This window comes from Coregonus lavaretus, assembly GCF_964263955.1.
Source record: "Coregonus lavaretus genome assembly, chromosome: 31".
NCBI lineage: Eukaryota > Metazoa > Chordata > Actinopteri > Salmoniformes > Salmonidae > Coregonus > Coregonus lavaretus.
This window is the reverse complement of record NC_140018.1, coordinates 34,203,677-34,492,034: the sequence shown is the minus strand read 5'-3', so window position 1 is coordinate 34,492,034 and position 288,358 is coordinate 34,203,677. Positions and strand designations below refer to the sequence as shown.

Genomic DNA, 288,358 nt, shown 5'->3' with positions numbered 1-288,358 from the left:
TCCATCAGCAAGGGCATTGAAGATGAAACGTGGCTGGGTCTTTCAGCATGACAATGATCCCAAACACACCGCCCGGGCAACGAAGGAGTGGCTTCGTAAGAAGCATTTCAAGGTCCTGGAGTGGCCTAGCCAGTCTCCAGATCTCAACCCCATAGAAAATCTTTGGAGGGAGTTGAAAGTCTGTGTTGCCCAGCGACAGCCCCAAAACATCACTGCTCTAGAGGAGATCTGCATGGAGGAATGGGCCAAAATACCAGCAACAGTGTGTGAAAACCTTGTGAAGACTTACAGAAAACGTTTAACCTGTGTCATTGCCAACAAAGGGTATATAACAAAGTATTGAGAAACTTTTGTTATTGACCAAATACTTATTTTCCACCATAATTTGCAAATAAATTCATAAAAAATCCTACAATGTGATTTTCTGGATTTTTTTCTTCTCATTTTGTCTGTCATAGTTGACGTGTACCCATGATGAAAATTACTGGCCTCTCTCATCTTTTTAAGTGGGAGAACTTGCACAATTGGTGGCTGACTAAATACTTTTTTTCCCCCACTGTATCTCCTACCATCTCTGACCCAGTCACAGCACAGCCGTGCCGAACCGCCGCCACACCCAGTAAAGTTTGTTTATTTGTCAACGATTGATCCAAGTTTGGAACTCTCTTTGATGTTATCAGGCATGTCAAAACCCCACCCATGCAAAACCTGCTGATCAGAAGGTCCTGTGTAAGATTGTATTTTCTACCAGCAACTATCACGAAGCTAGCTAGCTAACCCACCACCTGGACTAGCTGGCGAGTAGCTATTAGCAACGGTATAGTTGTTTCACGCCTGAGAGTGCCTGTAATTACGCCAGCTGGCTGCCTACAATAATTACATACAATAATTGCCTACCATTAAGCTGTTTTCTAACCTCATTGTCTGAACCGTTAACATTAGGTAGCAAGTGGCTACTGTGCTTGAAATTTAGCTAGCTTGTTGCTACCTGGATAGCTACTAGTAAACAATAGCTGGAACGACCTAGCGAACAGACGCGAACTGGCTGAGTCAATTCAGTGGCTAGCTTTGCACTTGGCTAGCTAACAGTAGCTGCTAGTGGTAAGTCATAACCTACATTTGTGTTTTGTTTTTTACATATTGGTAGCCCGAGTCGTTCAAGGAATTCGGGACATGGGTGACTAGTTAACGTTAGTTTGGCTCTCTCTGTGTGTTCATGCCGTGAAAGGAGGGGTTTCTTCTTTGTCTGAAAGCAATGGCTAGCTAGTTTGCTAACTATTCTAGCTAACTAACTGGCTGAATAAGTTGACGACGGACTCGCTCAAGCTGTCGGGACTAACCCACAACGTTAGACACGGACACGAACGATCTGCTTGCGTGTTGACACACTGGTGGTTTGTTGTGGCCGAGTATTGGCGCTAAACCGTGTTGTTGGAGTCCGGCATGCTAGCTGGCTGTGGCGTCTTATGACTAGGTGCCCGGACAATTTTCACGGAATAACACTGTACCTAGTTAGCTAGCTGAATAAACTAAGTTAGTCTATTCTTAGAAAACATTGAACCGCTGTAGTTTACAACAATTATAGTTTCTGAGGTGGAAGTTGGGAGAGTTATATTTGGGAGTTGTGGTGAGGGAGGCCCCGCTCTCTCCTTTCCCAGATGTTTAGTTCATTTCATTCCGATCACCTCTGCATTATTGTAGCCATTTGCAGCAGCCTGTCAACTATGCCTCTGCCTATCCCTGTTCTCTCCTCTCCGCACAGGCTATACAAACGCCTCACACCGCGTGGCTGCTGCCTCTCTAAGCTGGTGGTCCCTGCACGCACCACCCACGTGGAGTTCCAGGTCTCAGGTAGCCTCTGGAACTGCCGTTCTGCTGCTAACAAGGCAGAGTTCATCTCAGCCTATGCTACCCTCCAGTCCTTCGACTTCTTGGCACTGACGGAAACATGGATTACCACTGAAAACACTGCTACTCCTATTGCTCTCTCCTCGTCTGACCATGTGTTCTCGCATACCCCGAGAGCATCTGGTCAGCGGGGTGGTGGCACAGGAATCGTCATCTCTCCCAAGTAGACATTCTACATTTTCCCCCTGACCCATCTGTCTATCTCCTCATTTGAATTCCATGCTGTCACAGTCACTAGCCCATTTAAGCTTAATATCCTTGTCATCTATCGCCCTCCAGGTTCCCTTGGAGAGTTCATCAATGAGCTTGACGCCTTGATAAGTTCCTTTCCTGAGGATGGCTCACCCCTCACAGTTCTGGGGGATTTCAACCTCCCTACGTCTACATTTGACTCATTTCTCTCTGCCTCCTTCTTTCCACTCCTCTCCTCTTTTGACCTCACCCTCTCACCGTCCCCTCCCTACTCACAAGGCAGGCAATACGCTTGACCTCATCTTTACTAGATGCTGTTGTTCTACTAATCTCACTGCAACTCCCCTCCATGTCTCCGACCACTACTTTGTATCCTTTTCTCTCTCGCTCTCCTCCAACACTACTCACTCTGCCCCTACACAGATGGTAATGCGCCGTCGCAACCTTCGCTCTCTCTCTCCCGCTATTCTCTCCTCTTCCATCCTATCATCTATTCCCTCTGCTCAATCCTTCTCCCTCCAATCTCCTGATTCTGCCTCCTCAACTCTCCTCTCCTCCCTTTCTGCATCCTTTGACTCTCTATGTCCCCTATCCTCCCGGCCGGCTCGGTCCTCCCCTCCAGCTCCGTGGCTTGATGACTCATTGCGAGCTCACAGAACAGGGCTCCGGGCAGCTGAGCGGAAATGGAAGAAAACTAGACTCCCTGCGGACCTGGCATCTTTTCACTCCCTCCTCTCTACATTTTCTTCATCTGTTTCTGCTGCTAAGGCCACTTTCTACCACTCTAAATTCCAAGCATCTGCCTCTAACCCTAGGAAGCTCTTTGCCACATTCTCCTCCCTGCTGAATCCTCCCCCCCTCCTCCCTCTCTGTGGATGACTTCGTCAACCATTTTGAAAAGAAGGTTGACGACATCCGATCCTCGTTTGTTAAGTCAAATGACACTGCTGGTCCTGCTCACACTGCCCTACCCTATGCTTTGACTTCTTTCTCCCCTCTCTCTCCAGATAAAATCTTGCGACTTGTGACGGCCGGCCGCCCAACAACCTGCCCGCTTGACCCTATCCCCTCCTCTCTTCTCCAGACCATCTCCGGTGACCTTCTCCCTTACCTCACCTCGCTGATCAACTCATCCTTGACCGCTGGCTATGTCCCTTCCGTCTTCAAGAGAGCGAGAGTTGCACCCCTTCTCAAAAAACCAACACTCGATCCCTCTGATGTCAACAACTACAGACCAGTATCCCTTCTTTCTTTTCTCTCCAAAACTATTGAGCGTGCCGTCTTTAGCCAACTCTCTTGCTATCTCTCTCAGAATGACCTTCTTGATCCAAACCAGTCAGGTTTCAAGACTGGTCATTCAACTGAGACTGCTCTTCTCTGTGTCACGGAGGCTCTCCGCACTGCTAAAGCTAACTCTCTCTCCTCTGCTCTTGTCCTTCTAGACCTGTCTGCTGCCTTTGATACTGTGAACCATCAGATCCTCCTCTCCACCCTCTCCGAGCTGGGCATCTCCGGCGCGGCTCACTCTTGGATTGCGTCCTACCTGACCGGTCGCTCCTACCAAGTGGCGTAGCGAGAAGGTGTCTCCGCACCACGTGCTCTCACCACTGGTGTCCCCCAGGGCTCAGTTCTAGGCCCTCTCCTATTCTCGCTATACACCAAGTCACTTGGCTCTGTCATATCCTCACATGGCCTCTCCTATCATTGCTATGCAGACGACACACAACTCATCTTCTCCTTTCCCCCTTCTGATAACCAGGTGGCGAATCGCATCTCTGCATGTCTGGCAGACATATCAGTATGGATGACGGATCACCACCTCAAGCTGAACCTTGGCAAGACGGAGCTGCTCTTCCTCCCGGGGAAGGACTGCCTGTTCCATGATCTCGCCATCACGGTTGACAACTCCGTTGTGTCCTCCTCCCAGAGTGCGAAGAGCCTTGGCGTGACCCTGGACAACACCCTGTCGTTCTCCGCTAACATCAAGGCGGTGACCCGATCCTGTAGGTTCATGCTCTACAACATTCGGAGAGTACGACCCTGCCTTACACAGGAAGCGGCACAGGTCCTAATCCAGGCACTTGTCATCTCCCGTCTGGATTACTGCAACTCGCTGTTGGCTGGGCTCCCTGCCTGTGCCATTAAACCCCTACAACTCATCCAGAATGCCACAGCCCGTCTGGTGTTCAACCTTCCCAAGTTCTCTCACGTCACCCCGCTCCTCCGCACACTCCACTGGCTTCCAGTTGAAGCTCGCATCTGCTACAAGACCATGGTGCTTGCCTACGGAGCTGTGAGGGGAACGGCACCTCCGTACCTTCAGGCTCTGATCAGTCCCTACACCCAAACGAGGGCATTGCGTTCATCCATCTCTGGCCTGCTGGCTCCCCTACCTCTGCGGAAGCATAGTTCCTGCTCAGCCCAGTCAAAACTGTTCGCTGCTCTGGCACCCCAATGGTGGAACAAGCTCCCTCACGACGCCAGGACAGCGGAGTCACTCACCACCTTCCGGAGACATTTGAAACCCCACCTCTTTAAGGAATACCTGGGATAGGATAAAGTAATCCTTCTACCCCCCCCTTACCCCAACCCACCCCCCCCCCCCAAAAAAAAATTGGAAAGTGGTTATCCCACTGGCTATAAGGTGAATGCACCAATTTGTAAGTCGCTCTGGATAAGAGCGTCTGCTAAATGACGTAAATGTAAAAAAATGTAAATGTGTAGACCTAACCGTCAAGCCCTTAACCAACAATGCAGTTTTTTTTGAAGTAAGAAAATATTTGCTAAAACAATAAATACTAAATTAAATAACGTTTAAAAGAAAGAAACACAATAAAATAACAATAAAGAGGCTATATACAGGGGGAACCGGTACCGAGTCAATGTGCGGGGGTATAGGTTAGTTGAAGTAATATGTACATGTAGGTAGGGGTAAAGTGACTATGCATAGATAATAAACAGTGAGTAGCAGCAGCGTAATAAAGGGGGTCAATGCAAATAGGACAGGTAGCCATTTGATTAACTGTTTGTTTAGCAGTCTTATGGCTTGGGGGTAGAAGCTGTTAAGGACCCAGACTTGCCGCTCCGGTACCGCTTGGTACTTTACAATCCTCCTCCTAGTCCCACCTACATCAGCGATCTAATTTCTATCAATGAGCCACTTCACAACTTTCCACTCCAGCAACTCACCACTGCTTCAAGTCCCCAAGACATGTCTTCGTACTATGGGGGACCGAACCTTTTGCTCCCTTGCACCTCGCCTATGGAATGCTCTCCCTGACCATCTGAGAGCCCCTCCATCAATCGGAACTTTTAAAACAGGCCTTCAAAACACATTTATACAGACTTTCTTATAGTCCTAATCTGGACAGTCATTTTATTACTTAGCCTACTGTTGCCTTGATTCAAAATGTATGATATTTGTATTGTATTTTTTACATTTTATTATCATAATAAAAAATTTTGTCTAGAGCGTTGAGATAATATTGTAATGAAAAGCACTATACAAATTAAATGTATTATTATTATTATTATTATTATTATTATTATTATTATTATTATTATTATTATCCCCCACACATCATCATCATCATGTTAGAACACAAGGGGCACACATCATCCCCCCACACATCACACATTCACTATGGTATTGTAATGCTTTTCAGTATTCCAGGTACTCAGTGATCCTCTGCGTCAAAGTCCATTTCTCAGTAGCCACTTAAAACGGATTAAAGTGAACCTCTATGGTTACTTTTCAGCATCAAACACATCGATTTTTGACAGAGGATGCATTGAAAGCGTCTCATGAAATAAATAGTCAAGCTGAGAACCACAGCGAGTTTCTCAGGGCATTCTTCTCACATTGGTGGCAGATGATACGCTCGCTACTCTCCTCGCCATAGCCGCTGTCGCTCCAGTTCCTAAACTCTGTGTTGCCTTTTGGGGGAACCCCTGTAAATAGTTCCCCTCTCCACTTGTATTTACCCCCATTTTAGTATTTCAGAAGTCAACTATTAATTTTAATTTTCTGTTCCAGGGCCTTTCTGCCCTGGGCCACAAAGGCTTCACGTTGTTTACACAAAACAATCATCGTCCGACAATCAAGTCACATGCACAACATGCAAAACCATTCGTATGACAAAGAAGTCACATTCACAACATGCAGCAGACATTTTAGGGGACACAATACTCTCAGGACATCACTGCTCGGGACAGTTAGGGCAGTGCTTAATTTGAGCCGGATCCTACCGGAACAAGATCCGGCCCCTTCTCCGTTTTGGACTGTTTTGTTCCGGAACCTATTTTCAATTTTTGCAATATAAAAATTATAATAAAAGCAATCAAAGTTAATTCGAGTTGCCTCTTCATGAATTCTCCTGCCCCCACAATAAAACGTAATGTGAAAAAGTAGATTTTCAGCCTGGGCCTAATAATCTAAGAGTTGATTCGGGTTGGGCCGGCCCGGGTTTATGGTTTAAGCAACATTGTAACCTACTGTATGTGTGAGACCAACGGGTTGCAGTGGCTGTGTGAGAAGCACACCTGTATCTCTCACATAACTAGAATGAGATTCACTTTCTATGATCTCTCTCCCTCACTGCTCTGATAGACATGAGCCTGCAACTCTCATCTCTCCAGTGTTGCACTTCATCATTTATTTCCTTATAGAATCATTGCCGCACGAAGGGTACTGAAGGAACTGCAGCATCCCTGATAAATGCCAAAGTTATAGAATTACTGCTGTCTGTTCAGAAAGAAATGAAATAATTCAGAATAGCCTACTACACCATGAGAAGGCCTATGATTTAGCCATAGAGGATCAATAGCTTCATGTGGATTGTAGCCCAATAACAAGGAATTGCCTACAGTCGGCAAATCTGTCAGTGTACAAACAGCATGCAGACAAAACAGGCCTTTCGCAATATTTAAATACAATCGAAGGAAAGCACAAGTTGGAAAGCAAATGGCTCCTGCTGAAAAGATAAGACTCTATGCTGTAGGCTACCAACATATTTGATCTACTTCCAAATATTGTTTTACAAAGTAAAACAAGAAAGAGAGAGGCTTTTGGCACGAGAGCATCGGCCATCACCAGCGAGTGAGCTGCGCATCATTGGGGGAGTCAGTGAAACTGGAAAGCATTTTTAGGACAATAATTTCCTCATATTGTAGCCAACAATATGTCTCCACACACCTAGGCCTAGGCTATTGGTGGATTGAAGACAAGGTCGTTTTTATTGATCTCATATTCTCAGTTTGTCAGTGTCAAAGTAGCCTGCCATTTCGATAATTTGTGTTGTATTAAAAAATATTCTGCCAAAGTCTCCAGACATGTAAAATGAAGTAGAATAGCATGAAATGCGTTTATAAAAGGCCACATTTTTCCTAGACCCTAGGCTACTAAATGTTTTGTGCAACTTCTGCAAGTGCCTCTACTCTACTGCTCTATGTCACTATGCAAATGCGATGATATGCATGCAATGCTTTATTATAAGGGTGATTCTTTTTTCTCATGCGTTCCGGTACCTCAGAACTCCCCCACCCCCTTCTTGCGCTCACTTTTTGTTCCCGCACCTCCCGAGTAAAAAATGAAGCACTGAGTTAGGGGCTAATGGTGGGTGTTCATTAAGGCAGATACTTGGCTGGGAGTGGACAGCATGGTGCCTCTACTCTGTCACAGACGGGCGTTGCTGGTGAAATGTGACCATTCTCTTACTACACACCATGTTAAGTTACTGACTGACAATAGAAAGACAGTGTTGGTCTTTTGTCTTCATTGCGAAGAGACAGGTTATCTGGAGTGAAACGAAGTGAAAAGTAATTAGCGGCTCTTGTCTTGTTGGGAACCTATAAAAATAGAATGAATAGAACGGGTCTCCCCATTCAAGTCAATGATGGCATAATGGGTGGACTGGCAGCCATTGCGAGTGTACCCATAGGAGCAAAACAGGAAGTAAAAGCAGGAAGTGTACCCATCAATCTGGGATTTTCTTGATTTCCCACTCCTCATCACAGGAGGTTGGTGGCACCTTAATTGGGGAGAATGGGCTCAGGGTAATGACTGGAGCGGAATCATTGGAATGGGATCAAATACATCAAACACATGGTTTCCAGGTGTTTGATGCCATTCCATTTGCTCCATTCCGGCCATTATTATGAGCCGTTCTCCCCTCAGCAGCCTCCACTGCAGTCCCCATAGATGGGTTAGCTGACAACTTCACAAAAACGTTGCACACACTTCAATGGGGCAGAAGTCTGTGAGTTGTTGTGTTTCTGGATGGCCAGATAGCTACCAACAATGACAAGAAACTAGCCAATAAAAATAAAAGATTAAGATGGGCAGTCTGAGATATGACTTTTTCTTTGCAACTCTGCCTAGAAGGTCAGCATCCCGGAGTTGCCTCTTCACTGTTGACGTTGAGACTGGTGTTTTGCGGGTACTATTTAATGAAGCTACCAGTTGAGGACCTATGAGGCGCCTGTTTCTCAAACTAGACACTCTAATGTATTTGTCCTCTTGCTCAGTTGTGCACCGGGGCCTCCCACTCCTCTTTCTATTCTGGTTAGAGCCAGTTTGCGCTGTTCTGTGAAGGGAGTAGTACACAGCGTTGTACAAGATCTTCAGTTTCTTGGCAATTTCTCACATGGAATAGCCTTCATTTCTCAGAACAAGAATAGACTGACAAGTTTCAGAAGAAAGTTATTTGTTTCTGGCCATTTTGAGCCTGTAATCGAACCCACAATTGCTGATGCTCCAGATACTCAACTAGTCTCAAGAAGGCCAGTTTTATTACTTCTTTAATCAGCACAACAGTTTTCAGCTGTGCTAACATAATTGCAAAAGGGTTTTCTGATGATCAATTAGCCTTTTAAAATTATAAACCTGGATTAGCAAACACAATGTGCCATTGGAACACAGGACTGATGGTTGCTGATAATGGGCCTCTGTACGCCTATGTAGATATTCCATAAAAAATCTGTCGTTTCCAGCTACAATAGCCATTTACAACATTAACAATGGCTACACTGTATTTCTGATCAATTTTATGTTATTTCAATGGACAAAAAAATAGCTTTTCTTTCGAAAAAAATGACATTTCTAAGTGACCCCAAACTTTTGAACGGTAGTGTATGTGTACGTGCATGCATGTGTGTGCATGCTTGTGTGCGTGTGTGCGCGTGTAAGTATTTGTGCAGGTGTGCCCTTTCATGTGTGTGTGAGGCCCCTCGTCCCTGAGATATTGTTAGGGCTGGTTGTCACGGCGGTGCCCTGCTCGTTAGCCTGGAAATAGGGGCGAGCGCTTTGGTGGGATGCCCAGCGATCTCATTACTACAGGAAGCCTGTCCGAGCGTAGAGATGGGGGGGGGGGGGACTGTGAGTCCAGCAGGCCAATGTCAAGCAGAACCCCTGTTTCCTCCTTTGTCTGGTGGTCCTCCATTGTTCTAAACCCTCATTAGCGCCAGCTGAAAAATAAAGTCAGGAGGACCCTGTGCCCATCCTGTGTACTGTAGAGCCCCACTAGTCTACTCTCACAAGTCCCTCCACTGTTCCCCTGCACTCCGCTCCACATACTGACTGGACAGGAACACGGACAGGGATACATGGACACAGACATGGAAGTTCCAAGAACACGGACTTTGGACGATCTTGGGATCGCAGTGATGAGGAGGGGAAGCTATGACGAAGCTGGGGCTTTAGGACTACATCCTGTGAGTACTTACCAACTTTAGTAAGAGTCTTTGTAGCCTTCATGGTAAAATGTTTGAGTGGTGCAGATTGAGGGTATTGACATGGCAACGGTCAAATCACAATGGTTTCATTGATGTTGCCATGTAATGGCTATATGCATGGTTTTCAATAGCTACATTTATGTAAAAAGATTTATCCTGCATATTTGGCTTGACATTCAATTAGAAGACATAGACATCACGGACACTTTATTATTTGACCATATTTTCAAACAACAGCCTTTTGCATCATTATCAACAGAATAATGGACTAACGGCTACACAGACAAAACTCATAAACTTACCTACGACTCATGTTTGTCATGGATGCATGAACATGCACAAACGCACACTGCAACACCTTAAACATAATTCCTGAAGCTTTGAATAAACCTTGCCAAAGCCTTTGGAGAGGGTGACCTCTCCACCCTAACCTGTGTGTGACAGTAGGGCCTTATGTACCTCTCCACGTACACCATGCTGTGGCTGGGCTCAGTCGAGAGGAAGAGAGCTCACACTCCTCAGCTCAGCCTCAGAGCTGAGGTGTGTGAATCAGTTCTCCTTTCTGAATCAGGATCATATGCTACACTATATGTACAAAAGTATGTGGACACCCCTTCAAATTAGGGGATTCGGCTATTTTAGCCATACCCGTTGCTGACAGGTGTATATAATTGAGCACACAGCCATGTAATCTCCATAGACAGATCACCATGCGCAATGCCAAGCGTCAGCTGGAGTGGTGTAAAGCTCGCCGCCATTGGACTCTGGAGCAGTGGAAATGCGTTCTCTGGAGTGATGAATCACTCTTCTCCATCTGGCAGTCCGACGGACGAATCTGGGTTTGGCGGATGCCAGGAGAATGCTTCCTGCCCGACTGCATAGTGCCAACTGTAAAGTTTGGTGGAGGAGGAATAATGGTTTGGGGCTGTTTTTCATGGTTCTGGCAAGGCCCCATAGTTTCAGTGAAGGGAAATCTTAACGCTACAGCATACAATTACATTCTGGAGGATTCTGTGCTTCTGACTTTGTGGCAACAGTTTGGGGAAGGCCCTTTCCTGTTTCAGCATGACAATGCCCCTGTGCACAAAGCGAGGTCCATACAGAAATGGTTTGTCGAGATCATTGTGGAAGAACTTGACTGGTCTGCACAGAGCCCTGACCTCATCCCCATCGAACACCTTTGGGATTAATTGGAACGCCAATTGTGAGCCAGGCCTAATCGCCCAACATCAGTGCCTGACCTCACTAATGCTCTTGTGGCTGAATGGAAGCAAGTCCCTGCAGCAATGTTCCAACATGTAGTGAAAGCCTTCCCAGAAGAGTGGAGGCTGTTATAGCAGCAAAGGGGGGACCAACTCCATATTAATGCTCATGATTTTGGAATGACATGTTCGACGAGCAGGTGTCCACATACTTTTGGGAAAACATTTCAAAGTTTTGTTTCTCACAAATTGAAAGTAGTCATTCCCATCTGCTATTGATGTGCTTTGAATGTTTCATGAAAAAGTATACTTGGCATTGACATTTAGTATTTAAGATGTCTCTCCACCCCGTAGCAAAATGAGTATAATTCCAGGAAATTAACTTTAAAACTTCAATTTTTCTCTTCATGGTCAAGAGGGGGGCCACTAAAATGTTTTGTCCGTGAGGTGGGGTACCCCCCACAACCAAATCTCGCTTAGGACTCCCAAAAGGGGGTATGTTTTCATGAGCTTGGGTCCCAGGAAAACACAAATTTTTCAATTGGGTCCCAGGCTGAAAAAGTTTAAATGTTCTTCTGAAATATGAACACAGAAATACTGGACATTTTGAACTGTTATTATGGTGGCAATTTGACACAATTACAATCATGGTCTTGAATTGGACTTGCATTTTCTGTCTCGGTCTTGACTCGTTCTCAGATCCCTCTCCCCCCTCCTGGTCTCGGTCTTGACTCGGTCTCGACCCCCCTCCGGTCTTGGTCTTGACTGACTCGATTTGCTCCGGTCTTGGTCTTGAATCGGTCTCACTTGAGGTGGTCTCAACCACAACACTAGCTCTAACAGCACCTTCTGAACTGTTATGATGGGCATGGCAATGTTTTGTGCATACCTGCAATACATCAGGCAAGAAAAACCTGGGTTTTGGTCACGAAAAAACAAACAAATTCAAAAAGTTCAGGTAGCACCACGCACATTTCCAAACAGAATTTATCCCAGTGTTTTACCCAAAAGGCTCAGACTTTTCTGTTTCCATCTACGTGGGCCGACACCCGTGTTTGGGCCATGGCTCCGGCAGACCTGCTTTCACTTGGGGCCAAAGCCACTGGTACTTTTCAGTTGGCATTTACATAACAATGGTTAACTGTGAACTTTAACACCTTCTCACAAAGCAACTGTTTTGATTATGCAGAGGTTGTTGATTCTGCTCTTCAGAAGTCCTCACTGTCAGCCATAGCTATGGAAACACAATTTCCCTAGTATAACATAAGGGTGTATACACTAGTATAAGGCATTTTCAAAACACAAGGCACAAGAACAGCCATTCAAGAGAGCAGAATCACAAGATGACCTGAGGCCTTTGACCTTTGATCCAATCAATATAGGTGCAGGGCCTGTGGACTGAACGATGCAGTAACCTAGAGCTCATCAATGGGCTGGATGAATGGGTCTTCTTGTTCAGTGTTCAGTGAGCATGATTCACCTTTGTGATTGTGAATGTGGGTGCTGGTTCTCTGACGAAGGTGGGTCACGCGAGGTAGCTCTATATGGGCCAATGTGGGTTTGTCAGTGGGTACATTTGCCAGCTAGTCTGCTGCTCCGACGTGGCCTTGCTGGAAAAGAGGGCACCTCTCTAGGGCAGGGTGCCAGAGGGTGAGAGGGCGAGGGGTGCTTTGTTGTATATCCTTGTCTTGGGGTTCGACGTTAACTTCCAGCCCATAACTCCTCATAGGGGAGTGTCTATCCAGCATTTTTCTTTCTTTCTCCTTGGTCGGCCCGTAACCCAGTTTCTGTGAGGTCTGTTTGTGGGGAGAGGCAATCAGAGCAGGACAGTGAGTCAAAAACAAGATGGCTGCCAGATTATCACGATGCCACACTTTTGTTTTCTTTGATTTGTTTTCTTTTTAATAGACAGAGAAAGATTTTGTTTCCCTGTGATTACGTCTAACCTGGATAAAGTTGGTCCACTAAAGCCTTTGTTGTGTTATTGAATTATAGTAGTAGTCCTGGTTATCGTTTAACTCACTTTAATAACAACGAATAATCATACAGGTTTCACGGTTCAAAGCCATTCTAGCTCGAACGCTGTAGTCATGTCTTAATCTCGTGATATAGTCTATTCAACTATACTACAACCTTTTTGTCATTGTTCTTGTTTTCTATGGTGGGGTAGATGATAATAACGCATGAACAGATATGTAGCTCAGTTAGTAGAGCATGGCGCTTGCAACACCAGGGTTGTGGGTTCGATTCCCACGGGGGGCCAGTATGAAAAATGAATGCACTCACTAACTGTCACGCCCTGACTCAGGGTACTCTTATATGTTGAGTCAGGGTGTGGTGTTCTATGTTTCAGTCTAGGTGTTGTAGTTCTGCGTTTGGCCGGGTGTGATTCCCAATCAGAGACAGCTGTCGCTCGTTGTCTCTGATTGGGGATCATACTTAGGCAGCCTGTTGGCATGCATTAGTTGTGGGATCTTGTTCCGTGAGTAGGTTTGTTTTGTGTTTAGCCTTAGGACTTCGCGTTTCGTTGTTTTGTTAGTGTGTTTATCGCTGAAATAAACATGTACGCATTTCACGCTGCGCCTTGGTCTGACCCGTCCTTCAACGAACGTGACAGAAGATCCCACCAAACACGGACCAAGCAGCGTGCCCAGGAGGACCGTACACCCTGGACACAGGTGGGGAAGATGTGGTCGTGGGAGGAGATATTTGCGGGGAAAGGACCATGGGCGAAGGTAGATGCCCAGGCAGGAGAGGAGAAACGGCAACACATAGGGCGCCGGTCGAGGAGGAAGCCCGAGAAGCAGCCCCAAGAAAAATGTTTGGGGGGGCACACGGGGTGGTTGGCGGAGCCTAGTGTCAGAGCAGAGCCAACTCCCCGTACTCACGCGAGGAAGCGAGTGACTGGGCAGGCTCCGTGTTATGCGGAGCTACGTACTGTGTTGCCAGTGCACCGGCACAGTCCTGTACGTCCTGTGCTAGCACAAGCCAGTGGTGCGTGTCGCCAGTCCGGCCCGGCCCGTTCCTGCTTCTCGCACCAGACTAGTGGTGCGTGTTCCCAGTCCGGCCCGGCCCGTTCCTGTTCCTCGCACCAGGCCAGTGGTGCGTGTCGCCAGTCCGGCCCGTTCCTGCTCCTCGCACCAAGCCAGTGGTGCGTGTTCCCAGTCCGGCCCGGCCTGTTCCTGCTCCTCGCCCCAAGCCAGTGGTGCGTGTTCCCAGTCCGGCCCGGCCTGTTCCTGCTCCTCGCACCAAGCCAGTGGCCAGTCCGGTCCCTCCTGCTCTTCGCACCAAGCTAGTGGTGCGTGTTCCTAGTCTGGTCCGGCCCGTGCCTGTTCCTCGCACCAGACCAGTGGTGCGTGTGTCCAGTCCGGCATGGCCCATGCCTGTTCCACCGGTGCCCAGTCCAGCTCCGGTCAGCTGCTCCACTCCGGAGCCAGAGCAGTCCGTTCCGCCGGGGTCAAGTCCAGCTCCGGTCAGCTGCTGCACTCCGGATAAAGAGCAGTCCGCTCCACCGGTGCTTAGTCCAGCTCCGGTCAGCGGCTCCACTCCGGAGCCAGAGCAGTCCGCTCCACCGGTGCCGAATCCAGCTCCGGTCAGCGGCTCCAGTCCGGAGCCTGAGCAGTCCGCTCCACCGGTGTCCGGTCCAGCTCCGGTTAGCGGCTCCAGTCCAGACCCAGACGTCAGCCCCTCTCCAGGTTCGGGGTCTCCCACACCAGGGTCCAGACAGGGCTTGGAGTATCGTGGGAGGAAGGAGAGGGGAAGCAGCGCGCTGAGGTCCAGACCAGACCAGGGGCGCAATAGGGAGCCTTAGGACTTCACGTTTCGTTGGTTTGTTGTTTTGTTAGTGTGTTTATCGGTGAAATAAACATGTACGCATTTCACGCTGCGCCTTGGTCTGACCCGTCCTTCAACGAACGTGACTGTAAGTCGCTCTGGATAAGAGCGTCTGCTAAAATGTAAATGTATTAAATGTATGTTCACTGTCTTAAAAGATATCAGGGACGTTATTATGTTCTGTTTGTTGACAAGACTTTGGAGAGTATTCTTTTCATTTTGTCCTTATTTTTTCAATTGCTTTGTACTTATTATTTTTCACTTTGGTTTGTCCTTCACAAGATGTCATTAGAAAAGCCTCTTCTTTTACAAGCATCCTTATTGCATTTATTGTAGGCCTAGAATGACTGACCTTCACATGTCCAAATCCTCCTGGTTTTATAAAGGAACATTGTGCCTGTATTTTTCCAACAAATATAGCAATCACAATTTACAATTCTACATTCAGTAATGCTTTCTGAGGACTTGTGCTCGCCTTTATCTAATATACACAGTGCATTCATAAAGTATTCATATCCCTTGACTTATTCCACATTTTTGTGTTATAGCCCGAATTCAAAATGGATTAAATAGATGTTTTCTCACCCATCTACACACAATAGCCCATAATGACAAAGTGAAAACATGTTTTTAGACATTTTTGCAAATGTATTGAAAATGAAATACAGAAATTCACACACATGAGTCAATTCATGTTAGAATCACGTTTGGCAGCAATTACAGCTGTGAGTCTTTCTGGGTAAGTTTCTAAGAGCTTTGCACAGCTGGATTGTACAAGCTCTGTCAAGTTCGTTGTTGATCATTGCTAGACAGCCATTTTCAAGTCTTGCCATAGTTTTTCAAGACGATTTAAGTCAAAACTGTAACTAGGCCTCTCATGAACATTCAATGTCATCTTGGTAAGCAACTCCAGTGTATATTTGGCCTTGTGTTTTAGGTTATTGTCCTGCTGAAATGTGTATTTTGTCACCCAGTCTCTGTTGGAAAGCAGACTGAACCAGGTTTTCCTCTAGGATTTTGCTTGTGCTTAGTTCTATGACAAACATACCCATAACATGATGCAGCCACCACCATGCTTGAAAATATGAAGAGTGGTACTCAGTGATGTGTTGTGTTGGATTTGCCCTAAACATAACATTTTGTATTCAGGACATAAAGATAATTTCTTTGTCACATTGTTTGCAGTTTTACTTGAATGCCTTATTACGAACAGGATGCAGTGATATTCTGTACAGGCTTCCTTCTTTTCACTTTGTCATTTAGTTTAGTATTGTGGAGTAACTACAATGTTGTTGATCCATCCTCAGTTTTTCTCCCATCACAGCCATTAAACTCTGTAACTGTTTTAAAGTCACTATTGGCTTAAACATTTTTTTACCCATTTAGCAATAATTGCTTTTCTTTGCGAGGCATTGAAAAACCTCCCTGCTCTTTGTGGTTAAATCTGTGTTTGAAATTCAGTGCTCGACTGAGGGACCTTACAGATAATTGGATGTGTGGGGTACACTGATTAGGTAGTAATTCAAAAATCATGTTAAACACTATTATTGCACACAGAGTCCATGCAATTTATTATGTGACTTGTTAAGCACATTTTTACTCCTGAACTTATTTAGGCTTGCCATAACAAAGGGGTTGAACACTTATTGACTCAAGATATTTCAGATTTTAATTTTTAATGAATCAGTAAACATTTCTAAAAACATAATTCCACTTTAACATTATGGGGTATTGTGTGTAGGCCAGTGACACATAATCACAATTTAATCAATTTTAAATTCAGGCTGTAACACAATAAAATGTGGAAAAAGTCAAGGGGTGTGAATACTTTCTGAAGGCATCTGCAACATTGTGACCACATTCAAAGACCGGGCCGCCACACCCTCAGCCTGGTACACTTTGTCCAGCTGATCTGCCGAGAACCGGCACTGTTTATTTGGAAGCACTGTGCTAGGATTAGCCCTGGTTAGCCTTTTTGAAATTGCTCTTACCACTGGCCATCTTACTCAAGCAAGGAAGCACTGGCTACACAAGCAGAGCAGAAAGTAGTGGGTTTTTAGCAAACACAAAAACTTATACCAAGACCAAAAACTCGCAACATCTAGGGGACGATTACTCTCTCCCCACTAACAGACACCTAAGTTGGAGCCGAATCTCTTAGTGTAAATTGCATTTCACTTTCTTCCTTCAGGCGAGCTGATGAGGGAAGACTTGAGGAAATGAATGTCAGCCCCGGTATTATAGCCAGGAAGGCAGGGCTTCCGAGGGCGGGCTCGGCCTCCATTGGCCCATTGGGTGTGATTTTAGTTTGATAGGTCGTTGACTCTCCATAGTTATACAGAGTGACCGACTGCAAGGGAACTCACGTCTATAGCTGCATAATGCCTGTATTCTGAGAAGAAATCTTTGACCTTTCTGATTGGAACATATCTTTCAGTCAGAGATGGCTTTGGTATGCAGATAAGGCTTTTTCTAGTGCCTGAGGAGTCAAATGTCTCCCAGAAAAAGGAGATGGGTTGTGTTCCAGGAAAAGAGACAGCCTTTTTCAAGATGGAATGAGGAAATCCATATGTGGTTGTTTGACTGGGGGGGTGAGGAGGAAGGAGTAGGACAACAGGAGAATGACTATCCAAACCAATTGGACCTTTCTTGACCATTCCTTTATTCTGTTTGTAGAGTATGATAGGCCAAAGAATACAAACCCATCATGCCTACAACACATTTACTGTATATTTATAGCATTTGTAAATTCAGATACATTTTACCTCATGTAAATTTGCACACAGCTTTCACCCTATGTGACTCCTCCAAAGCTCTGTGTGTGGTGCCTTTACAGGTTTGCTGCAAAATTGAATGGTGCACAGGGCATTCATGTTGCGAGATTGTCGTCGCACATTGTCAACATGAACACTCATTCGTTTCTAACAGAGAGTACAGAGCGGCAGATGGGGGTGGTGAATTATGGGGGCTGTGTTGTTGTTGTTTTAGTTTTCCCATGCCTGAACAAGCTGTCATTGTTTTGGCCCGAGCCAGTTTGCTCTAGAATTTTGTGGGCCAGACAATGGGACTGTAGCCCTGGTTCCGCAGTGATGGGGGTGGGGGCTGGGGAAACGGGCTGGACAGAGCCTGTGTCCCAAATGGCATCCTATTGCCTATATGGGCCCTGGTCATAAGTAGTGCACTATATAGGGAATAGGGTGGCATTTGGGACACAGACAGAATGTTCTACATGAGTGCTTGAGGGAAATGGACTGACAATCTGGAAGAGAACGGTCTAAATCAGGGTTTCCCCCCACACCCCCCTAGGTGCACATTTTGGTTTTTGCCCTAGCACTACACAGCTGATTCAAATAACCATCTCATCATCAAGCTGATTATTTTAGTCAGCTGTGTAGTGCCAGGGCAAATACCAAAACATGCACCCAGGGGGGCCCCAGGACCAAGTTGGGGAAACCCTGGTCTGAATGCTGGCTGTACAAATTAGCTCCAAATTAGGTCAATTAGGAGGACCATTATAGGTGTGGCTTTGTTGAAATGAGCCTGTACAGACAAATAAATAGCTATAATGGATTTCTGAAATCCAATTGAAAATGTCACAGCAATTCAGTTTGCCGTTACTGTATCTATGAATCCAAGCCGTTTGCCATTATTCTATCCCTATGCCGTTTACCCTGAAGTGATTTATTTGATCCACTTAATCAGAAAAAGTGTGAAATGGCAGATATATGTGTGTGTGTGCGTGCGTGTGTGAGTGCGTGCATGTGTGACAATGTATGTGTGACAATGTACAGTATATGCTAACATTATGCTCAAACCTTCTGTTCTCTCACAGCACCTTCGCAGTTTGGCCCAGAGGCGTCGTTCCGCCCCGTCCCTGGCTTTTGAGAAGGCTTTGGGCAGCATGCCATGGTCCTCCATTAGGTGAGTTTGCCATTCTCCTCTCCACTCTGTTATCACAGTAGTATCTACTACCACCACCCATCCCAGGGGGCAGTAGAGAGCCCCTCCACTCACAGCCAGCTGCCACTTTATGAGATTCAATAGATATAAATTGGATAAAGGGGTTTCAATGCACAGAAATAGGATAGAAAGGTGTTTCAAACGTTCAATGTATAGACATAAAATGTTTTGGTTACAGTTCTTTATCTTTTTGTTTAAGTTTTATCTCTAGGGCGGCAGGTAGCTTAGTGGGTAAGAGCATTGTGCCAGTAACCGAAAGGTCGCTGGTTCTAATCCCCGAGCCGACTAGGTGAAAAATCTGTCGATGTGCCCTTGAGCAAGGCACTTAACCCTAATTGCTCCTGTAAGTCGCTCTGGATAAGAGTGTCTGCTAAATGACTAAAAATTTAAATATGCATTTCTGAACTAGACTTCTAAATCACCCTCATTTACATGTGGAATTACTTGTTGCTTATTTAATATTCAATACCGTCTAACTATTTCTTCAGAAGCAAAAAAGCCCAAAGCATAATTCAAAGAGACATGTAATTTACACAAGAACACATTATTTTTGTTGTTGTAATTATATTGCAATTTCTCATCTGCAACTCTTCACAACATTTCACAGCCTTTCATACATACAGTACATGACATACAAACAAATGTAAGATCAGCCTTCCCCCCCTGCTGTGACCACTAGTTGAATGGTGTCACTATGACTCACAATGACACCTCAGTCGGCGTAAAGGGGGCTGCAATGCCCACTCTCTATGGTAACTGTGGACCAGATGTCATGAAAGGGGGTTTTCTACAAGATCGGGCAACCGTTGTCTAAACCCACTCAGAACTCCCTCATCACCCCCAATGTTCAAGACTAGGGTGACTCCGAGGACACATAGACAGAGGAGTGGGGATGGAAATTGAAACCAGAAAACAAACAAACAAGTGTGGGGTTGAGGACTGGCGAAGATAAAAATGTGATATTTACTTTATTTGTTTTATGTGTTTTAATGAACCATATGAAATACCAGAAGGACAGAGAGGAATAATCTAATAACCCCAGCAATAACTGACTGTCCATCACACTACATATTCAAGTTCAGTCTTCAAACATAAAGTGATCTTCCCAGCCTGTGTTTCAAGGGATTACTAGTAAAAGCCATCCAAATAAGGTTGATCTAATGTGGCTCACATTAATAAGGTACTAGTGACAACTGATTGCTGAGAACTCTACCCATCTATTTCTTCTCATATATAATACACTACCAAGTGGTGGAAAAAGTACCCAATTGTCATACTTGAGTAAAAGTAAAGATAACTTAACAGAAAATGACTCAAGTAAAAGTAAAAGTCACCCAGTAAACTGTTACTTGAGTAAAAGTCTAAAAGTATTTGGTTTAAAATATACTTAAGTGTTTTATTTTATTTACAGATAGCCAGAAGAAACACTCCAACAACCAGACATCTTTTACAAACGAAGCATGTGTGTTAAGTGATTCAGCCTGAACAGCGGCAGTAGGGATGATCAGGGATGTTCTCTTGATAAGTGTATGAATTGGCCCATTTTCCTGTCCTGCTAAGCATTCAAAAATTTAACAAGTACTTTTGGGTGTAAGGGAAAATGTATGGGGTAAAAAGTAAATTATTTTCTTTAGGAATGTAGTGAAGTAAAATAAAAAGTTGTTAAAAATATAAAAAGTAAAGTACAGATACCCCAAACAACGACTTAGGTAGTACTTCAAACTATTTTTACTTAAGTACTTTACACCACTGACACTACCCATCTATACCATCTCAAGTGATACTGCATCAGGAACCCATCAAAATTGCAAATCAACCAATGTACTATTACAAGTGTTTTTAAAAACTATTTATAAACTAAAAATGAACAGTTTATAAAATACTTATAAACCCTTTCATAAAGTATAGTGTTATGAAGATTTATATGTGTCACACCCTGACATTGAGATCTCTAGTTGGGTTGGTCAGGATGTGAAATCAAATGTACATATTTCTATGTTGGCCGGGTGTGGTTCCCAATCAGAGGCAGCTGTCGGTCGTTGTCTCTGATTGGGGATCATACTTAGGCAGCCATGTTGCCTACCTTAGTTGTGGGATCTTGTTTCTGTTTGGCTTGTTTGATGTTTAGCCTCTTGAACTTCACATTCTGTTAGATTTTGTTATTTTGTCGGTGTTTATTAAAATAAATGACTATGTACACATACCACGCTGCACCTTGGTCTGATCCTTTACACAACGAACATGACAGAAGATCCCACCACCAACGGACCAAGCAGCGTGGCCAGGAGGAGCAGACATGCTGGACACAGGTGGGGAAAACATTTTGGACATGGGAGGAGATATTGGCCGGTAAGGGACCCTGGGCGAAGGAAGAAGCCCAGGCAGGAGAGAAAAAAACAGAGAATCGAAAGGTCCCGATCACGAAGGAAGCCCGAGAGGCACGGGGTGGTTGGCGGAGTAGCAGGAGGCCCTGGAAGGGCTGATTGTGGAGAGGGAGATAGCGATAGAAGAAGCCGCTATGATAGATGCCCTCCAAGACCTGCAGCTCAGTACTCTGAGAGAGGAGACCACCGCCTTACGGGAGCTGTTAGTTAAGAGGGAGCAGGAGCTCTCCCTTCAGAAGGAGGCACTGCAGGAGGCCCACAGGGGGAAGGAGTCAGTGGATGCACGGAGAGAGGAGCTGGCCAGGCAACAGGATGAGCTGAGAGAGGAGTTAACCCTCCAGCAGCAGAGAGCTCGGTCCTTAGAGCAGAGGCTGGCGGAGCCAGGTTTAGCAGAGCCATCTCCCCGCACTCGCTTTGAGGAGCGTGTGACCGTGCAGGCACCAGGCTATGCGCCGGCTTTACGCACTGTGCCGCCAGTGCGCCTTCACAGACCGGTACGGCCTGTGCTTGCGCCTCGCACCAAACCAGTGGTGTGTGTCTCCAGCCCGGTGCGCCCCGTACCTGCTCCTTGCACCAAACCAGTGGTGCGTGTCTCCAGTCCGGTATGGCCCGTACCTGCTCCTCGCACCAAACCAGTGGTGCGTGTCCCCAGCCTGGTACGGCCCGTGCCTGCTCCTCGCACCAAACCAGTGGTGCGTGTCCCCAGCCTGGTACGCCCCGTACCTGCTCCTCTCACCAAACCAGTGGTGCATGTCTCCAGTCCGGTACGGCCCGTACCTGCTCCTCGCACCAAACCAGTGGTGCGTGTCCCCATCCTGGTACGGCCCGTGCCTGCTCCTCGCACCAAACCAGTGGTGCGTGTCCACAACCCAGTGCGTCCTGTGCCAGCGCCCCGCACTGGCACGAAGCCTCCTGTGATGATCCATGGCACGAAGCCTCCAGTGATGATCCATGGCACGAAGCCTCCAGTGATGATCCATGGCACGAAGCCTCCAGTGATGATCCATGGCACGAAGCCTCCAGTGATGATCCATGGCACGAAGCCTCCAGTGATGATCTATGGCACGAAGCCTCCAGTGATGGTCCATGGCCCGGAGCCTCCTGCGACGGTCTACAGTCCAGAGCCTCCAGCAACGGTCTGCAGTCCAGAGTCTCCAGCTCCGGTCAGCTGCTCCACTCCTGTGCCAGAGCAGCCCGCTCCACCGGAGCCTAGTCCAGCTCCGGTCAGCTGCTCCACTCCAGTGCCAGAGTAGTCCACTCCACCGGTTTCTAGTCCAGCTCTGGTCAGCTGCTCCACTCCAGTGCCAGAGCAGTCCGCTCCACCGGTGCCTAGTCCAGCTCCGGTTATATGCTCCCTACCAGAGCCGGGGCAGTCCGCTTCACCGGTGCCTAGTCCGGGTCCGGTCGTCTACTCTTTCCCCATGCCGGAGCCATCTGCTCCACCGGGGTCCGAGCCGGAGCCAGACGTCAACCCCTCTCCAGGGTCGGGGTCTCCCACACCAGGGTCCAGACAGGACTTGGTGCATCGCGGGAGGACTGCTGGGCCGGGACCAGACGTCAGCCCCTCTCCAGGGTCGAGGGCTCCCACACCAGGGTCCAGACAGGGCTTGGTGCATTGTGGGAAGACTGAGAGGGGGAGCATCGCACCGGGGTCCAGACCGGACCGGGCGTGCAAAGGGGAGGCAGGATGGGAGAAGAGTTTACTGCCTACGTCACGTCCGAAGCCGGAGCCGCCACCGAGGCTAGATGCTCACCCGGACCCTCCCCTAATGAGTCAGGTTTTTGCGGCCGGAGTCCGCACCTTTGAGGGGGGGGGGTACTGTCACGCCCTGACATTGAGATCGCTAGTTGGGTTGGTCAGGGTGTGAAATCTAATTTATATATTTCTATGTTGGCCGGGTGTGGTTCCCAATCAGAGGCAGCTGTCGGTCGTTGTCTCTGATTGGGGATCATACTTAGGCAGCCATGTTGCCTACCTTAGTTGTGGGATCTTGTTTCTGTTTGGCTTGTTTGATGTTTAGCCTCTTCAACTTCATGTTCTGTTGGATTTTGTTATTTTGTCGGTGTTTATTAAAATAAACGACTATGTACGCATACCACGCTGCACCTTGGTCCGATCCTTTACACAACGAACGTGACAATATGGTTTCATCACGTGGATTCATTTATGGAATTTTCCATACGAGTGAATGATGTGTCAGATTTTTATTCCAGTCTTTGATCAGCCCCAACAGTAGTTCACACCCAGACCACCACAGTTACAAACAAACAGGTGGGAGAGTCCACTCCAACCAGACAACCTAACTTCCATCAGAGACGTCACACCCTCACACTCACACCCGTTCAACACACAACAAGCAAGTGAACCCCTGAGCTGCAGTGAGGGGGCGGATGATGCTAGTTTCACTACAGTGGGTGGGCCAAGCGTCTTTGACGTAGAACATCTTAGAGATGGTCGTATGATCTTTAAGCCTATACTCTACTGATAATGTTGAAGTATGCTAAGTAGTGAAGTTGTGTAGGCACTGTGTTTAGTGGTAAGGCCAAGTAGGTCAAAGAGTGTAACGTAGGAGTCCCTCTGTGATATCGATTTGAATATCTGTCCAAAACACACACATTGAAAGAGGGACATATGTCAAATGAAGACAGATAAGTTCCACATAGAATACAATGTGAATTCTCAAAACCATTTCTCTAATGCTATTTACTTAATGTTTATAAAAGATAAATAATAGAAGTTAGGGCTTGAACAGCCCTAACTTATAGGTTTGACTCCACAAATGCACAAAGCGTGGGAATGACACTGTGACATGACGCTGAATGTTTCTGTTTATAGTGTGAAACATGATGTATTGAGTGAGACATTTTTTGGGGTCTCTTAAGAAGATTAGCAACATTGTAAAATATGTTCATTGCTGCTTGCTTTCCGTGAGATACAAACAAGCAAGCAACATCATCTGTATTGTTAATCACGATTGTGGGAGGCAAGATAAAGGCCTAAAAAAAGGTCAGAGGGAAACTGAGGAGAGTGAGGGTGTTTGAGTATGAGGGAGGTGAGAGAGAGAGAGAGCGAAAGAGAGAGAGTGGGGGGGGGGGGGGGGGGGGGGGGGGGGGGGGGGGTGGGGGGGGGGGGGGGGGGGGGGGGGGGGGGGGGGGGGGGGGGGGGGGGGGGGGGGGGGGGGGGGGGGGAGAGAGAGAGAGAGAGAGAAAGAGTTCTAACCTCATCTGATGTGTAGTATGAAATAAAAGAACAAACTTTCATGTGAAAACTGTCATTCAAAGCCACACGGCATACCATTTCACCTTAAATTCACTTTATATCCTTTTTATAGATACATCATGCCCTTGTGAGAGTCATAGCAACTGGCTGGAAGCCAATTTGAAGATAATTGCATTTGCTCAATATGTATTTGCTCTACGTTTTGCATACAGGCTCCTCTCATTCTGTTTCTATAAGTTCAAGAAAAAATCTATGTCTGCAACTCTGGTATGCTCCCGTGGTGATTGAATAAGACACACAAGAAAGACAACGTTTCGATCCAAGTTGGATCTTTGTCAGGTTAGCCCGAAACATTGTATTTTTTGTGTGTCTAATTAAATCACTATAGGAGCATGCCAGATTTGCAGACATTTTATTTGATAAGTTCTTCTGTCCTGTTGGATGCGGATGTGCATATTTTTACATTTGTTCTCTCTATAAGTTACCATACATGAGAATTTCATCTGTTGCTGCCCCTAAAACAACCAAATGGACAAAATTGGGCAAATCTGGTTGAAATTGTCATAATAACCAGTTTTGTCCACTGGAAAAATATGTGATACAAGTCCGGTATACATCACAACAACCTCTCAATAATGAAAAGCTGTGCAAAGCCCATGGTCTAGAAGTGGTCACACACCCAGTGCTGTCACATTCATGCCTCCCCACCGGAGATCGGGGTTCAATCCCTGCATCCTCCTTTCCTCCCCATCTACTAGTCTAAAGAAAGCATAGAAATACTGTTAGTCTAAATAAATACAAAATAATAATAGAAAGCTTGTGTAGCATTGATCTGCTGGTAGAGTAGGCCCTGTGTGTTGAAATAACTGACCTTCTTATTCAAAATGAAGGCTTCACTGAAATAACCCCATTCTTTGATGAAAAGATTATGAAGTTCTGATGACAAACAAATGATTCGATGTGGTCATCTGGCAAAAATGAAAACCGACCCTCAGTTAAGTCCACCCACACATGCACCCAAGCAGGCACACAAACATAGTTCCTCCTTAGTTCTGACCCCCACTCTCTCTGCCCTCTCTACCCTAGGGAGGAGGCTCCATGCTGGGTGTCGGTGGAGCAGTGCCCTTTCGTCCTGGGTCTTAGCAGTGAGAATGCAGAGCTGGTCCTGGACACCTGTGTTCAGGTCACAGAAGGCATGAAGACCAGAAGGAGACAACTCTTCCTCTTCAGCGACGTGATCGTTATCGCCAAGCTCAAGTAAGATATGGAACATAATAAGCACACACACCAACACATATACATACAGCCTGCATAGCAACTCACAAAAACACACACACACACACACACCACATACAGTGGGGAAAAAAAGTATTTAGTCAGCCACCAATTGTGCAAGTTCTCCCACTTAAAAAGATGAGAGAGGCCTGTAATTTTCATCATAGGTACACGTCAACTATGACAGACAAATTGAGATTTTTTTTCTCCAGAAAATCACATTGTAAGATTTTTTATGAATTTATTTGCAAATTATGGTGGAAAATAAGTATTTGGTCACCTACAAACAAGCAAGATTTCTGGCTCTCACAGACCTGTAACTTCTTCTTTAAGAGGCTCCTCTGTCCTCCACTCGTTACCTGTATTAATGGCACCTGTTTGAACTTGTTATCAGTATAAAAGACACCTGTCCACAACCTCAAACAGTCACACTCCAAACTCCACTATGGCCAAGACCAAAGAGCTGTCAAAGGACACCAGAAACAAAATTGTAGACCTGCACCAGGCTGGGAAGACTGAATCTGCAATAGGTAAGCAGCTTGGTTTGAAGAAATCAACTGTGGGAGCAATTATTAGGAAATGGAAGACATACAAGACCACTGATAATCTCCCTCGATCTGGGGCTCCACGCAAGATCTCACCCCGTGGGGTCAAAATGATCACAAGAACGGTGAGCAAAAATCCCAGAACCACACGGGGGGACCTAGTGAATGACCTGCAGAGAGCTGGGACCAAAGTAACAAAGCCTACCATCAGTAACACACTACGCCGCCAGGGACTCAAATCCTGCAGTGCCAGACGTGTCCCCCTGCTTAAGCCAGTACATGTCCAGGCCCGTCTGAAGTTTGCTAGAGTGCATTTGGATGATCCAGAAGAGGATTGGGAGAATGTCATATGGTCAGATGAAACCAAAATAGAACTTTTTGGTAAAAACTCAACTCGTCCTGTTTGGAGGACAAAGAATGCTGAGTTGCATCCAAAGAACACCATACCTACTGTGAAGCATGGGGGTGGAAACATCATGCTTTGGGGCTGTTTTTCTGCAAAGGGACCAGGACGACTGATCCGTGTAAAGGAAAGAATGAATGGGGCCATGTATCGTGAGATTTTGAGTGAAAACCTCCTTCCATCAGCAAGGGCATTGAAGATGAAACGTGGCTGGGTCTTTCAGCATGACAACGATCCCAAACACACCGCCCGGGCAACGAAGGAGTGGCCTAGCCAGTCTCCAGATCTCAACCCCATAGAAAATCTTTGGAGGGAGTTGAAAGTCTGTGTTGCCCAACGACAGCCCCAAAACATCACTGCTCTAGAGGAGATCTGCATGGAGGAATGGGCCAAAATATCAGCAACAGTGTGTGAAAACCTTGTGAAGACTTACAGAAAACGTTTGACCTGTGTCATTGCCAACAAAGGGTATATAACAAAGTGTTGAGAAACTTTTGTTATTGACCAAATACTTATTTTCCACCATAATTTGCAAATAAATTAATAAAAAACCGTACAATGTGATTTTCTGGAATTTTTTTCTCATTTTGTCTGTCATAGTTGACGTGTACCTATGATGAAAATTACAGGCCTCTCTCATCTTTTTAAGTGGGAGAACATGCACAATTGTTGGCTGACTAAATACTTTTTTTCCCCACTGTAGATTGTCTGAGTTTCCGAGTTTTGCCTTCATAGAACGGAACTGATTAACTCCCCAATGACAACCTATCATTATAGAAATGTACACTCACATGGAAAGACACACCGATATACCTATAGATTGAAATCTTTACCACTGACGTTTTATCCCACTGCAGTTCTTTTTTAAATAGATAGTGCACATTTAAGTCAGAGAGTTTTTTGTTTTCTTATTATAAGATACTGACAGCAGGAAGCTTGTAGGTTAAACAGTACAGTATGAAAGTAGATTAGTCTGATCTAAATGTAGATTCAGCTAATGTAAAACGTGACGCTAACTAAGATAACATATTCTGAATCGTCTCTGTTTCAAAGAAGACAGTGGAAGCAATCTTCTGGTCTTAAGTGGGAGTTTAATCAATCGCTCTGGTCTATTGAGTGTAGGCAGGTTTTTTTCCTGTACTTTTGCTCACACTTTTCCAGCAGAGGCGCCACGAGTGGCTAAATACATTTGTGACTAATGCAGTTCTCTTGTTCTGAATAACACCTTAGGCCGATTGTGTAAACACTTGTTCATGGATTGCCGATTGTGTAAACACTAGTTCATGGACTGCCGTGCCTTTCCTCATTAACCTAATACCCATGATCATTCACTCACCGGTACACTTACGCAAGCTCCATTTCCTCTCCCCAAAGTCCTTCACTCTCTCTTTCCATCCCATCCCATCACTCTCTCCCTCCTTCCCACCCTCCATTGATTCTGCGTTCCAAATGGTATTCTATATAGCCCAGCTCATATGAAGGGAATAGGGTGCCAGGTGCACTGGTTTGTGTCAATAACTGCAACGCTGCCGGGTTTTTCACGCTCAACAGTTTCCCGTGTGTATCAAGAATGGTCCACCACCCAAAGAACATCCAGCCAACTTGATACAACTGTGGAAAGCATTGGAGTCAACATGGGCCAGCATCCCTGTGGAGCGCGTTCGACACCTTATAGAGTCCATGCCCGACAAATTGAGGCTGTTCTGACAGCACACTTGTGACTCAAGACAGATCCTCAATACAGTTGATTCTTTACACAATCACGTTCCCATGACAAGGCCTACAGTAAGTGCATGGGTCTGTGGATCCACGCGCGACAAGGTGACATTTTCAATGTTGTAGCAAACCAAAAGTTGTGAACTAGGCCTTGAGAGAGTGCCTTCCTCCTCACAAGCTGACAGACAGGCAGACAGACACACGAAGCTGACCATGGAACACAATGCATCATAAAGAGATAGAAATCAGATCACTTCCTGTTTCTGAGTGATAAGCAATTAATCACTGATTTAGAAATAGATGACAATAATGAGGAATACATTAGCACCTTTAGCAACCATTGGGATAGAGAAGTGGATCATGCAGTATTCTAGGCCTGATGAGCTGAGATACAGTCCTAGCCAGTCCTGATGAAAACATAAACTGACTCTCTAAATCCTCAACCTGCTAGCCCTCATATACCATCCATGACCACATAATCATCTCTCTCTCTCTCTCTCTCTCTCTCTCTCTCTCTCTCTCTCTCTCTCTCTCTCTCTCTCTCTCTCTCTCTCTCTCTCTCTCTCTCTCTCTCTCTCTCCCTCTCCCCTCTCCCTTCTCCCCTCTCTCTCTCTCTCTCTCTCTCTCTCTCTCTCATTTAGGTCCAGTGCTAGCTACCGTCTGAAGCACAGGGTGAGTCTGGAAGATCTGTGGCTTTATGGCTTTGAGGATGAGCCCGAGGAGGAAGAGGGAGGAGGGGGAGAGATTGACCTCAGGACGTCCCTCGTCTTGGCCTGGCCCCTTGCCTTCTGTGTGGTGTCCTTCCAGTGAGCAACAGCCATCCTCTGTGTGCATACATGAGTGCAAACCCATACATGTGCACACACACACAGACGCGCAGGCAGGCAGGCAGACACTCAGGCAGGCAGGTGTACACCTGGCCACACACACACGCAGGCACACACTCACACAGATGGACCTCTGTAGCTGGTCCTCTGTAGCTCAGCTGGTAGAGCACGGCGCTTGTAACGCCAAGGTAGTGGGTTCGATCCCCGGGACCACCCATACACAAAAAAGAAAATTATGCACGCATGACTGTAAGTCGCTTTGGATAAAAGCGTCTGCTAAATGGCTTATTATATTATATTATATTATTATTATATTATGGAAACAAGTTTATTTTAACTCAATGAGAAACATCTCTCACTCATCATTCTCGACGTAGACAACAAATAACAAGTCAAGTTTCTCTTTGTTTTCTCACTACTGACATTACGAGTGGCGCAGTGGTCTAAGGCACTGCATTGCAGTGCTAGCTGTGCCACTAGAGATCCTGGTTAGAATCCAGGCTCTGCCGTAACCGGCCGCGACCGGGAGACCCATGGGGCGGTGCACAATTGGCCCAGCGTCGTCCAGGGTAGGGGAGGGAATGGCCGGCAGGGGTGTAGCTCAGTTGGTAGAGCATGGCGTTTGCAACGCCAGGGTTGTGGGTTCGTTTCCCACGGGGGGCCAGTATAAAAAAATACAAAAAATAATGTATGCACTCACTAACTGTAAGTCGCTCTGGATAAGAGCGTCTGCTAAATGACGTAAATGTAAATGTTATTCTCTGAACATCCAAAGGTTAAAGGTTAGAAAACTACACGGTTAGCCACTACTGAGCAGGAAGTCCAGCTTACTGGCATTTCAGAGTAAATCTATTACAGTGGGAGGATAATGGTGTCAACCTAACTCTAACATTCATAATTCATATGAACAGTTCCTTCAAGTAAAGTTTGACCCATTTGGTTGTCCTGAGAGATATACTGTGTGCACAAACTAAAGACAGTAGTATCCTAGGATTGACCTAAAAATATATTGAGTTTCTTAAAGGCCCAGTGTAGACAAAAACGTGATTTTCCTGTGTTTTATATATATTGACACACTATGAGGTTGGAATATTATTGTGAATTTGTGAAAATCATGATAATGCCCTTTTAGTGTAAGAGCTGTTTGAAAGGACCGCCTGAAATTTCAGCCTGTTTTGGTGGGATGGAGTTTTGGCCTTCAATGGTGACATCACCATGCGGTAAATTAGTTAATAGACCAATAAGAAAGAGAGTTCCAAACCTCTCTGCCAATAACAGCAAATCTTCATTTTCCCCCTCCCCATTCAGACCACTCCCAGACAGTCCTAGCAAAAGTGCCCTTTGCCAAGAAGCTATTGTTGTTTCTTTTTGACCATTTTAAGGTACTTTACTGTTACCCAGAAATGATTTAATATTGAGATAAAATGGCTGCATTGGACCTTTAAGAGATGGTTTCCATAAGGCCATGAATGAAATAGGGAAATGAGAACAGTCTACACCATCACAAGACAATGGCTGGTGAAATAGGAAGTGTTGAAGCTGACCATCAGACCTCAGATCACATGTCAGGGCCTTTACAGCACTAGCCTTTATCAGGACGACTGGATCTTTGAAATATAGAGGGAGTGTTGAAATTGCATGGTCACAAATAGACACAACATTGAATAAAACATTTGAAAGGGGATTGTCTGTTTTGATCAGTAATAATAGCTATCCCTCATTTGGTGTGGATATGGATTATTTAGTCATGTTATTGGGGTCTGAGTCATGGACTCATGGACTTTAGAGTCATTCTTAGAGTCTGTGGCTCACCAGTTTATTGGCCTACAGTTTACCAGTAAGCACAAACAGTATATGAGCTGGTCTATTGGTATAGTGTCTATAATCAAAAAGTATCGGTCTAATGTAGGCTCAACCAAAGATGAAAGAAAATTCATGAAAACAGATGCACTTTTAAAGTCCTCACTCAGTTATTACTATCATCTATACAGGTGAGTGAGGGTTCGTTTAAGTTAGAGTCTCCCTCATGGCTCTTTCCACATGGCGACAACAGCAGCAGCCACAACACATAGAGGAAGTGGAAGGTGTTTTGGTCGGGGCCGCCATGACGCTGCTTCCTGTCCCCATGACTGAGTTAGAGTTTCCATCGCTCCAGTTAAAAGAGCCAGAAGGCGTGCTGTGTCTCTTTAGTCAGTCTGTCTGTCCATCCGTGCGTTTGGTTCGTTCCTCTTTCACTGTGGATTAGTAACTCCCGTGCTGTTGTTTTGCCTGCAGCTCGCCTGAGGTGAAAGAACGCTGGTTGGATACTCTTCACAGGTAAGCACTACTATGAACTCATACATAATATAAATGCCACTTGATTGAGCCATAAAGGGTAAGCTGGGTTACTGGGTTATACTGTATGAAGATAGTCAGTATGTTAATAACTTGCAGTATCAAGGGGACTGTACTGTTAATGTCATTCAATTAGATATAATAATTATTGAAGGGTTATGAACAGAATTAGTATTAAAAGGTAGTATAAGCATACCTGTGATGGAGATAGGAACTGTATTTTAGTGAATATTACAATATTCTTCATGATGTCAGAACTTATAGTTCAATATAGTATATAGTTCAAATATTTTTTTCTGTCATGCAATTGTTAATGGTTAGCATTATTTTCACTCATATTCAAATTAAGATTTGATCATATTCAGAATATCTATCTGATCCTCTTTTAAAACTTGACACACCCCACAACACACACACACATACACACACACACACACACACACACACACACACACACACATACACACAAACACACCCTTTTGACACATACAGAGAGCGGTTGTGTAGAGACCACATGTACAACGACATCCATCTAACTAGGGACTAGTCACTCTTGACTATGGCTCGCGAGAATAACTAGGGACTGACTGGAGATCAGTGAAATATTTGTATATACACATACTGTATATATTTTATGTATGTGTTTTCCTCATTCCAGGAAAATTAAAGTAGCAAAAGAGAGAGCAGGTTCTACCACACCACCCCCAAGTGTCCTGATGAAGGTGCTGAGCGGCAGTATCACAGTAAGTCTATCGCTTAGGGCCCGTCCCAAATGGCTATCTATTTCCCCATACAGTGCACTACTTTTGACTGGGGCCCATAGGGCTCTGGTTGAAAGTAGTGCACTATAGGGAACAGAATGCCATTTGGGATGCAGATTTAGCCTACTCTCCAGTGTTGTGCTAAATGTACAGAAACAGCTATCAGAAAAGCTGTGACCTTTATAACCATAGTGCATACTTTGTAGACTATAGTCATAATCCCTGATACCTCACCCAGATTCTTGTTACCAAATGCGGTGATGGCAGATACTGTAGAAAAGATGGTTATACTTTCACCTGTGTCCAGCCAGTCATTGGATATCAAGATACCATTGTATTGCACCATATACAGCCAATTTAGAGCATTGACTCGCATTCTATCTCTTGCTCTCATGTTGATGGGTCTTCTGGCTCTGAAGAGACATATTACCTCTATAAAGGGCTGTTATCAATAAGGACAGAGCATCGGACATTCATAGAAAGGCGCTCAATGCAGACACACTTTGCAGCACTTTGTCAAAACATGATCTTTGGCCATTCAGGCATAACAGGCTTTTGTTTGACACCATTCAAATTGTACTTATATAATTAGAATGAGCATACATTGCCTAATATATAATATAATTGCTTCTGGAAGGAGTCACCTTTTATCTTCAAGAACTTTCATCTGCACTATAGATAATAATCTCTCTCTCTCGCTCTCTGTTTCAGGCTAAAACTCTAACAGGAGGTGGCATGGAGCCTTCTATCGAGTTTTCGCTTGATGTGAGTACCGTACAGTACACTTCCTGCTTCTGCTTCTTTCATCCATGTGTCAGTTGTTCTGGTTCAACATGTGTTGGGGAGAAACACCTTGTGTGAGGTTATATGAGGCTTATTTTGAGGGTTGATGGGGGAATTCGGACTGCTGCAATCTGTTGCTCAAATAGAAGCACTTATGTAACACAAGTGTATACATTGTAACACTTGATTGATACTGTACAGTGATGATGCTTTTTTAAAGGAGGGTTTGTGTTGTTTCGTTCAAATGGAGGACCTTGTGTTGTTCTTGAGGGGACAGTGGTTTGAAAGTGATGGGCTTTTATGATGGGTGTTATTGAGGGGTAAATTGTTTGGGTGATTGGGGAGTTTGAGGAGGGAGAGTTGGCGGGTTAGACTATTACCACCCTGAACCCTCACATTGAAACAGGAATGAAAACAGAGGCTGTGGCTTGTCACATGTTCCTCCTACATGCTCATGACTACATCTCCTGTTTTGCGTTTCCAGAGCGACGCAAAGCTCCTCACCCTGCCCAGATGTGTAACACAGCCCATTGGTGAGTTTGAAAAACAACATCTCTGAACCACAAGGTTGGTTAAGGGCCCACAGTGTGTATGTGTGTGTGTATATGTGTGTGTGCCAACTTAGGCAGAGAAAAAAAGAGGCAGCATGAAATGATTCAAACAGGACACACCAATGATTAGTGTGAATGTCAATCTAAAACAAGAACATCAACTTATATCATATGCTAATCTCTCTCACACTCACTCTCTTTCTCATGAATGGTATTGGTATACTTTAACCCTTAATACCGCCTTTATAATACTGTATACTATACCTACACAAATTGGCTAAACGTTTGGCTTCTTTCGTTACAGAAAATGGTAGCAACAGTAAGTGGAGCATCTTGAGGAAGTTGAGGATAAGCTCCACCCTCACCAGCATATCCTCCCATCCAGACACAGACTCCAAGAGCCATCTGTTTGGACAGCCTCTCTCCAAGACCTGCCCGGAGGATGGGACTCTTCCAAAGCCTATCACAGTACGTCACTGTACCAAAACTATCTTTGTTCTGTAATATCTTTGTTCTGTAATATCTTTGTTCTGTAATATCTTTGTTCTGTAATATCTTTATTCTGTAATATCTTTGAATGTCAGATTTTCATCATTTGTACAAGGTGTGGGGCTGCGGGCATTGAGTGAGAAAGAATAGATTGGCTGTGTGACATAGCATTACTCTTATCATTTCATGAACCGAACTGCCGTAATGAATCGTAGTGACAGCTATTGATTTGATCTGCACCTCATTCTACCAAGGTGTTTAGTTCAAAGGGTTTATTGACTAGGGCACTTGATCAATCAGGCCATTTAATTGTCACTAATAAGTGTACTTAGTTACCAAAGCACTTGGTAATGGTTGCTAAGGACCTGCCTGTCTGCAACCCAACCACAGATTTAATCTATGTGATGTTCCACTTCCAGCTGACATGCACAATGCACCAACTGTCTGTCTCAATCTGCCCCTGGCCTCCCCCTCACAGAATCACTCACATTTAAGCACATACACACACACACGCATCCACGCACACACACGTGCGCGCGTGCACACACACAGCAGGGTGTTTGACTTGTTCATGCATTTTCTCAGCCTGGTTTGACCTCTTTTCCTCCCTTGTTCCTCTCTCTCCCCACCAGGATATATTGGTGCTGCTGTGGAAGAAAGGCCCCTCCACAGAGGGTGTGTTCAGGAAGAACGGCAACAATAAGAACCTGAAGGCCATCAGGGAGCAGCTCGACAGTGGGACGGAGGTGGAGATGGAGGCCTTGCCCGTGGTTCTCCTGGTGGGACTACTCAAGGTAAAGAATCATCCATCTGTTCACTCATTTGTCCTTTCCTTTTCTCTATTCGTCCATCTGCCATCCACCCGGAGCAGGGAGAAGGAGCTCTATGACCTCCAATTAGACCTCTTACCTCTCGCTACCTATCAGCAGTCCTCCACTGTATTGTGTTCTAACCCTCGACACCTTCCCTACTAATTGCAGAGTTTTCTGACGGAGCTCCCGGGCAGCCTGTTAGTGTCGGAGATGTATGAGACCTGGATGAAGGCCCTGGAGACTAAGGTCATCCACCACAGAAGCTTAGAGCTCAAAAGGTAAGCTACCAGCCACTAGCGAGCTTACGCTAGGCTAAATGTAGCGTTAGCAACTGTACCACCTGTTGAGTCACCCGCATTTGTGAACTATTTTACTGTAGTACTTGTGGGGCATAATCTTATATAAAACTGTAGGCTACATGAGAGGCCGTAGCCGTAAACGTTATGCTAATGTGAGACTAATGTAGGCGTTTGGTTGAAAACAAAAAAAAACTCAACTTTTCTATTGATGTTTATGTGTGCAAAGAACAGATTCAGGGGGCTTTTCAATTGAGTTTTTCAGAGAGTCAGACAATGAGGAAGTTGTGCCTCTACCCTCAATGTGTACGCTTCTTTTTTAGTTTCCTCCCCCTCTCAAAAAGAGAAGCTACAAAAAAATGTAACGAGCGGCAAACTGATCTACATTTTTTTCCTGTTCTTTCTCTCCTTCCTTCCCTTTCCTCTCTCAGGGTGGTAGTCAAGCTACCAGGACCTAACATCCTCCTGCTGAGGAACATTCTGTGTGTGCTCCACCACATCACGAAGAGCGCGGATACCAACAAGATGGATGCCAATAACTTGGCATTGTGCATTGCACCCACTCTGCTGCAGAAGGACATCATGTCCTTAGATGTGCAGACCGCGAAGAAGGTGAGAATCCGGTTCTGACTGGACTCTTTGAAGCTGCCAGTGTAGTTTTCATGTCCGGAAAACAACAGTGTGTTTGTGTGTCTGTGTGTAGGCCTATAGTTTCGCAATAACTTTATCCTACTATAGTCTGCGCTGAAACAGGACTGAGTTGTTCATCGAAAGGAAAGCCAATTCTTTACACTTTAAAACAATGTTACTTTCAATCACTCAACCATTGTTCAAAGTAACGTTAACCTTTTGTGTTCTTTGTGATGTTTCCTTTAGGTGACAGAGCTGACAAAGTTCCTGATCGAGCATTGCTGTGAGATCTTTGGAGAGGACGTCCTGAGCCTTTTGGGAGATCCCGATGAGGATAACTCAGGTAAGTGAACTGGGCTGCTTTAGGCGCCATTCTCTGCAATGCTACACGTTCTTTCACAGAAAATAAGAACATTCTGTGAACACAGATTTCTGGGAACATGTTTCAAAAAGCTTGAAATAAAATAGAACAATGGGAATAGGAATCATACATTGTAAACTGCAACTGATCAATGTTCCATCTCTTTCTCCTCAGATTCCGTGTTATCACAGCAGCACGACTCTGCGTATGACAGCACAGACGCAGACGCTGAGGGGGACAGCGTGGGGTCCACGCAAGTAGAGGGTGAGGGGGAAAGGGGCGGCTCGTCCCCATCTCTCCTCTCTGCGTGCGGGATGCAATGCGGCGCTATCCCCTCCTGCCCCTCCAACGCCATCTTCCACACCTTCACCAACAAGAAGCTCTTCAACCGCCGCTGCTCAGAGCCAATCATCTTCCCCTCTGCTGAGAAGAGAAGCCTGATTGGCCTGGCCCGTAGTCACGACGACTTCTCTGTGGAGTGGCGGGACTTTGAGGAGCATCCACTCAAGAAGCAGATCTCTGATGACTCCTTCCTGCTCCCAGGGTGTGGTGTTGCTGACACCAGGCATGCCGCCACGCTGTCCCTCCCCAAACTCGGTGGCAGCCAGACGATGACTTGGCGGCAGCTTGAACCGTCATGCCCGTCATCCTGCTCCCTGGAGAGCGCCGCCTCCAACACATCGGAGGTCTCCCTGTTTACCAGCTCGCCGCTGACCTCCCCGGCCTGCCAACGCGGGGGCCAGTCCACACGCCATGCTCCCCTCTCCACCAAGCCTAGGGCAGAGCCCCCAAGGGCGAACACGATGGAAGTGGTCGAGCGATGCACCCAGTCCATGAATGTGGACAGGAAAGCCCTGTTGAGGACCAAGAGCCTTGGGGCCTTCGGCTTCGCTTGGGGCAGCCTCAAGAAAGGTGACCTCCAGAAGGAGAAGCCTTTCCCTTTCGGCACCCTCCAGGAAGACTCCCAGAGTGAGGTGGAGGCCCCAGTGGCCGAGGCCCCTCTCAAGCAGAAGCGTCCCCTGTCTGCGGTGGAGGTCTTCCTACAGGTGGACAGCAGACTGCCCTCCCAGCCCCCTTCGTACGAGCAGGCAGTCCAGAGTGCGGCTCAGCCCTCCCCACCGCATTATGGCTCCATGACTGTCAGTGCCGTCGCCGCCACTCTCAGCAGGAAGTCCCGCCCAGCCTCTATGAACGCAAACTTCCTGTACTCCTGTCCCGTCAATCAATACACAGACTGCTTCTCTCAGGGGACAGATGGTGATGATGTCACCACAGCCCAACGGCATTCGGTCGGGTTCCGCCAGCGAGCGATGTCTGAGTCCATGTCGAGAGCACTCCACGAGACCGTGTCACACCATGACACAGCTTCACGACATGAGAATGTGTCACGGAGGTGCAGCCAGCCTGTGTTCGAAGAGTTTTCTTACGCCAAGGAGTCTTACGTTTGAAGGCCTTTTTCAGACATTATGTTTCACTTTTTTAACTTTGAATATACTCAAATTAAAATGTGCAACTGTTAGGTTGGACTTGCTGAGTAGTACTGTTTAGAGTACAAAATTACGCTATTTTACCTGAAAAGCTATTTATAAATAGAATCCTCCTCTAGTTTATCTATAGCAAAGCTATGTAAATAATCTGAATCTGAATCTGCAGGTATAGAGGGTAACAATATGCTATTGTTGGTATTGTTCCCATTGTTTTACTTTTGTAACATACTGTAGTGTACATAAATGTGTACATTTGTAAAAATGTTTTCTTCCCTGTGTCTTTTTGTATGTCTTGACTCTACAACATCTGTACTTCCACTACAATAAAGCACCTTTATGTTACATCTTGACTTTGTTCTCCAGTTCTTACAGTCTGTACACTTAGAAATACTTTTTCATTGGAGCCCTAGGAGCAGTAAAGTCCTGTGACTTTGCAGCTCTGGGTAGAATCAATTGGTAATTGCATCCTCAAGCACGCAGTGCCACTCAAAAACAACCATGTGCTCATGCAAATACAAGAGATACGCGCCCATAAATACATGAGCCATACTGCTTTCTTAGTTCAAATCAAATGAAATCAAATTTTATTTGTCACATGCGCCGAATACAACAGGTGTAGACCTCACCGTGAAATGCTTACAAGCCCTTAACCAACAATGCAGTTCAAGAAATAGAGTTAAGAAAATATTTACTAAATAAACTAAAGTAAAAAATCTAATAAAAAGTAACACAATAAAATAACAATAACGAGGCTATATACAGGGGGAACTGGTACCGAGTCAATGTGCGGGGGCACAGGTTAGTCGAGGTAATTTGTACATGTAGGTAGGGGTAATTTGTACATGTACTGTAGGTAGGAGTAGTTCTGCCATTAGTGAATGCATTAATGAGGAACTAACTGGGTTGGCCATGCAGGGTCGGGCGGTGAGCGTTAGACCAGTTAGGTCCAGCTTTCTCCTCCTTTCTAGGCCAGTTATGCAACACCATCTAACAGCCTTCATTGAGAATACAGTATGTTCTGGCTGGTTGCTTGCGAAAGAGGAAGCCAGAAGATGATCACGTGGACGGATTTGGTTTTTCTCTGAATCGCACGTTGTCACGGATGCCTTGATGAGCTGATCCGATGCCACTGCTTCCTCCCCCATCCTCTCTCAACTTTGTAGTGAGAGAGATTTTCTCTCTTAGTGTTTGGTCTCTAATTCATTAATGTTGTTCAGTTCTAGTAGGCTTTCATTTCCCTGCAGTGCAGACACACGTAATGTACTAAAGTAGTTATTTAACTGTGATTATTAAAGCCTTACTTATTCATGACTACTCTCACCAAGGAGGATTAATTTTCAAGACTTCCTAGAATCTTTCCTAGATTCATTTACTACGAGCATGATTAATTTCCTGAAATCAGATACTGACTCTTAGACCAGTAGCTAGCTGTGGTGAGAAAATAGTGTAACCAACCTATTGCTCTGGACCCAAAGCTGACAAGTTTGTATCATGCCTCGGAAGAGAGTTGGAAGAAGATACAAAGTATGCCGTTTGTTTTTGGAAGTTTCTATGGACAGTGTGAATAGAATATGAATCCATGTACAGCGGGCAGTATGTATATTGTGCTTCATGACGTTTATCATGCCTTCTAGAACCCTCAGATTTAAGCCCTTCTAATGTCCATTGTCTTGCGTCAGATAGCGCAACATTTATCTGCACTAATGGTTGCTGGACTAGCATCACATAGGAGTGACACCGCCCGACATAAGACAATGTCCTGTTATAGTATATGATAAAATAACATTAGAGTAGATTCATGTAGCACATGACGATTAAATGTTTGGTTATGATGAACCCAACCATTATATATAAGCCATACTGACCATAGATGACACCGGAATCAAGCACTTAGCTTGATGCAGGCTGAGGCTGAAATTGAAGCTACAGAGAAAGGGGTCAGCCAGGTTACTGTACCCGGACGCATTTAGGGCTCCATTCAATCAGATCCGCTTTAGCCAACATCTGCATAGCGGTTGTTTTGGCGGTGTCAGAGGTGGAACTGTGTTAAAGCTGTCAAATCCACAAGTGGCTACTGACGTTATACCTAAAGCAGACATTGCCATTGGCTGCACTAAGTTGCATTACGAGAAATCCCATGCAGCCTTGTTTACAAGTTCGAACACTGGAATGTGAGATGTAATCTAGACCTCGATTAGGCTGATAGAAATCCTCATTATTTAGTTGAATGATTTTCAATTTGAGCGTCATTATTTCTATATAGCCCACACTTTCTCTCGTTGTGAACTTCTATCGCGAGTGGGACGGGTGTGGCTTTGTGACAATGATCAAGAGCAGCTGATCACCAATTTGACAGCTCCAACACATTTACACCTCCGACATCGGCAAAACATCAGCTATGCGGGTTTCGGCTTTCGCTGGTTAACGCTTGATCTGATTGAATCTAGGCCTTAGTTTCAGAACATTGTTTTACTAAAAAAGTCAAATGACTCATGGTCATTCTCATCCTCAGTCACTATGGATGTGTGCAGACAGGCAGCCCAATTCTAATATTTTTTGACCAATCACATCAGATATCTTTCAGAGCTGAGCTGATTGGTCAAAATACCAATTAGTGAAAAAAAGATCTGAATTGGGCTGCCTGGGTAAAGGCAGACATAGAGCCTTACATAATGTGGGCTAGATTGACTGATTGACAGAATGAATGGATGGGTGGATGTCCTGGTTTTTACATAACCGTAAGAACATGGCGGTCCACAGAAATGACTAATGAGCAGAGAGACACTATAGTACCAGGCTGTACCCTTTTACAACCCTTAATGATGACAGACAGCAGTAAACAATGCACACCCAGAGAGTGGACAGGGTGAGGGAGGGTGACGGAGGAGGTCAACAAACATCAATACAGCTTCCCATAGCCTTTCATGAATGGGAGATCCCTTCCCTCCATCTATTCAAACAAGGATGTGAAGAGATGGTTTGAAAATAGCCCTCCTGAGAATTTTGTATAACATTTCCATGGGCTATATTGAGGTGTTGTTATTTCCACCAGTTTTGTTTTATATAAATGTTGACCATAGAGACATTGTCTATGATATTGACCCCGACAACTGAAAAGGGCAGGAGTAGCTCAATGCACTGACTGACAATATTTCCCAAGGGAAGATTTCATTAATTTGCTCAGTGTTGTAACACTTTCGGTTACATAAAGCTTTAACTAATAATACACACAGCACAAACAAGCAATTATGTTGTAATATCTTCACTGTGCCGTACCTGCTAGCTTATAAATACAAAGTCGAAGGGATAACCCAATTGAAAAGATAATTGAGAGTGCATAATTACTGTTTTTACAAAGGGATTGAAATGCGAAGCATCTTATGCAATGTTTACTTTTACCACAGTGGTTTCACCTTTGTTACTACATAGAACTAGCCTGTCTCTACTTCCTGTGGCTTAGATTCCTGTCTGTCACTTTTGGGGACAATTAGAGAACTGATAATGCTGTTTGTGGTTAACATGCACATGTTGTGTTGCAGTTTCATATAGTCTTGTGGCTAAGAAAGGTTTTGTGCTCCATATTAGCAGAGCAAAACAAAAACATTCCTAATGCTTGTTTTGTTTGAGTTCAGGGTTTTCAAGTGAGAAAGTTTGAAACAACAAGTTGCTGTGGTTCATGTCACTGATGCATCGACTAGTGTTCTCTCTGTTCACTCTGAGACCACAACTGCTTCTTTGTCAGAGTGAAAATGTTTAGAATGCTGTAAAATGTCTATAAGTACTATAAACAGTGTGTCAATTCAGAGTGTCAATTCAGTATACAGTATATGCTTGTTAACAAACAAAACCAAAAAAGAAAGTAGGCCTAACAACCCCAAAAGGAGAAGTAGACTTGCCTACACATCAATTTTGCATACGGTTTGGGTATGCTTTTAATGACTTTGCTGGAGCCTGGAGCAAAATATAAACAAATTCAATAACAAAATCTGTTGGAATCATACCACTGCAATCCCCAAGATTCTTAGAAAATTGGGAAGATTATCGGTTGAGGGACAAACAACATTTATAAATCAGAAAATGTGCACGGTGACTCCAAGGGGATTTTTTTTTTCTAAATGAGAGAAGTAACAGACCAAAAACATCTTGTCTCATTGACAGAACAGGAGAACTGGAGGTTTAGTACTGTTACGGATACAGGTATCCTGTGTTTTTGTGTGTTTCTACTCCTTCTGCCCTAATCACAGGTGTCCTGTATGTTCCTCATTGGTGGTCGTTGAGGTGTCTGCTGATTGGACCAATCAGTGAACATTCCTGTGCATTGCACCACCTGTTACTCGTTTGTTCAATCACACATCCCATTATATAAAAACCAGTATTGTGTTTGTTAGAGAGAGAGAGAGAGAGAATATTTCCGTATGTGAGTATGGACACGGTGGTGTCCTGTTTTTGGTTACTCACTAAGTTGCTGGTTACTATGATTGGTAATTCTGTTAGACCACTGTTTTGTATGTGAGTAATGGATACTGTGATGTCCTGTGTTTAGAGAGCTCATTAATTTGCTGGTTACTCTGTTTGGTACCTATTGTGTGTTTCTGGGAAAAGGGGAGTTTGAGCTAGCTGCCCTTGGGCATACATTTCCCGTAGAAAGAACTGTCTATAAACACTAGTTAGACCTGAGCGGACCACCCCCTGTATTTTTGTATGGTAGCAGTAGCCTAGCGGTTCTTGAGGCAGGCAAGATCAGTTTAGGGGTGTTTTACACTATTGTTTCATTTCTTGGGTCCTGCTCAGCCCTTTTTCCCAAACCTTTACCGTGTGTTCAGAAATAAACCATTTGTGTTTGACGGTAGTTCATGGTTGTTGTGTCATATTTGTTCTCACTGTTCCATGCTTCACTTATAATTTACATGAATTATGTTACGGGTCTCATGTCCATCACCCTAGACGTTCGAAGCCACGGGGTTCGTAACAAGTACCCTCGGCTGATCCAAATGAAAGAATATCAAACACACAGGGATCTCATTAAGATATTTGTTAGGTTGCGTTAACACAACAAGCCTAAAACGCAATTACATAAAAACAAATAGAGCCGCACACTGTATATACAAGCTACCAGTAATTTATTGGGTAAACCACCAATGTTTGGGCATCACTGTGTCATCTTCAGGGTAATATCATGAATGCTTGAACCAGGTTATGTAGACAAACAGTGCAATTAGTGTGTCATAGTTATTAGGGTGATGAGAATTTAACAACAATGAAACTGTTAAAAGACACTTTCTAAAATCCTCCAATGGCAGAGATACATAGATGTCTTTGTGCTCTGCGAAGGAAGTCAGCAGGAACTAAATTAATTCCAAAGTCTGATCTCAAATTCACCATGCAGACTGATGAGAGAAATTCCCTCTCTGGACTTCTGGATCATTAAAGAGAATGATGCATTACACACAGACTTATACGCAAAGCCCACAGACCGCAACACCCTGCTACGCATGGACAGTATGCATCCCCATCACCTCAAGAATGGTTTACCATATAGCCAGTTGTAACACGACTCAGGATAAGACCCAGATGCAGACACAGGAGGCAGGCAGTTTGAATCTCAGATGTTTATTACAAAACAGGGGCAGGCAAACGGCAGGTCAAAGGCAGGCAGAGGTCAGTAATCCAAGGCAGCATTAAACAGGGACAGAACGGCAGGCAGGCTCAGGGTCAGGGCAGGCAGAATGGTCAGAACCGGGAGGACTAGAAAACAGACACTAGAGATGCTGGAAAACGGGAAAAACACGCTGGTAAGACTTGACAAGACGAACTGGCAACAGACAAACAGAAAATGCAGGTATAAATACACAGGGGATAATGGGGAAAAATGGGAGACACCTGGTGGGGGGTGGAGACAAGCACAAAACAGGTGAAACAGATCAAGGTGTGACAAGTTGTGCAGGGTTAAACGCATCTGTGGCCAACAGTCAGATTTTGACAACAATGCTAAGAAAATGACATACAAATTCAAAATAAGAGGCTACAAGGACAAAACTCTTGATGCAATTCTGAAAATATCCCAAAAACCAAGAGAGGAATTGCTAAAAGCTAAACCAAAGAAGAAAAACAAATGCAACAGTCTTTTGCACTAAGTACACCAAGTGTTCGGAGAAAATGAAATAAATCCTGAAAAAGCACTGGCATATTCTGCAAACAGACAAAAAAATTGCACACCTCTTCAAGGAACCCCCACTGGTTGTCTACAAGCGTGGCCGCAATATTGGAGACAGCCTAGCGAGATCTGACCTGCCCCCTGAGCCCACTCAGACACTCTTGGCACCCATTCCAAATGGGAACTACAAATGTGGCTCATGCGCACAGTGCAACAATACTACAAAAACATATTGTTTTTGACACCCACACACAGGACGAAAAATCCCTGTTAGGGGTGTTCTCTATCTCAAAGGGAGTAATCTATCTCAAATCCTGTCCATGTGGGAAAGCCTACGTAGGACAAACAAAAAGACAATTAAAACAACGCATAGCTGAACACCGCAGCTCAATCAGGTGTAAGAACACTGGCTATCCAGTAGCAGCTCACTTTGTTGAAGCTAACCGTCCCATCTCCTCCCTCAAATACACAGGTATCGAGCACGTTACTCTACCAAGGAGAGGAGGTAACATCGAGACCCTGTTACTAAAGATGGAGGCCTACTGGATATCCTATCTAAAAACACTGACCCCTAGTGGTCTAAACATTGACTATGACCTCAGACCCTTTTTTATGAACAAGTCTGCTAAATGAACATATTATTTCTACAGTTGTAGTGGGCAGTAATATTTGACATGTGTATGTACAGTATATATGATATTATAAATACCTCATGTGACTTGTAATAAAACTAAGCAATTAGCCTATTAAAAATGTTATCTGACTCCATAAAGATAATTAAAATATACACATTTTTACATTAGGCAATAGGCAATGAGTTGATGTAAACTAGCAAGAATTGGTCTGATAATTATCTATCTCAAAGGCAGATATTTAATTAACATTGTACAATGAATGGATTCACATACAAGGCATAAAGCTTAAGCTACAAACATTAACAAGCATTACTCCAAGGTATTATTCCAAGCATATAGATCCTAAGGTTAACTTACAGGACACAGCATGAACAAAGAGATGCTTACTAGGTCAGAGGCCTAGGAGCCTAAGAAATTAGAATTGATCATACAACCTTCCTCCATGGACTGGATACAGGATAAGAGAGAGAACAAAGGCATTCAACCCAAAACCAACCACCATTGACCAATCAAACGATATCAAGTTTACAGTGTAACCTGACCAGCAAGGCCCAATCTCCACAGGGTGTCACAGCATCTAAGAGCTTGTGTGGGGGATGAGACCATAGACCATAAAACCTCGAATCAAATTGTATTGGTCGATATTGATGGTTGTAACAGCAGCAAGACAATAGGGTATGTGTCAGGCCATGGTGCCCCCAGAGTCTGGGGTGGAACTGTGGTGTGGGTATGTTGATTATAAAAACATGTATCCAATTTCCACAATGTTTCATTTACTCACCAAAGATGAAAAGTTTAATTAAAATATGGCAAACATGGCTATTGTATTTGTATCCAGAGAATTTGTGTGAAAATGACACCAAACACGGTTATACGTGAGAGACATTTGCCTTGTGATTGGATGAAATTAACCAAGTTGTGAGAGCATGTATGTTTGGTTGTGTGTGTGTGTGTGTGTGTGTGTGTGTGTGTGTGTGTGTGTGTGTGTGTGTGTGTGTGTGGGACAAAGATGTGGGACATAGATGTGTTATGTCCTTGATCAGTGGTAGTGTTCTAGGCTATTTGGAGAGCCAAATGTCTATTGTGACTTTTGATCGTGGGGTGGAGAGTTGTGTGTTTGGTTGGGCATGTTGAAACAGTTTTGGTGTTGAGGGTAGGGTTTTGGTTGGGGGGCCTGTTGAAACTGTTTTGAATGGGGTGTGATTTTGGGTAGCCGAACCGAATGAGTGTGCTCGCATACTCCCTTAAAAGACCTTTGCTTGAAAAATGAGAAAAAAGCAGCAATAGTACTTTGTCCAGTATCCACTTCCTCAAAATAGTCTGAATTAATCTAAGATAACTCAAAAAATCTGTCATACATTTTGACGTGTTTGCCAAGGAGATCTTTTACATTTTACATCTAACTAAAATGTTTGGTGCAGTATTTCTCAATTAAAACATGTGCATGAAAACGAGTTGTCTATCGTTGAATGACAACAAACACTTGATTGAATAATCTCTACTGTTGACCAATGACCGACGAATAGGTGTAGACTTCGGCTCCGAACTTCAGCTTGCCTCAAGGAAATGCTTTGTGTGCACGAACAGCAGAAAAAAACCTTGCCGAAGACCAAAACGAACAAAAATTACACTAAAGTTGTCATAATATATGCATGAACTGTTCCGAACTGTTTCGGATGGGAAGCATGTGGACTCCTTTAGGCCTTCCAGAGCATTCACACCTGACCCAGTGGGGGATCAACAAGCATTTGTCTGGACTTCACAGAAAATCCGAAGTTACCATTTTTTTCAATCACTTTGGTGCAATTTCTACAAGTATGTGGAACATTATTACAACTTTAAGCACAAAAATCTAATCAAATCATCAAAATGGCTCATGTTTCAAAACTCTAAGCACATTTTCAATTAACTGAGTACAACAAACAAATTCACAGTCAAATCAGTCTTTCAATTTGGATACAAATTCAATCTAAGTACAGTGCTTTCAGAAAGTATTTCAAATTAATTACAAATGAAAAGCAGAAATGTCTTGAGTAAATAAGTATTCAAACCCTTTCTTATGGCAAGCCTAAATATGTTCAGGAGTAAAAATGTGCTTAGCAAGTCACATAATAAGTTGCATGGACTCTGTGTGCAATAATAGCATTTAACATGATTTTTGAATGACTACCTCATCTCTGTACCCCACAAATACAATTATCTGTAAGGTCCCTCAGTCGAGTAGGGAATTTCAAACACATATTCAACCACAAAGACCAGGGAGGTTTTCCAATGCCTCGCAAAGAAGGGCACCTACCCAGCTCTGCAGATTTTGCTGCAAAGAGACAGAATAATTAGATAATTTGTTTTGGTACTGTCCATTTGTAGCTTGTTTTTGGACACAGGTCAAGGAATGGCTAAAGGATTGCAATATTTACCTGGAGCTAACCTTGCAGATTACTGGGTGATCTGAAAAGTCATAGTCAATCGATCAATAATATAACAATACTTTTAGCAAAAATGTTTATTTTCAATTCACAATCTGTAGAAACAATGAGGATAGAAAGGTTCAGAACTTTTGTAAGACATCACAGTACAGTTGAAATATATATGGCAAATATAAATCCTATATGGATGGTGTTAAGAGATAGATGGGAGGTGTTGAATGGAATTGAAGGATGGGACTAATAACAACTAACAACAAATAATAACAAGATAACTAATAATGTAAGCATACTGTGTCCATAATAAGTATATAGGTTGTAGGTTGGGAGCTTTTGTGAAAGACCACAGTTAGAAAGATATGGCATATAGAAGCAAACCGGATGGACATCATGAAAATGATCGGAGAAGTTGAGAGTAGAAGAAGTTCAGGAGAAAAAATTTACAAAATATAACTATTGTAAAATTGACTGTGTTCATAAAATGTAGATAGTAAGTATAAGCTGGAAGTAGAGGCCTAAGCATTGTTGTTCACTAGTTTACTCCAAGTAGGGAAAGGGTGGCGGGGTTGGAAAGTAATAAAGGGAAATATATTTGTTTTATAGGATATGTATGTATGTATGTATGTATGTATGTATGTGTGTATGTATGTGTGTATGTATTTATATATATATATATACAGTGGGGAAAAAAAGTATTTAGTCAGCCACCAATTGTGCAAGTTCTCCCACTTAAAAAGATGAGGGAGGCCTGTAATTTTCATCATAGGTACATGTCAACTATGACAGACAAAATGAGAAAAAAATTTCCAGAAAATCACATTGTAGAATTTTTAATGAATTTATTTGCAAATATGGTGGAAAATAAGTATTTGGTCAATAACAAAAGTTTCTCAATACTTTGTTATATACCCCTTGTTGGCAATGACACAGGTCAAACGTTTTCTGTAAGTCTTCACAAGGTTTTCACACACTGTTGCTGGTATTTTGGCCCATTCCTCCATGCAGATCTCCTCTAGAGCAGTGATGTTTTGGGGCTGTCGCTGGGCAACACAGACTTTCAACTCCCTCCAAAGATTTTCTATGGGGTTGAGATCTGGAGACTGACTAGGCCACTCCAGGACCTTGAAATGCTTCTTAGGAAGCCACTCCTTCGTTGCCCGGGAGGTGTGTTTGGGATCATTGTCATGCTAAAAGACCCAGCCACGTTTCATCTTCAATGCCCTTGCTGATGGAAGGAGGTTTTCACTCAAAATCTCACGATACATGGCCCCATTCATTCTTTCCTTTACACGGATCAGTCGTCCTGGTCCCTTTGCAGAAAAACAGCCCCAAAGCATGATGTTTCCACCCCCATGCTTCACAGTAGGTATGGTGTTCTTTGGATGCAACTCAGCATTCTTTGTCCTCCAAACACGACGAGTTGAGTTTTTACCAAAAAGTTATATTTTGGTTTCATCTGACCATATGACATTCTCCCAATCCTCTTCTGGATCATCCAAATGCACTCTAGCAAACTTCAGACGGGCCTGGACATGTACTAGCTTAAGCAGGGGGACACGTCTGGCACTGCAGGATTTGAGTCCCTGGCGGCGTAGTGTGTTACTGATGGTAGGCTTTGTTACTTTGGTCCCAGCTCTCTGCAGGTCATTCACTAGGTGGTTCTGGGATTTTTGCTCACCGTTCTTGTGATCATTTTGACCCCACGGGGTGAATTCTTGCGTGGAGCCCCAGATCGAGGGAGATTATCAGTGGTCTTGTATGTCTTCCATTTCCTAATAATTGCTCCCACAGTTGATTTCTTCAAACCAAGCTGCTTACCTATTGCAGATTCAGTCTTCCCAGCCTGGTGCAGGTCTACAATTTTGTTTCTGGTGTCCTTTGACAGCTCTTTGGTCTTGGCCATAGTGGAGTTTGGAGTGTGACTGTTTGAGGTTGTGGACAGGTGTCTTTTATACTGATAACAAGTTCAAACAGGTGCCATTAATACAGGTAACGGGTGGAGGACAGAGGAGCCTCTTAAAGAAGAAGTTACAGGTCTGTGAGAGCCAGAAATCTTGCTTGTTTGTAGGTGACCAAATACTTATTTTCCACCATAATTTGCAAATAAATTCATAAAAAATCCTAAAATGTGATTTCCTGGAGAAAAAAAATCTCATTTTGTTTGTCATAGTTGACGTGTACCTATGATGAAAATTACAGGCCTCTCTCATCTTTTTAAGTGGGAGAACTTGCACAATTGGTGGCTGACTAAATACTTTTTCCCCCACTGTATAGTGCAATTAGTTATATTATTGATTTGAATATTTTGAGCCAGATCCTAATTGGTATGTCTAATTTGAGAGATATTTTAATGGCATATAAAGCCCTACTTGCTTTGTCTTTCAGTTCATTCACGGCCAGGTTGAAGTTCCTTGTGGAGCAGATGTATTTATTGATTTTTTGTCCCAAATACTGTGTACCAGTAAAAATGGCTATCGGTTTCCCTGACATCTAGATCTTTTCTGGGATGTACTAATTTGTCTTTTTGAGATTGACTGTCAGGGCCCTGGTCTGACAACTGTTGCAGATGATCTAATTGTTGCTCTAACCCCTCTTTTGTGGCGACAGCAGCACCAGCTGTTGACTGTTATATTGCAGCACTTCCCAAACTCGGGGTTGCGACCCATATCGCCTGATATGAAAATGGGGTGGCGGAAAAATTTCACAAATCCTGAAAAACAACAAAACAAATATGAATAAATAAATTTACACCACCGGTCAAAAGTTTGGACACACCTACTCGTTCAAGGGTTTTTCTGAATGTTTTACTATTTTCTACATTGTAGAATAATAGTGAAGACATCAAAACGATGAAATAACACATATGAAATCATGTAGTAACCAAAAAAGTGTTAAGCAAAAAAACTCTTGACACGTTAAATAGGTCCTAAATCAATTTAGAACTGGACCGGAGAGGCCAACCCTCCTCTCCAGTCTGTCCAGAAGAACATATTGGTCAACAGTGTCGAATGCAGCACACAAATCTAAAGGACAGAGAGCTGTTTGGCATCTGTGTTGGCTGTAATATAATTTACCACTCTAACTAAGGCTGTCTCTGTGCTGTGGTGGGCATGGAAACCAGATTGGAATTGTAAAGAAAAAACATTTGGCACTTAAAAAATAATTGAGCTATTTGAACACCAGGGAAAATAAATCCATAGTGCCTTTAAGTGGTAGGCTAGGGCACATATCATCAAACTTCTCATCAGGTCTTACGTGACTGATACCCAGCCTAATGTTGGTTATCTTATCTCTGAAATATGCCTCAAACTCAAACTCAAAATAGTGATCAAGCTCGAAAAAGTTGCCCGTCTGGCATTTTTAATTGCCTTGTTATATTTGCCAAGTTTCTCTCTCACAATATCATAATGGACCTGCAACTTTGACTTTCTCCAAGTGAAATCGCACAGTTCATTGAGCTGTCATGTGACCGAATGATGCAGACATCACATTCATGGGTGACTACGGAGGAGTTTTGGTTCCTGACTCAAATTGAAAACCCTGCCGTCTCCCTCTGAGCATTAATGTCGCGTTCAAAACAACTGGGAACTCGGAAATCTCTGACTTCCGACTTCAGTGCGTTCAAGGCAACTGGGAACTCGGAAAGAAACAAGTTCCGACTGTGAAAAATCATTTTGAACGGTCATCCAATTTGGAATTCCAACTCGGGAACTCGGGCCTCTTTCTAGAGCTCCGTCTTTCCAACCTAAAGATCACAGACGTCATGATTTGACCTCTTATTTTTCAGAGATCCCAGTTGTCTTGAAAGCACCATAAAACACATGGTAGACTACCCTTTGTCATATCTGTGTGAAGCTAGATTCAGTGCTCTCATCTGCATTAAAACCAAATATCGATCCAGGTTGGATGTGACAGCTGAGATGAGGTGCTCACTGTCGACCACGTGACATGCATCAAGCACACCCATCTCAATAGTGGTGATGAGATAAATCAAATCACATTTGATTTGTAACATGCGCCGAATACAACAGGTGTACACCTTAAAGTGAAATGGTTACTTACAAGCCCTTAACCAACAATGCAGTTTTAAGAAAAATTTATATTAAGTAAAAAACGAGATAAGTAAAACATTTTAATAACTAAAAATTAAAGAGCAGCAGTAAAATAACAATAGCGAGGCTATATATAGGAGGTACCAGTACAGAGTCAATGTGCGGGGGCAACGGTTAGTCTAGGTAATTGAGGTAATATGTAGGTAGAGTTAAAGTGACTATGCATAGATAATAAACAGAGGGTAGCAGCAGCATAAAAGAGGGGGTGGGGGGGGTCAATGTAAATAGTACAGGTGGCCATTTTATTAATTGTTCAGCAGTCTTATAATATAATAATAATAATAATAATATGCCATTTAGCAGACGCTTTTATCCAAAGCGACTTACAGTCATGTGTGCATACATTTTTACGTATGGGTGATCCCAGGGATCGAACCCACTACCCTGGCGTTACAAGCGCCATGCTCTACCAATTGAGCTGGGTTAGAAGCTGTTAAGGAACCTTTTGGACCTAGACTAGGCGCTCTGGTACCGCTTGCCATGCGGTAGCAGAGAGAACAGTCTATGACTTGGGTGACTGGAATCTTTGACAATTTTTTGGGACTTCCTCTGACACCGCCTAATATGTACAGTACCAGTCAAAAGTTTGGACACACCTACTCATTCAAGGGTTTTCTTCATTTTTACTATTTTCTACATTGTAGAATAATAGTGAAGACATCAAAACTATGAAATAACACATATGGAATCATGTAGTAACCAAAAAAGTGTTAAACAAATCAAAATATATGTTATATTTTAGATTCTTCAAAGTTGAGTTGAGGTCAGGTGATTGTGGAGGACAGGTCTTCTGATGCAGCACTCCATCACTCTCCTTCTTGGTCAAATAGCCCTTACACAGCCAAGAGGTGTGTTTTGGATCATTGTCCTGTTGAAAAACAAATGATAGTCCCACTAAGCGCAAACCAGATGGGATGGCGTATCGCTGCAGAATGCTGTGGTAGCCATGCTGGTTAAGTGTGCCTTGAATTCTAAATAAATCACTGATAGTGTCACCAGCAAAGCAGCCCCACTCCATCACACCTCCTCCTCCATGCTTCACGGTAGGAACCATACATGCGGAGATCATCCGTTCACCACTGAGTCTCACAAAGACACAGTGATTGGAACCAAAAATCTCAAATTTGGACTCATCAGACCAATGGACAGATTTCCACCGGTCTAATGTCCATTACTCGTGTTTCTTGGCCCAAGCAAGTCTTATTGGTGTCGTTTAGTAGTGGTTTCTTTGCAGCAATTCGACCATGAAGGCTTGATTCACACATTCTCCTCTGAACAGTTGATGTTGAGATGTGTCTGTTACTTGAAATCTATGAAGCATTTATTTGGGCTGCAATCTGAGGTGCAGTTAACTCTAATGAACTTATCCTCTGCAACAGAGGTAACTCTGGGTCTTGCTTTCCTGTGGCGGTCCTCATCAGAGCCAGTTTCATCATAGCACTTGATGTTTTTTGCGACTGCACTTGAAGAAACTTTCAAAGTTCTTGGAATTTTCAGTATTGAATGACTCTTTGCTTATTTGAGTTGTTCTTGCCATAATATGGACTTTCTCTTTGACCAAATAGGTCTATCTTCTGTATACCCCCCCTACCTTGTCACAACACAACTAATTGGCTCAAACACATTAAGAAGGAAAGAAATTCCACAAATTAACTTTTAGCAAGGCACCCCTGTTAATTGAAATGCATTCCTCATGAAGATGGTTGAGAGAATGCCAAGAGTGTGCAAAGCTGTCATCAAGGCTGCTTTGAGGAAAATGTATTTTGATTAGTTTAACACTTTTTTGGTTACTACATGATTCCATATGTGTTATTTCATAGTTTTGATGTCTTCACTATTATTCTACAACGTAGAAATTGTTTTTAAAAAATAAAGAAAAACCCTTGATTGAGTAGGTGTGTCCAAACTTTTGACTGGTACTGTAAGTCCTGGATGGCAGGAAACTTGGCCCCAGTGATGTACTGGGCTGTACGCACTACACTCTGTAGCGCCGTACCGTAGGATGCCGAGCAGTTGCCATACCAGGCAGTGATGCAGGATACTCTCTATTGTGCAGCTGTATAACTTTTTGAGGATCTGGGGACCCATGCCAAATCTTTTTGGTCTCCTGAGTGGGAAAAGGTGTTGTCGTGCCCTCTTCACGACTGACTTGGTGTGTTTGGACCATGATAGTTTGTTGGTGATGTGGACACCAAGGAACTTGAAACTCTCGACCCGCTCCACCCATGTGAATGGGGGCATGTTCGGCCCTTCTTTGCCTGTAGTCCACGATCAGCTCCTTTGCCTTGCTCAAGTTGATGGAGAGGTTGTTGTCCTGGCACCTCCTTCCTATAGGCTGCCTCATCGTTGTCGGTGATCAGGTCTACCACTGTTGTGTAGTCAGCAAACTTAATGATGGTGTTGGAGTCATGCTTGGCCACGCAGTCGTGGGTGAACAGGGAGTACAGGAGGGGACTAAGCACACACCCCTGAGGGGCACCCGTGTTGAGGATCACCGTGGAAGATGTGTACCGGTCAGGTAGGACTCACTCCTGGATTGCGTCCTACCTGACCGGTCGCTCCTACCAAGTGGCGTGGCGAGAAGCTGTCTCCGCACCACGTGCTCTCACCACTGGTGTCCCCCAAGGCTCAGTTCTAGGCCCTCTCCTTTTCTCCCTATACACCAAGTCACTTGGCTCTGTCATATCCTCACATGGTCTCTCCTATCATTGCTACGCTGACGATACACAACTAATCTTCTCCTTTCCCCCTTCTGATAACCAGGTGGCGAATCGCATCTCTGCATGTCTGGCAGACATATCAGAATGGATGACGGATCACCACCTCAAGCTGAACCCTGGCAAGACGGAGCTGCTCTTCCTCCCGGGGAAGGACTGCCCGTTCCATGATCTCGCCATCACGGTTGACAACTCCGCTGTGTCCTCCTCCCAGAGTGCGAAGAGCCTAGGCGTGACCCTGGACAACACCCTGTCGTTCTCCGCCAACATCAAGGCGGTGACCCGCTCCTGCAGGTTCATGCTCTACAACATTCGGAGAGTACGACCCTGCCTTACACAGGAAGCGGCACAGGTCCTAATCCAGGCACTTGTCATCTCCCGTCTGGACTACTGCAACTCGCTGTTGGCTGGCCTCCCTGCCTGTGCCATTAAACCCCTACAACTCATCCAGAATGCCGCAGCCCGTCTGGTGTTCAACCTTCCCAAGTTCTCTCACGTCACCCCCCTCCTCCGCACACTCCACTGGCTTCCAGTTGAAGCTCGCATCCGCTACAAGACCATGGTGCTTGCCTCTGGAGCAGTGAGGGGAACGGCACCTCTGTACCTTCAGGCTCTGATCAGTCCCTACACCCAAACGAGGGCATTGCGCTCATCCACCTCTGGCCTGCTGGCTCCCCTTCCTCTGCGGAAGCATAGTTCCCACTCAGCCCAGTCAAAACTGTTCGCTGCTCTGGCACCCCAATGGTGGAACAAGCTCCCTCACGACGCCAGGACAGCGGAGTCACTCACCACCTTCCGGAGACATTTGAAACCCCACCTCTTTAAGGAATACCTGGGATAGGATAAAGGAATCCTTCTACCCCCCCAATTGTAAAGTGGTTATCCCACTGGCTATAGGGTGAACGCACCAATTTGTGAGTCGCTCTGGCTAAGAGCGTCTGCTAAATGACGTTAATGTGCCCTTGAGCAAGGCACTTAACCCTAATTGCTCCTGTAAGTCGCTCTGGATAAGAGCGTCTGCTAAATGACTAAAATGTAAATGTAAAATGTTGTTGCCTACCCTTACCACCTGGGGCGGCCCGTCAGGAAGTCCAGGATCCAGTTGCAGAGGGAGGTATTTAGTCCCAGGGTCCTTAGCTTAGTGATGAGCTTTGTGGGCACTATGGTGTTGAACGCTGAGCTGTAGTCAATTAACAGCATTCTCACATAGGTGTTCCTTTTGTCCAGGTGGGAAAGGGCAGTGTGGAGTGCAATTGAGATTGCGTCTTCTGTGGATCTGTTGGGGCGGTATGCGAATTGGAGTGGGTCGAGGGTTTCCGGGATGATGGTGTTGATGTGAGCAATGACCAGCCTTTCAAAGCACTTCATGGCTACCGACGTGATTGCTACGGGGCGGTAGTCATTTAGGCAGGTTACCTTCACTTTCTTGGGCACAGGGACTATGGTGGTCTGCTTGAAACATGTACAGTGAGGGAAAAAAAGTGGTACGTTTATTTGAACAGTGAGAGACAGAATAACAACAAAAAAATCCAGAAAGACGCATGTCAAAAATGTTATAAATTGATTTGCATTTTAATGGGTGAAATAAGTATTTGACCCCCTCTCAATCAGAAAGATTTCTGGCTCCCAGGTGTCTTTTATACAGGTAACGAGCTGAAATTAGGAGCACACTCTTAAAGGAGTGCTCCCAATCTCAGCTTGTTACCTGTGTAAAAGACACCTGTCCACAGAAGCAATCAATCAATCAGATTCCAAACTCTCCACCATGCCCAAGACCAAAGAGCTCTCCAAGGATGTCAGGGACAAGATGGTAGACCTACACAAGGCTGGAATGGGCTACAAGACCATCGCCAAGCAGCTTGGTGAGAAGGTGACAACAGTTGGTGCGATTATTCGCAAATGGAAGAAACACAAAATAACTGTCAATCTCCCTCCCTCTCCTTCCAGACTCACATTAAGAATTTCCAATCCAAAGTTAAATCTAGAATCGGTTTCCTATTTCGCAACAAAGCCTCCTTCACTCATGCTGCCAAACATGCCCTCGTAAAACTGACTATCCTACCGATCCTTGACTTCGGCGATGTCATTTACAAAATAGCCTCCAACACTCTACTCAGCAAATTGGATGTAGTCTATCACAGTGCCATCCGTTTTGTCTCCAAAGCCCCATATACTACCCACCACTGTGACCTGTACGCTCTTGTTGGCTGGTCCTCACTACATATTCGTCGCCAAACCCACTGGCTCCAGGCCATCTATAAATCACTGCTAGGCAAATCCCTGCCTTATCTTAGCTCATTGGTCACCATAGCAACACCCACCCGTAGTATGCGCTCCAGCAGGTATATCTCACTGGTCATCCCCAAAGCCAACACCTCCTTTGGCCGCCATTCCTTCCAGTTCTCTGCTGCCAATGACTGGAACAAATTGCAAAAATCTCTGAAGCTGGAGACTCTTATCTCCCTCACTAACTTTAATCATCAGTTGTCAAAGCACCTTACCGATCACTGCACCTGTACACAGCCCATCTGAAATTAGCCCACCCAACTACCTCATCCCTATATTGTTATTTATTTTGCTCATTTGCACCCCAGTATCTCTATTTGCACATCATCTCTTGCACATCTATCATTCCAGTGTTAATACTAATTGTAATTATTTTGCACTATAGCCTATTTATTGCCTTACCTTCATAACTTGCTACATTTGCAGACACTGTATATATATTTTCTGTTGTATTTTTGAATGTATGTTTTGTTTTACCCCATATGTAACTCTGTGTTGTTGTTTTTATCGCACTGCTTTGCTTTATCTTGGCCAGGTCGCTGTTGTAAATGAGAACTTGTTCTCAACTGGCTTACCTGGTTAAATAAAGGTGAAATAAAATAAATGAATAAAATTGCAATTTGTAATCTGACATTTCAGATTTACAGTGCATTCGGAAAGTATTCAGACCCCCTGACTTTTTCTAAATGTTGTTACGTTACAGCCTTATTCTAAAATGGATAACATTTTAGACAGGTTTTTTGAAAGATTTCTGGCTCCCAGGTGTCTTTTATACAGGTAACGAGCTGAGATTAGGAGCACACTCTTAAAGGGAGTGCTCCTAATCTCAGTTTGTTACCTGTATAAAAGACACCTGTCCACAGAAGCAATCAATCAATCAGATTCCAAACTCTCCACCATGGCCAAGACCAAAGAGCTCTCCAAGGATGTCAGGGACAAGATTGTAGACCTACACAAGGCTGGAATGGGCTACAAGACCATCGCCAAGCAGCTTGGTGAGAAGGCAACAACAGTTGGTGTGATTATTCGCAAATGGAAGAAACACAAAATAACTGTCAATCTCCCTCTGCCTGGGGCTCCATGCAAGATCTCAACTTGTGGAGTTGCAAAGATCATGAGAACGGTGAGGAATCAGCCCAGAACTACATGGGAGGATCTTGTCAATGATCTCAAGGCAGCTGGGACCATAGTCACCAAGAAAACAATTGGTAACACACTACGCCATGAAGGACTGTAATCCTGCAGCACCCGCAAGGTCCCCCTGCTCAAGAAAGCACATATACAGGCCCGTCTGAAGTTTGCCAATGAACATCTGAATGATTCAGAGGAGAACTGGGTGAAAGTGTTGTGGTCAGATGAGACCAAAATCGAGCTCTTTTTATCAACTCAACACGCCATGTTTGGAGGAGGAGGAATGCTTCCTATGACCCCAAGAACACCATCCCCACCATCAAACATGGAGGTGGAAACATTATGCTTTGGGGGTGTTTTTCTGCTAAGGGGACAGGAAACTTCACCGCATCAAAGAGACGATGGACGGGGCCATGTACCGTCAAATCTTGGGTGAGAACCTCCTTCCCTCAGCCAGGGCATTGAAAATGGGTCGTGGATAGGTATTCCAGCATGACAATGACCCAAAACACACGGCCAAGGCAACAAAGGAGTGGCTCAAGAAGAAGCACATTAAGGTCCTGGAGTGGCCTAGCCAGTCTCCAGACGTTAATCCCATAGAAAATCTGGAGGGAGCTGAAGGTTCGAGTTGCCAAACATCAGGCTCAAAACCTTAATGACTTGGAGAAGATCTGCAAAGAGGAGTGGGACAAAATCCCTCCTGAGATGTGTGCAAACCTGGTGGCCAACTACAAGAAACTTCTGACCTCTGTGATTGCCAACAAGGGTTTTGCCACCAAGTACTAAGTCATGTTTTGCTGAGGGGTCAAATACTTATTTCCCTCAATAAAATGCAAATCAATTTATAATATTTTTGACATGCGTTTTTCTGGATTTTTTTGTTCTTATTCTGTCTCTCACTGTTCAAATAAACCTACCATTAAAATTATAGACTGATCATGTCTTTGTCAGTGGGCAAAATCAGCAGGGGATCAAATACTTTTTTCCCCTCACTGTAGTTAATAAAGGCCTGGAAGACTGAAGGAGCATTAGATAGGCCAAAGGGCATTACGAGATACTCGTAATGCCCCGTGGTCGTGGAAAAGGCTGTTTTCCATTCATCGCCTGCACGAATGCGCACCAGATTGTAGGCGCTCCTCAAGTCCAGTTCCGTGAAGAAATGTGCCCTGTGCATTTGTTCGATTATGGTTGGGATGTGGGTTAAAGGACAGCTGAACTTAATGGTGGCTTTGTTCAGTGTTCGATAATCAATGCAGGTGCACAGTCCCCCATCTTTCCTCTTAAAAGAAGCTTGAGAAGGCTGGTGACTGTCACGGTTTCGGCCGAGGCTGCTCCTCCTCCTGGTTCGGGCAGGCTTCGGCGGTCGTCCCCCCCGGAGTACTAGCTGCCACCGATCGATGTTTCATGTTCGTTTGGTTTTGTCTTTATGTTGTACACCTGTGTCTTGTTAGTCCTCGTTAGTGTCCTATTTAGTTCTCGTTGGTTGTGTTTGTCTTTGTGTGTGATTGCTCATCTGTTTTCGTGTTGGAGCTACGTACTTCCCTCCAGTGTTTTGGAGAGGGTGTTCGCACATGTTAGTGCGCCGTTTGTTTGACGCCTGTGTGCACCGTGATTTCGCCTTCGGGCTTATTGTGCTTATTTTCTATGTGATTATTGCACTAAAGTCTTTTGGACTGAGCTTCTGCGTCCTGCGCTTGATTCATGCACCACACCCACCTTCAGCACCCCTTGACAGAATCACACACCAGAATGGAATCAGCAGGATCTGCAGTTACGCCTGAGGCGCTCGAGGAGCATGTCCGCAGCCAAGATGACCAGATACGACAACTGGGGACCGCTCTACAGGATGTCATCAACACCTTGCACCGATGGGAGGCCAGCGGGGTACCCACGCCTCCACCTACTCTGCCAACCCCATCGGCCGGTCCACCAGTCCCAGGTCCGGAACCCAGGGGGATTCGGCTCTCGCTCCCGAGGGCGTATGACGGAACAGCTGCCGGGTGTCAGGAGTTCCTCCTGCAGGTGGAGCTCTACCTGGCCACTGTACACCCGGTGCCCTCGGGACACGAGAGCGTTTCCGCCCTCATCTCCTGTCTCACGGGCAAGGCGTTGGAGTGGGCTAACGCCGAGTGGAGGAAGATGGACGCCAACACCATCTCCTACGGCGAGTTCTCCCGTCGCTTCAAGGCCGTGTTCGACCATCAACCTGAGGGCAAAGCGGCGGGGGAGCGTCTAGCCACTTGAGACAGGGGAGGAGGAGCGCACAGGCGTTTGCTCTAGAGTTCCGGACTCTAGCGGCGGACGCAGGGTGGAATGAACGGGCCCTCATTGACCATTATCGATGTAGCCTACGGGAGGACGTTCAACGTGAGTTGGCCTGCAGGGATACCCATCTTACCTTCGACCAGTTGGTCGATATGTCCATCCGTCTGGACACCCTGCTGGCCACCCGTGGACGTCCCGAGGGGGGTCCGTCCATTCCGCCCTCCGGCACCTCCGAGCCGAGCCATATGGAGCTCGGGGGTGCCGGCGCTAGAGAAAGGAGGAGGAGGAGCCCGAGGGGGCCTGTCTCCTGCACCAAGTGCGGTCGTGGAGGGCACACTGCGGCCAGGTGCTGGGGAGGGTTCTCCGGGGGAGAAGACAACAGGCCACGCACTGGGGGGACCTCCCAGGTGAGTAGACGTCCCACTTACCCAGAGCTTTCTGTTGCGCACTTTTGTATACCTGTTTGTTTTCCACAGGTTGCACCTCATTCCCAGCATAAGGCGCTAGTAGATTCAGGCGCAGCTGGGAATTTTGTTGATCTGAAGTTTTGTGTAGATTTAGGGATCCCTCTCCTACCTGTTGACTAACCTTTTCCCGTTCATGCCTTAGATAGCCGCCTGTTGGGGTCGGGGTTGATTAGGGAGATCACAGCGCCACTTAGGATGTGTGCGCAGGGGGGTCATGAAGAGACTATACAGCTGTATCTGATCGACTCTCCTGCGTACCCAGTGGTGCTGGGAATTACCTGGTTAAGCACCCATAACCCTGCTATTTCGTGGCAACAGAGGGCTCTCGATGGGTGGTCTGCTCAGTGCGAGGGGCGATGTCTGGGTGTTTCCGTGGGGGCGACTTCGGTGGAAAGTCCAAACCAAGTGCCCGCACTGCACATTCCGCCTGAATATGGGGATTTAGCTCTCGTGTTTAGCAAGACTAGGGCGACGCAGTTGCCTCCTCATAGACAGGGGGATTGTGCGATTGATCTCCAGGCAGGAGCAGCGCTCCCACGGAGCCATGTGTATCCTTTGTCTCAAGAGGAGAGAAAAGCTATGGAGACTTACATAGCCGAATCTTTGAGACAGGGATACATTCGGCCCTCCACTTCTCCCGCCTCCTCGAGCTTCTTTTTTGTGAAAAAGAAAGATGGAGGGTTGCGCCCGTGCATTGATTACCGTGGTCTCAATCAGATTACTATGAAATACAGTTATACACTCCCTCTGATTGCGACCATGACGGAGTCATTGCATGGTGCGCGGTTTTTCACAAAACTGGATCTCAGGAGCGCGTATAACTTGGTGCGCATTAGGGAGGGCGACGAATGGAAGACAGCGTTTAGTACCACGTCAGGTCATTTCGAGTATCTTGTCATGCCATATGGGTTGATGAATGCTCCATCAGTCTTCCAATCCTTCGTAGATTACATTTTCCGGGATATGCAGGGACAAGGGGTGGTCGTGTACATTGATGATATTCTGGTGTACTCGTCTACCCGAGCCGAGCATGTAACCCTGGTGCGTCGTGTATTGAGGAGGCTGTTGGAGCACGACCTATATGTCAAGGCAGAGAAATGTCTGTTTTTCCAGGAGTCGGTCTACTTTTTGGGTTATCGGTTGTCCGCGTCAGGGGTGAGAATGGAGGTGGATCGTGTGTCCGCTGTGCGTAATTGGCAAACCCCAACCACTGTAAAAGAGGTGCAGCAGTTCTTGGGCTTTGCGAATTACTACCGGAGGTTTATCCGGGGTTTTGGACAGGTGTTAGCTCCCATCACGTCCCTTCTGAAAGGGGGTCCGGTGCGCCTGCAGTGGTCAGCTGATGCGGACAGGGCCTTTGGGAGACTGAAGGACCTGTTTACGTCGGCTCCGGTGCTGGCGCATCCGGATCCCGCATTACCCTTTCAGGTTGAGGTGGACGCGTCTGAGGAAGGTATAGGGGCCGTTCTCTCTCAACGGTCCGGCTCGCCACCTAAACTCCGCCCCTGTGCTTTTTACTCAAAAAAGCTCAGCCCGGCGGAGCTTAACTATGACGTTGGGGACAGGGAGCTGTTAGCTGTAGTTCAAGCCCTTAAGGTGTGGAGGCATTGGCTTGAGGGGGCTCAACACCCTTTCCTCATTTTGACTGACCATCGGAACCTGGAGTACATCCGGGCAGCGAGGAGACTGAACCCTCGCCAGGCTCGATGGAGTATGTTTCTCACCAGGTTCGTATTTAAAATCACGTACATCCCTGGGTCCCAGAATGGTAAGGCAGATTCACTGTCCCGGCGGTATGACACGGAGGAGAGGTCCGTTGAGCCTACTCCCATACTACCGGAGTCTTGCCTAGTGGCACCGGTGGTGTGGGAGGTCGATGCCGAAATCGAGCGAGCGTTGCATACCGACCCCAGCCCTCCACTGTGTCCTGAGGGTCGGAAGTACGTTCCGCTCGAGATTCGGGATCGACTCATTTACTGGGCTCACACGTCACCCTCCTCTGGACATCCGGGTATTGGCCGGACAGTGCATTGCCTTAGCACTAAATACTGGTGGCCTACTTTGGCTAGGGATGTGAGGGTTTATGTCTCCTCCTGCTCGGTGTGCGCCCAGTGTAAGGCGCCCCGACATCTGCCCAGGGGTAAGTTACAACCCCTGCCCGTTCCACAACGACCATGGTCCCACCTCTCGGTGGATTTTGTGACAGACCTTCCCCTCTCTCAGGGGAATACCACCATCCTGGTCGTTGTGGACCGGTTCTCAAAGGCCTGTCGTCTTCTCCCTATGTCGGGTCTTCCTACTGCCCTACAGACCGCTGAGGCCCTATTTACCCACGTCTTCCGGCATTACGGGGTACCCGAGGATATAGTGTCTGATCGAGGCCCCCAGTTTACCTCCCGGGTTTGGAGAGCGTTCATGGAGCGTTTGGGGGTCTCGGTTAGCCTTACCTCAGGGTACCACCCGGAGAGTAACGGGCAGGTAGAACGTGTCAACCAGGATGTGGGTAGGTTTCTGAGGTCGTATTGCCAGGACCGGCCTGAGGAGTGGGCACGGTACATTCCCTGGGCCGAGATGGCCCAGAACTCTCTCCGCCACTCCTCTACCAACCTAACCCCCTTCCAATGTGTGTTAGGTTACCAGCCGGTTCTGGCACCGTGGCAGCAGAGCCAGATCGAGGCCCCTGCGGTGGATGATTGGATGAGGCGCTCGGAAGAGACGTGGAACGCTGCCCACGTCCACCTGCAGCGGGCCGTCCTTCGTCACAAGGCGAGCGCCGATCTCCACCGCAGTGAGGGGCCGGTGTACGCACCTGGAGATCGAGTCTGGCTCTCTACCAGAAACCTACCCCTCCGCCTGCCCTGCCGGAAGCTGGGTCGGCGGTTTGTGGGGCCCTTTAAAGTCCTGAGAAGATTGAACGAGGTGTGTTATAGGTTACATCTACCTGTTGAGTATAAGAATATTAACCCCTCGTTCCATGTGTCTCTTCTCAGGCCGGTGGTAGCTGGTCCACTCCAGGACAATGAGATAGGAGAGACTCCTCCACCCCCACTGGACATCGAGGGGGCTCCGGCGTACACCGTTCGGTCCATCTTGGACTCCAGACGCCGGATGGGGGGTCTCCAGTATCTCGTGGAGTGGGAGGGGTACGGCCCGGAGGAGCGGTGCTGGGTGCCGCTGAGGGACATCCTAGACCCATCTCTCCTGTCGGAGTTCCACCGGGACCATCCCGCGCGCCCTGCTCCGCGTCCTCCTGGTCGTCCCCGAGGCCGGGGTCGGCGCACGGCTGGAGCCGCGCGTCAAGGGGGGCTAGGGGGTACTGTCACGGTTTCGGCCGAGGCTGCTCCTCCTCCTGGTTCGGGCAGGCTTCGGCGGTCGTCGTCCCCGGAGTACTAGCTGCCACCGATCGATGTTTCATGTTCGTTTGGTTTTGTCTTTATGTTGTACACCTGTGTCTTGTTAGTCCTCGTTAGTGTCCTATTTAGTTCTCGTTGGTTGTGTTTGTCTTTGTGTGTGATTGCTCATCTGTTTTCGTGTTGGAGCTACGTACTTCCCTCCAGTGTTTTGGAGAGGGTGTTCGCACAGAGAGGGTGTTTTGGAGAGGGTGTCCGTTTGTTTGACGCCTGTGTGCGCCGTGATTTCGCCTTCGGGCTTATTGTGCTTATTTTCTACGTGATTATTGCACTAAAGTCTTTTGGACTGAGCTTCTGCGTCCTGCGCTTGATTCATGCACCACACCCACCTTCAGCACCCCTTGACAGTGACGTAGAGGGGCGGTTAAACCCTGCTGGAGTCTCTCCTGTACGTAGGTCTGCATGGCCTCGGTCTCTGCGTAGGAGAGGGGATAGATGTGTCCCCTCGGGAGGACTGCGTTAGACAGCAGGTCAATGGCAATAGGTCTTAGAGAAAACCAGTTTCAGATCCTGGTATTCCTCCGGTAAATCCACTTGAGTGGCTTGGTCCGGACTTTCCACCGTAGTGGTGTTGACAGACACAGCGAGACACCACCCCTGACACTCCTGCAACCAAGCAGTCTCCTCTCAGACCAGGAAATAACAGGGTTATGCCAACTCAACTAGGGGAGACCTAAAACAATGGGGTGCATGGGGGTGTCTATAATCAAAAAGGTGATCTGTTCTAAATGAGTGTTATGGGTCAGCAGAGAAACGGGAACAGTGATGTGGTGTACGGGCCCTGTCCCTATTGGACGATTATCCAGAGCCCCAGAGAATTGTTGACTGTAGGGGAACCAAAGGAATGTGTAATGCAGAGGCCAGTGCGCTAACTAAAAGATTCCCGGCAGCTCCGGAATCAATCAGAGCTAACGGGGGTGAGGGGCTAGGCTATTCAGGGAATTTAATGGAAAACACACTGGTTGAGTTGACAGAAAAGGAGAGGACATCTTGCATCCTCCATGGGTTGGAGCAGGGGAATTCCCTGGCTTGTCACCTCCTCACATATTAGTGGATAGAGGGCAGGTCAGGGAGAAATGACCCCTTTCTCCACAGTAGGAGCAGAAGCCCAGATTCCTCCTTCTCCTACGCTCTGCCTCAGGCAAACGTGCAGAGGCCACCTCCATCGGCTCTGACCACGGATTCCGTGCAGGTCTTCGTCGGGACCGCAGGAGGTTGTCCAACCAGATCACCATGCTGATGAGCTGGTCGAGTGACAGCTTGTCATCACGGCAGGCTAACTCCATCTGTACCTCCTCCTGCAGTCCGCTGCGGAAAACGGTGACAAGAGCCGACTCGTTCCATCCGGTGGAGGGCGCGATGGTCTGGAACTCCAGGGTGAACTCAGAGGCGGTCCTAGATCCCTGGCATAGTCGAATTAGACGCTAACCCTCCTCTCGACCCTCCACAGGATGATCAAACACCCAGCGGAAGAGGAGGGTGAAGCGCTCGTAGGACTCCACCTCGGGTCCGCCCGTTTCCCAGACCGCGGCACCCCAGTACAGGGCCCTTCCGGTCAGTGCCGAGATGACTGTGGCAACCCTGTCTCTCCCGGAGACAGCCTCGGTGTAGCGAGCGAGGTACAGGTCGAATTGCAGAAGGAATCCTTTGCATCTCACTGGCGCGCCGTCAAAGCGCTCTGGGAGGGACAGTGGTATTCCACGGACCAGCTCAGATGGGATGGAGGCAGGTAGTGGTCGTGTTGGGGCTGGTGCCGGAACCAGTACTGGAGATGGAGGAGCAACGCGTCAATGCAGTCAGGTCGATTATTCTGTCACATTGTATACTGATAGAAGACAGGCGCAGGAATACGTAATAGGGCTTTTTATTACTCAACACAAAATAAGGTACGTCATGGAAAACAACGTGGACGAAGCCCAAAACAAACACGTACAGTACCAGTCAAGTTTGGACAAGGGATTTTCATTGACCCAACACCTCCAGGCTGTGTAAGGGCTGTGTAAGGGCTATTTGACCAAGAAGGAGATTGATGGAGTGCTGCATCAGATGACCTGGCCTCCACAATCCCCCGACCTCAACCAAATTGAGATGGTTTGGGATGAGTCAGACCGCAGAGTGAAGGAAAACAAGCCAACAAGTGCTCAGCATATGTGGGAACTCCTTCAAAACTGTTGGAAAAGCATTCCAGGTGAAGCTGGTTGAGAGAATGCCAAGAGCGTGCAAAGCTGTCATCAAGGCAAAGGGTGGCTATTTGAAGAATCTCAAATATAAAATATATTTTGATTTGTTTAACACTTTTGTGGTTACTACATGATTCCATATGTGTTATTTCATAGTTTTGATGTCTTCACTATTATTCTACAATGTAGAAAATAGTAAAAATAAAGAAAAACCCTTGAATGAGTGGAAGTGTTAGAACTTTTGACCAGTAGCGTAACTGTGTTTGTAGTTCTAGGTAACCAGATCATGACAACTAAGTTAGTAGGTTTTTGACCACACTGTTGTTGCTTTCTACCCTTTAACGTTTAATGCGCTGCATTGCCTTGCCCCCTCTTATCTGACAGACATGCTCATTCCATACAACACAGTGAGGGCGCTCCGCCTCCAAGGAGCTGGTCAGTTTACTGTACCTAGATGCAGAACCAAGGCGGGATGCGGAGTGTTCTCTATTAAAGCCCCTGAGTTATGGAACAGCTTGCCCTGTCAGGTAAGAGGTACAGACATCATTGAGGTTTTTAAATCATTTTTAAAACACCTTTTTAGCCGGGCCTTTAATAAGTGATTGTTTTCCACATCTTAGTCATTTAGCAGAAGCTCTTATCCAGAGCGACTTACAGTTAGTGAGTGCATACATTTTCATACTGGCCCCCCGTGGGAAACGAACCCACAACCCTGGCGTTGCAAGCGCCATGCTCTACCAACTGAGCTACAGGGGACTATGTGTTCTTATGTTATTTTATTTATCCTCTTTACTGCTTCCTGTTTGCGTCCTGTTTTTGAAAATGTAATAGTGTGTTGCGATTTTAAATGCACTTTAAATAAAGTTTGATTTGTTTAGGAAATGCTCCTATGAACTTCACATGTTAGTGCTCATGGGTCCTTTCAGACGGAATTTCCCTGGAGTCATCATTCTCTGTGACCATCTCTGCATTATTTACATTAGTGTATTAATAAAATGTTTAGTGCAGTAACAATAATCAAAGTCATTCTCATTGCATTCTCAAATGTATTAGGGAAATACATGTAGCAACAATGACCCATTTATTAGTGTTGGGGAAGCCACTCTGAAAATATAGTTTACCAAGCTACCAATTACTTTATATTGGAAGAAGTTAAGCTACACTAAAGTTACCCTTCAGAAACATATAGTTTACTTAACTAAAGTTACTTTGAAAAAGTAGTTCACTACATCCAAACTACTTTGTGAAAAATGATCATATGTACAGTGCATTCGGAAAGTATTCAGACCCCTTGACTTTATCCACATTTTGTTGCGCTACAGCCTTATTCTAAATAATATTATTATATAAAATAGATTAAATCTAAACACAATGCCCCATAATGGCGAAGCGAAAACAGGTTAAGACATTTTTCCAAATTAAAAATAAATAAAAAACAGAAATACCTTATTAACGTAAGTATTCAGACCCTTTGGTATGAGACTCGAAATTGAGCTCAGGTGCATCCTGTTTCCATTGATCATCCTTGAGATGTTTCTACAACTTGATTGGAGTCCACCTGCGGGAAATTCAATTGATTGGACATGATTTGGAAAGGCACACACCTGTCTATATATGGTCCCACAGTTGACAGTGCATGTCAGAGCAAAAACCAAACCATGAGGTTGAAGGAATTGTCCGTAGAGCTCAGTGACAGGATTGTGTCGAGGCACAGATCTGGGGAAGGGACCAAAATATTTATTCACCATTGAAGGTCCCCAAGAACACAGTTACCTTCATCATTCTTAAATGGAAGACGTTTGGAACCACCAAGACTCTTCCTAGAGCTGGCCACCCGACCAAACTGAGCAATCTGGGGAGAAGGGCCTTGGTCAGGAAGGTGACCAAGAACCCGATGGTTACTCTGACAGAGCTCCAGAGTTCCTCTGTGGAAATGGGAGAACCTTCTAGAAGGACAACCATCTCTGCTGCACTCCACCAATCAGGCCTTTATGGTAGAGTGGCCAGACAGATGCCACTCCTTAGTAAAAGGCACATCACAGCCCACTTGGAGTTAGCCAAAAGGCACCTTAAGGACTCTCAGACCATGAGAAACAAGATTTTCTGGTCTGATGAAACTAAGATTTAACTCTTTGGCCTGAATACCAAGTGTCACGTCTGGAGGAAATCTGGCACCATCCCTACGGTGAAGCATGGTGGTGGCAGCGTCATGCTGTGGGGATGTTTTTCAGCGTCAGGGACAGGGAGACTAGTCAGGATCGAGGAAAGATTAACGGAGCAAAGTACAGAGAGATCCTTGATGAAAACCTGCTCCAGAGTGCTCAGGATCTCAGACTGGGGTGAAGGTTCACCTTCCAACAGGACAATGACCCTAAGCACACAGCCAAGACAACGCAAGAGTGGCTTCCCGACAAGTCTCTGAATGTCCTTGAATGGCCCAGCAAGAGCCCGGACTTGAACCCGATCGAACATCTCTGGAGAGACCTAAAAATAGCTGTGCAGCGACGCTCCCCATCCAACCTGACAGAGTTTGAGAGGATCTGCAGAGAAGAATGGGAGAAACTCCCCAAATACAGGTGTGCCAAGCACGTAGTGTCATACCCAAGAAGACCCAAGGCTGTAATCGCTGCCAAAGGTACTTCAACAAAGTATTGAGTAAAGGGTCTGAATACTTACAGTTGAAGTCGGAAGTTTACATTCACCTTAGCCAAATACATTTAAACTCTGTTTTTCACAAAATCTGACATTTAATCCTAGTAAAAATTCCCTGTCTTAGGTCAGTTAGCATCACCACTTTATTTTAAGAATGTGAAATGTCAGAATAATAGTAGAGAGTGCTTTATTTCAGCTTTTATTTCTTTCATCACATTCCCAGTGGGTCAGAAGTTTACATACACTCAATTACTATTTGGTAGCATTGTCTTTAAATTGTTTAACTTGGGTCAAACGTTTCCTAGCCTTCCTTTCCGTAGCCTTCCACAAGCTTCCCACAATAAGTTGGGTGAATTTTGGCCCATTCCTCCTGACAGAGCTGGTGCTCGCACACGCTTTTTCAGTTCTGCCCACACATTTTCTATAGGATTGAGGTCAGGGTTTTGTGATGGCCACTCCAATACCTTGACTTTGTTGTCCTTAAGCCATTTTGCCACAACTTTGGAAGTATGCTTGGGGTCATTGTCCATTTGGAAGACCAATTTGCGACCAAGCTTTAACTTCCTGACTGATGTCTTGAGTTGTTGCTTCAATATATCCTCATAACTTTACTTCCTCATGATGCCATCTATTTTGTGAAGTGCACCAGTCCCTCCTGCAGCAAAGCACCCCCACAGCATGATGCTGCCACCCCTGTGCTACACGGTTGGGATGGTGTTCTTCGGCTTGCAAGCCCTCCCTTTTTCCTCCAAACATAACGATGGTCATTATGGCCAAATAGTTATATTTTTGTTTCATCAGACCAGAGGACATTTCTCCAAAAAGTACAATCTTTGTCCCCATGTGCAGTTGCAAACTGTAGTCTGGTTTTTTTTATGGCGGTTTTGGAGCAGTGGCTTCTTCCTTGCTGAGCGGCCTTTCAGGTTATGTCGATATAGGACTTGTTTTACTGTGGATATAGATACTTTTGTACCTGTTTCCTCCAGCATCTTCACAAGGTCCTTTGCTGTTGTTCTGGGATTGAGTTGCACTTTTCGCACCAAAGTACGTTCATCCCTAGGAGACAGAATGCGTCTCCTTCCTGAGCGGTATGATGGCTGCGTGGTCCCATGGTGTTTATACAGTGAGGGAAAAAAGTATTTGATCCCCTGCTGATTTTGTACGTTTGCCCACTGACAAAGACATGATCAGTCTATACTTTTAATGGTAGGTTTATTTGAACAGTGAGAGACAGAATAACAACAAATAAATCCAGAAAAACGCATGTCAAAATTTTTATAAATTTATTCGCATTTTAATGAGGGAAATACGTATTTGACCCCTCTGCAAAACATGACTTAGTACTTGGTGGCAAAACCCTTGATGGCAATCACAGAGGTCAGACATTTCTTGCAGTTGGCCATCAGGTTTCCACACATCTCAGGAGGGATTTTGTCCCACTCCTCTTTGCAGATCTTCTCCAAGTCATTAAGGTTTCGAGCCTGACGTTTGGCAACACGAACCTTCAGCTCCCTCCACATATTTTCTATGGGATTAAGGTCTGGAGACTGGCTAGGCCACTCCAGGACCTTAATGTGCCTCTTCTTAAGCCACTCCTTTGTTGCCTTGTCCGTGTGTTTTGGGTCATTGTCATGCTGGAATACCCATCCATGACCCATTTTCAATGCCCTGGCTGAGGGAAGGAGGTTCTCACCCAAGATTTGACGGTACATGGCCCCGTCCATCGTCTCTTTGATGCGGTGAAGTTTCCTGTCCCCTTAGCAGAAAAACACCCCCAAAGCATAATGTTTCCACCTCCATGTTTGATGGTGGGGATGGTGTTCTTGGGGTCATAGGAAGCATTCCTCCTCCTCCAAACATGGCGTGTTGAGTTGATAAAAAGAGCTCGATTTTGGTCTCATCTGACCAGGGACGGCTTGTTCAATAGGGCGATATGGGCGACGCACTGCCAAACGGGAAAAGGAAGGGATTTTTTTTCTAATCAATTATATCACGGCAACAGCAGTTATCAGTGTTCACGTCTGATCTGCCAGCCACTAAATGTCAAATCAGGCTAAAGTCGTGCTTCAAATGGCCCGCCCGTTTTTGGGGCGATTTCAGTCAAGTTGAAAATCGCCCAGAAGTCTCTCATAGCCTGTCATGTAAAATCTATTTTTTTCACATTTCAAAGCTTTCAATACATTCTCTATGGGTGTCTGTGGGCTTGCACTTACGCGCTTTCGTCATACGTGACGTAACGTTGAACGTAACTAAGACAATGGCGGCTACCAGCGTCTCTGTTGCGACCTGCAGTGCGGCGTTATTTTATGTTTTTAATTTGTAGACTTAGTTTACAAACATTCTGCCAACCATGGATTTCCAGTGGTTGGTTTTGGACTGATCTTGTTGATCGTGTACATACCCGCTACGAACGGACTAAATAATGAAAACGCTGCTGGCAGCTGAATCCCAATACAGCTGGGAGACTTGGCTGGATGAGTCCCGGACAGAGAAGTGGAGCCGGCCACCTTCACCCTGGTCAGAGCGGACCGCGATCCTGGTAAGAGAGCGACTCTGTACCCCGACATTGAACTGCTTTCTGTGTCATTGCGACCTTACTATCAATTCAATTCAATTTAAGGGCTTTATTGGCATGGGAAACGTGTGTTAACATTGCCAAAGCAAGGGAAGTAGATAGTAAACAAAAGTGAAATAAACAATAAATATTAACAGTAAACATTACACTCAGAAGTTTCAAAAGAATAAAGACATTTCAAATGTCATATTATGTATATATACAGTGTTGTTACAATGTGCAAATAGTTAAAGTACAAATGGGAAAATAAATAAACATAAATATGGGTTGTATTTACAATGGTGTTTGTTCTTCACTGGTTGCCCTTTTCTTGTGGCAACAGGTCACAAATCTTGCAGCTGTGATGGCACACTGTGGTTTTTCACCCAGTAGATAAGGGAGTTTATCAAAATTGGGTTTGTTTTCGAATTCTTTGTGGATCGCTGTAATCTGAGGGAAATATGTGTCTCTAATATGGTCATACATTTGGCAGGAGGTTAGGAAGTGCAGCTCAGTTTCCACCTCATTTTGTGGGCAGTGTGCACATAGCCTGTCTTCTCTTGAGAGCCAGGTCTGCCTACGGCGGCCTTTCTCAATAGCAAGGCTATGGTCACTGAGTCTGTACATAGTCAAAGCTTTCCTTAAGTTTGGGTCAGTCACAGTGGTCAGGTATTCTGCCACTGTGTACTCTCTGTTTAGGGCCAAATAGCATTCTAGTTTGCTCTGTTTTTTTGTTTGTTCTTTCCAATGTGTCAAGTAATTCTCTTTTTGTTTTCTCATGATTTGGTTGGGTCTAATTGTGTTGTTGTTGTTGTTGTTGTTGTTGTCCTGGGGCTGTGTGGGGTCTGTTTGTGTTTGTGAACAGAGGCCCAGGACAAGCTTACTTAGGGGACTCTTCTCCAAGTTCATCTCTCTGTAGGTGATGGCTTTGTTATGGAAGGTTTGGGAATCGCTTCCTTTTAAGTGGTTACTATCTGCCCCGTGAGTTCCCCCAATTGTTTGTTACCGTTGTGTACTGTTGATAATCACAAGTTTACTGGAGAACTGAGACCAAGTAGAGACTTTGGACAGGGTGGATATGGTATAATAAAGGCAGTTTATTCAGAGGTAAAGATATCTGGAATCGCATGCACGGACTCGTGCACGTGTGTAGGTCACCTAAATCATCAGAAAAATTGCCCCTCCTGAGAATTTTTTCAGGAGCCGCCACTGCATCTGACCACAACACTTTCACCCAGTTCTCCTCTGAATCATTCAGATGTTCATTGGCAAACTTCAGACGGGCCTGTATATGTGCTTTCTTGAGCAGGGGGACCTTGCGGGTGCTGCAGGATTACAGTCCTTCATGGCGTAGTGTGTTACCAATTGTTTTCTTGGTGACTATGGTCCCAGCTGCCTTGAGATCATTGACAAGATCCTCCCGTGTAGTTCTGGGCTGATTCCTCACCGTTCTCATGATCTTTGCAACTCCACAAGTTGAGATCTTGCATGGAGCCCCAGGCAGAGGGAGATTGACAGTTATTTTGTGTTTCTTCCATTTGCGAATAATCACACCAACTGTTGTTGCCTTCTCACCAAGCTGCTTGGCGATGGTCTTGTAGCCCATTCCAGCCTTGTGTAGGTCTACAATCTTGTCCCTGACATCCTTGGAGAGCTCTTTGGTCTTGGCCATGGTGGAGAGTTTGGAATCTGATTGATTGATTGCTTCTGTGGACAGGTGTCTTTTATACAGGTAACAAACTGAGATTAGGAGCACTCCCTTTAAGAGTGTGCTCCTAATCTCAGCTCGTTACCTGTATAAAAGACACCTGGGAGCCAGAAATCTTTCAAAAAACCTGTCTAAAATGTTATCCATTTTAGAATAAGGCTGTAACGTAACAAAATTTAGAAAAAGTCAGGGGGTCTGAATACTTTCCGAATGCACTGTAAATCTGAAATGTCAGATTACAAATTGCAATTTTATTCATTTATTTTATTTCACCTTTATTTAACCAGGTAAGCCAGTTGAGAACAAGTTCTCATTTACAGCGACCTGGCCAAGATAAAGCAAAGCAGTGCGATAAAAACAACAACACAGAGTTACATATGGGGTAAAACAAAACATACATTCAAAAATACAACAGAAAATATATATACAGTGTCTGCAAATGTAGCAAGTTATGAAGGTAAGGCAATAAATAGGCTATAGTGCAAAATAATTACAATTAGTATTAACACTGGAATGATAGATGTGCAAGAGATGATGTGCAAATAGAGATACTGGGGTGCAAATGAGCAAAATAAATAACAATATAGGGATGAGGTAGTTGGGTGGGCTAATTTCAGATGGGCTGTGTACAGGTGCAGTGATCGGTAAATGTGCCCTTGAGCAAGGCACTTAACCCTAATTGCTCCTGTAAGTCGCTCTGGATAAGAGCGTCTAATAAATGACTAAAATGTAAATGTAAATGTAATGTAAATGTGCTTTGACAACTGATGATTAAAGTTAGTGAGGGAGATAAGAGTCTCCAGCTTCAGAGATTTTTGCAATTTGTTCCAGTCATTGGCAGCAGAGAACTGGAAGGAATGGCGGCCAAAGGAGGTGTTGGCTTTGGGGATGACCAGTGAGATATACCTGCTGGAGCGCATACTACGGGTGGGTGTTGCTATGGTGACCAATGAGCTAAGATAAGGCAGGGATTTGCCTAGCAGTGATTTATAGATGGCCTGGAGCCAGTGGGTTTGGCGACGAATATGTAGTGAGGACCAGCCAACAAGAGCGTACAGGTCACAGTGGTGGGTAGTATATGGGGCTTTGGAGACAAAACGGATGGCACTGTGATAGACTACATCCAATTTGCTGAGTAGAGTGTTGGAGGCTATTTTGTAAATGACATCGCCGAAGTCAAGGATCGGTAGGATAGTCAGTTTTACGAGGGCATGTTTGGCAGCATGAGTGAAGGAGGCTTTGTTGCGAAATAGGAAACCGATTCTAGATTTAACTTTGGATTGGAAATTCTTAATGTGAGTCTGGAAGGAGAGTTTACAGTCTAACCAGACACCTAGGTATTTGTAGTTGTCCACATACTCTAGGTCAGACCCGTCGAGAGTAGTGATTCTAGTCGGGTGGGCGGGTGCCAGCAGCGTTCGATTGAAGAGCATGCATTTAGTTTTACTAGTGTTTAAGAGCAGTTGGAGGCTACTGAAGGAGTGTTGTATGGCATTGAAGCTCGTTTGGAGGTTTGTTAACACAGTGTCCAATGAAGGGCCAGTTGTATACAAAATGGTGTTGTCTGCGTAGAGGTGGATCTGAGAGTCACCAGCAGCAAGAGCGACATCATTGATATACATGGAGAAAAGAGTCGGCCCAAGAATTGAACCCTGTGGCACCCCCATAGAGTCTGCCATAGGATCACTGTTTTTTTAAATGACCAAATCACATTTTGGTAACATCAAACCAAATATGGAGTTGATTTGAATTGATTTCAGGTGATTTTGACATTATTTTTTAAACATGCATACATGCCTCCATCACTTCCATTGATTTTTAGCTAGCAGTGACTAAAGTTAACTGAAGTTTGTAATGGCTGTTTAAAGAAAACTGAACAATGGATTACAGTTTCCCCTGTCCCATACTACTTTCAGGGTGAGGAACTATCTAACATCAAGTTGTAAAATACTCATCTATTTCTTTAACTACTAAAAAGACTATGTAGTTTTGAATTTAGTTCAACTACCAACAAGCTAATGTAGTTAAATTACTAATTGAACTACTTGTAGTTCACTACTCCCCAACACTGCCATTTATCCACTGTCACGTTGTATAATGATTAGAAGACAGGCGCAGGAATACGTATTAGCTTTTTTTATTACTCCACCCAACACAATGTACGTCATGAAAAACGACGGGGACGAAGCCCAAAACAAACACGTATATATAAAACAGGGATGGTTCCCAAACAAAAGAGCGAGGTGTAAACCTCTAAACAGTACACGGGGGAGATAATTGCTGTATAAACACAAACTCACTTCCTTGACAACTTCCTTCACAATAGCTCTGCTCTGCTCCACTAAGCGCAAGAAGTATGAAAGCCCTAAATGCTGTACGGCCCCTTCAGAGGTTGGCTTGACCATGCAGAGCCTTTAAGTCATCCTAATAACAAGCTACCTTGGTAAGGGCCTCTGGTCATTTCCATGTAAAAGGACCCATGAGCACCAACATGGGAAGTTCATAGGAGCATGTCAAATTGGGTGTCAAATGAAAGTCAAATTTTTTGAGAAATCTGTAATGAAATTTCCGCAATTTAGTTGGCTACAATGGGAAATCATAGTAGTCACAAACCACAGTTGGGTTCACAAGTTTAGACAGGACAGGACAGGACAGTACAGGACAGTACAGTACATTACAGTAGAGTTCAGTACACAGTAGAGCACACTAGAGTTGAGTACGCCACTCTTTAACCCATCCCTGCCCATGTCCCCTGCCTGGCCCAGCAGCTGTTTGACTTTCACATGGAGGGGCGCCCGGTGCTGGTGGGAAAGACTGTGGAGAGCAGGCCCTGCTGGAGGTCATGGAGGAGCTCGCCAGCCTGCTGGCGCAACAGTGAGCCTTTAAAGAGCTCGCAAAGCAGAGCTGGTGGAGGTGCAGCGGCTGGGGGAGCAGGAGAGACGCCACCGTGATGAGAAGGTACGGGAACGGGACCATCAGACATGGCTGATGCCACAGGGATGCATGTAACCAATTCTTGGGCCAATAGATGAATGAAGGGATAGATCAGTTGAAAAAAGTAAATAACCATTAGCATGTGTAACGGAGGTGGTTTATTAGGGTGCTGAGTGGTGGTTTGCTTGTGTGATGAGTAACCTTGCCTGAGACCTGAAAACATACAGTATATTAGCTCCCAGAGTGAATGCCTAGGCTTACGTTCAGAGGGATAACACAGTCTCCCTTATGTGCTCGGTCACCATAGCATGGAGTTCAAGACAAACTGTTTGGTGGGAAACAGAAGTGAACTATGACTTTATCTCTGTTTTCTGAACAGGATCGTTGGATCGTCCAGCAGCGGGAGGTGCTGGAGAGGGAGACGGTGGAGAAGATTCCGGCACTACCTGACCAACCTGCTCCCCTCGGTCTACACCACGCTGAGGGATCATGGCTACTTCTATGACCCTGTGGAGAGAGGTCAGTCTACCTCTAGGGCCTTGTGGAGTGTCCCTTGACCCTTTCCTCCAACACTTTCCCTTAGACTTACAGAATCCAGTTACATAAGAGGTCATGGTACATGAGATGGTTAATGCACAAGAGAGTAGAGCAGGGACAATAAACCGACAATTACTGAAACCAACATTGCCTTCCTCTTACCGAAGCATTTTGCTTACCTCAATTTTCTGTGATTTTTCTACACGTGATCTTTCTACACGCACAAGCATATACACACATATATATATATATATATATATATATATATATGTATATATATATATATATATATATATAAATACACACACACACACACATATATATATACACACATATATATATATATATACATATATACACACATATATATATATATATACACATACAGTTGAAGTCAAAAGTTTACATGCACTTAGGTTGGAGTCATTAAAACTCGTTTTTCAACAACTCCACAAATTTCTTGTTAACAAACTATAGTTTTGGCAAGTCGGTTAGTGCATGACACAAGTAATTTTTCCAACAGTTGTTTACAGACAGATTATTTCACTTATAATTCACTGTATCACAATTCCAGTGGGTCAGAAGTTTACATACACTAAGTTAACTGTGCCTTTAAACAGCTTGGAAAATTCCAGAAAATGATGTCATGGCTTTAGAAGCTTCTGATAGGCTAATTGACATTATTTGAGTCAATTGGAGGTGTACCTGTGGATGTATTTCAAGGCCTACCTTCAAACTCAGTGTCTCTTTGCTTGACATCATGGGAAAATCAAAAGAAATCAGCCAAGACCTCAGAATAAAAATTGTAGACCTCCACAAGTCTGGTTCATCCTTGGGAGCAATTTCCAAACGCCTGAAGGTACTACGTTCATCTGTACAAACAATAGTACGCAAGTATAAACACCATGGGAACACGCAGCCGTCATACCGCTCATGAAGGAGACGCGTTCTATCTCCCAGAACAACAGCAAAGGACTTTGTGAAGATGCTGGAGGAAACAGGTACAAAAGTATCTGTATCCACAGTAAATCGAGTCCTATATCGACATAACCTGAAAGGCCTCTCAGCAAGGAAGAAGCCACTGCTCCAAAACCGCCATAAAAAAGCCAGACTACGGTTTGCAACTGCACACGGGGACGAATATCATACTTTTTGGAGAAATATCCTTTGGTCTGATGAAACAAAAATAGAACTGTTTGGCCATAATGACCATCGTTATGTCTGGAGGAAAAAGGGGGTCGCTTACAAGCCGAAGAACACCATCCCAACCGTGAAGCACGGGGGTGGCAGCATCATGCTGTGGGGGTGCTTTGCTGCAGGAGGGACTGGTGCACTTCACAGCATAGATGGCATCATGAGGAAGTAAAATTATGTGGATATATTGAAGCAACATCTCAAGACATCAGTCAGGAAGTTAAAGCTTGGTCGCAAATTGGTCTTCCAAATGGACAATGACCCCAAGCATACTTCCAAAGTTGTGGCAAAATGGCTTAAGGACAACAAAGTCAAGGTATTGGAGTGGCCATCAGAAAGCCCTGACCTCAATCCTATAGAACATTTGTGGGCAGAACTGAAAAAGCGTGTGTGATCAAGGAGGCCTACAAACCTGACTCAGTTACACCGGCTCTGTCAGGAGGAATGGGCCAAAATTCACCCAATTTATTGTGGGAAGCTTGTGGAAGGCTACCCGAAACGTTTGACCCAAGTTAAACAATTTAAAGGCAATGCTACCAAATACTAATTGAGTGAATGTAAACTTCTGACCCACTGGGAATGTGATGAAATAAATAAAAGCTGAAATTAATCATTCTCTCTACTATTACTCTGACATTCACAATCTTAAAATAAAGTGGTGATCCTAACTGACTTAAGACAGGGAATTTTTCCTAGGATTAAATGTTAGGAATTGTGAAAAACTTTAAATGTATTTGGCTAAGGTGTATGTAAACTTCTGACTTCAACTGTATATATATATACACACACACACATATATATATATATATATATATATATATATATATATATATGACCGTTGCTCAAAATGCAATTGTGGGAAAGATACAGTTCTCAAAGCAACCACTATTGTTCTAAATACAGAGAGGCGAGACACAGCTTTCTGTGAGTATATAATTTATTTCTTACCTTTATTTAATATTGATTTCATGGCACCATTTTACTGGCACCACTATACTACCGGAGCAGGCGATGTAGTATGGTTCTGCTCGGAGCCGAGCAGAGCGGCCATTTGCGGTGAATAGGCCTACGTCAAGTAGCCTAGGCCTGGCGCTGGAAAGTTTTTGTAGGAAATTACATTTACTGATTAATCAATCAGCCTATTCATGGCTATCTAGCAACAAGATCATATTTAGAGTTAGCAATGTTTTGAGTTCCCACTTCCTCAGGTGGTGAATGATAGGCTATAGCCTAGGCCAATATGCACAAAGATGTCGACAAATTAATCTCTGATAAACCAAAAATAAATCTGATAGCCTAATTCTGGATCCTATTTTGACAGGTTGCGCATCACAATATCAATCATGCATTCCCTGGATATGTTATATGAAAAGCTTCCTTTTGAAATCATAGGCCAGGGTTTCCCAAACTCGGTCCTTGGGCCCCGCCTGGGTGCTCGTTTTGGTTTTCGCCTTAGGACTACACAGCTGATTCAAATAACCAACTCATCACAAAGCTTTGATTATTTCAATCAGCTGTGTAGTGCTAGGGCAAAAAACAAAACGTGTACCCAGGGGGGGCCCCAGGACTGAGTTTGGGAAATCCTGTATAGGCTACCATCTCAGTTGTCTTACTTGACACTGGAAAAAATTGTCTATAGAGCCCTGCTGCTAATGTAAAGTCACTGTCCGTTAAAACATTTTATTGTTGCATTTATCGTTATCGAGCAAAATAGTTACATTTATTGCAATATTACTTTTTGTCCATATCGGCCAGCCCTACAAGAGGTTGTTCAGTTTTAGCGAATCAATGCAGTGCTGATCTTTGACCCCCCAGCCCAGACTGAGCTTGAAGATCCATGTATAGTTCAATATTGTCCAAGTACCAAAATACTAAATATTTTGTTCTAAAGAAACATGGATATTTACAGTGTTTAACATTCAATGTGCTTTTTGTGTGTGTCCCCGTATTATCTCCAGATATTGAGACTGGCTTCCTCCTGTGGCTGATGGCTCATGCCGGTAACATTTTGGAGAAGAATTACGTGGCCAGAGCACTGCTGGTGTAACAGTGTTGCTTCCGTCCCTCTCCTCGCCCCTACCTGGGCTTGAACCAGGGACCCTCTGCACACATCAACAACAGTCACCTTCGAAGCACCGTTACCCGTCGCTCCACAAAAGCCGCAGCCTCAAACAACCACTTCAAGGTCTCAGAGCAAGTGACGTCACCGATTGAAACGCTACTAGCACGCACCACTAACTAGCTAGCCATTTCACACCGGTTACACTGGACAGTAAGTCGATGGATGCACTTCTGAGATTTTTCAAAGATCAATACTTGACTTGTCCAAATCTGTGCAGTTATCACATTCCCATAGGACTACCATGAAAGTGTATTTGCTGTGAGGCCTCTGAGATTTAACTGGCCATAAACATTTTTAGTGCCATCTAGTGGCTATTAATTAATACTACAGAGGCCATTGTAAATTGGAGAACCAGCCACCCTGGCATTGACATTGCTGCAGTTCTGAACTCAAATATCCTACAAAGACCATGATGCAACAGCAACATATAACATGCCATTTAAAAGACGTGTTATACCTATGTAATATCTGTGTTAAACCCACAAGGGTACTAGACCCACAAGTGTTAAACCCACCAAGGTACTCATATGCAGACCAACAGAGTTATAACATACAACAGAATCTAACCTCTCAGTCTTTTGTTACAGTGCTCATCCATGATGTCACCCAGAAGAGGCTAGAGTTGTTCCAGCAGGTGGAGCCCCAGGACCCCTCGTTCCAATGAGGGCCTGTACCACTATGGGGGGGGGGGGGGGACATACAGGTCACATCAGCAAATCCAAAATAACCAGCAATTGTTGATGGTATAAAAGCATGAATAAATCCACTGTCTGTATACTTATTTATGTTAGTTATTTGCTTTTGTTTAGTTATTTGATATTGGAGCCAGAACCATTGATGCTGTGAGGGTGTTTATTTTTATTTTTATGAAAGAGACCTCCCCATTCTGTCAGGCCTAAATCCTAGCTTGAAATCTATGCCTGCATAAGTCAAGTTTTCATACATGATGCATGCAAAAGTCAGACTTAAGAGCGCTCATCTCAAGTTAGGATTCAGCCGAACTATGTACTACATGTTTCTCATGCTGACCTACACCACTCAACAGCACCTCCCTCAAGAGTTGCAATCAAAGTGATGATGGTAGAGCGACATATACAGCTGTCTGAAATCACAGCCATGTATTTAGAGTTGGGCCATTGAGGTTTCTGCATAATGATGCATTTACATGATACTGTATAAAGAATTCCATATGGAAGCCATTCCACTGGGCACAGACTGGTTAAATCAACCTTGTTTCAAGGTACATTTGTCAACGTATTGTGACGTGGACTCTACGTGGAAAATACATTGGATTTGAAAAAAGTAATCAATCAATGTAAACTGTTTTGAGGGTAAAACTTCAACCACAGGATTATGTCATCATGGTAACATATTTTCAACATAGACAAACCTTGTATAAAACATGTTGAATTACACCTTTGAAACAACGTCAGATCTTCAACGTAATATCCACTATAAGAAAAAAACAATAGTCTGGGCAGCACCTCCTACTGGGGAGTTGATCTATCCACAGCTATCCCTTCGGTCTCCCATCTAGGGTTTTAACCGAGCACAGCTTTGATATTTGTTAATGACTATAACCAATGTGCTATCGTGAGAATGATTGTTAATAAATCTCCACTTAATAGATTCACTGTTGATATTGAAGTCATTCCAGAGGGTAGGTTCAACCGAGAAAATGAAATGTAACCATACTTTATCAATCATACACTAAATGGCCAAAAGTAGGGGGACACCCCTTCAAATTAGTGGATTCGGCTATTTCAGCCACACCTGTTGCTGACAGGTGTATAAAATCGAGCACACAGCCATGCAATCTCCATAGACAAACATTGGCAGTAGAATGGCCCATACTGAAGAGCTCAGTGATTTTCAACGTGGCACCGTCATAGGATGCCACCTTTCCAACAAGTCAGTTCGTAACATTTCTGCCCTGCTAGAGCTGTCCGGTCAACTGTAAGTGAGGTTATTGTGAAGTGGAAATGAACGTTTAGAAGCAACAACGGCACAGCTGCGAAGTGGTAGGCAACACAAGCTCACAGAACGGGACCGCCGAGTGCTGAAGCGAGTAAAAATCCTCTGTCCTCGGTTGCAACACTCAATACCTAGTTCCAAACTGCCTCTGGAAGCAACGTCAGCACATGAACTGTTCGTCGGGAGCTTCATGAAATGGGTTTCCATGGCCGAGCAATGCCAAGCGTCGGCTGAAGTGGTGTAAAGCTCGCCGCCATTGGACTCTGGAGAAGTGGAAACACGTTCTCTGGAGTGATGAATCATGCTTCACCATCTGGCAGTCCGACGGACTAATTTGGGTTTGGCGGCTGCCAGGAGAACGCTACCTGGTCCAATGCATAGTGCCAACTGTAAAGTTTGGTGGAGGAGGAATAATGGTCTGGGGCTGTTTTTCATGGTTCGGGCTAGGCCCTTTAGTTCAAGTGAAGGGAAATCTTAATGCTACAGCATACAATGACATTCTAGACGATTCTGTGCATCTAACTTTGTGGCAACAGTTTGGGGAAGGCCCTTTCCTATTTCAGCATGACAATGCCCCCGTGCACAAAGTGAGGTCCATACAGAAATGGTTTGTCAAGATCGGTGTGGAAAAACTTGACTGGCCTGCACAGAGCCCATCGAACTCGAACGCCGACTGCGAGCCAGGCCTAATCGCCCAACATCAGTGCCCGACCTCACTAATGCTCTTGTGGCTGAATGGAAGCAGGTCCCCGCAACAATGTTCCAACATCTAGTGGAAAGCCTTCCCAGAAGAGTGGAGGCTGTTATAGCAGCAAAGGGAAGACCAACTCCATATTAATGGCCATGATTTTGGAATGAGATGTTCGACGAGCAGGTGTCCACACACTTTTGGTCATGTAGTGTATATCAATGATGCTATTTAGTCAAACAGTATATAGCATTTGGGAAGTCATCAACAGCTATTGTTTAAATTCAACCCAGGATTCAACAAAAAATAGTCAAAACATATAGGCCTAGGTTTGAAGCTTTGGTTGATTTCAAATGGAATCTACAAGTTAATAATAAATATTTTGGATTCACGTCTCCATCTCAACCAAAAATCTAAGTTAAAGAATAGGATCAAATCAAACTGTAGTTAAAGTGCATTTAATATTTGATTTGATTTAGTCCTATTCTTTAACTTAGATTTTTGGTTGAAATGGAGATGTGAATCCAACATATCAATTATTTGTAGACAAACTGGAATTAAAGCTCTCCCGAGTGCCGCAGTGGTCTGTGCCACTAGAGATCCTGGTTCAAATCCAGGCTCTGTTGTAGCCGGCCACGACCGGGAGACCCCATGGGGCAGCGGGCAATTGGCCCAGCGTCGTCCAGGGTAAGGGAGGGAATGGCCGGCAGGGATGTAGCTCAGTTGATAGAGCATGGCGTTTGCAACGCCAGGGTTGTGGGTTCGATTCCCACAGGGGATATGAAAAAATAAATAATGTATGCACTAACTAACTGTAAGTCGCTCTGGATAAGAGCGTCTGCTAAATGACTTAAATGTTAAATGTAAAGCCAGACTCAGTGGCATGGGTGGAGCTACCCAAGCAGAAGAAACATCTCCTTCAAATGTTGATATTTGGTTGCGGTGATAACCAAACACAATTCAATATCACTTTTACAATACGGTAAATCGCCTATTAACGTGTTGACCAGTGATACATGTATGTTGGATTCATTTCTCCATCTCAACCAAAAATACAAGTTAAATAAATGAAATAATAGGATTAAGCCAGTGGCTTAGATCTAACTATACAAGCAAAATATACATATCCTTTCAATGTTGATCTTAGGTTGCGTTGTCAACCAAACGCAATTCATTATTACTTTTGTAAGACAGTAAATAAACTAATGTAACAGTATGTTTTCAACCTTAAAATGAGTAACACATCCATGGCCACATTTTGAGATTACTGTAACAATAAATGTCTTATGTAATCACAGAAAGTGTGCATGTTCAGGGTCGCAGGTCTGTGGAAATCTTCACGATTGCTATAATAATTTGCACAGAATATCAAAAATGGCACTGATCACTTGCAACATGTACTTTAATGTAATCTCAACTGCAATCCAGGTCATTTGGTTGTGCTATAAGATGAAGCACAGTGATAACACATTAAGTTGTTTTATAAATAAACCAAATGTCTAACACTGTATTCCCATTTAAATTTTGTTGTGCTTTTAGATGATTGAAAGCATAGTGATAACCCATTGGGAATCCAACTAACTTTTTGCTGTCTTTCTGAGTGGGGGAAAATAGGTTGGTATCTTATTAATCAACGTATCTACCAAGTATTACCCAATTCTCCACGTTGAAATGACGTGATTTGCCCAGTGGGATGTTCCTCCCCATGGGCAATATTGACCAATAGCAGATCATGACATTTTCTCAATTTTAAACAATGCTATGTAACTAAACGTCTAGAATTAGAATCCAAATTAGAGGCCTGCACAGGCATGAATTTTAAGCCCTACCCTACCCAGGCCTGATTGCTTCTGCCAAATTTAAGGCCCGGCCCTGCCTGAAGCCCAAAATCAAAAATAACTTCCTCCATTAGTAAATAGCTGCTCCTCTCTGTCTGTCACTCGCTCTCTGCGTGAAGTTCGCTCTGCATGCACGACACTCGCTCTGCATCCGCTCTGCTCATGGCGGCTCAGTCTGAGTATCCATAGCAACGGCTCCGCTTGGGCTGCTCTGCCCAATGAAGAGACATGAGACAGCAGTTAGCTGTAAGCTACTTTTCATCACTCAACTCCGACAAAACTCAAGGAACATTATTTTCTGTGAAATAATCTCTCCGGTCTTGTACTTGACGAGGGTGAAGCACTTCTGACACCATGTTATGAACTTAGTCAGATATGACTAGACTGCACAGCAGAGCACTTGCAAATGGCTCAGCTTCAAAATGTTAGTGATCATTTTAGTAATACCCAAGCCCTGCCCGTACCCTAGTTATTGACGGAAAAAACAGGACCTATAATGTCGGGGCACGTCAGGCTCGGGTCAAGTAGCAGAGCTCTAATCCAAATACTCATCATAAATGGATAAATGGCATTTCTTCTAAAAGTTGGCCCAACTCTCTAAATACATGTCTCTGGTTGAAATTAACGTTTTTAACCACACAATTCTGTAAAACGTGGGGGAGGCTTTACAGCAGTCTTTACACCTGACAACACCTGACAACTTTGCTATTGTATATAAATAAACCATACTATTATAGCCATTCTAGTCAGCTCCCAGATCTGTTTGTGACTTTCTAAAGCCTCAGTGTTTTTGTATCTATTTGTATCGGCATGTTAATCCAACGGTCCTGGCTAAATGCAAAAATACATCAAGATTACTGATTGAGCATTCCGCTCCATTCAGACAATTCCATCACTCCTATCTGTCTGCCCTTTTCCCATACAGAATTTAATTACATTATTGGTTGATATCCTGAATGAACACCAATGGATTATCACGGATCACTGAATGTTTCTTTATTCAATGTTTTAATTTAACCCAGGCAGCACAACACCTTTTTGATTATATGTACTTTACATAATGTAATCCATTACAAAGTTAATCTCTGCTTCTGCTAGTGTGACCTGAATGTTAACACAAAGCATCTTGTTTTTTGTCTGTTTTCTTTACAGGGAATGCATTTCTATACTATAGATTTAGCTCTTTTTTTTTTTTTTTTATTTAGCTCTTACCTTTTTACACAAATCCCATTAATCTCTGGATTCATAGACAGTGCGTTTATACTAGTTTCTTATCCTTACCCTTACTGTTGTAGAGAGTTTTCTGACTTTTGATTTGTTATTGTAGGCTCATGTTTCAGTAGCCTATAATCTGCAACTGATTGCTTGTTTTATTTTCCCACCGTTATAGTCGTTTTCCCAAAATGCTGTTTGTATGTCTCTTGAAATGATGCTGGTGTTCAATCACTCAATTCCTGTTCCTGTTCACAACAGGTCTGTAAAACTGTAATTTCATAATTTCTCATACATCCTCAACAACAACTCTATAGTTGAAAGTAATCTGCTACCCCTTTGTATTGATGAAAAGTAATGTTTAGGCCTACAGTGCTTGACTTGGGCAGGAGCTCACCGGAGCTGTGTACCATCACCTCAAATTGTCTACTGCTTGAGCTCCTGTTCCTATTTTAGAATATTAGCTCAAAAGTATTGTGGAGCTTCTGCACCTAAATGTAAACAGTACCAGCACCCAAAATTAGTTCTGGCAATTATTTCAGTCCAAGTCAAGCACTGAATGTTTAAAACAAAAATACAGTATATGCTATATTTTTAAAATGATTGAAAACAAAACCTTAGCTCTGGTCAGTCATACTATTATGCTAAAACGTTTTTTTGTCTTTCTTTTTCAAATCCCATAAGACATCTGCTGGAAAGTACATCTGGTTTCAGGGCACACCTACAGTGTCTTTGTTGTTTATAAATAGATTGTAAAGTATTGCGTCACTGAAATTTCCTCTTTACAAGTGGCCGTTTCTGTACATCAGACTGCATGTGGTGCGCTCTGACCTGTAGCTTCACTTCAGGATTTATCTCCGATATATATACGGTTCTATTTAAATCCTGCTCAACTATTGGTCGGTGTACAGTTATGAAACCTCCCCAACACCGTTCACATCGCTTCCTATGTTGAGTTTATAGAGCGTGTGATTCTGACGCGCACTATTCCTCAACAACACAAATAGAAACGAAAGTCTGGTAATGGAAATATACACGTGCATTTAATATTTTGCTTGGTTATGACACCCTAGTTATTTTGTTATGCCACGTTTATACTAGGAAGGGCCATTGCGCGGTGAGACATTGGAAGCCATTGGGCTTGTTCAGCCCAAGATGTGAGGAATTTTTGTATGGAGGTCAATGAGTGTCGAATTTGGTCACCAAAAAATTGAATTGCTAATTTGCTACGTGAGGCTTATTTGATCGAATAAAAGTTTCGAAATGGTTGGGTTGTTACAAATGCACTGATATAAGTGGACGCACGTGGCATTTCGTCAACTTTGAAAAAACGACTTTATATCGGAGTTGTGCTGTTATCATAGAGATAGAGGACTCATGGATATAACTCGTTTTTGCATGGATTATTGCCATTAAGTGCTTCCACCTTTTTTAAAGTAGTCAACTAGTTAAGGATTCCTATGAGTTTGGAGCAATCAGCCAATGAAGAAGAAAATGGACTACTTGAAAATGGAGATTGCCTTAATGGCGCTACCAATGCTGTCACAGACGCTATAATAGCACAGATACAAAGATGAGTCCTCTATCTATCTCTATGGCCTGTTTTTCAAGCTGGTATCTGCCCTGTCATTGGCTAGAACTGTCCCACCTGATCTCGCCTCCTCCCGCTTGCCGTCAGTCTTTGAGGGCATTTTTTTCCATTGTTGAGTGGTCACACGAATATCTTGTCAATATAGTAGACAATCTTTGGCATGTTTTGCTGAATGAAGCAACCGACTGCAGACGAAAGTCTACGAGTGAAGTCGGGGGAGGTGCGTCTGCTACAGCCGAAAGTCGGAGACTGGTGTGAGTTTTCCAACATCAAGGCTCAGTGCAACATGGCAGTGTTGCCTTTGTTTCTAAAAGTTTGTTTTTTAATGTCGAAATAAACATGTCTCCAACCCCCATATCACACACAAACTGTAAATATGTGTTTACATTGTACTATTAATTGGGGAGAGAGACTCAAATATCACAACACATTTTACATATCCACTGTATACATATGAATCACAGCAAAGTTGCTTCCTGTTTCAGTCACATCTTTGGTCCCATTTGCATGAGTCAAACAAAAACATGATTGGTTGAAAATGTGTGCCTCCCAGAATGCAGGCGATGGCTGCAAGTTGCAGCTGGTGTGGAGCAACTGCAGAAAATTGAAGTAAACTGCAGTTGAAACGTCATGACCTTTGATCACATGGATGTTGTAAAGTTCATGCAGTCGACATGTAGGCACGAGTCGGACAATTGTTAACCCCATAATCTAACGAACTTTGAAAGGTGGTGACCAACGAAGAGTTGACAAAAGTGATCCGCTTGAACGCACCCATTCACTTTCAATGAAAGGAAAGCAAGAGAAGCGGAGTGGGCGGGGACCATTGACAGAAGGTTTTCACGAACAACAAATTTGGCATGAGAAGTTACGCCCCCATTCATTTTCAACAAGGGCACGCAGAGAAATGTGTAGGGGATTGTGGGAAGGTGAGCGGGAACCCTGCTAGCGGTAGAAAAAGGTGAGCTCTGCTCTATTTTACGAAAATGTCAAGCAAAGCGAAGCATTGGTGCGTAGCATTGTCAAGAGGCCGCCGCCTCTGGTCAAAACCCACTGTGAGCGATGTGAACATGGGCGAGGGAACTGAACAGGGTGGGACTAAAGTTGGGGAAAGCTGAACTTTATCCAAATCCTCCTTAATATTGCGATGCTAGTGACCAATCGAAGCAAACCATATCTTCCAACCCCTACTTGATTGGCTGACAATGGCTGTTAATACGTAGCACTCCCTAGCTTGCTTGTTGGTACCCACATGAGGGTGAGGCTAGCAAGGCTAGGCGAGTGGCGCTTGTATAATGTCAATCCATTATAAGCGGCATCACGTGGTGAAACATCAAAAGCAATTTACTTTCAATTGAAGGAAAGCGAGAGGAGTGGAGTGGGTTGGGGGACCGTTGTGATGTGAACATGAGTGAGGGAGCGGAACAGGGCGGGACTAAAGTTCCAGAAAGCTGAACTTTATTCAAATCCTCTGCAATGTTGCGACGTGAGTTACCAATCATAGCTCACCATAGCTTCCAAGCCCTACTGGATTGGCTGACAATGGCTGTTGACACTACCTAGCTTACTGCATTCGGAAAGTATTCAGACCCCTTGACTTTTTCCACATTTTGTTATGTTACAGCCTTATTCTAAAATGGATTCAATTGTTGTTTTTCCTCATCAATCTACATACAATACCCCATATTTATGAAGCAAAAACAGGTTTTTAGAAATTTTTGCACATTTGTTAAAAAGAGAAAACTGAAATATCACATTTACGTAAGTATTCAGACCTTTTGCTATGAGACTCGAAATTGAGCTTAGGTGCATCCTGTTTCCATTGATCATCCTTGAGATGTTTCTACAACTTGATTGGAATCCACCTGTGGTAAATTCAATTGATTGGACATGATTTGGAAAGGCACACTGTCTATATAAGGTCCCAGAGTTGACAATGCATGTCAGAACAAAAACCAAGCCATGAGGTTGAAGGAATTGTCTGTAGAGCTCCGAGACATGATTGTGTCGAGGCACAGATCTGGGGAAGGGTCCCAAAAAATGTCTGCAGCATTGAAGGTCCCCAACAACACAGTGGCCTCCATCATTCTTAAATGGAAGAAGTTTGTAACCACCAAGACTCTTCCTAGAGCTGGCCGACCGGCCAAACTGAGCAATCGGGGGAGAAGGGCTTTGGTCAGGGACGTGACCAAGAACCTAATGGTCAATCTGACAGAGCTCCAGAGTTCCTCTGTAGAGATGGGAGAACCTTCCAGAAGGACAGCAATCAGGCATTTATGGTAAAGTGGCCTGACGGAAGCACTCCTCAGTAAAAGGCACATGACAGCCCACTTGGAAATTGCCAAAAGGCACCTAAAGACCATGGACTCTCAGACCATGAGAAACAAGATTCTCTGGTCTGATGAAACCAACATTGAAGTCTTTGGCCTGAATGCCAAGCGTCACTTCTGGAGGAAACCAGGCACATTCCTACGGTGAAACATGGGTGTGGCAGCATCATGCTGTTGGGATGTTTTTCAGCGGCAGGGACTGGGAGACTAGTCAGGATCAAGGGAAAGATGAACGGCGCAAAGTACAGAGAGGTCCTTGATTAAACCTGCTCCAGAGTGATCAGGACCTTAGACTGGAGCGGTGGTTCACCTTCCAACAGGACAACGACCCTAAGCACACAGCCAAGACAACACAGGGGTGGCTTCGGGACAAGTCTCCGAATGTCCTTGACAAGTCTCCGAATGTCCTTGAGTGGCCCAGCCAGAGCCCAGACTTTAACCCGATCGAACATCTCTGGAGAGACCTGAAAATAGCTGTGCAGTGACACTCCCCATCCAACCTGACAGAGCTTGAGTGTATCTGCAGAGAAGAATGGGGGAAACTCCCCAAATACAGGTATGCCAAGCTTGTAGCGTCACACCCAAGAAGACTCAAGGCTGTAATCACTGCCAAAGATGCTTCAACAAAGTACTGAGTAAATGTGATATTTAAGTTTAGTTTTTTTATTATATATTTGATAACATTTCTAAAAACTAGTTTTGTTTTGTATTGTTTGCAGATTGATGAGGGGGAAAAAACTATTTAATCGATTTAGAATAAGGCTGTAATGGAACAAAATGTGGAAAAAGTCAAGGGGTCTGAATACTTTCCGAATGTGCTATTTATACACACAATACCCCATAATGACAAAGCAAAAACAGGTTTTTAGAAATGTTTGCAAAAGTATAAAAAAAAAAAAAACTGATATCACATTTATATAAGTATACAGACCCTTTACTCAGTACTTTGTTGAAGCACCTTTGGCAGCGATTACAGCCTCGCGTCTTCTTGGGTATGACGCTACGAGCTTGGCACACTTGTATTTGGGGAGTTTCTCACATTCTGCACAGCTATTTTCAGGTCTCTCCAGAGATGTTCGATCGGGTTCAAGTCCGGGCTCTGGCTGGGCCACTCAAGGACATTCAGAGACTTGTCCCGAAGCTACTCCTGCGTTGTCTTGGCTGTGTGGTTAGGGTCGTTGTCCTGTTGGAAGGTGAGCCTTCACTCTGCCGCTGAAAAACATCCCCACAGCATGATGCTGCCATCACCATGCTTTATCGTAGGGATGGTGCCAGTTTTCCTCCAGATGTGACGTTTGGCATTCAGACCAAAGAGTTCAATCTTGGTTTCATCAGACCAGAGAATCTTGTTTCTCATGGTCTGAGAGTCCTTTAGGTGCCTTTTGGCAAACTCCAAGTGGGCTGTCATGTGCCTTTTACTGAGGAGTGGCTTCCGTCTGGTTACTCTACCATAAAGGCCTGATTGGTGGAGTGCTGCAGAGATGGTTGTCCTTCTGGAAGGTTCTCCTATCTCCACAGAGGAACTCTGGAGCTCTGTTAGAGTGACCATTGGGTTCTTGGTCACCTCCCTGATCAAGGCCCTTCTCCCCCGATTGCTCAGTTTGACCGGGCGGCCAGCTCTAGGAAGAGTCTTTGTGGTTACAAACTTCTTCCATTTAAGAATGATGGCCACTGTGTTATTGGGGACCTTCAATTCTGCAGACATTTTTTGGTACCCTTCCCCAGATCTGTGCCTCGACACAATCCTGTCTCAAAGCTCTACGGACAATTCCTTCGACCTCATGGCTTGGTTTTTGTTCAGACATGCACTATCTACTATGGTACCTTAAATAGACAGGTGTGTGCCTTTCCAAATCATGTCCAATGAGTTGCATTTACCACAGATGGTCTCCAATCAACTTGTAAAAACATCTCAAGGATGATCAATGGAAACAGGATGCACCTGAGCTCAATTTACTTATGTAAATAAGGTATTTCCGTTTTTTATTTTTAATACATTTGCAAACATTTCTAAACCAGTTTTTGCTTTGTCATTATGGGGTATTGTGTGTAGATTGATCATGATAATCTTAAAAAAATAATTTTTGGAATAAGTCTGTAACGTCACAAAATGTTAAAAAATGGAAGGTGTCTGAATACTTTCCGAATGCACTGTGTATATATATATAAAACATTGACAGATTACATTTTTAGTTGAACAAGAGTAGTGGCAGCCCGTGAAAGTGTTGATTTTTTAAATTTTTGCGTCTCACCCGAAGTTACACAAACGGTATAATAGACCTAGTCAACAATGAGCATCATGTATTATGAAGAAAACTTGCATTGACAGTTAGCTAAAGTCATATGACATATATTCTATTCGATTCTGGCATGGCCTGGTTGATGGTGCTTTCAAGACAACTGGGAACTCTGAAAAATAACGAGGTCAAACCATGACGTCAGTGATCTTCAGGTCGGAAAGTCTTGCTTCGGTACTGCAGCTTAACTGACGCCCGGGCCCAGAAAGACAATTTCCATAGACGGCGTAGATTTGAAGTCAGATTGGAAAATGTCTCATAAGACACTGTAGTCATCACATCTTTAAAGCTATGCCATATATTTTCACCCCAAATTACTTTTAATTACTAATCACAAGTTAGGCTACTAATTTAAAAGGGGAATTTCACCCTGGGCGAATCTGGGCTTATTGCCCAGGAGGAAGGCAGGTCTGGGCTTTGCGCTGAATGATACACCCTATGATGGCTTCCGGTTTTATTGATGGGGAGGGGGCGAGATCTAAACATAAATATATTCCTGCTTTGTGGTATTTTGCAAAGGCTCTATGTTATATTGATCACACTATATGTTTTTGTGCGTGTAGATATGGTTGTCCTTGTTCGATAGAGCCATTGGTCTTTCAGCGATATTCCTATCGGTGGATTCATTGCTAAATATACAAGCAGACACATTTTTTCCAGTCACTGAAAGACTACAACTTGTGTTGGGCAGTGCTCTGGCCCATGTCCCTCCCTCAAGCCGGGCTTTTTTTTTTAAAAGGAGGCGGACACTAACAACACAATTCTTTGGGCAAAACTGAGAGAATTGACCAGACGCAATTGCTTCAAGTGAATCCTCTCATCAACACGAATTCAACAATGGAGCATTTTTTGATGTTCTATTAGCTACATGGTGACATTCAACCATACATGTTTTAATCGGAATATAGCGAAGAGGATTCAAAACAAAGAGTTGGATTTAGCTAACGTTAGAAGCTCAGCTACAGCCGATGCCAGCACCAAGAGGGCAGATGATAAATACGGTGCCTAGCTAAGTAAGTTATTTTTCTGGCAAGCCACCTAGCTAGCTAGCTAACTTTAGTTTATCTACTGAAACCCATATTGTGTATTGCTAGCTAATGTACTACTGTGTTACAGTGGGGGGAAATAAAATTATATATATAATATATAATGTATGCACTCACTAACTGTAAGTCGCTCTGGATAAGAGCGTCTGCTAAATGACTAAAATGTAAATGTATAACAATGATGGCGAAACCATATTATCTCGAGGGACAATCAAGGCAGAACAACATGGTTGTGGACGGAATTGCAGAATCTCCACATGAGACCGGGAAAGAGTCTGAGGACAAAGTGAGGGAAATGATCTTGGAGAAACTGAATATGGACCACAGTGAGATTGAGGTGGATCGCATCCATAGGACTGAAAACCCACCACCCGCCCAGGTGACAGGCCCAGGTCGATATTGGTCAAGTTCCTGAGGTTCAAGTACAAGGTAGCTGTTCTGGAAAGAGCCATGAACTTGAGAGGAATGTATAGCTTCCTCAAGGAGGACTATCCTGAAGCTGTGCGCCAGAAGAGGAAAGAACTTATCCCAGCCATGAAAGCTGCCAGAGCGCGTGGGGACATTGCTTACATCCGCTGTGACAAGCTGTGAGAGAAACTATTAGCATTACTTTAAGGTTAATATAAGTGATAGGTTTGTACAATCTGGTTGTGGAAGTTGCTGTTTTAACATATCTCTGTACCTGGTCCACAATGGCTGTGCACATCGTGTTCTTACCCCCACCCTCTGTACTCTGAAACTGTTCGGATTCAAGGTATCTCTGTTCCGAATGAAGTCTCTCCTTATCCTCTATTCTAAGAACAAACAGTTCTTAGTACCCACAAGAGAACACAGAGGACAGAATATTTGGCCACCTCATCCGGTAGATATCGGTTGGTTCGACACATTGCGACAGTTGTGGTGGAACCAGCCATGACTAAGCATTTATAGGTCTACTATAGAAGACCTCTGTTTATCTCTGTATGTCAGAGCTCTCTGCCCAACACTCAAGAGTGTTGGGTCGACCAGCCTCATTATTGCAGAGCACTCACTCTATTCACTTGTGTGTATGGTGTGACCGGCTCCCTTATTAATATGTTTTGAATAAAGTGATATCCTGACTGGTGATTAATTAATTAGAATTTCCATGACAAAGTTCATTGTCCACCCTCCCTCCCAAAAGCCTGGAAGGGATGAGAGAGCTGTCATGACTGTCCATGAGAATCCAAATAGGTCAGATCAGGTTTGCAATGAATAACTTCAATCAGACCCCCTCTCACCCGTAGAGGGGGGTTAACAGCTCACACCCTGTTGTAAATCAACAAAGAAGGCCAGGCTCTCCCTTTCAAGATCCCCCAAAGGAATGTCTTTGTTTCAACAGACTTTTACCCGCTGAAACTTTAACACGTTCAAAAGCTAATACTGGAATAATATTCGTAATGCAGAACGTGGGGAATGGTCAGAGGCGATTGTTTGTTATTTTGTGATGTCATTAAAAATGTTATAAAGGAAATACTGTAACTTGGAAAGTATACACACTACATGTAGGAAGTTTCCATCCTATACTTTGTGCATATAATATGAAAAATGATTAAAGTGTTTTTGTTAAGAGAGGGAAGTGATTTGAGAAGTTATATGACATAATTGTTTTTCATAACTTGGCACAGTTAGTAGTAACCTCCCAAAGTGAGGTCAGAAAGCGTATCAGCCTGACGGAGTGTATAAAAGATGGGTAAAGAAATTAACATAACAGACCAGAAAGATGTGAAGCGGCTGCTACTATTACTCTGCTCAAGCCATCCTGTTACGCTACGCCCATCACCCCACAGGGAATCATCGATATGGCGGGCTAGCCTATCTTCAAAGAAGCATCTTCAAGAGCGAATGGAAGGAAAATCAACTCTGTAGTTCTGTTCAGGACTACACGACAAGTCATCGGAGACCGGACAACTACGAAGAAGAAAACAACAGTAGAAGACTTGTTGGAACCTTTCTGGACAATCAGAGCCTTACAAGCGTGCCGCGAGAAGGCCCAACTCCCTTTCCAGGGTGGTCCTGTCCACCGAGAGATATACATGGCGAACCAGGCATTTCACGTAAATGCATTCATGTTTCTTACTCAAAGAGGGTGGCGGTTCATGTGCCAAGTATGTAATTACTGTAGGTGAGAGTAGTTTCTGAATGTATCAAGGTTAAGTGTCTCTGTCCCTCCCTCTCCATCTCTTCTTTAACTAGCAGCCATGTTGTTGTCATTCCACTAGGGACCTGTTTTCTCCAGTCAATAACCAGTGCAGAGTGTGTATGTTTATTCTGTGTTCCCATTTAATTAGCTAGTAAATAAATAAACCAATTTGTGTAGTACTGAATCATAATTAAGGCTCTGGTTTTTTCAGATGCAAGGAGGTTACGACTGTTCAGAATGATAATATGATACGAGGTTATGATTAATAAGTTGACTGTTTATAGATGTGATAGGTTAAGACCTTTTAGAGTTTAATTCGGGAGATGGTAACTCTTTAAAGAACCGCTCTCGTGGTGCCCCAGATACTAATGGTGTAATTGTTACATGATTAATTTAGTTGGGTAACAATTAAACATAATTAGTTAATTAGAGATAACAGTCTTCAGATTAATGTTGAAGTCACGTCACGACAGAGCCATGCCTATGGGTTCGTAGCGTCAAACTCGCAGCACACACACACACACCAACAGATTACTGTAATGGACTGCTGAATGTATATTTTTTATCTTGCTTTGTTTGCTCTTTAACAGTGAGGGAAAAAAGTATTTGATCCCCTGCTGATTTTGTATGTTTGCCCACTGACAAAGACATGATCAGTCTATCATTTTAATGGTAGGTTTATTTGAACAGTGAGAGACAGAATAACAACAACAAAATCCAGAAAAACGCATGTTAAAAATGTTATAAATTGTTTCCATTTTAATGAGGGAAATAAGTATTTGACCCCTCTGCAAAACATGACTTAGTACTTGGTGGCAAAACCCTTGTTGGCAATCACAGAGGTCAGACGTTTCTTGTAGTTGGCCACCAGGTTTGCACACATCTCAGGAGGGATTTTGTCCCACTCCTCTTTGCAGATCTTCTCCAAGTCATTAAGGTTTCGAGGCTGATGTTTGGCAACTCGAACCTTCAGCTCCCTCCACAGATTTTCTATGGGATTAAGGTCTGGAGACTGGCTAGGCCACTCCAGGACCTTAATGTGCTTCTTATTGAGCCACTCCTTTGTTGCCTTGGCCGTGTGTTTTGGGTCATTGTCATATTGGAATACCATCCATCTCACTGTTCAAATTAACCTACCATTAAAATTATAGACTGATCATGTCTTTGTCAGTGGGCAAACATACAAAATCAGCAGGGGATCAAATACTTTTTTCCCTCACTGTAGTGGCTATATCCAGGAAATCCAAAGTTCAAAATTTGGGCATAAAATCGTGTATAAGAGATCATACAAAAGATTTTGCTGTGAATCTTACTTGGATGATTTTAAAATATTTGTTGGTCTGATGTGATTAATTAGGAATATCCAGACACAATGCACTTGATGAATCTATGAAATGTATTCTTCCAATTATTGATAAACATCCACCTGTTAAGAAACTCACTGCTAGAACTGTTTAGGCTCCATGGATTGATGAGGAATTGAAAAACTGTATGGTTGAAAAAGATGGGGCAAAATGAGTGGCTAATAAGTCTGGCTGCACATCTGACTGGCTGACTTACTGCAAATTGAGAAATTATGTGACTAAACTCAACAAAAAGAAGCCAAGATCAATGATATAAAGATTGATGGAAAACAACTTTGGAGTACTTTAAATGAAATTATGGTCAGAAAGACAAAACCAGATGGCGTATTCATCACAAAACCATTTGATGTTGCCAATTATTTTAATGATTACTTCATTGGCAAAGTGGGCAAACTTAGGCAGGAAATGCCAACAATGAACAGTGAGCCATCGTACTCATGCATTAACAAAACGAATAATGAAAGAAAAGCATTGCAAGTTTGAATTGTGTAAAGTTAGTGTGGGAGAGGTGGAAAAATTGTTATCGATCAATAATGACAAACCTGGCATTGACAATGTAAATGGCAAGCTACTGAAGATGGTAGCTGACTCTATAGCCACTCCTATCTGTCATATCTTTAATCTGAGCCTAGAGGAAAGTGTTTTTCCTCAGGCTTGGAGGGAAGCCAAAGTCATTCCGCTACCCAAGAGTGGATAAGCGGCCTTGACTGGTTCTAACAGCAGACCTATCAGCTTGTTGCCAGCTCTTAACAAACTGTTGGAAAAACTTGTATTTGACCAAATGCAATGCTATTTTTATGTAAACATTATCAACAGACTTTCAGCATGCTTATAGAGAAGGGCATTCAACATGTACTGCAGTGACACAAATGACTGATGATTGGTTGAAATAAATTGATAATAAGAAGATTGTGGGAGCTGTACTGTTAGATTTCAATGCAACCATTGATATTATTGACCATAACCTGTTGTTGAGAACTTATGTGTTATGGCTTTTCAACCTCTGCCATATTGTGGATTCAGAGCTATCTATCTAATAGAACTCAGACGGTTTTCTTTAATGGAAGCTTCTCTAATGTCAAACATGTAAAGTGTGGTGTACCACAGGCAGCTCTCTAGGCCCTCTCCTCTTTTCAATTTTTACCAATGAACTGCCACTGGCATTAAACAAAGCATGTGTGTCCATTTATGCTGATGATTCAACCATATACAGTGCTATGAAAAAGTATTTGCCCCCTTTCTAATTTTCTTTTGCATATTTGTGATCCTGAATGTTATCAGATCTTCAACCAAAACCTAATATTAGATAAAGGGAACATAAGTGAACAAATAACACAACAATTACATATCTATTTCATTTATTTCATAAACAAAGTTATGCAACACCCAATTCCCCTGTGTGAAAAAGTAATTGCCCCCTTACACTCAATAACTGGTTGTGCCACCTTTAGCTGCAATGACTCCAACCAAATGCTTCCTGTAGTTGTTGATCAGTCTCTCACGTCGCTGTGGAGGAATTTTGGCCCACTCTTCCATGCAGAACTGCATTAACTCAGTGACGTGTGGGTTTTCAAGCATGAACTGCTCGTTTCAAGTCCTGCCACAACATCTCAATTGGGATTAGGTCTGGATTTTGACTAGGCCATTCCAAAACTTCCAATTTGTTGCTTTTTAGCAATTTTCATGTAGACTTGATTGTGTGTTTTGGATCATTGTCTTGCTGCATGACCCAGCTGCGCTTCAGCTTCAGCTCTCAAACGGATGGTCTGACATTCTCCTGTAGAATTCTCTGATACAGAGCAGAATTCATGGTTCCTTCTATTAAGGCAAGTTGTCCAGGTCCTGAGGCAGCAAAGCATCCCCAAAGGAGAATAGGAGAGGGCCTAGAACTGAGCCCTGGGGGACACCAGTGGTGAGAGCACGTGGTGCGGAGACAGATTCTCGCCACGCCACTTGGTAGGAGCGACCTGTCAGGTAGGACGCAATCCAGGAGTGAGCCGCGCCGGAGATGCCCAACTCGGAGAGGAGGATCAGAGGATCTTCTTTTCAAATTGGTTGATGAAGTCATCCACAGAGAGGGAGGAGAGGGGGAGGGGAGGAGGATTCAGCAGGGAGGAGAAGGTGGCAAAGAGCTTCTTAGGGTTAGAGATACTTGTAATTTAGAGTGGTAGAAAGTGGCTTTAGCAGCAGAAACAGAGGAACAAAATGTAGAGAGGAGGGAGTGAAAAGATTCCAGGTCCGCAGGGAGTCTAGTTTTCCTCCATTTCCGCTCGGCTGCCCGGAGCCCTGTTCTGTGAGCTCGCAATGAGTCGTCAAGCCACAGAGCAGGAGGGCAGGACCGAGCCGGCCGGGAGGAAAGGGGACATAGAGAGTCAAAGGATGCAGAAAGGGAGGAGAGGAGGGTTGAGGAGGCAGAATCAGGAGATTGGAGGGAGAAGGATTGAGCAGAGGGAAGAGATGATAGGATGGAAGAGGAGAGAGTAGCGGGAGAGAGAGAGCGAAGGTTGCGACGGCGCATTACCATCTGAGTAGAGGCAGAGTGAGTAGTGTTGGAGGAGAGCGAGAGAGAAAAGGATACAAAGTAGTGGTCGGAGACATGGAGGGGAGTTGCAGTGAGATAAGTAGAAGAACAGCATCTAGTAAAGATGAGGTCAAGTGTATTGCCTGCCTTGTGAGGAGGAGGGGAAGATGAGAGGGTGAGGTCAAAAGAGGAGAGGAGTGGAAAGAAGGAGGCAGAGAGAAATTAGTCAAAGGTAGACGTAGGGAGGTTAAAGTCACCCAGAACTGTGAGGGGTGAGCCATCCTCAGGAAAGGAACTTATCAAGGCATCAAGTTCATTGATGAACTCTCCAAGGGAACCTGGAGGGCGATAAATGATAAGGATGTTAAGCTTGAATGGGCTAGTGACTGTGACAGCATGGAATTCAAATGAGGAGATAGACAGATGGGTCAGGGGTAAAAGAGAGAATGTCAACTTGGGAGAGATGAGGATTCCTGTGCCACCACCCCGCTGACCAGATGCTCTCGGGGTATGCGAGAACACATGGTCAGACGAGGAGAGAGCAGTAGGAGTAGCAGTGTTTTCAGTGGTAATCCATGTTTCCGTCAGCGCCAAGAAGTCGAGGGACTGGAGGGTAGCACTGAGTTAAAGCAGTTCTGCATGGAAGAGTGGGCCAAAATTCCTCCACAGCAACGTGAGAGACTGATCAACAACTACAGGAAGCATTTGGTTGGAGTCATTACAGCTAAAGGTGGCACAACCAGTTATTGAGTGTAAGGGGGCAATTACTTTTTCACACAGGGGAATTGGGTGTTGCATAACTTTGTTTATGAAATAAATGAAATAAATATGTAATTGTTGTGTTATTTGTTCACTTATGTTCCCTTTATCTAATATTAGGTTTTGGTTGAAGATCTGATAACATTCAGTATCACAAATACGCAAAAGTAGAGAAAATTAGAAAGGGGGCAAATACTTTTTCATAGCACTGTACACTTCAGCAACCACAGCTAATTAAGTCACTGAAACCCTTAACAAAGAGTTGCAGTCTGTTTTGGAATGGGTGGCCACTAATAAACTGGTCCTGAACATCTCTAAAACTAAGAGCATTGTATTTGGTACAAATCATTCCCTAAATTCTAGACCTCAGCTGAATCTGCTAATGAATGGTGTGGCTGTTGAACAAGTTGAGGAGACTAAATTACTTGGTCTTACCTTTAGATTGTAAACTGCCATGGTCAAAACATATAGATTCAATGGTTGTAAAGATGGGGAGAGGTCTGTCCGTAATAAAGAGACACTCCACTAATTCTCCCGTAATAAAGAGAATCTGACTACTTTCCGAATGCACTATAAATATGTCTGGATTTGATTAGAGCTTTGATCAGCATGAAAATTGAAACCTGATGCTACCTGAGCCTGATGAGCCATATATTAAATGTATTTCAAGAGCCCTACATTAACTTTAATGAGCCCAAGCAAGCCCAAATGATTGTGCCGTTATCCAATAGGCCTGTCTCTCCCCACCCTGATTGTTGATTCATCATGCGGAGGGCGTAGAGAAGACAGATTTAGACATCACATGTAATTTCAGAGTTCCATTTTACGCCATGCTGTTCATATAAATAATGTATTATAATTTACCGGTTTCTCGCAGTTACAGTATTTATACATTATGTAAATCAGTGAAGGCTGCTGAGGGGAGGATTATAATGTCATTATAATCATTATAATGGCTGGAACGGCGTAAATGGAATGGCATCAAACACATGGAAACCATGTGTTTGATGTATTTGATAGCATTCCCCACCAGCCATTACCATGAGCCCGTCCTCCCCAGTTAAGGTGCCACCAACTTCCTGTGATGTAAATTGTAAAGTCTTTTGTCTTTTTTGTTGTGTCAGACCCCAGTAAGACTAGCTGTCGCCATTGGCGTCGGCTAATGGGGATCCTAATAAATCAACAACAAAAAAACCTGTGAGGTGGATGGATTATCTTGGCAAAGGAGAAATGCTCACCAACAGGGATGTAAACAAATGTGTGCACAAAATGAGAGAAATAAGCTTTTTGTGCGTATGGAACATTTCTCTGATGTTTTATTTCAGCTCATGAAACATGGGACCAACACTTTACATGTTGCGTTTATATTTGTATTCAGTATACAATAGAGTATAATTGTATACTGGTGCCTGAGGTTCTTCCTGGAGTGGATTCTAGATACAGAAACAGAATTCCTTTGCCTGTGTGTCATTGTAGCAGAATTGTATCCCATGAACTGTATGCCTCTCAAGGGATTAGACATTATGCTGGATTTCAAGCAGATTACTCATAAGAAGCTGAATGGCAGTTTGATCATGACAACACTCCTCCCACAGCTTTACAAGTATTCCCTGAACTTTACTACACTGATCATACTGTATTTTCTTACTGTTTGTTTCTTTGTGAATGGCAATTTCATCATGACCACCAGTTCTCTTAGCTACAGATTGTTACACCCGATAATGTGATTTAACCAAATATTTTTCGTATCCATTACTGGGAGTTACAGGATAGGTACTGTTTGGTGTAGCACAGAGAATTTTCGACCAACCTTAGCAATGCCGTCTTCGTCCTCGATTCGTTGAAACGGAAGTCTCATAAAATATCCATGTTCAGTTGCAGGGGTCAGTTAAAAAATGCTCCATGAAGTAATCCAACAATGTGTATGCTGCCATCTTGTCTATTTCAAGTCATATCTCATTGATCGAGACAGGTCTCTGTCATCATGACATGCAGCACTTTAGTGTGGACACCCACCTGTCTCAATCAATGAGAGAAGACTTGAAATAGACAAGATGTCAGCAAAAATCTTTGGGTAAATCACATTATCTGGTGTAACAATCTGTAGCTACAGTTCTCTACACTTGTGTGTCTCTACACCGGAGACCCACTCGGACACACTGAACTGTACTACACTGTTCATAAAATAATTGTGTATGTTACTTTTACCAAATAACATTTTTGTTGAATAACCAGTTCTCGAGTTAGCATTAAATAGTGTACACTCAATCAGTCAAATGTATTTACAGTATAAGCCCGTTTTACATTAGCAGATGTCAAAGTGCTATACAGAAACCCAGCCTAAAACCCCAAACAGCAAGCAATGCAGATGTAGAAGCATGGTGGCTAGGAAAAAGTTCTGGCTGTGCCAGGTGGAGATTATAAGAGTTAATGGCCATTTAAGGCCAGATTGTTCTTCAAGATGTTCAAACGTTCATAGATGACCAGCAGGGTCAAATAATAATCACAGTGGTTGTAGAGGGTGCAACAGGTCAGTACCTCAGGAGTAAATGTCACTTGGCTTTTCATAGCCGAGCATTCAGAGGTTGAGACAGCAGGTGGGGTAGAGAGAGAGAGTCGAAAACAGCAGGTCCGGGACAAGGTAGCACGTCCAGTGAACAGGTCAGGGTTCCCTAGCCGCATGCAGAACAGTTAAAACTGGAGCAGTAGCACGACCAGGTGGACTGGGGACAGCCAGGAGTCATCAGGCCAGGTAGTCCTGAGGCATTATCCTAGGGCTCATGTCCTCCAGGAGGGGAGGGAGAGAGAAAGAATTAGAGGGAGCATACTTAAATTCACACAGGACACCAGATAAGACAGGAGAATTACACCAGATATAACAGACTGACCCTAGCCCCCCGGCACATAGACTATTGCAGCATAGATACTGGAGACTGAGACAGGGGTGTGTCGGGGGACACTGTGGCCCCATCCGACGATACCCCCGGACAGGGCCAAGCCGCATTGCTTCCTGACACAGAGCTCACTTAACCCGGAAGCCAGCAGCACCAATGTGTCGGAGGAAACACCGTCTAGCTGGCGACTGAAGTCAGCCACAAGTAGTCTCTAGAGCGCGATGGGCCAAGGAAATCCCATCCGGTCAAACCCTCCCCTAACCCCAACGATGCTGGGCCAACTGTGCGCCGCCTCATGGGTCTCCCTGCATGGCCGGCTGTGACACAGCCTGGGATTGAACCCGGGTCTGTAGTGACGCCTCAAGCACTGTGATGCAGTGCCTTAGACCGCAGCGCCACTCTGGAGGCCTAACTCCCTTATACTTTGCTTGAAAAAAATATACTGTATAAATCTACAAATACCCTACCATCTAACCCTACACTCACTAAAAACCCACCACCCTACTCCACTATTTCAATCTATCTAGTCCTACCTCAGGCCAACAGCCTGAAAGGACGGGACACCACCACTCAACACACCCTGAAACTCTTCTGGCATCAAGTCTCGTACACCCAAATACCTCTCTGCAGCTGCCACCACAAACTCCATTTTCCGCGACTTACGTTCCATCCCTGCAGTACAGTTGATAACCATTGCTATAAAAGCATAAAATACAATCTTACTGAAGCATATACATTGCATTCGGAAAGTATTCAGACTCCTTGACTTTTTCCACATTTTGTTACGTTACAGCCTTATTGTAAAACCTTATTTACATAAGTATTCAGACCCTTTGCTATGAGACTCGAAATTGAGCTCAGGTGCATCCTGTTTCCATTGATCATCCTTGAGATGTTTCTACAACTTGATTGGAGTTCACCTGTGGTAAATTAAATTGATTGGACATGATTTGGAAAGGCACACACCTGTCTATATAAGGTCCTACAGTTGACAGTGCATGTCAGAACATAAACCAAGCCATGAGGTTGAAGGAATTGTCCGTAGAGCTTCGAGGCAGGATTGTGTCGAGGCACAGATCTGGGGAAGGGTACCAAAACATTTCTGCAGCATTGAAGGTCCCCAATAAGATAGTGGCCTCCAGCATTCTTAAATGGAAGAAGTTTGGAACCACAAAGACTCTTCCTAGAGCTGGCCGCCCATCAAACTGAACAATCGGGTGTGAAGGGTCATGGTCAGGGAGGTGACCAAGAAGCCAATGGTCACTCTGACAGAGCTCCAGAGTTCCTCTGTGGAGATGGGAGAACCTTCCAGAAGGACAACCATCTCTGCAGCACTCCACCAATCAGGTCTTTATGGTAGAGTGGCCAGACGGAAGCCACTCCTCAGTAAAAGGCACATGACAGCCCGCTTGGAGTTTGCCAAAAGGCACCTAAAGACTGTCAGACCATGAGAAACAAGATTCTCTGGTATTATGAAACCAAGATAGTACTCTTTGGCCTGAATGCCAAGCGTCACGTCTGGAGGAAACCTGGCACCGTCCCTACGGTGAAGCATGGTGGTGGCAGCATCATGCTGTGGGGATGTTTTTCAGCAGCAGCGACTGGGAGACTAGTCAGGATTGAGGCAAAGATGAACTGAGCAAAGTAAAGAGAGATCCTTGATGAAAACTTGTTCCAGAGCGCTCAGGACCTCCGATTGGGGCGAAGGTTCACCTTCCAACAGGACAACGACCCTAAGCACACAGCCAAGACAACACATCCTTGAGTGGCCCGGTCTTGAATTTGATCGAACATCTCTGGAGAGACCTGAAAATAGCTGTGTAGCGACGCTCCCCATCCAAGCTGACAGAGCTTGAGAGGATCTGCAGAGAAGAATGGGAGAAACTCCCCAAATACAGGTTTGCCAAGCTTGTTGCGTCATACCCAAGAAGACTTGAGGCTGTAATCGCTGCCAAAGGTGCTTCAACAAAGTACTGAGTAAAGGGTCTGAATACTTACGTAAATTTAATTTGGAAACATTTCTACAAACCAGTTTTTGCTTTTTCATTATGGGTTATTGTGTGTAGATTGATGAGGAAAAAAAACTTTAATCAATTTTAGAATAAGGCTGTAACATAACAAAATGTGGAAAAAGTAAAGGGGTCTTAATACTTTCCGAATGCACTGTATCACTTGTTGGCCTATCCCTCTGTACTGGTAGCTCTACTGCTCACACCACTCCTTTCAGGATCCCTCCCCCTTGACACATCTTCCTCTACTTTATTCACTACCTCAGCATACTACAACTTCTGCACAACTCTAACCCTGGAAAACTCAATCTGCCTCTCTCGCACTGGACATTTCTGATCACCAGCCCCATGGGCACCCCTACAATTAACACATACCACTACTTTCCCCAATGCTACACATTCCTTTGTCTCATGCCCTTCTGCACACTTCTTACACCTAGGAACCTCCCTCCTACACACTGCTGCTACATGCCCATAAGCTTGACATCTGTAAAAACGTAATGAATTTGGCACAAACTCTCGTACGGGATAACTTATATCCTAACATCACTTTGTCGGGCAAAGACTCAACATTAAAACTCAAAAGAACAGACAACGACTCTTGTTTCAGCACTCACGCCACTCTGTCTGCGTCGCACCAAACGACGAGCATCACAAACACCGGGAATCTTCCCCTTCAGTTGGTCAACTTTTACAGCTACCCCAGTAATCACTCCTTTTCTTGAGAGCTAAACAATTCACATCTCTTGTCCCCGTTCGTTTAACGCGGAGCACCTGCTCCCTCTGACCAGCAGAAACACAACAAATTATCACCACAACACTTCTGGTTACCTTCACCAATTCCACAGCACCCAACTCTGTTTTCACCCACCCTGAAACTTCACATGTGGCACAGCCAAAAGGCAACGGTCCACTTTTTCCAAAAATGGCACTCCTACCATCATAGACTCATCTTTATCCTGACCCTCTGTGCAAGCCTCGGATTCCGAGAACTTCACCACACCTACCCCCTCCAATACTTCACCCTCACTCACTTCCATCCCATTTCTCCTCCTGTCTTCGATCCGGCGTACAACTCACTCTGCTTACACTTTCTACCATTCTGCTTTAACAAACCATCTCCCTTTTTTCAGCCATTTTTAACCGATTCAAGCTCACCCTCTTCCTCCCGCTCTCTCTTTGACCTCCTCTGCCTCTCTTTCCCCCTCCATTCCTCCTCTGTATTCCAAGTATATGTCTCCTTCTGATAATACTGCACATCTCCTGACATACATCTAGTTATTGCCCTCTCAAGGGATGCCATTTTCCTTATCTCAATTAATTAATTAAAAAACGGTGTGCTCAGCTCCTACTGTCTTTGCTAAGGCTAAGGTCTGCCAGACTTTGTGGTTCACTATGAGCGGACAATACACAGGAAGTCGAAACTTCCCGATTCTACCAATGAAATGAAAATGTGCTAGTTCTAGCTTGTGGTTTGGATAATTGTGATGTCTATGATAAAAACGTAATGTTGTTAATGTAATAATAACTATATGCTGTGGCAGAGCCAGGGTCAAATTCCCCTTTAAAATAATGTGTCCCCATTATTTAAAAAATATAATTGTAGGCCTATCGCTACAGTAGATCAGTTGTGGGGTTTTGCCCTTTCTTTATGCACTTTTCTACAAGCTTGCATGACTTCAGTTCTTAGTACGTGTCATTGATGGGAGTCGCTGGAGAACGAATGACTGTCCCTCTTGCCTGGCACCGGTGACAAACAGGAACTTATGCAAGCAGGCGGTAATAGTCGAAGCGCTGAAGTGAGCGGAGCAGCCATATTGCCGCGCTGCGAGTTCAGCAGAGGGGAGTATACGCGGCTGTAGCCCTGCCATAGAACCATCTCATCTCAAATCACACTTTCTCTGGTAAGACATTCTACAAAGTAACAATGTATAGCGTAGTCTATACATCGAATATTTATGTGAACGTGAGACTGTTGAGCAGAATAGGGATGCTCACTACTTTGTTTCCGCACTTGTTGCAGTACTTCTGCTGCCTCTTCCCTCAAAGGGGAACAACATCTCACAACAGGTGTCTGGGATTATTGTAGTCGGATGTGGTTTGGTAGAAGGCTAGCAGTTGAAGGTTATGTAGATTGCATGTGTATACATGTATCCATGATGTAACGACTACATTTTAGTCGTATTTTTCCTCCAAAATCCAAAATTATAGCCTATTCGATTCGGGTCAAATAATTATATTTTGCATAATAATATCATGACATTTGACAAAAAAGAAGGGGCTATGTCAAATTCACTGATTAGCCGAGTATGCTAGCTGTTTTAGGTTGGCTGTAGATTTGGGTTTGGTAGGTGGACTCAACATGTTTTCTTTGAACAGAACAAGCAAGAAATTGCCTACCATACGCGTGGAACATTGTATCTGTTTTAACACACAGTCGTGTAGCCTAATCTAGTCGGTTTTGTTACTTTTGAAATGGCCCAAACAGTGTTGGCTATTATTAAATACCCTAATATGTGTATCTTCTTCAGAAGTGAATCAAGCTCGTGGCTATCTTGTGATTCCAACTGATCAAGTTGTTACATTTGTAACAGACCCTAATCGCAACAAGGAGTTTTGACACAATGTAACAGTGTCTGTCCCTGGCGGATAGGCTACTTTATATCCGCTTTACACCCAGTAGTAGCCAAGTTTAATTAATTAATTCTTAAGGAAAATGTCTCTCAAGTACACCGTGCAGCATATAGGCTACATCGAACGTCCCCCTCATCATTTTATCCGAGCAAGGTTCACACCTTGATACAGTTGTGGTGCTGAAGTAAGGTTCACACCTTGATACAGTATTGGTGCTCAAGTAAGATAATACCGAGAAGGGTAGAGACTGTGACTCTTATGGGTGAGGCTCGTTTAATCTAAACTTCCATATTTATTCATAATAATGATTGACACGGATATACAAGGCCTGCGTCAACCAATCTCAATTTCGCAGCAGCGTTTAAAAAAGGAAGGGTAGTCCCATTTGACTCAGTATCACCGGGGTGGCTGAAACTCGTTTCTCTTTCGCTCCCTCTGACAGGAAGGCACTGTGGAGACGTCATCTAGGAGGCTATCCGAAGTATTTGGAAACCCACTTTACACCTCTGCGCACAGACCCAGGAAAAGGAAACAAAATGCCTAAAGCTGTAAGTATTGCTGTAGTTTTATTTGTTTAAAAGCTTTTCGTGTATTCAGACTATTTCTGAGTTGCCTGAAACTAATGCTTGGTAACTATGATACGTTGCCAGTCATGAGTCGAGATGGGAGTAGCCCAGGCAAGCGAGAGATTTATTGCCACGATGTCTGCTCGTGATGAGAGGAGGTATTCATGGGAGTCTAGAGATAGGGGCTGTATAGGCTATTTGTGCTGTAATGACTACCTTACACTACACTAAATATGTATAATGTTTCTATGGTTTAATTTGTGGTGTCACTTGTAGATGAAAATGAAAACGTTGTCCTCACTTATAGAAATACTTTCTCCTGAACTGAGAATATTGAATATGAGAATAAGAATTTGGTGGCCTCTTGTAAGTGATCACACTGTCTGAATATGTGGTTTCTCACATGAAGTTGAGTCATTTTCACTAAAGTCTTACTCTCACAACCTCTTTATTTGACTTAATGTAATATCTTAGCAGTGACCTACCTGGGTACACAACTGCCCCCAGCTTTTTGTTGAAAATGTGTATTTGAAAGCACTTCCCACAAGTGTTGCAAAACAATGGACTTTCATTACTTTAACCAAAGAGGAAGTAAAGGATTGTCTGACCAAAATGACCAGATACGTTTATTTGATTAAATGGAATATCACACCAGCCTCTAAAATAATGTGCTGTGCTTCAACTGAGACATTTCTATTTTGCTTTGCCCGGGGTGCAAATAGCCCTAATCGCGTGTGATCTAGAGAGAAGTTGATAGTTGAACAGTACGCTGTATTGTATTCACAGTTAGTCCCCCATCCAAGACACCCCCCAGTCGAAGACTCTAGGAGTAATAAAGAGTGTTGTTGGTTGGTTTAGAAATTGCCCTAGGGTTGTTAAGAAATTCACACAAAACTGGGAAGTAGTGACATCATCAGTGTGGTGCTGGCTGCATGACAGAGTAGCACTCTCTGTCACTCCACTGTTAGGCACAACACTTGAAAACCTTGCCTTTTTGGGATATAATGGCAGATAGTTTTATTTTCCATGATCTCAATGAGGCATAATCATTGATCTACTGCCACTGACTCACTTCTCTCTACATGACTAACTGAAACTTAAGAGTTTAAGGAAGGCATGAAATATTACTACGGCCAAGTTATTACTAAGTTAAGTATTTTAATGAACTTGGTCTTTAATTTTTTTGTTTTGAAGTCAATAGTTTTGCAACTCTCAAATTAATCCTAAAAATGCTGAGTTTTTTATTTATAGCATTGGTTGGTCAAAATAGGTGTTTATGTTTTGGATGTGGCTGCTGCACTCACTGACTGGAAGGGCTTTCTAGAAAACTGACATGATCAGCTCTTATTGAGATTTTGTATCACGCTTTGTGATGCAAAATCCTTTTTACTGTGAAAGATACGTGTTAAACATGGTGGAATTTCTCTATTATATAGAGACAGCAGAGTAGGCTAGAGTTCATTTGGTTAAGAATATAAATAAATCTGACAAGAGAAAGATAAGATTTGAGCAGCTGAGATTGAGATCCTGGTTTGGTCTCTTCTCTCTCTCTGGCTCGAGTTACACTTGTTAGAATAACACATTGTCACCAAGTGTGTGACGGTGTTCACTCCTTGGCTTTCCCTAAATCCTCTTTCTGTGTGGTCGCGGCCCCTTGAACATCCATGTGACAGTCAGACCACACACACACAGTCACACAAGGCGTGGCCTTAATCAACACGTACTGTATGGGTGTTCCCTCCTCGTGTCCGAAACCCATTGCTAATCATTTGTTCTCTTCAATAATTGATAATTCAATGCTATAATGATGCCTGCTGTTACGCACTCTGGGTATGTCACTCTGAATAGTCGTCACGTTAGCACTTACCACATCGTTATATATTTAGACATCATTATGTAGTAATTAGTTCCTAATAGAAGTCAATACACTGTGTTTAGTCAACAAGTTGGCCAAGCTGAGGTACTGGGCCCTGGTCTGCAAAACGAATCCACTTCTTAGAGGTTTCAGTCCTAAATACCTTAATGAAAGGGGCGCAGTATGGGTGTATACTACCCCCTCGCCAGTCTCCATGGGACCAACTGCAGGGAGGTAGTGCACTGCATGTCAGCACGTTGCACCCAGCACAGTGGTGGTTTATGGCTATATGGCTCTGTGGGGCATTTCAGCCACGTTCCCATGACAACCCCACATTGCAACAGACTCCTGTAAAGCCATGCAAACCATGCACGTGGTTAAATATTGAATGGTTTACAGCACAGGGGAATGCAGGTGATGATCACCATTGGGACCAACTCATTAACCAGTGAATGGTGTTATATAGATGATAGTGGACTACAGGAAAAGGAGGGCCAAGCACGCCCCCATTCTCATCAACGGGGCTGTAGTGGAGCAGGTTGAGAGCCTTTAGTTCTTTGATGTCCACATCACCAATGAACTGTCATGGTCCAAACACACCAAGACAGTCGTGAAGAGGGCACGACAACGCCTATTCCCCATCAGGAGACTGAAAAGATTTGGCATAGGTCCTCAGATCCTCAAAAAGTTCTACAGGTGCACCATCGAGAGCATCCTGACTGGTTGTATCATCGTCTGGTATGGCAACTGCTCAGCCTTCGACCGCAAGGCACTACAGAGGGTAGTGCGTACGGCCCAGTTCATCACTGGGGCCAAGCTTCCTTCCATCCAGGACCTCTATACCAGGCGGTGTCAGAGAAAGGCCCTAAAAATTGTCAAAGACTCTAGCCACCCTAGTCATAGACTGTTCTCTCTGCTACCGCACGGCAAGCGGTACCGTCTAGGTCCAAAAGGCTTCTTAACAACTTTTACCCCCAATCCATAAGACTCTGAACAGCTAACCACATTTTTACGCTGCTGCTACTCTCTGTTTATTATCTATGCATAGTCACTTTAACTCTACTTACATGTACATATTACCTCAATTACCTCGACTAACCTGTGCCCCCGCACATTGACTCTGTACCGGTACCCCCTGTATATAGCCTCGTTACTGTTATTTTATTGTTGCTCTTTTAATTATTATTATTATTTATTTATTGTTTACCTCTGTTTATTTAGTAAGTACTTTCTTAACACTTATTTTTTTTCTTAACTGCATTGTTGGTTAAGGGCTTGTAAATAAGCATTTAACTGTAAGGTTTACACCTGTTATATTCGGCGCATGTGACAAATAAAATGTGGCTATTTAATACCATACCTGGCCTCCACAATCCCCCGACCTCAACCCAATTGATATGGTTTGGGATGAGTCGGACCACAGAGTGAAGGAAAAGCAGCCAACAAGTGCTCAGCATATGTGGGAACTCCTTCAAGACTGTTAGAAAAGCATTCCATGTGAAGCTGGTTGAGAGAATGCCAAGAGTGCGCAAAGCTGTCATCAAGGCAAAGGGTGGCTACATTGAAGAATCTCAAATATAAAATATATTTTGATTTGTTTAACACTTTTTTGGTTACTACATGATTCCATATGTTATTTCATAGTTTTGATGTCTTCACTATTATTCTACAATGTAAAAATAAAGAAAAATCCTTGAATAAGTAGGTGTGTCCAAACTTTTGACTGGTACTGTGTGTGTGTGTGTGTATATATATATATATATATATAATATAGCAGATTACTTTCTGGCTCCCTTACACAGCTGATCTGGAGTCAGTTTGACTGTGTGCGTTCTGGGAGCTGGGGTCCATTAGAATTCTTCGTGGTGCAGGAAAGGGACCACTGGGGAGGCCCAGATGAAAAGGGATCTTTGTTTTGCTGTGTAAATATATTTTTTGTTGCCCACAACAATCAATATGTAGATGAGGCTTTTCCAACGCAAAAAAAGAAACAACCTTTCATGCGTTTTTCTCTTGTAGTCAATTCACGTTCACTTTGAATTGTTCTTATAATAATAATAATAATAATATGCCATTTAGCAGACGCTTTTATCCAAAGCGACTTACAGTCATGCGTGCATACATTTTTGTGTATGGGTGGTCCCGGGGATCGAACCCACTACCTTGGCGTTACAAGCGCCGTGCTCTACCAGCTGAGCTACAGAGGACCACACATAACATGAAGGCATTATGTTTGGTCGTCAATGGAATAGAGTATGAAAACATTTCTCATGCCATATTGAAAAAAGTAGCGTATTTTGGATGAACCATAGTGTTTCACAATAGATTAATGTCAAAATTAAAAGTTTGGGTGGAAATGTGCCTCAGAACTTATTATATTTTAATCGATAGAGAGAGAAAAAAAGTTGATTTGTTTGTACTTATGGCCTGAATTACATTTTACATTTTACATTTTAGTCATTTAGCAGACGCTCTTAACCAGAGCGACTTACAGGAGCAATTAGGGTTAAGTGCCTTGCTCAAGGGCACATTAACGTCATTTAGCAGACGCTCTTAGCCAGAGCGACTCACAAATTGGTGCGTTCACCCTATAGCCAGTGGGATAACCACTTTACAATTTGGGGGGGGGGGGGGGGGGTTAGAAGGAATACTTTAGCCTATCCCAGGTATTCCTTAAAGAGGTGGGGTTTCAAATGTCTCCGGAAGGTGGTGAGTGACTCCGCTGTCCTGGCGTCGTGAGGGAGCTTGTTCCACCATTGGGGTGCCAGAGCAGCGAACAGTTTTGACTGGGCTGAGGGGGAGCTGTGCTTCCGCAGAGGAAGGGGAGCCAGCAGGCCAGAGGTGGATGAACGCAGTGTCCTCGTTTGGGTGTAGGGACTGATCAGAGCCTGAAGGTACAGGGGTGCCGTTCCCCTCACTGCTCCAAAGGCAAGCACCATGGTCTTGTAGCGGATGCGAGCTTCAATTGGAAGCCAGTGGAGTGTGCGGAGGAGGGGGGTGACGTGAGAGAACTTGGGAAGGTTGAACACCAGACGGGCTGCGGCATTCTGGATGAGTTGTAGGGGTTTAATGGCACAGGCAGGGAGCCCAGCCAACAGCGAGTTGCAGTAGTCCAGACGGGAGATGACAAGTGCCTGGACCAGGACCTGCGCCGCTTCCTGTGTAAGGCAGGGTCGCACTCTCCGAATGTTGTAGAGCATGAACCTGCAGGAGCGGGTCACCGCCTTGATGTTGGCGGAGAACGACAGGGTGTTGTCCAGGGTCACGCCTAGGCTCTTCGCACTCTGGGAGGAGGACACAGCGGAGTTGTCTACCGTGATGGCGAGATCATGGAACGGGCAGTCCTTCCCGGGGAGGAAGAGCAGCTCCGTCTTGCCAGGGTTCAGCTTGAGGTGGTGATCCGTCATCCATACTGATATGTCTGCCAGACATGCAGAGATGCGATTCGCCACCTGGTGATCAGAAGGGGGAAAGGAGAAGATTAGTTGTGTATCGTCAGCGTAGCAATGATAGGAAAGGCCATGTGAGGATATGACAGAGCCAAGTGACTTGGTGTATAGGGAGAAAAGGAGAGGGCCCAAAACCGATCCCTGGGGGACACCAGTGGTGAGAGCACGTGGTGCGGAGACAGCTTCCCGCCACGCCACTTGGTAGGAGCGACCGGTCAGGTAGGACGCAATCCAGGAGTGAGCCGCGCCGGAGATGCCCATTTCGGAGAGGGTGGAGAGGAGGATCTGATGGTTCACAGTATCAAAGGCAGCAGACAGATCTAGAAGGACAAGAGCAGAGGAGAGAGAGTTAGCTTTAGCAGTGCGGAGAGTCTCTGTGACACAGAGAAGAGCAGTCTCAGTTGAATGACCAGTCCTGAAACCTGATTGGTTTGGATCAAGAAGGTCATTCTGAGAGAGATAGCAAGAGAGTTGGCTAAAGACGGCACGCTCAATAGTTTTGGAAAGAAAAGAAAGAAGGGATACTGGTCTGTAGTTGTTGACATCAGTGGGGTCGAGTGTTGGTTTTTTGAGAAGGGGAGTAACTCTCGCTCTCTTGAAGACGGAAGGGACATGGCCAGCGGTCAAGGATGAGTTGATCAGCGAGGTGAGGTAGGGGAGAAGGTCACCGGAGATGGTCTGGAGAAGGGAGGAGGGGATGGGGTCAAGCGGGCAGGTTGTTGGGCGGCCTGCAGTCACAAGTCGCAGGATCTTATCTGGAGAGAGAGGGGAGAAAGAAGTCAAAGCATAGGGTAGGGCAGTGTGAGCAGGACCAGCAGTGTCATTAGGCTTAACAAACAAGGATCGGATGTCGTCAACCTTCTTTTCAAAGTGGTTGACGAAGTCATCCACAGAGAGAGAGGAGGGGGGGAGGGGGGGGGGAGGATTCAGGAGGGAGGAAAATGTGGCAAAGAGCTTCCTAGGGTTAGAGGCAGATGCTTGGAATTTAGAGTGGTAGAAGGTGGCCTTAGCAGCAGAAACAGATGAAGAAAATGTAGAGAGGAGGGAGTGAAAAGATGCCAGGTCGGCAGGGAATTTAGTTTTCTTCCATTTCCGCTCCGCTGCCCGGAGCTCTGTTCTGTGAGCTCGCAATGAGTCATCAAGCCACGGAGCTGGAGGGGAGGACCGAGCCGGCCGTGAGGATAGGGGACACAGAGAGTCAAAGGATGCAGAAAGGGAGGAGAGGAGGGTTGAGGAGGCAGAATCAGGAGATTGGAGGGAGAAGGATTGAGCAGAGGGAAGAGATGATAGGATGGAAGAGGAGAGAGTAGTGGGAGAGAGAGAGCGAAGGTTGCGGCGGCGCATTACCATCTGTGTAGGGGCAGAGTGAGTAGTGTGGGAGGAGAGTGAGAGAGAAAAGGAAACAAAGTAGTGGTCGGAGACTTGGAGGGGAGTTGCAGTGAGATTAGTAGAGGAGCAGCATCTAGTGAAGATGAGGTCAAGCGTATTGCCTGCCTTGTGAGTAGGGGGGGACGGTGAGAGGGTGAGGTCAAAAGAGGAGAGGAGTGGAAAGAAGGAGGCAGAGAGAAATGAGTCAAATGTGGACATAGGGAGGTTGAAATCCCCCAAAACTGTGAGGGGTGAGCCATCCTCAGGGAAGGAACTTATCAAGGCGTCAAGCTCATTGATGAACTCTCCAAGGGAACCTGGAGGGCGATAGATGACAAGGATATTAAGCTTAAATGGGCTAGTGACTGTGACAGCATGGAATTCAAATGAGGAGATAGACAGATGGGTTAGGGGAAAAATTGAGAATGTCCACTTGGGAGAGATGAGGATTCCTGTACCACCACCCCTCTGACCAGATGCTCTCGGGGTATGCGAGAACACATGGTCAGACGAGGAGAGAGCAGTAGGAGTAGCGGTGTTTTCAGTGGTGATCCATGTTTCCGTCAGCGCCAGGAAGTCGAGGGACTGGAGGTTGGCATAGGCTGGGATGAAGTCAGCTTTGTTGGCAGCAGAACGGCAGTTCCAGAGGCTGCCTGCGACCTGGAACTCCACGTGGGTGGTGCGTGCAGGGACCACCAAATTGGAGAGGCAGCAGCCACGCGGTGTGGTGCGTTTGTGTAGCCTGTGCAGAGAGGAGAGAACAGGGATAGGCAGAGGCATAGTTGACAGGCTGTAGCAAATGGCTACAAAAATGCAGAGGAGATCGGAATGAAATGGGCTAAGCATCTGGGAGTGGAGAGAGCAGGGCCTCCCTCACCAAATCTTCTAGCTCGGAAACTAAAATTGTTTCACTGAACCACCCGAACAAAAACTCTCCCAACTTCCGCCTTTGGAAATCAGAATTGTTGTGAACCACAGCGGTTCAATGTTTAAAGGAGTAGACTCAACCCACTTTGTTCAGCTAGCCAACTATGACTCCATAGCCAACTAGCAGACTAGCATCCAATAACAATAACACACCGTTTAGCGCCAACACTTGGTCACAACAAACCACCAATATTGTGATATCACACTAAACAGATCATTCGTGTCTGTGTCAAGTTCCTTATATGACGCAGCAATGATTAGACGTTGGCTAGCTAGGACAAGTAAATTGTGGTTAGCTACTACAGTACAGCCAAATGGTCATGTTGGGTAGCTAGCAATGGCCACTGTGTCGACTCTGTTTGAAGAACGGCTAGCTAGCTAGCTTCGTGCTACAGCTGGCACGGCCGAGGACACTGCCAAGACACAGTAACTACCCACAACAACCCACGAAGCCTAGCTATGACGCCGTAGCCAACCTGCAAGCTAGCATCCATTAACACACAACTTAGCATCAACACCTGGCCACAACAAACTGCCAAGAGTGTGTCAGCACACCAAACAGACAATTCAAGTCCGTGTCGAGTTCCCTTCACAACGCAGCAAAAAAAAAAAATAATAATAATAATAATAATAATAATTAAACGTTGGAACCAGCTCTCCAGCGTTGCTAATCGTTACCAATAGCTACCCGCTAGCTAGCTAGCCTCGTGCCTCGATACTAGTCCACAATTACCTATGGAAAGCTACTACAACCACAATACTAACCTACAATAAATTCAATACCTAACTACAGCTAGCTACCTACCTACGATCTAATACATGGTTAAGCAAAAGTTAAACGTTGGGTAGGAGTACATTACCGTTGGAACCAGCTCTCCAGCGTTGCTAATCGTTACCAATAGCTACCCGCTAGCTAGCTAGCCTCATGCCTCGAAACTAACCCACAAATTACCCACGGAAAGCTACAATAACAACAATACTAACCTACAATAAATACAATACCTAACTACAGCTAACTACCTACCTACGATCTAATACATGGTTAAGCTTTACTCAACACTACATGTAGCTTACCCCCTTTCTATGGAGTAATTAATTTGGCCATATCTACTGCCATAGACACGTCAGTTATTATGTGTAGGCTCAGTATGTAGCCTATGAGGCAGCTAGACATCATGGCAGTGAGTAAACAGTCCAGTCAGTCAGAGCCCAGGCCCCAGCCCAGGAGACATCCCGTTAGGCCGTTTCCAGTGGGCGTCATTGCGTTTCATCACTTCAGAGCCTCAATGTCATTCACAATGGCCAGGAGATGACAGATTACACCAAAGACTCTGCTAGCAGCAGTCTCCCTCTTACCGGAGTCCACACACATCTCCATAGGGTTGTCAGTGCCAATAACCTGGGTAAATACTGTAGGCCTCATTTTCTCAACTGAAACATTTGACCTAGATGCGAAAGGTGTAGGACTAGTGTTTGTTAGTAAGCTTACAATGCTGATATTGTAATGAATATTATGTATTGTAGCAGGACTTTAATCGTGTGATGAGAACTAACCTACATGGAATTAAGTATTTATTGTGAAAGACTACAAACTTGACATCATGCCTCATTCATGGAAATCAGAGGGTGCTCTCATTGCAACATACTATATGAGGCTAATGTTTTTCATAGTTTTTTCAAAAAACTTTTAGTTGTTTGAAACATTTTATTACCACAGTGGACCTCCTTAAGCAGGCAGTCATGCCAGGTTTTTTCTGGATCAAAAAGGGGCTTAGGTGGTGGGCGTGGCAGGGGGGCATGACTGGGGGTGGCAATGGGCTCGGTCAGTGCAGCTGCATAAAACATTTTTTTGTAGAAGCCCCCATCTTGGCGGTGTAGAGAAATGTTAGCTTATTTTTTTAAATCCTGCAATTCTACACATTTCTCCATGGAGCTGAGATTAGTTTTTGTAGTTTTAAAGCAATTTCCCTGCTATTTTATGCATTTTGCCATGACTAATGCTGTTCTTTTGCTCTAACATAATAACAAAATCAATACTACCAAATTCAATGTTTTGGGAATTTTCAATTCTCCCTGACTGTCTAGCTTTTATCTTGCCGATTGTTATTTGTCAATGATTGTAATATAAAATATATATAGGTCCATTATCTTTTTTACATTTACGTCATTTAGCAGACGCTCTTATCCAGAGCGACTTAGAAATTGGTGCATTCACCTTATAGCCAGTGGGATAACCACTTTACAATATGTTTTTTTTCTTTTCTTCTTTCTTTGGGGTGGGGTAAGGGGGGGTAGAAGGATTCAGCAGGGAGGAGAAGGTGGCAAAGAGCTTCCTAGGATTAGAGGCAGATGCTTGGATTTTACATACTTTATATATGGGTTTAGTCGTTTCAGTTTACACTGAAAGCGTTTTTCCATTCAAGTAATGTGTATACTGAACAAAAATATATAAACGCAACAATTTCAAAGATTTCACTGAGTTACAGTTCATAGAGGGAAATCAGTCAATTGAAATAGTCATTATGCCCTAATCTATGGATTTAACATGACTGGGCAGGGACACACCCACTGGGGAACCAGGCCCAGCCAATCCAAATGAGTTTTTCTCCACAAAAGGGGTTTATTACAGACTCCTAATGTTTAGAGAAATAAGCTTTTTGTGCATATGGAACATTTCTGGGATCTTTTATTTTAGCTCATGAAACATGGAACCAACACTTTACGTGTTGCATTTACATTTTTGTTCAGTGTCATCTATCTATCTAATTTATTTTATGACTTAGGCGTCCGTTTAAAATTCCTGCAGGCCTAAACAATAAGGACTTGCCATGTTTGTGCGGCATAGGTCAGTCTTATAAGTTATTAACCGAAGAACGGAAAGGCATGCCTTTTCTCTCAAAACGGAAGGGAATGGATGGACATTGTCAATACAGGCTAACCTGATTAGCTGGTCTGTGTTGAGGGGTTATGACACTATTGCCCTCTCCACCTATCGCTATCTCCGTTAGGGGTTCCCTTCTAAAATCAACCATGTTCCTTTACTGTAACTAACTACAGCTGCTATGGCACCCCTCAGAGCCTGTTTCCTCTCTAGGTTTCTTCCTAGGTTCCTGCCTTCTAGTGAATTTTTCCTAGCCACTGTGCCATTACATCCGCGTTGGTTACTTTTTGGGGTTTTATGCTGGGTATCTGTAACGAACTTTGTGACAACTGCTGATAAATAAATTGGATTGCATTTGACTATAGGCCTACATGTGCTCCTGAGTGGCGCAGTGGTCTAAGGCACTGCATCGCAGTGCTAACTGTGCCACTAGAGATCCTGGTTCGAATCCAGGCTCTGTCGCAGCCGGCCGCGACCGGGAGACTCATGGGCGGTGCACAATTGGCCCAGCGTCGTCCAGGGTAGAGCATGGCGTTTGCAACGCCAGGGTTGTGGGTTCGATTCCCACGGGGGGCCAGTATAAAAAAAGATGTATTCACTAACTGTAAGTCGCTCTGGATAAGAGCGTCTGCTAAATGACAAACAAACAAAAAAAAAAAGTGCAGTAGGTGTGTTTTTTCACAACCACACACAAGTTTACCACACTAGGTTAGTGTGAAATCTGAAACGAGCCCAGGAGTAAATATTGAAAGTGAAACACCTCGTGATTTTCACCCTTAATTCCCTCTGATCAGTATTTCTGTCTATTACAAGGCACATAAACAAACACATGATCTGCTGTGTTTCGTCTGTACGTATCATCCCCTTTGAAGTCCCCTGTAGCTCAGTTGGTAGAGCATGGCGCTTGCAACGCCAGGGTTGTGGGTTTGTTTCCCACGGGGTGCCAGTATGAAAAATGTATGCACTCACTAACTGTAAGTCGCTCTGGATAAGAGCGTCTGATAAATGACTAAAAAATGTTTGTTTTTTTTAAAGAAAAGAAAAAAAGTACAGTACATTTATTTTTTGTACATTACTCTACGGCTGCTCATTCATTGTTAGTTCCTAAAGCGTTTGAACACATCTCTCTTACTAAATAGTAAATACTAATGTTTTTGTGTTACTAATGTCTTTCTGTCATGTCTCTGTCTCCTCAGGTCAATGTTCGCGTCACCACCATGGACGCTGAGCTGGAGTTTGCCGTCCAGCCCAGCACCACTGGCAAACAGCTCTTTGACCAGGTCAGTGTTAACAGTACATTTATGACTGTCATATTAATACAGATGTAGGATCTTAATTTGAGCCAGTTTGCTACAGCAGGAAAATAACCTTGCAGCAACACGAAATATGAATTATAATGTGGATAATAATTAATGGACGTTTTTTTAGGGGTCGATCATTTTGTTACGTAAGGTAAAATCAAGTCTGACATTTCTTAAGTGGAAATTACATACTTCAAAAATCTTTTTATACCTCAAATACACTACACGTTTTAAATGTCCTGCATTGCAGGAAAGTTCTCCTGCAACAGGGTAATCAAATTAAGATCCTACATCTATAGCCATACATTTAGTCTTGTTATCAGTAGTAACAAAACCTGTACCAAAACCACAAGTATGTATAGCAGGGTTTTGCTTTTGCAATTCTTCTCCATGATAACACTTATTACTGGAATAATTTAGTGAGGCTTTCTAGGAGTGTGTGTGTGTGTGTGTGTGTGTGTGTTAATCAGTGGTTCTGCTCCAGTGACCCACCCTGAAGCCTACTCCCCCACCTCTACATCTTCCTACCTCCAGGCATGTCCTGTCCCCACACACACTCATGAATGTTATCTCAGGGAAGGTTGCAAGAGATTTTAACTGGAACCGTTCTTATCTGACCTTCCCTTCTCTCCTGGAGCTATGACGACCATTCCCAGGAGTGGTGCTGTGCTAAGAGCCAAAAATGTACTGAAACTGATTACTGGTAGTGTGAGAAAAGGGAGTATGATGAAAGCCTGTTTCTTTTGATCAGATGTCAATATATCTGACAATATGACAGTGAGTCATCCAAACCATTGTCCTTCCCACGGAACCCTGTCTGAGTCGGTTCCTGACATCGAAGTCAATTGACATTGTACAGCATGTTTTCTGTACAACTGTTTTGAGTACTGTCACGATCGTCGGATATAGAGGACCAAGGCGCAGCGTGGAAGGTGAACATACTTATTTATTAAATGATACACGAACAAAACAACAAATCGATACGTGACGTCCACAGGTGCAAAACACAAACCAACACGGAACAAGATCCCACAAACACTGTAGGAAAACCACCTGACTAAATATGGTTCCCAATCAGAGACAACCAGCAACAGCTGATACTCGTTGCCTCTGATTGAGAACCACTCTGGCCAACATAGATATACAAACTAAACTAGACACAACGAGCACAAAACATAAACTCTACACACCCTGGCTCAACTTAAAAGAGTCCCTAGAGCCAGGTCGTGACAGTACCCCCCCCTAAATGCGCGGACTGCGACCGCGCCTGAACATCACCGGACAGGGGAGGGCTGGGTGGGCATTCCTCCTCGGAGGCGGTTCCGGCTCCGGGCTGGCGACGCGCACCATAGGCTTGGCGCGATGGACAGGAACAGGCCGGACCGTACTGGGAACACACACCACTGGCCTTACACGGGGATCAGGAACGGGCCGGACCGGACTGGCAACACACTTCAGTACCTCTCGCCGTGCCTCTACATTTTCCTTCCCTCTATACACCAATGGCTCCCGTAACCCGGTGGCCTTCTCTCCTCGTCCACCAACTCGCCCCTTATCTGCCTCCAGTGGCCCCGTCGTCCCTGCCATGTGCCCCCCCCTAAACATTTATTGGGGGTGCCCCTCGCCTGTCCGACGACTGCCCGGTTGGCGCCGCTTCTCCTCTCCTGCCTGGGCACGTTGCTTGGTCCTGTATTGGTGGGATCTTCTGTCACGATCGTCGGATATAGAGGACCAAGGCGCAGCGTGGAAGGAGAACATACTTATTTATTAAATGATACACGAACAAAACAACAAATCGATACGTGACGTCCACAGGTGCAAAACACAAACCAACACGGAACAAGATCCCACAAACACTGTGGGAAAACCACCTGACTAAATATGGTTCCCAATCAGAGACAACCAGCAACAGCTGATACTCGTTGCCTCTGATTGAGAACCACTCTGGCCAACATAGATATACAAACTAAACTAGACACAACGAGCACAAAACATAAACTCTACACACCCTGGCTCAACTTAAGAGTCCCTAGAGCCAGGGCGTGACAAGTACAGCGTGTTTGTATGGTAAGTTCAGAGGGACAATAGGAGAATTACGTATTGTTCTCAGATTACTGAGTACAGTGCCTTCAGAAAGTATTCATACCCCTTGACTTATTCCACATTTTGTTGTTACAGCCTGAATTCAAAATGGATTCAAATTTTTTTTTTTTTTACTCACCCATCTACACACAATACCCCATAATGACAAAGTCAAAACATGTTTTTAGAAAGTTTTGCAAATTTATTGAAAAATGAAATGCAGAAATATCTCATTTACATAAGTATTCACTCCCCTGAGTCAACACTTTGTAGAAGCACCTTTTGGCAACGATTACAGCTGGGAGTCTTTCTGTGTAAGTCTCTTAGCGCTTTCCACGCTTGGATTGTGAAACATTTGCCCAGTATTCTTTTCAAAATTCTTTAAGCTCTGTCAAATTGGTTGTTGATCATTGCTAGACAACAATTTTCAATGTTTTGCCATATATTTCCAAGTAGGTTATTGTCCTGCTGAAAGGTGAATTCATCGCCCAGTGTCTGGTGGAAAGCAGACTAAACCAGGTTTTCCTGTAGGATTTTGCCTGTGCTTAGCTCCATTCCGTTTCTTTTTTATCCTGAAAAACTCCCCAGTCCTTAACGATTACAAGCATACCTATAACATGATGCAACCACCACTATGCTTAAAAATATGGAAAGTGGTACTCAGTAATGTGTTGTGTTGGATTTGCCCCAGACATAACACTCTGTATTCAGGACAAAAAGTTAAATGCTTTGCCAATTTTTTTGCAGTATTACTTTAGTGACCTGCAAAGAGGATGCATGTTTTGGAATATTTGTATTCTGTACAGGCTTCCTTCTTTTCACTCTGTCAATTAGGTTAGTATTGTGGACTAACTACAATGTTGTTGATCCATCCTGAGTTTTCTCCTATCACAGCCATTCAACTCTGTAATTGTTTTAAAGTCACCATTGGTCTCATGGTGAAATCCCTAAGCGGTTTCCATCCTCTCCGGCAACAGAGTTAGGAAGGAAGCCTGTATCTTTCTAGTGACTGGGTGTATTGATACACCATCCAAAGTGTATTCATTACTTCACCATGCTCAAAGGGATATTCAATGTATGCTTTTTTAAATGTATTACACATCTACCAATAGGTGCCCTTTGCAATGCATTGGAAAACCTCCCTGGACTTTGTGGTTGAATCTGTGTTTGGAATTCACTGCTAGACTGAGGGACCTTACAGATAATTGTATATGTGAGGTACAGAGATGAAGTCATTCAAAAATCATGTTAAACACTATTATGTCACTCTTGAGTGAGTCCATGCAACTCCTGAACTTATTTAGGCTTGTCATAGCAAAGGGGTTAAGTAATTGACTCGACATTTCTATTTTTAGTTTGTAAAGATTTTGAAAAACATGATTGCGCTTTGACATTATGGGGGGCATTGTGTGTAGGCCAGTGATGACAAATTTCAATTTAATCAATTTTAAAGTCAAGGGGTGTGAATACTTTCTGAAGGCACATCGACAAGAGCTTGTAGTATGTTGCTGGAACCCCTTATTGGTCCATCAGTGTACTACACTGTATGTTCTTATCTAATGGTTGAGTCCCATAGTGTCACATTCTGCAGCTACAGTGTGGAATGGATTCCAAAGGCACCGTGGGATGTAGCAAGCCTTTATTCCACCACGGAAAGGCATTGTCTTGGCTTGCCATAGCCACTTCCTGAATAACTTGTTTGTCAGTTGTGTGTGGAAACATGACTAGGGAATTTCACCTTCATGCCCTCTGCAGTGATATTAGCATTAGATTCTGATGTTGTTCAGGATTGTCGGCGTTAGATTCAGACGTTCCACTTTAGTGTCACTAAGAATTCCTTCACCTACACGTTGAAAGGCCTCAGTGGGGTGTGTCGTACATTAATTATTACGTTAAAAATTATATTATATAGTACATTGTCGTGCACCAGAATAATTTGTGTCGGAAACAGTTCATCGCCACTCGCAATACAGGTGCAAGTAATAGTTTTGTCTTGACAACTTTCCATCTGATAACCACCAGTAACCACAGGTGAAATTGACTGACGTTTAACTACTTCCTCTAGTTAGCAATGTGTCAGTCAGAAGCCTGTGACCCAATTGAGTTAGAAACCTGGCCTAGACGGGTGAAGTCGGTAGCAGACATCCCCTGCAGAGAAGGCCTCAGACACAGACAGTCAGACAAAAGCCCATGCACGCATAGACAGACAGTCAGATAGACAGACAGTCAGATAGACAGGCAGTCAGATAGACAGGCAGTCAGATAGACAGGCAGTTAGTTAAGTGGAAAGGCTGAGTAATACCAGTGGTGAGCTCATCCCTGGGGTGTTCCCCTGTTAAAGTGACCTGGCGTGGGACCCTCTCTGTGCCTCAGCCCTCTCATATGACCGGCGACGTGCAGCCCTAACGGGACGAATTGCTGCCGGCCCGCCACTCTTCAACTCACAACCACTTTGATTTCCCATAGAACTGCTCAAAGGCTTTTTCCTTTTAGTTGTTCTTAGGATACTTTACAAATGGCACCATATTGTGGGCCCTGGTCAAAAGTAGTGCACTGAAAACATTTACATTTTAGCCAATTAGCAGACTCTCTTATCCAAAGCGACTTACAGGAGCACTTAGGGTTAAGTGCCTTGTTCAAGAACCTTAGATAGTGTGTGTGTGTGTACATTCGGGACAGGCCACGTAAATAAATGAAGGGGTAGTTCAATAGGGTGGCACACTCATGCAGTAATAACACAACACCAGAAGACAAACTAGTCTTCAAACTGAGGATTTTAGTTGGTTTCTCTCTTTCCACTCTCAATGCATGTGCGGTCTGGAGAAATGGCTAAACATTAGCCATTATCCTTTGGCCACTCTCTCTTCCTGCCCCTGTCTGAGTGTGCCCCTCTCCTCCTCCTCCTGTCCCCTGACTAATCTGGAACAATTAGTTGGAACTTCACATTAGTCAGCGGATGCAGTGAGTAATGCTGTTTCGGGGGGTGGTGGCATTCCTCGCTCTCTCTCCCTCCCTCTTTCTCTCTTTCATCACAGGGCTCGGGCTTTCATAAACACTGCCGAGAGAAAACTTTCACTTGGAAGACTGACTGCAGTGAGAAGGCAAGGCGTGGCGGCGTTCGTGGCCTTGTTCCACTGTTCAGACTGCACGTGATGCAGAGTACGGGATTCTTAAAAGTTATCCAGAGCTAGCTCAATCGTTTTTGTATCCTCCAGTTTTATATACATCCTTTTAAATAATACTTCCCATTTAACGACGATCTGCACCCCAAAGCTAAAGAATGAGAGATTGTTTAGATGTCCTCCTGCGTGACAGAATTCTTGGATCCATTCTGGGACCCAGGTAGCCTAGGTCTTTTGTGTTAGGTGAGAACAGCTCACAGGTCATCTACAGTTTGAGTTTACTTGACTCAACTGCAAATGTTTGTCTTAGATATGTTCAATGATTGGCTGATTGAAGTGGCCTGTCAGTGAGTGGCACACCCAGTTTGTAACTCTTTGGTGCAGCCTCTACTCGAAACAAAATCCTTTTAACTCTTGGAATGTTGATTAGTTCATTCCAGTACTCACGGTGAGGATTAGCCCTTTCCCTTTAATACTGGTATCGTCTTCGATCAAAAATACTCATATTATTTGATTAAATGCTGTTTGACCCATTCCTAGAGGGACATTTTCTGGCCTCAAAGGCCTCTCGTTGTAGCAGAACCCCTGTAGTTTATCCCCCCTGGGTAAAGGAATCCTTCATTTAGAATACCTTTTCCCCCCCTTCCCCCCGCTCTGTGTGGTTCCTGGAAGCAAAAACACCATGAAAGGGCCTGTTTGTGTCCTGAAACCCTCAGGACTTTCATTCCAGGTGAGATGATGCAGTGAGAAACGCTCTCTCGTTTCAGGGCCAACCACTCAGTGCTCATTGTTGTAATTAAATACAATTTGGAAGAAAAAAAATCTGTCATTCATCTCCTGCAACCCCGTCAGGTTACCCGGACCCGTATTAGGTTGCGGCTAAGTAAGTGCGGGGGCGTTTGATTTTAATTTTAACCTTGGCCACTGCTTATTGGATAGGAATGGGCTTGGCCTGAGTGCCTGCTGTGTGTGTGTGTGTGTGTGTGTTGTTGACTGAAACCGCTTCACCCAAGTGGGGAATTTGGCAGCAGCACAAACAGAACAGGGCCTGGCGACTGGTGAGTTTCTCATTCTAAATGCCCGGGCTATAACCCATATAGAACTCATAGGTAAGGTTTCCCAAACACAGATTCATCCTAGCCCTGAATTCAGAATCACTCTCAATGGAAATTCTCAATTGGAAGCACTTTTTAGTCCAGGGGTAGGCTTATTTCGTGTCCAGGAAAACTACCCATAGGGTTTGGCAGAATTTTGCACCGTAGTCCGTATACAGTGGGTATCATAAGTATTCACCACCCCTTGGATTTCTTAACATTTTATTGTGTTACAAAGTGGGATTAAAATTGATTTAATTGTCATTTTTTGTAAACTATCTACACAAAACACTGTCAGTGGAAGAAAAACATATTTATTTGTTTTGATGAAGAAAAATAAAACACTAATATATTCACCCCCCTAAGTCAATACATGTTAGAAACACCTTTGTCAGTGATTACAGCTGTGAGGCTTCTTGGGTAAATCTCCAAGAGCTGAATACTTAGACATTTCAGCTGTTCATTTTTTATTAATTTGTTAACATTTTGAAAAACATAATTCCACTTTGAGATGATGGGGTATTGTGTGTACGCCAGTGACAAATAATATCAATTTAATCCGTTTTAAATTCAGGCAGTATGCAAAATGTGGAAGAAGTCAAGGGGGTGTGAACTCTTTCTGAAGGCACTGTATGACTCCTCAGAAATGAAACAATCGAGGTGTATTGTTCAGTACCATTCCTTCTGAATAGGCCTGTCAGACACTAAAAAGAGAACATACAAAGCTCATAGAAATAACTCTGAATGACGTGTCAAGAAACCGTAATAGAAAAGTTAGGATCACACACTATCTATACTGTAGATCTCATCACAACATTTGTTCCCCTTTCTTGACAGAAACCGCCCACTGCGAATTTTACAGTCAAAAGTTTGGACACACCTACTCATTCAAGGGTTTTTCTTTATTTTTGCTATTTTCTACATTGTAGAATAATAGTGAAGATATCAAAACTATGAAATAACACATATGGAATCATGTAGTAACCAAAAGAGTGTTAAACAAATCAAAATATATCTGAGGTTCTTCGAAGTAGGCACCCTTTGCCTTGATGACAGCTTTGCACACTCTTGGCAAGCTTCATGAGGCAGTCACCTGGAATGCATTTCAATTAACAGGTGGGCCTTGTTAAATGTTAATTTGTGGAATTTCTTTCCTTCTTAAGTTTGAGCCAATCAATTGTGTTGTGACAAGGTAGGGGTGGTATACAGAAGATTGCCCTATTTGGTAAAAGACGAAGTCCATATTACGGCAAGAACAGCTCAAATAAGCAAAGAGAAATGAGTCCATCATTACTTTAAGACGAAGGTCAGTCAATCTGGAACATTTCAAGAACTTTGAAAGTTTGTTCAAGTGCAGTTGCAAAAACCATCAAGTGCTATGATGAAACTGGCTCTCATGAGGACCACCACAGGAAAGGAAAACCCAGAGTTACCTCTGCTGCAGATAATAAGTTCATTAGTGTTACCAGCCTCAGAAATTGCAGCCCAAATAAATGTTTCACAGAGTTCAAGTAACAGACACATCTCAACATCAACTGTTCAGAGGAGACTGCGTGAATCAGGCCTTCATGGTTGAATTGCTGCAAAGAAACCACTACTAAAGGACACCAATAAGAAGAAGAGACCTGCTTGGGCCAAGAAAACACGAGCAATGGACATTAGACTGGTGGAAATTTGTCCTTTGGTTTTATGAGTCCAAGTTTGAGATTTTTGGTTCCAACCGCCGTGTCTTTGTGTTGATCTCCACATGTGTATTTCCCACCGTGAAGCATGGAGGAGGAGGTGTGATGGTGCTTTGCTGGTGACCCTGTCAGTGATTTATTTAGAATTCAAGGCACACTTAACCTGCATGGCTACCACAGCATTCTGCAGCGATACGCCATCCCATCTGGTTTGCGCTTAGTGGGACTATCATATGTTTTTCAATAGGACAATGACCCAAAACACACCTCCAGACCTTGTAAGGGCTATTTGACCAAGAAGGAGAGTGATGGAGTGCTGCATCAGATGACCTGGCCTCCACAATCCCCTGACCTCAACCCAATTGAGATGGTTTGGGATGAGTTGGACCGCAGAGTGAAGGGAAAGCAGCCAACAAGTGCTCAGCGAATGTGGGAACTCCTTCAAGACTGTTGGAAAAGCATTCCTCATGAAGCTGGTTGAGAAAATGCCAAGAGTGTGCAAAGCTGTCATCAAGGCAAAGGGTGGCTACTTTGACAAATCTAAAATATATTTAGATTTGTTTAACATTTGTTTGGATACTACATGATTCCATATGTGTTATTTCATAGTTGTTATGTCTTCACTATTCTAAAATGTAGAAAATATTAAAAATAAAGAAAAACCCTTGAATGAGTAGGTGTGTCCAAACTTTTGACTGGTACTGTATATGACGTTGTTGTGGTTAGCTATGCAGTGCAGATTGCATCTGCACTGACTGACTGCTTTTTCCAGTATGTCTCCTGGGGAAAAGGATCCTGGTCCCAGATCTGTTTGTGCTGTCTTACCACCAACTCTGGCACAAACCGATCTGGGACCAATAGGAGTTGGCAAGACCGTACAAACGGATCTGGGAACGTATGTCCAGGACTGGGAAAGATGTAATCCTATGAGGCCTGCCCAGATTAAGCCTGGTACCTGAGTATGCCATTAACGACCGGCGCTCCCGGCCGTGCCAACATAATGCCACTGGGCTGAAAGGCCTGTTTATACAAGATGTTATACTTTGCTGGTGATCATGCAGCACTGGTGGCACAATGTAGTTTATTAACGGTGTGAATGAATGATGGTTTGAGTGGTTTCGGTTGATTACTGTCCCGAATGTTACCTAATCTCTGAGAAAAATAATGTTGTGGTTTGGTGATAAAAGCCAGTTCTGTGCTCCAAGATGTTCTTGAATGTGTACATTACTGCTGTGTAACAGACTCCAACCTCTCCACAATGGCCAAGACCAGAGAGCTGTGTAAGGACATCAGGGATGAAATTGTAGACCTGCACAAGGCTGGGATGGGCTACAGGACAATAGGCAAGCAGCTTGGTGAGAAGGCAACAACAGTTAGCGCAATTATTAGAAAATGAAAGAAGTTCAAGATGACGGTCAATCACCCTCGGTCTGGGGCTCCATGCAAGATCTCACCTCGTGGGGGATCAATGATCATGAGGAAGGTGAGGGATCAGCCCAGAACTACACGGCAGGACCTGGTCAATGACCTGAAGAGAGCTGGGACCACAGTCTCAAAGAAAACCATTAGTAACACACTACGCCGTCATGGATTAAAATCCTGCAGCGCACGCAAGGTCCCCATGCTCAAGCCAGTGCATGTCCAGGCCCGTCTGAAGTTTGCCAATGACCATCTGGATGATCCAGAGGAGGAATGGGGGAAGGTCATGTTGTCTGATGAGAGAAAAATAGAGCTTTTTGGTCTAAAATCCACTCGCCGTGTTTGGAGGAAGAAGAAGGATGAGTACAACCCCAAGAACACCATCGCAACCGTGAAGCATGGAGGTGGAAACATCATTCTTTGGGGATGCTTTTCTGCAAAGGGGACAGGACGACTGCACCGTATTGAGGGGAGGATGGATGGGGCCATGTATCGCGAGATCTTGGCCAACAACCTCCTTCCCTCAGTAAGAGCATTGAAGATGGGTCGTGGCTGGGTCTTCCAGCATGACAACGACCCGAAACACACAGCCAGAGCAACTAAGGAGTGGCTCCGTAAGAAGCATCTCAAGGTCCTGGAGTGGCCTAGCCAGTCTCCAGACCTGAACCCAATAGAAGATCTTTGGAGGGAGCTGAAAGTCCGTATTGCCCAGCGACAGCCCCGAAACCTGAAGGATCTGGAGAAGGTCTGTATGGAGGAGTGGGCCAAAATCCCTGCTGCAGTGTGTGCAAACCTGGTCAAGACCTACAGGAAACGTATGATCTCTGTAATTGCAAACAAAGGTTTCTGTACCAAATATTAAGTTCTGCTTTTCTGATGTATCAAACACTTATGTCATGCAATACAATGCAAATTAATTACTTAAAAATCATACAATGTGATTTTCTGGATTTTTGTTTTAGATTCCGTCTCTCACAGTTGAAGTGTACCTATGATAAAAATTACAGACCTCTACATGCTTTGTAAGTAGGAAAACCTGCAAAATCGGCAATGTATCAAATACTTGTTCTCCCCACTGTGTGTGTGTGTGTGTGTGTATATATATATATATATATATATATATATATATATATATATATATATATATATATATATACACTGCTCAAAAAAATAAAGGGAACACTAAAATAACACATCCTAGATCTGTAAGAATGAAATACTCTTATTAAATATTTTTTCTTTACATAGTTGAATGTGCTGACAACAAAATCACACAAAAATTATCAATGGAAATCAAATTTATCAACCCATGGAGGTCTGGATTTGGAGTCACCCTCAAAATTAGTGGAAAACCACACTACAGGCTGATCCAACTTTGATGTAATGTCCTTAAAACAAGTCAAAATGAGGCTCAGTAGTGTGTGTGGCCTCCACGTGCCTGTATGACCTCCCTACAATGCCTGGGCATGCTCCTGATGAGGTGGCGGATGGTCTCCTGAGGGATCTCCTCCCAGACCTGGACTAAAGCATCCGCCAATTCCTGGACAGTCTGTGGTGCAACGTGGCGTTGGTGGATGGAGCGAGACATGATGTCCCAGATGTGCTCAATTTGATTCAGGTCTGGGGAACGGGTGGTCCATAGCATCAATGCCTTCCTCTTGCAGGAACTGCTGACACACTCCAGGCACATGAGGTCTAGCATTGTCTTGCATTAGGAGGAACCCAGGGACAACCGCACCAGCATATGGTCTCACAAGGGGTCCGAGGATCTCATCTCGGTACCTATTGGCAGTCAGGCTATCTCTGGCGAGCACATGGAGGGCTGTGCGGCCCCCCAAAGAAATGCCACCCCACACCATGACTGACCCACCGCCAAACCGGTCATGCTGGAGGATGTTGCAGGCAGCAGAACGTTCTCCACGGCGTCTCCAGACTCTGTCACGTCTGTCACATGTGCTCAGTGTGAACCTGCTTTCATCTGTGAAGAGCACAGGGTGCCAGTGGCGAATTTGCCAATCTTGGTGTTCTCTGGCAAATGCCAAACGTCCTGCACGGTGTTGGGCTGTAAGCACAACCCCAACCTGTGGACGTCGTGCCCTCATACCACCCTCATGGAGTCTGTTTCTGACCGTTTGAGCAGACACATGCACATTTGTGGCCTGCTGGAGGTCATTTTGCAGGGCTCTGGCAGTGCTCCCCCTTGCACAAAGGCGGAGGTAGCAGTCCTGCTGCTGGGTTGTTGCCCTCCTACGGCCTCCTCCACGTCTCCTGATGTACTGGCCTGTCTCCTGGTAGCGCCTCCATGCTCTGGACACTACACTGACAGACACAGCAAACCTTCTTGCCACAGCTCGCATTGATGTGCCATCCTGGATGAGCTGCACTACCTGAGCCACTTGTGTGGGTTGTAGACTCCGTCTCATGCTACCACTAGAGTGAAAGCACCGCCAGCATTCAAAAGTGACCAAAACATCAGCCTGGAAGCATAGGAACTGAGAAGAGGTCTGTGGTCACCACCTGCAAAACCAGTCCTTTATTGGGGGTGTCTTGCTAATTGTCTATAATTTCCACCTGTTGTCTATTCCATTTACACAACAGCATGTGAAATGTATTGTCAATCAGTGTTGCTTCCTAAGTGGACAGTTTGATTTCACAGAAGTGTGATTGACTTGGAGTTACATTGTGTTGTTTACGTGTTCCCTTAATTTTTTTGAGCAGTGTGTGTGTGTGTGTGTGTGTGTATATATATATATATATATATATATATATATATATATATATATATATATATATATATATATATATATATATATATATATATATATATATATATATATATTGTGATGTCACGAGAGGCTGTGTCCTGGAGGGACGTTACATCCCCCTGAGATGGCTGCAAACCCAGACAGCTATGGCTCCATCTGCTGGTATGGTCGGGAACTCCACCCCTCTATGGCCAATCTTCCCACGCAGCTGAAACAAATGAGGAGCTGATGAGCTGAAGGTTTGTGAAGGGAAGAGACACACTGAGAGTGAGTGTGTGGGTTGTGAAGAAACACAGTCTCCAACCTGGGCTCTCTGGAGGACAAGAGTGCTGCACGTCCACTTCCATGAGGAATATAAGGATTTGGAGATACTTACCTTTGGGAAATACTCACCTTTGGATATATGCACCTGTGGAAATACGTGAGAGACATTTGGAAGGACTTTTTGCTGGGTTGGCCACTAGCTGCAACGTGGACTACAGTAAGGCTGGGGAAACGTTATCTGAGCGAGTGAGAATTATGATTTTGGATGTGGAAGAGACATCCCTGAACTGTTAACCCTTAAAGAGCCACAAGAGAACAGAATTTTGTTATATTTTCGTTAATTTCCCAAGACCTTTAATAAAATCCTTGTTTTGTTTGAACCTTGTCTCCTTGCACTACTTGAGCAATCCCGCTGAAAGCCGTGTAGCCTCTCGTGACGTCACAGATGGTGGAGAATACGGGCAAGCTCAAGCGTTAATAGTGCATGTCAGAGGAGGATACCGAAGGTTTGATCACCCAGTTTTCCAAGTTGGCCGTAGGCTCCCTGCCGACTGAAATGGAGGACATATTGAAAGCCCTTGTTGCTGGCCAGCAAGCCCAGATGCAAGCAACCGTGGCTCTCTTGGAGGAGCAAAAGAAAGCCAACTTTCTGAAGGCAGAGGAATTGCAGTTGCAGAGACAGAGGGTTGTCCAAAATACCCGCCCAATAAAGGCAAGTGACTTTATATCTAAGATGGGAGCTACCGATGACATTGAGGCATACCTGCATGCATTTGAGGCCACGGCCACTAGGGAAGCCTGGCCCAAGCAACAGTGGGTTGGTCTGTTAGCCCCCTTCCTAACCGGGGAATCGCTGAATGCTGTCCGGGACCTGGGCCCTGACCAGGTTACTGACTATGATGCCCTGAAGTCTGAGATCCTCAGCAGATATGGACTCACAAAGTTTGGTATGGCCCAGCGCTTTCACAGCTGGACCTTCCAACCAGACCAACCTCCTCGGGCGCAGATGCATGAACTGGTCCGAATCGCAAGGAAATGGCTGGATCCGCAGAGGAATACAGCAGCGGCGGTGGTGGAGGCCGTTGTGGTGGATCGTTACCTACGCGCCCTGCCTTATGAGGCAAAACGGTTCATCAGTCAACAGGCCTTGACCACGGCTGATCTGACCGTGGAAGCTGTGGAAAAGTACCAGGCCACAGCGGAGATGCTGAATGCTTCCCGGAAAGACCCCAGGAGTGCGGCCCCACCACAAATGGGAAGAACCCGTCCAAAGGACCCCAAGGTCTCGAACCCAGCCACGTCAGGACTTATCCCGGCTCCAGGGGGAGCCAGAAACCAGGCGGGTCCAAGAAGAGTACACCAGGAGGGGGAAACTCGACAGTGTTACCGGTGTGGGGAGATGGGACATATCTCCTGGCAGTGTGGGAAACCAGCCGATGAACCTATGCCCACTGCGGAGTCCTCCAGCTCAGCACCCACACACCGTTTTGCCTCGCTCTTGGGAGTCGTAGATGGCGGCCCAGATCGACCCCCCACCTGCTCGGTAACTGTGAATCACCATGATGTGGAGGCCTTACTAGATTCTGGTAGCCGGGCCACCCTGGTGCGTAAGGATTTGGTGGGCCCAACGTGTCTGACCCCGGGGAAAGTCCTCCCAGTTTCCTGTGTCCATGGAGACACCAGAGAATACCCCATTACTGAACTTACAATGACCAGCACACGGGGAACCATACACACGACGGCGGGGGTGGTTGATTCCCTCCCCGTCCCTGTCCTAATTGGACGAGACTGCCCAGCCTTTTACCCACTCTGGAGAGAGTCTCAGGAGAGGATAACCCGAGTACCTCGGAAACGGAGAGGCTCTGATAGGGATGGCAGGTGCCCAGACCGACACAGAGACTGGTCCGGATACGGGAGAAGAGAACGCAGCCCAGGAAAGTGCTCCGTTCTCCAGGGAAGAAGACGTCCCAGGCACCCAAGAGCTTCCCCCTCTCACAGGCCAGTATGGGCTGGCAAGCACCACGGCAATGCGGACGCCCTCTCCCGGCGTGATGCCTTCTTCGCTGCCTTTACCCCGACGAGGACGTCGGTCCCGAGGAGGGGGATGTGTGATGTCACGAGAGGCTGTGTCCTGGAGGGACGTTACATCCCCCTGAGATGGCTGCAAACCCAGACAGCTATGGCTCCATCTGCTGGTATGGTCGGGAACTCCACCCCTCTATGGCCAATCTTCCCACGCAGCTGAAACAAATGAGGAGCTGATGAGCTGAAGGTTTGTGAAGGGAAGAGACACACTGAGAGTGAGTGTGTGGGTTGTGAAGAAACACAGTCTCCAACCTGGGCTCTCTGGAGGACAAGAGTGCTGCACGTCCACTTCCATGAGGAATATAAGGATTTGGAGATACTTACCTTTGGGAAATACTCACCTTTGGATATATGCACCTGTGGAAATACGTGAGAGACATTTGGAAGGACTTTTTGCTGGGTTGGCCACTAGCTGCAACGTGGACTACAGTAAGGCTGGGGAAACGTTATCTGAGCGAGTGAGAATTATGATTTTGGATGTGGAAGAGACATCCCTGAACTGTTAACCCTTAAAGAGCCACAAGAGAACAGAATTTTGTTATATTTTCGTTAATTTCCCAAGACCTTTAATAAAATCCTTGTTTTGTTTGAACCTTGTCTCCTTGCACTACTTGAGCAATCCCGCTGAAAGCCGTGTAGCCTCTCGTGACGTCACAATATATATATATATATACACACACAGTGAGGGGGAAAAAGGGCTTGACATTAACCTGTTTATCCACTTGTCCTTCAGACAAAGAGGTGAAGGAAAATGTTGTTGTTTGATGTAAGAAACCACTTTACAAAAAAAATTCATCATTATTCCCATACCATTATTACAGAGAATCAGACAAATTATGCTACCCTCTGCCTATTGGCTACTTAGCTTATTCAAGCCTGTCTCAAAGTACAACACTGCCCCTTTGAGACAAAAAAAGCTATTTACCTGACTGGCTTTTCGATTATGTCTAGAAATGCACACGTTTTGTGCTCTTGTAGGAAGCAATCACTCCCCCATTGCTGATTTAAAAATGATCTATAACTGGGCTAATAACTCACTAACTAGCAAAGGATATGAACAAATGTGCACACGTCGCTACATGTAGCTCTTGCTTTGATCTCAAAACAAGCACATCTACTCACGTCCGCTCATGCTGTAAAAACAGTCAGTTCAAAGTGAATGGCACAGATCCATATACTGTATGGCAATGGTCTAATTGCATATATGCCTACTGCAGCTCTGATTGGTTATGGCGCACCGTTCTGTGTTGAGTACGGGCCTGAGTCGTGCCTGTCAATGCAATAGAATCCTACTCTGATGCGTTCTGCTTACAACAAAATCTCTTGCATAGTTTTGCATACTAAGTCTTGCATAGTTAGTTTTGTTTCGGTATGTTTCATTGAAAGTGGCTAATATTGCGTTGATTCGATCACAATTCCCACAGTAAAGGGAAACGTTGATAGTATTAACTAACGGGGAAAACTCTAGAAAGTTGAGTGAAGCTCAATCTCGTGCTTCTCTGCGCGGGCTGATATATTTCTTCTGGGAACATTGGTTATGGGTATGCTTGTAATCGTTAAGGACTGGGGAGTTTTTCAGGATAAAAAAGAAACGGAATAAAGATAAGCACAGGCAAAATCCTAGAGGAAAACCTGGTTGTCTGCTTTGGGAGATGAATTCACCTTTCAGCAGGACAATAACCTAAAACACAAGGCCAAATATACACTGGAGTTGCTTACCAAGACAACATTGAATGTTTCTGAGTGGCCTAGTTACATTTTTTACTTACATTTGCTTGAAAATCTATGGCAAGACTTGAAAATGGCTGTCTAGCAATGATCAACAACCAACTTGACAGCTCTTGAAGAATTTTGAAAATAATGTGCAAATATTGTACAATCCAGGTATGCAAAGCTCTTAGACTTACTCAAAGACTCACAGCTGTAATCGTTGCCTAAGGTGATTCTAACATGTATTGACTCAGGTATGAATACTTATGTAAATGGGGGAGATTTCTGTATTTCATTTTCAATAAATTTGCTAAAATTTCAAAAAACATGTTTTTACTTTGTCATTATGGGGTATTGTGTGTAAATGTGTGAAAACAATATATTTTTCAATCCATTTTGAATTCAGGCTGTGTAATAAGTCAAGGGGTACTTTCTGAAGGCACTTATTGTATTCATTCATTTAGGCCAGACTTGATATCTGCGCACGTAACTCATTTTTCACAAAAAACGTTAATTGACATCAATGCACAATTTTTAAATTCACACATTTCGAGGATTCTGCCCTTGTAGTGTATTTTCTTTTTTTGTGGCTTGTGTACAGTTTGTGTCACAGTTAGTTTTTCTGACAGAGTTGATTGTACTTGTATTTACTTTCTCTTTTCCGTCCACAGGTGGTAAAGACAATCGGCTTGAGGGAAGTCTGGTACTTTGGCCTTCAGTATATGGACGGCAAAGGATACCTCACCTGGCTGAAGCTTGACAAAAAGGTAAGGTTAATCTAATCAAGATTTAGACCATGGATTGAAAATGTTTCACTTTTCTCGACAAGTCCCATGTTTGGTGCCTGAAGTAGTACCATGAACAAATATTTGTTGATATCTGCTCAGGCATTCTCAAACCATTTCCCATTCATTCTTAAAACGCTGCAAAGAAAATCAAATGGGCCATACAAAAAGAGCACATTCTTTTGAGAGGCAGGTCAAATCACTCCATACTATATTTGCCTACCACTCACTCAGTCAATGAGTAGCCACTCACTCACTGTACTATGGCCACGCTCTCTCTCGCACTCCTACTTCGTGTGCAGGCCGGTGGCTAATTGTTAATCTCCCTTTATTTCAGTCAACTTTCTTTAAAATTGTCATTTTTTATGGGATTTTAGTTATGGCAAAGAAAATCGATGAGCCCCATGGCGCTCTGGTCAAACGTAGTGCACTATACAGGGAATAGGGTGCCATTTGGGACACAACCGATTCCAGTCCCCTGATGTTCCCGTAATCAGCCGGTAGTGTGAACTCTCAGTGAACCACTAGATACCAAGATACTACTTCTCTGGGGGAGTGTATGCTGTGTACCCAATGCAATATGTATCAACAGTTTAGTTAAAGCACATCCACCTGTATCGGTGGAATGGAGATGTGCCTGTTTTGATGTGCAGAATTTCCAAATGCGTCAATGGTTCTCACCAGAGATGTATGTAGACACGTACAGGTATGTGATAACCACAGCCATTACTTACAGTATAATGGCTGTGGTTATCACATCATGGAGGTCACAAAAACACACCAACTTCATCTTACTTACAGTATTTGGTTTGGGCTGATTTATATTGCGTGGCTAATAAACTGTTTGTTCTTGCAGCATTAGCATTACGGCACAATGTGAGGAGCTAGACTATTAGCATTAGTGTATACGTAGTGACATTATGGGGTAGTATAGTAACTTTACTTAGTTTACAGCGAAAGGTGTTAGGCCGGTTGTGGGTTCACCAGGACGTTTGAAGTACAGTTTTACTGAGGACACAGACAGTGAGGCACTTACAGTAGAACATTATAATGTACTGACAACCCAGTGGTCCATACCTATAAATAAAGGAGTGCGATAGAGGCCAGTTGGAGTGCAGTGAGCTGTGTGCTGACTCTACACAGCTCTACTTCACAGTAGCTCTATCAGCACACATTCCCCGGCTCTATTGGGAATATTCCAGACATTTCACACAGCCGCCCCATTTGCTTCCCATTCGCCTCATCAAGACCTTTTGGTTCCTGTTTTGGAGCGAACACGGAGGAAGAGGCCAAAGTCATTAAACAAACATCCTCTTTTACAGAGGAATATGACAGTGCATTTTTTTTATGCAGCACTATGCATCCAAGACAATTTCACTCCTCGGGTACAATAAAGTTTATCCAATCCTATCCTACTCATGAAACTGGAAGCCCAAATAGCACCCTTTTTGCCTTTGTAGTGCACTACTTTTGATAAAAGTAGTGCACTTTATAGTAGTGTACTATATAGGGAATAGGGTGCCATTGAGGATTCAGGTATACAGTTGAAGTGGGAAGTTTACATTCACCTTAGCCAAATACATTTAAACTCAGTTTTTCACAATTCCCGACATTTAATCCTAGTAGAAATTCCCTGTCTTAGGTCAGTTAGGATCACCACTTTATTTTAAGAATGTGAAATGTCAGAATAATAGTAGAGAGAATTATTTATTTCAGCTTTTATTTATTTCATCACATTCCCAGTGGGTCAGAAGTTTACATACACTCAATTAGTATTTGGTAGTGTTGCCTTAAAAAATGTTTTACTGGGGTCAAACGTTTCGGGTAGCCTTCCACAAGCTTCCCACAATAAGTTGGGTGAATTTTGGGCCATTCCTCCTGACAGAGCTAGTGTAAATGAGTCAGGTTTGTAGACCTCCTTGCTCGCACACACTTTTTCAGTTCTGCCCACACATTTTCTATAGGATTGAGGTCATGGCTTTGTGATGGCCACTCCAATACCTTGACTTTGTTGTCCTTAAGGCATTTTGCCACAACTTTGGAAGTATGCTTGGGGTCATTGTCCATTTGGAAGACCCATTTGCGACCAAGCTTTAACTTCCTGACTGATGTCTTGAGATGTTGCTTCAATATATCCACATAATTTTCCTTCCTCATGATGCCATCTATTTTGTGAAGTGCACCAGTCTCTCCTGCAGCAAAGCACCCCCACAGCATGATGCTGCCACCCCCGTGCTTCATGGTTGGCATGGTGTTCTTCGGCTTGCAAGCTTTCCCCCTTTTCCTCCAAACATAACAATGGTCATTATGGCCAAACAGTTCTATTTTTGTTTCATCAGACCAGAGGACATTTCTCCAAAAAGGACGATCTTTGTCCCCATGTGCAGTTGCAAACCGTATTCTGGCTTTTTTATGGCGGTTTTGGAGCAGTGGCTTCTTCCTTGCTGAGCGGCCTTTTAAGTTATGTCGATATTGGACTTGTTTTACTGTGGATATACAGTGGGGAAAAACGGTAGATGGTAGGCTTTGTTACTTTGGTCCCAGCTCTCTGCAGGTCATTCACTAGGTCCCCCCGTGTGGTTCTGGGATTTTTGCTCACCGTTCTTGTGATCATTTTGACCCCACGGGGTGAGATCTTGCGTGGAGCCCCAGATCGAGGGAGATTATCAGTGGTCTTGTATTTCCTAATAATTGCTCCCACAGTTGATTTCTTCAAACCAAGCTGCTTACCTATTGCAGATTCAGTCTTCCCAGCCTGGTGCAGGTCTACAATTCTGTTTCTGGTGTCCTTTGACAGCTCTTTGGTCTTGGCCATAGTGGAGTTTGGAGTGTGACTGTTTGAGGTTGTGGACAGGTGTCTTTTATACTGATAACAAGTTCAAACAGGTGCGATTAATACAGGTAACGAGTGGAGGACAGAGGAGCCTCTTAAAGAAGAAGTTACAGGTCTGTGAGAGCCAGAAATCTTGCTTGTTTGTAGGTGACCAAATACTTATTTTCCACCATAATTTGCAAATAAATTCATTAAAAATCCTATAATGCGATTTTCTGGATTTTTTTTCCTCAATTTGTCTGTCATAGTTGACGTGTACCTATGATGAAAATTACAGGCCTCTCTCATCTTTTTAAGTGGGAGAACTTGCACAATTGGTGGCTGACTAAATACTTTTTTCCCCCACTGTATATACTTTTGTACCTGTTTCATCCAGCATCTTCACAAGTTCCTTTGCTGTTGTTCTGGGATTGATTTGCACTTTTCGCACCAAAGTACGTTCATCTCTAAGAGACAGAACGCATCTCCTTCCTGAGCGGTATGATGGCTGCGTGGTCCCATGGTGTTTATACTTGCGTACTATTGTTTGTACAGATGAACGTAGTACCTTCAGGCGTTTGGAAATTGCTCCCAAGGATGATCCAGACTTGTGGAGGTCTACAATGTTTTTTCTGAGGTCTTGGCTGATTTCTTTTGATTTTCCCATGATGTCAAGCAAAGAGGCACTGAGTTTGAAGGTAGGCCTTGAAATACATCCACAGGTACACCTCCAATTGACTCAAATGATGCCAATTAGCCTATCAGAAGCTTCTAAAGCCATGACATCATTTTCTGGAATTTTCCAAGCTGTTTAAAGGCACAGTCAACTTAGTGTATGTAAACTTCTGACCCACTGGAATTGTGATACAGTGAATTATAAGTGAAATAATCTGTCTGTAAACAATTGTTGGAAAAATTCCTTGTGTCATGCACAAAGTAGATGTTTGTTAACAAGAAATTTGTGGAGTGGTTGAAAAACGAGTTTTAATGACTCCAACCTAAGTGTATGTAAACTTCCGACTTCAACTGTATAAACTTGCTGTTTGGAACCATTAAAGGGTTTAAAAATAATGCCTTAAGCCTAACACTGGTGATGCATATCATGGATGCCATGGATTCCATTTATATCTCCCCTTACAGAAAAGCCACATGATTTCACATGTGGAAAATCACATGATTCCACTAAAATAATGTGAAAACGTGTTTTTGGAACACTTCACATGTGCTGTTTACACGTGTTGCTTTACATTAACTTGACATAGGATCAGGTGATCATATGAAAATGTGTTTTTGGAACACTTCACATGTGAAATTCATGTGTTTTATTCTGTAATGGTCATTTCAACCCTGAGGAAATATGAGGAATATGTGAACACCCTGTAACATTTCATTCCCCTTCTCCCCTCTAACCCTCATAGATAGCCTAGCTGCCCTGTTCAGGTGGAGGGGTATTATGTTTCACTGTTTTCTGTTTGTTTCTCGTTGTGATTTATATGCGTCTCGTGTGTACACAGTATATTTCACTTGTGAGCTGAGAAGTGTTTCGGCCCTGTCCCTATTCCCTATAGTGCACTTATTTTGACCAGGGCACCTGGGCTCTGATCAAAAGTAGCGCACTATATGGGGAATAGGGTGCCATTTGGGATGCCGATTCCTCTTGAAGGACATTGGGGACAATAAATGTCATCAATCAATGATCAATGAATCGTCTCTCTCCAACCCAGGTGTCGTCCCAGGACGTGAAGAAGGAGAACCCGCTGCAGTTCAAGTTCCGCGCCAAGTTCTTCCCCGAGGACGTTTCTGAGGAGCTGATCCAGGACATCACCCAGAAGCAGTTTTTCCTGCAGGTAACGCACACTCATATATATATATATATATATATATATACAGACATACACACACACACCACATCACACACCATACCCACACACACACGTTTTTTTGCGTGTCTGTGCCTGTGTCCAGGTGAAGGAGGGCATCCTGAGCGACGAGGTCTACTGCCCCCCGGAGACGGCCGTGCTGCTGGCCTCCTACTCAGTCCAGGCCAAGTTCGGAGACTTCACCCGGGACCTCCACCGGCCCGGCTACCTCACCTCAGACCGCCTGCTGCCCCAGCGGTGAGCGCCGGTCCACTTCCAGTCTCTATGGGCCTTGGTCAAAAGTAGTGCACTGCATAGGAAATATGGTGACATTTAGGAAACGAGTTATTTTCCAATAGCTACACTAGCATGAAGCACACTACTTTCTTCATATGTAGCAATGTATTGAGGGCGTGCATTCTAAGTGGTATGCTAGTATGGACATTGGAACTTAGGCAGGAATACAGACTCCAAACAATAGCTTACTGTGTTGCTGTAATAGACAGGAACAGGATCACGTTTTGTGTTCACATAGATGAGAAGAAATCCATGCCATGAGAAATCCAGTATTGGTCATAACATGAGTACCCTTTATTCATTATACCTCCTCTCTGTTTGCCCACTCTTCTATTCTTCCATTGTTGTTCCCTTCCTTTCTGCCCTCCCTCCTTCTCTCCCTCTCTCTCTCTCACAGTGTTCTGGAGCAGCACAAGTTGTCCAGGGAGCAGTGGGAGGAGAGGATCCAGGTGTGGCATGAGGAACACCGAGGAATGCTCAAGTGAGTTCCTCTCTGTGTTGGTTTGTACGAGTCTGTATGTTGGTGTCCCTGTCATAATGAAACAGGTTCCCCTGATTCGCTCTACCTCAGATAGCAATTATTTCCCTTTTTATTTATATGACTTTATGAAGATGCTCATTAGTTGATCAGGGCTTATCTTCTTGGGTTCATTCATACACAAACATACGATACAATACGATACATGATACCATACCATAACATACAATACAACACACCACAGTACCATACACAAGGACACAATAATAAAAGAATATCAAATACCAAACCATTCCTTAATTTCTCCATGTCTGATCCTACAGGGAGGATGCCATGCTGGAATACCTGAAGATCGCCCAGGACCTGGAGATGTACGGAGTCAACTACTTTAACATCAAAAACAAGAAAGGAACCGAGCTGTGGCTGGGTGTGGACGCCCTTGGACTCAACATCTACGAGAAGGAAGACAAGTAAGAAATAGCCTTCGGAGTTGTGTTCAGTAGGTCACACTGTAGCAAAAACATTTAGCAAAGAAACATTTAAAATGAGCATTTCTTATTGGACAAGTCCAGGTAGTCCCTCCCTGTTTGTCTGTTTCAAAATGTTTTCTCCCTACAGGACACCACCCAGGTTCCCTCACTGAACTGACCACTAGTGCAGTGTTTCTCAGTCCTGGTCCTGGGGACCCAAAGGGGTGCACATTTTTGTTTTTCCCCTAGCTCTAAAACACAAATAATCAAAGGTTTGATGATGAGTTGATTACTTGAATCAAGTGTGTTAGTGCTGGGGGAAAAAACAAAATGCATCCCTTTGGGTGTCTAGGACCAGGATTGAGACTCTGCACTAGAGGGTCAAGTCATGCAAAACTGTGTTCAAATAGTGTTTAATTGCTGCTGCCTGGGGTGCCACTGCCACTATTCCATTACTTCCATTGAGCCAGGCAAGATTTCAAATACTATTTGAACCCAGGTCTAAAGTCATGTAGTCCATCTACCCATTCTGGTTCTGCTTGACAACGATACCGGGTTGTTTTCCGGCCTTCGCTACAGTTCGGTTTCAGACATTGTGGCCTTATTCCAATGGACTTCTGTCCTGGTTAACCCATGTCTTTAGTTAATCAGTACCAACGAAGATCATTCTCACCAGACAATATTACAGGAATAAGTTACTACAGCCCTCTTCCCTTCCACTGTCTCTCTCTTTTGATGAGCTTTTACTGTTCCATCATACCCAAGGTTGTTGTGTGAGTTTGCGGTCCACCAAATACTTTGCTAAAGCTCAAAATAAAGATACAGATTTGACCAGATCACTCACGCGATACAAGCGGTAACTGCGTGATTATTTGGTAAATACTTGCTCCCGGTGAGTTAAATTACTGGGTTAAAGTAGATTATGACATAATAGAAGTGTTCCTTATATAGTCGATAGTCCTGCAGTCACTGACCCTCTATCAGTACCACTGGCTGAGTGACATCAGACCAGTGTTCAAATAGTTGTTTCCTTTCAAGATGGGCTGGGTTTGCAGTTAACACTTTTGGGACTACTCCGTTGGCTCCATCGGGCCAGACAAACTCAATTAAGCACAGCTAAATTCACAGCAAAGTAGATAATTAAATACTATTTGAACCAATGTCTGGCAGACGTGCCAAAGTAGTGTTTGGAGTACAGTGCACTAACCTCTTGCTTGGTTGTGTTGTTGACAACGGTCGTTGCGCCCTTCTTAGAGCTCCATGCACTGTTTGAACTCTCCATGCCAAAAGTCTATTCAAAGCAGTGTGGTCCAAGGTCAGTTCATCCTAGTGAGAAGTGAATACGGCTCCTTGGGTGGGTAATGAGAAAATGTATCGACTCAGCCGCCACCCAGAGGACTCTGTCTGGCCACAGATGGTAGTGCTTTAATTCTAACTTGAGTGTATCTTTTGGGATTTCCCACTGTTTTACTCTCTACCCACATTATTGTGGCTTGTGTCCAGATTGTCTGGGGGTTTTATGCTTAGCTTTAAATCCACACAAAGCACATATGGATATATGTTTGAGAGAGTGTTTCTTTAAAGTCAGTGTTTATTTACAACTACAATTGTTCCATAGAATGGCTTTAAAGTGAATCTAACACTCTTATTTTTACTTGAATCTGGTGAACCAAGGAGAAAATGGGGCAAGAGAGAGACACACAAACACAGGGCTCTGTGTCTGTCTGTAAGGCTCTGAGTGTTTGTGTCCTTGAGTGTGTGTGTGTGTGTGTGTGTGTGTGTGTGCGCGCGCACGGGTGGGTGTGTGTGTACACTCTGGGGCTCGGCAACAGAAATGCCTCTCTGCCGCAGTGCACTCTGCTGTAACCATGGCGACGCCTACTGGTTTTTCAAGCTGTGCGGGACTTAAGAATGCCAGGCTGACCTAGAGTGCATTCCCCTCAACGAAGGCAGCAGGCTACATACAATACGCAGCACTACTACTGCCAAGGCCTCTGAGATACATACAGAGTGCATAGTGTAGACTCCTTAGACCCTGCTGAGACACCCACACTAGCATACCATTGCTCCTTTTTGTGTCAGATATGGCCATCATGCCAATGTTTTACGCCTTAGGCAATTTGTCAAACAAACGCACACACCCTCATTCAGTATAAGACGAATAGCTAGCTATCAGGACAGGGTTCCATTTTGACCCTATACCAGAAAGGAGGGTATATGATGTGAAAGTTGTCCTAGATTGTCCCTGATTGCTGAATAAATCCATCCAAATACATGTTTACATTTCCATGAGATTCTACATAACCCAGAACACACAATGTAAATAAAATCTCTAGAACGGGCCTCTGACCCTAGCGATTTGACTGGTAAAATTATAATTTTTCTTTGAAACACACCTCTGTGGATAACAGTTATTGGGAGATGTTACCTTATACAACACCTAACCTATCAGTTAGAGATTACTCTAAATAAGAGTCATGTCCATTCCCTTGTAGATTCCTCACATGTACAGTGGCTTGCGAAAGTATTCACCCCCCTTGGCATTCTTCCTATTTTGTTGCCTTACAACCTGGAATTAAAATAGATTTTTTGGGGGGGGTTTGTATCATTTGATTTACACAACATGCCTACCACTTTGAAGATGCAAAATATGTTTTATTGTGAAACAAACAAGAAATGAGACAAAAAAACAGAACTTGAGTGTGCATAACTATTCACCCCCCCAAAGTCAATACTTTGTAGAGCAAAGTATTGGGGGTATCTCTTGGGGTATGTCTCTATAAGCTTGGCACATCTAGCCACTGGGATTTTTGCCCATTCTTCAAGGCAAAACTGTTCCAGCTCCTTCAAGTTGGATGGGTTCCGCTGGTGTACAGCGATCTTTAAGTCATACCACAGATTCTCAATTGGATTTAGGTCTGGGCTTTGACAGTATGCTTAGGGTCATTGTCCTGCTGGAAGGTGAACCTACATCCCAGTCTCAAATCTCTGCAAGACTGAAACAGGTTTCCCTCAAGAATTTCCCTGTATTTAGCGCCATCCATCATTCCTTCAATTCTGACCAGTTTCCCAGTCCCTGCCGATGAAAAACATCCAAACAGCATGAGGCTGCCACCACCATGCATCACTGTGGGGATGGTGTTCTCGGGATGATGAGAGGTGTTGGGTTGGCACCAGACATAGCATTTTCCTTGATGGCCAAAAAGCTCAATTTTTGTCTCATCTGACCAGAGTACCTTCTTCCATATGTTTGGGGAGTCTCTCACATGCCTTTTGGCGAACGGCAAATGTGTTTGCTTATTTTTTTCTTTAAGCAATGTTTTTTTTCTGGCCACTCTTCCGTAAAGCCCAGCTCTGTGGAGTGTAGGCTCCTTCAGGGTTATCTTTGGCTCTTTGTTGCCACTCTGATTAATGTCCTCCTTGCCTGGTCTGTGAGTTTTGGTGGGCGGAACCTCTCTTGCCAGGTTTGTTGTGGAGCCATATTCTTTCAATTTTTTTATAATGGATTTAATGGTGCTCCGTGGGAAGTTCAACGTTTCGGATATTTTTGTATAACCCAACCCTGATATGTACTTCTCCACAACTTTGTCCCTGACCTGTTTGGAGAGCTCCTTGGTCTTCATGGTGCCGCTTGCTTGGTGGTGCCCCTTGCTTAGTGGTGTTGCAGACTCTGTGGCTTTTCAGAACAGGTGTATACAGTGGGGAGAACAAGTATTTGATATACTGCCGATTTTGCAGGTTTTCCTACTTACAAAGTATGTAGAGGTCTGTCATTTTTATCATAGGTACACTTCAACTGTGAGAGACGGAATCTAAAACAAAAATCCTAGAAAATCACATTGTATGATTTTTAAGTAATTAATTTGCATTCTATTGCATGACATAAGTATTTGATCACCTACCAACCAGTAAGAATTCCGGCTCTCACAGACCTGTCAGTTTTTCTTTAAGAAGCCCTCCTGTTCTCCACTCATTACCTGTATTAACTGCACCTGTTTGAACTTGTTACCTGTATAAAAGACACCTGTCCACACACTCAATCAAACAGACTCCAACCTCTCCACAATGGCCAAGACCAGAGAGCTGTGTAAGGACATCAGGGATAGAATTGTAGACCTGCACAAGGCTGGGATGGGCTAAAGGACAATAGGCAAGCAGCTTGGTGAGAAGGCAACAACTGTTGGCGCAATTATTAGAAAATAGAAGAAGTTCAAGATGACGGTCAATCACCCTCGGTCTGGGGCTCCATGCAAGATCTCACCTCGTGGGGCATCAATGATCATGAGGAAGGTGAGGGATCAGCCCAGAACTACACGGCAGGACCTGGTCACTGACCTGAAGAGAGCTGGGACCACAGTCTCAAAGAAAACCATTAGTAACACACTACGCCGTGGATTAAAATCCTGCAGCGCACGCAAGGTCCCCCTGCTCAAGCCAGCGCATGTCTAGGCCCGTCTGAAGTTTGCCAATGACCATCTGGATGATCCAGAGGAGGAATGGGAGAAGGTCATGTGGTCTGATGAGACAAAAATAGAGCTTTTTGGTCTAAACTCCACTCGCCGTGTTAGGAGGAAGAAGAAGGATGAGTACAACCCCAAGAACACCATCCCAACCGTGAAGCATGGAGGTGGAAACATCATTCTTTGGGGATGCTTTTCTGCAAAGGGGACAGGACGACTGCATCGTATTGAGGGTAGCATGGATGGGGCCATGTATCGCGAGATCTTGGCCAACAACCTCCTTCCTGGAGTAAGAGCATTGAAGATGGGTCGTGGCTGGGTCTTCCAGCATGACAACGACCCGAAACACAGCCAGAGCAACTAAGGAGTGGCTCCGTAAGAAGCATCTCAAGGTCCTGGAGTGGCCTAGCCAGTCTCCAGACCTGAACCCAATAGAAAATCTTTGGAGGGAGCTGAAAGTCCGTATTGCCCAGCGACAGCCCCGAAACCTGAAGGATCTGGAGAAGGTCTGTATGGAGGAGTGGGCCAAAATCCCTGCTGCAGTGTGTGCAAACCTGGTCAAGACCTACAGGAAACGTATGATCTCTGTAATTGCAAACAAAGGTTTCTGTACCAAATATTAAGTTCAGCTTTTCTGATGTATCAAATACTTATGCCATGCAATAAAATGCAAATTAGATTCCGTCTCTCACAGTTGAAGTGTACCTATGATAAAAATTACAGACCTCTACATGCTTTGTAAGTAGGAAACCCTGCAAAATCGGCAGTGTATCAAATACTCACTGTATATACTGAGATGATGTGACAGATCATGTGACACTTAGATTGCACACAGGTGGACTTTATTTAACTAATTATTTGACTTCTGAACATAATTGATTGCACCAGATCTTTATTTAGGGGCTTCATAGCAAAGGGGGTGAATACATATGCATGCACCACTTTTCTGTAATTTATTTTTCATTTCATTTCACCAATTTGGACTATTTTGTGTATGTCCATTACATGAAATCCAAATAAAAATCCATTTAAATTACAGGTTGTAATGCAACAAAATAGGAAAAACGCCAAGGGGGATGAATACCTTTGCAAGGCACTGTATGGGATGAATACTTTTGCAAGGCACTGTATGTCAGCCAGGGTCTGTAATTGATTGAAATACCAGTTCAGGAAGCAGCAGGGTTTCGCAGTGTGACACTGTAAGGCGGATCATATTACATCCTCCGTATGGCTATATACAGCCTAATGTATGTGTCCGCGTGGCGTGTGTCCGTTTTACATTTAGCAGATGCTATTATCCTGAGCGACTTACAGTAAAATGTAAGTGCATACATTTTCATACTGGTCACCCGTGGGAATTGAACCCACAATTCTGGCATTGCAAGCGCCATTCTCTACCAAGTGAGCTACACGGGACCAAGTAAAGAACCAGCCAATGTCTCTCTCTCCAGCACACAATGGACGAGCCCCGCCTGAAATTCCTCGCACCTAGCCCTATTGATACAGAGGCCAACATGTACAATGCAGTAGTACGCACAGTCCTGCCTCAGACATTTACATGGAATGAATCATATCCTATTTCAGATTTGTTGCACTTGTTTCCTACAACTGATCCCATGCTGTGTCCCAAATGGCACCCTTTTCCCTATATATTGCATAGCCTATAAGGAATTATATAAGGAATAAGGTGCCATTTGAGACAGTGTTTCCACTAACATTGAAATAATTTGGCTTTGGTTGGTTTCAATGAAAAGATTTGGCTACCAACACCCTGGATTTTGATTTGGGAAATAATCTGGAATAAATCTATGGAATATTAACACTGTAATGTCCACTATTAAGCCATGTAAGAACATGTACAATACTAACACTGGTTTGCCTCATTTCTCCCATCAGACTGACCCCAAAGATCGGCTTCCCCTGGAGCGAGATCAGAAACATTTCCTTCAACGACAAGAAGTTCATCATCAAGCCCATCGACAAGAAGGCCCCGGTGAGTTACGCCTAAACACCATAGATTCACACAAATAGGGCCAAGCCAGGCTAAGCCCAACTGTACCGGGCTGGCCTGGTTACGCATTCACCATAATTGCTGGAACTCTGCTGGAAAGGACAATGTGAACAGAAAATATCCAAGCCAACACATTACAGTTTGGGTCAGCCCTACAGTGTGAATCAAGCATCAGACACAGGTCGCCATGACGCAGAACCACAATAACACTGTTTTGATGATCGATACTATTCACCACATCACACACTGTCTTCACACACCACATTTAACATCACAATGAAAACAATCTGAAAGCATTAGGAAACGGCTGCAGCAGATGTCACGATGGACCAATATAAAACAGATCTGTTTGTGCTGTAAAGCCAACTTCTATGGTCAGTGTTATGCAAAACAAACAACCATAGGAGCTGGCTATACAGCACAAACCGATCTGGGACCAGGCTAAAACACAATGTAGTGTAAAGTAAGAGATACAGGAAGATGTTTTACTTTGTATTTACTGTAGGTACAGTTTGTGTTGGCTACCTCACCTCCCATATTCCCAGCTCTGCCTGCTTGCGTCCTCTCTCCTCTCCTGCTCCGTCTCCTTGGGGCTATCCTCAGTCCCAACTCCCATTGTCAACAGAACCCTGGCTCCAGCCCCTGCTTGCACAGATAGGGAGACACACAGACACACTTACACACACAAGTTGGTTAGGACGCACGTGTGCACACACCCTGAGTGCTCTTCTAATGTCCATCAAGCCTCTACGCTCAACAGACCTCATCTCTTCTGCTCAAGCCACTATTTGTGTGTGTGTGTGTGTGTGTGTGTGTGTGTGTGTGTGTGTGTGTGTGTGTGCATGCGTGTGTATGTGGTCAGCCTAACTGGTCAGTAAGCGCAGATGGGCAGTGTCTCATTCATCTGAAAGGTTAAGTCATTCCTACTGCTTCTTTCAGCTGCCATTTCCACTTTCCATCCAAAGCAAATGGTCGCTGTGCGCGTTGCCATGCAGCGTGCAAGTCTCTACACCTGCCTACAGTAAACCATTTGTCATTTCAACATTAGGGAAGCACAGAAGACTGTCTGCAAAACTGTTTTGTCTGACCTGAGTTTTGTTCTTTTCTCCACCCTCCTCCACCTCTTTTTCCCCCACATCTCTCTATTTCGCACCTCTGTCTCGCTCTCTCCCCCACAACTCTCGCCGCCACCCTCTTTTTATTTCTACCCCCCCCCCCCCTCTCTCACCCACTATCAATCTCTCATCCTCTCTCTCTCTCACACTCTTCTTCTCTCAGGACTTTGTGTTCTATGCCCCTCGCCTGCGCATCAACAAGCGCATCCTGCAGCTGTGCATGGGCAACCACGAGCTGTACATGCGCCGCCGCAAGCCTGACACCATCGAGGTGCAGCAGATGAAGGCCCAGGCCCGCGAGGAGAAGAACCAGAAACAGTTGGAGAAGTGTGTGTGTGTGTGTGTGTGTGTGAGTTTAGAATAGGGATGGTCAACACTCCTCCTGGAGAACAACTGGATGTACTTGCTTTTGCTCCATCCCTACCCAAACACCTGATCAGATTCAGAATATCACTCACAAAAAGAGATTGTATCCCACTTCACATTATAATAGTTGTCCGTAGTAGCAAATATATGGCGTTATTCATATCCTAGCATGAATCTCTTGCTCCAAAGCTTATTAGCATGCTCTTCATTACAGCAAGACATGCTCAGCACCTTTGTAGGCCTCACAGGTACTTGAAGTACCGCAGCGCTAGGTCACTAGCATAAGTAGATTAAGCCCAGCGTAGCGCTGATGATTCAATAGCATGACCTCATTCTGTGAGTGAAGCGACGTTAAGACAAGGTTGTGGGAGCTGGCTAGTGTTATCTGGACAGTATCGCCTCTGCACAGCTGTTCAAACAACATGATGTAACAGTCATTCATGACGCTGTACATGGCCGAGGTCTGTCACATACAAATCGCCTGTAGGACTTTCCCCACACTGCCAAGCCCACACAATAAAAGGGAATGGAAGTTGGTGGGGATGATCTATTGGAGAATGTTCATTGTGTTTTTGGACTAGATTGTTATGCATTACAATGAAATGTAATGTACATGTGTACACTAGAGGTATACAGGCTGCATTGTATAATGAAAGTAAACCAGCTTATTTAAAATCACAGTACAAACTACAAAGGCTATGTGTAGAATGACAGTTTATGCCTGCTACATTGTGCCCCCCGAATGTGTTTGCTTGCTTTTGTGTGTATGGGTGGGTGTGCATGCGCATGTGTGTGTGGCTGTGTGTACAACGTATACAAAGTGTGTGTCTCTACTCAATGTGCGTAAAATCAGTGTGTGCTCTCACACACTGCGAGAGGGGCCAGTTGAATAGTTTATTAGCCAGCACACGTCAGCCCCTCTTTGTGGCTCACACCGGCCCTCTCTTATCTGCAGGACCCAGCTGGAGAACGAGAAGAAGAAGAGGGAGGCCATCGAGAAAGAGAAGGAGCAGATGGAGCGAGAGAAGCAGGAGCTGATGATGAGGCTCTACCAGTTTGAGGAGAAGACCAAGAAGGCAGAGAAAGGTAGGACCGAGGGAGAACAGGGTCTGACTGGGGAGGACACTAGGGTCACCCAGAGCACATTTATCACCTAAATGGGATTGTTTGCTATTTTATACTTATCCATCTTAAAAAACTGCATTGTTGGTTAAGGGCTTGTAAGTGAGCATTTCACTGGAAGGTCTACACCTGTTGTATTCGGCGCATGTGGCAAATCAAATTTGATTTGAGGTGGGTGTGTGTGTGCGTCCATGTGTGTGAGAAAGAAAGAAATGGGGGGGGGAAGAGAGAGAGAGTGTGTGTGTACCTGTGGAATTTGTGTGTGTGTTGGTGTGCGTTCATACTTTATACGTGCGTGCATCATTTTTATGCCGCATATAAAAGAGAGCTTAAAACAGTAACGATATTTGAGAAAATGGTTCTCAGTTGATGACAATTTGCATTTCAATAGTTTTACTACTCTGGTTGTTTCAATTCAGAGGTAATAAACAGGTGGCATTGTGCTATGTGTGACTTTGTCACTGTGGACCTTAGATAGCCCGGCGGTACCGTTTTTACAGGGTTAGATATCAGCAATCGGGCTGATAAGGCATTCCTCATCGACCTTTGTTTGTAACCCTCTATTCAGGGTTCATCGCCATTCAGTCTTTACCATATAGTGCGGTCTGTCGGATTTACGTGGCGCACAGGATTAGTATTTGCATGAATATAGCTGTGGAAAGGGTTTACGGATACACCATGGAAGTAGAGCAGCCATGTAACTACAGTAAGTGCCTGATGGTTTGATAGTGGTGTGTTTTGCAATTGTAAGTTTGTAATATTTTGTACTTCGTTTTTGAAGGCCCGCTGCAGAGGTCGGTCCTTTGTCCTTCTTTTTTAAATTTTTTTTTTTTTTACAGCAGTTTGCAGTACTGGACATGTAGTGTAATTTGGAGGTTTATGCAGGGCAGAATTTTCACTTGGTTATTGGTCTATCACCCTCAAATTCAAATCTGGACCACTGCTTTTTTTCCATTCTTCCCCTCTAATCAGGAACTGAGTTAGACCGGGCATACCAGGTGGGTGCAATTAATGATTAGGTAGAACAGACAATCAGCAGTACTTTGGACCTCCTAGGATAATATTTGAGTACCCCTGGTCTATCAGTTAGTAATGCAGGGAGCTGTGACAGTTTTTTCATTTTACATTTTAGTCATTTAGCAGACGCTCTTATCCAGAGCGACTTACAGTTAGTGAGTGCATACATTTTTCATACTGGCCCCCCGTGGGAAACGAACCCACAACCCTGGCGTTGCAAGCGCCATGCTCTACCAACTGAGCTACATTACACAGTTCTCTCTGTGTAATGCTAGAGAGTTGTTAGGAAACTCATGTTTGCTACATGTGGTTGTAGTGTTCATCTTGTTCTGTATGTGTTTCTCAGTGTAGCTATGTGCATCTGTGTGCCTCACACTGAATGTATATTGGGTTAGAAATATCTCTGTCTCGCAGAGGCGTATCTGTCTTTTATCTGTCTATTCCTGTCAGTGTCACTCTTATCTCTTTGAGGCTCTGTGTGTCTGACCTGCATGAGTAGCATGTGTGTTTGGGTGTCTTCCAGGTCGTCTTTATTGCCCTAGTCAGCATAACACGTTGCACAGAATATAAAATCTCACAATACACGCGCGCGTCATTGTTTGTGTGTCTCACCTCTGTCTCTCGGTCTCTCCTCTCCAGACCTCCAGGAGCAGATGCAACGTGCCACGCAGCTGGAGGTGGAGAGGAGGATGGCGGAGGACGAGGCGGCCCGCCTGGAGGCTGAGCGTCAGGCCGCCCTGCTGGCCAAGGAGGAGCTGGCCCGCCACGCCCAGGACCAGATGCACAACCAGGAGCAGCTGGTGAGAACCACCACACAACCATGTTACAACCATGTTACAAACATGTCACAACCCCCCAATAACCTTGCTAAGCTGTCCTTTAGCACTACCATGTCACAGCCAATTGAAACGCCACTATAACCCTACTACACTGTACTACACTGTACTATACTGTACATGCTGAAATGGACCTATACTGTACATGCTGAAATAGACTTATGTATCTATATGTGACCGACCAGAGTTCGAACTCAGGTCTTCTCCTGCACGCCACAAGACAGTTAGCCCACTGAGCTAAAGCCTAGGCACCACCTCTTTAGCATATACAACTCCGAACTACACCTCACTGCAGCGAACTGTGTAGAGCTGAAATAACCGCTGTTCAGCACTAAAGAGCAAACAAAACCTGTACCAGACTGCTCCTCAAGACATCGTAATAATGTCCTTCACCACCGTAAAACTGGAGCGCATCCCATTATGCCAGACAGCGCCTACCCTGCTCTGCACCAGACCACCCTCAGGGTCACTTTAACAGGCCTGACAGGAAACCTGTAGACCAGGGTGAAGTGTGCTCTCACTAGGCTATCGACAGTGGAACACTGAGTCTGTTTTGATAGGGACAAGTTAGACGACAGCCACTCTGAACAAACCCCATAACAGAGCCCTTTGTCATGATAAACGGATAAAGACACCAGATAAATACACGATGAGTAATGATAACTTGGCTATATACACAGGGTGCCAGTACTGAGTCGATGTGCAGGGGTACGAGGTAGTTGAGGTAGATATGTACATATAGGTAGGGATAAAGTGACTAGGCAACAGGATGGACAATAAACAGTAATGTAGGCTACAATATATTTTAAATCAATCAAATGTATTTATAAAGCAGATGTCACAAAGTGCTTATACAGAAACCCAGCCTAAAACGCCAAAGAGCCAACAATGCAGATGTAGAAGCACAGATGTATTTGCACTAATAGGGCTTTCCCCAAATATGTATTGCATTATCATGACCCCTATAGGCCCTACTAGTATGAACACTGCAACATTATCATCTGTTTTTCCTCAATCTCCTCAGCTTTAACTAGGTATACTGGAAGCTCCAGTGACTAAGCACCACTCTAGCCTAGCAACCTGTTGAGTGTTTTCAATGGAGGCTGTGTTGGGCCTTTTTCAGCCAGCCACCAATTTTACAGCACACTTCACAGGTGGTGTTTTATGGTCAAACATCCACACTGTGTGTGTCGTGCTTTTGTGCTGGGCTTTGTGTGTGCGTGCAGTATTTACAACCCTAGATTTCACACACACACACACTGCGACAACAGACACAGTGTGTATTCAGAACCCTTGCTTGGTTGGCTCTGGTGAAAACCAGTCAGTCACAGACATTGTTTTGGTGCATTGCAGACAGAGGCCACCTGGAGTAGGATGGAGTTGCCCCTAGACGCTGATCGTGGGTCAGTTAGACATTTTCCCCGCTAAAGGTTAAAGGGCAATTCCACCCCTTTTCAACCTCATATTCATCATCTCCAGCACCAGACCAGTGTCTACATATGTGTCACATTTCTATGATCTGAGGTTAAAAATATAATAAAAAAAATGCTTCTCTGTGACATCACAGGGTAGGATTAAAAGTAAAAAACAGTGATTTTCAAAACCTACAACGAGTTTCTAGCCCAAGGGAGTTATTTTTTTCTACACACGTCATTGCGAAACTCAGTGTTTGAAAATCACTGTTTTTAAAATGTTTAAGCTTATGATGATGTCATCGGGTAGAACTTTTTAACTTTTTTTTTTCTACTACAAAATTTAGAAATGACACTGGTATTGTGCTGGAGATAATGAAAAGTAGGTTGAAAAGTGGTGGAGTTTAACCTTTTAAGGTTAAGATTGCGGGAGTGGAAGCTGATCCTAAACTTCACCCTGGAGCGAGGCCCCCTCATCTCCTTGGAGGCTATTCAGACTCAGAGCTCTCCTCTGACCTCCCTGCTCTGTCCAACTTTCATCAAGATCCATGTAGAGAATGGAGATCCAAGATGACAGTCGCACTCTCTGATAAATGACCAGCTCTACCCCAGGTCCTGAAGTGCTGAGCCCTACACTGAGCACTTGTACTCTAATGTACAGTGTTGCGGTGAAATATTTTGGCACCTTTGCACTTTACAATGGAGTGTATTGGAGCATAATGTTCTGTTTTCTATTTTCAAAACTGGTTGAATGGCTATTGTTACCCTGTAGGCACCTGCAACTTACCACAGGTGAGAAATTACACACCTCCAACCAAATTCATTTCAATCAAGGCATTTTTTTTTTACTTTTGAAAAATCATAATTTTAGTTTCGATTTTGTATTTCTTGGTCCTGTGCAGTTGTAAATCAAACAAATACACGTGTGAACACCAAACGTTTTTTCAATTCCAATTTATTTGAGAAGAGATACTGAATCGTGCAAGGGTGCCAATATACAGTGGGGGAAAAAAGTATTTAGTCAGCCACCAATTGTGCAAGTTCTCCCACTTAAAAAGATGAGAGAGGCCTGTAATTTTCATCATAGGTACACGTCAACTATGACAGACAAATTGAGAAAAAAAAATCTGGAAAATCACATTGTAGGATTTTTAATGAATTTATTTGCAAATTATGGTGGAAAATAAGTATTTGGTCACCTACAAACAAGCAAGATTTCTGGCTCTCACAGACCTGTAACTTCTTCTTTAAGAGGCTCCTCTGTCCTCCACTCGTTACCTGTATTAATGGCACCTGTTTGAACTTGTTATCAGTATAAAAGACACCTGTCCACAACCTCAAACAGTCACACTCCAAACTCCACTATGGCCAAGACCAAAGAGCTGTCAAAGGACACCAGAAACAAAATTGTAGACCTGCACCAGGCTGGGAAGACTGAATCTGCAATAGGTAAGCAGCTTGGTTTGAAGAAATCAACTGTGGGATCAATTATTAGGAAATGGAAGACATACAAGACCACTGATAATCTCCCTCGATCTGGGGCTCCACGCAAGATCTCACCCCGTGGGGTCAAAATGATCACAAGAACGGTGAGCAAAAATCCCAGAACCACACGGGGGGACCTAGTGAATGACCTGCAGAGAGCTGGGACCAAAGTAACAAAGCCTACCATCAGTAACACACTACGCCGCCAGGGACTCAAATCCTGCAGTGCCAGACGTGTCCCCTTGCTTAAGCCAGTACATGTCCAGGCCCGTCTGAAGTTTGCTAGAGTGCATTTGGATGATCCAGAAGAGGATTGGGAGAATGTCATATGGTCAGATGAAACCAAAATATAACTTTTTGGTAAAAACTCAACTCGTCGTGTTTGAAGGACAAAGAATGCTGAGTTGCATCCAAAGAACACCATACCTACTGTGAAGCATGGGGTTGGAAACATCATGCTTTGGGGCTGTTTTTCTGCAAAGGGACCAGGACGACTGATCCGTGTAAAGGAAAGAATGAATGGGGCCATGTATCGTGAGATTTTGAGTGAAAACCTCCTTCCATCAGCAAGGGCATTGAAGATGAACCGTGGCTGGGTCTTTTAGCATGACAATGATCCCAAACACACCGCCCGGGCAACGAAGGAGTGGCTTCGTAAGAAGCATTTCAAGGTCCTGGAGTGGCCTAGCCAGTCTCCAGATCTCAACCCCATAGAAAATCTTTGGAGGGAGTTGAAAGTCCGTGTTGCCCAGCGACAGCCCCAAAACATCACTGCTCTAGAGGAGATCTGCATGGAGGAATGGGCCAAAATACCAGCAACAGTGTGTGAAAACCTTGTGAAGACTTACAGAAAACGTTTGACCTGTGTCATTGCCAACAAAGGGTATATAACAAAGTATTGAGAAACTTTTGTTATTGACCAAATACTTATTTTCCACCATAATTTGCAAATAAATTCATTAAAAATCCTACAATGTGATTTTCTGGATTTTTTTTTTCTCATTTTGTCTGTCATAGTTGACGTGTACCTATGATGAAAATTACAGGCCTCTCTCATCTTTTTAAGTGGGAGAACTTGCACAATTGGTGGCTGACTAAATACTTTTTTTCCCCACTGTATTTGACCACAACTATAGGACTCTCCACTCTCTGGTGCTGTTTGGTTTTGTTGTTTTCAATCTTCCTTGCGACCTGCCCTGTCTGGAACTGTGAGGAGTAACAGCGTAACCTACGTTGCTACCATGACAAAGACCAAAGCTGGCGGGAGTACCGTTGAGGACAGTGGTGTCTCCAGATCACAGGTTCTACAAGCAGTTGTTACAACAACAAGAAAATAGTTTCAAGTGTTTTGTCCAAATACTGATGGAGTCAACTAATAAAATAATGGATGACCTGACCAGAGAGGTCCAGGACCTGAAGAACTGTTTGCAGTTCTCGCAGGGTCAGCTTGATGAGTTTAAACAGGAGAACGGCAAGATGACAGCAATCTGTAAGTCCTTGAGGCTCATTGTCCACCCTCGCTCTGAAAAGCCTGGAAGGGATGAGAGAGCCAAGCCTACGGGTTCGTAGCTTCAACCCCGCAGCACACACACACACTTACACACAAACTGATTAAAAAAGAATGGCGCTGGAGATTTTTTTTACATGCTCCTAACCAATTGTGATATTGTTTGTATTTCTTTGTTATTTGTAACTAACTTATTTTGTGCATAATGTTTCTGCCACCGTCTCTTATGACCGAAAATAGCTTCTGGACATCAGGGCAGCGATTACTCACTTCCTACTTAACAAAGATTTTTTCTTTAACTAGTCGGAAGCGAAGGATTTTCTTCAGACACCCGACAAGGCCCAAAACTCCGTCATTCGCATGAGAAAGAGACAGATATCTGGGACGTAGGTCGGGTACCTTGTAAGGATCTGACGGCGAGTGGGTAATCTGCCTCTACCATCAGTCCTATTAGCCAACGTACAATCATTGGATAACAAAATAGATGAACTACGATCACGAATATCCTACCAACGGGACATTAAAAACTGTTTCACCGACTCTTGACTGAACGACGACATGGATAACATACAGCTGGCAGGATATACACTGCATCGCCAAGATAGAACAGCTGCCTCCGGTAAGACAAGGGGTGGCTGTCTGTGTATATTTGTAAACAACAGCTGGTGCACGAAATCTAATATTAAGGAAGTCTCAAGGTTTTGCTCGCCTGAGGTAGAGTATCTCATGATAAGCTGTAGACCACACTATTTACCAAGAGAGTTTTCATCTATATTTTTCGTAGCTGTCTATTTACCACCACAAACCGATGCTGGCACTAAAGACCGCACTCAATGAGCTGTATAAGGCCATAAGCAAACAGGAAAACGCTCAACCAGAGGTGGCACTCCTAGTGGCCGGGGACTTCAATGCAGGGAAACTTAAATCCGTTTGACCTCATTTCTACCAGCATGTTAAATGTGCAACCAGAGGAAAAAAACTCTAGACCACCTTTACTCCACACACAGAGATGCGTACAAAGCTCTCCCTCGCCCTCCATTTGGCAAATCTGACCATAACTCTTATCCTCCTGATTCCTGCTTACAAGCAAAAACTAAAGCAGGAAGCACCAGTGACTCGGTCAATAAAGAAGTGATCAGATGACACAGATGCTAAGCTACAGGACTGTTTTGCTAGCACAGACTGGAATATGTTCCGGGATTCTTCCGATGGCATTGAGGAGTACACCACATCAGTCACTGGCTTCATCAATAAGTGCATCGATGACATCGTCCCCATAGTGACCGTACGTACATACCCCAACCAGAAGCCATGGATTACAGGCAACATCCGCACTGAGCTAAAGGGTATAGCTGCTGCTTTAAAGGAGCGGGACTCTAACCAGGACGCTTATAAGAAATCCCGCTATGCCCTCAGAGCATCAATACAGGACTAAGATTGAATTGTACTACACCGGCTCAGACGCTCGTCGGATGTGGCAGGGCTTGCAAACTATTACAGACTACAAAGGGAAGCACAGCCGCGAGCTGTCCAGTGACACGAGCAACACTGAAGCATGCATGAGAGCGTCAGCTGTTCCGGACGACTGTGTGATCACGCTCTCCGTAGCCGATGTGAGTAAGACCTTTAAACAGGTCAACATTCACAAGGCCGCAGGGCCAGATGTATTACCAGGACGTCTTCACTGACATTTTCAACCTGTCCCTGGCTGAGTCTGTAATACCAACATGTTTCAAGCAGACCAGCATAGTCCCTGTGCCCAAGAACGCTAAGGTAACCTGCCTAAATGACTACCGACCCATAGCACTCACGTTTGTAGACATGAAATGCTTTGAAAGGCTGGTCATGGCTCACGTCAACACCATTATCCCAGAAACCCTAGACCCACTCCAATTTGCATACTGCCACAACAGATCCACAGATGATGCAATCTCTATTGCACTCCACACTGCCCTTTCCCACCTGGACAAAAGGAACACATACGTGAGAATGTTATTCATTGACTACAGCTCAGCGTTCAACACCATAGTGCCCTCAAAGCTCATCACTAAGCTAAGGAACCTGGGACTAAACACCTCCCTCTGCAACTGGATCCTGAACTTCCTGACGGGCCGCCCCCAGGTGGTAAGTGTAGGTAACAACACATCTGCCACGCTGATCCTCAACACGGGGGCCCCTCACGGTGTGTGCTCAGTCCCCTCCTGTACTCCCTGTTCACCCATGACTGCATGGCCAGGCACGACTCCAACACCATCATTAAGTTTGCAGACGACACAACATTGGTAGGCCTGATCACCGACAACGATGAGAGCCTATAGGGAGGAGGTCAGAAACCTGGCCATGTGGTGCCAGGATAACAACCTCTCCCTCAATGTGATCAAGACAAAGAAGATGATTGTGGACTACAAGAAAAAGAAGAGGGCCGAGCACGCCCCCATTCTCATCGATGGGACTGTAGTGGAGCAGGTTGAGAGCTTCATGTTCCTTGGTGTCCATCACCAACAAACTATCATTGTCCAAACACACCAAGACAGTCGTGAAGAGGGCCCGACAAAGCTTATTCCCCCTCAGGAGACTGAAAATATTTGGCATGGGTCTTCAGATCCTCAAAAAGTTATACAGCTGCACCATCGAGAGCATCCTGACTGGTTGCATCACTGCCTGGTATGGCAACTGCTCGGCCTCCGACCGCAAGGCACTACAGAGGGTAGTGCGTACGGCCCAGTACATAACTGGGGCCAAGCTTCCTGCCATCCAGGACCTCTATACCAGACGGTGTCAGAGGAAGGCCCTAACAATTGTCAGACTCCAGCACGGCAAGCGGTACCGGAGCGCCAAGTCTAGGTCCAAAAGGATTCTTAACAGCTTCTACCCCCAAGCCATAAGACTCCTTAACAGCTAATCAAATGGCTACCTGGACTATTTGTCCTCAGGCCAGGAGGGAAGCCAAAGTCTACCCAATAGTGGTAAAGCAGTCTTTTACATTTAAGTCATTTAGCAGACGCTCTTATCCAGAGCGACTTACAAATTGGTGCATTTAACTTAGGATAGCCAGTGGGACAACCACATCTTGATCACAGTAAGTACACTTCTTCAAACAAGCAGCTGTGAGCAAAGTCGGTGCAATCAGGGACAACTACATGTTGATCATAATAAGTACATTTCTTTAAACAAGTCAGTGCTGGCAGGTGAAATAAGTCAGGTGTTAGTTTAGACAAAAGACAATGGTAGTAAAGGGGGGGTAGAAGGATTACTATTATACTATTCCAGGTATTCCTTAAAGAGGTAGGGTTTCAAGTGTCTCCTGAAGGTGGTCAGTGACTCCGCTGTCCTGGCGTCGTGGGGGAGCTTGTTCCACCATTGGGGTACCAGAGCAGCGAATAGCTTTGACTGGGCTGAGCGGGAACTGTGCTTCCGTAGAGGTAGGGAGGCTAGCAGACCAGAGGTTCTAACAGCAGACCTATCAGCTTGCTGCCAGCTCTTAGCAAACTGTTGGAAAAAATGGTGTTTGACCAAATACAATGCTATTTCTCTGTAAACAAATGAACAACAGACTTTCAGCATGCACTCAACATGTACTTACACAAATGACTTATGATTGGTTGAAAGAATTTAATAAGAAGATGATTGTGGGAGCTGTACTGTTAGATATCAGTGCAGCCTTTGATATTATTGACCATAACCTGTTGTTGAGAACTTATGTGTTATGGTTTTTCTACCTCTGACATATCGTGGATTCAGAGCTGTCTATATAATAGAACTCAGAGAGTTTTCTTTAATGGAAGCTTCTCTAATGTCAAACATGTAAAGTGTGGTGTACCACGGGCAGCTCTTTAGGCCCTCTACTCTTTTCAATTTTTACCAATGAACTGCCACTGGCATTAAACAAAGCATGTGTGTTCATGTATGCTGATGATTCAACCATATATGCATCAGCAACCACAGCTAATGAAGTCAAATGAAACCCTTAACAGAGTTGCAGTCTGTTTTGGAATAGTTGGCCAGTAATAAACTGGTCCTGAACGTCTCTAAAACTAAGAGCATTGTATGTGGTACAAATCATTCCCTAAGTTCTAGACCTCAGCTGAATCTGCTAATGAATGGTGTGGCTGTTGAACAAGTTGAGGAGACTAAATTACTTGGTGTTACCTTAGATTGTAAACTGTCGTGGTCAAAACATATAGATTAAATGGTTGTAAAGATGGGGAGAGGTCTGTCCGTAATAAGGAGACGCTCTTCTTTTTTGACACCACACTCCACAAAGCAAGTCCTACAGGCTGTAGTTTTATCTTATCTTGAATATTGTCCAGTCATATGGTCAAATGCTGCAAAGAAAGACCTAGTTAAGCTGCAGCTGGCCCAGAACAAAGCGGTATGTCTTGCTCTTCATTGTAATCAGAGGGCTAATATTAATACTATGCATGCCAGTCTCTTAGCTAAGAGTTGAGGAAAGACTGACTGCGTCACTTCTTGTTTTTATAAGAAACATTAATGTGTTGGAAATTCCAAATTGTTTGCATAGTCAATTTACACACAGCACTGCCACACACACTTACCCCACAAGACATGCCACCAGGGGTCTTTTCACAGTCCCCAGGTCCAGAACAAATTCAAGGAAACGTACAATATTATACAGAGCCATGAGTGCATGGAACTCCCTTCCATCTTATATAGTGCAAGTGAACAGCAAACCTGGTTAAAAAACAAACAAATAAAGCAGCACCTCACGGCACAACGCCTCTCCCCCATGTGCCCTACTTGTGTGTATGTACTGACATGTATGTGTAACTGATAGATGCACACACACGTATGTACATTTTAAAATATTTTGTCTGCCGTGTCAGACCCAAGTAAGACTAGATGTTGCCATTGGCGTCAGTTAATGGGGATCCTAATAAATCAAATCAAACCATGGTGGCCCACACTGGTCATTATACCTCATCACCAGATTATTAGCTCCAGCACATGTTGAGACAGACTGAACTCTGGCCTACTCACTCTACTGCACCACAGTACTCTCAGCTTCTCCTTTTTCTCTTCTGTAAGGTGACTTTTATACATTCCCCACACCCACAGTGTCCATCCATCTCTGTCCTAATGTTCACCTTTTACTAAAACCTGTAGTCCTCCTCCACACTATCCCCTACACCCCTCTCTTTCTCTCCATCCCCTCCCACAGACTTGTAGTCCTTTGTCTACTGTACCCTTACTGTCTGTGGCCTGTAGCCCTCCACCTCCTCTGTCGTCTTCCTTCTCTCGCCCAGATGTTTAAGTCCTCTCCTCTCCCCCCCTCTCCCCTCTTCTGTTCTCTCCATCAGGCCGCAGAGCTGGCCGAGCACACGGCTAAGATCGCCCTGCTGGAGGAGGCCAAGAGACGCAAGGAGGAAGAGGCCGACACATGGCAGCACAGGGTGAGTCGCCCACACACACACGTGAACAAAACGCATGCGGGCCTATGGACGCACCCACAAGCACGCACAATTGGATGTGCATACACGCACACAGGTGCCCACACACACACAGTCAGTCACTTACTATTGATATTGAAGGTTGCATTGTAATGTGGGGCATTCTAGGGTGTTTACATTTACATCATTAAGCAGACGCTGTTCTGTGTTAATAACTGCCGTGACCACCATCCCCCTCCCTTTCCCTCCCAACCCGCAGGCCCGGGAGGCCCAGGACGACCTGCTGAAGACCAAGGAGGAGCTTCACATGGTGATGACGGCCCCTCCTCCGCCGCCCCCTCCCCCCATGTTTGTGGAGGTGCCCATGTTCGTGGACAACCACGACGTGATGACTATGGCGGAGGAGCAGAACGACCACGACAGTGAGGAGAACAACAGCACATACAGCGCCGAACTGCAGAACGAGGGCTTCAACGACCACCGCCTGGAGGAGGAGCGCCTCACTGAGGCCGAGAAGAACGAGCGCGTGCAGAAGCAGCTTATGGTGAGAGAGGAGTTCGCAGAGAGCCGTGCGAGTTTGCAGGGATCGGTTGATGGGTTGAGTGATGGATTGATAACTTGATTGATTCATTCATTCATTCATTCATTCATTAAATCATTGTCTTGAATTTTATATTACTAGTAACACATCAACCTATAGATATCTGCTGTCCTACACCCACACTATTGCCCAGGGTGAGCCTAGGACATTTCCCTCTCTTACTCTGACTGAGTACAGCTTGAGTTAAGTTGTTGTCCTCTTGTTGACTTATGTCCTTGGCTTGTTCCTCCCTTGTTGACTTCTTGTCGACTCATCGACTTATTCCTCCATGCAGGCCCTGAGCTCGGAGCTGGCCCAGGCGCGTGACGACACTAAGCATACCCAGAACGACCTGCTCCACACAGAGAACGTGCGCGCCGGCCGGGACAAGTACAAGACCCTGCGGCAGATCCGATCAGGCAACACCAAGCAGAGGATCGATGAGTTTGAGGCCTTATAAGAGGGCCCTTTCCCCTAGGTCACGAGGGCCTCACAGCCACGTACCCTTTCTGAATAGTGTCTGAACTAATCCCTCCACTGCTACACACACACACACACACACACACACACACACACACACACACACACACACACACACACACACACACACACACACACACACACACACACACACACACACACACACACACTGACTGACTGACTGACTGACTGACTATACATACACACATGCACGTGGGTGCACAAACATTTGACTTTTTAGTCATTTAGCAGACGCTCTTATCTAGAGTGACTTACATTAGTGAATTCATCACACCTACAGGAGCAGTATAAAGAGTGAGTGACATATCTGCATCACCACTTTTACTAGTTACCCCTTAGGGAGCTAGCTAACTTCTTTAATAAACTGTCAGGCAGTGTGGGGGGCTTTAGTGCCAAATAAAATGTTTTCTTCTTTCCTTTTAGCATAACACATTTTCTTTCTGTTTTGATTGTATGTAATTTGATGCGATCAAACCAAATCAATCACCATTGTTTTTAACCAAAGGTGTGATGATGAGTAGTGGGACTAGACAATTATAGTACGCCATGATGTATACATGATAGACAAAGTACAGCCAATCAGAGTCTCGCTTTATGTTTCTTAAATGTGTGAATGTGGAAAAAGGGCAATATCTGTTGTTTTTCACAGGGACCACTCAGAAAGGGGAAAATACAGTATAATGAAACATTTACTCTCAGAAAAGTGTACTATGTAATGTTTTATTTAGTTTTTCCATATTTTGAACACTTCATTTATGTTTAATATTGCTCTACAGTAGCTTGCAAATCATGAATAGTTGAATATTTATATGGTATATGGGTCATTTAATCTTGGGTTGTATATTTTTGCTATTCTAATGATCATGAGAACATTTTATATGTATCAAAGGTTATATATCGACCAAAATAATGATAGTTTTGTGTTTTCATAAGGTTTTCTTTTAGGTCACTAAATTAAAGATATATATATATTATTTTTTTTACAGCTGCATTGGACCTTTTATCTCTATCAAATCATTTCTGGGTAACAATTAAGCACTGTGATTGTCTTCAATTAATATGGTCAAAAATAGCTTCTTAACAAAGAGCAATTTCTCAAGCAACAATTTTGCTATGACTGTCTGGGAGTGATCTGAGTGGAGACCGAAAACTAGCTTTTTTCAGAGCGGTTTGGAACTCTTTCTTATTGGTCAATTAACTAATTTACTGCATGGTGATGTCACCATGGAAAGGCCAAAGCTCCATCCCACCAAAATTTCAGGCGATCTTTTCAAACTGCTTTTATACTAAAAGGGTATTATCGTCATTTTCACAGTATTATTACAACCTCAGTGTGGAAATATATATATAAAACACAGGAAAATCACGTTTTTGACTGCAATGGGCCTTTAATTAAATATTCCGCTGCATGTCATCAAATCAGGATAAGGAGATTTTTTTTGCTATACAGTTCACGGTAGCTAGCAGCATTTATGAGGCATACATGCATCTTCTCCAGGAGCACCGTGCTTATACAAAAACACTTACATTTCTCCTTTCTTTTTTTCGTTTATGTCACCTTTAAGTGAGGAATGAGAGGATGACATGTTTTCAGTCAGTATGTTATGAATGCACCCAGCGGACAAAACTGCTTGAAAAATTGTCATTACAACCAGAAACTATTTGAAATTAAGTTATGACATCTCAACCAGTTCAGCACATGGTGGTGGTTTTAACCCCACAGAGAGGCCTTTTTCTATTGGATGTTCCTCTTGAGCCTCCATAGGCTTCAGTCCCTGTCTCGCTATTGACTCTTCTTTCTCTGGATGTGTACTAGACTCGTTTTTACTGACTGTAACCGATGACGATGTGCAGTCGCTGTCCTTTATTTAAACTTGATTTTATAACGTGTTCAACATATTGGCAATAAAGATCTCCTGTGATTACAGCTTCGTACTATGTTTTCACTTTCTGCTTTCTGTCCTACTGACTTGAGGCAAATAAGTTAACTACAGGTGCAGATGCTCCTTTTTATTATATCATAAATAGAAAGGACAAGAAGAAACTAAGGGAAAGAATGAAAGAAGAACACTTGTTGTATACAGTCACCTCAGACAATGATTCTCATACATGAAATGGCATCAGGTGAGCATGCTTAAAGCACAAGGAATATTCCACTCAAAAACAATCTAACATGATTTCCCACTTACCTCAGTTGTCGTATTTCCCAAGGAAAGTAGAAAAATCATGTTTGGTTATATTTTGAATGGAACATCCTTTTAAACACAGAAATAAAAAACAATAGGTTTCATTTTGAGTGGAACATCCCTTTAATACATAAGTCATCAAATGGTACATAAATATCTAACTGGAGGGACTTTCACAAAGCAAAGGCCTGATAGTCAGTGCAAATAGAGTTAAAGGTAGAGTTAAAGTACTGAGTCTGTTCTTATGGGGCGACAGGCTTTTTTCTGTTGACATCATGTTCTCCTGCTGTTGACATTGGCTTGCATGGGTAAACTAAAGTCATGCCACATGTTGGGCATCTGCAGCACCAGTTGCCAAGACGACCCTGGGAGACACGGGGTTAACAGAGTGCCAGGTCAGTGACATCATCAGTCCTTCCTAGCTTCTTCTCACAAACAGGGAGAATCTCAATCACATACTCCTCGTGTCCTCTCTCCTCACCTTCTCAAAACCCATTGGAGAAGGTCAGAGGAGAGAGACCTCTGGCTTCCTCATCCACTGGGCTTTGAGAAGAGGCGAGGAGAGAGGACACGAGGAGTATGCAATTGAGATTCTCCCATAGTTTTCTACATAGGATTCTATTTTATTTCATCTCAAGGGCTGGATTCAATCCATATCACCGAAGTTCAGCGGTATAGCGCCCTTGACATTTTAAAGGTAATTTCCGATTGAGCCGACATTTGCAGCGTTTACCGTGAATGCAGTCTCCACGAACGTGGGAACATTACCCTTTAAATGTCGATCGGGCTACAACGCGTAACGATACGGATTTAATCCAGCCCCAAGTCCCCTTGTATAGGCCTGGTCAAACTTTTCCAGTTAGGCCATTTAATTTTCATGCAAACTGATTACAATCTAATGTATAATTGTAAAGGTAAAACAGTCATTGACAGACAGGTAGCCATCTTACCAGCTTCCATTCTAACCCAGCCAAGGAGACGGTCTGAGAAGGTGAAGGGGGCATGGTCCCAGAGGTCCAGCTCCAGAGTGCAGATCTGGAGGTCGTAAGGTGTGACCCTGCTGAAGAGCAGCTGGTGAGACCACTCTGGACTGGGCTTCTTCTTCAGGACAGGGGTCCTCTGGACCAGCTCCCTGGGCCCGGGGAGAGTCAAGCACCTAAAACACACAGAATATAAAGGTAAATGTATAGATGAAAACACACACACAAACATTTTGTTCTATCTTCGTGGGGACCAAAAATGGAATTCCATTCAAAATCCTATTTAACCTAACTCTAAACCTAGTTCCTAACCCTAAACCTAACCACTTACCCTAACCTTAATTCTAACCCTAATTGCAACCCTAATCCTAAACCTAACCCGTAAGCTTAAAATAGCTTGTTTCCTCATGGTGACGTGGGAAATGTCCCAACGTCACCATGACTGTATAGTAGAACACACATAAATAGAAACAAAAATACACCAGAACACACATAACAATATCGCACCAAAGCAAACCCACACACTGGTCATATATTTACCCTTTTACATAGGTGTTCTGACTGGTGTTTGCTTTAGTGGGCAGGTTTTTGGCACCAGTGACGAGAACAGTCAGTTGACCAACGTCATGTGGTCCAATATGAACCTCTGTGTGGAGAAAGAAGAGAAAACAAGGTCATTTCAATCCAACATAAGGGATCTTCTGACCCCTAGTGCTGTAAAACCACACTATAACCTGTACAGCGTCTAGTGTGTGAGGCAATGAATTGTAGAGAGCCAGCCTACCATCTGTATGGCAAACCCAGGACGGCTGGGACAAGGAGGTGAACTTCACTCTGACCAGCAGTTCTCCTGCTGTATCCTGCTCTACTGCACTCCTTTCTGGACTCTCAGGCTATAGAGAGAGAGAGAGCGAGCGAGAGATGAAACATACCCGTTTTTTTCCCCCCTAACCAACACTGCTAACCATGTTTAAAGAAATGTATTTATAGAGATATCAAAGGGTATTTTGTGAACGTTGCTTAACGATCAGCAGTTATACCCTACCTTGGGACACAGGGGGTACCAGCTGGAGCCCTGGGTGGTGCTCTCCTCAAACATCCACCCCTCCAGCGGGACGAGAATCTCTCCCAGAAACACCTTCTTCTTCAGAGTCCCAGAGTGCCACACAGACACCTGCAGAGTACTCCTGGACAACAGGGGGCGCTCCATCTGGCACTGTGTATCAGGGAATACAACACATGGGTGGGTGAAACACAGGAGATTCCATAACAGTGCAGACTATTTAACTCGTTTTACTATATTTTATAGTGTTTTTCTCCTTACCTGTAAAACTTCATTATAAACGGGATCCGTTGTGTTCCTCTTGACCGTCGTCTTCAGTTTGGTGCTCTGAGACGTCTCCGGCAGTAGATAAACCTTTACATACCTGCCCATGATGGTGACATACAGTGCAGGATAAGGAGATCTAGTATGCTAATGGTTCACAGTACAACAGAGAGTAATAATCTGGTATCATAGACATACAATTACTAGAATGGGCCTCCCCATTCAAGTCAACATTCCATGATGGGTAGGCCTTCTATTTCTATCACAGGAGGTTGGTGGCACCTTAATTGGGGAGGACGGGCTCATGATAATGGGTGGAGCGGAATCAGTGGGATGGTATCAAATACATCAAACACATTGTTTTCATGTGTTTGATGCCATTCCATTCGCTCCGTTCCAGCCATTATTATGAGCCGTCCTCCTCTCACCAGCCTCCTGTGATTTCTAAGATCTAGTGTAATGAGTTATACTGCTTACGGATGACACTTCTTCCTCTTGATATCTCCGTAGGCCAAGTTTCTGCAGCCGTTGATTGTGATCTCCAGGCAGGAAGTGATGTCGTTGAAGGCGATGGCGAGCTCTAGCTCTCCCATCACACTGCTGATCTCCAAGAGATCACAGTCTGTACCAGTGCTGCTAGCACTACTACCCTGTAATACAGATCAAATGTCATATTGCAGCTTTAAAAATATGTCATGACAGCATATAGACAATGCAGGTCTATTCTGTAATTAAGCATGCAGATGTTTTGCATGCATTGCTTTCTCGCTTCTCCGCCAGCTTTGCAAGCTATGAAAAAGACATGGCAACCACATAACAAACAGTAACAAAAATCTGTATCTGGTCAAATCAATTGTGAAGTCACGGGATGTTTTGCATAAGCTGCTGTTTCATCTTCATTTCTCTCTTCATCATCAGGCCACTCAACTCACCCTCTTTCCCCCTAAGTACTCTGAGCCGAGGGAAATGTCCTCATCTGCCCCTGATGAGGAACCGCTCTGGTCATCATTCCGGCTCTTCCTGAACAGGTTGGGAAGACTGGGGCCTTTGGTTAGCTGTGAGGAGAGAAGTTGTGTCTGTTGAAAATTGCACACTTTTTATTCATATTGTAATGAATTCAGGGGTAGCGACACCAGGACTTGAACCCGGGTCCCTGGGTCTGTCAGTCCAACATCTGAGCCATTACACCAAGAGGCTTGAAGGTGTTGTTACATTTGCTGTGTTCCTAAAGTCTCTCCTGTCGGAAATAATCGTCAGTGTCATAATATTATCAATATCTCACTTGGATTTAAACATGGGGGGGAGGGGGGCTCTTTGCTTTATGTGGTCTGTCTGAAATGAGAGTGTAATACTTTTACACACAGTTGAGGGGTTGATATTTATTTGGTTTCTCTTACATTGGTGGATTTGTTGATGTTTGTGTCAGAGAGGCTTTTCTGGACAGTCCTCTGTCCCTGGCTGTTGTCCACTGTAAGCAGATCCTGTTCCACTCGCACATCCTCCTGCGATCTGGAGAACCCTGCAACCCGAAAGGTTGGATGAATAACACACACAGACCTTCTCCATACATAATATAGCACTTCTGACGTGCTGCTTGTGAACAAGCCACACTATAGATATCATACCTTATCTCGTTGCCTAGGTGCAGTTTCCTTAGCACCATGACTAAGCATAAGGATAGCTTATCAACAACTTGATAACGCTCAGATTAGATGTGTCGCTGTTTTGCCACATCCTTTGTTGGATCCTATTTTTCTCACCAAGATGAACTTCAAATTACCTAACATATTCAAAGATAATTTACTCTTGTTCTGCCAGAGACCTTTCCTTTGTCAATATTGAAATGGATCAAAAGACTCACTTACTTCTCATGTGGCTGGTGAGGGAAATCATCAGATCCTCCATAGACTTGGTGAAGGGTTTTTTCAAGTCGTGATTCAGTCCCTAGAGATCATCAAATCACTAAATCATTGATAACACATTCGACAGACCAAATCAGAATTGTGGTTTATGAAACAAAACGGAATTTGGATATCTTCATTTGACCTCACCCATGATTTGCTGAAGGATAGCCCATCGTAATAGGGTGGAGGGGTTGGCGGCACGACTGCTATATGACTAGAAGATGAAACACACACAGAGAATGCAATTTACAGTTATATGACACTGTATAATACTTCATTGTTTTAACCTGCCCCTATCCATACATTGTACTGTTTTGCCCACCAATTCCTAATGAAATTACATGTTTTTATCATTGATCATGTACACTGAGTGCACAAAACATTAAGAACACCTGCTCTTTCCATGACATAGACTGACCAGGTGAAAGCTATGATCCCTTGATGCCACTTGTTAAATACACTTCAATCAGTATAGGTGAAGGGGAGGAAACAGGTTTTAAGCCTTGAGACAATTGAGACGTGTATGTGTGCCATTCAGAGGGTGAATGGGCAAGACAAAAGATTGAAGTGCCTTTGAACGGGATATGGTAGTAGGAGCCAGGCGCACCGGTTTGTGTCAAGAACGGCAACGCTGCTGGGTTTTTCACACTCAACAGTTTCCCGTGTGTATCAATAATGGTCCACCACCCAAAGGACATCCAGCCAACTTGGGGAAGCAATGTTGTCAACATGGGCCAGCATCTCTGTGGAACGCTTTCGACACCTTGTAGAGTCCATGCCCTGACGAATTGAGGCTGTTCTGAGGGCAAAAGGGGAGGGTGTTCCTAATGTTTGGTATACTCAGTATACATGCCTGCATCTATCTGTGTCTATATCTCTTCCAGACACTATGGTCACATAATACAGCAGCATAGAATAAATGTGAATGAGAATAAATGAAGACCGCTCATCGACTTACCTCAACCTCTGGTAGGACTTCAGTAGTTTCTCCCCAATAGTCTCATGCATTTCTGTAAAGTAGAAGAATATTGCTATAGCTTCCAATACTAGTCCACACAGGGCCGTTTCTATCATTTTGGTTGCCCTAAGCAACATTTGAAGCTTGTCCTGCAATTCTACACGTTTTGCCATGGGGCGTAGAGAAACTGTTGCAGTTTTAGATAACATTTTCTGCAATTCTACATATTTTGCCATGGGGCAGAGAGAACATTTAGCAGTTTTAAAACAAATGTCATGTTGCCGCGGGGCCCTAAGCAGCCACTTACAGTGCCTTCAGAAAGTTTTCACACCCATTGAATCTTTCCACATTTTGTTGTGTTACAAAGTGGGATTAAAATTGTTCTGTCATTTATTGTCAATTGTTTTAACAACAAAAGAATGTATGAAAATAAAACACTAATATATTGATTAGATAAGTATTCAACCCCCTGAGCCAGTACGTGTTAGAATCAGCTTTGGCAGCGATTACAGCTGTGAGTCTTTCTGGATTGTGCAACATTTGCCCATTATTCTTTACAAAATTCTTCAAACTGTCAAATTGGTTGTTGATCATTGCTAGATAATCATTTTCAAGTCTTGTCATAGATTTTCAAGCAGATTTAAGTCAAAACTGTAACTTGGCCACTCAATAACATTCACTGTGGTCCTCTGTAGCTCAGCTGGTAGAGCACCGGCGCTTGTAACGCCAGGGTAGTGGGTTCGATCCCCGGGACCACCCATACACAAAAATGTATGCACGCATGACTGTAAGTCGCTTTGGATAAAAGCGTCTGCTAAGTGGCATATTACTGTCAACTTGGTAAGCAACTCCAGTGTAGATTTGGCCTTGTGTTTTAAGTTATTGTCCTGCTGAAAGGTGAATTAATCGCCCAGCGTCTGGTGGAAAGCTGACTGAACCAGGTTTTCCTCTAGGATTTTACCTGTGCTTAGCTCCATTCCATTAATTTTTTATCCTGAAAAACTCCCCAATCCTTAACGATTACAAGCATACCCATAACATGATGCAGCCACAACCATGATTTGATTTATTGGATCCCCATTAGCCGACGTCAATGGTGACAGCTAGTCTTACTGGGGTCCGACACATAACAAAAAATACATTACAGGCAAAATACTTTACAATTTACATGTAAAAACATTAATGTGTAGTGTGTGTGTGTGTGCATCTATCAGTTACACATACATGTCAGTACATACACACACGAAGTAGGTCACATGGGGCAGAGGCGTTGTGCCGTGAGGTGTTGCTTTATTCGTTTTTTAAACCAGGTTTGCTGTTCACTTGCACTATATAAGATGGAAGGGAGTTCCATGCACTCATGGCCCTGTATAATATTGTACGTTTCCTTGAATTTGTTCTGGACCTGGGGACTGTGAAAAGACCCCTGGTGGCATGTCTTGTGGGGTAAGTGTGTGTGGCAGTGCTGTGTGTAAATTGACTATGCAAACAATTTGGAATTTCCAACACATTAATGTTTCTTATAAAAAAGAGAAGTGATGCAGTCAGTCTTTCCTCAACTCTCAGCCAAGAAAGACTGGCATGCATAGTATTAATATTAGCTCTCTGTTTACAATGAAGAGCAAGAAGTGCCGCTCTGTTCTGGGCCAGCTGCAGCTTAACTAGGTCTTTCCTTGCAGCACTCGACCACACGACTTGACAATAATCAAGATAAGACAAAACTAGAGCCTGCAGGACTTGATTTTGGAGTGTGGTGTCAAAAAATCAGAGCATATTTTTATTAAGGACAGACCTCTCCCAATCTTTACAACCATTGAATCTATATGTTTTGACCATGACAGTTTACAATCTAAGGTAACACCAAGTAATTTAGTCTCCTCAACTTGTTCAACTGCCACACCATTCATTAACAGATTCAGATGAGGTCTAGAACTTAGGGAATGGTTTGTACCTATTTCAACGCTCTTAGTTTTAGAGATGTTCAGGACCAGTTTATTACTGCCGACCCATTCCAAAAGGGTTTCAGTGACTTCATTAGCTGTGGTTGCATCATCAGCATACATGGACTCACGTGCTTTGTTTAATGCCAGTGATAGGTCATTGGTAAAAATAGAAAAGAGTAGGGGGCCTAGAGAGCTGCCCTGCAGCTACACCACACTTTACATGTTTGACATTAGAGAAGCTTCCATTAAAGAAAACCCTCTGAGTTCTATTAGATAGATAGCTCTGAATCCACGATATGGCAGAGGTTGAAAAGCCATAACACATACGTTTTCTCAACAACAGGTTATGGTCAATAATATCAAAGGCTGCACTGAAATATAACAGTTCAGCTCCAACAAACTTCTTATCAATTTCTTTCAACCAATCATCAGTCATTTGTGTCATTGCAATACATGTTGTGTGCCCTTCTCCATAAGCATGCTGAAAGTCTGTTGGTAATTTGTTTACAGAGAAATAGCATTGTATTTTGTCAAACACCATTTTTTCCAACAGTTTGCTACGAGCTGGCAGCAAGCTGATAGATCTGCTGTTAGAACCAGTAAAGGCCGCCAGCGGAATGGCTTTAGCTTCCCTCCAGGCCTGAGGACAAAGACTTTCCTCTAGGCTCAGATTAAAGATTTGATAGACAGGAGTGGCTACAGAGTCAGCTACCATCCTCAGGAGCTTTCCATCTGAGTTGTCAATGCCTCTCCCACACTAACTTTACAAAACTCTAACTTACAATGCTTTTCTTTCATCTTTTATGCATGAGTATGATTAGTTGTTGGCATTTCCTGCTGAAGTTTTCCCACTTTGCCCATGAAGTAATCATTAAAATAATTGGCAACATCAAATGGTTTTGTGATGAACACGCCACCAAAGTTTTTATCATTGATCTTGGCTTCATAATACAGTTTCTTCTACTTTTTGTTGAGTTTAGTCACAACATTTCTCAATTTGCAGTAAGTCAGCCAGTCAGATATGCAGCCAGACTTATTAGCCACTCCTTTTGCCCCATTTCTTTCAACCATACAGTTTTTCAATTACTCATCAATCCATGGAGCCTTAACAGTTCTAACCGTGAGTTTCTTAACAGGTGCATGTTTATCAATAATTGTAAGAAGCAATTTCATAAAGTGCAGCTTCTGGATGCTCCTTAATAATCACATCAGACCAACACATATTTTTTAAATCATCCATAATAAAAGTCACAGCAAAATCTTTTGTATGATCTCTAACACACTATTTTAGGCTCAGCTTTTGGAACGTTGGCTTTCCTGGATATAGCCACCATATTGTGATCACGGCATCCAATGGGTATGGTTACAGCTTTAGAACAGAGTTCTACAGTATTAGTAAAAATGTGATCAATACATGTGGATGATCTTGTTCTTGTAGTGTTTGTAAATACCCTGGTAGGTTGATTAATAACTTGAACCAGATTACAGCCACTGGTTACAGTGAGAAGCTTCCTCTTGAGCGGACAGCTTGATGAAAACCAGTCAATATTCAAGTCCCCAAGAAAGTAGACCTCTGTTTATATACGGCAACACTTCCCCCATAAGCATTCCTGTCTCTTCTACAGATGTTATCTCCTTGTATTGCTACTGCTGTATCATCAAATGAATTATCTAAGTGAGTCTCAGAAATGGCTAATATGTTAATGTTATCTGATGTTAGCAAATGATTGATTTCATGAACCTCCATCTCAATCTCCGGTGGTCCATCTTCAGTTTCTCCGAGATCATTTCCCTCACTTTGTCCTCAGACTCTGTCCAGGTCTCATGTGGAGATTCTGCAATTCTGTCCACAACAATGTCGTTCCGACTTGATTGTCCCTCGAGATAATCTGATTTCTCCATCATTGTTATTATGGATTCACATACAGAACTGATGTCCTCTCTCAATGACTTACAGATTGTTGTCATCTTGCCGTTCTTTTTAAACTCATTGAGCTGACCCTGGGAAAACTGCAAAATGTTCTTCAGGTCCTGGACCTCTTTGGTCATGTCGTCCATTATTTTATTTGTTGACTCCACCAGTATTTGGACACAACACTTCAAGCTATTTTCTTGTTGTTGTAACAACTGCTTGTAGAACTATTTTTGTTAGTTTAAAAGATCCTTCACCTGTAATAGAGAGACACCACTGTCTTCAACGGTTCTCCCACCGGCTCTGGTCTTTGTCATGGTAGCAACGTAGGATACGCTGTTACTCCTCGCAGTTCCAGACAGGGCAGGTCACAGAGAAGATTAGAAACAACAACAACAAACAGCAGGGATCTAGACAGCCACAAGCCCGGGACCATCCGCGGTCCCAGCCACAATGGCTAACCGCGTCGCGGGATGCGTTCAAGCCCTCAAGAAAACCACGCTAACTTGATAAGCAGCTAGCTAGCAGCTAGGCTAGCTGCTACACCAAGCAGCTCCTCAGATCCGGCCTTAGTCGGCAGGATCACTCGAGAGATAGTAGCAGTCCCAGCAACTGATGCCAACCGCTTCGTGGGATCCAAACTCAAAATGTAGCTAGCTAGTAACTAATCTTTTTCAATAGACTTTCAAAACAACAAACCAAGCTCTTACAGGTTACGCGTTCAACAGGAAGTTACGCGAGTGGGTGTGTCCCGCTCCATCCAAGTGATGCGAGTGGGTGTGTCCTGCTCCACCATGCTTGAAAATATGGAGAGTGCTACTCAGTTGTGTTGTATTGGATTTGCCCCAAACATAATTATTTGTGTTCAGGACAAAAAGTGTATTGCTTTGCCACATTTTCTGCATGTATTACTTTAGTGCCTTGTTGCAAACAGGATGCATGTTTTGGATTTTTTTTTCTTCTGTACAGGCTTCCTTCTTTTCACTCTGTCAATTAGGTTAGTAATGCGGACTAACTACAATGTTTTTGATCCATCCTCAATTTCCTCCCATCACAGTCATTAAACTCTGTAACTGTTTTAAAGTCACTCATGCTGAAATCCCTGAGCGGTTTCCGTTGCAGTGACTGGGTGTATTGATACACCATCCAAAGTGTAATTAATAACTTCATCATGTTCAAAGGGATATACTATGTCTGCTTTTCTGTTTTTACCCATCTACCAATAGATGCCCTTCTTTGCGAGGCATTGGAAAAACTCCCTGGTCTTTGTGGTTGAATCTTAGCCTGAAATTCTCTGCTCGACTAAGGGACCTTACAGATAATTGTACTTGTAGGGTACAGAGATGAGGTAGTCATTCAAAAATAAGTTTAAACACTATTGTTGCACACAGAGTGAGTCCATGCAACTTACACTGCTCAAAAAAATTAAGGCAACACTAAAATAACACATCCTAGATCTGAATGAATGAAATCATCTTATTAAATACTTTTTTCTTTACATAGTTGAATGTGCTGACAACAAAATCACACAAAAATTATCAATGGAAATCTAATTTATCAACCCATGGAGGTCTGGATTTGGAGTCACCCTCAAAATTAAAGTGGAAAACCACACTACAGGCTGATTCAACTTTGATGTAATGTCCTTAAAACAAGTCAAAATGAGGCTCAGTAGTGTGTGTGGCCTCCACGTGCCTGTATGACCTGGGCATGCTCCTGATGAGGTGGCGGATGGTCTCCTGAGGGATCTCCTCCCAGACCTGGAATAAAGCATCCGCCAACTCCTGGACAGTCTGTGGTGCAACGTGGCGTTGGTGGATGGAGCGAGACATGATGTCCCAGATGTGCTCAATTGGATTCAGGTCTGGGGAACGGGCGGGCCAGTCCATAGCATCAATGCCTTCCTCTTGCAGGAACTGCTGACACACTCCAGCCACATGAGGTCTAGCATTGTCTTGCATTAGGAGGAACCCAGGGCCAACCGCACCAGCATATGGTCTCACAAGGGGTCTGAGGATCTCATCTCGGTACCTAATGGCAGTCAGGCTACATCTGGCGAGCACATGGAGGGCTGTGCGGCCCCATAAAGAAATGCCACCCCACACCATGACTGACCCACCGCCAAACCGGTCATGCTGGAGGATGTTGCAGGCAGCAGAACGTTCTCCATGGCGTCTCCAGACTCTGTCACGTCTGTCACATGTGCTCAGTGTGAACCTGCTTTCATCTGTGAAGAGCACAGGGCGCCAGTGGCGAATTTGCCAATCTTGGTGTTCTCTGGCAAATGCCAAACGTCCTGCACGGTGTTGGGCTGTAAGCACAACCCCCACCTGTGGACGTCGTGCCCTCATACCACCCTCATGGAGTCTGTTTCTGACCGTTTGAGCAGACACATGCACATTTGTGGCCTGCTGGAGGTCATTTTGCAGGGCTCTGGCAGTGCTCCTCCTTGCACAAAGGCGGAGGTAGCAGTCCTGCTGCTGGGTTGTTGCCCTCCTACGGCCTCCTCCACGTCTCCTGATGTACTGGCCTGTCTCCTGGTAGCGCCTCCATGCTCTGGACACTACGCTGACAGACACAGCAAACCTTCTTGCCACAGCTCGCATTGATGTGCCATCCTGGATGAGCTGCACTACCTGAGCCACTTGTGTGGGTTGTAGACTCCGTCTCATGCTACCACTAGAGTGAAAGCACCGCCAGCATTCAAAAGTGACCAAAACATCAGCCAGGAAGCATAGGAACAGAGAAGTGGTCTGTGGTCACCACCTGCAAAACCAGTCCTTTATTGGGGGTGTCTTGCTAATTGCCTATAATTTCCACCTGTTGTCTATTCCATTTGCACAACAGCATGTGAAATGTATTGTCAATCAGTGTTGCTTCCTAAGTGGACAGTTTGATTTCACAGAAGTGTGATTGACTTGGAGTTACATTGTGTTGTTTAAGTGTTCCCTTAATTTTTTTGAGCAGTGTATTATGTGACTTAAGCAATTGTTTACTTTTATTTAGGCTTGCCATAACAAAGGGGTTGAATACTTATTGACTTAAGACAGCTCAGCTTTTTATTTTTCATTCATTAGTAAAAATCCTGAAAACCATAATTCCACTTTGATATTATGGGGAAGGCCAGTCACAAAAAATCTCAATTTAATAAATTTAAAATTCAGGCTGTAACACAACAAAATGTGGAAAATTTCTGAGGGTGTGAATACTTTTTGAAGGCACTGTATGTTTTTTATGCCTAGAAACGGCACTGAGTACACACACAATTGTATATTGCTGTTATGGACTTTCTCCCATTCTCCCGGGCAATGTTGTAGCAAACAGCAACAATGCATTATTTAGTCAAAGTCAGCTGATGTAGAAGATCACTAAGCAAACAACTGAAAATACATCTTCCCCTATGTATAGCTGTATTGTGGACTACAGGAAAAGGAGGACCAAGCATGCCCCCATTCTCATCGACGGGGCTGTAGTGGAGCAGGTTGAGAGCTTCAAGTTCCTTGGTGTCCACATCACCAACAAACTATCATGGTCCAAACACACCAAGACAGTCATGAACAGGGCACGACAAAGCCAATTCATCCTCAGGAGACTGAAAAGATTTGGCATGGGACCTCAGATCCTCAAAAAGTTATACTGCTGCACCATCGAGAGCATTCTTGAGGTAATCTGAAGAGATTTCACCCCATGCTTCCTGAAGCACCTCCCACGGTCAAGCTGCTCCCACAACAGCTCAATAGGGTTGAGATCCGGTGACAGTGCTGGCCACTCCATAATAGACAGAATACCAGCTAACTGCTTCTTCCCTAAATAGTTCTTGCATAGTTTGGAACTGTGCTTTGAGTCATTGTCCTGTTGTAGGAGGAAATTGGCTCCAATCAAGCGCCGTCCACAGGGTATGGCATGGCGTTGCAAAATGGAATGATAGCCTTCCTTCTTCATGATCCCTTTTACCCTGTACAAATCTCCCACTTTACAACCACCAAATCACCGCCAGACCATCACACTGCCTCCACCATGCTTGACAGATGGCATCAAGCACTCCTCCAGCATCTTTTCATTTAGTCTGCGTCTCACAAATGTTCTTCTTTGTGATCCGAACACCTCAAACTTTTATTCGTCTGTCCATAACACGTCTGTCCAGTGTCTGTGTTCTTTTGCCCATCTTAATCTTTTCTTTTAATTGGCCAGTCTAAGATATGGCTTTTTCTTTGCAACTCTGCCTAGAAGGTCAGCATCCCGGAGTCGCCTCTTCACTGTTGACGTTGAGACTGATGTTTTGCGGGTACTATTTAATGAAGCTGCCAGTTGAGGACCTGTGAGGTGTCTGTTTCTCAAACTAGACACTCTAATGTATTTGTCCTCTTGCTCAGTTGTGCACCGGGGCCTCCCACTCCTCTTTCTATTCTGGTTAGTGCCAGTTTGCGCTGTTCTGTGAATGGAGTCGTACACAGCGTTGTACAAGATCTTCAGTTTCTTGGCAATGTCTCGCATGGAATAGTCTTCATTTCTCAGAACAAGAATAGACTGACGAGTTTCAGAAGAACGTTTTTTGTTTCTGGCCATTTTGATTCTGTAATCGAACCCACAATTGCTGATGCTCCAGATACTCTACTAGTCTCAAGAAGGCCAGTTTTATTGCTTCTTTAATCAGCACAACAGTTTTCAGCTGTGCTAACATAATTGCAAAAGGGGTTTCTAATGATCAATTAGCCTTTTAAAATGATAAACTTGGATTAGCAAACACAACGTGCCATTGGAACACAGGACTGATGGTTGCTGATAATGGGCCTCTGTACGCCTATGTAGATATTCCATTAAAAATCAGCTGTTTCCAGCTACAATAGCCATTTATAACATTAACAATGTCTACACTGTATTTCTGATCAATTTGATGTTATTTTAATGGACAAAGAAATTGCTTTTCTTTCGAAAACAAGAACATTTCTAAGTGATCCCAAACTTTTGAACGGTAGTGTACATATTACCTCAATTACCTCGAATAACCCGTGCCCCCGCACATTGACTCTGTACCTGTACCCCCTGTATATAGCCTCACTGCTGTTATTTTACTGCTGCTCTTTAATTATTATAATTTTTTTATTTTATTTCTTTTTTACTTATTTCTTTTTTACTTAATACTTATTTTTCTTAAAACTGCATTGTTGGTTAAGGGCTTGTAAGTAAGCATTTCACTGTAAGGTCCACACCTATAGTATGCGGCGCATGTGACAAACACAATTTTATTTTATTTTTTTGTTGATATATAAGGCATGAATTATGTGAATTATGCATATTAATTATGAGTGAATGGGGCATGTGAGGAGTATAGGAAACAAACCTGCATCAGGTGGAAATTTCTTGGCCCTCTCTTCCACAAACCACTCCCCAGACCTGAACTTTACCTCCCTGAGAAGTGAATTTTAGATTAATTAACCTTTGTTTAGACTACAAAGGAAATACTGTACCTTTTGTCAGTTCATTTTCTCAACAAGTTAACACGCCTTAATCATTGAATAAGGATTAGAGAATAACAACAATAAAAATATTACAGTCAATATTACAGTCAACCATGGTTATAGTGCTGAAAGTCTATGTTACGGCGCTGACATGACATCTATGTTATGGCACTGACATGCCTCCTACCTGTAGGCGTGGCAGACAGTGCACTTCCAGTCCAGCGTGGACACGCCCACGCGGCACTTGTTGCAGATGCGGTGACTGCAGCCTTGGCACACAGCGCCCGAGTTCCAGAACTTGCCCAGTGGCCTCTGACAACGGGCACACGTCCTCTCGCTGTATTGCCGGGCAAAACTCTTCGCACCTTTCCTCCGGATGTCCTGTAGCTCCATCTTCAGCCTCCTGTAAAAGCAGATGGTGGCAGATGGAGGAGGTACAGTAGCGATGGCAATGCTTTAACAACTGTACTTACAGTCCTCTTCACATCTGCATTTTCTGTACATTTTTGAAGTAGCTTTGTTGCATTCATTCAGATTGACTGCCTCATATAATTTCTGATCAACCGTAAAACAACAACTATGAATTATATTTTGAGGAACATCATCATTGTTGTCACAGACTCCACAGATCCTGAAAATCCCTCAAAGGGGAGTTGTTGTACAGTGTTCATGCAGTAAATGTGAAAAGCTTGGCTTAAGTAAAGTGAATAATATTGTTTACCTGATCCTGTCCTCCTCCATGTTGCGCAGAAGTTTGTCCCTCTGAAGAACCTCTAGAACCTTCTCTCGTTCCAGAGCCTTGAGCAGACTCAGATCCATCTTGAAAAATGGGAGTCTCTTTCTCTCTCTCACTTCCACTCTGTACTCTTCTTCTTCTTCTTCTTCTTCCCAACTCTACCTCTCTAGTCTCTCCTTTTATCTCTCCTCCCTTTGTTCCACCTTCTGTTTCTTTATATTGGGTACCGGATGCTTCTACAAGCTGGACGAAGTCTTCACTTGTTACCAGACTGAGGGCAGAATGAAGGTCATGTTCATTTCACTGCACAGTTAAAGACATCCCATCTTCCCGTCACGATATTCACAGAAGCTCTCTCCGCTTCGCATCACAGACCTCAATATGGATTGGTCCTCGATGTTTCTGCTCCGGTGACCCGCCCCACCTCTTACGCTCTGCTCTCTAGCCACTCCATAATGTTGCATCCATCCAAAGAGTGACAGCCAGGGAGCGCAAACTTTGACCTATAGTCGCAGGGATCCTCTTCTCAAAGTCTGATGACTGATGTACACTTTGTTCACTAGGACAAGAAAAGAGCAACCAGTCAGCCAGTCATTGTAGCTCTCACAGTAACGGCCCACTCTCTAAGGCAGAACAGTGAAAGACCAACAGAATTACAATGCTATATAATATACTTTAGATGCTGTGCATAGAATGTGATACAGTATCAGAAACATTTGATAACCCATTGAACGTATCTCGCCCTTCCTCCCAACTCCTGTACTGCACACTTGCCCCTTAGCATTCATTCCCTACGACGTCAATGTCACAGTGCTTTGCTCAGAATAGTAAATCACATTTGGTCCGGCCACAGGCCCCACAACGCTCCTCTCACAGCAAGCAGCCTACCGCTGTTACAGTACTGTAGCAATGCTTCATTGAAGGCAGCACAAAGCAGGACCACACACGCACACACACACACGTCAACCAAATGCCAACCGCTGCATTATTAACGACCGATGCGTCCATTTTTCTTTTTTTCCTGCTTTCTCGGAGCGATTGTATTTTTGTTTGGAAGTGGGGATGTGAAGTATGGAGAGAAAGGGGGAAAGAGCCTTATCAGTGACTGGATGACACCCTGTGTTGGTAGATAAAGGTATCTGCCTTTATCCAGGGCAGCAGAGGGCCACTGTAAACAATCAGTGTCAAATGTGATTAGGGCCCCATGGGGAAGCAGCAGTATCTTTATGTCCCAAATGGCACCCTATTCCCTACATAGTTCACTACTTTTGACCAGAGCCATATGGGCCCTGGTCAAAAGAAGTGCACTACATAGGGAATAGAGTGCCATTTGGGAAGCTTTATCCTTATGTCTCAGAGAGGGAGTGGACAGGAGACACTGACTAGTTATCAGCGCTATATGCTTTTAAAGGGAGGCTGCGCTTTGTCCAGAAGTGGTCAAATAGGCCTTTAAAGACTGTAGCAGAGAGCGTGTAACAAACAAGAAAAAGCTTTGTTTTCTTCTATGAAATCATGTTGAATGATTTAGCATTATTTAAATGTTTCAAGAGTAATGGTATAATAATATAGTTATACTCCAGTTGTTACTATGCAAACATATCTCCCACATTGTTTCTATGGGGTGCAGGGGGTTGAAGATGGGTTTGTAACATTTTTATGAGGCATTTTCAAGAGCTGTTGTTCAAATGCTGTCTTTACTCAACGGTTCCCAAACTAGGGCTCGCCTGAAAATGGGGTAGCGGGAGAATGTAAAAAATTATAATAATAATATATAATAATATAATAATAATAATAATAATAAATTAATACAAATAATACAGTGCACTCGGAAAGTATTCAGACCCCTTGACTTTTTCCACATTTTGTTACATTACAGCCTTATTCTAGAATTGATTAAATCGTTTTTTCCCTCATCAATCTACAAACAATACCCCATAATGACAAAGCAAAAACAGGTTTTTAGAATATCACATTTACATCAGTATTAAGACCCTTTACTCAGTACTTTATTGAAGCACCTTTTGCAGAGATTACAGATGGTACAACCTTGGCACACCTGATTTTGGGGAGTTTCTTCCATTCTTCTCTGCAGATCCTCTCAAGCTCTGTTAGGCTGGATGGGGAGCGTCGCTGCACAGCTATTTTCAGGTCTCTCCAGAGATGTTCGATCGGGTCACTCAAGGACATTTAGAGACTTGTCCCGAAGCCACTCCTGCGTTGTCTTGGCTGTGTGCTTAGGGTCATTGTCCTGTTGGAAGGTGAACCTTAGCCCCAATCCTGAGCACTCTGAAGCAGGTTTTCATCAAGGATCTCGCTGTACTTTGCTCTGTTCATCTTTCCCTCGATCCTGACTGGTCTCCCAGTCCCTGCCGCTGAAAAACCTCCCAACAGCATGATGCTGCCACCACCATGCTTCAACCATAGGGATGGTATTGGCCAGGTGATGAGCAGTGCCTGGTTTCCTCCAGACGTGACATTTGGCATTCAGGCCAAAGAGTTAAATATTGGTTTCATCAGACCAGAGAATGTTGTGTCTCATGGTCTGAGAGTCCTTTAGGTGCCTTTTGGCAAACTCCAAGAGGGCTGTCATGTGCCTTTTACTGAGGAGTCGCTTCCGTCTGGCCACTCTACCATAAAGGCCTGATTGCTGGAGTGCTGCAGAGATTGTTGTCCTTCTGGAAGGTTCTCCCATCTCCACAGAGGAACTCTGGAGCTCTGTCAGAGTGACCATCGGGTTCTTGGTCACCTCCCTGACCGACCAAGGCCCTTCTCCCCCGATTGCTCAGTTTGGCCGGACGGCCAGCTCTAGAGTCTTGGTGATTCCAAACTACTTCCATTTAAGAATGATGGAGGCCACTATGTTCTTGGGGACCTTCAATGCTGCAGAAATGTGTTGGTACCCTTCCCCAGATCTGTGCCTCGACACAATCCTATCTCGGAGCTCTACGAACAATTCTTTCGACCGCATGGCTTGGTTTTTGCTCTGACATGCACTGTCAACTGGTTGAGAGAATGCCAAGAGTGTGCAAAGCTGTCATCAAGGAAAAAGGGTGGCTACTTTGAAGAATTTCAAATATAAAATATATTTTGATTTGTTTAACACTTATTTGGTTACTACCTGATTCCATATGTGTTATTTCATAGTTTTGATTTCTTCACTATTATTCTACAATGTAGAAAATAGTAAAAATAAAGAAAAACCCTTGAATGAGAAGGTGTGTCCAAACTTTTGATTGGTACAGTATATACAGTGAGAGAAAAAAGTATTTGATCCCCTGCTGATTTTGTACGTTTGCCCACTGACAAAGAAATGATCAGTCTATAATTTGAATGGTAGGTTTATTTGAACAGTGAGAGAGAGAATAACAACAACAAAAATCCAGAAAAACGCATGTCAAAAATGTTATAAATTGATTTGCATTTTAATGAGGGAAATAAGTATTTGACCCCCTCTCAATCAGAAAGATTTCTGGCTCCCAGGTGTCTTTTATACAGGTAACGAGCTGAGATTAGGAGCACACTCTTAAAGGGAGTGCTCCTAATCTCAGTTTGTTACCTGTATAAAAGACACCTGTCCAAAGAAGCAATCAATCAATCAGATTCCAAACTCTCCACCATGGCCAAGACCAAAGAGCTCTCCAAGGATGTCAGGGACAAGATTGTAGACCTACACAAGGCTGGAATGGGCTACAAGACCATCGCCAAGCAGCTTGGTGAGAAGGTGACAACAGTTGGTGTGATTATTCGCAAATGGAAGAAACACAAAATAACTGTTAATCTCCCTCGGCCTGGGGCTCCATGCAAGATCTCACCTCGTGGAGTTGCAATAATCATGAGAACGGTGAGGAATCAGCCCAGAGCTACACAGGAGGATCTTGTCAATGATCTCAAGGCAGCTGGGACCATAGTCACCAAGAAAACAATTGGTAACACACTACGCCGTGAAGGACTGAAATCCTGCAGCGCTCGCAAGGTCCCCCTGCTCAAGAAAGCACATATACAGGGCCGTCTGAAGTTTGCCAATGAACATCTGAATGATTCAGAGGAGAACTGGGTGAAAGTGTTGTGGTCAGATGAGACCAAAATCAAGCTCTTTTGGCATCAACTCAAGAACACCACCCCCACCGTCAAACATGGAGGTGGAAACATTATGCTTTGGGGGTGTTTTTCTGCTAAGAGGACAGGACAACATCACTGCATCAAAGGGACGATGGACGGGGCCATGTACCGTCAAATATTGGGTGAGAACCTCCTTCCCTCAGCCAGGGCATTGAAAATGGGTCGTGGATGGGTATTCCAGCGTGACAATGACCCAAAACACACGGCCAAGGCAACAAAGGAGTGGCTCAAGAAGAAGCACATTAAGGTCCTGGAGTGGCCTAGCCAGTCTCCAGACCTTAATCCCATAGAAAATCTGTGGAGGGAGCTGAAGGTTCGAGTTGCCAAACATCAGCCTCGAAACCTTAATGACTTGGAGAAGATCTGCAAAGAGGAGTGGAACAAAATCCCTCCTGAGATTTGTGCAAACCTGGTGGCCAACTACAAGAAACATCTGACCTCTGTGATTACCAACAAGGGTTTTGCCACCAAGTATGTAAGTCATGTTTTGCAGAGGGGTCAAATACTTATTTCCCTCATTAAAATGCAAATGAATATATAACATTTCTGACATGTGTTTTTCTGGATTTTTTTGTTGTTATTCTGTCTCTCACTGTTCAAATAAACCTACCATTACAATTATAGACTGATCATGTCTTTGTCAGTGGGAAAACGTACAAAATCAGCAGGGGATTAAATACTTTTTTCCCTCACTGTACACTACCGTTCAAAAGTTTGGGGTCACTTAGACATTTCCTTGTTTTCCATGAAAACATACATGAAATGAGTTTGAATAGGAAATATAGCAAAATGCATAGGAAATGTAGTCATTGACAAGGTTAGAAATAATGATTTTTAATTGAAATAATAATTGTGTCCTTCAAACTCTGCTTTCGTCAAAGAATCCTCCATTTGCAGCAATTACAGCCTTGCAGACCTTTGGCATTCTAGTTGTAAATTTGTTGTGGTAATCTGAAGAGATTTCACCCCATGTTTCCTGAAGCACCTCCCACAAGTTGGATTGGCTTGATGGGCACTTCTTACGTACCATACGATCAAGCTGCTCTCACAACAGCTCAATAGGGTTGAGATCCGGTGACAGTGCAGGCCACTCCATTATAGACAGAATACCAGCTGACTGCTTCTTCCCTAAATAGTTATTGCATAGTTTGGAGCTGTGCTTTGGGTCATTGTCCTGTTGTAGGAGGAAATTGGCTCCAATCAAGCGCCGTCCACAGGGTATGGCATGGCTTTGCAAAATGGAGTGATATCCTTCCTACTTCAAGATCCCTTTTACCCTGTAGAAATCTCCCACTTTACCACCACCAAAGCACCCCCAGACCATGGCATCAAGCACTCCTCCAGAATCTTTTCATTTGGTCTGCGTCTCACAAATGTTCTTCATTGTGATCCGAACACCTCAAACTTTGATTCGTCTGTCCATAACACTTTTTTACAATCTTCCTCTGTCCAGTGTCTGCGTTCTTTTTCCCATCTTAATCTTTTATTTTTATTGGCCAGTCTGAGATATGGCTTTTTCTTTGCAACTCTGCCTAGAAGGTCAGCATCCCGGAGTCACCTCTTCACTGTTGACGTTGAGACTGGTGTTTTGCGGGTACTATTTAATGAAGCTGCCAGCTGAGGACCTATGAGGCATCTGTTTCTCAAACTAGACACTCTAATGTGTTTGTCTTCTTGCTCAGTTGTGCAACGAGGCCTCCCACTCCTCTTTCTATTCTGGTTAGAGCCAGTTTGCGCTGTTCTGTGAAGGGAGTAGTACACAGCGTTGTACGAGATATTCAGTTTCTTGGCAATTTCTCGCATGTAATAGCCTTCATTTCTCAGAACAAGAATAGACTGACGAGTTTCAGAAGAAAGTTATTTGTTTCTGGCCATTTTGATTTTGTAATCGAACCTACAATTGCTGATGCTCCAGATACTCAACTAGTCTCAAGAAGGCCAGTTTTATTGCTTCTTTAATCAGCTTTCAGCTGTGCTAACATAATTGCAAAGGGGTTCTCTTATGATCAATTAGCCTTTTAAAATGATAAACTTGGATTAGCAAACACAATGTGCCATTGGAACACAGGACTGATGGTTGCTGATAATATGTAGATATTCCATTAAAAATCAGCCGTTTCCAGCTACAATAGCCATTTACAACATTAACAATGTCGACACTATATTTCTGATCAATTTGATGTTATTTTAATGGACAAAAAATTTGCTTTTCTTTCAAAAACAAGGACATTTCTAAGTGACTCCAAACTTTTGAACGGTAGTGTGTATATATATATATATATATATATATATATATATATATATATATATATTATATCATCTTTGTATCTCAGAATCATTGTAATGTGGTTAACCTTAAAAATCTAAATGAAAATTATTTTAATCTAAAAGATCAAATTCAACCAGAGCGCCCTTAGATCATGGGAAAAGGCTGCACTTGACCATTGCTCTTGAATCATTCCCACAGTGAATGGCTAGGCCTGCTACGTTATGAAACCACACACTATTGCAGAGACTTTGATATGACCTGCCGCAATTGAAATGTTGAAAACCAGGGGCACAACTTTCACTGGGGTCATGTCCCCCCCACATTCTGAAATTTTATTTTTGTCTCCTCAGTTTTAGCATTGGAATATGATATCAAACAAGGCAACGGCGTGCTTTAGGACCATGCGGACGTCTCCGAGTGGTCGGGTAGGCTGTTGTTTTTTATCCAGTCAGATAAACACTCCAAAGTTGTGCCCCTGGTAAAAACAATGTTTATGGAGGCAGAGGCACAGAACTCACATCAGTAATTTTGTCAGATAACACTGTTAAATTAAGAATTCATGTTATTGCTAGCAATCAAGAGGAAACTGACTGAACTACTCAAAAACTCCCCAGCTTATGCTCTCCAAATGGACGCACGCTTGTTAGCAAAGCTATGTGGAGATATGGGATCAGAGCATGACAATGTTCTATTTCACATCGATGCTTGGTGGTTATCGAGGGGGAGTGATGGAAAGATTTTTCGCATTGAGCGAGGAACTGTTGTCATTCACAATGGATGTTGTTGGGTTCTATTTTCTAATAATTGGATTGAAGTGATGAATAGCTTAGAAGGAATGCATTAATGAGGAGCATAGGTTTGAACTATACTGATATAAATTGTTTCACATAACAGGCTGTGATTCATGTGAGGAACGTTAGGGGCTAGGATGAGATAAAACTTGTATTTCTTATAGATAAGACTTGTATTTCTCACAGATACGAACACTGCTTCTTTGTGATCTGTGAACCTTCCTTGGACGTAGGAATGGTGTCTAAGGGAGCTGGCTCTTCTCACTATGACAGGTTGTTATGATAAGGACTTATGCCTGGCAACAGCCAGTGCGTCAACGGATAGGCTGAGTAAGTCTAAACCACGCTCAAGTCTCTACTCTAATTGGCCAGCAGAGAGGTGGGAAACTCTCTCTGTCAGAGTATTTGAGCAACAATCTGAAACAATGGATTAGTTCTCTGGGGTGCCCTGCGAGGTATTTCAGAGAGCCCGTATATACGAAACATCATATTTACCATAGAAGGTTTTTGCATTAATTAAAATAACTAGTATATCTTAGAAGTCGTGTTGACCTCTTTTGTTCCTAATACCAGATTTGAATTGACGCAACTTTGACAATGTAAAAAATAAATTTAAAAAATGACTTGTTTGACTTTCTGTGTAATGAAAAGAAAACAACAGAAAACAGCATCAGTAAGTGTCCCGCACAAGTGACGACTGCTCACCTCCAATGCTTGGAAGAGCACTTTGGCAACTACTTCCCAATCCATTTGACTGTGATCCTGGCTCAGTTGACATGCTGGTAAGTGAAATCGAACAGCTTATCGAGCTGTCATGTGACCAAATGCTGCAGACAACGAATTCTCGGGTCACTACGGAGGAGTTTTGGTTCCTGACTCAAAGGGAAACCCTGCTGTCTGCCACTGATCATTAAAGCTGAGTTCAAGACACCTGGGAAATTGGAACTGGGTAGTCGGTACGACATGCATCAAGTACACCCATCTCATTGGTGGTGGTAAGGTAAGAGACATTATGTCAGACTAATTTGCAATTGACTGTCATAGCCCCACAATAAACGTATGTGATGGTGAGTTGAGAAGACAAGCAGAAGCACTGTTAGAATGTTTTTCAATTGACTGCCATAGACCCCAGTAAAAAGGTCAACATTGGTTGTTAATTACATCTTTTTTTTCACATGGTTGGGGTTGCGAGAATTTTCTGATATCAAAATGGGGTCGTGGGCAAAAAAAAGTTCGGAGCCCCTGCTTTAGTCTGACTTCAATGCCATTGGCAGTGCTACATTTGAGTGGCAAATGTCAGTCAGTTTCTGAGCAGTGCTGATGGTCATATAAAACCGTTAAACTGTCATGGTGAAATGCACTCATTTCATGAATAGCAGCGCTAGTAGACCACCATGATTCAGCTTAAGTGTGGTTAAACGGGGATGATGACTTCCTAGAAGTGACAGGGACCCGATCGCAACCCACCACAGTAGTGACAGTAAGAGGACTCCTGACTGTGTGTGTGTGTGTGTGTGTGTGTGTCTGCTGTGAGAAATGCACTAAACTCACAAGGGGCCCTCTGACACATTTCCCAAGCAGATAGATGTTTCCGAGAAGCCCTGAGCTAGCTTGCTACTAACCAATACAGGCCCTACTCAACTCTGCCACAGAGATGTATATAGCAACAGGGGACTCCACGCTTTCTGCATCTTCACAGATACCAAATAAAGATCCTCGGAAATAGGTTGCATTTCTCACCCAGGGTTGGGGTCGATTCCATTTCAATTCAGTAATTTCCCAGTAGGGAAATGGAATTGACCCCAACACTGTTCCTCACACAAGAGGAGCTCCTAGCGCAGTATAGTCTGTCTCTGTCTGACCCTTAGTTAACCATTGCCTCGTCACTATTGAAAGCTCTCTGACTCAAAGTCTGAACCTATTGTCTGGTCACACAGTCCAAACACAGAGCTTTGTGACTGGTACTGCTAGTGTTTGGTCAGCTGAGAGGTTGTCCCGGCCAGCTTGCTGCTGCAGCGTCCTTTGTGAGCTTCACAGACAACCCCCGTATTTCCACATACCTTTACAATAAGTCGCTCTGGATAAGAGCGTCTGCTAAATGACGTAAATGTAAAAATGTAAATAACATTCACTCAATTCTCGTACGGGACTATGGCCATTGATCTCTATGTACGCTAGACAATGGAAACATCTGATACATGATAGTAACCTCCCATTCAATAAAATAGTCAATCCTTTCCCCATTGAAATGATTTGATCGCTGGCATGTTTAAATTGTTTAGCAGGATATGGGACATATTTAATGGTATGGCTTTGACAACTCAAAGTGATAGCACAGATTAAACAAGCACAGAATAGAAAACTATGCATTGCTTTGCAGATTGAGAATAAAATAAATGTCAAACACTTAATGCTCACAGTCATTAAGAAAAATCCTAAATCCTTGCCCTCTAGAGACTGTAGGTCATATACATCTTTACCATACTGCTGAACATTGCAGTAACGAAATACACAGGAATGACAGTCAATAGGCCTATACTGTGGATGCCACTGGAAGGACTGACTCCTAATCATCATCCAGCAATGGCAGGTTTAAGCAGACCATCAAGCTGACAAGGCCTTGAGGAGTTCGCCTCAAGGAATACTCTAGTTTCTTATCTTATCCATAAAATGCCCTTATGGCAAACCAATCAAACAATGAAAATCAATGATGGCACTTACTGAAGAACAGTTACCAGATGCTTGAACCATGTGCTCCTAAAACAGCATCTCCCCCAGAAAGTTAAAGTCAGATGTAGACAGGGTCTTACCTCTTGGGCGGAGGCCTCAGTGCAGAGTTGTGCTTACGAGTGGTCACCCTGAGAGAGGCAGATTCTTATGAAGAGGCAATCAAGACAACACACTTCACATTCTGCTTCCTTCCTTCCTTCCTTCCTGCTGTCACATTACTGCAGCCTTAGAGAGCTGAGGTGAATGAGGTTTGTTGAAGTGGACTAGTGTGCAATTTCTTCTTCCTTTTGTTTTCTTTGTTGAGGGCCAGTTAAAAGGGGGCTGCTGTGTGTAGCAGTGCCAGACAAATTGTCAAATTACCCAGTGTTGTTGGAACCCCATTGTGAGATGTTTTGTTGTCTTGCTGTGTAAAACGAGGCTTTATGAGTCCCCAAGTTCGTTCCTGCCCATTCTTTGTAGGGAACTGTGACCTGTCAGTATAGCTGTCATTACTGGCAGATGTGTAAGGAAAATTCAATCTTCATTGCCACTTAATTGGAAAATAATGGAGGTATTCAATGTTTTAGGTTAACCCATGACACAGTGCCCTTGAAAAGTAGTTGATATCTTCCAATTCTGAACGTCAGTAGAAGACCAACTAACAGTGGGAGCTTTATCCTAAGACAATGTTGCCCCCCAATGGAATGTTCGTTAACAACATTGGATTTTATGTACTGGATCTGGATGTCTTATTGTGTATGTATTTTTTTTAGGGTCATGCTTATTTTGGTAATACTTTGTTTCTGTCATGACCCAAAGCACATGCACACTGTACAAGCACATGCAAACACACACTAGTCCTGTCAAGAATTTAATCCCAGTTGCCGATATCAAACTTCACAACCTTGCATTTATAGTTACAGAGCAATAATAAAACACTCAATATATAAAAACAACATCAATATTAACAAAACACAACAACTTTAATCAAGTCAAACCTACAATGCCCACGTTTGGCAAGTGCGACCATGAAAATGATGTGTATAGAATGTGGTTTTCCTGTTATTTGTTCTCGTAGACCAAACCCTTTTTTCCTTTGACTAAATTCTCGTTTTGGGCGTACATGCCATGTCTTTCAGCCAACTCCCCAAATCACACCTCTGAGTCAAAAACATTGGCAGTATTTCAACCCTTCTGCAAATGTCCGATACTAACGTTTTCATTCCAGAATGTCTGAGGTTTCCTGAAAATGTCAGTTTTCCTTTCTTCTTTTGTCCTGTTCTCTCTATATTCCCTGGGATGAAGACGATGAAGAAGTTTCTGGGATGAAGTGGTGTTTGGGGTTCAGCAGAGCAGTACATGGATGTAATGATGACTTCTTTGGTACAGTGTTCTGGTAAACCCATTGACAAAGGTATATGATATTAGACTCATAACATGGCTTCTTTGTCACACAAAGTCTTTCTGTATGTCTAATGTTGCTGGTTCTGGACTTAAACAGAACTCTTTATTCCTTCCCTTTATGCACTTAAATATAAGTATTACACCTTTTTGTTTTCATGGGATCCAGAACTACACGTTTAGCCCTACATTTTTTACCTTCATATTTGTGTAATAAGGCCTAATAACAAAACGATAGCCCAATAGTACCAAAACCCTCCGGAGGTGACTTCCTGGGATCTTAGAAAGTCTGTAAAAATGTCTTGAGCTGTAGCGTTTCCTCCACTGATATCCTGTCGTGGTAGAAGCTGAGTCCAGTCAGGAGCTCTATGTCTCGGACCCGGGCAGCGTGGAACTGGGCCCACTCCTGAACCCACTGGAAGTCTGAGCCATTCTGAGGAGACAGGGAGAGGGAGGGAGAGGAGGGCTTAGTCACTGTAACAATATTCATAGATTAGAAGCATCTTTACAAACAGCCAAACTAGAGAGGCTCTCATTATCTCCAGACCTAGGTCAGATACTTTCAAATACCTTAACATAATTGAGGTGCGCTTGATTAAGCTCGGAATTGGCACTTCTGGGTCTATATCATTGGTTGCATTGTACAGGGTAAACTAAATCAAGTGCTGCTCAAGTATTTAAAAGTATTTTACATTTGTAACCGTTGTGAAATGGCTAGCTAGTTAGCGGTGCACACTAGTAGCATTTCAATCGGTGAGTCATTCACTCGGAGACCGTGAAGTAGTCGTTTCCCTTGCTCTGCAAGGACCGCAGCTTTTTTGCCGCTATAGGTAACGATGCTTCATGGGAGGCAATTGTCAATGTGTTCAGAGGGTCCATGGTTCGAGCCCAGGTTGGGACGGGGAGAGGGACGGAAGCAACACTGTTACACACACAGCCTCTATTTGTCCCGGGTCTGATTATCTCAGCCATCCTTTGGTCTGTTCACATGTTAGATTTCCTCAAAAGGATTCCAGGTGACCCTATAGGAAACAATAGGAGCACAGCTAGACAGAGACAGACAGCCAATATGACTCACAGCGCAGGTCTCAGTGTGGTCAGGTCTATGGGGGAGGATGAAGGAGGTGGTCTCCAGACGACCCTGGCAGTCAGTAGGGGAGAAGGATGAGTTCCCACAGCTGGTCAGGATCACATAGAAGTGAGTGGGGATGGGAGCCTCGTGTCTGCAGGATAGAGAGAGATACAATTAGAGAGGCGAATAGGCTATGGTCAATATTGTGTTATAGCGTTCTATCCCCTGCTAAATGAGTCAAATGTATATCTGAAATAAATAAATGTAATAGATACAACAACAGAATCAAAACCCCCCGCCCACAAAAAACAACAACAAAACTCATGGATGATGATGACTACTTACTGTGTGCTAACTGTGGGAGCATCAAAGTGTCCGTCGTAGTGCTGGTCAAAGATAGGTCCACTGACAACGTTGACCCCATTCAGCTGCTGGGAATACTTCACCAGGAGGACATCATGGAAGTACATCCAAACATCTGCAAATATATTATATTTGTGAAGGCACGGATTATAAACCATATCTGACTGTCTAAGTAACTTAGTAATGTATTCAGGGCCTGTATTCACAAAATGTCTTAGAGTAGGAGTGCTGATCTAGAATCAGTTTCCACTTTTAGATCATAATGAATGTGATTAAATGGACAAGGGGATCAGCACTCCTACTCTGAGACGTTTTGTGAATCCAATCTACAGGTTACCATTTTTCGTTTCTTGTTCTGGAGGCAGCTCTGCAGAGTGGTCACTGGAGCCACAAAGTCATAAAATCTGATTTTAAACCTAACCCAAACCTTAACCACACTGGTAACCCTAATGCATAACCCTAACCTTAAATTAAGACCAAAAAGCACATTTTTGTTTTCATGAATATTTACAATATAGCCAATTTTGACTTTGCAGCTGGCCTATCTTAGGGGAAATCGCCCAGTTCTGCCTCCAGGACAAGACTCATTCCAATAAAAGTCAATCTGCATACAATCCCAGATCTGTGTCTACCATTTGCCACCAGAGTGCAGTGTCTGTAAAGTTATCGACAGAGTACCTCTGTTCTTGGAGGCCAATGTTTTGGCGAAATAAAGTTAATCATATGATATCATACCTCATAAACCACCTTTTATGATGGATTGATCTCTCTGTGTCCACGGGCATCAACAAAAGTGGCAACACATCCAACTCTCTCACTTTGATCACCATGGAACCCAGAGGGTGGCATCATATTAAACAATCCTAACCACTAACGTGATTAAAACTCTGTGGCTACGTCCCAAATGGCACACGATCCCCTACATGAAACCCTACCTTTGACCAGAGCCCTATGGAAGCGGATCAAAAGTAGTGCACTATAAAGGGAATATAGTGTCATTTTGGACGCAGCCGGTGGTAATCTCAATTTCACGTCAACCAGAAGCACACACTTTTCCTCTATTAAGCAACACATTGATGGTTTATGAGTAATTAACCACAACTACTCAGGCACTCACGTCGGCATTACGTGCCAAGCACTGAGTACAAAATGGAGCTGGATTTTGAACATGACCATCTCCCCTACATTACAATAGCATAGCAAGCATGTGCTTTTGTCGAGCCAGTTACACAGAATGGGAATTAAAGAATACAACACTAAAGATACCTTAGAGGTCACGGTAAAAACCCAGCCCAGTCCCTATCTGGTAATAGGGTTGAAGCTCTCTACAGCACTACTGTCCCCTAGACACAATGTAACAGAGATCCTATGTTTACTGAATCAATGGCTCACTATCACCACGGTCAGATTACTATCGTAATTCACTGGGAAGCTTTTATGTAGAGACCAATCTGAGATAACTAAATTGGCCTGAAAATAAGCCTCAAACACTGCTCCTAAATCTATGGCTTGTTGGTAAGATTTAAATGTTCACTAGGGAGTCCGAAGATTCAGAAGATTCCTGCTATTAAACTATAACATTAGGTTGTAGGAAATCTTGTAGGATTTCACAGGAAATAAAGACGGAGAAAAACAGGTCCTAGAATGTACTCAGCCGCTGGAACTTTGGCCTAAAATTATGAATGTTTTGAGGGGAAATTCATACCCAATTGGCCGAGGCTAGTTCAAAATGGAATATAGCTGCAGCCTGAGAATGTTACATGCTTGAAGAGTAAGCTTAAGAGTAAAAGTGACTATTAGAAATAAGATGGCAGCCTTGGATGATTACTCCTGTACATTTATTAGTTATTCACTGTTGTGTTTATGATATTTTTTTCTCCAACAAGTGTTCGATTTAGTAAGCTGATTAAGAATAGATTACTTTGATCTAGACATTCAACATGTACATTTACGTCATTAAGTAGACGCTCTTATCCAGAGCGACTTACAAATTATTATTTTGAACTCAGAACGGTACATTTGAGGATAAATCAGTCTGATTCATGATTTAATGTTTTGAACAATGACAACCTGCATCCAGTATTCAAGAGGATTCCTACAAAGTCTCCAGCAGACCAAGACTACCTTGAGTAAGGAGCTTGAAAATAGACTGATTCAGCAAGGAATACATCAGAAAAAACATTGACTCGACAAAGAGGGCAGCAGAGTAGTAGAAAACGCATTCACTGGATCAAGACTATTACCCACAACGTGAGGAGGAAATTAACTTGCTCACCAAAGTTGGAGAGGAAACAAAGTAATAGCACTCCTAAGGTCATAGTACGCGATGCACGGTCACTGGTTAACAAGTTGGATGAATTTCAAATCAATCCTGCTGTCAGAGAGGGCTGAAATTGCTGCTTTGTCAGAGACATGGTTTGACCCAGATGTACCACCTGAACTCTGGGAAATCGATGGTTTCAACACCTACTCCAAACCAAGACAAAAGGTCAAAGGGGATGGGGTGTGGCACTTTATATAAATAAGAGAGGACATTTCTGCTCACAAGCTCCCATTCATAGAGGTACCACCTGAATTGGAGTGTTTGTGTCTAAGGCTTAGAGCTTAACAATTACCAAGGCAAGTTGGATCAATTCAAGTTTCAATGTCACATGCACAAGTACAGTGAAATGCCTTTCTTGCTAGCTCTAACCCCAACAATGCAGTAATCAATAACAATGTAATACTAAAAATAACATTTACATTTAACAAGGTAGAACAAAAACACACAAGATATAAAAATAAGCAATAAGAAGGTGATGAAGTAAGTAACTATATACAGGGTCAGTTCCAGTACCATATTTACAATGTGCAGGGATAATGGATCGATAGTAGATACACTATATATAAAAAGGTATGTGGACACTCCTTCAAATTTGTGGATTAGTCTATTTCAGCCACACTCGTTGCTGACAGGTGTATAAAATCGAGCACACAGACATGCAATCTCCATAGACAAACATTGGCAGTAGAATGGCCTTACTGAAGAGCTCAGTGACTTTCAACGTGGCACCGTCATAGGATGCCACCTTTCCAACAAGTCAGTTCGTCACATTTCTGCCCTGCTAGAGCTTCCTCGGTCAACTGTAAGTGCTGTTATTGTGAAGTGGAAACGTCTAGCCGCAACAACGACTCAGCCGTGAAGTGGTAGGCCACACAAGCTCACAGAACGTGGCCGCCAAGTGCTGAAGCGCGTAAAAATCGTCTGTCCTTGATTGCAACACTCACTAACGAGTTCCAAACTGCCTCTGGAAGCAACGTCAACACAATAACTATTTGTCGGTAGCTTCATGAAATGGGTTTCCATGGCCGAGCAGCCGCACACAAGCCTAAGATCACCATGCGCAATGCCAAGCGTTGGTTGGAGTGGTGCAAAATTCGCCGCCATTGGACTCTGGAGCAGTGGAAACGCGTTCTCTGGAGTGATTAATCACGCTTTACCATCTGGCAGTCCGATGGACGAATCTGGGTTTGGCGGATGCTATCTGCACGAATGCATAGTGCCAACTGTAAAGTTTGGTGGAGGAGGAATAATGGTCTGGGGCAAATTTTCATGGTTCGGGCTAGGCCCCTTAGTTCCAGTGAAGGGAGATCTTAATGCTACAGCATACAATGACATTCTAGATGATTCTGTGCTTCCAACTTTGTGGCAACAGCTTGGGGAAGGCCCTTTCCTGTTTCAGCATGACAACACCACAGAGAAATGGTTTGTTGAGATCGGTGTGGAAGAACTTGACTGGCCTGCACAGAGCCCTGACCTCAACCCCATCAAACGCATTTGGGATGAATTGGAACGCCGACTGAGAGCCAGGCCTAATCGCCCAACATCAGTACTCGACCTCACTAATGCTTGTGGTTGAATAGAAGCAAGTCCCCATAGAAATGTTCCAACATCTAGTGGAAAGTCTTCCAAGAGGAGGCTGTTATAGCAGCAAAGGGGGGACCAACTCCATATTAATGCCCATGATTTTGGAATGAGATGTTCGACGAGCAGGTGTCCACATACTTTTGTTCATGTAGTGTATGTATAGGGGTAAGGCGACTAGGCATCAGGACTATGCTCAGAGAATGGATTACAACAACTTGTTAACATTCCAACTAGACAGAATGCCATCCTTGACTTTGTCATTACTAACCTAGAGGACTTTTATAGTACCCCTACAACAATGTCATCTTGGGTCTCTGATCTTAATATTGTAGTTATCACACCCAAGTCTCATTCTGTCACCAACACAACCAGGAAACAAGTAATTCAACCAATGAAAGAGTTAAGCATCAGAGCATGTGGTCAGTGGCAGGGTAAAAACAGGGAGCGGCTATGGGCTCCTTTTTCTCTCCTGACTCTGCATGTCTATTTGTGGGTTATCTGGAAGACAAGTTCATTCGGCACAATAACCCTTTCTCCCAACATATACTTATATGGAAAATATATATTGATGATGTTTGGATGGGTCCCCTCAATGTGTTTGGTGATTTTCTTGCTTACATTTATGCTATGGTTCAACATATCAAGTTCACAGCCGAGATTAGTCATCGTGAGATATCCTTCCTTGATACCCTTGTGCGCCTTGACTCAGGGTTCTTGTCCACTATTTTGTATACAAAGCCCACAGACAAGAACGGTATCCTACATGCCTCTAGTACGCATCCCACATTTCTGAAGAAGGGATTACCGTACACACAACTTCTGAGACTGAAGCGCATTTGTACTGGTAAAACAGACTTTGAAAATGAGACTATGAAAATGTAGACAGTTTGAGGTCCACTCATACCCTAAAGAATGGCTTGATGATGCTCTCAGTAGAGTACGTACCATTGATGAGACCTGAGATACTGAGATGAGATACTTTTATCCCTAGTCCAGAAGGGATAAAAGTAAAAAAAACACTCATGTGTCTGTACCTCTACATATTCTCATTTGAGTGATGACATCAAGGGAGTGATTTAAGAAACATTGGAACGTGCTCATGGCTGATCCTGCTTGCCAAAATACTTTTCACACTACAGGACCAGGAATGTCACGGACTTTATTGTTCAGGCTGACACTCATGTCCCCCGAAAAGAAATGACGGAAGACTGGACGAGCTGACTGGCTTCTACCCCTGCCGTATTTGTGCAGCATGTAGGGATTCCTGTAAAGAATTGAGCGTATTCAGCAGCTCTGCCACTGGTAAACAATACACTGTTTGTCACATGCAGCTCTTCTAACGTCATATACAGTGAGGGAAAAAAGTATTTGATCCCCTGCTGATTTTGTACGTTTGCCCACTGACAAAGAAATGATCAGTCTATAATTTTAATGTTAGGTTTATTTGAACCGTGAGAGACAGAATAACAACAAAATAATCCAGAAAAACGCATGTCAAAAATGTTATAAAATCATTTGCATTTTAATGAGGGACATACTCTTAAAGGGAGTGCTCCTAATCTCAGCTTGTTACCTGTATAAAAGACACCTGTCCACAGAAATCAATCAATCAGATTCCAAACTCTCCACCATAGCCAAGACCAAAGAGCTCTCCAAGGATGTCAGGGACAAGGTTGTAGACCTACAAAAGGCTGGCATGGACTACAAGACCATCGCCAAGCAGCTTGGTGAGAAGGTGACAACAGTTGGTGCGATTATTCGCAAATGGAAGAAACACAAAAGGACTGTCAATCTCCCTCGGCCTGGGGCTCCATGCAAGATCTCACCTCGTGGAGTTGCAATGATCATGAGAACGGTGAGGAATCAGCCCAGAACTACACGGGAGGATCTTGTCAATGATCTCAAGGCAGCTGGGACTATAGTCTCCAAGAAAACAATTCGTAACACACTACTCCGTGAAGGACTGAAATCCTGCAGCGCCCGCTAGGTCCCCCTACTCTAGAAAGCACATATACAGGCCCGTCTGAAGTTTGCCAATGAACATCTGAATGATTCAGAGGAGAACTGGGTGAAAGTGTTGTGGTCAGATGAGACCAAAATCGTGCTCTTTGGCATCAACTCAACTCGCCGTGTTTGGAGGAGGAGGAATGCTGCCTATGACCCCAAGAACACCATCCCCACCGTCAAACATGGATGTGGAAACATTATGCTTTGGGGGGGTTTCTGCTAAGGGGACAGGACAACTTCACCGCATCAAAGGGACGATGGACGGGGCCATGTACCGTCAAATCTTGGGTGAGAACCTCCTTCCCTCAGCCAGGGCATTGAAAATGGGTCGTGGATGGGTATTCCAGCATGACAATGACCCAAAACACACGGCCAAGGCAACGAAGGAGTTGCTCAAGAAGAAGCACATTAAGGTCCTGGAGTGGCCTAGCCAGTCTCCAGACCTTAATCCCACTGAAAATCTGTGGAGGGAGCTGAAGGTTAGAGTTGCCAAACATCAGCCTCGAAACCTTAATGACTTGGAGAAGATCTGCAAAGAGGATGTGTGCAAACCTGGTGGCCAACTACAAGAAACGTCTGAACTCTGTGATTGCCAACAAGGGTTTTGCCACCAAGTACTAAGTCATGTTTTTCAGAGGGGTCAAATACTTATTTCCCTCATTAAAATGCAAATCAATTTATAACATTTTTGACATGCGTTTTTCAGGATTTTTTTTGTTGTTATTCTGTCTCTCACTGTTCAAATAAACCTACCATTAAAACTATAGACTGATCATGTCTTTGTCAGTGGGCAAACGTACAAAATCAGCAGGGGATCAAATACTTTTTTCCCTCACTGTACCTTATCTCTTGTCCATGCAATAAGCAATATGTGGGCAAAACCAGTAGACAGATAAGAACACGTATTATAGAACAAGAGTGCTGGAAGGAGAAATTACCCCAAATCCCCTATTGCACGTCATTTCTCAGAGGCCGGTCACCCCATCTCCTCCATGTTCATCTGTGCTATACAGCAAATAAAACGTTCACGTAGGGGTGGTAATCTTGAACTTAGTCTTCTCCAGACAAAATGCAGGTGGATGTTCTATTTAAAAACTCCCACTCATCAGGCACAAATGAAGAATTGTTATTGAAGGCTTTTCTGTAACTGGTATATTGCCTCTTATTTGTGTAGCATTTATTTGGGCTGCAATTTCCGAGGCTGGTAACTCTAACTTATCCTCTGCAGCAGAGGTAACTCTGGGTCTTCCATTCCTGTGGTGGTACTCATGAGAGCCAGTTTCATCATATCGCTTGATGGTTTCTGCGACCCTTAAACCTTCCCCCCGAAGACCTTCTAACAGTTTACAACTGCTTTGTCCGTCTAGTGCTCCGCTCCAGTATGACGCCCAGGTCTCACAGCCTACCAACACAACCAACTTGAGAAGGTGCAACGACACGCAACCAAAATAATCAAGGGCCCCACCTACACCTCCTACAACTCTGCATGCAATGTCCTGGGCTTGCAGTCCCGCCGCACCCACCTCTGCAGATCCTTTGCCCAGAAGCTTACAAAATCCCAGGATTACAACAAATGGCTGCCTCAGACAAGAGGTCATGTCAGATCTACCCGATCCAGTCACAAACTGAACCTTCCCCCTACTCGGACTGACACATACTACAACGGCCCTATGCCGTACTTTGTAAGACTGCTTAATGCTGCTTAGCTGCAATATTGTATCCTACATCTCATATCTTTTATTTTATTTACTTATGTAGGCCTATGTACGCTACAATTCAGCTTTTAGCTGCAAATGTGTACAATTCAATATAAACCTTAAATATAAATATAGTACAAAACCATTAGTCCAGTGAGAAAAACATCTGCCAGTAGGCCTATACATACATCATGCAAAGACACACTGTGTCCTGATGGCTGGTCCTAAACCCCTTCTAGTGGAAAGTTATTTCCTGAAGCTGCATCTCCATAAGAAATCCCAAATACCCTATTGAGTGTTTGAGCTGTTGCATAGCACTGGAGACTTTTCGGTCTCTTTGCCAGCTAGCCTGACCTGCTCACCTTTAAAGGCAGGATACATGGGCGCCATGTTGCTGGTGAGTAATGACTCAGCCTCTGTTCCATTGGCACCCAGATCTGCATATAGAAACATTCACTTTAAATCTCTAACTTAAATAAATGCACACACTTTAAAAACGTCAATTCATTTTAATGATCAACTGGTCTTTAAACATTTTATGAGATATTCCTGATTGAGCATAAGCAGCTGCTGCGCAGCTTGCTACGCATGTACACTAATGTGGTATAGGCATTTAACAAAGGGTGTGGGGAAGGTGATAGGAAAACGTCCTTATGTACTTACTGGGTGGATGCAGCAGGCCGTAGGACAGGGCAGGGTTATCCCTGTATCGGACACAGTTCTGACTGGAGAGCGGTGCCACACGGACGTCTGTACGGACACACGCCTCTGCTACTGGACTCAGCGGCCGGACATTGTTCTGATAGGAGAGAAGGGGAGAGAGAGAGAGACATAGAAAGAGGTTGTGTTAGAGCGACTATTTCTGCTTAATGATTCTAGTTCTTGAGATCACGTACAAGTTCTGTGGACTTGGTTTATTTCGTCACTGTGTGATTGAGTCCATATACACTGAGTGTGCAAAACATTAAGAACACCTTCCTAATATTGAGTTGCGAGCAGGTGTTCTTAAAACCTTTAAAAGTACTAAGATAACATATTGAATTGTTTTAAGATGGTCATACCATGGACCATTTAGCTATTTGATTTGTAATTTTAGGATCCCTTTAAGTATCAAAACAAAAATATGTAAAAATGATTTTATAAAATATTGAATTTGGCCTTTACTACTATAGCCCATAGAAACGCATTTAATACAGTCAAAATAAATCATAAGGAATAAGGTTTTGAAGTGTCTGTCCTATATCTAGGAGATAAGAAAATTCCGGAAATATACAGTACGAGTCAAAAGTTGACACCTACTCATTCAAGGGTTCTTCTTTATTTTCACTATTTTCTACATTGTAGCATAATAGTGAAGACATCAAAACTATGAAATAACACATATGGAATCATGTAGTAACCAAAAAATTATAAACAAATCAAAATATATTTTATATTTGAGATTCTTCAAATAGACACCCTTTGCCTTGATGACAGTGCACACTCAATGGACTTAAGGATTCATGTTTTATATACTCAGTCTATAAGGATAGTGCTTTTCTGCTTACTTCCTGCTTAGTTAAAATAAACCATACATCATGTAGTTGTTTCCTTCCTTTTACTAGCTTTTAGACAGAAAGTAAATGGAATAAAAGGAGGATGTTTGCGAAAGCCTGGGATAGAGAAATATATACTATAAAGAGACATGTACGGTACAGAGAAAACGTCCTCTCTCCATAAAACTCATCTCTCTTAGTTCTGATTTACGGTGAGGTTCTCACCACATAACGAGTAACACAAGAGGCTGTGAAAGCCAGCACGAGTGGAGAAGATCTACAGCCAGCTAGCAGGGCCTGGGCCTGTGCGGCAGCTCAGCTCTCAGGACTTCATACCAGCGCTTCATACATAGCTTTACAACCTCTTTCATGTCCTAGCCAAAACACTAACCAGAGAAGCACTAACCAGAGAGCAGCAAATACAGCCAATTCATCTCCCACACGACACACTATCAATCTTTAGACATAAAAGAGAGTGTAATGGTTCAGAGGTGGTTCAGAACTACGTTCGCTGGATGAGAAACATTTGCTAAGATTCTGAAGACTTGCATTAGCTCCCCGGAGCTAATGCCTTGGGTTTAGCTCAGCTGGCTACCACATACCCTGGTATGAACCCCGGTCGCTCCCACAAGCAGAAAAAGGCTCACCAGTGGGTTAATTGTATAGGCAACCCATAAGGGCATGAGAGTATCTTTGCTGTAACCGTTGATGTAGTCGGCGTGGTGAAGGACGCAGTAGTCTGCATTCTCCTGGAGAACTCGAGGGATTCCATATGGTAGGTGAAGAGCCTTGGCTCCGGAATCTGAGGGAGGGGAGGGCTTGATTAAAAATGAAATCAATGAGAAAATACATTCATGATTTCGCTATTAAAAATAGACATCAGTGTGTACTCACTGGAATTAGCCTTGATAAGTTGCCTGTTCATAGTCTTCTCCTGAAACAAGCATTTTCAGCACGTTAGTGGGTCTCTCCTTTGTTTCAATTAGTCAACTTCTGTCCTTCTAATGAGTGCTGCTGGGTTATCAATCATCCAAAGTGAGGATAATGACAGGCTAGACCCTCTGTCTACCCCTCCCATCCCAGCCCTGCTCCATTATGGAGGGTGTGAGAGTTTGATCCCCCCCTGACAGTACTCCCTGGTCGTACCGCTGCTTTGGTGTGGCCGCTGCAGCTGCAGCCCAGACCATCAGAGGGGGCGGGGCCACTCGCCTCACAGTTGGAGTCAGAGGAGAGCTCAGCGGGGTACACGGGCAGGTGGGGAGGGTTCTTCAGGAGGTGGTTCAGACTCCCGTGGGTCCCGTTGTTAGGAGCAGGGGGAACGTCCAACAAATCTGACAGGCAGAGAGAGAAGGAGTGAAAGAGGGAGGAAGAAAGAGATTACTCTTGAAAATGTATTTTCTCTAACTGACTATTTAGTTAGCTACCTGTACATAACAGCTGTGTGGCTTGCAGAGGGCAGGTGCAGTGTTGGGACTATGGACTTTGCACTTGCACCTGCTGAACTGGTATATCCTCTTTGAAACGTATCACAACGTTGAGAAATAGAGAAGTGGACTCAGTTCTGTATAAAAGTTGTTGAAATTACATCATAATGAGTGTAAAACCAGATTGGCTGCTGGAATTGTTTAACTTTAGAGAAGTAATCCTCTCTTAGCCTGGTTACCAGTATGTTTAGATATTGTCCCACTCCTTGCCAATTCCATCAGGAGTTGGCAAGACAGCAGAAACAGACTGGCACCCAGGCTAATCTTTTCTAGTTGTACAACAGGACATTGCCCCCTGCCCCCATGTTAAACATTGATTAACAGGCTTACCACACAGTAGGTTGTAGACTTCAATGTTTTCAAAAGGTGCAACGTTAGTCTTGTATTTCAGCCCTGGTCCATAACCGATGAAAATTGTCTGAAAAATACATACAAATTAATTTTTGTACACATGCTTTTCATAACAGTGGAGTAAACATATATGGAGAGAACAAAAGCTGAACCAAAGAACCACAATTTAAGCTCTTGAATGATCGGGCTACATTTTTATTTACGCCTAAATAATTTTTCATGAGACAGCCATAAACAATAACTGGTAATGTTGCATAGTTTTAGAGAGGTCTGGAACTCACCTTTCTTGATTTGCTGAGGACACAAGATCAAGTACATAGTCCAAATATTATGAAAAACCATATGTTTTTTTTTTTTATTCAACAAAAGTGGGGCAATAGGGCTTGAAATGCCTTAAATTGTTTCTAAATATAGTAACAATCAAATGATAAACGAGTAACTAAGATTTCACATTACTTATAACTTTAAAATAAATATTATCATACTTAGTACAACATTGGAACTATTTAATGTAACTGAGCAGTGCAGAGACACCATTCAAATGTCTGCAGACTAGTTACAACTTCAGCTTTATGCACAAAGTGATTTCGTCTGTCTGTGACCATGACAAAGTGGTCTTCTTTCAATTGTATGAAATGATTTAGTATTTTTTAATGTTGAGCGCTCTAAATCAGTCGGAGAATTTGACAGCAAGATGAAACCACAACGGCTGGACTCGCTAGACTGTCACCGTTCATATGCCGTCTCCCAGGCTGGGCTCACTCAGAGGATAATCGATTATTAGTCGGGTTGGCCAGATAATGTGACACATCACTCCCTATGCAAATGTTGGGTCTGAAACCTGACACTTCAGGTCAGCTTCGCTGAGAGAGTGGAAGGGTAGAGCAGAAAGATGGGGCTTTCTGGCATTACACAGTTGAAGTCGGAAGTTTACATACTCTTAGGTTGGAGTCATTAAACCTCGTTTTTCAACCACTCCACAAATGTCTTGTTAACAAACTATAGTTTTGGCAAGTTGGTTAGGACATCTACTTTGTGCATGACAAGTAATTTTTCCAACAATTGTTTACAGACAGATTATTTCACTTAGAATTCACTAGGCTAATTGACATCATTTGAGTCAATTGGAGGTGTACCTGTGGATGTATTTCAAGGCCTACCTTCAAACTCAGTGCCTCTTTGCTTGACATCATGGGAAAATCAAAAGAAATCAGCCAAGACCTCAGTAAAACAATTGTAGACCTCCATAAGTCTGGGTCATCCTTGGGAGCAATTTCCAAACGCCTGAAAGGTACCACGTTCATCTGTACAAACAATAGTACGCAAGTATAAACACCATGGGACCACGCAGCCGTCATACAGCTCAGGAAGGAGATGCGTTCTGTCTCCTAGAGATGAACGTACTTTGGTGCGAAAAGTGCAAATCAATCCTAGAACAACAGCAAAGGACCTTGTGAAGATGCTGGAGGAAACAGGTACAAAAGTATCGATATCCACAGTAAAACGAGTCCTATATCGACATAACCTGAAAGGCCGCTCAGCAAGGAAGAAGCCACTGCTCCAAAACCGCCATAAAAAAGCCAGACTACGGTTTGCAACTGCACATGGTGACAAAGATCGTACTTTTTGGAGAAATGTCCTCTGGTCTGATGAAACAAAAATAGAACTGTTTGGCCATAATGACCATCGTTATGTTTGGAGGTAAAAGGGGGAAGCTTGGCAAGCCGAAGAACACCATGCCAACCGTGAAGCACGGGGGTGGCAGCATCATGCTGTGGGGGTGCTCTGCTGCAGGAGGGACTGGTGCACTTCACAAAATAGATGGCATCATGAGGAAGGACAATTACGTGGATATATTGAAGCAACATCTCAAGACATCAGTCAGGAAGTTAAAGCTTGGTCGCAAATGGGTCTTCCAAATGGACAAGGACCCCAAGCATACTTCCAAAGTTGTGGCAAAATGGCTTAAGGACAACAAAGTCAAGGTATTGGAGAGGCCATCACAAAGCCCTGACCTCAATCCTATAGAAAATGTGTGGGCAGAACTGAAAAAGCGTGTGCGAGCAAGGAGGCCTACAAACCTGACTCAGTTACACCAGCTCTGTCAGGAGGAATGGGCCAAAATTCACCCAACTTATTGTGGGAAGCTTGTGGAAGGCTACTCGAAACGTTTGACCCAAGTTAAACAATTTAAAGGCAATGGTACCAAATACTAATTGAGTGTATGTAAACTTCTGACCCACCGGGAATGTGATGAAAGAAATAAAAGCTGAAATAAATCTCTCTCTACTATTATTCTGACATTTTACATTCTTAAAATAAAGTGGTGATCCTAACTGACCTAAGACTAGGAATTTTTACTAGGATTAAATGTCAAGAATTGTGAAAAACTGAGTTTAAATGTATTTGGCTAAGGTGTATGTAAACTTCCGACTTCAACTGTAAGGAACGGGACCCTATGGCGTTCACAGAGCACTTTGTACACCAAAATGTCAGTAGGAATCATTCCAGAACTGCTCAAAGTCCCCATTTAGTTAGAATTTCCCTCCACATACGAAGGAGTCAAACCCACAAATAGCCCTTCTGTAAACATCAGAATATGATGAATAGCTAAGTACTTGAATTACCTTCCAAAAGGTGGGTTGAAAAGCAACCAACCAACTTAAATAATCATAAGATGAACCTACACGTGGGCGTCTACTAAGTAAAATAATTGCTAGCCATGTCTATGTCTGCTTTGAACTATTTTTCAGTCTGCAGCCAGACCCAGAGAATATATATTTTTAGCACAGACTTTCATTTGACTAATTCACCTGTGTTTTTAGAGGAGTGCGTAAAGTCGCAGGGATAATTATACAGACAACACATTCCTGGCGTGACCACGTCCGGACAGATACACAGACCTATCATAAACATATAGACTAACACAGAGATGCCAGGGAGAAATCTAGTAAACATAGCCATGGAAGAACAACACAACCCAAAAGGGAACAAAGCATACTATTAAACGTGATGGTATTGGCTTATTTTGGGAAAGATTTTGTAAGGCCGGAAACATACACAGACCAATCAAAAAAACTAGGGTAAAATAGAGTAAAACCTATTAAACATAGTAAAAATGTCCATGGCACAACAACACAACCCGAATGGGAGGACATTGTACTGTTATAGGTGATGGTATTTAATTGGGCTTATTTTGGGAGAGACTTGCTAGTAGAAGGAGAAATCGAAACATGGGGAAATAACACAACCCGAATGGAAGGACAGTGAACTGGTACAGGCCTACGTGATGGTCTTTCAGCAGGTTTACTTTGGGAGAGACTTGCTAAGGCTCAGTCTGGGGGGAGCCAGACTAGATGGTCTGATCTCTTCATAAAGCTTCTATGTTCCCTCTGGGTTCAGCCACAATAGCTTGATTTAACCTAAAGTATGTCTGACATTATTCAACCAAATGAGGCTCCTCTGTAGTAGCCTGGTCCCAGATCTGTTTGGGACATTTGGCAGGACAATGACCATAGGAGTTGACAAGACAGCACAAACATATCTGGGACCAGGCTAGGCTACCTCTGTAGTACTTTCATCATAGAAACTTGTCACGTCCCAATAAAAACAGAGTGGATCGTGTTGTGTAGCTAAGCTCCATGTGCTTCCTTAAAGTTGAATGTAACTTCAGCTTAGTAGCATAGCTATTTTATAGTTAGAGACAGTATGTTATGATGGGTTTCCCTGGGTGTGTACATAGCTAAGTGTCCATACTGTAATGCAGTGTTTCTTAACCCTGGTCCTGGGGTGCAGATTTCTGTTTTTGCCATAGCACTACACAGCTGATTCAAATGAGTAACTAATCAGCAAGCTTTGATGATTTAAACCAGGTGTGTATACTAAGGCAAAAAGAAAAATGCAGAATGTTCAATTCACTGCTGTAATGTCACACTGTATCAGCTGACGTACATACATCCCTCTCCCCCTCCCCTGACCTGCATGTTTTTGAAGACGTTATCCGAGCCGTGGAATCCACCACTGCAGTACTTGATTTCCTTAGGCTGGCTGTGGAGGAAGAGATGAAAAACCATTATTCCATCCATAGAAAGGACATCACACAGCCTCAATTCATCGGGGCATGCTCTCTACAAGGTGTCGAAAGCATTCCACAGGGATGCTGGCCCATGTTGACTCCAATGCTTCCCACAGTTGTGTCAAGTTGGCTGGATGTCCTTTGGGTGGTGGACCATTCTTGATATACACGGGAAACTGTTGAGCGTGAAAAACCCAGCAGCGCTACAGTTCTTGACACACTCAAATCGGTGGGCCTGGCACCTACTACAATACCCCGTTCAAAGGCACATCAATATTTTGTCTTGCCCATTCACCCTCTGAATGGCACACATACACAATCCATGTCTCAAGTGTCTCAAGGCTTAACAATTCTTCTTTAACCTGTCTCCTCCCCTTCATCTACACTGATTGAAGTGGATTTAACAAGTGACATCAATAAGGGATCATAGCTTTCACCTGGATAGTCTGTCATGGTAAGAGCAGGTGTTCTGTCCACTCAGTGTACATCTGCCATACAGTGTGTATACAACACTCAAATTGAGGGATTATCAATTGGACAGCTGTATAAACCAACCAAACTAAAATGGCCGCTCACACCCTCAGCTGTGGCAACCAGATCAACAGGGAACAGCTTTCAGTTCCCATTTCAGACATCCCTAAAAACGGACCAAACGTTGGCAAAAAAACAAAATCAGAGGTGTCCATGGCAACCACTTTGCCCACATCTAATTTATGGTATGTTAATAAGCAATCACTTACAATTTGTGGCAGCTGTTGAAAATGTCAGGGGTCAAATTAGGGCTAGTGACATTGTTTAGAAGTCGTCTTGTCGACTATTGTCTCTTTGCAACAGACAGTTGAACCTAACAAGAGTGAAATATAAAGTGGGATGACATTTTGCAAGTACCTGTACTTTCAAAGTGCATGTAGGGACAACGTTTAAAGTGAAGGACACAAGTAGGTCTAACCAGTGCTGATAACATTTTGCTTGGAACTCATGACTAGAAATGGAGTGAGCCGTGATGAGTAGGCCAACTCAAGTAACTTATAGATATTTGAAAGGGTACTTATTTACTTAGGTTATTCCACAACAGTTACTTTGGCTTAATGCCAGAGTAAAGCTAAAAGTGCAGCTAAGGTTCTGTGATCACTCTAAATGTTCTGTTAAAGAAAACATTACACTAATATGTAATATGTTTCATATAGAGTATGATATAATACATTATATCAGGGTAGGGGATTTGGGAGAATCAGGCACAGACTTCAGAGAAAGACAAAGAGAAAAAGAAAAATATATAGCTGGGTTGTGACATACAGTGCAGCCTGCCAACCAGGCTTCATGTAGAGATGGGCCCTCTCGATGCGCACATTGTTAGCGAAGTGCATCCGTTTGGGGAGGTGCTCTTTCAGGTAGGGCCTCATGGGCTGGTCAGGGATCCTGCACTTCAAAATGAACAGCAAGAGGAGAGGGGAGAGTCAATGAAGCAGCAGAGGGAGAGGCCTGTCTGACATGAGGTCATTTTCAATTCATCTTATGAACACAGAAATCAAATACTTCACATACCGATAGATTCTTCACCAGGCCTTCATAGTCGACTGGGGGAATGAAAACAGACACGGTTGTTAACCCAACGGTCAATACCCATCCCAAATCACTCTTTACGCCTTCCCCCTTGGCCACAACGTTCTTATGTTTGCAGATCTGGAAGGTCTGCATAGGTACAGTAAACGCAGTGTAGTGGCGAAGCTTCTACCATAATTATTGCTTACACCTTACATATTTGCAAACATCAAATCAAATTTTATTGGTCGCATACACATATTTAGCAGATGTTATTGCGGGTGTGGTGACTATTTATCAGTCTGATGGCCTTGAGATAGAAGCTATTTTTCAGTCTCTCTGTCCCAGCTTTGATGCACCTTTACTGACCTCGCCTTCTGGATGGTAGCGGGATGAACAGCTCATGGATCGGGTGGCTGAGGTCCTTGTTGATCTTCTTGACCTTCCAGTGACACCGGGTGCTGTAGATGTCCTAGAGGGCAGGCAGTGTGCCCCTGGCGATGCGTTGGGCAGACCGCACCACCCTCTGGAGAGCCCTGCGGTTGCGGACGGTGCAATTGCCGTACCAGGCAGTGATACAGCCCAACAGGATGCTCTCAATGGTGCATCTGTACAAGTTTGTGAGGGTCTTATGGGCCAAGCCAAATTTCTTTAGCCTCCTGAGGATGAAGAGGCACTGTTGCGCCTTCACCACACTGTCTGTGTGGGTGGACCATTTCAGATTGTCAGTGATGTGTACGCCGAGGAATCTGAAGCTTTTAACCTTCTCCACTGCGGCCCCGTTGATGTGGATGGGGGCATGCTCCCTCTTCTGAAGTCCACGAACGTTGAGGGATAAGTTATTTTCCTGGCACCACTCAATCAGGGCCCTCACCTCCACCCTGTAGGCTGTCTCATTGTTATTGGTAATCAGGCCTACCACAGTAGTGTCGCCTGCAAACTTCATGATTGAGTTGCAGACGTGCGTGGCCACGCAGTCATGGGTGAACAGGGAGTACAGGAGGGGGCTGAGTATGCACCCTTGTGGGGTCCCTGTGTCGAGGATCAGCGTAGTGGAGGTGTTGTTTCCTACCTTCACCACCTGGGGTTGGCCCGTCAGGAAGTCCAGGACCCAGTTGCACAGGGCAGGGTTCAGACCCAGGGTCCCAAGCTTAATGATGAGCTTGGAGGGTACTCTGAGCTGTAGTCAATGAACAGCATTCTTACATAGGTATTCCTCTTGTCCAGATGGGAGAGGGCAGTGTGCAGAGCGATGGAGTTGTCCATGGATCTATTGGGGCGGTATTCAAATTGCAGTGGGTCTAGGGTGTTGGGTATGGTGGAGGTGATAGGATCCTTAACTAGCCTCTCAAAGCACTTCATGACAGAAGTGAGTGCTACGGGGCAATAGTAATTTAGTTCAGTTAACTTCTCTTTCTCGGGTACAGGAACAATGGTGGACATCTTGAAGCAAGTGGGGACAACAGTTTTTCCAATACCGTTACAACTATTTCTTTGAAGTTTTTCAATACATTTTAATATTTGTAGCAATTTTTTAAGTAAATACCTGCAGTCAACTTGTGCAATGCGTTAGGAGATAAAGTAGATCACGTTCATATTTTACCCGTCACATTATGAAGCGTACTTAGTTCCCCAGCACAATTGAGCCAGTCACGTGTTTGTTTGTAAATAGCACAACAGGCGAAAGCGGGAGCAGGTGAGTCCAGCTGTGTATTGACAGGGGTCGCGTTTTATATTGAAAGTCAAGTGTTTTATTGCTTTAATACAGATATCAGGGACGTGCAACTATAGTTTTCCTTCACAGAAAATACATTAGTGTAACACATTCGGCATTAAGTAGCTTCATTTTCATCAGATAACAACAGAAGTGCAACGCTATTTGGCTGGCAGCCACAGAAGTAAATGAGCTTACAATGAAAAAGCAAAAAACTATGCATGGCCATCATATTTCTAATGTTTAAGCAAAACATTAGGAAATGTAGCTGGCTACATTATTTCTATGATAAAGTAAATCTTGCATTTTACCGGATAAAAATTGTCTGGCTACACCGAGAAAGTACCGGAGAAAAGTAGCTCCACATCAGTCAGAGCACAGTCTGCTGATAGAATGCCTGTTTGTGAATTCTCATCTGAGTTTAAAGTGCAACTGAAGCACAAAGTCTGATGCTGAGCAGAAATTACAATAAGAAGCATTTTAGATCGGTGTTTACAAAATGCAGCAAGATATTTCTTATGCATTTGATATTTTTTCCCCTGCATGAAAAACGCAGAATTATGCGTTACGCGACCCCTAGTTTAACTTGCTATCTAAGTAAGTGGCTGCTTTAATAAGGTGACGGGGCATGATATTGTTTAGCTTTCTGCAGTATTTGAGAAGGCAAAGCCCTTTGGATGAGTTATTTGTACAGCTGCCACTGTCATCTTGATTTCCTTGCATGTTTTCTCCTCTCCGTTCTCAGCCCATCTGCTCCTCCCAACTCTTCTCAGAGCAGAGCAGGCGGGCCCACTGCCCTAGCAGACTTCACACAAACACAGCGTGTAGACATGCTGCCAGACAGCCGGTACTGTATGTGCCAAAACTTTGTTCATTTGCACAATGTCTCTTCTTCACATTCACAGATAAATGTCCAAACTCACCAAAAATAACTTTCGGTAGCTCCTACCTATATATATGTATAACTTTATGAGCTGGATTGCTTGTCTTTGCAATTAGTTTATCTTTGTTTGCGCTTGTTAGTATATTTAGCTAGCAGCCTCCATAGAAATTCGCTATTACTTTGCCTAATTTTGTTAGCATTTAGGTAATAGACGCCCAATGGGCTTTTTTGCTTTCTTTGGCACCCCCTTGTGTACTAAACCGGCAATATCGTATATCCCGGGGTGAGAGAAGGATGGTATGACAATCTGGATACCGCCCAACCCTAATAGGGATGCCTTCTGGGCCGGCAGCCTTGCGAGGGTTAACACGCTTAACTGTCTTACTCACGTCGGCCACAGAGAACGAGAGCTCACAGTCCACGGGAGCGGTGGTGGCCTGCATCGGCGGCACTGTGTTTCCTCGAAACGGGCGAAGAAGGTGTTTAGCTTGTCCGGGATTAAGACGTCGGTGTCCCCGACGTGGCTGGTTATCCCTTTATAATCAGTGATTGTCTGGAGTCCCTGCCACATACGTCTTGTGTCTGAGACGTTGAATTGCGACTTTGTCTCTATACTGACGTTTTGCCTATTTGATTGCCTTACAGAGGGCATACCTGGACTGTTTGTACTCTACCATATTCCCAGTCACCTTGCCGTGGTTAAAGGCAATGGTTCGCGCTTTCAGTTTTGCGCGAATGCTACCATCTATCCACGGTTTTTGGTTTGGATAGGTTTTAATCATCACAGTGGGAACAACATCCCCCATACACCTCCTGATGAACTCAGTCACCGTGTCAGTATATACGTCAATTATGTTCTCAGAGGCAACCCGGAACATATACCAGTCCACGTGATCAAAACAATCATGAAGCATGGATTCCAAATTGGTCAGACCAGCGTTGAAAAGTCCTTAACACGGGTACTTCCTGTTCGAGTTTCTGCCTATAGGAAGGGAAGAGCAGGATTGAGACGTGATCTGATTTGCTGAAGGGAGGGCGGGGAAGAGTAGCAATGGTCTAGAGTTTTTGAAGGCGATGTGTTGATAAAACTTCGGTAGCATTTTCCTCAGGTTTTGCTTTATTAAAGTCCCCAGCTACAATAAATGTGGCCTCAGGATATGCAGTTTCCAGTTTGCACAAAGTCCAGTGTAGGTCCTTGAGAGTTGTCGTGGTATCAGCTTGAGGGGGAATATACACGGCTGTGACGATGACCGAGGAGAATTCCCTCAGGAAGTAATGAGGTCGGCATTTGATTGTGAGGTATTCTAGGACAGGTGAACAAAAATACTTGAGTTCCTGTACATTACCACAATCACACCATGAGTAGTTAATCATGAAACATATATCTCCGCCTTTCTTTTTCCTGGAGAGTTCTTTATTCCTGTCTGCGCGATGTATTGAGAACAAAGCTGGCTGTATGGACGGGGACAGTATATCCGGAGAGGGCCATGATTCCGTGAAACAGAGTATGTTACAAACCCTGATGTCTCTCTGGAAGGAGATCCTCAACCTGAGCTCATCTACTTTATTGTCCAGGGACTGAACATTAGCGCGTAATATACTCGGAAGCGGTGGGTGGTATGCATGTCTCCTGAGTCGAACTAAGAGTCCACTCCGAATACCTCGTCTCTGCCGGCTGTGGTCTCTGGGATAAGTGGAATTGCCTTGGGGGGGGGGGGGGGGGGGCACTAATAAGGTGAGAAATAACACAAAAAACAATATGTACTGCAAAGTTGCTTAGGAGCCATAAACAGTTCGACCATGTCTATCAGTGCCATATTGTTATATATTTTTAAAGGGTAAGGGCCAAGGGGAAATGAGCAAATTGGGACCAGCTGGAACACTGGATGACTTTGCAATGTAACGGCAGGAAGAGGGAGGAAGACAGTTGGAAGTGACACGTTATCATCAACAGAAACTCACAGGAGTAGAAGTCTTCAGGGACTTTCTTGGGTCGGATGCGTGCAGCAGGGCCTTGGACAACAGTGAAGTCGTCAACGTTGTCCTGATACGAGTTCACGAATGCAGCCTTTTTGCAGGATGCTTCCTCCATTCCTGCAATTACAGTACATGCACACACACACACACACACACACACACACACAAACAAACACACAGGTCAACATTAAAGAAACAGTCGCCGTTGATTGTATTGTTGTTCCTGGCAACTGGGCAGTCGGAGCAATAAGAGAAGCAAGCAGAGAGAAATGGAGGATAAGAAACGACAGTATAGGACTTCAAACAGCACCATAATTACGCGGTCTTATCTGTACCAGACTTCAGAGAGAGAAATAGAGCTGCAACAGAGTAAGTTCATATACAGTACCAGTCAAAAGTTTGGACCCATCTACTCATTCAAGGGTTTTTCTTTATTTTTACTATTTTCTACATTGTAGAATAATAGTGAAGACATCAAAACTATGAAATAACACATATGGAATCATGTAGTAAACAAAAGTGTTAAACAAATCAAAATATATTTAATATTTGAGATTCTTCAAATAGCCACCCTTTGCCTTGATGACAGCTTTGCACACGCTTGGCATTCTCTCAACCAGCTTCACCTGGAATGCTTTTCCAACAGTCTTGAAGGAGTTCCCACATATGCTGAGCACTTGATGGCTGCTTTTCCTTCATTATGCCGTCCGACTCATCCCAAACATTTACATCATTTAGCAGACGGTCTTATCCAGAGCGACTTACAAATTGGTGTGTTCAACTTATGATAGCCAGTGGGACAACAACCTTTTTTTAATGGGGGGTGGGGGAAGAAGGATTACTGTTATACTATTCCAGGTATTCCTTAAAGAGGTAGGGTTTCAAGTGTCTCCGGAAGATGGTCAGTGACTCCACTGTCCTGGCGTCGTGGGGGATCTTGTTCCATCATTGGGGTGCCAGAGCAGCGAATAGCTTTGACTGGGCTGAGCGGGAACTGTGCTTCCGTAGAGGTAGGGGAGCTAGCAGGGGAGCTAGCAGGCCAGAGGTGGATGAACGTAGTGCCCACGTTTGGTTGTAGGGTCTGATCAGAGCCTGAAGGTAAGGAGGTGCCGTTCCCCTCACAGCTCTGTAGGCAAGCACCATGGTCTTGTAGTAGATGCGAGCCTAAACTGGAAGCCAGTGGAGTGTGCGGAGGAGCGGGGTGACATGAGAGAACTTGGGAAGGTTGAACACCAGACGGGCTGCAGCGTTCTGGATAAGTTGAAGGGGTTTAATGGCACAGGCAGGGAGCCCAGCCAACAGCGAGTTGCAGTAATCCAGATGGGAGATGACAAGTGCCTGGATTAGGACCTGTGCCGCTTCCTGTGTAAGGTAGGGTCGTACTCTGCGAATGTTGTAGAGCATGAACCTGCAGGATCGGGTCACCGCTTTGATGTTAGCGGAGAATGACAGGGTGTTGTCCAGGGTCACGCCAAGGTTCTTTGCACTCTGGGAGGAGGACACAATGGAGTTGTCAACCGTGATGGCGAGATCATGGAGCGGGCAGTCCTTCCCCAGGAGGAAGAGCAGCTCCGTCTTGCCGAGGTTCAGTTTGAGGTGTTGATCCGACATCCACACTGATATGTCTGCCAGACATGCAGAGATGCGATTTGCCACCTGGTTATCAGAAGGGGGAAAGGAGAAAATTAATTGTGTAGGAGAAAATTAATTAGGGTTGAGGTAGGGGGATTGTGGAGGCCAGGTCAACTGATGCAGCACTCCATCACTCTCCTTCTTGGTAAAATAGCCCTTACACAGCCTGGAGGTGTGTTGGGTAATTGTCCTGTTGAAAAACAAATTATAGTCCAACTAAGCCCAAACAAGATGGAATGGCATATTGCTGCAGAATGCTGTGGTAGCCATGCTGGTTAAGTGTGCCTTGAATTCTAAATACATCACAGACAGTGTCACCAGCAAAGCTCCTCCTCCGTCATTTACGGTGGGAACTACACATGCGGAGATCATCCGTTCACCCACACCGCGTCTCACAAAGACACGGCGGTTGGAACCAAAAATCTCCAATTTGGACTACAGACCAAAGGACACATTTCCACCAGTCTAATGTCATTGCTCGTGTTTCTTGGCCCAAGCAGGTCTCTTCTTATTGGTGTCCTTTAGTAGTGGTTTCTTTGCAGCAATTCGACCATGAAGGCCTGATTCACACAGTCCCCTCTGAACAGTTGATGTTGAGATGTGTCTGTTACTTGAACTCCGTGAAGCATTTATCTGGGCTACAATCTGAGGCTGGTAACTAATGAACTTATCCTCTGCAGCAGAGGTAATTCTGGGTCTTCCATTCCTGTGGCGGTCCTCATGAGAGCCAGTTTCATCATAGCGCTTGATGGTTTTTGCGACTGCACTTGAAGAAACTTTCAAAGTTCTTGAAATGTTCCATATTGACTGACCTTCATGTCTTAAAGTAATGATGGACTGTCGTTTCTCTTTGCTTATTTGAGCTGTTCTTGCCATAATATGGACTTGATCTTTTACCAAATAGGGTTATCTTCTGTATACCCCCCCTACCTTGTCACAACACAACACAACTGATTGGCTCAAACGCATTAAGAAGAAAATAAATTCCACGAATTAACTTTTAAGATTGAAATGCAGTCCAGGTGACTACCTCATGAAGCTGGTTGAGAGAATGCCAAGAGTATGCAAAGCTGTCATCAAGGCAAAGGGTGGCTATTTGAAGAATCTCTAATATAAAATATATTTGGATTTGTTTAACACTTTTTTGGTTACTATATGATTCCATATGTGTTATTGCATAGTTTTGATGTCTTCACTATTATACTACAATGTAAAAAATTGTAAAAAGAAAGAAAGAAAAACCCTTGAATGAGTAGGTGTGTCCAAACTTTTGACTGGTAGTGTACAGTATGTCAGCATACTATTTACTTGAAATTGTTAACACATGATTCCATCCTTACTTTCATAATTAATCAATTTCAAAAGCAGATGTGAAAACAACAACCGATAACCTTTTCATGACTAAAAATAAACCAAAGATCAATGCATCTGTGATAAAGCCTAAATAAAAGGATATTCCCATACACTGTATATCACCAACGAACCAACAAACCCAACATCAAAATTACAACCCTGCAACGTGGAGCTTATTACAAGGCCAGTTGAGCAGCCAACGGCCTGCGTCACCGCATTCGTTTAAATTTCCCTAATCCTTTACATGCATAATTAGAAGACACGTCACATGCTATACAGATGTTGCGAGCATCTTCTTCACAGACCTCTCCTCTGTGAACCTCCCTGGCTCCCTCACGCTCAGCTCACAGTCATTGTGTTTCAGCGTTCACACTGACCTTGTTTTTCCAACAGTTTCTGCTCTGGCATGTGATTTCCCCGCAACAGGTGCTAGGTCTCAGCAAAGGCTGAGTATGTATGGCTGACAGTAAACATCCAAACGCCCCAACAATGGAGGGCCCTAGAGCAGAGGCTATAGCTTAGAGGACAATATGGTAATATGGAAGAGTTCTACAAAAAATATTGTGGGTCTTGTGGTAATATGCAAATATTGGCTATGATGCTGAGTGCTATTTGTCATTTGTGCTACTCGTACAATAAAAGCTGTTGCGTGTAAATGAAATAACTCAATATAAGCAAGTTTGATAGTAGATTTCTAGATTATAAGGACAGTTTTGTAGCCATTATACAAAAAAATAAAGGGAACACTAAAATAACACATCCTAGATCTGAATGAATGAAATAATCTTATTAAATACTTTTTTCTTTACATAGTTGAATGTGCTGACAACAAAATCACACAAAAATTATCAATGGAAATCAAATGTATCAACCCATGGAGGTCTGGATTTGGAGTCACCCTCAAAATTAAAGTGGAAAACCACACTACAGGCTGATCCAACTTTGATGTAATGTCCTTAAAACAAGTCAAAATGAGGCTCAGTAGTGTGTGTGGCCTCCATGTGCCTGTATGACCTCCCTACAACACCTGGGCATGCTCCTGATGAGGTGGCGGATGGTCTCCTGAGGGATCTCCTCCCAGACCTGGACTAAAGCATCCGCCAACTCCTGGACAGTCTGTGGTGCAACGTGGCGTTGGTGGATGGAGCGAGACATGATGTCCCAGATGTGCTCAATTGGATTCAGGTCTGGGGAACGGGCGGGCCAGTCCATAGCATCAATGCCTTCCTCTTGCAGGAACTGCTGACACACTCCAGCCACATGAGGTCTAGCATTGTCTTGCATTAGGAGGAACCCAGGGCCAACCGCACCAGCATATGGTCTCACAAGGGGTCTGAGGATCTCATCTCGATACCTAATGGCAGTCAGGCTACCTCTGGCGAGCACATGGAGGGCTGTGCGGCCCCCCAAAGAAATGCCACCCCACACCATGACTGACCCACCGCCAAACCGGTCATGCTGGAGGATGTTGCAGGCAGCAGAATGTTCTCCACGGCGTCTCCAGACTCTGTCACGTCTGTCACATGTGCTCAGTGTTAACCTGCTTTCATCTGTGAAGAACACAGGGCGCCATTGGCGAATTTGCCAATCTTGGTGTTCTCTGGCAAATGCCAAACACCCTGCACGGTGTTGGGCTGTAAGCACAACCCCTACCTGTGGACGTCGGGCCCTCATGGAGTCTGTTTCTGACCGTTTGAGCAGACACATGCACATTTGTGGCCAGCTGGAGGTCATTTTGCAGGGCTCTGGCAGTGCTCCTCCTGCTCCTCCTTGCACAAAGGTGGAGGTAGCAGTCCTGCTGCTGGGTTATTGCCCTCCTACAGCCTCCTACACGTCTCCTGATGTAATGGCCTGTCTCCTGGTAGCGCCTCCATGCTCTGGACACTACACTGACAGACACAGCAAACCTTCTTACCACAGCTCGCATTGATGTGCCATCCTGGATGAGCTGCACTACCTGAGCCACTTGTGTGGGTTGTAGACTCCATCTCATGCTACCACTAGAGTGAAAGCACCGCCAGCATTCAAAAGTGACCAAAACATCAGCCAGGAAGCATAGGAACTGAGAAGTGGTCTGTGGTCACCACTTGCAAAACCAGTCCTTTATTGGGGGTGTCTTGCTAATTGCCTATAATTTCCACCTGTTGTCTATTCCATTTGCACAACAGCATGTGAAATGTATTGTCAATCAGTGTTGCTTCCAAAGTGGACAGTTTGATTTCACAGAAGTGTGATTGACTTGGAGTTACATTGTGTTGTTTAAGTGTTCCCTTTATTTTTTTGAGCAGTGTATAATAGCTAAGGGATGTTTGCCATCTTTCTCCTGGCAGATACTGACTCGCGATATGAGCTCATTGTTTTTATGATTCACTACTATTAAGGGATGGAGGAAAATCTTTACTTCATCTTTTCTTCCCTTTTTTCCCCTAGACCTCTTTCATTTTGAGTAGTAGCAGATGCTCACAATTGCATCACTTAACATTTACAGCAGAGCCATAAAATGAAGTACTTCAACACTCTTTCTCATCTGTCGAACGAACATTAAATGGGTCCATTTCCTCCGCCTCCCTTGCTTCCACATTGTTTTCTAGTGCTCATCTCTGAGAAACATTCTCTCCTTTACTGTACTTTTCCTTCCCGAGGCCCTTTGCTCCACAAGGAATAAGTCAATTAACTTTCCCGTCCTACAGTTTCATCTGAATGCTGTGTATAAATTAAGGATGCTGATTCTACTGTTGATCGCAGAGACCACAGACTACTACAGTACTGTCTGTGTACAGTATGATCTGACTGTGTGTTGTGGCAACACTGCTCACCGTGGTCAGACAGAAGCACCAGGTTGACACAGTGGTGAAGGTTCTTCTGTTTCAGGCCGTCCATTAGAAATCCCAACAACTTGTCCACGTTCAGCAGGGCCTCAATCACCTGCAAACACAGTCATTCAATTCAATTCAAATAACGTTTATTTCCTCCCACATTAAAAAATACTATAGTATACTATGGTCTAAATACTGTAGTATTACTATATTTATATACTACAGTATTTACTGTAGTGTTTTTACAGACATGACTAGTATATTGTAGTAACACCTGCAGACTAGGGTTAGCTAAAATGGCAAAACTACCAGACTACGCCAGTTACTGTTTAATGAGGAGAACACCTCAACCAGAACATAAGACACACAGGTTCGTGACAGGCCACCTATTGAGCTGGGTCAACACTTCTGTGCAATGCAACGGACCAGACAACACCTTAGCAAAAATATATATTTGTTTATTACAATTGTAACATCTAAAACGTTATATAGGCCCATTAAAGGGAAAAAGTACAGAGGCAGATATAAAGAACAAGCAAAGTTTATTAAAGCTTAGAGGATTAGGTTGACTTGTTTGAGACATAACACACATTAACAAAAACCGTGACAAACAATACAGTGCTTTGATGGTAGAAAAAAACATTTAACCACTGCATTTACATAAACAATAGATATTTTTGAAATACAAATGACTTGACTTACAGACAGTCACCTTGTTATTTTTCAGTTTTTAAAACAACTAAATTGACAGAAGTCGGTTCAATTATTTGAATGTCTTTTTTTCTTTTTCTTTTCTGTGAGTTCAATGCGCACATTGCGCAGTTTCTCTAGAGATTAATCAGATCAAACTCGAACTGTGCAACGTAGTAGGGAGTTGTAGTTTCCAACCTGCCAATATTCGACATAGTTTCCTTGTCCGGTCTGTGTGTTTCTTTTATGCCTGTTACGGTGCCTTCAGAAAGTATTCATACCCCTTGACTTATTCTACATTTTGTTGGGTTACAGCCTGAATTCAAAATCGATTAAATATATTCTCACCCATCTACACACAATACCCCATAACGACAAAGTGAAAATATGTTTTTAGACTATTTTACAAATTTTTTGAAAATGAAATACAGAAATCTCATTTACATACTGTAAGTATTCGTCTGTGGTCTGATGAGACAATTTTACTCTTTGGCCTGAATGCAAAGCACTATGTCAGGAGAAAACCATGCACAGCTCACCCGTCTAACACCATCCCTACCGTGATGCATGGCTGTGGCAGCATCATGCTATGGGGATGCTTTTCAGGGGCAGGGACTGGGAGACTGGTAAGGATAGAGGGAACAATGAATAGAGCCAAATACAGGCAAATTCTTGCAAATGACCTTAGACTGGGGCGAAGATTTAAGTTCCAACAGGACAATGACCTCAAGCATACAGCTTCAGAACAAGAATATTTAAGTCCTTGAGTGGACCAGCCAGAGCCCAGACTTGAATCCCATTGAAAATCAGTGGAAAGACTTGAAGATTGCCGTTCACTGCCGCTCCCCATCTAACTTAACAGAGCTTGAGAAAATCTGCAAGGAAGAATGGGAGAAAATCCCCAAAACCAGATGTGCAAAGCTGATACAGACATATCCAAGACAACTCAAAGCTGTAATCGCCACCAAAGGTGCTAGTACCTGAATTTCATTTTTAATACATTTGCAAACATTTCTAAAAACATGTTCTCACTTTGTCATTATGGGGTTGTATGTGTAGATGGGTGAGAAATCAATTTAATCAATTTTGAATTCAGGCTGTAACAAAATGTGGAATAAGTCAAGAGATATGAATACTTTCTGAAGGCATTAGGTTAGTGTGGGGCAGACACCAAGAGGGAGAAAAGTATGCCTTTTTACTTTGAATAACTACTAAAATTGTGATTTTGTCAGACAGCATAGGCGGCAGCTCTTAGAATTAAAACAAATGTAATACACAACTGAATTTTTTTATTAAAGGTAAAGTAATCGGAATAAATGGTTAGTAAGTGATAAGCAGTAATGGCCAGTCACTACCATGATGGGACTTTTGTTATATTCTGTGGTTACAGCATTCAATCCACAATGCATAGTGCATTTAATGTAACTTCTTTTTATTGAAAAAACGAAAACTGTGATTTTTTCTGTATTTTTATAAATCGAACTGAAACGACCTCAAAAACCACTAATCACTAAGCACTAGGAAACACTGACAAAAACTTTGGTTCCTAGCCTGTCACACAATATTCTTCAGTTACCTGATTGAGCTTTAGGTGAGGGTTATGGTGATGCCCATCTACTGAGGGACTCCAGTTAAAAAGACCAGGCAGAGGCAGAGATGCAGTTCAGTTTAATAATCTTTACATATTCACGTAATGGAGATGATACATGGAAGGAAATGATTGACAGTTGTTAACATGAGACATGAGTCTTGAATTGAGACTGTTGGCTTTGTAAGGAGTATGGTTTTTCTAAAAGGAGACAAAAAGGTGCAAATAATAACAGGCAATAACAGCAATTAACATACATAAATCGGCTGTTTAAATTGTATTTTCCCACTAATTTATTTCATTTTGGAACATTTGTGCTTATAGCCTCTGCCGTGTGCGCATTGCTGCGCTTATAAATGTAAAATGTTATAATGTGAAGAAATAGCCAAATAGTTTATCAAATTTTTTTGCTAAACGTTCTGATCCGTTGCATCAGCCTTATTGCTTTTTAAAATGTTTTTTGATGCGAGTGGTTGTATTAATTTGGGACCTACCGCATCCAACAACTGTCCCAGACTATGTTTGGAATATTTCTTCCTCGCACATAAGGAAACGTTAACCAATAGAATAGGTCAACTTTTGTACTATGGTGGATAGTAGATTTACATAGGCTAGTACTTTTGCTGTTCGTTAGGCCTACTCATCGTTGGCTGACGAAAAGTATATTTGGACAGGTCTTCTAACATCTTCAATATGTGCCTCGGAAATCGATAAGAAGGACGCGCGCAGTTGCTAGCAACCAAAGCTTTGGTCAGTGTTTCCCTGGGCACCCGTATTAGGGGAGGACATGCAGGAAATGTATAAAAGCACCCCATGGTCATGTTCAGGTGAGAGCTTTGTACCTGGAAAGGTCCTTTGTGTGTATAGGGTGTACGGCGTCATTGCTGTTGGTATATTTCTGTGAGTAATCATTATGTGACCTAAGAAATGTCTGGGTTGTGGTCGATAGTTCTGAATGCCATGTGTTGAATTTGACCATTAATGAGTTTATTCATGTGTGACAATATTCAAGATGTTCATCATGCAAAGCTACTGCAATACTGTCCATCTGTTTTCAGTTGGTTTGTTTGGCGAGGCTTTGTTGGTTTGAGGTCCAGACAGTTTATTGGCTGCGCCCTCCAATAAAAGGAAACTGTCGTTAAGCAAACAAATTTGTATTTGAAAAATATCTATTGTTTATGTAAATGCAGCGGTTAACTGTTCTTTATTTTCTACCATCAGAATTACAGTAGTGTTTGTCACTGTTTTTGGGCATCATCAGCTGAATCTCTGAAAGCACTTTTTGTATTTCAGAAAGCTACACTTAATATATATATATATATATATATATATATATATATATATATATATATATATATATATATATATATATATATATATATATATATATATATATACACACACACACATACTATCGGTTAAACGTTTTAGAACACCTACTCATTCAAGAGATTTTCATTGTAGAATAATAGTGAAGACATCAAAACTATGAAATAACACATATGGAATCATTTAGTAAACAAAAAGCTGTTAAACAAATCAAAATATTTTTGATATATTTGAGATTCTTCAAATAGCCATCCTTTCCCTTGATGACAGCTTTGCACCTTCTCTTGGCATTCTCTCAACCAGCTTCACCTGGAATGCTGTTCCAACAGTCCTGAAGGAGTTCCCACATTGCTGAGCACTTGTTGGCTGCTTTTCCTTCACTTTGCGGTCCAACTCATCCCAAACCATCTCAATTGGGTTGAGGTCGGGGGATTGTGGAGGCCAGGTCATCCGATGCAGCACTCCATCACTCTCCCTCTTGGTCAAATAGTCCTTACACAGCCTGGAGGTGTGTTGGGTCATTGTCCTGTTGAAAAACAAATGACAGTCCCACTCAGCCCAAACCAGATGGGATGGCGGATCGCCGCAGAGTGCTGTGGTAGCCATGCTGGTTAAGTGTGCCTTGAATTCTAAATAAATGACAGACAGTGTCACCAGCAAAGCACCTCCACACCATAACACCTCCTCCTCCATGCTTTACGGTGGGAAATACACATGCGGAGATCATCCGTTCACCCACACTGCGTCTCACAAAGACAAAGGTGGTTGGAAACAAAATTCTCCAATTTGGACTCCAGACCAAAGGACACATTTCCACCGGTCTAATGTCCATTGCACGTGTTTCTTGGTCCAAGTAAGTCTTCTTCTTATTGGTGTCCTTTAGTAGTGGTTTCTTTGCAGCAATTCGACCATGAAGGCCTGATTCACACAGTCTCCTCTGAACAGTTGATGTTGAGATGTGTCTGTTACTTGAACTCTGTGCAGCATTTATTTTGGCTGCAATTTCTGAGGCTGGTAACTCTAATGAACTTATCCTCTGCAGCAGAGGTAACTTTGGGTCTTCCATTCCTGTGGTAGTCCTCATGAGAGCCAGTTCCATCATAGCACTTGATGGTTTTTGCAACTGCACTTGAAGAAACTTTCAAAGTTCTTGAAATGTTCCATATTGACTGACCTTCATGTCTTAAAGTAATGATGGACTGTCGTTTCTCTTTGCTTATTTGAGCTGTTCTTGCCATAATATGGACCTGGTCTTTTACCAAATAGGGTTATCTTCTGTATACCCCCCCCCCCCCCCCCCCCAACCCCCCCACCATGTCACAACACAACTGATTTGCTTCAAACGCATCAAGTTGGAAAGAAATTCCACAAATTTACTTTTAAGAAGGCACACCTGGTAAATGAAATGCATTCCAGGTGACTACATCATGAAGCTGGTTGAGAGAATGCCATAGTGTGTGCAAAGCTGTCATCAACGCAAACGGTGGCAGTTGAAGTCGGAAGTTTACATACACCTTAGCCAAATACAATTAAATTTAGTTTCACAATTCCTGACATTTAATCCTAGTAAATATTCCCTGTTTTAGGTCAGTTAGGATCACCACTTTTTTAAGAATGTGAAATGTCAGAATAATAGTAGAGAGAATTATTTATTTCAGCTTTTATTTCTTTCATCATATTCCCAGTGGGTCAGAAGTTTACATACACTCAATTAGTATTTGGTACCATTGCCTTTAAATTGTTTAACTTAGGTCAAACGTTTCAGTTAGCCTTCCACAAATTTCCCACAATAAGTTGAGTGAATTTTGGGCCATTCCTCCTGACAGAGCTGGTGTAACGGAGTCAGGTTTGTAGGCCTCCTTGCTTGCACACACTTTTTCAGTTCTGCCCACACATTTGCTATAGGATTGAGGTCAGGGCTTTGTGATGGCCTCTCCAATACCTTGACTTTGTTGTCCTTAAGGCATTTTGCCACAACTTTGGAAGTATGCTTGGGGTCATTGTCCATTTGGAAGACCCATTTGCGACCAAGTTTTAACTTCCTGACTGATGTCTTGAGATGTTGCTTCAATATATCCACATAATTTTCCTTCCTCATGATGCCATCTATTTTGTGAAGTGCACCAGTCCCTCCTGCAGCAAAGCACCCCCACATCATGATGCTGCCACCCCCATGCTTCACGGTTGGGATGGTGTTCTTCGGCTTGCAAGTACCCCCTTTTTCCTCCAAACATAACGACGGTCATAATGGCCAAACAGTTATATTTTTGTTTCATCAGACCAGAGGACATTTCTCCAAAAAGTACGATCTTTGTCCCCATGTGCAGTTGCAAACCGTAGTCTGGCTTTTTTATGGCGGTTTTGGAGCAGTGGCTTCTTCCTTGCTGAGCGGCCTTTCAGGTTATGTCGATATAGGACTCGTTTTACTGTGAATATAGATACTTTTGTACCCGTTTCCTCCAGCATCTTCACAAGGTCCTTTGCTGTTGTTCTGGGATTGATTTGCACTTTTCGCACCAAAGTATGTTCATCTCTAGGAGACAGAACGAGTCTCCTTCCTGAGCGGTATGACGGCTGCGTGGTCCCATGGTGTTTATACTTGCGTACTATTGTTTGTACAGATGATCGTGATACCTTCTGGCGTTTGGAAATTGCTCCCAAGGATGAACCAGACTTGTGGAGGTCTACAATTGTTTTTGAGGTCTTGGCTGATTTCTTTTGACTTTCCCATGATGTCAAGCAAAGAGGCACTGAGTTTGAAGGTAGGCCTTGAAATACATCCACAGGTACACCTCCAATTGACTCAAATGATGTCAATTAGCCTATCAGAAGCTTCTAAAGCCATTACATCATTTTCTGGAATTTTCCAAGCTGTTTAAAAGGCACAGTCAACTTGGTGTATGTAAACTTCTGACCCACTGGAATTGTGATTCAGTGAATTATAAGTGAAATAATCTGTCTGTAAACAATTGTTGGAAAAATTACTTGTGTCATGCACAAAGTAGATGTCCTAACCGACTTGCCAAAACTATAGTTTGTTAACAAGAAATTTGTGGAGTGGTTGAAAAACAAGTTTTAATGACTCCAACCTAAGTGTATGTAAACTTCCGACTTAAACTGTACATACATACATACATACAGTGAGGGAAAAAAGTATTTGATCCCCTGCTGATTTTGTACGTTTGCCCACTGACAAAGAAATGATCAGTCTATAATTTTAATGGTAGGTTTATCTGAACAGTGAGAGACAGAATAACAACAACAAAATCCAGAAAAACGCATGTAAAAAATGTTATTAATTGATTTGCATTTTAATGAGGGAAATAAGTATTTGACCCCCTCTCAATCAGAAAGATTTCTGGCTCCCAGGTGTCTTTTATACAGGTAACGAGCTGAGATTAGGAGCACTCTCTTAAAGGGAGTGCTCCTAATCCCAGTTTGTTACCTGTATAAAAGACACCTGTCCACAGAAGCAATCAATAAATCAGATTCCAAACTCTCCACCATGGCCAAGACCAAAGAGCTCTCCAAGGCCATGTACCGTCAAATCTTGGGTGAGAACCTCCTTCCCTCAGCCAGGGCATTGAAAATGGGTCGTGGATGGGTCTTCCAGCATGACATTGACCCAAAACACACGGCCAATGCAACAAAGGAGTGGCTCAAGAAGAAACACATTAAGGTCCTGGAGTCTGTGGAGGGGGCTGAAGGTTCGAGTTGCCAAACGTCAGCCTCGAAACCTGAATGACTTGGAGAAGATCTGCAAAGAGGAGTGGAACAAAACCCCTCCTGAGATCTGCAAAGAGGAGTGGAACAAAATCCCTCCTGAAACGCATGTCCAAAATCCCGTCTGACCTCTGTGATTGCCAACAAGGGTTTTGCCACCAAGTACTAAGTCATGTTTTGCAGAGGGGTCAAATGCAAATAAATTCATGCAAATCAATTCATAACATTTTGGACATGCGTTTTTCTGAATTTTGTTGTTGTTATTCTGTCTCTCACTGTTCAAATAAACCTACCATTAAAATTATTGACTGATCATGTCTTTGTCAGTGGGCAAACGTACAAAATCAGCAGGGGATCAAATACTTTTTTCCCTTACTGTACATACATACATACATACATACATACATACATACATACATACATTCATACATACATACATACAAGTATGTGGACACCCCTTCAAAATAGTTGATTCGGCTATTTCAGTCACACCAGTTGCTGACAGGTGAATAAAATCGAGCACACAACTATGCAATCTCCATAGACAAACATTGGCAGTAGAATGGACTTACTTTCAACGTGGCACCGTCATAGGATGCCACCTTTCCAACGAGTCAGTTCGTAAAATTACTACCCTGCTAGAGCTGCCCCGGTCAACTGTAAGTGCAGTTATTGTACAAGCTCACAGAACCGGACCGCGAGTGCTGAAGCGCGTAGCGCATAAAAATAGTCTGTCCTTGGTTGCAACAGTCACTACCAAGTTCCAAACTGCCTCTGGAAGCAACGTCAGCACAAGAACTGTTCCTCGGGAGCTTCATGAAATGGGTTTTCATGGCCGAGCAGCCGCACACAAGCCTAAGATCACCATGCGCAATGCCAAGTGTCGGCTGGAGTGGTGTATAGCTCGCAGCCATTGGACTCTGGAGTGAGGAATCACGCTTCACCATCTGGCAGTCCGATGGATGAATCTGGGTTTGGCGGATGCCAGGAGAACGCTACCTTCCCCCAATGCATAGTGCCAACTGTAAAGTTTGGTGGAGGTGGAATAAGGGTCTGGGGCTGTTTCTCATGGTTCTGGCTAGGCCCCTTAGTTCCAGTGAAGGGAAATCTTAATGCTACAGCATACAATGACATTCTAGACAATTCTGTACTTCCAACTTTATGGCAAAAGTTTGGCGAAGTACCTTTCCTGTTTCAGCATGACAATGCCCCCATGCACAAAGCGAGGTCCATACAGAAATGGTTTGTCGAGATCGGTGTGGAAGAACTTGACTGGCCTGCACAGAGCCCTGACCTCAACCCCATCGAACACGTTTGGGATGAATTGGAACGCAGACTGCGAGCCAGGCCTAATCGGCCAACATCCGTGCCCGACCTCACTAATGCTCTTGCGGCTGAATGGAAGCAAGTCCCTGCAGCAATGTTCCCACATCTAATGGAAAGCCTTTCAGAAGAGTGGAGGCTGTTATAGCAGCAAAGGAAGAACCAACTCCATATTAATGCCCATGATTTTGGAATGAGATGTTCAACGAGCAGGTGTCCACATACTTCTGGTTATGTAGTGTATCTAGTGGAAGTAACAGATCTAATACGTCCTTTTGGTGTACTCTTGTTAAGGCCAGGCTGAAATGACATTTTTGCATCTACCTATCCATTTTGAGATTTGTTGGTATTTTGCTCCATTAATTACTATTTTCAAAAAGTAAACATAGAAATGTCAAACTTGATAAATGTATGTTTTCTTTTGTTTATCATACTACCATCAACATTTTAAATGAATTTTAACCACTTTAAAATGGACATCAATAATTTCAAAGCTCACTACATTAATTACACATAATTTAAAAAGCCCATTTCTTAGTGTTACAAACTGGACTATATTTAGTCATTTACTTTGAAGAGATGGGTATTGGGTCTAAATAGGCGTTTGCTAGTCTAAATTCAGTGTACTTGTCTTAAACTGCCATTTCCTGAAAGTGACTCTTCCCACACGCCAACTCATTTCTCAACTTCAGATGCATCCAACTTCACCAAATTTGTGGTTATCCTTAGATATATTCTCCAGACTTGCCCAAAGGGGATTGTTGATATATATTTTTTATTTTTTATTCTAGTTAATATGCATTCAACTATTCTAGGCTGACTTCATCCAGTGTCCAGAAATGTATTTGAGAGCTATACAAATATTGAATTAGATTGCCACATTTGCATATTTTTATGAAATATTTCATTAAGTTGTAATACAAAAAAAGTTTTATGTGTCTACATTCAACTGGTAAAAGTTGATTGTGATATGATTAAGGGAAATAATTACCCTACGAGGGTGTGGTGCCTGGCCTTAATGTGAGTTACAAGCAAACCTAAACAAGCAAACCTAAACCTCTAAGCTTTAATGAACTTAGCTTGTTCTTTATAGCTGCCTCTGTACTGTTTTCCTTTAATGGGCTTAGAACCTGTCTAAAGTTTAATGTTACAATTGTAATAAATAAATAAATAAATAAATATTTTTGCTAAGGTGTTGTCTTGCATTGCTCAGAACTGTTGACCCAACTCAATAGCTGGCCTGTCACGAACCTGTGTGTCTATGTTCTGGTTGAGGTGTTCCCCTCATTAAACAGTAACTGGCGTAGTCTGGTAGTTGTGCAATTTTAGCTAACCCTAGTAAGCAGGCGTTACTACAGTCATGTCTGCAAAAAACACTACAGAAGATACTACAGTAAAAAGTAATCGAAAACACTAAAGTGAATAATGATTCAGAGGGGGTTGGTTTAAATGCTTTAGACACATTTCAGTTGAATGCATTCAGTTGTACAACTGACTAGTGAATAATATAGTATACAAATATAGTAATACTACAGTATTCAGACCATAGTATCTATAGTATTTTTTTCATGTGGGTTAGGTGTGACATGTTTGAACTAGGACCCCAATGGAAATACATTTAAAAGTTTTTTTTGTTATTTCCGACAAATTTCTAAATGCATTTTATCCACATGTGGTTGTAATGTGTTTTAAAATAGTCAAATGAAATCAATAAATCAAGGGATACTACAGTCTGGAGTATAGTATTCTACAGTATACTACAAAATTCTATAGTAAGCACTACACGATCGTGAGGGAACATCAGAGGAAATCCCCGGCATGAGCTCCCAAGGACAGCGCGTTCAAATCAAAACGGCATCGACAAAGCTAGTAGCTAGCAGTAAAGCTAGCTAGCAGTCCAATCAATCAAAAAATGTGAAAGTGTAACACTACGTGATCGATGGATACTAAAGTGTGTAGTATAGCATTTACATTTGAGTCATTTAGCAGACGCTCTTATCCAGAGCGACTTACAGTTAGTGAGTGCATACATTTTTCATACTGGCCCCCCGTGGGAATCGAACCCACAACCCTGGCGTTGCAAGCGCCATGTTCTACCAACTGAGCTACACGGAGCCATGGGTATTCTCCATTATACTGCAAGATTCTATATTAATCACTATATGATCAAGGGACACTAGTGTGGAGTATAGAATTCTACAGTTTACTACAGAATTCAATAGAAATTACTATAGTATTCTTTAGTAAACTGTACTATTTTTTTATGTGGGTTGAGGGGGAACTTTTTGTGGTGATGGATACATACAAGACTAATAACAACATAGAACACAATAACATGTTATAGATGGGTTAGCTGACAACGTCACGAAAACAATGTCCGTGCGTCAATGGAGAAGAAGGCCATGTGTTGTTGTGATTCTGGATGACCAGATAGCTAGCAACAATGACAAGAAACTGCCATGTGGGGAATTGTAGGTGGCTCATTTCAGGTAATTTTTACCTTGTTCTTGATACCATGTCTTGTTTTGACTGATGTCACATCTATGCTAATATGACTAAAATTAGCTAGCTAGCTAACCAACAAGTGTAACAATGTATTTGAGAGACAAGTGTTCGTTGTGCAAAACTATTTGTTTTAAATAAAAACATTGGAGTAGAAATATAGTTTATATGTCAATCTAAGCCAAGCGGTCTGTTTTGTCCCATAGTTGCGCACGCGTTGGTTTGTTGCTAAACAACCACCCCGCCTATACAAGGTCCACATTTCTTGCTGACTACTTTGTCACCTTTGTTGTCTCACCTTTGTTGTAACCTAACGTAGCAGGCGTACGGAGCGGCATTTTCTTTCTCTCTGGTACTTACAATTGCACTGTTGTACCAATCCAGTAAATGTGGAGGAGGAATTAAAGATGGCACCCCACAGAGGGTGCCTTTGCTGGGCCTGTTTTGATTGGTTATAAAATTACTCACTGGATTGGTCGGTTTAATGAGTAGAGCTGGATCTGACCTGACTGCTCATTGGTCCGTATCGGTGGCCAGCAGAGTCTGGTTCCTCCAGGTACAGAGTGTAGAAATCAGGCCTACAAGAAAACAAAAAACGAAAGGACACAGATTACACACTCAGATAAAAGAGTCCTCTCAAATGAAAGATGTAAGTATTTGGTCTGTCCTTCAAAATTATGATTACAGTATATAATGGTTAGGAGATGCATAACATACCTTTCCCCTTGAGGCAAATTCAGCCATTGAAATATGGTTGAGATTCTCTCCTCAAATGGGATGTTCCTGGTAGAAAAGACACACTTTAATTCTTACTTAAAGTATCACTATGGATAGCTTAAGCACACTACATTGCAGAAAAATGCTCTAAATAACATTCATATTTATACGTTATATCCTACAAAACAAATATGTGGTATTTGGTATAGGATCATTAGCTATCTTATTAGCTACTCCTCTTTATTGTGACCACAAACAGGAAAGACCATTATGCAAGTCTCTCACCTGTCATACATCTTGTAGAAGTCAGGGAATCTTCCATTGACAGCCACATCAGCACCCGGCCAGAAGAATGTGGCTGACTTCAGCTTATTATACATGGCAGTGAGCCAAACCTACACAGACAGATAGAGAGACAGAGACAGTAGAAGTGAACTTGTAGTCAAAACAGCATCCAAGTACTACACACAGTGCTAATTTCTCATTCATTCCAATACATCAAAATAAGCAATACCTAATCCATTACACGTAAAGATTTTTCCCAATAAACCTATCAAAACTGACCTACATATGTTCATTACATATTGTATATCATTAAATTATGTTAATTTCCTCAGAGCAAGCAGTACTATCCACTACAGCTTAAGATTTGTCCTAACGAGTGATATAGGATTGGCCTACTTATATGTTCATCAATAACTAGTTATGGATTAAAGTAATCTTCCTGACTGCGTTCATACATGGCTAATTACAGTCATGAGAATGTTTCAAGTTTTATTAGTCGTATGGGATACACATGGTATTCACCGTCCAACAAAATGTGACATCAATAACGGATCATAGCTTTCACCTGGTCAGTTTGTCATGGAAAGAGCAGATGTTCCTAATGTTTTGTACACTCAGTGTATATCGGAAAGTATTCAGACCCCTTGACTTTTTCCACTTTGTTACATTACAGCCTTATTCTAAAATTGATTAAATAAATATAAATGTACTTAATCTACACACAAATCCCCACATTTATTGAAAATAAAAATACCTTATTTGCATTAGTATTCAGACCCTTTGCAATGAGACGCGAAATTGAGCTCAGGTGCATCCTGTTTCCAACGATAATCCTTGAGATGTTTTTACAACCTGAGTGGAGTCCACCTGTGGTAAATTCAATTTATTGGACATGATTTGGAAAGGCACACACCTGTCTATATAAAGGTCCCACAGTTGACAGTACATGTCAGAGCAGAACCAAGCCATGAGGTCGAAGGAATGGTCCGTAGAGCTCCGAGACAGGATTGTGTCTGGGGAAGGGTACCAAAACATTTCTGCAGCACTGAAGGTCTCCAAGTACACAGTGGCCTCCATCATTCTTAAATGGAAGAAGTTTGGAACCACCAAGACTCTTCCTAGAGCTGGCCGCCCGGCCAAACTGAGCAATCGGGGGAGAAGGGCCTTGGTCAGGGAGGTGACCAAGAACCCTATGGTCACTCTGACAAAGCTCCAGAGTTCCTCTGTGGAGATGGTAGAACCTTCCAGAAGGACAACCATCTCTGCAGCACTCCACCAATCAGGCCTTTATGGTAGAGTGGCCAGACGGAAGCCACTCCTCAGTAAAAGGTACATGACAGCCCACTTGGAGTTTGCCAAAAGGCACCTAAAGGACTCTGACCATGAGAAACAAGATTATCTGGTCTGATGAAACCAAGATTGAACTCTTTGGCCTGAATGCCAAGCGTCACGTCTGGAGGAAAACTGGCACCATCGCTACGGTGAAGCATGGTGGTGGCAGCATGTGGGGATGTTTTTCTGGGACTGGGAGACTAGTCAGGATCGAGGGAAAGATGAACGGAGCAAAGTACAGAGAGATCCTTGATAAAAACCTGCTCCAGAGTGCTCAGGAACTCAGACTGGGGTGAAGGTTCACCTTCCAACAGGACAACGACCCTAAGCACTCAGCCAAGACAACGCAGGAGTAGCTTCGGGACAAGTCTCTGAATGTCCTGGCCCAGCCAGATCCCGGACTCGAACCCGATCGAACATCTCTGGAGAGACCTGAAAATAGCTGTGCAGTGACGCTCCCCATCCAACCTGACAGAGCTTGAGAGGATCTGCAGAGAAGATTGGAAGAAACTCCCCAAATCCAGGTGTGCCAAGCTTGTAGCGTCAAACCCAAGAAGACTCAAGGCTGTAATCGCTGCTAAAGGAGCTTCAACAAAATAACTGAGTAAAAGATCTGAATTGTCATTATGGGTTATTGTGTGTAGATTGATGAGGGGAAAAAACGATTTAAATCTATTTTAGAATAAGGCTGTAATGTAACAAAACCTGGAAAAAGGCAAGGGGTCTGAATAATTTTCTAATGCACTGTATGTGTGGTTGTGTGATTGCGTGAGTGCATGTGTGCTAAGGTGCGGAGAATCGGCCTGATGATGCTGCAGCCTTCCACAGGCACCGCTTCGAGTAGATCTCCTGGATGGGTGGGAGCACGGTCCCAGTGATGTACTGGGCCGTCTTCACCACCCGCTGGAGGGCCTTGCGGTTGTGGACGGAGCGATTCCCGTACTTGGCCGTGATGCAACCGGTCAGGACGCTCTCGATGGTGCAGCGGTAGTATTTGGAGAGGACCCGGGGTGGCATGTCAAATTTCTTCAGCCGCCTTAAGTAGAGACACTGTTGCACCCTATTGACAAGAGTGGTGGTGTTGTTGGTCCATGTCAAGTCCTCAGTGATGTGGATCCAGAGGATCTTAAATCTGCTGACTCTCTCTACTGCAGTCCCATTGACATGGATCGGGGCATGTTCCCTCCTATGCTTCCTGAAGTCAACAATTAACTCCTTTACTTTGCTGATGTTGAGGGAGAGGTTGTTGTCCTGCCACAATGCCAGTTCAATTACCTCCTCTCTATAAGTTGATTCGTCGTTGTTGGCTATCAGGCCTACAACCGTAGTGTCGTCTGCAAACTTGATGATGGAGTTGGTGTCGCGCAAACCCACGCAGTCATCGGTGAACAGGGCTGAGAACACACCTTTGGGGGGCCTCTGTGTTGTGTGTTAAGAGTCAGTGTAGCGGATGTGTTGTTGCCAATCATCACAGCCTATGGTCTGACTATCAGGAAGTCCAGGATCCGTGCTTGGAGGGAACAATAGTGTTGAATGCTGTAGTCAATGAACAGCATTCTCACATACAGTGGGGAGAACAAGTATTTGATACACTGCAGATTTTGCAGGTTTTTCTACTTACAAAGCATGTAGAGGTCTGTAATGTTTATCATAGGTACATGTCAACTGTGAGAGACGAAATCTAAAACAAAAATCCAGAAAATCACATTGTATGATTTTTAAGTAATTAATTTGCATTTTATTGCATGACATAAGTATTTGATCACCTACCAACCAGTAAGAATTTCGGCTCTCACAGTCCTGTTAGTTTTTCTTTAAGAAGCCCTCCTGTTCTCCACTCATTACCTGTATTAACTGCACCTGTTTGAACCTGCACAAAGCTGGGATGGGCTACAGGACAATAGGCAAGCAGCTTGGTGAGAAGGCAACAACTGTTGGCGCAATTATTAGAAAATGGAAGAAGTTCAAGATGACGGTCAATCACCCTCGGTCTGGGGCTCCATGCAAGATCTCACCTCGTGGGGCATCAATGATCATGAGGAAGGTGAGGGATCAACCCAGAACTACACGGCAGGACCTGGTCAATGACCTGAAGAGAGCTGGGACCACAGTCTCAAAGAAAACCATTAGTAACACACTACGCCGTCCTGGATTAAAATCCTGCAGCGCACGCAAGGTCCCCCTGCTCAAGCCAGCGCATGTCCAGGCCCGTCTGAAGTTTGCCAATGACCATCTGGATGATCCAGAGGAGGAATGGGAGAAGGTCATGTGGTCTGATGAGACAAAAATAAACTAAACTCCACTCGCCGTGTTTTGAGGAAGAAGAAGGATGAGTACAACCCCAAGAACACCATCCCAACCGTGAAGCATGGAGGTGGAAACATCATTCTTTGGGGATGCTTTTCTGCAAAGTGGACAGGACGACTGCACCGTATTGAGGGGAGGATGGATGGGGCCATGTATCGCGAGATCTTGGCCAACAACCTCCTTCCCTCAGTAAGAGCATTGAAGATGGGTCGTGGCTGGGTCTTCCAGCATGACAACGACCCGAAACACACAGCCAGGGCAACTAAGGAGTGGCTCCGTAAGAAGCATCTCAAGGTCCTGGAGTGGCCTAGCCAGTCTCCAGACATGAACCCAATAGAAAATCTTTGGAAGGAGCTGAAAGTCCGTATGGCCCTGCGACAGCCCCAAAACCTGAAGGATCTGGAGGAGGTCTGTATGGAGGAGTGGGCCAAAATCCCTGCTGCGGTGTGTGCAAACCTGGTCAAGACCTACAGGAAACGTATGATCTCTGTAATTGCAAACAAAGGTTTCTGTACCAAATATTAAGTTCTGCTTTTCTGATGTATCAAATACTTATGTCATGCAATAAAATGCAAATGAATTACTTAAAATCACATTGTATGATTTTTCTGGATTTTTGTTTTAGATTCCGTCTCTCACAGTTGAAGTGTACCTATGATCAAAATTACAGACCTCTACATGCTTTGTAAGTAGGAAAACCTGCAAAATCGGCAGTGTATCAAATACTTGTTCTCCCCACTGTAGGTGTTCCTCTTGTCCAGAAATGTTACGGCCATGTGAATAGTGATGGAAATGGCATCTTCTGTGGATCTGTTATAGCGGTAGGCAAATTGGAGAGGGTCCAGTGTGCCTGGCATGCTGGCCTTGATGTGGGCCATGACCAGCTTCTCGAAGCACTTCATGATGACCGGGGTGAGTATGACGGGGCGAAATTCATTTGGGCATGTCACCTTGTTTTTCTTGGGCACTGGGACGATGGTGGTCTCCTTGAAGCAGGTGAGGATTACAGCCTGGGACAAGTTGAAAATGTCAGAGAAGACACCCGCCAACTGATCAGCACACACTGAGAACACAAGTTTTCCTCAAAGCAGCCTCGGAGAACGAATGCACCTGGTCGTCCGAAGCAGCGAGAGTCTTCCTGTATGTCCATTTGGTTGTATTGATTAAACATCATCAAGACAAAGTGTTTTCCCACATGGCAGACATACAGTACCGGTCAAAAGTTTGGACACACCTACTCATTCAAAGGTTTTTCTTTATTTTTTACTATTTTCTACATTGTAGTGAAGACATCAAAACTATGAAATAACACATATGGAATCATGTAGTAACCAAAAAATTGTTAAACAAATATATTTTATATTTGAGATTCTTCAAATAGCCACCCTTTGCCTTACATTTACGTCATTTAGCAGACGTTCTTATCCAGAGCGACGTACAAATTGGTGCATTCACCTTATAGCCAGTGGGGGGGGGGGGGGGGGGGGGTAAGAGGGGGGTAGAAGGATTACTTTATCCTATCCCAGGTATTCCTTAAAGAGGTGGGGTTTCAAGTGTCTCCGGAAGGTGGTGAGTGACTCCGCTGTCCTGGCGTCGTGAGGGAGCTTGTTCCACCATTGGGGTGCCCGAGCAGCGAACAGTTTTGACTGGGCTGAGCGGGAACTGTGCTTCCGTAGAGGTAGGGGGGCCAGCAGGCCAGAGGTGGATGAACGCAATGCCCTCGTTTGGGTGTAGGGACTGATCAGAGCCTGAAGGAACGGAGGTGCCGTTCCCCTCACAGCTCCGTAGGCAAGCACCATGGTCTTGTAGAAGATGCGAGCTTCAACTGGAAGCCAGCTTTGCACACGTTGACATTCTCTAAACCAGCTTCATGAGGTAGTCACCTGGAAGGCATTTCAATTAACAGGTGAGCCTTCTTAAAAGTTAATTTGTGGAATTTCTCTCCTTCTTAATGCGTTTGAGCCAATCAGTTGTGTTGTGACAAGGTAGGGGAGGTATACAGAAGACATCCCTATTTGGTAAAAGACCAAGTCCATATTATGGCAAGAACAGCTCAAATAAGCAAAGAGATACGACAGTCCATCATTACTTTAAGACATGAAGGTCAGACAATCTGGAATATTTCAAGAACTTTGAACGTTTCTTCAAGTGCAGTCGCAAAAACCATCAAGCGCTATGATGGAACTGGCTCTCATGAGGACCACCACAGGAAAGGAAGACCCAGAGTTACCTCTGCTGCAAAGGATAAGTTCATTAGAGTTAGCAGCCTCAGAAATTGCAGCCCAAATAAATGCTTCAGAGAGTTCAAGTAACAGACACATCTCAACATCAACTGTTCAGAGGGGACTGTGTGAATCAGGCCTTCATGGTCGAATTGCTGCAAAGAAACAACTACTAAAGGACACCAATAAGAAGAAGAGACTTGCTTGGGCCAAGAAACACGAGCAATGGACATTAGACCAGTGGAAATTTGTCCTTTGGTCTGGAGTCCAAATTAGAGATTTTTGGTTCCATCCTCCGTGTCTTTGTGAGACGCGGTGTGGGTGAACGGATGATCTCTTCATGTGTATTTCCCACCGTAAAGCATGGAGGTGGTGTTATGGTGTGGGGGTGTTTTGCTGGTGACACGGTGTGAGTTATTTAGAATTCAAGGCACACTTAACCAGCATGGCTGCCACAGCATTCTACAGTGATATGCCATCCCATCTGGTTTGGGCTTAGTGGGACTATCATTTGTTTTTCAACAGGACAATGACCCAACACACCTACAGGCTGTGTAAGGGCTATTTTACCAAGAAGGACAGTGATGGAGTGCTGAATCAGATGACCTGGCCTCCACAATCCTCCGACCTCAACCCAATTGAGATGGTTTGGGATGAGTCGGACCGCAGAGTGAAGGAAAAGCAGCCAACAAGTGCTAAGCATATATGTGGGAACTCCTTCAAGACTGTTGGAAAAGCATTCCAGGTGAAGCTGGTTGAGAGAATGCCAAGAGTGTGAAAAGCTGTCATCAAGGCAAAGGGTGGCTATTTGAAGAATCTCAAATATAACATATTTTGATTTGTTTAACACTTTTTTGTTTACTACATGATTCCATATGTGTTATTCTACAATGTAAAAAAAATAGTACAAATAAAGAAAATCCCTTGAATGAGTAGGTGTGTCCAAACTTTTGACTGGTAGTGTATATATTTCTCCTTCTGAGACACTGCACTTTTTCCTGAAGAGGCCCAAGGGCTAGTTCACCAAAATGACCAAATTACATACGTTTCCTCCTTACCATGTAAAAGCAGTCTTTAAAGTTAGCATTTGGTAACAGCAGCCAGGTAAGCAAAACAGCATGGATTGCTGCTTATCTTGTCCAGACTACCTTGTCCAGACTGAACTATCCCTTTAAATAGGGGACTTTCTGTCAAAGACATGAAGAATGTATTTTTTAGGAGGGGCCTCTTATTTGAGTGAAAACCACACAAGCGCCTAAACAAGCACAAGGCACAGCCCTCATAGGGCTGTCATTTTGCAGCGGCAGAATCCATAATTATTTCTAGAGGCACATTATGTGGAGCTGAGCAAGTCGCCCACCTCTGAGAGATAAAGCGGAGAGCTGTCACTGAAAACAACTGCCTAACACACTTTTTTCATAGAAAGCTCATTAGAGTGTATCATGATCAAAGACCCATAACTACTGTTCTCAGTCAATAGTTCATATATCCTTATATCCTGTGTGTTTTGTGACAAGGCTGAGACTTTGTATTAGCACCATTTTCTCCTTGTCAGTTGATATTTCTCACTCAATGTTTAGATTTGTGCAATAAGCATACAGAACAGAATACAGAATGTTCTTTGGCACAGTTCTGTAACGTCATTATGTCCTATCGTTAGGGTTGTTTTAGTAAACACAGTCCAGGGGAACTTCCTCAACAACATTTATATTATTCTTCCTCATCCATTTTTCCAGCTCAATGTTTTTCAGAGGAAACCTTCACTAATCCCTTTCTGTCTGTGGCTCCTTGTCTAAGACTTCTTATGTCATCGCAAGCTCCCCTCTACAGGTCACAATTTCAATTAACACTAGGGCCACATTGCTAAAACCAATAAGCTGTACCAATAAACTAACATTGAATTAAGGCCCAAATGTTTGCAGTTTTTTTGTATTCCAATGTATCCACTCACTGGTTCTCCTTGGTACCATTTGGCGTTGAATTTCTCAGCCCCTTTCAGACTGAAGGAGGCGTTGCGGGTCACATCGTACATCTTGTTGTCCACGATCCCATGGGACTCTGGATAGAGACCCTGTGGGAGTAACACACACACACACACACACACACACACACACAGGTGCTTTGACAGCTGCAGGGATAAGTAAGTGGGCTTATCCTCTGTATCTTTACAGCTAACCGTTGAATTGACTTCATCATACGGAGCCACAGGTTAACCCACTGCGTGTTGAAAGAGAAAAGTCTGGTGGGTAACTGAAAGTGTTGGTTTCAACCAGTAGAGCTAAAATCACCGCCCAGAGCTGCACATTCCAACCGCAGTTTCTCCTCAGAAGCAGCATGTGCGAGCCATCAAGCCACAAGAGGAGTTTTTTTATTTTTATCATTAGTGGTAAGTGACTGTACTTGAAGGATAAGGTGATTTTTTAAAGTGGATTCCAAGAGTGAAGCAATTTTCAAATAAACAAGTTGTGTATACAATTCTTTACCAAAGTAACTGATGCCTGACTTGTTACATATTAGATTAGATAAACTAAGAGGAGCGACACACTTACAGTCACAATGGTGTAGTGGTTGGGGAAGGTCTTGGTGGGATAGGCAGGTCTCATGTACGGCGTAGTGGTGCCACAGTTGCCTGAAATAGAATTAAGTTAAATAAATACAAATGTTCAAAGCTGCCAAAGAAACATCTGTGATAGGATCCTAGGATCATTTCCCTAAACAGAATAATTTCCACGAAATTGGTTGAAAGGATGTCAGACTGAAGTCTTTGGTAACTTATGTCAGCTGACGTTGCAAAACACACAAGTGGCCAAAGAAAGTGCGTTCCTCTGCCCAGGCGTTGCTGATGCCTGCCAGATCTTACAACGCCTGGATAGGTATTTTACGTATCAGCTAACCACATCATATGTTATAGCAATCTGCCAGTCGATGATGTGGCACGCATCGCAGTGCCACATGACTTGACTCCTGAGTGGCGCAGTGGTCTAAGTCACTGCATCGCAGTGCTAACTGTGCCACTAGAGATCCTGGTTCGAATCCAGGCTCTGTCGCAGCCGGCCGCGACCGGGAGACTCATGGGCGGCGCACAATTGGCCCAGCGTCGTCCAGGGTAGGGGAGGGAATGGCCGGCAGGGATGTAGCTCAGTTGATAGAGCATGGCGTTTGCAATGCCAGGGTTGTGGGTTCGATTCCCACGGGGGGCCAGTATAAAAAAAATATGTATTCACTAACTGTAAGTCGCTCTGGATAAGAGCTTCTGCTAAATGACTAAAATGTAAATGTAATGTAAATGCACGCAACCATTGGTTGAGCAGGGGAACACAACCAAGCTCTTGTCACTGACTGAGTTCAAACCGGGTCTCCTGCATGTCACAAGACTGTTAGCCCACATATCTAAAGCCCCTATATTTGATTCTCCATCAAAATCTGTTTAAGCTAGAGATATGTTTTTTTGCATGGGCTGAGACTCAATCCACCACATTCGCCGATGTCGGCTTTACGCATCTGCGCCGGAAGGTGGCCGAGCTACAGCTGTGTTTGTCAGACTAGGAGACCCGGTACCAGTTTAAAAAAAATGAATGGAAGTATTTAAATACTTTAGTGTCCATCACCCCCCAAAATCTTATGTCTCTCAGATATAGGGGAGAGTGGGTAAGTTGAGCCACTATTGTTTCTAGGAAACCATACACAAAATGAATCATTTGACCAAATATTTAGGAAGAGGAAAGTATTCAGACCATTACTTTTCCCACATTTTGTTACGTTACAGCCGTATTCTAAAATTGATAATTGTTTTTTTTCCCCCCTCATCAATCTACACACAATACCCCATAATGACAAAGCAAAAACAGGTTTGTAGAAATGTTTGCTAATTTATATATTTTTAAAAGTAAAAAATTAAATAAGACATTTACATAAGTATTCAGACCCTTTACTCAGTACTTTGTTGAAGCACCGGCAGTGATTACAGCATCAAGTCTTCTTGGGTATGACGCTACAAGCTTGGCACACCTGTATTTGGGGAGTTTCTCCCATTCTTCTCTGCAGATCCTCTCAAGCTCTGTCAGGTTAGATGGGGACAGATGCACAGCTATTTTCTGGTCTCTCCAGAGATGTTCGATCAGGTTCAAGTTCGGGCTCTGGCTGGGCCACTCAAAGACATTCAGAGACTTGTCCCGAAGCCACTCCTGCGTTATCTTGGCTGGGTGCTTAGGGTCAATGTCCTGTTGGAAGGTGAACCTTCACCACAGTCTGAGGTCCTGAGCAGGTTTTCATCAAGGAACTCTCTGTACTCTCCATTCATCTTTGCCTTGATCCTGACTAGTCTCCCAGTCCCTGCCGCTGAAAAACATCCCCACAGCATGATGCTGCCACCACCATGCTTCACCCTAGGGATGGTGCCAGGTTTCTTCCAGATGTGACGCTTGGCATTCAGGCCAAAGAGTTCAATCTTGGTTTTATCAGACCAGAGAATCTTGTTTCTCATGGTCTGAGAGTCCTTTAGGTGCCTTTTGGCAAAGTGGGCTGTCATGTGCCTTTTACTGAGAATTGGCTTCCGTCTGGCCACTCTACCATAAAGGCCTGATTGGTGGAGTGCTGCAGAGTTGGTTGTCCTTCTGGAAGGTTCTCCAATCTCCACAGAGGAACTCTAGAGCTCTGTCAGAATGACCATCGGGTTCTTGGTAACATCCCTGACCGAGGCCCTTCTCCCTCGATTGCTCAGTTTAGCCGGGAGGCCAGCTCTAGAAAGAGTCTTAGTGATTCCAAACTTCTTCCATTAATGAATGATGGAGGCCACTGTGTTCTTGGGGATCTTCAATGCTGCAGAATTTTTTTGGTACCCTTCCCCAGATCTGTGCCTCGACACAATCCTGTCTCGGAGCTCAACAGACAATTCCTTCGACCACATGGCTTGGTTTTTGCTCTGACATGCACTGTCAACTGTGGGACCTTATATAGACAGGTGTGTACCTTTCCAAATCATGTCCAATCAATTCAATTTACCACAGGTGGACTCCAATCAAGTTGTAGAAACATCTCAAGAATGATCAATGGAAACCTGAGCTCAATTTCGAGTGTCATAGCAAAGGGTCTGAATACTTATGTAAATAAGGTTTTTCTGTTTTTCCTTTTCTTTTTCCAAAAACCTGTTTTGACTTTGTCATTATGGGGTATTGTGTGTAGATTGCTGAGGATTTTTATTTATTTAATCCATTTTAGAATAAGGCTTGTAACGTAATAAAATGTGCAAAAAGTCAAGGGGACTGAATACTTTCCGAAGGCACTGTATATGTATATAGATATGTTTGTTAGAAAGAATACTATATTTCCCTTGAAGGACTGATGCTGAATGTAAGAAATGGCTCAATTTACCCCACTCTCCCCTATGACAGACACTTCAAAGCATACTTCCTTTTCATGTATTTTCTGACTAATCTGTTTTGCCATGTATGAATGTGTTATTCAATGCATTTCTATGGGATAATAGCAGTAAGGCCAAATGAAATGTTTTATCAAATAATTTTGTTATATACAGTGCCCTCCACTATTATTGGCACCCCTGTTTAAGTTGTGGTCGAGGACTTCCAAAAATTATCCTTTTTTTTTTAACAACATAGAACCCAAATGCAAAAAAAAGAGAAAAATCCAACCTTTTATTTAAGTACATAACTTTGGTGAAAAAAAAAAAAAAAATCACACATTTAGAAAAAAAAAAACTTTAAATCATGTGTCCCACAATTATTGGCACCCCTAAAAATTCAGCTGAAAATGTTTATTGATTTTTTAAAAAATATATTTTTCTGTAGTTGCTAAAGTTGGTCAGGGTATCTAGGAACTTTTAATTAGTAATTCATGACTTCCTGTTTCCCTGGGGTATAAATATGACGTGACACAGAGGCCTAATTCTCTTACCCATTTGTCAACATGGCAAAGACAAGAGAACACCCCATTCAAGTAAGGCAGATTTGTGTCGACCTTCATAAGTCAGGCAATGGCTACAAGAAAATAGCCACTCGCCTTAACTTGCCCGTATCTACAGTCAGAGGAATCATTAAGAAGTTTAAAACAACTGGAACAGTGACAAACAAGGCTGGAAGAGGTCCCAAGTTTATCTTGCCACAACGCACAGTGAGGAGGATGGTAAGAGAAGTAAAAAAAAGTCCTAAGCTCACTGTCACAGAATTGCATCAAAGAGTGGCATCTTGGGGTCACAAAGTCTCCAAAACAACCATCAGACGCTCTCTACATGCCAACAAGCTGTTTGGGAGGCATCCAAGGAAAAAGCCTTTTCTCACTAACACTCACAAACGTAAACGTCTGGAGTTTGCTAAGCGGCACTGGGACTTCAACTGGGATCGTGTGCTTTGGTCAGATGAGACTAAGATTGAGCTTTTTGGCGACAAACACTCTAAGTGGGTCTGGCGTAAAACAAAAGATGAGTATGCCGAAAAGCACCTCATGCCCACCGTGAAGTATGGTGGAGGATCTGTGATGCTGTGGGCCTGTTTCCCTTCCAAAGGCCCTGGGAACCTTGTTAGGGTGCATGGCATTATGAACGCTTTGAACTACCAGGACATTTTAAATAAAAACCTGATGGCCTCTGCCAGAAAGCTGAAGATGGGTCGTCATTGGGTCTTTCAGCAGGATAATGATCCAAAACATGTGGCAAAATCTACACAAAAATGGTTCAGCAGTCACAAACTCAAGGTCCTCCCATGGCCATCTCAGTCCCCAGACCTCAACCCAATCGAAAACCTGTGAGGCGAGCTAAAGAGGAGAGTGCATAAGAGAGGACCCAGGACACTGGAAGATCTAGAAAGATTGTGCAAAGAAGAATGGTCAAAGATCCTTCTCTCTGTGTTCTCCAATCTTGTGAAATGTTATAGGAGGAGATTAAGTGCTGTCTTGTTGGCAAAAGGGGGTTGTACAAAGTATTAACATCAGGGGTGCCAATAATTGTGGGACACATGATTTCAAGTATTTTTTTTCTAAATGTGTGATTTTTTTTTTACACCAAAGTAATGTACTTAAATAAAAGGTTGGATTTTTCTCTTTTTTTGCATTTGGGTTCTATGTTGTTAAAAAAAAAAGGAGAATTATTGGAAGTCCTCGACCACATCTTAAACAGGGGTGCCAATAATTGTGGAGGGCACTGTATATATATATATATATATATATATACATACACACACTGCTCAAAAAAATAAAGGGAACACTTAAACAACACAATGTAACTCCAAGTCAATCACACTTCTGTGAAATCAAACTGTCCACTTAGGAAGCAACACTGATTGACAATAAATGTCACATGCTGTTGTGCAAATGGAATAGACAACAGGTGGAAATTATAGGCAATTAGCAAGACACCCCCAATAAAGGACTGGTTTTGCAGGTGGTGACCACAGACCACTTCTCAGTTCCTATGCTTCTTGGCTGATGTTTTGGTCACTTTTGAATGCTGGCGGTGCTTTCACTCTAGTGGTAGCATGAAATGGAGTCTACAACCCACACAAGTGGCTCAGGTAGTGCAGCTCATCCAGGATGGCACATCAATGCGAGCTGTGACAAGAAGGTTTGCTGTGTCTGTCAGCGTAGTGTCCAGAGCATGGAGGCGCTACCAGGAGACAGGCCAGTACATCAGGAGACGTGGAGGAGGCCGTAGGAGGGCAACAACCCAGCAGCAGGACTGCTACCTCCGCCTTTGTGCAAGGAGGAGCAGGAGGAGCACTGCCAGAGCCCTGCAAAATGACATCCAGCAGGCCACAAATGTGCATGTGTCTGCTCAAACAGTCAGAAACAGACTCCATGAGGGTGGTATGAGGTCTCGACGTCCACAGGTGGGGGTTGCTCTTACAGCCCAACATCGTGCAGGACGTTTGGCATTTGCCAGAGAACACCAAGATTGGCAAATACGCCACTGGCGCCCTGTGCTCTTCACAGATGAAAGCAGGTTCACACTGAGCACATGTGACAGACGTGACAGAGTCTGGAGACGCCGTGGAGAACGTTATGCTGCCTGCAACATCCTCCAGCATGACCGGTTTGGCAGTGGGTCAGTCATGGTGTGGGGTGGCATTTCTTTGGGGGGCCGCACAGCCCTCCATGTGCTCGGCAGAGGTAGCCTGACTGCCATTAGGTACCGAGATGAGATCCTCAGACCCCTTGTGAGACCATATGCTGGTGCGGTCGGCCCTGGGTTCCTCCTAATGCAAGACAATGCTAGACCTCATGTGGCTGGAGTGTGTCAGCAGTTCCTGCAAGAGGAAGGCATTGATGCTATGGACTGGCCCGCCCGTTCCCCAGACCTGAATCCAATTGAGCACATCTGGGACATCATGTCTCGCTCCATCCACCAACGCCACGTTGCACCACAGACTGTCCAGGAGTTGGCGGATGCTTTAGTCCAGGTCTGGGAGAAGATCCCTCAGGAGACCATCCACCACCTCATCAGGAGCATGCCCAGGCGTTGTAGGGAGGTCATACAGGCACGTGGAGGCCACACACACTACTGAGCCTCATTTTGACTTGTTTTAAGGACATTACATCAAAGTTGGATCAGCCTGTAGTGTGGTTTTCCACTTTAATTTTGAGGGTGACTCCAAATCCAGACCTCCATGGGTTGATAAATTTGATTTCCATTGATAATTTGTGTGTGATTTTGTTGTCAGCACATTCAACTATGTAAAGAAACAAAGTATTTAATAAGATTATTTCATTCATTCAGATCTAGGATGTGTTGTTTTAGTGTTCCCTTTATTTTTTTGAGCAGTATATATATATATATATATATTTTATACCTACAGGAGTCCTACAATTCTAAATCAAACATCTAAATGATCCTTGGTATGACCATCTTAAAACAATTCCATATGCTAGCTTCGTAGAAACCCAGGCCCGGGTCCGATAGAAGAATACTTTTACAAGGACGGCTCATAATAAATGTCTGGAACGGCGTGAATGAAATGGCATCAAACACATGGAAACCATGTGTTTGATGTATTTGATACCATTGCACTTATTCCGCTCCAGTCATTACCACGAGCCCATCTTCCCCAACCTTTTTTGTGACAAGAAAGAGACCTCTTTACTTGGTTGCAATCTGACTTCGCTTCAACCAGAAACCACATTTTTACCAGAAAAATCATTACCTCTCATTCCAAATGTTGCCGTCTATGCCAGAAAACAATGGTGTGCTTGGGGGACTGACTTACGTAATTTGTTGATGACTGGAAGAAGACTGCCATAGTCCTTTAAATAACCCGCCCGGAAGCCATCCATAGACACCAGGATCAGAGGGGGTTTGGAAAAACTGGAGGACACAAACAAAGCCAGAGAATGAGCTGTATTGAGGTTACATTTAGAAACTCTTCTAGGGGAAAACAGAATATACATTTTCCCTGGAAAGAATGAATCTAAAACAGTCTAAGTCTGGCACAGTGGAGATGGTTACAGTGGAAACAGTTACAGTAGCTGTGCTGTGACTGTGTGGGGGAACACAAAGCAGCCCTTTGATTGGGGGGGGGGGGAACTGAACGATGGACTGGATGAGGAGAGGCAGGATGGATTCAGCCCACACAGAGAGAGGACGGGAGGGGCAGGGCAGGAAGAGGCCTGTGGCTAGATGGATACACCCAAGATTAATCAAAAGCCTGTGGAAAACTGAAACGTTCCCCTTCCCTTTTTCAACTGAAATACAATGCAGGGTAAAGCCAGATATCTGTTGAACACAACTGTTGCTTTTCTCTCTTTCTTCACCTCTCTCTTTTCTCCCACATAACGGAAAACAGAGGCAAGTGATGTTATAGTATAGTTATTTAAGGCTCTCAGTGGTTCTGTAATAGGCGTATTAAACTTATCTATACATCATGAAAGACCGTTGTGTATAAAAGTGTTTCTCACAGAGAAAGCACAGTAGTAGTTGTGGAAAATGACTTACCTGGCAGGACATTGTGGTGTTCGAATGTCCTCGCACTCCTCTTCTATCCAGGACTTCACTCCCACTGGAAAATATCGTTATCATCAACCATACTACCTTCACTGAGGCTAATTTGAGGCTAATGTGGCTAACTACCAAACACATCAAATCTACAGTATATCTACTAGACTAAAATCTAATATGTGCTTGCAAGCATTGTGCTTGGACTGCGTAGGCTAACGCAAGCAATGGAATGGTGAATGATAGCTGAAATGACCATGAGTTAAAGCTTTATTAGGGTAGTTAGAGTGAGAAGTAAGCCAGTGTTTCTCAACCTTTGGTTCCCGGACCGGCACTGGTCCCTGATATGTTACTGAACGGTCCCTCAGATGGTTAACTCTCTGACACCAATTGAATCAGTTCTAGAAGTGCTAGATGTAAGCTAGATGTCAGAAGAAAGGACCCTAGTTTGTTCATCTCTGGTTAAAAAAAGGTGGAGAAACACTGGTCTAAGCATTAAAGACAGCCAAGGATAGGGAAAGATTGAGAGGGCCTTATGTTGGGGTTGGGGAATTCATTCCATCACACAGGAGGAGCTAGAAAAGAGAAATACCAAAGTCAATAAGCAAAAATCAACACACATTATCTCAAAGTGCATATAGGAACTATAGGGAAAACAAGGTTTTACAACCAGAGGTGTGGTATTCACACTGTATATTCAGATGTAAATGTACATCCTGAAATCCCTTGAAGCAAAGTCCTAACATCTGGTATGCGTTACTTTCCTTGGGCATTCAAATCTACCAACTCTAAACAAACAACTCTCTAAGGGAAATCATAACTAAACCATGTGCAGTGAGGAGGACCATCACTGGGCAGCACTAGGTAGACTGAGTATAGGCCTTTATGTAACATTGCACAACAGACCTGCGCCAAATACTTACAAATATTTGAGGTGCCTTTGATATAGCATGGAGCTTGCACTTTTGGGACTATAAAAGCATTCGATCATTTTTGATGAAGGTCTGTTGAACACACAGATGTAGTTTGGGACTGCAACCCATACAGGGTCAGTTAAGTCTGTGGCCTTTACCTTTGCAGGAGCTGTAGTAGTTTGCACAGCAGTCCCCTGCTTTCACACAGTCATCAGAGCATGAGCACAGGCTATCGGCCAACCTTTCCTCACCACAGCGGAATCTGGAGCAGGTCCAGCGCAGACCTGCGGGGGGATAGAAATAATTATGACGGAGAAGAAGAGGGAAAATGTGTGTGAGGAAGAGAGAGTGAGGGAAGGAGAGTGAGGGGAGGAGAGTGAGTGACTGAGAAAGCGTTTATGACAGAGAAAAGGGGGAGAACGTGTGAGAAAGAGTGTAAGTGTGTGTGAGCGCGTGTTTGTATGTTTTGGAGAGTCACCTAAGGACAAACTCCGAGAGACAGCAGTAGTTGAGGAATCTGTCATCACGCCTACCACTGTCTGGGACTACCCTCTATTCAAACATTTCATCATAGAAGTACATAATGAGTGAACTACAGTTTCTCATCATCGAATATTCTCACAAAGCACTAAAGTGAGTGTCTCCCTCCCTCCTCCTCCAAGAGGGATGCTAAGCTCAGTCTCAGGAGACATGCGTCAGTGTTACAGCAATCAGGGGGGGAACTCACAAATTCTGATTTACCATCCTTCACTATAAATGGGCCTCTCTCCTCTCTGGAGGAAGAAGAGGAAACACATGGGTCCCATGTTGATTGGGTGGCAACATTTAAACCACATAGTGTGGGGGAACAACACCGCCCAGATTGCCACACCACACCCAAGCTAGGGGACGGCTGGCCACAGTGACCAGCAGAAAAACACCCCCAAAGCATAATGTTTCCACCTCCATGTTTGACGGTGGGGATGGTGTTCTTGGGGTCATAGGCAGCATTCCTCCTCCTCCAAACACGGCGAGTTGAGTTGATGCCAAAGAGCTCCATTTTGGTCTCATCTGACCACAACACTTTCACCCAGTTCTCCTCTGAATCATTCAGATCATTGGCAAACTTCAGACGGGCATGTATATGTGCTTTCTTGAGCAGGGGGGCCTTGCGGGCGCTGCAGGATTTCAGTCCTTCACGGCGTAGTGTGTTACCAATTGTTTTCTTGGTGACTATGGTCCCAGCTGCCTTGAGATCATTGACAAGATCCTCCCGTGTAGTTCTGGGCTGATTCCTCACCGTTCTCATGATCATTGCAACTCCACGAGGTGAGATCTTGCATGGAGCCCCAGGCCGGGGGAGATTGACAGTTATTTTGTGTTTCTTCCATTTGCAAATAATCGCACCAACTGTTGTCACCTTCTCACCAAGCTGCTTGGCGATGGTCTTGTAGCCCATTCCAGCCTTGTGTTGGTCCCTGACATCCTTGGAGAGCTCTTTGGTCTTGGCCATGGTGGAGAGTTTGGAATCTGATTGATTGATTGCTTCTGTGGACAGGTGCCTTTTATACAGCTAACAAACTGAGATTAGGAGCACTCCCTTTAAGAGTGTGCTCCTAATCTCAGCTCGTTACCTGTATAAAAGACACCTGGGAGCCAGAAATCTTTTTGATTGAGAGGGGGTCAAATACTTATTTCCCTCATTAAAATGCAAATCAATTTATAACATTTTTGACATGCGTTTTTCTGGATTTTTTTGTTGTTATTCTGTCTCTCACTATTCAAATAAACCTACCATTAAAATTATAGACTGATCATTTCTTTGTCAGTGGGCAAACGTACAAAATCAGCAGGGGATCAAATACTTTTTTCCCTCACTGTAACCACACACATAAAGAAGACTAACCACATCAGAGTAGCACTGGTGGGTAACCTGAGCTGTGCTCTTCTGCTCTGCATACTTCTGGCAGTGTAGTGTTGCAGTAACACGTCATGTAGGCTGTTGGACTTACCAGGGTCTACGCACACCTCAGTGTAATCAAGACAGCAGTTTCCCTCTTTCTCACAGGACAGGTCACAGTGGCACGATGCAGACTTGTCACTACTCCCCGTCACACACCTGTTCTTACAGCTAGTCACTACAGGGGATGAGAAGATTTGTAATATGTTACTCAGAATGTCATTTACGTTACTCAGAATGTCATTTACGTTACTCAGAATTGGTATCATTTGACAGATTAAATAACAAAGAATCAGTACATCTGATTGGTTTGTTATGGATGTTAAAGCTAATCCTTAGCAGTTTTTTTCTTTTCTCAAAAGAGAGTATGGAACCATTGAAACTGGACAGGGAATGCATTCAATTACAGACTAGACCTGGATTTCTATTTTAGCTGAACGTTTATGTACTGGCGGTTTTCTTTCTGTGTTATAGTCGGTCAGTTTTGCACAGTTGCCAAGCACAAGGGCAGAAAATAGATCGTAAACAGAGTTGGCCAGTTGTTTACTAAACCGTACCTTTAACATCGCAGCGCTGCTTCAAGGCAAATATGACTGAGATGACGGTGATCAACAAGCACAGCAACATTACCTATTGGCAAGAAGAGGGAGAAAAAAAATCTGAAAAGTTCCCATGTGTAGATAGCAATCAAGCACATTTAGTTATAGTCCATTTTGTCTCAAAGTGCTTCACAGTAACCCAGCCTTGAACTCAAAGAGCAATACAGAAAAAACTCTCTAGAAGGAAGAAACTTAGAGGGGAACGTTTGCATCCTGATGAACCATCGTAAATAAAGTGCTATATGACCCTTAGATATCTTCTCATCCAATCAAACTATTATCCCCATTGTGAGTGTACTCTACTAGCCTGGTTAAACCAGATTGAATGCTATGTAGCACTCAGTCTGGTATAACCAGGCTACTATTCTACTTTCTCTGCAACAAGATTTATGATAACCCCGTTCTATTTCCTCCAAGTATTCAATCTTCTGTAGCTTGTTTTGTGGCTTTTTTATATTGTGTACATGGGATTTTAAATCACTTTCCCATGCACTGTTAGTAAGGCCAGTAAATCGAGACTGCCAAGTGACATCGCATAACACAGAAAAGTACTGTGTCTGAAAAATTATGAAGGGACGTTTGGCAGCAGTCTTTGTCTGCTGCTGCCTTGAGAAACATTATTGTAGCTATAACTGCACATTATTTGGGCCTAGAGTGTATCAGGAAAAACATCTAGCCGGACTTATGTTGAACGAAACCACAGAAACTCAATTTCGAAAATGTGACAAAATTCCTAGAAATATAAACAACCAAAACAATGAATTAAATATAAACTATATTCCCCATTTATTCTTTTTGAAAATTAGTCATATGACACTTTCCTTTCCATTCAAATGTAGGACTCTTCTATTCGGTGGACAAATAAACAAATGTTTGTAATTCTCCACATCTGGGTCTTGGCTCTCTCTAATAGAGAAGTAAAAGCAGGTCGTAAGAGAGCTCCCCTCCCCCTCCTCCTAACTGCGTGGTGGGCTGCTCTGCCTGGCCCCTTTTTCCCAGGAAAGGGTGAATGGCTGGGGCATGGGGTTTGTAATTAGCGGGGCGATTCAAAGACTGTGGATCTCAGGGGTTTAATGTTTCAACTAGGTCAGCTCATGATAAAGGGAAGATATCCAGCAGTCTTATCAACACGGCTTAAAGAGGGTCTCAATAGGGGCTAACAGGACATGTCAGGATTAGTACTGAGGTCTAATTGGTATGGAGTTCTCTCATTGTCGGTTAAAACCAAGTACCAGTAATAAACTGCTTGACGTAAAGACAGGTCGTCATCTTGAAGTGCTTTGAAAACTCTGAGGATTTTGTTTCATGAATCATATGCTGTACGTGTGATCTGTCAGGTGTAGCTTGTGTGAATGAGAGAGTGAGAGAGGAGAGAGAGACCGGGCTGGTGTCCTGAGAAGCCAGGACTACAGTACCTAATCGAGGTCCAGGGAAAGCAAACACACTGTCTGGTGGAAACCTACTGCAGGCGCCTGAGGACAATATACTGTGGTAAAGATTGTAAATCTCAACTTCATGTTGGGAGTATATACCTCAAATGTGTAGTTGGAAAAAAAGGATTTCAAATAATAAACATCTCCAGGTTTATTGCGCAAGACTCAACCATTAACTACTCAAAAATGTAAATATATACATTTGATTCCCATGTGCTTTGACTCTCAGTGCCTTGGTATATGCTCAGCATCCTATAAGGAATTCTGTTATTGGTAGAATTCATGGCAACACGCTCGAACACTGCAACGTACTGTAATATTTCACAACTCTAAACCAATGTTCGCAGAATGATTCCTGTGGAAAGTTGACTCATGTCTGACGAGATATGTTGTCCAAGTGCACATGCGCACCGATTGTTGAGACGTTGTTGTGGACTGAGCCATTCTTGAATTGAAGGATACAGTAATTACAGGTCAATGGCTGGCACAGGAAGGCTGGCACGCTGTGTTCGGGCTTTAGGTGGGATAATCCTACAGTCGTCGGAGTGCGCCTGGTTTGTTTATTTAAAATCTGCGCTGAGTGGACGTGCAGTGTCACATGGTGAGTTCCTTGGCAGGAGTTGTCCACTGTATTTTCAATGTTATGAAAGACAGTGAACTAAGCCAGTTGTTGAAAATTAAAGGGCCAATCTAAATTGATAATATTGCAGCTAACGACAGGGCAGGGAAGTGAACCTGGGTCACTGGCATGAAAGGCAAACACTCTACGCATTAACCCACTTGGTGGGTATTGTAAAGCGGCTCATATAGCAAGAACGCTCCAACAGCCATTGATTATTGACGCCTATGAACTGGGTAGTTTGGGTCCTGGATGCTGATTGGCTGACACAGCATTTCAGACGTGTATAACAGACAATATTGCGTTCGTAATCATGTGGGAATTTACCACATAAGACTAGGAAAAAATCCACTTAAACGGCCCTCCAACTGGTAATTACTAGTGGGAAACTAGTCCATCATCCTGAGCTCCCACTTCTCCGACATGCTGACCTCTGATGTCACGTACTAAGGAAATTACCTTGATAACAGCATTTTCTGAAATTAAATGCAACAAAACATTATTTATAAAAAGCAATCTATTAATATGTTTTTTGAACACTATAATTTGTTTACAAGCATGATAGCTGTACTTTTAGTTTATGGCTTAGGAAGCTTGTTGGCCATTAGCCAATCGCCATTTCTCAACGAGTTCAAAGCACGTGAATGCATCCAACTGGTATTTACGACTTCATAACTGGTAAATTCCCACCTCCCACTTGATTACGAACACAGCATATACCACGGTACAATGCAAAACTACTTGTTTAATGTTATATTTATGGTGGTATTCAGTTTATATAAGTAACTAACATTTACATTTTAGTCATTTAGCTGACGCTCTTATCATGAGTGCATACACTTTAATTTTTTTTCTCCATACTGGAATCGAACCCACAACCCTGGCGTTGCAAATGCCATGCTCTACCAACTGAGCTACATCCCTGCCGGCCATTCCCTCCCCTACCCTACCCTGGACGACGCTGGGCCAATTGTGCGCCGCCCCATGGGTCTCCCGGTCGCGGCCGGCTACGACAGAGCCTGGATTCGAACCAGGATCTCTAGTGGCACAGCTAGCACTGCGATGCAGTGCCTTAGACCACTGCACCACTCGGGAGGCCATATCAAGTTTAGGATACTTCAGGATGATTTGGACATGAAGCGCGAAAATGCTAATATGCGTACCATTGACTTGCATTGGATTGTGCCACAAATGCAAGAAAAAGTTACCATTTAAATCAGTGGCCAGGTAAACAAAACCAAAGCATGTATTGCGGTCATACCTTGTCCATAGACTGCTTACAGGGTAGTGAACTATCCCTTTAAAGGCCCAGTGCAGTCAAAAACGTGATTGTCCTGTGTTTTATATATATTTCCACACTATGAGGTTGGAATAATACTGTGAAATTGTGAAAATGATTTAGTGTAAGAGCTGTTTGAAAAGACCGCCTGAAATTTCAGCCTGTTTTGGTGGGATGGAGTTTTGGCCTCCCTGGTGACATCACCAGGCAGTAAATTAGTTAATAGACCAATAAGAAACCGAGTTCCAAACCTCTTTGCCAATAACAGCTAGTTTTCAGTTTTCCCCTCCCCACTCATACCACCCCCAGACATGCCCTTTTTATCGACGCCAAACTTGGTGCAAAACCACACCCATGAGTAACCTAGCAACATTCAAAGCCACGCTGATTGGTCAGAGTTCGGACGTTCCCTGTTACGAAGTGAGAGAGGAAGAACGCTAGAGGGGGAATTGCTGCAAATGGGGAATTGCTGCAAATGGGGAGTTCAGAGTTTGTTTGGGCCTGCCATGCCATGAACTGCGGGAGATGCACAGTTTCAAGGCCTCGTTTGAAATGAGCTAAACGAACGGCAAGCAACAAGTGACTCTGTAGATAGCTAACATTACATGATTGTCAGTAATAGTGAATCAATGGAGCTAGCTTTGCCCATTCAGCTAGATCTAGCTATGCAGCATCTTTTAGTTGCCAACTAGCACAAATAATGTAGCTAAGTATCTCAATAGTCCTTTTAGCAAACACAAGACAACCAGACAAAGCTAACGCTAGACGACCCACAATACTAGACAGCTTCAGCCCAATCAGCGTTGTAAGATAGCGATAACACTTATATAATTCACTTACTTACCACCAAAAACAATGCAGCTATCCATGATGTTGATGCTACCCATCTGGTCAGTCAGGATGGCTGCAGTCACTCACTAAAAAGCTACATAGTTTAATGCAACTTCATATCCAAATTCGGGAAAATGCAAGGTATTGATGGCAATGTTTTGTTTTGGTGGGGATTCCGTCTCTCTAGTGTTCTTCCTTCGCTTTCTTGTGGGCGTGGTTTTGCACCAAGTTTGGCATGGATAAATATGCCCCCCAGACAGTCCTAGCGAAATTCTTGCTTGAGAAATTGCTCTTGGTTAACAAGTTATGTTAATTTTTTACAATTTTATTGAAAAACAATCACAGTAAGGTACTTAATTGTTACCCAGAAATGATTTGATATTAAGATAAAAAAGGCTGCATTGGACCTTTAAGTAATAATTCAATAGCCTATACAATTAAATAACAGTAACTCCTGTTCACTTGCAACAGTCTAAATTAATCATTGAATGTGTGCCATGTTATCCAAAAGATAATGACGTCCACAAATCAGTGGGAATGTATACATGTCTATTGTAGGCCTATATAATCATGCCACATAACGTGACTCGGGAGTCAATCACAAAGAGCAGACAGCGCGGGTAAACTTAGTTTTTGGATAGCCTACTCAGATCGAAAAGTTACAATAATGCCACTCACCGCAACGATTACCATACGGTTGTTCGACCTCTTCTTGTGGACCTGTCCACTGTGGCTCATCTGATTGTCTCGACCAGGTGAACTTAGTAAATTGGCAGCATGCTCAGTCGAATGGTCATCCCCTTTGGATATTTCCATTCTGCAGCGTTGGTCACGACACAGTTTATTCCGGGAGTTTGTCACAGAAAGGATTTGCAGGTTTGAGAGAATAATCAGGTCCACTTTTTGCCTTCGGACTTTGTAGGTCTCAATGAAGAACCGCCTTCTTTTTCTCTTGACGTCTCAAAGTTTGTATTGTAATTATTTCACCATGTGCAGCCAGCTGAACCAGGGTGAAGTACAGTATTGGAGAAGTAGCCTAATTGTCAAGTGTGAGGCAAGACCACGCCCTCTTCACGCCACTCTCATGCCAGAGGAAATATCTAAAATAGACGCCACCATACATATGTAATAATAATAATAATAATATGCCATTTAGCAGACGCTTTTATCCAAAGCGACTTACAGTCATAAGAGCTAGAGTTGCAACAAGTGTGTTGTGTTGTTGTCATCCAGAACATGTATTATTAAATTAATTTAGGCTACAATAATAACTGCCCAGATAACACATTTTTGGTTCTGGGAACGTTACCTGAACGTTGCACCAATGTTCCCTAAAGGTTTAAGAATGGTTTTCTTAACGTTGTTTTAACGCTCTCTTTTGGTTTGTTGAAGGTAGCGGGGAACGTTCTCTGAAGGTTATAAAGTTGGGAACGTTCTCTGAAGGTTACAAAGTTAGGAACGTTCTGGGAATGTTCTCTGAAGGTTCAAACGGATGGTTTTCTTAACGTTCTTTGAATGTTCTATTTAGGTTGTATGAAGGTTCTGGAAACGTTCTCTGAAGGTTACAAAGTTGGGAACACACACACAGGATTACACAATTAAATATGAACAATTAACATAATTATAATTTCAGTTATCAATTTGTTTTATAAAATGGGTTTGGAGAAATCTGCATTGACACACACACACATGCTGGCACAATTAAATATTAACAGTTAGTTCTTATATTTATTCTCGGTAATACTAATTACTCCACTGAATAATTTTTAAAAAAAGTATACTCGGTCATAACTGACTTTATATGGGCAAATAAAACTCATAGAATAAAAATGAAAGTTTTAAGTCTTCCAAGACTTAAAAGTAACTTATATTGGCACAAGATGGAGAGAATGTTGGAACATCACTAACAATATTACAGTTAACAAAAATGTAGACTTAATCCAGTATACACTATTGTATATATTTTATTATACAAGAGAAAAATCACAAATTGTACAGCACAACGGCAGAGTCATGTCTTAAGTGTAAAACTAACAATGACTCAATAATCCATGAGTTCTGCAAATGCTATAAAGTCGAAATGTTATGGGGGGAGTTGTCTGTCAGAAGTTTCACAATGTAAATGTACTTTTAATCTGTCTGTCTGCATATTTCAAGACATGGCATATGAGTGAGCAGTGAGATACCCGACGGGTTGGACAATACTTTTCTCATCAATCATCTTGAACAATTGCACACTTAACTGGAAATCAACCAATCCTCCATCGCTAACACAATGGAAAGGTCAAATTCTTTATTATGTAAATATTGAAAGTGCGTAGGCGACAGAGAGAAACAAAATGGTGCAGTTTGAGGCCATGCGGCGGAGAGTGATGCGGGCGCTGGAGATGGATGGGGCCCGAGGCGTCAAGGCGTCAACCTCCACCACGAACTGAAGGGACGGGTCCGGATGGATTAAGATGGGAGCTGTAGTGAATCGATGCATGAGGTCCGAGAATACCCGGTCAGCTGCTGGAGACCATGTGAACGGAACCTTGGGAGAAGTGAATGCTGAGATAAAACCCTGGCTTCCCCCCTCCCCGGACAAAGTGGCGGTAGAAATTAGCAAACCCTAGGAAATGTTGCAGCTGCACTCTGGATGTGGGTTGAGGCCAATCCACCACAGCTCTCACCTTGTCAGAATCCATCTGAATATTTCTTGCAGCGATGACGTATCCTAGGAAGGAGATGGTGGAGCGATGGAATTCACATTTCTCTGCTTTCACAAAAAGCTGGTTCTCCAGGAGACGCTGGAGGATTTGTCGGACATGGAGGACGTGCTCTTGAGCTGAACGGGAAAAATTGAGGATGTCGTCGAGGTAGACAAACACGAACCGGTTCAACATGTCACGGAGCACATCGTTGACCAGGGCCTGGAACACTGCGGGAGCGTTGGTCAGTCCGAATGGCATCACAAGGTACTCGTAGTGCCCGCTAGCCGTGTTAAAGGCTGTTTTCTATTTGTCTCCTTCCCATATCTGAACCAGATGGTAGGCATTCCGAAGGTCCAACATCGAGAAGATAGTCGCCCCCTGGAGAGGCTCAAAAGCCGAGGAGATGAGTGGTAGCTGGTAACGTTTTTTAACCGTGATGTCATTAAGGCCCCGGCAGTCGATACACAGGCGCAGGGTTTTATCCTTCTACTCCACAAAGAAGAAACCTGCGCTGGTGAGGGAAGCAGATGGATAAATACTCCCTGCAGCAAGAGAGTCCTCAATGTACCCTTCCATCGTCCTGGTCTCCGGACCCAATAGGGAATAAAGCTGCCCCCGAGGCGGTGTTGTGCCGGGGGGAAGGTCGAAAGCGCAGTCGTAGGGTCGATGCGGAGGAAGAGATGTGGCGTGAGCCTTGTTGAAAAGCTCCTCGGAGGTCCTGGTACTCCGCGCGAACAGCGGAGAGATCCAAGGCTTTTCCCAAGTCCGCATGAAGACGTCCCGGGGCAGGCTGCGCCGACTTCAGACAATGTGCGTGGCAGAATGGGCTCCAACCCATGATAGAACCAGTAGCCCAGTCGATCAGGGGATTGTGCCTCTGGAGCCATGAAAACCCCAAAACCACGGGTACATGAGGAGATTCGATGAGCAGGAACTGCATAGACTCACTGTGATTACCTGACACTCGCAGGTTGATAGGAACCGTATTGTGGGTGACTCTGCCAATAGAGCGCCCATCCAGCACTCTGGCGTCCATGGGAATGGAGAGGGGTTGTGTGGAGATTCCTAGCTCCGACACCAGGGTTGCGTCCATAAGTCAATGAGGACCCGGTTGGCATTTATTTTTTATTTTTATTTAACCTTTATTTAACAAGGTAAGCCAGTTGAGAACAAGTTCTCATTTACAACTGCGACCTGGCCAAGATAAAGCAAAGCAGTGCGATAAAAACAACAACACAGAGTTACATATGGGGTAAAACAAAACATAAATTCAAAAATACAACAGAAAATATATATACAGTGTGCAAATGTAGCAAGTTATGGAGGTAAGGCAATAAATAGGCCATAGTGCAAAATAATTACAATTAGTATTAACACTGGAATGATAGATGTGCAAGAGATGATGTGCAAATAGAGATACTGGGGTGCAAATGAGCAAAATAAATAACAATATGGGGATGAGGTAGTTGGGTGGGCTAATTTCAGAAGGGCTGTGTACAGGTGCAGTGATCGGTAAGGTGCTCTGACAACTGATGCTTAAAGTTAGTGAGGGAGATAAGAGTCTCCAGCTTCAGAGATTTCTGCAGTTCGTTCCAGTCATTGGCAGCAGAGAACTGGAAGGAATGGCGGCCAAAGGAGGTGTTGGCTTTGGGGATGACCAGTGAGATATAGCTGCTGGAGCGCATACTACGGGTGGGTGTTGCTATGGTGACCCATGAGCTAAGATAAGGTGGGGAATTGCCTAGCAGTGATTTATAGATGGCCTGGAGCCAGTGGGTTTGGCGACAAATATGTAGTGAGGACCAGCCAACAAGAGCGTACAGGTCACAGTGGTGGGTAGTATATGGGGCTTTGGTGACAAAACGGATGGCACTGTGATAGACTACATCCAATTTGCTGAGTAGAGTGTTGGAGGCTATTTTGTAAATAACATCGCCGAAGTCAAGGATCGGTAGGATAGTCAGTTTTACGAGGGCATGTTTGGCAGCATGAGTGAAGGAGTCTTTGTTGCGAAATAGGAAGCTGATTCTAGATCTAACTTTGGATTGGAGATGCTTAATGTGAGTCTGGAAGGAGAGTTTACAGTCTAATCAGACACCTAAGTATTTGTAGTTGTCCACATACTCTAGGTTAGACCCGTCGAGAGTAGTGATTGTAGTCGGGTGGGCGGGTGCCAGCAGCGTTCGATTGAAGAGCATGCATTTAGTTTTACTAGTGTTTAAGAACAGTTGGAGGCTACGGAAGGAGTGTTGTTTGGCATTGAAGCTCGTTTGGAGGTTTGTTAACACAGTGTCCAATCAAGGGCCAGATGTATACAAAATGGTGTCGTCTGCGTAGAGGTGGATCTGAGAGTCACCAGCAGCAAGAGCGACATCATTGATATACACGGTGAAAAGAGTCGGCCCAAGAATTGAACCCTGTGGCACCCCCATAGAGACTGCCATAGGTCCAGACAACAGGCCCTCCGATTTGACACATTGAACTCTATCTGAGAAGTAGTTGGTGAACCAGGCGAGGCAGTCATTTGAGAAACCAAGGCTATTTAGTCTGCCAATAAGAATGCGGTGGTTGACAGAGTCGAAAGCCTTGGCCAGGTCGATGAAGATGGCTGCACAGTACTGTCTATTATCAATCACAGTTATAATATCGTTTAGGACCTTGAGCGTGGCTGAGGTGCACCCATGACCAGCTCGGAAACTGGATTGCATAGCGGAGAAGGTACGGTGTGATTCGAAATGGTCGGTGATCTGCTTGTTAAATATGCTTTCAAAAACTTTCGAAAGGCAGGGCAGGATGGATATAGGTCTGTAACAGTTTGGATCTAGAGTGTCACCCCCATTGAAGAGGGGGATGACCGCGGCAGCTTTCCAATCTCTGGGGATCTCAGACGTTACGAAAGAGAGGTTGAACATTGAGAGGGTTACGAGTAATGGGGGATTGGAAACTCCCCGTACGGCGCAGGACATCGCCCTGGAGTTCCGTACTCTAGCAGCTGGGTCCGGGTGGAACGAGTCGGCCCTCATCGACCACTTCCGGTGCCGTCTACGGGAGGACGTCCGAAGGGAGCTAGCCTGCCTGGGACAACATGTTGTCCTTCACTCAACTGGTGGACATGGCCATCCGGTTGGACAACCAGCTGGCGGCCAGAGGATGTCCTGGAGAGGGCCTGCCCATTCCAACCCCACCCGACTCGGATCACAAGCTGATGGAGCTGGGTGGAGCGGTGATCCGGAAGAGCCGAGGATGACAGCGCCAGTGTCACTCTGGTGGCACGAGAGGACATTTCACCGCACGATGTCATCAGCGTTCTTTTGGGTCTGGAGGCGCCAGGCAGGGCACTCTCACGTCACCCCAGGTATCGAACACCCACACTCGTTCAGAGTCCTTTGCTGCGCACTGTACCCTACCCATCCACTTTCCTGATTACATTGTAGTTCCCCAGTGTAAGGCGCTGGGAACTTTATGGACAGGTCATTTTCACACAGTCTAGGTATTACATTGGTTCCCCTATCCATTCCACTCCCCATCAGAGCACTTGACAGTCGACCATTAGGGTCCAGGTTTGTTAGGGAGGTTACAGCACCAGTCACTATGGTTACCCACAAGACTCATTGCGAGCAAGTCACTTTTTTTAAATTATTGAGTCTCCTGCTTTCCCTGTTGTGTTAGGTATCCCCTGGTTAGCACTCCACAACCCCACATTTTCATGGCCACAGAGGGTTCTCACGGGGTGGTCGCGAGAGTGTCACGGTAGGTGTCTCGGTTTTTCCGTTGGTGCAACCCCGGTGGAAAGTCCAGACAGTACCATCACTGTGCGCATTCCTCCTGAATACCTCGATTTAGCGTACGCATTTTCTAAAATGCAGGCGACTAAATTACCACCTCATCGGGCAGGGGAATTGCATGATAAACCTCTGGGTAGACGCTGTGCCTCCCAGGAGTCATGTGTATCCCCTGTCACAGGCTGAAACGGAGGCTATGGAGACATACGTCACCGAGTCCCTGCGCCAGGGGTTTATATGTCCCTCCACTTCGCCCGCCTCCTCAAGTTTCTTTTTTGTGAAGAAGAAAGACGGCGGTCCGCGCCCTTGCATTGACTACCGATCACTGAACAAGGGGACTGTCATCGGGTGCTGTAGGTGGGTGTGGTGCAGGAATCAGGCGCAGGACGCAGAAACTTAGTCCAAAAGACTTTAGTGAACAATCACTTAGAACACGAGCCAAAAAGCCCGGAGGCGAGAAAATACGCACACAGGCGTAAAACAAAATGCGCACTAACATGTGCGAGAACCCTCCCAAACAGAGGAGGAAAACAACGAAGCACAGACAACCAACAGTAGCGCAATCACACACAACACATGACAAACACAACGAGAACTTATAGGACAAATAATGAACGCTAAACGATAACAGGTGTACAACATCAAGACAAAACCAAATGAACATCGAAACATACAACGGTGGCAGCTAGTACTCCGGAGACGACGACCGCCGAAGCCTGCCCGAGCAAGGAAGAGAGGCAGCCTCGGCCGAAACCGTGACAGTATCCCCCCCTTGACGCGCGGCTCCAGCCGTGCGCTGACCCCGGCCTCGGGGACGACCAGGAGGATGCGGAGCAGGGCGCGTCGGGTGACTACGGTGGAATTCTGTCAGGAGAGACGGGTCCAAAATGTCTCTCCTCGGCACCCAGCACCGTTCCTCCGGGCCGTACCCCTCCCACTCCACGAGATATTGGAGACCCCCCATCCGACGTCTCGAATCCAAGATGGACCGCACGGTGTACGCCGGTGCCCCCTCGATGTCCAATGGGGGCGGAGGAGTCTCTCTGATCTCATCTTCCTGGAGTGGACCAGCTACCACCGGCCTGAGAAGAGACACATGGAACGAGGGGTTAATACGATAATCACTAGGCAGTTGTAATCTGTAACACACCTCGTTCAATCTTCTCAGTACTTTAAATGGTCCCACAAACCGCCGACCCAGCTTCCGGCAGGGCAGGCGGAGGGGTAGGTTTCTGGTAGAGAGCCAGACTCGATCACCAGGTGCGTACACCGGCCCCTTACTGCGGTGGAGATCGGCGCTCGCATTCTGACGACGGATGGCCCGCTGCAGATGGACGTGTGCAGCGTTCCACGTCTCATCCGAGCGCCGCACCCACTCATCCACCGCAGGAGCCTCGATCTGGCTCTGCTGCCATGGTGCCAGAACCGGCTGGTAACCTAACACACATTGGAAAGGGGTTAGGTTAGTTGAGGAGTGGCGTAGGGAATTCTGGTCCATTTCTGCCCAGGGAACATACCGTGCCCACTCCTCCGGCCGGCCCTGGCAGTAAGATCTAAGAAACCTACCCACATCCTGGTTCACACGTTCCACCTGCCCATTACTTTCAGGATGGTAACCCGAGGTAAGGCTCACCGAGACCCCCAAACGCTCCATAAATGCTCTCCAGACTCTGGAGGTGAACTGGGGACCTCGATCAGACACAATATCCTCGGGTACCCCGTAGTGCCGGAAAACGTGGGTGAATAGAGCTTCGGCGGTCTGTAGGGCAGTAGGAAGGCCCGGCATAGGGAGCAAACGACAAGCCTTAGAGAACCGGTCCACAACGACCAGTATAGTAGTATTCCCCTGCGAGGGGGGAAGGTCTGTGACGAAGTCCACCGAGAGGTGAGACCATGGTCGTTGTGGAACGGGCAGGGGTTGTAACTTACCCTTAGGCAGATGTCTAGGCGCCTTACACTGGGCGCACACCGAGCAGGAGGAGACATAAACCCTCACATCCCTGGCTAACGTGGGCCACCAGTACTTAGCACTAAGGCAGTGAACTGTCCGGCCAATACCAGGATTTCCAGAGGAGGGTGACGTGTGAGCCCAATATATAAATCGATCCCGAACCTCGAGCGGGACGTACGTCCGACCCTCCGGGCATTGAGGAGGACTAGGGTCGGTGCGCAACGCCCGCTCGATTTCAGTATCGACCTCCCACACTACCGGTGCCACCAGACAAGACTCCGGCAGTATGGGAGTGGGCTCCACGGACCTCTCCTCCGTGTCATACCGCCGAGACAGTGCGTCTGCCTTACCGTTCTGTGACCCAGGGATGTACGTGATCTTAAATACGAACCGGGCCAAAAACATGTTCCACCGCGCCTGGCGAGGGTTCAGTCTCCTAGCCGCCCGGATGTACTCCAGGTTACGGTGGTCAGTCAAAATGAGAAAAGGGTGTTGAGCCCCCTCAAGCCAATGCCTCCACACCTTTAGGGCCTGTACCACGGCTAACAGCTCCCTGTCCCCTACGTCATAATTTCGCTCTGCCGGACTGAGCTTTTTAGAATAAAAGGCACAGGGGTGGAGTTTAGGTGGCGTGCCGGACCGTTGCGAAAGCACGGCCCCTATACCGGCCTCTGACGCGTCCACCTCTACCTGAAATGGTAAAGCGGGATCCGGATGCGCCAGCACCGGAGCCGAAGTAAACAGGTCCTTCAGTCTCCCAAAAGCCCTGTCCGCCTCGGCTGACCACTGCAAACGCACCGGACCCCCCTTCAAAAGAGACGTTATGGGAGCTGCCACCTGTCCAAAACCCCGGATAAACCTCCGGTAGTAATTTGCAAACCCCAAAAACTGCTGCACCTCTTTAACAGTGGTTGGAGTCTGCCAATTACGCACGGCTGACACCCGGTCAACCTCCATCTTCACCCCTGACGCAGACAACTGATAACCCAAAAAGGAGATCGACTCCTGGAAAAACAGACATTTCTCTGCCTTGACATACAGGTCGTGCTCCAACAGCCTCCTCAACACTCGGCGCACCAGGGCCACATGCTCGACTCGAGTAGACGAGTACACAAGAATGTCATCTATGTACACGACCACCCCCTGCCCCTGCATGTCCCTGAAGATATCATCCACGAATGATTGGAAAACTGAAGGAGCGTTCATCAACCCGTATGGCATGACAAGATACTCGTAATGACCCGAGGTGGTACTAAACGCTGTCTTCCATTCATCGCCCTCTCTAATGCGTACCAAGTTGTAAGCTCTCCTGAGATCTAATTTTGTGAAAAAACGCGCCCCGTGCAATGACTCCGTCATGGTCGCAATCAGAGGAAGTGGATAACTGTACTTCACCGTGATCTGATTGAGACTACAGTAATCAATGCACGGGCGTAACCCTCCATCCTTCTTCTTCACAAAAAAGAAACTCGAGGATGCAGGGGAAGTGGATGGCCGTATGTATCCTTGTCTCAGAGATTCGTCTATGTAAGTCTCCATAGCTCTCTTCTCCTCTTGAGACAGAGGATAAACATGGCTCCGTGGGAGCGCAGCTCCTGCCTGGAGGTCTATCGCACAATCTCCCTGCCTATGAGGAGGTAACTGCGTCGCCCTCAACTTACTGAACACAATAGCCAAATCCTCATACTCGGGGGGAATGTGCAATGCGGGCACCTGGTTTGGACTCTCCACCGAGGTAGCCCCCACGGAAACACCTAAACATCGCCCCACACACTGGGCAGACCACTCCATCAGAGCCCTCTCCTGCCACGAAATAGACGGATTATGGATAATCAACCAGGGCATTCCCAGCACCACCGGATACGCAGGAGAGTCGATCAGATATAGCTGGATAATCTCCTCATGACCCCCCTGCGTACACATCCTAAGTGGTGCTGTGACTTCCCTGATCAAGCCCGATCCCAACGGACGGCTATCTAGGGCATGAACGGGGAATGGGACGTCAACAGGAAGAAGGGGAATCCCTAATTCTAAACAAAATTTACTATTAACAAAATTCCCAGCCGCGCCTGAATCTACTAGCGCCTTATGCTGGGAATGAGGTGCAACCTGTGGAAATCGCACAGGTATACAGAAGTGCGCAACAGAGAGCTCTGGGTAAGTGGGGCGCCTACTCACCTGGAAGGACTCCCCAGTGCGGAGCCTGTCGTCTTCTCCCCTAGGAGACCCTCCCCAGCACCTAGCCGCGGTGTGTCCTCCACGGCCACAGTTGGTGCAGGGGACGGCCCCCCTCGTGCTCCGACCCCTCCTCTCTCTAGCGCCAGCACCCCCGAGCTCCATAGGGCTCGGCTCGGAGGTGCTGGAGGATGGAATGGATGGACCCCCCTCGGAACGTCCGAGGTTAGCCAGCAGGGTGTCCAGCCTGATGGAGATGTCCACTAACTGATCGATAGTGAGGCTGGTATCCCTGCAGGCCAGCTCCCGACGGACGTCCTCTCGTAGACTACAGCGGTAGTGATCGATGAGGGTACGGTCCGGATGAACGGTGCTGGGTCCCGGTGAGGGATATCCTCGATCCCTCCTTGTTGCGGGATTTCCACCGTCGCCATCCGGCTTGCCCTGCTCCACGTCCTCCTGGCCGTCCCCGAGGCCGGTGTCAGCACGCTGCTGGAGCTGCGAATCAAGGGGGGGGGGGGGGGGGGGGGGTACTGTCACGACTTCCTCCGAAGCTGCCTCCTCTCCTGGTTCGGGCAGGCTTCGGCGTTCGTCGCCACCGGCCTTCTAGCCACTGCCGCTCCTCATCTCATCATTCCATTTTTTTTGTCTTGTCTATTACACACACCTGGTTCATATCCCCTCATTAGTACGTGTATAAGTGTTCCCTCTGCCCCCTTGTCCTTGTCGGTGATTGTTTAGTGTGAGGAGAGTGGAGCTCGGTAGAGCTCTGTGTATTTTGTATTGCCGGGGTATATTTTCCCTGTGTGCCTGTTTGGTTCCAGTGTGCCTGTTTTGCACACTGGACTGTTTGACGCATTTCCGCGTAACACCGTATTCCGGAATAAACTCTGTATTCTGTGATTTACCCTCCTGCGCCTGACTCCTACAAATCACCCATCACAGCTTCAAGTTACTGTAGGCCATTTACCTCTGCTCTGTGACACTTCCAGGTGAGCTTGTTGGAGAAACTTATGTGAGACATAATTAATCACATGTTAACAATAACAGACATCTAATGTACTATATTTCACTCTTCATTTGAAAGTTCTGATTCCAAAAGTATGGCCCAATCCCAAATCAACCCCTAGACCCCTCAAACTCAACTCTGTACCGAAAAAAAAATCTAAAGTTCTATGTGTTTCCATCGCATTTTCAACTGTAGCAAATGTGCCTACTCTGGTCTTGGCACGTGTGCTTTAGCCAACAACAGCTGGCTGATACAGTCCAGGTAGGCTGTGCAGGAGGCTAGTCTACATGATGAGTTCATTATATGGATAAGAATATTTTTATTTGTCAAACAGCAGTCAAGCAGAGATCATCATGTCACCAGAATAAGACCCTCAATATTTATTGGAAAGGAGCATCAAGCTCATTAACGTGTAGGCCTATTTTCAGCACCCTGTGAAGTTCATCATAATTTATTCAATCTGTAGCCTAATAAACTGCATGCTTTCCCGATGAGTAGTAGTGGGAGGACCACACGTCATCTCTTGATTCCATGTTTACTTTGATATGATTATTATATCATTTTTTGTGCATAAAAGCATTTCCACTGACATTTCTCGCGTAATTAATTTTACTAAACATGTTTCCATCCACAGTTTTTTATGCGAGTAAAGTCATAACAGCTGTGATGGAAACAGGTGGTTTCGGTACAATTTTATAAATGGCGACAGATAATTTGTTAGTTTGACATGGTGGGATCTTTTTGTGTCTGCAAAATTAATTATGTGAGAAATGGTGGCGGAAACGCTTTTATGCTCAAATATTTATATACTAATCATCATATTGAAGTAAACTTGGAGTCACGCAATGATATGTTGTGTTGCCCTCCCACTACAACTCAGGTAACCATGCAGTTTATTATACTACAGATTCAATAAGTTATGATAAATGTGCAAGGTGATGAGCTTGATTCTCCGTTCCAATAAATATCGAGGGTATTATTCTGGTGACATGATGATCGATGCTTGACTTCCATTTGACAAATATTCTCGCTCTTATCCATAATAATCTCATAATGTAGACCAGCCTACCAGCACAACCTACCTGCACTGTACCTGCCAGCAGTTGGCTAGAGTGCATGTGCCAAGACCAGAGTAGGCACATTTGCTATTCAAAGCAAGTAGAATTGAAAATGTGATGGAAACACATTGAACTTTAGATGTTTATTTGGTACATGAAAACTTCAGCAAAAAAGTGAATTTTGTGTGCACTACATCATCACAAACTGATTTTTATCTGCAACAAGTCTGTTGGGTGGAAACACACCACTGGTGGGAAAATGCGCATATTTTAGAATATTTGCATGAAAATCGGTTGCCAATTTATGGAAACCTAGCTATTGACACAAAAACATCCCACCTTGTCTAGCGTATTTTGGTTTTGTCAACATTTGGAAAGTTTACCAACAAATGTTCTGTTTCCATCAGGCCTGTCATGACATTTTAGAACTTTACTTGCATAAAAAGGTTGGAAGGAAACCTGGTTACTGAAACTGTTTTTCCATCCTGAAAATAACCACTTAGACTGCCTAAGAATTTTCTATACAGACAAAACCATGTAATTAGCTCTATTGACTGGAATTTCCTCCATATTAAAGGGTTAGTTCGAGATTGTGTCTGATGAACAGGAACAGCTAGCACGCTAACCGTTCCAGTAGACTTCCAGTCAGTGCGCTAATGCTAGTTAGCATTGGCTCTTGAAACTACCTCTGACTTTCTTCATATTGGGCGCAGAGACATACAAATGGTATGCACGATGGTATTCTTTTGTAGCTAGAGATATTCATAAAAATAAATATTTTTCACATAGAACAATTTAATACAAATGTTTTCAAAACATTTCATTAAATCGCGGCCCCCCTTCAGTACTTCAGCAGACCCCAGTTTGAAAACCCCTGGACTAGCTGATCTCAGACATGCAGGGTCATACATAGACCTTTCAGTGGGCAGGTGCTCAAAATGAAAAAAGGGCACCCCACCCCATACTTGAATTCTTTATATATTTTTTTCAGAATTCATATCTCGATATTCATAACATTTCAAATGCCTCTGTAGCAAACATTACTACATTTTTTAGCATAGGCCTATTTATTTCTGCAACAACACACTCACTCATCTTCACACATTGTAAGCAAGCTAGTTACAGTACCTCCTAAAGACATGATTGACATCGGGAAAAGAGGGTGGGCTATCAGCTGGTCATTGATGTTGATGATGGATGTAAATCCGGTAGTTTAGCTAGCTCGATATATTTTACTGATTGTGATTTACCTTTCTATGTCTTTCTGCCTATCTCTGCTGCACATACTGTATCAGCCAATCAGACCGAATATTGATGATGGTATAGGCTAACTCAAGTGTTATCAAGTGTTAATCAAATGTTATGCTGCTGTGGCAATACTGTTGATATTTAAACTAGGTAGCTAACTACACACACTTGACCGGTGACCACATCTCTCAAGCCATGCATGTCTCAGTACAGGCAGGCTGGGAAAAAGGCTAAACTGGGCACACACGAGCTCAGTACAGGGCAGATTAACAGGCGCAACCAACAGACAGGGTGGGGGGGGGTTGTGAACTTGACGACTTGACCAAAAATGTATATATAAAAATATATATATATATTTGGAGGGGAAATTATACGACCACCCAAAAGGGCACTTTGGAGACTGTAAGGGCATAGGGGTATGTGCAGGTGCGGACTGGGACCAGAAATGGGCCCTGGCAGTTCTAACACACCAGCCCATTTTTTTCTTGAGGCCCCCACACAATCCCCCCCCCCCCCCCCCCCCCCAAAACCCCCACACCTGACAATTTTTTCCCTTGAGGCCCCATCATTAACTAGATAAAGATAATTTAAAACCCAAGTCAGACAGGCCCACTGGGCTTAAACTGGACCAGCCCATCTGGCATTTACCCGAAATGCCAGATGGCCAGGTAGAGCACTATATATGCACCCATGCCTGCAGACATGTAGATAAAGACAGCTAAACATTACAGTTTGAAGGTGGAGTATACACATCTCAATATAGAGGCGAAAGAAACACACACCTATTTAGGCTATGTGCTGGCTCTTCGGAGTAGAACACTTGAAAAAGAAAAGGAGAGCAGCACACTCTAGGAGCTCAAATGCAATAATTTAATAACCTATTAACCAATGTTTCGACAGACAAGCTGTCTTCATCCGGGGATAATGACAAACCCTGCAGGTCACTAGTTTATATAGTGTCAAAGGACACACACAGGTGTCTGTAATCATGGCCGGGTGTGGCCTGATAGCATTGGTTAATTCACAGATCAACAGAACATACAAAAAACATGAATAGATAGCATATGATCATAGATACAGCTTGGCTACATAGGCCCACAAACATTTACAATGAATAGCAATATCACAAGAATGGCTTCAAATCAAAGTCTACGTTGAGACCAATGGGAGCAAGGGTCTTTAAATTAAAGATCCAGGCAGCCTCTCGTTTTGACAATAAGTTGTCGAGGTCACCCCCTCTCCTAGGGAGGGTGACATGTTCGATGCCGGTATAACGTGAGGGACGAAATCGAGTGGTTCGCTTCCAAAAAGTGGGCAGCAACTGGGTATGTCGAGTTATGCACCTAATGGTGCAAAATGCTCCGAGATTCGTACTTTTAATTCGCGCTTTGTTTTACCCACATAATTTCTACCACAAGGACAAGTTATAAGATAAATAACTGCCTTAATGGAGCACGTAAAAACACCTTTGATTGGGATCTGTTTCCCTGTTTGGGGGTGTTTGAAGGATCTCCTGAAATGGCGCAGTGGTCTAAGTGGTCTAAGGCACTGCATCGCAGTGCTAACTGTGCCACTAGATCCTGGTTCGAATCCAGGCTCTGTCGCAGCCGGCCGTGACCGGGAGACTCATGGGCGGCGCACAATTGGCACAGCGTCGTCCAGGGTAGGGGAGGGAATGGCCGGCAGGGATGTAGCTCAGTTGATAGAGCATGGCGTTTGCAACGCCAGGGTTGTGGGTTCGATTCCCACGGGGGGCCAGTATAAAAAAAATATGTATTCACTAACTGTAAGTCGCTCTGGATAAGAGCGTCTGCTAAATGACTAAAATGTAAATCTACATGTGTAAGTGCCATTGCATTGAGCGCAGCCATTACACTTGTAGTTTCCATCCGGTAGAGGCGCAAATAGACGTTGTGCAGGGATATTTAGGGGTGGTGAATCAGAGTTGACCAATTAATCTGAGATTTCTGCCCGGCGAGAATACAACCAAGTGAGTGTCCGAAAAAACATTACCAATACTGTCATCGGATCTTAGAATGTGCCAATGTTTGTGAACGATTCCCTTAATTTGTTCAGAACACTTTGAATAGCGTGTAGTTAGAACGCAAGAATGCTTCTTTTTGCGAGACTGTCCTTGAAAGAGATCAGGTCTCGATTTGTTTAGAATTTTCTCAATGGCAGTATTAATCTGACCATTTTTGTAACACCTCTCATTGAATTTTCTTTGCGTCTCAGCCATATTTCTTTCGAAATCTGATTGTTTTTTACAAATTATTTTGATTCGACAGAATTGGCTGTAGGGACAACTATCAGCCCTCAACAAACTGTTACGATCAGTAGGTTTCCTGTAAAGATCAGTGTATAGAACATTATCCTCACACAAAATCAGAAGATCAAGGAAACTGATTTGACGTGTGTCAGATTACATAGTAAATCTCAGGTGCTCAGAACAAGAGTTAAGAAAAGCATGGAATGCCTGGAGCTGTTTTGAATCACCCCTCTATAGAACAAAAATATCATCAATGTACCGTTTCCAAATAATAATGTTAGGCAAGAAAATATTTTTGAGAGGATTGCAAATTGACTGTTTCTCCATGTAACCCACATACAAATTAGCATAGTTAGGAGCCATAGGGGATCCCATAGCTGTACCCTTCGTCTGCATAAATAAATCCTTTAGAAACATAAAGTAGTTGTGTGTGAGTACTATTTCAGCCAATGTTATAATGCATGCACTGGAAGGTAGTTCATTTGGGTCACGTTGCAGAAGAAAATGTTCCATGGCTTCAATACCGCCCTCGCGTGGAATATTCGTGTATAACAACAACTCAACATCAAAAAGAGGAGAAAGAGATTCAATAACATCTCAACATGTGACACACAAGCAGCATGACTAATTCAAAAAAGTTCTACCAAGTTTAGATAATGCAGCACTGCTGCCACCTTTTGGTTATCATTAAGCTTGCAACCAGAAGGCCTGCAAGTAAGATAAGGGAATACAATCCTATGGCTACTACATTTTTACATTTACGTCATTTAGCAGACGCTCTTCTCCAGAGCGACTTACAGTTTAGTGAGTGCATACATTTTTCATAATGGCCCCCCATGGGAATCAAACCCACAACCCTGGCGTTGCTAGCGCCGTGTTCTACCAACTGAGCTACAGGAGGCCTACTACATGTCGTCATAGCTTATATGGCCATAGCCTACCATATAGATCTGGGATGGGGATGGGCAATTGGCGGCCCATGGCCCCCCTTTCGTAGGCCTGCGGATCAATTTCCAAAGTAAATAAATAAAATGTACAGTATATATATTTTTAGGAATTCAGTCGGGGTTATAATGTCAACTTACTGTTGAGAGTTAGAATAGTAGAATACACAAGGTACAATTTCTAAATTTGATTATCTTGTTATGTCACTGACAGTCACTCAATTAGCCCATGTCAGCTAACATTTTTTAGATTGGTAAGTTAGTTTAGCGGTCAGCTATCTAAACTTGTAGTAATCATTGTCGAATTACCGAACGGGGGTCCCCCATTGATTTGGTCACTCTCACTCAGATATCATATTAAAAACGGCAAACATTTCTCTCCACCCTATGGCAAAATGTGTAGAATTGCAGGAAATTAGCTGTAAAACTGCAAACTAAATGTTGCTTAGGGCCCCCAAAAGGCTAGGGCCGGCTCTGACAGCATGTGTGGGTATGGATGTGGGTATGCAGACCCATGAGTCACTGCGGTCCCTTAATGATGAGTTCCTATTTTTTGTGGCCCCCACCCCATCAAAGTTGCCCCTCCCTGATATAGATACACAGTGGCTTGCGAAAAGTATTCACCTCCCTTGGCATTTTTCCTATTTTGTTGCCTTTCAACCTGGAATTAAAATGGATTTGTATCATTTGATTGACACAAAATGCCTACCACTTGTGTGAATCAAACAAGAAATAAGACAAAAAAACAGAAAACCTGCTGGAAGGTGAATCTCCGTCCCAGTCTCAAATCTCTGGAAGACTGAAACAGGTTTCCCTCATGAATTTTCCTGTATTTAGCGCCATCCATCATTCCTTCAATTCTGACCAGTATCCCAGTCCCTGCCGATGAAAAACATCCCCACAGCATGATGCCTCCACCACCATGCTTCACTGTGGGGATGGTGTTCTCGGGGTGATGAGAGGTGTTGGGTTTGCGCCAGACATAGTGTTTTCCTTTATGGCCAAAAAGCTAATCTGACCAGAGTACCTTCTTCCGTTTGGGGAGTCTCCCACATGCCTTTTGGCGAACACCAAACATGTCTGCTTATTTTTTTCTTTAAGCAATGGCTTTTTTCTGGCCACTCTACCGTAAAGCCCAGCTCTGTGGAGTGTACAGCTTAAAGTGGTCCTATGGACAGATACTCCAATCTCTTCTGTGGAGCTTTGCAGCTCCTTCAAGGTTATCTTTGGTCTCTTTGATTAATGCCCTCCTTGCCTGGTCCGTGAGTTTTGGTGGGCGGCCCTCTCTTAGCAGGTTTGTTGTGGTGCCATATTCTTTCCATTTTTTAATGGTGCTCCGTGGGATGTTCAAAGTTCCAGATATTTTTGTATAACCCAACCCTGATCTGTACTTCTCCACAACTTTGTCCCTGACCTGTTTGGAGAGCTCCTTGGTCTTCATGGTGCCGCTTGCCTGGTGGTGCCCCTTGCTTAGTGGTGTTGCAGACATGTGACAGATCATGTGACACTTAGATTGCACACAGGTGGACTTTATTTAACTAATTATGTGACTTCTGAAGGTAATTGGTTGCACCAGATCTTATTTAGGGGCTTCATAGCAAAGGGGGTGAATACATATGCACGCACCACTTTTCTGTTATTTATTTTTTTGAATTTGACATCACCAATTTGGACTATTTTGTCTATGTCCATTACATGAAATCCAAATAAAAATCAATTTCAATTACAGGTTGTAATGCAACAAAATAGGAAAAATGCCATGGGGATGAATACTTTTGCAAGGCACTATATACTTTGTAAGTTCTAAGGTGAGATGAGGCCTCACTTCACCACCTAATCAGTGAATGACTGTCATCTATACTGTGTCCACTGTTCACCTGCTACCAGCACCTTACCCCTCAATAAAGGTAGCGTACCGTACCAAAACATTCCACGTTCTCTACCACCATGAACAAATCTAGGTCTTGAAACCATCTGCTGACTGAGGCCTGCTAAACCACTTGAGTCAGGTATTGCAAGTCATCACAATAAGTTACAAAACAAAGAAATCAGAAGAGCCTGGGAAATAACTAGCTTAAAGTGCATCCATATGCGCAGCAATTATAGCTAATGGAGTCTTTGCTATTTACATCTAGGAAAATGCATCATGGTCTCCAGGGTTAGGCCTATTTACTGTATTCACCTGGGAGCAGTTGAACTACACCATTTTACCTTCTATCTACCTCCACAAGATGGTAGTGTTGTAACTGTCAATATTAGAGCCACAATGGATGAGGCTACACTATTACAAAGTACAGTACCGTTTTTACAGCATTTTGTCTCTTGATAGGGAGACACATTCATTTTTTTATCCAAACCCGTTTTCCATAGCATCATACCATGTTTGTTTTTACAGCATTGGGGTCCAAGTATGATTAGAGTGCCCCACTGTCCCTTAGAGACAATTAGTGCTAATGATGTGATGATGGGCATCACATGGCCAGAGCTGAGGCAGGAACACGCGTTCTCTCTCCCTCGTGTGACACTCAGGATTTACAGCATGCCTGGGGTTTACTTTTCCCAGTGCCGCGTGTTTATCTTTGTGTGTGTGTGTGTGTGTGTTTGTGTCTGTGCAAATGTGCGTATCTGTGTGCGTATTTACTGTGTGTGTGTGTCTTTGCTGTGTGTATGTGTGCGCATGAGTGTGTGTTTATTTACTGCATGTCTGAGTGATGTGCAGTGTGTCCTATGCTCAGTGAACGGGTTGTGCCACAGCAGTGTGTCTCAGCAGAGAGCCTACAGCTGTCCCCAACCCAGCTGGCTATTAGAATATGACCTTATTTGTGACCTAAACATTCAGCACTTAGTGTCTCCATTGCACATTCTCCCTTCTTAGAATCTGCTCCCACATTGTGTTCTTGAAAATGCCTATAATGTCAATTGGATGGTGATAGGTAAGATCCATACAATTATATTGCTATCAGGGTTCAATAGCTGTGTCCTAATGACACCCTATTCCTTATCCTATTCCCCCTATCGGCCCTGGTCAAAACAAATGCACTATATAGAAAATAGGGTGCCATTTGGACCGCAGCATGACTAAGGCAGAAACATACCAGTCAAATCCATTAGGGAAAGTAGTCATTGATGGCCAACATGAGCAGAAATAGAGAAGCAACATGTGACAGCGTAACCTCCCCTGGTCTCTTACTGCTGATACCACAATGATTCATGGGTAATGATGTAACTAATAAGGTCAGTTTTAAATAAAATGTACTAGCTTAACAATCAAACCGCCTCAGAGGTACTTGAAGGGAGGTAGAGTGGCTCCTCCATCCCAGGTGAACAATGATGCGAATAATCTATTAGGAAGTGGTGGGAGGCCCAGCTAAAAACAAACGTTCCCACAACTTTAGAGTCTCATTAGGTCACTACCTAACGTTTTCATAGGAAAGTTCTAGTGATGAGCAAGGACTTTTCCCAAGACACCATTCCCTTAATGTCAAGCAGAACTTACCCAGAACGTGATTACCATGTTCTCAGAATATTCTAAATGAATGTTCTAGACACGCTTCATGGGAATGTTGCAAGAACATTCCTGTGTCAAGTTTTAGGGTTAGGAGAATATTCCATCAAAGTCCCACCAAACTTACACAGAATATGGCTGCCATGTTCTCAAAATATAAGATAATAATGTTCTAGACAGGTTTCATGAACATTCCTGTTTAGCAGTTGTCAGGACGTCGCCTAATGGTCCCAAAGAAACAGCCCCCCACCCCCCACTATTTTTTTTCATAATTACATATCACCCCTCGTTACTGTGGCCAAGCCCATCAAGACTCTAATTGGTGAACCACTAATACATTCACAGCTCTTTGTCTGTTGGCAAGGTTAGGGACACTCACACAACGCTTTTAACACAGTGTTTTCAAATGACACATTTGGCACACTTTGACATCCATGATTACATTGTGCATGTTCATTTATACAGTACTTATTAGTCAACATGTCCTCCCCTGGGAGGTTCACGGCATTTCGATCTTCTTACGCCACCCTGTCTGTGTCAGTTATCAGTTAATCTGACTATTCTCTCATCATTGATTTGAATTACTTATTTGAGCCATTTTAGGGCTTTTTATATAGTTGTCTAATGTTGGTGGGTCATATCCCTTATTGGGACAGTGGTTATGGTGTTCATCATTGATGCTGGTGGCCTTGGTTTGAGACCCGCTAGGGGAGTCACACTACTCTCATGTTCTTAGCAATATACAGTATCTTAATGTCAGTATTTGGCAACATTTACAACACCCCTAACTGATCTAATTAAAATCAGTTTCTCATTGAAAATGGGAATCTGTAGGATTACCCATTGAGCACAAATTATGACCACATTGCCACTACCTCTCATAAATTATCAATATGTATTCATTGTATATAGCTGAGCATCTCTCCCTCGTCTTCTTCAAAAGGTCAAAAGTTTTAGAACACCTACTCATTCAAGGGTTTTTCTTTATTTTTACTATTTTCTATATTATAGAATAATAGTGAAGACATCAAAACTATGAAATTACACATATGGAATCATGTTGTAACCAAAGAAGTGTTAAACAAATCAAAATATATTTTATATTTGAGATTCTTCAAAAAGCCACCCTTTGCCTTGATGACAGCTTTGCACACTCTTGGCATTCTCTCAACCAGCTTCATGAGGTAGTCACCTGGAATGCATTTCAATTAACAGGTGTGCCTTCTTAAAAGTTAATTTGTGGAATATCACAATTACATAAGTATTCAGTACTTTGTTGAAGCACCTTTGGCAGCAATTACAGCCTCGAGTCTACTTGGGTATGACGCTACAAGCTTGGCATACCTGTATTTGGGGAGTTTCTCCCATTCTTCTCTGCAGATCCACTCAATCTCTGTCAGGTTGGATGGGGAGCGTCGCTGCAGTGCTATTTTCAGGTCTCTCCAGAGATGTTAGATCGTGTTCAAGTCCGGGCTCTGGCTGGGACACTGAAGGACATTCAGAGACTTGTCCCGAAGCCACTCCTGCGTTGTCTTGGCTGTGTGCTTAGGGGCGTTGTCCTTTGGAAGCTGAACCTTCGCCCCAGTCTGAGGTCCTGAGCGCTCTGGAGCAGGTTTTCATCAAGAATCTCTCTGTACTTTTCTCTGTTCATCTTTCCTTTGATCCTGACTAGTCTCCCAGTCCCTGCGTCTGAAAAACATCCCCATAGCATGATGCTCCCATCTCCATGCCTCACCCTAGGGATGGTGCCAGGTTTCCTCCAGACGTTACGCTTGGTGTTCAGGCCAAAGTTGTCGCAGCCCCTATTACTAGCCTGTTCAACCTCTCTTTCATAACGTTTGAGATCCCCAGAGATTGGAAAGCTGCCGCGGTCATCCCCCTCTTCAAAGGGGGTGACACTCTAGATCCAAACTGTTACAGACCCATATCCATCCTGCCCTGCCTTTCGAAAGTATTTGAAAGCCATGTTAACAAACAGATCACCGACCATTTCGAATCCCACCGTACCTTCTCCGCTATGCAATCCGGTTTCCGAGCTGGTCATGGGTGCACTTCAGCCACGCTCAAGGTCCTAAACGATATTATAACCGCGATCGATAATAGACAGTACTGTGCAGCCGTCTTCATCGACCTGGCCAAGGCTTTCGACTCTGTCAACCACCGCATTCTTATTGGCAGACTAAATAGCCTTGGTTTCTCAAATGACTGCCTCGCCTGGTTCACCAACTACTTCTCAGATAGAGTTCAATGTGTCAAATCGGAGGGCCTGTTGTTTGGACCTATGGCAGTCTCTATGGGGATGCCACAGGGTTCAATTCTTGGGCCGACTCTTTTCTCTGTGTATATCAATGATGTCGCTCTTGCTGCTGGTGACTCTCAGATCCACCTCTACGCAGACGACACCATTTTGTATACATCTGGCCCTTCATTGGACACTGTGTTAACAAACCTCCAAATGAGCTTCAATGCCATACAACACTCCTTCAGTAGCCTCCAACTGCTCTTAAACACTAGTAAAACTAAATGCATGCTCTTCAAACGAACGCTGCTGGCACCCGCCCACACGACTAGAATCACTACTCTCGACGGGTCTGACCTGTCACGGTTCAGACAGACGACCAGAGGACCACAATTGCGTCACACCAGAAAGTTTATTAAACTTAAGGGAAAAGGGAAGTAGGGAGTGAATGAAGGCTCCAGGGGTAACAGGGATCCCGTCCAATGCGCTGGGTCTGTGCCCCCCCCAGTGGCAGCGATGCGTCCTATGAAGCCGGTGGTGGGTGGTCCAGAAGTCCTGGGGGGGGGAGACACAGACACAACAGGGCGGAATGAAACCAGGCAGCAGTACAGTTCAAGGGAAATCCAAAATACGTAGTAGCAAGGCAGAAGGCTGGTCAGAGTTACCGGGATTGAAGAGTAGTCAGGAGTCGTAATGGCAGAAGCAGGTCTGGATCTCCTGAGGCAGAAGAGTATCCAAAAAACAGGCAGGTCCGGGGTCACAAAACCAGGGTGAGCCAGAAGCGCGAGCAAACAGGTTCCGGGTGTGAGCTTTGCAGACGATCTGACACCGGAGAGCTGAAAGACAGGGCCTTAAATACTGGGAGAGGTAGTGGGTAATGCAGCGCAGCTGGCAGAGTAATTAGAGCAGAGCAGAGCAGGGACAGGTGGAGCTAGTTAGGCTGAGTAGAGAGAGTGGTGAGCAGAGTGGAAGAAAATTAAGGTGGTAACCCGGTGGAGTGAGAGGCCCATGACAGAACCCCCCCCCCAAGGGACGGCCCCAGAAGTCCCAAGAGCAACACCACGCCGGGCGGGAGGAGGGGAGCCGGAGGAGGGCTAGAACTCCTCCGAACGGTCCGAGTGAACGTCCTCATCCTCGGAGGAAGCCGGAGGGCCGTGGTCGGGAGATGGGACAGGTCCCGAGACAGGATCAGGCACAGGACAGGAAGCCGAGCGGGCCGGACGGTTAGGGACCCCTCTGGGGCGGCCCCTACGGATTGCAGGTTGATCAGGATGCCGTTGGTGGAAAGCGGTGATGAGAGTCCTATCCACAATCCGACTAGCTGGCACCCAGGTCCTTTCCTCAGGTCCATAGCCCTCCCAGTCAATGAGGTACTGGAGACCCCTACCCCTCCGTCTGGACCGAAGCAGGCGGCGGACGGTGTAAACCAGACCACCATCGACGAGCCGTGGAGGAGGAGGACCAGGCGCAGCAGGGACCAGCGGACTCTCATGGATGGGCTTAATCTTAGACACATGGAAAGTGGGGTGCACCCTCAGGGAATTAGGCAGTTGGAGCCGGACAGCAGTTGGGCTAATCACTCTTATGATAGGGAATGGGCCAATGAACCGAGGTGCCAGCTTCTGCGACTCCACCCTGAGTGGCAGGTTCTTCGATGACAACCACACCCTCTGACCAACATGGTAGGTGGGAGCAGGAATTCTCCGACGGTTGGCCCCGGTAGTGTAGCTGGCAACGGATCTGAGGAGTGTGGCTCGGGCTTGTGACCAGGTGCGGCGACATCGACGGGCAAAAGCAAGTGCAGATGGGCAAGTAACCTCCTCTTCCTGGCTGGCAAATAGAGGAGGCTGGTATCCATAAACACATTGGAAAGGGGACATACCGATGGCAGAGCAGGTCAGAGAATTGTGTGCGTACTCCACCCATGTCAATTGCTGCGACCAGGAGTGGGGGTTGCGTGAAGTCATGCATCGCAGTGCCTTCTCGAGCTCCTGATTAGCCCGCTCTGACTGCCCATTGGATTGGGGATGGAATCCGGAAGTCAGACTGACTGTGGCTCCCAGCAGGTGACAGAACTCCTTCCAAAAAGCGGAGGAGAATTGTGGACCACGGTCAGAAACTACATCCCTTGGCAGTCCGTGGATCCGGAAGACGTGTTCCAGGACCACCTGGGCGGTCTCCTTGGCGGTTGGGAGCTTGGGGAGGGGAATGAAGTGTGCCATCTTGCTGAAACGGTCAACGATGGTGAGAATGACGGTCATGCCACTTGAAGGGGGCAGCCCCGTGACAAAGTCAAGGGCGATGTGAGACCAGGGACGTCTGGGCACAGGCAGGGGCTGCAGCAATCCGGCTGGGGGCTGGCAGGACGACTTGTGTTGGTTGCAGATGGGGCAGGCTTGGACGAATTCCCGTACATCCTTCCTCAGAGAGGGCCACCAGAACCTCTGGGCGAGCAGGTTGTAAGTGCGGGTGGAGCCAGGGTGACAAGCTAGGCGGGAGTCATGTCCCCACTGAACGACCTGGGACCTCAGGTCTTCGGGGACAAAAAGGCGGTCAGCTGGGCAAGTGCTGGGACCTGGCTGGTTACGGAGAGCCTCCAGCACCTGTTCCTCAACAGCCCAGGTCAGAGCTGCAACGATGCAGGGACTTGGCAGAATCGACACAGGGTCCTTGGAGGGGGTGTCATCCTTCTGGAATTGACGGGAGAGGGCGTCTGGCTTGGTGTTGCGTGATCCAGGCCGGTATGACAGAGTGAAATTAAACCTGGTGAAGAACAGGGCCCAGCGGGACTGCCTGGAGTTCAACCGTTTGGCCGTGCGGATGTACTCCAAGTTCTTATGATCGGTCCAAACGAGAAATGGAATGGTGGACCCCTCCAGCCAGTGACGCCACTCCTCCAAGGCAAGCTTCACAGCCAGCAGCTCACGGTTCCCTATGTCGTAATTGCACTCAGAGGGGGACAACCGACGTGAGAAAAAGGCACAGGGATGGAGCTTCCTATCCTCCGCAGCCCACTGAGAAATCACAGCACCAACTCCCACATCCGAGGCGTCCACCTCCACAATGAATTGCCGGTCCACATCAGGCATCTGGAGGATGGGAGCGGAGGTGAACCTCCCCTTGAGGGTACTGAAGGCCTTGTCGGCTGCTGGGGTCCAGGTGAAGGGTTGCTTGGTGCTGGTTAGAGCAGTGAGAGGGGCAGCAACGGTACTGTAGTTCCGGATAAACTTCCTATAGAAGTTAGCAAACCCCAGAAACTGTTGCAGCTTCTTTCTGTTCTCCGGAACTGGCCATGAAGTGACTGCTGATACTTTGGCAGGATCCATTTGGATACTTCCCTCTGCCACTATGTACCCCAGGAAGGCCACTGTCTTGACGTGAAACTCACATTTCTCTGCCTTGGCGTAGAGGGAATTCTCCAGAAGACGATGAAGGACTTGCTGGACATGGCGGGTGTGTTCAGACAGGTTTCTGGAGTAGATTAAGATGTCATCCAGGTAAACGAAGACAAACTTGTTTAACATGTCCCGCAGTACATCATTCACTAGAGCCTGGAACACAGCAGGAGCATTGGTGAGGCCAAAAGGCATAACCAGATACTCGTAGTGGCCTGTTGGTGTATTGAATGCGGTTTTCCATTCATCTCCCTCCCGGATCCGCACTAGGTGGTAAGCGTTTCTGAGATCCAACTTGGTAAAAATAGTGGCTCCCTGGAGCAACTCAAAAGCAGAGGTGAGCAGAGGCAGAGGGTAACGGTTCTTCACTGTGATGTCGTTGAGTCCCCTGTAGTCGATGCAGGGGCGAAGAGATCCGTCCTTCTTCCCCACAAAGAAGAAGCCAGCACCAGCAGGAGATGAAGATGAACGGATTAATCCTGCGGACAGAGAGCCATTGATGTAGTCCTCCATGGACTTTCTTTCAGGAGCAGACAACGAATAAAGACGACCCTTTGGAGGAGCTGTTCCAGGAAGGAGGTCGATGGCACAGTCGTACGGTCGGTGAGGGGGCAGAGATGTGGCTCTTGCTTTGTTAAACACCTCTCTGAGACCATGGTAGCATTCTGGGACATTGGAGAGGTCAGGAGCGGAGTTAGTAGGTACTGGCCGAGGGGGTAGTGCGGCAGCAAGCAGGCAGGTTCGGTGGCAGTCCTCTCCCCACTCCCTGATCACCCCGGTCACCCAGTCGAGCTGAGGGTTGTGCCGGCGGAGCCATGGGTAACCCAGGATGAGGGGTTGGCCTGGAGAGGGGAGCAGGTGAAACTGGATAGTTTCTTGATGGTTTCCGGACAGACCCATCGAGACCGGGGCCGTGACATGAGTGACCGATCCGAGTAAGTGTCCGTCCAGTGCCCGGGCAGGAATAGGAGGTGTCAAACGGAGGTTCTCCAGTCCCAGTTGGCGTGCCAGCTTGATGTCCATTATGTTGGCTTCGGCGCCCGAATCCACCAGAGCAGCCAGGGTGTGAGTTGAGTCAGAGAGGCGGAGGTGAACTTGCAGCAGGGGTTTGCGGTCGGAGGACTGGATGGTCATTGAACTCAACCGGACTCCCCCTATGCCCGGTGAGCTTCGGCCCTTTAAAGGGCAGGTTACCACACGATGTCCATCACCTCCACAATAGAGGCAGAGGTTTGAGGTGAAGCGGCGCTGGCGCTCTGCAGGAGTGAGGGAGGCTCGCCCAATCTCCATAGGCTCAGACTGATCAAGCTGACCTGGGTGAGTGGCAGTAGATGACAGGAGCCCAGTCGGATCTCTCCGAATGCCGGTAGTAGGTGGACCTTGGCGCCCCCTCTCACGACGACGGGTCTGTATCCTTCTGTCGATCCTGACAGTCAGTGCGATGGCTTCATCAAGAGTGGAAGGCAGTTCATGGGAGACCAACTCGTCCTTGATATAGTCAGCCAAACTATGGAAGAACGCGTCCACCAACGATGGTGTGTTCCAAGAACTTCGTCTAGCCAGGGTTCGGAAGTCGATGGAATGGTCTGCGACTGTACGTCTGCCTTGTCGAATACTGAACAGTTCACGAGACGCCTCTGCGGTGGGTGAATCCAGGTCAAACACCTTCAGCATCTCCTCAGCAAACAGGTCGAAGGTTGCACATGCGGGGGTTTGACGTTCGAACTCTGCTGTTCCCCAGAGTCGAGCTCGGCCCGTCAGGTGAGTGATGGCATACCCAACTTTAGCCCCCTCCGTGGCGAAGGTCCTTGGCTGCAAGGAGAACTGAAGTCGGCAGCTAGTCAGGAATGGCCGGACCTGGGTTGAATCGCCGTTGAACCGCTCGGGGTTTCCAATCTTGGGTTCCGGAGCAGCGGCTGCAATGACCGGGGCAGGTAACTCGGGGGCTGGGCTGGTGGGCAGACTGGCTGGGGTAAGGTTGGTGAGGAGTTGAATGATCATGGCGAGTTGTTGTTGCTGCTGCTGGAACTGCTGCTCATGCTCATCGGTTTCCATGTCGGGGAAAGTGTGCGCTGAGTCCATAATGGTCAGATCGTACTGTCACGGTTCAGACAGACGACCAGAGGACCACAATTGCGTCACACCAGAAAGTTTATTAAACTTAAGGGAAAAGGGAAGTAGGGAGTGAATGAAGGCTCCAGGGGTAACAGGGATCCCGTCCAATGCGCTGGGTCTGTGCCCCCCCCAGTGGCAGCGATGCGTCCTATGAAGCCGGTGGTGGGTGGTCCAGAAGTCCTGGGGGGGGGAGACACAGACACAACAGGGCGGAATGAAACCAGGCAGCAGTACAGTTCAAGGGAAATCCAAAATACGTAGTAGCAAGGCAGAAGGCTGGTCAGAGTTACCGGGATTGAAGAGTAGTCAGGAGTCGTAATGGCAGAAGCAGGTCTGGATCTCCTGAGGCAGAAGAGTATCCAAAAAACAGGCAGGTCCGGGGTCACAAAACCAGGGTGAGCCAGAAGCGCGAGCAAACAGGTTCCGGGTGTGAGCTTTGCAGACGATCTGACACCGGAGAGCTGAAAGACAGGGCCTTAAATACTGGGAGAGGTAGTGGGTAATGCAGCGCAGCTGGCAGAGTAATTAGAGCAGAGCAGAGCAGGGACAGGTGGAGCTAGTTAGGCTGAGTAGAGAGAGTGGTGAGCAGAGTGGAAGAAAATTAAGGTGGTAACCCGGTGGAGTGAGAGGCCCATGACATGACCTAGAGTATGTGGACAACTACAAATACCTAGGTGTCTGGTTAGACTGTAAACTCTCCTTCCAGACTCACATTAAGAATCTCCAATCCAAAGTTAAATCTAGAATCGGCTTCCTATTTCGCAACAAAGCCTCCTTCACTCATGCTGCCAAACATGCCCTCGTAAAACTGACTATCCTATCGATCCTTGACTTTGGCGATGTCATTTACAAAATAGCCTCCAACACTCTACTCAGCAAATTGGATGTAGTCTATCACAGTGCCATCCGTTTTGTCTCCAAAGCCCCATACACTACCCACCACAGTGACCTGTACGCTCTTGTTGGCTGGTCCTCACTAAATGTTCGTCGTCAAACCCACTGGCTCCAGGCCATCTATAAATCACTGCTAGGCAAATCCCTGCCTTATCTTAGCTCATTGGTCACCATAGCAGCACCCACCCGTAGTCTGCGCTCCAGCAGGTATATCTCACTGGTCATCCCCAAAGCCAACACCTCCTTTGGCCGCCATTCCTTCCAGTTCTCTGCTGCCAATGACTGGAACAAATTGCAAAAATCTCTGAAGCTGGAGACTCTTATCTGCCTCACTAACTTTAAGCATCAGTTGTCAGAGCACCTTACCGATCACTGCACCTGTACACAGCCCATCTGAAATTAGCCCACCCAATTACCTCATCCCTATATTGTTATTTATTTTGCTCTTTTGCACCGCAGTATCTCTATTTGCACATCATCTCTTGCACATCTATTATTCCAGTGTTAATACTAATTGTAATTATTTTGCACTATAGCCTATTTATTGCCTTACCTCCATAACTTGCTACATTTGCACACACTGTATATATATTTTCTGTTGTATTTTTGACTTTATGTTTTTTTACCCCATATGTAACTCTGTGTTGTTGTTTTTATTGCACTGCTTTGCTTTATCTTGGCCAGGTCGCAGTTGTAAATGAGAACTTGTTCTCAACTGGCTTACCTGGTTAAATAAAGGTGAAATAAAAAAATTAAAAAAACAATCTTGGTTTCATCAGACCAGAGAATCTTGGTTCTCATGGTCTGAGAGTCTTCTAGGTGTCTTTTGGCAAACTCCAAGCGGGCTGTCATGTGCCTTTTACTGAGGAGTGGCTTCCGTCTGGCCACTCTACCATAAAGGCCTGATTGGTGGAGTGCTGCAGAGATGGTTGTCCTTCTGGAAGGTTCTCCCATCTCCACAGAGGAACTCTGGAGCTCTGTCAGAGTGACCATTGGGTTCTTGGTCACCTCCCTGACCAAAGCCCTTCTCCCCCGATTGCTCAGTTTGGCCGGGTGGCCAGCTCTAGGAAGAGTCTTCGTGATTCCAAAGTTCTTCCATTTAAGAATGATGGAGGCCACTGTGTTCTTGGGGACCTTCAATGCTACAGAAATGTTTTGGTACCCTTCCCCAGATCTGTGCCTCGACACAATCCTGTCTCGGAGCTCTACGGACAATTCCTTTGACCTCATGGCTTGTTTTTGCTCTGACATGCACTGTCAACTAACTGTTGGACCTTATATAGACAGGTGTGTGCCATTCCAAATCATGTGCAATCAATTGATTTTACCACAGATGGATTCCAATCAAGTTGTAGAAACATCTCAAGGATGATCAATGGAAACAGGATGCGCCTGAGCTCAATTTTGAGTCTCATAGCAAAAGGTCTGAATACTTACGTAAATAAGGTATTTCAGTTTTATACTTTTTATAAATGTGCAAAAGTTTCTAAACACCTGTTTTCGCTTTGTCATTATGGGGTATTGTGCGTAGATTGATGAGGAAAATGTTTTATTTAATACATATTAGAATAAGGCTGTAACGTAACAGAATGTGGAAAAAGTCAAGTGGTCTGAATACTTTCCGAATGCACTCTACATAGCAGATTGTGGATAAATACTTTTTTAATCTTACTCTCTGTAAAATACTAAAGAAAGTGGTGTTGGGGAGTAGTGAACTACACGTAGTTCAACTAATAATTGAATTACATTTTGCAGTAGCTTGGTGGTAGTTGAACAAATTCGAATCTTGTTAGTGTTTTCAGTAGTTAATTACTTTTTTTGCCATTAAGCTGTGTAGCTAACTCCTGTAACTACACACTACTTTTTTTGGCAATATTTAAATAAAATATGGTTAAGTAGGCAATCATTTTATTTCTTTTTCGGCATCAGACCTGCCTAATTCTCACAGTTTTTGTGTTTACATTTACATTTACATTTTAGTTTAATAACATAAATTACACATTCTGTTAATACCTGACTCCAGAGTGATCTGTTCTTGCAATTTGTAGTCAATTACATTTCAGATTTAGATAACAATAATTTTTTACGAAGAAGTTTGGATGTGGTGAACTACTAAAATTAACTTTAGTTAAGTGAACTATATTTTTATTTAATGGAGCTTAACTTCTTCCATTGTTATGTAATTGGTAGCTTGGTAAACTATATTTTCGGAGTAGCTTTTCCAACACTGAAATAAAGTTAAGTAAAATGAATTGTTGGTGCATTTTGCAGAAGAAAATGTCATCTAGAATAAAAAACACTGTTAAAAGCAGTGTGTGTTCGTAACCTTGCCAGCAGACAAAGAGCTGTGAATGGATTAGTTTGTCACCAATCAGGGCCTTGATGGGCTCTGCAACAGTAACAACGTGTGCAATGAAACCATATTTTTTGGGGAGAACATTTCTGTGTTACTGATACACATAAATGCTCCTGCAACGTTCCCATGAAATGTGTCTAGAACATAAATATTTTATATTCTGAGAACATGGGACGTTGATGGCATATTCTCCTAAAATCTAGCCATATTGAAATCGTCCTTATTTTCAGCAATATCCATCCCAGACGTCATATGCTGTACTTCAGCCATCAAGGATATCCGAACAGATGAATGGTTGATTTACAGGAGTAGCCTACCTGGTTGTTTACAGTATTTGTGTCCTGGAGAAGGACAGCCTGAGATAACTAGCAACTTGAAATGCTTGCTTGTGTGTATCAAAGAGACCGCTGGTAGCATTATTCTTGTTCACAACAATGTTGTTAACATGCAGAGTGGGCCCACCTGG

General features: G+C 44.2%; 4 protein-coding genes across 4 annotated transcripts; 2 read left to right on the top strand and 2 right to left on the bottom strand.

Annotated features, from left to right (window-relative positions):
• Window positions 1-9,762: 9,762 nt before the first annotated feature.
• Window positions 9,763-38,043, top strand: LOC311106647 (T-cell activation Rho GTPase-activating protein-like; the record flags this gene model as incomplete). Its single annotated transcript, XM_084149038.1, has 14 exons — window positions 9,763-9,810; window positions 18,700-18,788; window positions 25,518-25,688; window positions 29,012-29,176; window positions 31,472-31,513; window positions 32,190-32,274; window positions 33,004-33,057; window positions 33,560-33,608; window positions 33,931-34,094; window positions 34,748-34,909; window positions 35,096-35,205; window positions 35,655-35,835; window positions 36,100-36,196; window positions 36,389-38,043. The coding sequence occupies 14 exons, from the start codon at window positions 9,763-9,765 to the stop codon at window positions 37,660-37,662; spliced, it is 2,691 nt and encodes an 896-aa protein (XP_084005164.1). The 3' UTR covers window positions 37,663-38,043.
• Window positions 38,044-105,636: 67,593 nt separating this feature from the next.
• On the top strand, window positions 105,637-165,518 carry LOC311106368 (ezrin-like). Its single transcript, XM_084148702.1, has 15 exons — window positions 105,637-105,770; window positions 106,943-107,048; window positions 118,743-118,826; window positions 135,742-135,837; window positions 140,392-140,514; window positions 140,633-140,784; window positions 141,221-141,304; window positions 141,625-141,771; window positions 148,128-148,224; window positions 149,521-149,684; window positions 150,679-150,809; window positions 152,502-152,662; window positions 162,421-162,513; window positions 162,770-163,054; window positions 163,386-165,518. The coding sequence occupies exons 2-15, from the start codon at window positions 107,037-107,039 to the stop codon at window positions 163,548-163,550; spliced, it is 1,794 nt and encodes a 597-aa protein (XP_084004828.1). The 5' UTR covers window positions 105,637-105,770; window positions 106,943-107,036; the 3' UTR covers window positions 163,551-165,518.
• Window positions 165,519-165,888: 370 nt separating this feature from the next.
• Window positions 165,889-181,079, bottom strand: LOC311106569 (synaptotagmin-like protein 3; the record flags this gene model as incomplete). The annotated part of the gene is made up of 15 exons (XM_084148949.1): window positions 165,889-166,142; window positions 166,728-166,933; window positions 167,298-167,403; window positions 167,542-167,650; window positions 167,803-167,973; window positions 168,082-168,184; window positions 168,562-168,734; window positions 169,017-169,139; window positions 169,482-169,603; window positions 169,950-170,028; window positions 170,136-170,202; window positions 170,947-170,998; window positions 180,143-180,210; window positions 180,448-180,663; window positions 180,982-181,079. 15 exons carry the CDS (start codon window positions 181,077-181,079, stop codon window positions 166,051-166,053), a joined length of 1,785 nt encoding a protein of 594 aa, XP_084005075.1. The 3' UTR covers window positions 165,889-166,050.
• Window positions 181,080-191,742: 10,663 nt separating this feature from the next.
• On the bottom strand, window positions 191,743-257,282 carry LOC311106437 (ectonucleotide pyrophosphatase/phosphodiesterase family member 1-like). The gene is made up of 25 exons (XM_084148771.1): window positions 256,938-257,282; window positions 252,056-252,128; window positions 251,551-251,676; window positions 249,718-249,843; window positions 248,646-248,709; window positions 247,921-248,018; window positions 241,261-241,340; window positions 240,663-240,782; window positions 232,851-232,960; window positions 232,566-232,631; window positions 232,354-232,426; window positions 220,694-220,802; window positions 214,878-215,009; window positions 210,322-210,353; window positions 210,073-210,200; window positions 208,679-208,748; window positions 204,681-204,768; window positions 204,013-204,197; window positions 203,761-203,800; window positions 203,514-203,668; window positions 201,995-202,130; window positions 201,694-201,768; window positions 193,703-193,835; window positions 193,364-193,508; window positions 191,743-192,718 (listed from the first exon to the last, which is right to left on the bottom strand). Exons 1-25 carry the CDS (start codon window positions 257,073-257,075, stop codon window positions 192,566-192,568), a joined length of 2,655 nt encoding a protein of 884 aa, XP_084004897.1. The 5' UTR covers window positions 257,076-257,282; the 3' UTR covers window positions 191,743-192,565.
• Between the last annotated feature and the right edge of the window lie 31,076 nt (window positions 257,283-288,358).

Excerpts from the sequence above, each read along its gene's own strand:
- LOC311106368 (XM_084148702.1), top strand. Across the intron at positions 141,772-148,127 it reads ATCTACGAGAAGGAAGACAA|ACTGACCCCAAAGATCGGCT; the intron begins GTAAGAAATAGC and ends TTCTCCCATCAG. Across the intron at positions 150,810-152,501 it reads GACCAAGAAGGCAGAGAAAG|ACCTCCAGGAGCAGATGCAA; the intron begins GTAGGACCGAGG and ends TCTCCTCTCCAG.
- LOC311106437 (XM_084148771.1), bottom strand. The coding sequence starts at position 257,075 with ATGGAAATATCCAAAGGGGATGACCATTCGACTGAGCATGCTGCCAAT. Across the intron at positions 252,129-256,937 it reads ACCGTATGGTAATCGTTGCG|GTAATGTTGCTGTGCTTGTT; the intron begins GTGAGTGGCATT and ends TCTTGCCAATAG. Across the intron at positions 240,783-241,260 it reads ACCACTACACCATTGTGACT|GGTCTCTATCCAGAGTCCCA; the intron begins GTAAGTGTGTCG and ends TTACTCCCACAG.